At 37.0% G+C, this 288,358-nt stretch overlaps 2 protein-coding genes and 1 pseudogene across 15 annotated transcripts; all 3 read right to left on the bottom strand.

The window, feature by feature from the left end:
- Positions 1 to 15,968: 15,968 nt before the first annotated feature.
- Positions 15,969 to 19,128, bottom strand: LOC131028799 (ankyrin repeat-containing protein At5g02620). The gene is made up of 4 exons (XM_057959148.2): positions 18,542 to 19,128; positions 17,878 to 18,359; positions 16,241 to 17,109; positions 15,969 to 16,116 (listed from the first exon to the last, which is right to left on the bottom strand). The coding sequence occupies exons 1-3, from the start codon at positions 18,999 to 19,001 to the stop codon at positions 16,258 to 16,260; spliced, it is 1,794 nt and encodes a 597-aa protein (XP_057815131.2). The 5' UTR covers positions 19,002 to 19,128; the 3' UTR covers positions 15,969 to 16,116; positions 16,241 to 16,257.
- A 30,748-nt stretch (positions 19,129 to 49,876) lies between these two features.
- On the bottom strand, positions 49,877 to 54,805 carry LOC131028780 (respiratory burst oxidase homolog protein C-like; annotated as a pseudogene).
- An 81,255-nt stretch (positions 54,806 to 136,060) lies between these two features.
- LOC131028772 (transcription initiation factor TFIID subunit 1) lies at positions 136,061 to 275,600 on the bottom strand. Of its 14 annotated transcripts, none has more exons than XM_057959111.2 (25): positions 275,216 to 275,600; positions 274,780 to 274,972; positions 274,513 to 274,700; positions 274,243 to 274,368; positions 263,200 to 263,251; positions 260,757 to 260,866; positions 257,868 to 257,930; positions 257,699 to 257,750; positions 254,995 to 255,258; positions 254,465 to 254,526; positions 251,290 to 251,446; positions 247,356 to 248,472; positions 245,091 to 245,293; positions 244,310 to 244,547; positions 239,864 to 240,200; positions 238,266 to 238,475; positions 237,637 to 237,729; positions 214,960 to 215,166; positions 195,315 to 195,521; positions 193,994 to 194,480; positions 161,379 to 161,593; positions 161,080 to 161,202; positions 138,308 to 138,376; positions 137,004 to 138,209; positions 136,061 to 136,903 (listed from the first exon to the last, which is right to left on the bottom strand). In XM_057959111.2, the coding sequence occupies exons 5-25, from the start codon at positions 263,240 to 263,242 to the stop codon at positions 136,580 to 136,582; spliced, it is 5,787 nt and encodes a 1,928-aa protein (XP_057815094.2). In that variant the 5' UTR covers positions 263,243 to 263,251; positions 274,243 to 274,368; positions 274,513 to 274,700; positions 274,780 to 274,972; positions 275,216 to 275,600; the 3' UTR covers positions 136,061 to 136,579. The 14 variants fall into 14 exon arrangements, with proteins under 14 accessions (XP_057815094.2, XP_057815096.2, XP_057815095.2 ...); XM_057959113.2 differs by having other exon boundaries at positions 274,513 to 274,575; XM_057959112.2 differs by having other exon boundaries at positions 274,513 to 274,570.
- Between the last annotated feature and the right edge of the window lie 12,758 nt (positions 275,601 to 288,358).

Raw genomic sequence — 288,358 nt, 5'->3', positions numbered from 1 at the left:
ATTATAGAGTCTGCCCTTCATACATTACTCAACCAAGAGATATAAATGCACAACCCTTATGAAAAAACAAATGATGTAGTCACATGTGTAATATACATCCTTAAAGAAAAGAAATGATAATGTATACTTCCTTACTAAGTAGATTCGTACTAATGTGCATGGTAAATATTAGCTGACAATAGTTAACTAAGAAACTTTATCCTAGGTGCATAGTAATATAATAGAGTAAATAATTATCTACAAATTAAGAGACACGTCACCATTATTTATTCTCATGTGATGGGGGAAAAGTTGAACACCTTGGTGATTATCCCCAACTCATATGTTTAGCATACTTACTATTTAATACAATTATATTTGATATCATGAATTGATTATGTTGTTAATTTACATAATTTAGATGCTTACATTTATAATTAATATGTTTTTTTGCCCCTTTTTCTCTAATTCCTTTCATCTACTTATAGATGACATTTTTATAATAATTTTAGATAATATCACCTACTAGCAACAAGCTTCTCTCATTTCCTAGCCCACTTCCAAATTCCTCTTTCATTACCAATACTTGATAAATAATTATGTCATTATATTCATTTTCATTAAATAATTTAAATTCTAAATTTTATCCATGATTGAATTAATAAAATATCCAATCAAGATTTCTTATAACCATATTCATTATATTGTCTCTATTTTTACCCTATCTAGACCCATTTATTCAAAAAAAAAATTTAAAAATGATATAATTATCCCTTCCAAGTTGTAAACCTTGTAACTATTCCTAGTCAATAAAATTTCCCTCACTTGATCTCCACTATTTATTGAGATTAAATCTCCACCATTCACGTTCCTCTATCGATCACTATAGATTAGCCCCTTCATCTTTCATTCCTCTGACTTTTTTGAATGATCATTTTTCAGGTGTATGCTACTAATTTGGTCAACCTACATTCATCTAAGAGCAGATCCATTGTATCACAGCACAAGTTCAAACTTTGATTTTATTTGGTATTTCTTTTTATTTGTTCTTTCATGTTTTTTGTTGTATATGAGTGTAGTCTTTCATTCTAATTTTTTATTTTTTAATTGAGATAACTTTGTTCTTAAACTCAAATTAGAGGTTTACACTAATATAAACAATCAATTGAAAGGAGGTAATCTTGTCACTAACACCCTTATATTAAGATTATCAAAAAGTAGAAGTTCCTATAAAGAATCATTACAATAACTTGACAAGTCATTATCACATTCCATGACATGCAAAGAAAAGAAAAAATATCCTTTCCAATCTCCTCATGGTTATATATAGTACAATTTAGTTTATTTAAAAAAAATAAAATTATATATCTAACACAAGCTACTCATTGTGAATCTTTAATTATTTAAGAGGTTTCCATAGAGCACACATATTGAAGGATAGCTTTACACAATATGATATAGATGGGTCCATTCCTTTGCATAAATCTAATATCATTTTTCTATTTGAATATTTACTTTAGATGCACACTTGTTAGTTTTATCAAATTTAATATAAATTATCATTCTAGGATTCACATGATCTCAAAGTGTGAGGAAAAATGCAATGATAAAATTTGCATTCACATGATATTTCACATTTAGTGTATGTAACCATTTTGAGAATATGGATTAATGTTGTCGATCTATTGAAAAATGGTAAAATATTGTTTGAAGTTAATTTCATTCCCTCGTATCATTACTTATCCCCATTATCAAACAATAGCAAGCATTTGTCTCCACATACACATATTTTTTTATGCATTCATCATTATTATATGTTTCTTATGCTTAGTCCAATATATTTTATCCTCGTATTGTTTCTATCACCTTTTTTGTCTTTAGGCACTCCACAAGATGTTGGGTTCATTCTATACACATTGAATTGAGTTCTAAAATTTTAAAAATAAATTTTAAATTGTTCATTTGTCACTCATTTTAGTAGCTATTTTAACTTGACTAGACAAACATTTGCAATATTTATTACTAGATCCTTATAGTTAAAGACATTCAATTTCATTCTTTTTATCATTTCTCTATTGAGAAAAGTATTGAATATCATTCATATTTAAGTAAAGAGCATCTTATAATCACGTCAATCAAAGCACGTGAAAAGAATCTAATTATACATCATATCAATATAGATGATTTGTATGTCTCAATATTCTTGTCATTGATTTTTTTTATGTTTATAAATTAGACAAAGAAAATTAAATGAAAAAAAAAGGAGCAGGAAAGCAAACCCATGAGCTATAGATCATATTCATGTGTGAGAAAATGATAAAATTCCTTAAAATCAATTCATCACAAATTTTATAGATTGTTTAATTTACGAAGGAATATAAATAGAAAATAATATTTTTAGTTACAAAACATACAAATTTTAGTAAATTAATTTAATATTACCATTAATAAAACTAGTTATCTCCATCTAATTATATTTACTAGTATATTATCATTTTAATAATTCTAATCAATTTGATTTAAATACCTAGTTTTTATTAGATGAAGCTAAATTTACATTAAAATGTAGTTTTTTTTTGTTTACCAAGATTAGGTTGCTAAATTCATTTATAGTGTGAGAATGTTGATTATTAATGCCGCATGACTTGAGTAGGCACAAGGAACAAGATAAATGAAGTCACCAATGAATTACCTTTAATAGCCTCATTGAGAAGAGATGTAATGCAACAGTATTTTGTGTTGGGTGCAGCTGGTGGACTACCTTGTCTCATTTCCAGGTGTAGATGTAAATGCTCTGAATGAGGAAGGCATGACTGCACTTGACATTGCATCCGCAGCAGCTCCACACAACCTCAATTGTGCCATCATCCAACAGAAACTGGACGCTGTAGGAGCTATTGGATTGAGTGTCATGCCTAAATCTAATGCCACTTCTGATCCAACAAATGCCAATGATTCGAAGCAAGGGGGAAACAAAAATATTATGAATACACACATGGTAGTGGCATCGCTGATTGCTGGAGTCACATTTGCGGCCATGTTTCATATCCCCGGTGGAATTGAGGAGAATGACAAAAAGAGTATTCACTATGGGGCTGCCAAGATGGCATTTCGTAAGCCTTTCAAAATTTCCATATTCTCTGATACTGCGGCCTTCACCACTTCACTCATAGTGGTTGCCGCCTGGTTAGTCAGGCAACTGTATGGAGACACTGAGTCCAGAACAAGTTCAGTGACATTTCATATATCTGCAGTGACCTTGCTATTCTCGATCTTGTGGACGATAGCAGCATTCGTGAGTGCCACCATTATCCTCATTATACCGGCTAATTATGAGAATCTGAAAAGTACAGATAATAAAGCATTCGACAATTATCAAAGATTATGGATTGATGAGATGGTTCTTCCAATCCTCCCACCCCTATATGTGTGCATTACGTTTCTCTTATCGGTTTCTCGAAGGTTTGGTTGGGGGACGACATCTGAACATGCAAAATCTTCTAAAATCACTACGTATGCTTATATGTTTACAGTCACGAGCACTATGATTACCTATGTATGCTCGGGTAGTTCTTAGAAGAGGAGAAGAGGTTCAATGTGTGTATTCTCAGACATGTCAATCAGGTTAAATTTAATTTTTTTTATTGTAAAATATAATTAAAATTTGAGGAAGATGGTAAATAGAGATTTTTGATAGATAGATTTATATATTATTATTATAACATGTTTTTAATTATTGTATAAATTTTAATAATAAGATATATTATAATGTTTGAAGGGTATTTTTCATAAAAATGTTTGTTTGTTTGCTAGTTTCAATTATCAAATTTAGGTCTTGATTTCAATTGATTGAATTTTATAATTTTTGGGTGGTGATTTTTTTATAGATTTTATTAGAAGAATTTAGAAATAAATGAAACAAGTGATACATTTTCCTGGTTGGTTTAAATTTGTTAAATTAGATTACTTAAGTATATGAGTTGGTTAAAAAATAACAAGAAAGTGTCTTTCACAATTTGCATTTATTAAAAATAATAATACAATATTTTAAATAATTACCATTTTTATTCAATTTTCAATGTCTAGTTTTACATCATCAAATAGTATCTTCTTCTATTAAATTTGGCCCACAATCAAATATCTTTCCTTGTTTTCTTAATATTTATTTACATTGGTTTTTATGCATTCAATCTTATCTTATTGGCATTGACACATTATTTATAAGCCTCAAAATTTGGATGTTCACGCAGAGTTTCACTAGCTATTGTAAGCCAATGCAAAACTCATATTTGTGAATTATTATTATACCTTGATATTCAAAAATTCATTTATTGATTACAACACAATATTGTATCTTACTTTTGCATTATTTTGGATCACTAAAATAATAATTTTTCAGTATTTCTCACATTTTTCTAAATTATAACAAATTATCAACAACCTAAGAATAATGTGAGCTAATGATTTGTGAAATTGTGTGTTTGTATGCATGTATATATGTATGTGATATATACAATTTTATACTAAACATAGATTAAGACACATAAGAAAAATAGAATATAATGTTTTTAGGGGTGATAATTATTATAACATTAATATATTATTCTAATATAATGTTAAAATAATATTAATATATTATTATAAAGTATATATCATTTTAATAATTAATAATATAAAATTTATTTATATTATGAAATATTTTACATATGATTTCTTTGAATAATTTTGTCCAATGTCACTTATGGTATTTTGCCACACTTTCTTAATGATTTAAAGAGTTCTTTTCTCATTTTAGAGTGTGAATTTGAATATTTATGGTGAATTTCATCATAATGTATAGGATATAGTATTGGACATTTGGAAGTATGTAGAGGGGTGTCCTTTGATTTAGCCAAATTTTCAAGAGACTATTTTTGTTTTAAGTGTTTTAATAAAATGATGATTTATAGCATTTTTCACTTGAATGGATTTTTCTTATGTATATCTTATGTAATTTGTAAAATCTATGCTTTTATTATTCTTTATTTATTTATTTATTTATAAGAATTAATAATTTAAGATCCTAATTCTTACATGAAATCAAAGCCAACTAGGTTATGTTATTCTTTTACTATGTGGAGATTTAGTTTATTTACTTAATGTTTACACTAAGTTATGAAACTTTTTTTTTGTTATATTCATATGTAATTTAAATAATTCAAATTTTATCTATTATAACAGAATATTAATATTAAATATTTATTTTTGAGGAAACAAATTTTGAAAATTAATATTACTTGTTGAGAGTGTCTCTTATAATTTGTATGAAATATATTCAGGAAACAGCTTTTGAAAGTAAATCCAACTTTACCAAGATAACAGGGATTTTTGAAGAGGTCGGAGGATCTCGAAGTTTTATAGGAAATTCCAGAGTTTCTAATTCAATGGATTCCAAACAAGAGAGCAATGGAATTGAAAAAATGACGGATGTTGACACTTTGGTGGTATCACTCATTGCTACCATCACATTTGCAGCCATTTTTACTTTGGTGGAGAAAGATGATTTTAAAGATACGGTGAAAATCCCAGCCCGACTTAGGATGCAGCTCAAAGAAGCCCTCATCTATATAACTCCACCTTTTGCTATTGTATTGGGAATTATTGTTGCTATGGATGTACAAAATTTTGAGAGAACGGTGAACATCATATTTTCTGTAACGCTTCATTTTTTTCCTTCTATAAATTGTGATTTTATAATTGTTTCAAAGAAAATATATAATTATCATATCATCCTTCAGTTCACAATTTTTGAAATTATATTTACTAACATTAATGTAAATCAAATAATAATCTTATTAGTACTTGCCATTAGGCAATACTCTTGTAATGAAATTTTTTTTGTTATGCTTAAATAGTTATTAAAAAAAATTATATTGACCAATCATAAACAAATATTTTTCTTTCTTTTAAATTTTTAAATTTATTTTAAAGTATACATGCATATTTGTTAACTTTATAATTAAAAAAAAATATTTCTCTTGTAAACGATTGACTAAAACTTTTTTCCCGATTTTCTCGGATGCAGCATAATAGATTTCTAAATTACGTCTAATTATGTAAATAGTAATTTTGTTTTAAACAATATGGTCTAAATTTTATCTAATAGTTAGTTTGATGACCTATAAATCATGTGATTTATAATGTGAACAAATCATAATGACCTTTACAAATTTAAATCTAAATTAATTTCAAGACTTCAAAATAATTTTATTATTACTCTTGAATTTTTCAAAGAATAATTCACATTTAGAAGGATCATAAAGTGAGTTCTTAAAATTGATAAAAATAAATTATATATAATTTAATAAGAATATTTTAATTGTAAAATTTTTATTAGAAATTATGTTTAGAAAAGTGAGATATTAGAATTTATGAAAAATTATATAAAATATCTTTTTTTTTCTATAAATAATCAAATGATGTTTATAAAGATGAGACGTATAACAATTTTAAGTGTGAACTATGTCTAGGGCAGTTATGAATGTTTTTGATTAAGTAAAAGTAAGTTTTAAAGGGACCAGAAATCCTAGGGCAGTTATGTGGTTCCATTTTTTGATTTCATCTCTACTTATAATTTTATATAATATATAGCACTCAGTTTCAGATGTTAACATATTTTTTTGCGCAATTTGCACAACAAAATATAACTTGTCATGCCACCAAGTTGAATGCTACTAATAGTTTTTCAAAGGTACACATTATATCTGTATGTCAGGTATTTTAAGATAGACCTCTAATTAATAGAGGACTTCGGTTGGCATTTGTTTTCATAATAGTAATGGTGTGTAGCAGAAGCCCAACTACAGCCAGCAAACGTTTTCTGCAGAATACTCTAAACTTTATTTTGTGTCTTATGTCATACAAGAAACAATATACCACTATATTAAATCTTTACATTTGTGGCTCATAAAATTAATTCTGTGTCTTATGCCATACAAAAAACAATATACTAATATATTAAATCTTTACATTTGTGGTTCATAAAATTTAGTATTTGTATCTTTAATTTAGTAATATAGCTCCATCATGTAATGTGCCTTATCATATTTTGTAATGTTTGATCACAGTGGAGGTTGAAGGTAAGTAACTGGATGCCTTCACTCAGCAATCTACTAAAGATTGATACACCAATATCAGATTATGTTAATTACATGTTCCATACAGATTCCAAAAAATGCTCTCAACGATAATCCCAAGACTATTAAAGGTTGAGAAACTTCAAGATGATGTTTATAATGAATATAATAGATCAAATGATTCCCTGAAGTACAAAAGAAAATATAGTTGCATCAGAGAGTAAAAGACATCTATAAACTTCAATAAAAATTAGATTCCTTGTATTCTATTGTTGTTACCCAACTTTAACTTATAAATTGATAAACTATGTTTAGGAAAATAGTATGAGTTACACCCAATTTGAAAAAAGTCCAAACCTTTGAAACCTTACTTCACAATAGTTAAGTACAAGTGTTTAAATCCATTACAAATGTTCGAAATGACTCCATCTAATAAAATATTTTGATATAAATTTAATAGAAAAGCAAATTTGTTATTATGTATAACAAAAACTGAACTAACTATTATGAAAGAATAACATGGGGAAAAAACTCCACAGTGCCCACAAATTAATTTAAATGAATGGCAATAAATTAATTAATTTAAATAGAACTTAGAAAAAAATCCAAAATACTCAATAACACTGAAACCTAAATGCATAGCACAAATATTACGGCAGACTCATTAAACCTGTATGCACTAATTACGTTAGGCTGGCAACTTTTGGGACTGATTATTTTAAATTCTGAGACACAAGACTCAAAAAGCTCATCTATCAGCCAATTAAAAGAAAACGTACTACGGAAGCCGTCACTGTCGGCTATTTAAAATAAACCGTACTACGTACGCCTTCAAGGTAGAGTACGGAATGTGTGGTATTCATTTGTAACATATTTGTGTTGTGTCCGACTGAATTTTAAAGTGACTTAGAGATCATATTCTCAACATGGGTCAGTTTCTAGGAGGGTCACGGCTATTCTAGGTTCAAAACAGATCTGTTAGTCAATTGCAGCTACATGTCCTTTGAGGAGAACGGTTTAATACGAACTGTGATTATGGCATTAATGTTGTGGTTTAATGGCACTGTAGATGATATAAAAATAAATTATGGTTTAGCTTTAACGTACAATAGCATGTACAAAATTCTACTCGACACAGTATATGATAAGAACTGTAATTATAGCATTAATGATGTGATTTAATGGCACTGTAGATGATATAAATATTAATTGTAGACTTTAGTAATTAGGAAGGTTTAGATATTTGTATAATGCTTCTCGATTTGATTGTATGAGTTTTTTTACATCAAAGTTTCGGATCACATTATGTGGGTCGCGGCTATTCTGGCTTCAAAACGGACCTTTTGTACAGCTTGATAGCGATGTGTTAGTCAATCGCAATCGTTTATAGCAAAATCGACTGTGTAAACGCGCGACTAACACGCAATCCGTACTGCCGTTTTGGAGGTGGAGAAGGTTTTTGCCTATATGGGGCCTATTTCTTTTGTACAGACCCTCTGTGCTTTCCTTGCCTGTTCTTTGGTGGGGGTTTCTTCTTCTCCTTTGGCCCATTCTCATAGATCTCTTCTTGAAGTGGTTTTCTCTCCTATGGAGGTGGAGAGAGTGCATGGGTTTTGGGTTGAAAGAGGGTTGGTCAGGCAATCAGTCTGCTTTCCTTCTTAGCCTATTGAGGTGGCTCTCTCTCCTATTGTGGTGGAGAGATGATGCAAGTGAGTTTTTTGGGTGTTGTTTTTAGTGTTGTTGGTTGAGGGAGCATGTCAAAATCCTCATGGATCTATTTGCATATGGTTTTGGGTGCCTTGTCAAAATCCTATGTCCCAGTTTGTGCCTTCAGAATGAGATGATGTTGTCTAGGCTTTGATTGGTTGAGAGAGCCTTATAAAAATCACTCTCAAGGTTGAGGGAGCATGGAAAAACCTTATGTTTTTTGCTCCTCTCAGGGACAAGCTGGATGTTGGCAATTTTACAAGGGCCCAATTTGGCCAGTGATTGTTTTTTGTTAGATTCAAGCCTTGTTATTATTTGTGGCTTGGAGATTTTGTTACAGGTTATGTGAGCCTTTAAATAAAACCCTTCTTGTTGGCTCAGGGTGTCTGCTAAAACCCTTGTTCTCTTTTTTTTCAGGTCTATTGTTTGCTGACTTAGAACTTTTTTTTTGACCAACATAGTTTGTAATGTTTTACTCTTGATGTTTGGTTGGTTATGGTTGTTATGTTTTTCTGTTTATGTTATTTTGTATCCTTTGGTTTTTGGGATCTAGATGCCCATAAGTCCATAAGGTTTTAGGTCCTTTCTAAAACCTGTTCTTTGCTGGCAGGTAGTCTAGTCGATTTTTTTCATGGCAACTTTCTAATTGCATGGGTTTCAGGGCCCCACCAAAACCTATTTTATCCTAATCAAAAACTATTTTATAGTTTAGTACGCCACCATCACATCTATCCTCTCAAATTAATATGGAAAATTTAATAAAATTATTAATAACATCAAAATAAGTTAGAACTATAAGATTATCCACAATTTAAAAGGTGAAGTTGGCTATCGAGCAATTGTGGTGGAAATTTTTTTATACATTTCAGGAGACTGTTTCGACTAAGTTTGACTAAGTGTGATCTTTTTGGTGCACTGGATCTTAGTGATGTGTTTATTTCTAAAAGATTTAACTTTACTACTTAGTGATTGTTACTTCTATTAATCAGAGATGTAGACAACCAAAGAAGAAGATTGATCGAGCGAACCATTAGTTTCCGCTCCTCAAAGAGTTCTAAAGATAAATATTGATGGCTCTTCTAAGGAGAATCCTAGCCACTGGTGCTAGTGATATTGGTAGAGATAATTATGGCGATGTTTAGTTTTCTTTTTTCATTAATAAAAAATTCCATGCTAATAACTTCATGGAGGCTCTTCTCATCCTATATGTAATGGAGAAAGGTTGTGCTCTTGGTTGGAAATAAATTATCTATGAATTTGATTCACAAGTGTTGGTGAATATGTTATATGAGTAGCGATTGGATGCTAACAATTGGCACTTAGTCATGGTTATTAGGTAGATCCTTTGACGAAGTAGGTCTTTAGACTTTGTTACCTTTTCTCATATTCCATGTGAGTGGAATAGAGTAGTAGATTGTCTAGCCAAATTGGATATGAACAACTATAGGGTTGGAATACTATAGATCAAGGTCATTGGCCTTTGGATTTATCTCATATATTTGAGCAATTAGTTGTAACAGAATAGATTGTATAATCGGTTGTTCTTTGTTGGGTTGCTAGACATTTTTGTGTTGTAATTTTCTTTTCTGATTAATAAATTTTTACTCCTTTTATAAAATTAAATTATAAAAAAATAACTTTATTTCCTTTCTAATATATAAATATTTTCCCAATAAATTTAAAACATAAGTTATAAATCTTTATTTCCTTTCTAATATATAAATATTTTCCCAATAAATTTAAAATATAAGTTATAAATCTATAGAATCAAATTGTTTGTTTGGCTATATTTCATAATTTTTTTTATTTTTTTTTTTTATATTAAACATCGAGAGTAAAAGGAGAGTAACAGAGCAAAAAAACCGGGGAGGCTAAGCCTCAACCAGACCAGACGGTTACAATATGATCAGAGTATAAGAGAGGGGTAGAAGAAGTTCACGGAGCATATACAAAAAATTGATAAAAGACAAGCACAAAACTAGGGCAGTACATAGTCTTGATTTTCGATCCAGGTGGTCCATCTATTGGAGCCCTCCATCCAAACAATATTTTTCCTATTCTGAAGCTGGACTAACATATCAGAAAGAGCAAAGGAGGGTTCTCTTCTATCTTGGATGTCTTTAAGTAGCTTCTTGAGAGCTTTGTCAAAGGCAGTGAGATCATCCGCACATCTCATCAATTCATAGCCATCTCTTATCTCGTAAACAAACATGGTGGCCGCACCCTCTTTCAAGAATCTAAGCAATTTGTTCCTTTCAACGTCCAGGATGATAGAGATCTGCATAGCAATAATGTAAAAGGTAAGTCTTCGGAAAGGCTCAGTAAGGGTCCTTGACTTCTCTTGGAACCGATCCTCATTCCTAATTTTCCATATGTACCAAAGCACATTAGCAGAGAGAATAGACCAAAAGAAGTTAGCATCTTTATTAAGACCTTTAATAGAACCAGTAATAACTTCCATAATGTTAACATATTGAGGAATCCGAAAACCAAACAGAAGCCAGATCTCTTTAGCTATAACACAATCAAAGAAAATATGTCTACAAGTCTCAAGTACCCTACAAATAGAGCAAAGATCAAAAGAAAAGGGATCCTTTCTCAGGGGGAGTATGTCAAGAAGGAGCAACCAGTTAAAGCATTTTATTTTAGGAGCTATGGATCTTTTCCAGAATCTGTCAAGAATATTCTGCCATTGGGAGACACTATAATTGGTGTACCATAATTTGTTAAGGTGTTGAATGATGGAGTCATCATGCGTGAGAGCAGAATAGATATTGCAAGCTTTAATTTTATGTAGGAGAGTACCATCAGACCACCTAAAAGAGAGGAAGCTATGGGAGTCCACATTGCAGTAGTTAGGGAGACCAAGAATAGAGCAGGCAGATTGGATGAGCTTATAATTTTATTTTTCATTTTAATATGTATGTTTTTGTACCCAATCCAATATTATAATTTTTAATCACCAATTTGAAAATAACTAAGGTGAATATTCCTTTTGTTAATTTTGCGTCTTGTAGAATATCTTTTACCATTTTTGAATTTGGATGCCATAAAAACTGGAGGACTTGTTTGCAATTAGCAAAGCTATTTATGTAACGTTTAAAAATAAATACAAGTTTATCAAAATCATGGAGCATTTGGAAGTTTGAGACGAAATTCCAAACCTTCAAATTCAATGCATTTCAAACTAGAGAGAAATGGAGCTGAAAATTTCATGGATGTGGCCACCCTAGCCACATCACTCATCTATCTAATCCCACCTTTTGTTATTATATTTGGAAGTATTAATAGTTATGGATGTACTAGTATTTGAGAGAAAACTAGACTATATATTTTATGTAAAGTTTTTTCATTTATTTCCTTTCCAAAAGGTGGTTTTAGAATTGTTTGTAGGCTTCACATATCACATATCATATATCTTTCAATTGACAATTTGAAGAAATTATGTTTCTGAACATTAGAGTAGAGCTGTAGAGAAGTAATGCACTTGCAACTCCTAAAATTCTCCAACCATACTTTCCAGAAAATATGAATTTTTCTCATAAGCATTCATAATTATATATGACCCTAACCACACCGGATCAAACTTGCCACACTTACCCTTACCTTGAAAACTTGCATTCCACATAAGCCCTAGATCAGCATCCTCAATTTTTTGGTAAATGCCTTATTGTCAAATAGATATTTAACCTGTTATTGCTTCCTCATGTTAACTACCCAGCCTTACCTTCTAGACTCATTAAGTACAATCAATTGATTGATCCTAGTAATCTTGATATCTTCCACATCTACATCATATTCTTAAATAAATTTGCAAACAAGAAGAAGTTGTTTACAAGTATTACTACATCCATACCATACTCCAATTCATAGGGAGACTTTCTTGTAGATTTCTTAATTAAGTATCCCAAATCATATGCAAATGCTCAGTCTTTTCCAATTAGAAAAGGAACCATGCTTTAGTCCAATTGAATTCTCAAGAGTGGTGACGCAGCTTGCCAAGAATCTAAAAAAAACTCTCATAAGGCAGCTTTTATTGTTGTTTTGATCGACCTAACAAATTTTCAAAGTCAAAAGACATTATGGTTTGAGAGATTTTAACACTTCCAAGTTTTCATTGATGCATTCACGAAGATAATTAAATTGAAGGTTTCACTCAATTTAAAGGAGGTTTGGATTTATAGATTTTGCTTACAGTGGCATTATTCACAGTGTTGAAAATTTTCATGAAGAAATATCGATCAAAGAGAGTTATTCTCTGTTTGCTTGGTTGGTAGATTTGTCCGATAAAAATTGCAATCTTGTCTCAGGATGTTGAAAGTAATGGCGACAAAGTACTCATCAACACTTGAAGAGATTCATGAGAATGACAAACCAAGTGTGTTCATTTGCATCTTTGTTTATTCCACCAAAAACGAGATTAATGGCTTATTATTAGTTCTTAGTTCCTCCCTGCACGAAGCTATAGCGGAGGCTTTTCTGTTAACGTCTGATTAATCCGAGCGCAAACAACCAATCATGAATCACTTCGTTTTCTTATGTCTACCCGTAGAAGTTGCGTATTGTTTATGCCAATAACTAAAGTCAAATGTTCCCAACAGGAGAGAACGCACATCTCCAGAGCTAATTACAGGGGTCGTCAAAACAGAGTTTTCGACACGAAAGACATGGTCAGACCTAGGGATTGTGGTTGAATGCAGGAGGAAGGAACAATTGGTGATAAAAGAATGATTTCATCTGCATTGCTGGACACTTGAGGTAAACTGTGGAGCGTCGATTAGGGAAAACAAATGCAAAAGCCATCGTTTGGTGGAACTGTCCCTGTAACTGTTCGATGGATTTGTGCTGTAAGTTTCTCTTTTCCCCGTAACTTATTGTTGCATTCGTAATAGGTTAATGTCTTATTTTCACTGGTCTGCAGGCTATTTTTTGTGAGTGATTCGTTCCCTTCAAGCGACACCATAACTTTTTATTCTTCGCTATCTTTCTGCAAATCTTGATTTACAGAGGGGGTTAGATCATACACGGCCCATTCCCCATTCAAAACCCCCTCTTTTGGCACAAGTTGGGGCAATGCTGGCAATGGTTGTGGCGTTTGGCTGTATACCTACCAACTGGACCCTCTTTTGTCCCTACAGTGTAAAAGAAGTGCCAGTAACCAGTACTCTGTGTATGCTTTCGATTCTCCAACCATTTGGCTATTGCTAACAATTGTGTAGCCAAATCCTAAATGAGTCTCATTATGTGCTATTCTCTCTGTGTTTCTTTGTGTGGTAGCTGTTTGCCATATCTTTAACGTTTACTAGAACTAAAACTAACACCACCAATATTTCCAGGCTGAACAACCCCCTATTTTATTTTAAATGATTGTTACATAAAATCTGGATAACGTAGATTTGCAAACACTTTCTTTTTTTTTAAATCAATAAATTAAATCGTTGATCCATACATCAATCGCAGCACAGGCAGTCACAGACAGTTAAGTTATCTTCATCATAACAACTCTCATTGCTGAAATCAACGAATGAGTCCCTTTGACTGCCAACCAATGCAAACTCACTGCCATTTCTCTGTAACTTCAATCCTTTTTATGATATGAATGTACATTTTTTCTTCTAACTGTAATGTCATTCCTTGATCTAATGCTATACTCTAAGGTTTGGTCTTCTTGATTTTTAACATTCAAATCTTTAACCTTTATAAATCATAACATCCTCTTTGGAAGTAGGTATGCTTATACTCTGCTCTTTTGATGAAGACTCTTGTGTTATGTTGCTTTGACAATCTTTTAGATCTCTGAAACAAATGACTGTCAGTTGTTTAACCTTTAAAGGAATTTTTTTAGGATATCAGATTGTCAAAGATTTAATTTAAGTCATTTTCAATAAAAAATTTATGAAATATTCACTTGGCAGCAGACGAGTTTCAAATGAATTAGGAGTTGGACAGTCACATGCTGCCCGCTTAGCAAATGTATGTAGTTTTATTTATGGCAATTACAGAGGCAGCCGTGGCACATGAGTTTCATATGAATTAGGAGCTGGACAGTCACATGCTGCCTGCTTAGCACTGTATGTGGTTTTCTTTATGGCAATTACAGAGGCAGCCGTGATGGGATGTCTTTTATTCTCTATACGAAATATTTGGGGTTATGCTTACAACAATAAAAAGGAGGTTATTAATTATGTTGCAACCATGATCCCACTGCTAGCAGCTTCCTCAATTATGGATATGGAATCCAAGCCGCTCTTTAAGGTTCAAATTTACCCTCCATATTTATATTTGGAGCTACAGAAATATACATCTGGTGTAAACAGTGCAAAATCATTTCCTATTGAGGTAATGGTTTTCTTGAAAATAATATTTCAGGCATTGCTAGATGATGTGGGTGGCAAAAATTGTGTGCTTATGTTAATCTCGGGGCATACTACATGGTTGGTATTCCTATGGGTGTCCATTTGGCCTTTGTATTACATGTTGGTGGCAGTGTCAGTATCCATGTTGGTGGCAGTGTCAGTATCCATGTTGGTGGCCGTGTCGGTATGCATGTTCATAATATTTCTTTACCAGATTTCTATGGATCATACACTATTGTTATTGTGATTATCCGTATTTCATAATAGTTTGAGCTCTAATATTATTTGATGCAGTCATACATAAGAAATCTATTCAAAGATTATCCAGCTACACAACTCTAACAAATAGATAAAAACACACACAAATCAAGTACACAACAAATGCATAAAAAATAATGTCTTTATTTCTATCTATCATATATACGTCAACCTGCTAAACATTACAATCTATTTGTAAAGAACTTACAGTATCATACTTTTGTTAACTCTGAGACATATAATACATTTAAATTAGTATGGTAACTATAATATATCTATTTAGAGATTTCAATAGATAATAGATTTGAAGTGTATAACATTCCCTTTTCATATAAGATAGACAAACATCTCAAAATTGATGGTTTTAAACATCTCTTCCACAAATATATTTAAAATACTTATATTAATAAACATAATATAAATCATACAATATAGAAAATCAACTAAACTATAAAAAAACTATACAAAATTTTCTTTGAACAAAATTTTTTCAAATAAAAGTATAGATATAATGCATTAAATGAAAGTAGTAATTACCAACAACTTGCATCATAGCCAATAGAGAGAATATTATAATCCATCATAATAGAACTTGCTACAAGAACATAAACAAAACTGAAGCTACCAAAGACCCATAGCGTGCTGTTAACATCTGACATCTTCAACAGTTGGCCATTTAATGGGGAGGCCAATTTCACAGCCTGCATCAGATTAATACAGCAAGATTATTATATATTTTCAGAAAGTGTAAATTGAAAGATATGACAATTATATAATCCTTGAAATAATTCCAAAACAACAATTTTTAAAAGCGAAAAGACTTACAGTAAACATGGAGATTGCTAATAATATTGGTTATAACCATAACCAAAAGTAATTCCCAATACAACAGCAAGAGGTGGAATTATATAGATGAGGGCTTCTTTGAGTTGCATCCTAAGTCGGGCTCGGATATCCAGTGTAGCATTGAAATTATACTCTATTGCCCACAAAATTGACAGAAAAATGAGCGCAAGAGCTGGTGCAGAAAAAGCTGTCACTATCTCACCCCATAACAACGAATCATATTCACTTCGATTGTTATTTTTTTTATCATCACGGGGTACTGTGACCAGGATGGTTGCACTCAGGAACGCAAGTCCGGTAGAGATTATGGAAACCCCCAAGCTCAACACTGATAACTTGGCCAATAACGAACGATCTGCAATAAGCTTTGTTTGTAACCGTTCTCGGAATAACCAGGCAATAACAACTGTAAGAGAGGCAAACATGGCAAGGCTATCAGAGAACAAGAACACTTGAAAAAGGGTTTTCAATGCCATTCGAGCAACTCCACATCCATCTCCACCAGGTGTAGGGGCAGCTCCACTATGTTCATTGTAATTTCCACAATCTTTGTCGTCAATTCCTCCCGGTACAGTAAAAATGGCTGCAAATGTGATGGTGGCAATGAGTGATGCCACCAGGGTGTCCACGTCCATGATTTTTTCATTTGCATAGCTCTCTTGTTTGAAATCCACTGATTTCAAAGATCTTTCAGATGCTCCGTGGCCTTTTAAAATATCTGTGATCTTGGTAAACTTGGGTTCATTTTTAGATGTTGCAGCAGCAGCTGCTATATGTATATCAAATGCACTACGTCCTTCATTATTGATGGCGTCCAAATTTACAAACGGCAACAGGTATTCTACAAGCTGCAGAATTAACAAAAGGAATATCTTCCTTTATTTTCAAACTGGTAATAAAAATAATCACAATAATATACAAATTACTGTAAATAAATGTAATAGAAAACCCAATTCTATCATGTAACATTCTAATGACCAGCTATATTCTAAGAATTGGGATCAAGTGGAAGTTATAATTTATGTTTTTTTTGTCTTGATATATATAAAGGGAGAGGATTCAGTAGTTGAATATCTTAATTTTTTGTTTCTAAAAATCTTATGTAGAAATTTCAAATCATTCCTAATTTTTTAGGACAGCTTACTTGACAAATCCAGCCAGCCTTAAACCACACACACTAAGCAACATATGCCTAATCCAGCCAGCCTTAAACCACCCAGACTAAGCAACATATTAAGTCTAGAGGATGTTAGTCAACTCTGAGTGTTTAACACTTTTAAGCCTAGAAGTGTATTCTTAGTGTGACAACATACATTAAACAACATATTAAGCCTGGAAGTGTATTCTTAGAGTGACAACATACATTAAACATATTAAGCCTAAAATATATCAGTGGACTCTTACTATTTAAGACTTCCAAGCCTAGAAGTGTAAGCTTTGTATGTGTGATTTAAGTCATTCCACAAATTCCCTATTTATAATTAAGATTTCAAGACCACATCAATATGCTTTTTGTTGAGGTATCCATAAAACAAATAAAAAAACCAATTTAACTACAGAAAGAAAAATCTCCATACTCTTAACAATAAAAAAAGATAAATATAATAGTGACCAACCTCTGGATCCACTTGGTTGAGGGCTGCCAAGTGTAACAATGTGTTTCCATACATGTCTCGGTCGTATTTCACTAGATCTGCCATTTCTTCCCTCTTGTTTTGAGGTAGTAGCTTCTTCACCATATCAAATTGGTTGTATTCTACCGCAAAATGCAAAGCTGTCTTATGGTGTGCACTATGAATTTCAAGACAATCTGGCATTTTTGACCTGAATTCATCCATCATATCCCGGTTGCCCTTGATTGCTGCTAAATGTATTGCACATCTTCCCAGCTTATCCTTCTTTTCCATTAAACTCTTGACAAACCATTTTATGCAAAACCTTGAATTTAATTGTTTCTTTAAAATTTCACTCACAATCTCTACATTTCCCTTGTGAACAGCAGAATGCAATGGAGTGGCACCATGGCGATCACGAATAATCATAATGAGTTGCAGAATACCATAGAAACTATTCCTTTGAAGTATCGCATTTACTATCCCTGCAACATGTTAATATTAAAGTCAATAGATGTAAAAAGGTGAAAGGAAAAATAAATAAAAAGCGAACAGATCAGAAACTAATATTGTGGTAAAGGGGATGCAACAAAGAAAAGATTGTATCAATTGATTTTAGGAGGATATATCTATTGTATTCGAGAAAAGATATATAGTTGAGGATTACCTAAATGCCCTCCGTAGGCCGCAACGTGAAGGCAAGTTTGGTGGTCATTCCTTGGCCAGAAGATGATATATACCGGTGTGGCTTCCACCAAATCCCTCGCTGCTTTCTCGTGACCGTGCTCCGAAGCTATTATCAGAGCTGACTCTCCAAGCTGGTTGCGTTTAGCGGCTGCACACTTGTTGTGGCGGAGAAGAGTGCTAATTATCTCAGTATTTCCCCGCTTAGCAGCTTCGTGCAGGGGCGTATTCCGATCAGTATTGCGAGCTACAAGCATACGACATCCTTTCACATTTTGAAGAATCCATTCAACTAGCCCCGAATGGCCTTCCCTCGCAGCGATGTGCAGGACAGTATTGCCTTCAAAAGCAATTTCGTTAAGTTGTCGAGGGTTTTGCTCGTGCAATTTTTTAATAGCATCAAGGTCGCCATTTTTGGCAGCAGTGAAAACTTCAGGCTTCATCTTGGTCTAGCACGCGTTCAAGTCTTCGCAGTCTATGAAAATTTGTTGTAAATTTGTAAATCATTTCCCACTTTGGTCTTAAAAAGGCAATGACGGCTGGGCTTAACCAGCACACTCTAAGCTGGGACTTTCTACATGATCAGTCTTATTTCCGTTTCCCGTTTTGTCACGTCAGTCATGGTTAGGTTAAGTTTTAACTTGTCAAAGTTCAGTTTTAAGTCTTTTGAAAAGACTTTCTCCCGCCCATCTAACCGTCAGAATCATAATTTCCCGCCTAGTGTCAACTGTCCGATCATAATCTCCCGCCTAGAAATTGCAGAGATGAGTTGTTAATTACGAGTTCAGTACCAAGTTACCAACTCTTTGCGCGACTTCATTGCCCCATCTGTATGACATAACTACGTAAGCAGATAAACCGTACCTTTGCCTAAAGGAGGTGTAATATCTGACAGCACATACACAGTAAAATCTGTTTCCGGACTGATTTCAGATTTATCCAGGCTGACAATTTTTCGGACTCAAAAAGCTACCATCAGCAAATTAAAAGAAAGCTTTACTCTGAGAAATTTAATTTTTTCTGATAATCTAATCCAAAGAAAACAACATTTTGAATTATACACACCGTACTTGTAAAAAGTACGATACACTCGATAAACCTGTATGCACTAATTACGTCGGGCTGGCAACTTTCGGGACTGATAGTTTTCAGGCTTATAAATTCTGAAAAACTGACAAGAATTAAATTAAATTAAAAAAAACATACTATTGGCCATTTAAAAGAAAACGCAATACGTATGCCGTCAGGGTCGAATACGGAATGTGTGGTATTTATTTGTAACATTTGTGTGTTGTGTCCATCAGTTAATTTTATTTATATTATATTTTTCAATTTTTTTAATATATTCAACTTAATAATTTACTTAATAAATTATATCTATTTTTATTAATTCAAAAGATAATTGATATCAATTTGAATAATATTTTATTAATGTTTAGATCAAATGTATATATATATTAAATATAAATTTGATTGTACATTTAAATATAATTATATTTATATAATTTTTTTTTCATATAAATATCATAAATGCATTTAATCAACTCTAAAATATAGAAAAAAATAGTTACTTTTTATTATGTAAAAAATAAGAAACTATAATAAAAATTTGAAAAGAATATGGTGAATGTATAAAAAATTGATAAAAAATATGGTGAATGTAATTTGTAATTTATAATAATAAGACTCATTTGTGTAAACTTGCCTAGACAAAAAGATGGGGAGGAGAAAAAGTGGACAGAAAGTTATTATTTTTAATATGTAAACTTGCCTAGACAAAAAGATGGGGAGGAGAAAAAGTGGAGAGAAAGTTATTATTTTTAATATAAATTAATATTTTTCTCCTAGTTAGGTTTACTAGAGATTGAATCTAAATCCACATCTACAATGTAAGCATCATATTGGAAAAACATAATTTTGGTTAAGTCAAATATAGTGAAGAGTCAATCGGCCCTTGGTCTACTAGTGAAGTTGAATGACTCCAAATGAGCTCACCAGAGATCAAGTCTTGATGAGTGCAAGGTTCCCACATCATAAGGGATGAGGTCAGGATCCTCTTAGCTGAAGAGGTTCAGCTTATTGGCCCATGCCCTCGTATCGCTTGGGTTGTTATAAAATATTAAATATAATTAAAATATATTGAATTAAATATCAAACAAAGTTTACTAAAAATATAAATAAGATAATAAATTAATATTTATTTGAAAGTTAAAAAAATTAATATAAATAAAATATATTATAAAAAAGAATATAATTAAATTAAAATGTATATTAAATTAAAAAATATAATATAAATGAAATATATAAAAAATAAAAAATATTACAAATACAAAAATATAATGTAAATAAAGTATATGAAAAATTATACTAAAAATATAGTTAAAATATATTAAATATTAAATAAAATAAGATTAATTAAAAGAAAACGAACTACCTATACGCCTTCAAAGTAGAATGAATCCCTAATTATCACGGAATGTGTGGTAAGGCAATGTGTGTTGCGTTCAATCTATCCTATTTAATTTTAAAACGAGTTACTGATCACATAAAGCACATTCTGAACATGAGGTTTTCTCGAGAAGCACAATTTTTAGCTAGAAATTAATAAGAAATCTAAATCAAAACATCAATAGAGGTGTTTTGTAATACACTTCATGTTTATTGGAAATGGCGAAGAAAGAAAGAGATTGTAGTATGGAGAAAATTCAATTGATCAACTACTCTCTACATCATGAAAGAAAAGGTCAATGAAAGGATGAAAATTAAGATATTGTCACTAATATCTAAAAAATGTTTTCAATAATTGACAAAAGGTATTTTAATAAATAATACATTTTTTATATTAGAAATCGAGAGTTCAAAATATAGACAAAGAGTTTATACAAAACTAGGGAGCGGGGGGCAGGGCCTCAACCGCCAATCAGAGGAATATATATAGTTATCTAACTATCCAAAAAGAGGGGGAATAGCAGAATAAATCAGAATTGGAGGATCTCATCCTGATCCTCCAGCCATGTGGTCCAACCCTATTCGCCTTCCATCCAGACCACCTCCTTTCTAGCAAGGATCTAGGAGCACATCTCAATCCTGTTGAAGGGAGGAGGCCTGCTATCCTGTAGATCCTTTATCAGCTTCTGCACTGCCTTATTGAAGGAGGTCTAGTTCTCTGCGATCCTAGCCCATTCATACCCATCTTGCATCTCATAAACAAACATGGTTGCCCTGCCATCTTTTAGGAACTACAGTAGCTTATTTCTCTTGAGGTTCATCACAAAACAGACCTGCACAGCAATTTTGTAATGTGTGAGTTTTTTAAAAAACTCAATACGTTCCCTTGTAATACCTTAGAACTTCTCCTCATTTCTGAGTTTCCAAATAAACCAAAGAATATATGAAGATAAGATTTTCCAAACAAGATTAGTATCCTTTCTCAGTCCATGAATAAAACCAGTAACTATATCAAGAGGAAACACAAATTTTCCAATAGAAATTCCAAACAGAAGCCAAATATCTCTAGCAAAGGGGCAATCGAAGAAGATGTGACGCGCAGTCTCAGGTTTTCTGTAGACAGAGCACTGGTCATAGTCAGCCGATATCCTAATAGGTAATTTGTCCAACATAAGTTGCCATCTGAAGCACTAAATCTTAGGAGGGATGGGGGATTGCCAGAGTTTCACAAAAGATTGTTGCCAAGTGTGGGGGGTAAGATTAACATACCATAGTTTGTTGAGGTGCTCAATCACTGACGGATCGCTATTTAACAGGGCGTAGATAGATTTGGCTTTGATTTTAGGGAGGGTAGAGCCATCCTTCCATAGGAATGAAAGGTACCTCTAGGCGTCTACATGGGTGTTCTTAGGGAGGTTAAAGGGAACGCAAGCAATTTTAATCATATTGTATATCTTCTTATGAGATGCAGGGAGGTCATATTTAGTGCTAAGCGCTTCCCAGCTAATAAGGTGATCATGTTCAAGAATATCCATAATGTACTTGATTCCTTTATTATGCCAATGCTTAACTGAGCAGCCTTGGGTTAGGGCAAGGGGTTTGGAGTTGTGATGCAAGTTCCACCATATTGACCTTTCACCATGTAGGGACTTATCAGAGTTGATGCTCGAGTTGCTGATTAGACCATGCACATGCTCCCAGGCTTTCTAGATAGATTTGAACACCCAGGTGCCTTGGACAGACACGAGAAAGCTGCCAGCAATTAGGTCACTAAGCAAGAGAGCTTTCCAAGTTTTGGCAGTTTTGGGAACACCATTTTTTATGTTGTTCCTAATGAGGATTTTCCAGGGTTCTTGCCCTTCCAAAGAGTGGAATATCCATTTGGCTGCAAGGGAGATACCTTGCAGTCTAAGATCCTTAAGGCCTAGCCCACCAAGTTTTTTATCCAAGTGGCACCAGGTCCATTTGACCGCGTGGGCTTTCCTTATACCCTTCCCATCCGACCAAAGGAACGGTCTGATAGCCTTTTGGATTTCAAAGATTTGGTAGTTGCTAAACATCCAAACCGAGGAGTAGTAGATACTGTATGAGGATAGGATTTTTTGGCAACTTGTTGAGTTTACTGTCTATCTTTCTCTTCACCCAGCCCCACATGTCCTTAAGAGAGGGAGATATAGAAAAGGGGATGCCAAGATAACGGACTAGTTTAGTGGGTCCTCCCCACGCATAGCCAAACTATTGAAGCCACTCCGAGGGATTCTCTTTCCAACCAAGTAGAATGGATTTGGTGTTGGATACCCGGGCTCCGGAAGCCTTACCGAAAATGTCAAGTTTTTGATTGAGGGAATCAATATTGTGTGTTGAGAGCTTCAGGAAGAACGAGGTATCATCAGCAAATTGGATGTTGATCAACTTAGAGTTGTTCGGCAGGGTAATGCCTTGGACATGAGGGGACAAGGTGTCATCTCTAAGGAGATAATACAGGGCATCGGAAGCAATGACAAACAGAGCAGGGGCAAGGGGGCAGCCCTGTCTGATCGATCTAGAGAGGGGAATCGACTGGGAGAGGGTCCCATTGATCTAAAGCAGGGGCAGATGCATCTTTAAGGAGGATTCAAACATAGTCATAGAATTCGCTACGAAAGCCAAAGGCAAAGAGCATCATGAGGATGAAGTTCCATTCCACCCTGTCATATGCTTTCTCAAAGTAGACAAAGAACATGGCGGCGTCTTGGTTGGAGGTCCTAGCCCATTCAATGGATCCCCAACTCGTTACAAGATTTTCCAAGATGTACCTGCCTTTGATGAAGCTTGTTTGGGTGGAACGGATGAACTTGGGGAGGATCTTCTCAAGTCAGGAGGCTAAGGCTTTGGCCAGGATCTTGTAGGAGACGTTAAGGACAGTGATTGGCCTCCAATTTTTAATCAGGGCTTTTTCCCCTTCTTTCGGGATAAGCTTAATGATAACCCTATTTATGAATTCCCTCAGGGTGCCTGTGGCAAGGGCTTCATTATAGATATCATAAAGGTCGTCGGTAATCCAGTCAATGTTAGTTTTGTAGAATTCAGCAGGGAGTCCATCAGGGCCTGGGGCTTTGTTATCCTTAAGAGCCTTAATGCCATCCTTGATTTCATGCATGGTTAGCTTAGCTTTGAGGAGGCTGGATTCGTCCTTAGAGATTCTATTAGGGATAATGGTCCTACATCTAGTGCAGGCATCTGTCGAAGCCTCATTATCCTCAGAGGTAAACAGAGTCTTGCAAAATACTTCAAAGGCTTATTTGATGTCATAGATATAAAGGAGTTCCTTATTGTCTATAGATATTCTATCAATTATTTCCCTGGTCTGTTTTTGTTTGAGCAGATTAAAGAATATTTTGGAGCCCTTATCACCAAACTGGAGCCAATGGTTACGGGTTCTAATGAAAGCACCTCTGATCTTAACCTGCTGGTACTTTCTGAAGATATCTCTAGCCTTAGAGACCTGCCTAGCCAAGGTAGGGGAAGAGGGTTGCAGTTGAATTTCATGCTCAAGGGAGTGAAGGTGCAGAGTAAGATTTTTTTCTATGAATCTGAAGTCCTTGGCTTTCTTCTGGCGAATGGTTTGGAGAAGAATCTGCCAAGAAGAAATGTTCATCTGCCATCTACTCAAGGGGGATTGGGGAGATGTGGTTGCAAATTGAAGAGTCTAATTAATTTGATGGCAATTAGGACATCCTCATCTTGCAGCAAGGAGGTATTAAGCAAGAATTTCTTATTGCGGGAGTGGCAAGGGGTGATGGAGTTTCTAATGTTGATAATGGCTAAGAAGGGGAAGTGATCAGATAGGGTAGTTGGTAGGATTGCAACCACATTCCCAAACTGGTTGGGGGAAAAGGAGAAGAAGTCTTTATTAGCGTAGAACCTATCTAACCTAGAGTAGATTCGATTGGTGCTTTGTTGAAAGTTGCACCAGGTGTGCCATAGGTTAGGGTTGTCAGGTTTAGTGGCTTCCAAGAGGTCAAAGAGTTGCAGATGCTGTTTGAATCTATCCCAGTGAAGATTTTCTAAGTTTTTCCATTCAAACAGGAGACCCCCAGCCTTGTCATTCTAGGATTCAATCATATTAAAGTCCCCGGCCATGACCCAAGGAATTTTTGGGAGGGAAGTTAACCAATTCCAGAGGGATATTCATTCCTTATAATCGTTAGAAGCATAAATGGAGCATATGCCAAAGCAAGAACTCTTCACCTCTAAGGTAGCCCAAGCTACTCTATTATAGGGAGAGGTTCCTTTATCTTTGAGGTGCATAGCCCATTTAGGGGCGAGAAGAAGCCCAACCCCTCCTTTACCTTTCGGGTGGTTGGTACAGGTTTTGGTTGCATCTCGCCAAATGAAGTCAAGCCATGCATCGAGGGAGAACCCAACAGATTTAAGTTCTTGTAACATCAAAAAATCTAAGTTTTTGTGCAAATCCAAAAACCTTTTGATAACAAATTGTCTGTCAGGCGACTCAAGGCCGCGAATGTTCCATGATATGTATTTCATCAAGGTAGAGGGTTTATGGGGGGCTGGTTGGGAGATCGTTGTTGATCACCAGATTTCTTCTTGTTTTTGGAGCCCTTAGGCCTACCTTTTTTTTTATTAAGGGAGTGTCCTTTCATAGAGTCCTCATCATCTTCACTGGTTTTGGGAGGCTCCGCTCTAGTATCAGCATTTCCTCCTATGTCGAACCCAGACAACTGGGAGCCTGGAAAGTCAGGGAGCATAGTGCTAGATCTAATTTCTTCTAGACCTTTATTGGTGTATTTAACCTCTATTATATGATTGTCCTCTATTTCTTTGAGCGAATTTGAAGCTAAGGAATTAATGGTGCTAGTGTCAGAAGTAAGTCCTGCAAGTGAAGAGGAGACCGAATGAACGGGGGTTCCAAATCTGAGGATGATTGCAGGGTTATTGCTAATGCTAGCATCATCATCATCACTGGGGTTTTCCAGCTTATTAACCATGTTTCTAACCACAGATTTGACAGGGGACTGCTCAGGGACCAGGGATTTAGGAGAAAAGGCCAATTGGCTGGAGGAGGAATGGCTAGGGTTTAGGGCTTTGAGAGGGGTAAGTTTACGCCTCCGTTTCCTAGATGTAACAAGCTAGAAACCATCAGTGGGCAAGTCAACAGGTTTGTGAGAGGGGACGGAAATAGGGATGAGGGGCTCGGAGGCCAAGGGTGTGCGATCAAGCACGAGAGGGTTAGCGACAATAAGAGAGGGACCGGGATCTATGGACAACACGTCTTTAGGGATCTCAATAATAGGAGGGGGAGGTTGTGTATTATTAACATTTTTAGGGTTTACAGAAGTTTCACCAGAATTATGCATTTGCTTCCTACGACTGATAATTGGGCAATTTTTGCGAATGTGCCCTTCCTTTTTGCAAAGAAAACAAGCATTTAATCCTCCAAGTATTTCAATCGGGCAAACGAATGTGTCTCCATTAATATCTAGGTTTAAAGATGGTGGAATGTCGATTCCGGGCTTGATTGAGACAAGCATTCTTGCATCTAGGTTGGGCACCAATCTAGCAGTTTCATCAACCCTAATGATTTTACCAAAAGGTGCCATTATTTGGGGAAGAAAACACCACAAAAAGGGGGGGACATCCTTGAAGATGACCCATCTGGGAGAGGATAGCGCGATGACTTCCTCATTAACCGCCTCTGGAGACCAAGCTAGGGCTCGAAAAGATGTATTTCCAACCGTCCAGTACTAGCATTTAAGAGCTTCCAATTGGGCTTCATGCGTGTTGAAGAAAATGAGAAAGAGACCTCTCTGAACTTGTCTACAGAATGTAATTTTAAGCCCTAGTTTAAGATTCCATAAATTATGAAACCAGTCGTCTATGAATTTTCTAGGTGGGCATTTTTTAGCATCAACACAGGCAAAAGAGATAGCAGTGTCACTTAATCTACATTTTTCTGAAATAATTTCATCCAACATTTTAGAGTTTGGAGAAATGCAGAAATAGCCTGGGGAATTGCAAGGGAGCTTACCATCCTGATTGGGTCCTTCACCTATCGGAGTCTTAAGGAAGTGCATCATTGAGCGGACTCCATCTGTAGTCTGGGCGACAGTCTTGGCGAAGGACTTAGCTAGGGCTGGTAATGTCTGTGGTGAGGGTTTAGGATTACTAATATCTCTATCTGACTCCGGCTCCATTGGAAACCAAGGTTAGATCCGCGCGGGGGAGGGCAAGTGGGTGAAGTTAATCGCAATAAATATTTGCAAAGTAGAGTAAATGAAAACATGAAATGCAATAGAAAGTGGGTGAAGAAGGATATGCAAACCGGGTGGAGGAGATTAACTCCTTCACGTAGACGTCGTGGAAGTCGCGTCAACCCCTGCGAGCCTCGATCTAGCTTCCACCCTCAACGCGGTCGAAAGCATCAAAAAAATGCAACTAATAACCATAAATAATACATTTGAAAAAAATGGAATGTAAATTCGAGAATAAAATCGTATTGATGAAGCTTGAATAATACATTATAAATTTTTATTTTTATTTTATGAATAAGCCTCTAATCTATATAAGAGATTAAATACATATTCACAAAAAAAGGGTTGGGTGGTAAGAAAGCACACCCCGAAAGTCACATGGGTAGAGCCCAGAAAATCAGAAAGTCATGGGCCAAGCCCAGAAATCTAAGATAACAAACATTAAAAAAAGGCCATCAAGCACCCAAGGCAGTGCCAGCAGAGCCAGGAGGGTCTCTGTCATCCCTCTTTCCCCATACATCAGCGGGGTCAAGATTGATGTCAGGAGGAGCCCAACCATCATTATCTTCTTTTTCTTTGATTTCTTCCTCGCGCCGGGGCGAGATTGCAAGGGCCAGCCGCGGAAAGACTTTATCCTAATCTAGCCAACCCGAACCAGAAGCAGTACCAGGAGCAGGAGCATCATCAGAGGGCCAACCACCCCCACTCCTCGATGGCCCACCAGAAAACCACCCTTGGCTAGCCCGTGGCGGAGGAGAGCGAGCGCGCCGAGGGGGGCGAGAGTCGTGCCAAGGCAGAGGCTAAGAGAGGGGGCGCACGGAGCCACTCTGTTGCCAGCCCCGAGAGGGCGACCAGTGGTGGGAGGACGAGGGCGAGTCGGGGACCCGAGCCACAATGCACGAGGCATTGCCCCAATGGTCCAGGAGGACCTGAAGGTGAGCCACTTCAAGCGCCACTTTATTGGCTTACACCTGTATCTGAAATAATACATTGGAGCAAATAGTAGCTTTAGAATACATAGAAATCTGACAATCCATTTGAGAATGAGCAAATATGCAGGCATTTCTATCTTTCCAAATAGTAAAGAGGATTTCCACCCTAAAAGTGTGCCAAAGCTGAGTATATTTAGCTAGGAATCTGGGCGAATCCCCCAACAAAATCATGTGCCAAGAGAATGGCTCCAGCCGAAATGGCCGAAAAAAATCATGTATCTAGTTCCAATACTGTTGGGCCTTAGGGCAAAACCAAAAGAGATGCTTAAAAGTCTCAGACTGCCCACAAAACAGGCACCGGGGGTCCGGAACCCCCAAATAAACAAGCTGAGAGCCCACAGGCAAACCTTGGAAAAGAATACACCAGGCAAAATGGGCGAGCTTTGGCTCAACACTTGCAGACCAAGTGTTGGCAAATCTTTTACGCCAAACAAGCTCAGGAGATTGAAGTAACCACCTCTGATTCAAACTCTAGATCATGGGAAAGTGAGGCAACAGCCACCTGTAACCAAGCCGAGGCTTGTAGTTTCTCAAAGGAGTATTTGGGTACCACTTTCAATCTTTCCACCAAGGCTTGGGCCCACAAATACCAATTTTATGAAGCATCTCATCTGGGATAGCACTCACCAGACCTTCAAAAGTAGCCCGGTCCTGGTTTTGAAAACTATACAAAGCATGGAACTCATCCCACTTCATGATGCACATGGCAGGTCTAAGAAAAATCTAATGAAGAGTATGAATACCCTTCTTATGAAATCTGAGAGCTTTGAGCTAGGGCACTTTGGCCAAGGGTTGGCCGTTTCTAGCAAACAAGGGTGACCACCACACATTGTGCTGGTTCAATGAGAGCCCATCCCGAAAGCCGGAGCCAAACCACCAGAGCCAGGGTTTTACAGACTCCTAGGCATGCCAAATGCTTTTGGCAACAAACGTACCAACTATCTGAATCGGCTCTTTCATAACCAGAAGGGTCTGGAGGCCAATTCCTTTCCAAGCCAGTCTGTTGACAGGGAAACCAGACTGAATGCAGTGGCAAAGGAGAATTTTCCAAGCCTCGTCACCCGTAAGGGCGCGAATAACCCATTTGACACATAAAGCAATCCCCTGCCTCTAGGTGGACAACAGACCCAAGCCTCCAGAGTCCCTGGGGAGACAGCAAAAATCCCAGGCAACACGATGGAAGCCATGATGAGTATCAGAGGAGGCCCAAAGAAAATCCTAAAGTAATTTTTCAAGCTTGCTATAAGCAGCTTTAGAAGGCTCCCAGCAAGAAGAATAATAAACATGAGTAGCGGCCAGAACTTTAGAAGAAATCTGGAACTTTCTTGCCAAAGACAAAGGCTTGGTGATCCAATAAGCCAGCTTTTTCTCCACCCGAGCAAGCATAACCTGCCAAAGCTCCACTAGGGAGGCTTGAAAAGCAAAAGGAATGCCCAAAAAGTAGAAAGTTTCGCCTGGCCCAATCCACTTCCAGCCAAAGGGTTGCAGCCAAGCAGGACAAGGCAGAATAGACTGCCGGTAACAAAGCGTCTTGTGCCACTGAATGGAGGAGCTAGAAGCAAGACAGAATATATTGAGGCACTGGAGTGCCTCTTGAATAGTCTCCTCTTCCTCCAAGAGAGTGAGAAAAGAGTCATCCACAAAGTGCCCATTTAGTAACTGCAACTGAGAATTAGGCAATGAAATGACTTTAACATGCTACAAAGATGCAGCATTAGCCAACAGATAACCAAACCCTTCAGTGGCAAGCACATACAGTGAGGGAGCTAAAGGGCAACCCTGCCGAATAGAGCGGAAGAGGCCAAAGGCTGAAGACTGTTGACCATTGATGGTGATACAGGCCAAGGCATCCACAAAGAGCATTCGAATAGACTAGATAAAATTGGGCCCAAAACCCAAAGCTTGCAGCATGGCAAGAATGAAAGGCCATTCAATACGATCATAGGCTTTAGTAAAATCAATTTTGATGAAAACAGCCTTCTGGTTGGAGTGTTGGGCCCACTCCATGCCTTCCCAAATGGCGATGATGTTATCTAGAATATACCTGGATTTGATAAATCCAGTCTGTTCCAAGCGCACAATGAGAGGCAAAAGATGGCGGATTTTTAAAGCAAGAGCTTTAGCAATAATTTTGTAAGAAACATTGAGGAGTGTGATAGGCCGCCAATTGCAAATGTCCTCAGGATCACTGGCTTTAGGTATGAACTTAATATTTCCTTTATTTATTAGCTCTCCTAGAGAATTAGAATGAAAAGCCCCTAAATAAACCTGAAATAAGTCGGGACCCACACAGTCCCAGAGAGCTTTGTAAAATTCACAGGGAAAGCCATCAAGGCCCGGGGCTTTATCATCGGCCATGGAATGTAATGCCTCTTTCAGATCCTCCAGTGTAAGCAACTGGTCACAAAAATTTTTCTGGGCTATAGATAGCCTATGTGGCATGACAGTAAGGCAATCCTGCAAGGCCTGCTGGCGCTCAGGCGTGTGGTCTTGGGCAGTGAAGACTTGCTCGTAATGATGCACAAAAGCCTGCAGAATGTCCGACAGCTCCAAAAGGACTTGTACGCCATCTTTGATCTTTTTAATGCCTGGAGAGGAGTGCCTGGCACATAAAGCCAAGAAAAACTCCTTAGAGGCATGATCACCAATTTTGAGCCAATGCAAACAGGCCTTGATTTGCGTGCCTCTAGCGGTATAATTGTCTGCAACTTGCTTTTTGTGCCGTAATTCTGCAACTTTAACTTGCAAAGTTGGAGAAAAAGGGCTAGCTGCTAAGGCCTTGTTAGCAGAAAGCAGATCAGCAGTGGTTGCCTCGTAAGACCACTGACGAAAGATGGCTAGTTGGTGCCCATAAATGTGCAAGAAGTGTGCGGTACGGGTGATGGCATCGTTCCACCACCTAATCCAGCCCATACTATGAGCTGGCCTGCACTCCAAGTTCCAAACTCTGTGAATGTGGGTCAGAGTGGCTTTATGACCAAGCAGAGAAGTGTTGAGGAAGAATTGCGACTGGCACGCGCGAGGCTGACGTGTCTCCCATTCAATATTATTCTTTAATCTATTGTTGTATCTTCTATTATTCAAACTATTATATTAATCAATAGTTGTTATATGATTGCTTGTATTCAACTATAAGTATCATTTTGCACAATCATTAAAATCAAATCTTTTTATCTATGCTTTAGGGGGGTCTAAGATGGACGCAAAGAATACATGAATGTATTCAAATTCCTATTAATAATGAACATTATGCATTTACACCATCTTTCTTTTACAATATTTATGAGAACTATATAATAGATTTTGAAAGAAAGGATACAAACATATCAACAATGATCATATAGATCTACTCAATCAACCATTATATTTCTTACTCTAAATCTATTTTATCTTACTCATGAAAAATATTTATATACACATTTAATAAAATGAAAATGAAAAAAAAAAGATAAATCAAAGAAGTATCGATGCGTGTTGTCCATCAATCAGATTTTCTAGGTAACTAATATAAAACAAATTTGAGAAACTTTACAATTTACAAAATACAAAGTCCATTTTGTAAGTAATAATAATGAATTCCCCTATCTTGAAGACTAACGGTATAAATTTGAGTTAAAGCATTTAGTAGTGTTTTAATAAACTATGATATCTATGCTAGGTTCCCCACTATTCGAAGAATGGTAATGTCATAACAAAGGAAAAAATAGAATGAACGTGGTAGAAATTTTTGTCAATGTTGTTTAACCCAGTAATTATGGTCATAATAATTAATAATAAATACGTGTATAGATGATGAGTAGTTTAAGTGCATGTAAGTGCACAAAAATTGGAGAAACATAGCAGGAGACAATCAGAATTGATGAAACGTGTAGAGCACAATCAGCATGTTGGGCGAGTGAAGAACGTGAGTAGACAAATATCTAGAAAATGAAAAGGGAAAGGTGAAATTTAGTAGAGTAATCATCCTTTAATAAATTTAATTTTACTTATTAAAAATAAAAAATAATCATTTATTGATTCATATGTATTTTATTTATTAATATTTTACTTTTCATCTTAAAATAATTTATTAGTGTATATTTTATTTTTATGAAAATAGATTATGATTCCTTGTAGTGTTATATTTAAGAAAGTAATTGTAAATAAAAAATATCTAAAAGATAAAATATCTAAGTAAATTAAAAGATAAAATAGAAAAGCTAGCAACACCTTCCAGGTTTTAGAACATTAACTTGCATGTTGTTTGCAACATAGAGATAAAATTACTTCTTTCTTCATTATAATTATTGATAATTGTTTTAATCAAACATAACCTTTGTCATTATAATATTAATCATTCTAACATATTGCAACTAAATATGTTTATGTTTTTAATTAGGATAAATAGGTTTTGAAGGGGCCCTAGAACCCTTTACAATAAAGAGCTATCAATGAAGAATAGACTACACTAATTGCACAACAACAACCAAACACCAAACATAGTCAAACATTAGGAATGCAACATTACAAACTAGGCTCAAGGCATAACAAACGGTCTAAAACAACAAACAATAGACCATTAAAAACATAGATCGAGAGTATATCAGGCACCCTCAGCCAACAAGAAGGGTTTTTTTGAAGCTCCCATAGTCTAAAACAGCTTCTTTAGGCCACAACAAAAGCCTGGACCTAACCAAAAACAAGAACTGGCCAAACTGGGCCCTTGAAAACTTTCAGCATCCAGTCTATCCCAAGCATAAACAATAGACATGGGGTTTTGCCATGCTCCCCCAACCAGAAGTAGGGATTTTATCGGCTCCCTCAACCGTGAGAGTGGGTTTTACAAGGCTCCTGCAACCTGGATTGGGTTTTAAAAGGCTCCCACAACTTAAAAGATTGGGTTTTATAAGGCTCCCACAACCTAAGAGGATTTTGAAAAGGTAAGGAATTCCATGAGGGTTTTGGCAGGCTCCTTCAACCTACATCACAAACAATAGCAACCCAGCAAGCCCCTCAACCAAAAACTCGTACAACCACTCCACCTCCATAGGAGAGAAAAACACCTCAAAGAAGGAGCCATGAGGATGGGCAAAATAAGTAGCAAAGACCCACATGGGTTTTTGAAAGGCTCCCATAACCTTAAACTTGAAAAGGAGTAGAACTGAGAACAAAAGATCCTCCACTATCACCACCTCAATTGGGATAGAAGGAGAGAAAACACTGAAAAAACCTACCTCGGAGTCTAGCCAACCACAAAACATGGTACCATATGCCTCCTACCAACACCTCCCAACATTCACCGCATCATCCGACTCCACCTCAATAAAAGATAGGTTATCTCCAAAACCAGTCATCTCCACCTCAAAAGAAGAACAACCTCAATGACGCAAAGAGGAGAGAACCACCAATGGGCCAACCAAAGATAAGAACAAAAAAATGAGACCACAAAAACAACACGATGAGTATAAACTCAAGATAGGCATGAGATCACACATGCAAAGCCTAAGAGGATCCGGGATCCCAAAAAAAACTCCTTCTACACATCAACACCTTCACAGCTTTAACTTGTAGTTGATGAGAAGGGGGAAGCCATCGAAGAACAAAAGGGACACAAAATCCAAAAGCCTCAACACAAAAGATTATGTTTATGGTAACAATAATAACATTAATAATTATTTTATATGAACTTGATATAGTTAATTGGCAATGTTATAAATGATAATATTAATATTAGTATCCATCTAACATTAATATTATTATTAAAACTACTTATATTAATAATAATAAGGTTATAATTACTTTGTGTCGTATTATTGATTATTTTAGCCACAATATTGCTACAGTTGAAGTAAATAATATCACTTTAGTTGCCAGTTAACTCCTAAACCCTAAATTGAATGATATTAAACTCTAGTTTTCTTCTGATTTTTTCATAGGAATAGTAGTCATTGCATAAAATTGTGTAGATTAGTTAGTATATATGTCATTAGAAATAGTGTTATTATGCCTCTACAAAATCTTGAGATTTCAAATATCACCAACCAAAATGGAGGAAAAAGAGATTTACATTAAGTTGAAACATTAAAGTTGATTCTATGGCAAATAATACAATGTTATAGAAAATGTTCATTTACATTAAGTTAAAACATTAAATTTTATTGTATGACAAATAATAAAATGTTTTGATTGGTTCAAATTAAATTATTTGATCACTAGTTAATCACTAGTTAAAAACATAGCCTGGTCTATAGTTCCATGGCATGACAAGAACTAAAAATAAAACTATTGATAATATAATGTTTTAAATAATTACTATTTTTATTTAATTTTCAATGTCTAGTTTTACATCATCAAGTAGTGCCTTCTTCTATTAAGTTTGGCACATAATCAAATATCTTTCCTTATTTTCTTAATATTTATTTACATTTGTTTTTATGCATTCAACCTTGTCTTATTTGTATTTACACATTATTTATTAGCCTCAAAATTTGGATGTTCACACAAAAATTCATCTATGAATTACAACACAATATTGTGTCTTACTTTTGCACTTTTTGAAATCACTAAAATAATAATTTTCAGTATTTCTCCCATTTTTCTAAATTATAACCAATTATCAACAATTTATGAATAATGTGAGCTAATGATTTGTAAAATTATGCGTGTCTGTATATATATATATATATATATATATATATATATATATATATATATATATAACATAATGTTTTTAGGGGTGATAACTATTATAACATTAGTATATTATTCTAATATAATGTTAAAACCTTATCTTATAGAGTATCTATCATTTTAATAATTAATAATACAATATTTATTACATTATTAATTATTTTACATATGATTTCTTTGAATAGTTTTGTCCAATGTCACTTATGGTATTTTGCCACACTTTCTTTTAGATTTAAGGAGTTCTTTTCTCATTTTAGAGTGTGTGAATTTGAATATTTATGGTGAATTACATCAATATTTATAGGATATATTATTGGACATGTTGAAGTATGTAGAGGGGTGTCCTTTGGTTTAGTCAATTTTTTAATAGTATTTTTTTAAGTGTTTTAATAAAATGATGATTTATAGGGTTTTTTACTTGAATGAATTTTCCTTATTTATATCTAATGTAATTTATAAAATCTATGCTTGTATTATTCTTATTTTATTTATTTTACATTTATTTAGAAAAATTAATAACTTAAGATCCTAATTTCTTACATGAAATCAAAGGCAACTACGTTATGCCAATCCTTTACTATGTGTAGATTTAGTTTATTTACTTAATGTTTAGGATAGGTAAAAAAAAATTAAAAGATTTATGAATGAAGAAGATTCATTTGAAGAAATTTTTTAATATATTTTAACCTTCTTAGGTAGTTATCTAGCATTATATTAATTATAGTGAATTTTAAGTGCATGTAAATAATATCATTATGTATGAAATATTTTTTTGTATTATATTCATATGTAATTTAAATAATTCAAATTTTATCTATTATAATAGAATATTAATATTTAGTAAGAAAAATAAATATTTAAAATAATCTTCAATTTTTAAGAAAACATATTTTGAAAATTATTCAGAAGGATTTGTTTTGATTAAAGGGGAAAATAGGTTTTGAGGGGACTAGAAACCCATACAAGAAGTTTTGAAGGGACCTGTAACCCTTGGATTTTACACGAATCCAGAACCAAAAAAGGAACGCTGCAAAAGGATATAACAAAGGCAAACAACAACCCAACCACAACCCAACAAGATGAATCAAACGTTACAGCGCAAGTGGCAAAAAAGAGGGCCAAGGCCACCCCAAAAACTTACATAATCATGAACATAAGGACCAAGGCATCCTCAGTCAAAATCATGGGTTTTAAGAAGGCTCCCATAACTATATATTTGAGATTAATCCCTACAGAAATCAGAAAGCACATAATAGAAATCTCCTTATCAGCTTCATTGCTGCGAAATAACACGGCACCCAAAAACCTCCTACAAAGGATACCATGAGGATTTAGGCGGACACCCTCAACCAGATCAAACATCAATGATTCATCCACCCCCTAGCGGCACTTCCAGGCATCAACAAAAGCATCTAACTCTACCTCAATAGGAGACAAGTCACCTCCAACCACATCCATCTCCCCCTCCATAAAAGATAGAACCACCTCAATAGGAACAATTAGAGAAACCCCAGGATGCACAGAAAAAATTACACCGAATAGAGTCATGAAATCGAGACAAAAGGGGATAGAGAAACCCTCATCAAGAAGGGACCAAGGAGTCAAAAGGAAAAGACAAGAAACACTAGAGCCCATCACTAGAAAACCAAGGGTTTTGAAAAGGCTCACTTAACCTTCTTCTAGAAAAAAAAGACAAGGGTATTCACAAAGAACCCGAGATCAATACAAACCACCCCATGGGGTTTTGACAGGATCTCCAAACCAGAATCATTGGGTTTTAGCATGGCTCTCAAAACCATAAGAAGAAAGAAAAAAGCCTCCAACCATATACCAAAGAACAAAGGGAAAATGGAAATCGATGGACCCACAAAAGCTCCCGCAACAATATGGGAAGAAAGCTCCATGCCCAAAAGAAAAAATCCACCCAGAGAAGCTCTCTACAACAAGTCAAGGGGAAACAAGCAAAACACATCTCCCCCTCAATGGGAGATGGAGTCACCTCAATAGAACAAGCTAAGAATAACCCTTGAGAAAGGAGACAGAGAAGAAACCCATGGTAACAAAAAGCACAAAAGCCAAAACTAGTCGGAGAGGAAGGAAGATGAAGCCCACCAAAAACTATGACAAACTGCATACCCTAAAAAGCCAGAAACCCTAGCAAGAAGAGGCAAAGAGCAATGAGTGAGGAAGACCATAGCCAAGCAAAAGAGTGTTGACCAAACTGACCAGAAGCAAGAACCGCACAACTGCAAGCACCAAATGCCAAAGAAACAGCCCCCACAGCATACAGGGAGGGCATTCATAGACAACCAGCACCGAACACAAACCCCCATGAGCCAACCTCCTTCACCACAACAACAAAGCCCAGATCCTGGACACCCAAAACAGAAGTGCATATGAGAAATCATCAACACAAGAATACAATGATTTCTACATACAGCGCCAAGGAGAAAAGAGTCGCACCTGATCCATCACCTCTCGTCGCATCCTCATCATCATCTACTTCCCTTGCAACCTCCTCTGCAACTGAAACCCTACCCCCTGCTCCGCGACTATTGTCATTCAGGCTCATCTTTTAAAAGATACAGTTCCTATTCAGAAGGATTTGTTAAAATAGATAACTTAATTATATTACTTGGTTGAGAAATAGCAAGAAAGTGTCTCTTATAATTTTCATTTATTAAAAATAAAACTATTTTTAATATAATATTTTAGATAATCATTATTTTTATTTAATTTTCAATTCTAGTTTTACATCATCAAGTAGCATATTACTCTATTAAGTTTGGCCCATAATCAAATATCTTTCCCTATTTTCTTAAAATTTATTTACATTTATTTCCATGCATTCAACATTATTTTATTCTCATTTACACATTATTAATTAGCCTCAAAATCTTTATATTATATCTTGATATTCAAAAATTCATTTGTGGGTTAGAACACAATATTTTGTCTCACTTTTGCACTTTTTAGGATCACTAAAATAATAATTATCAATATTTCTCACTTTTTCCTAAATTATAACAAATTCACAACAATCGAGAAACTAAAGATGGAGAGCACAAGCGAAGGAGGGGGCTATGGTAGTATTTTTGTGAGTGTTGTTGAGGGCGATGATGGAGAGGATGATCCAAATGGGCTTGTGTTAGATAGGTGATTGGGGTTGGTTCTATGGTTTTCCTCGGTACTGGGGGTTGTGGAGGTTGATTCTACTAGAATCTTTTTTTATGGTTGGACTCTTCCTCTTCCTTCCTTCTTGTGGGTACTTTGGTACCCTTTCTTATTGACGATGTATATTCTGCTTCAACAAGGGTTTCTTTGTGGGTTTCCTGTTGTTTCCTCTTGTCTATGTTTCTTTGTTTGTCCTTGGGTTGGGCCTCTTTGTTTTTTGGCCTCTACCTTTTGTTCTGGGGTTGGTTTGTAGAGCATTGTGTTTGTCTTTGTTGTCCACTCTTCCTTCAATGGTTTTGCTAATTTTTTCTCTGTGACATAAGTGCCTCTTGTAGTGCCCCTCCCTGATCCATCCTTGATGATTGGATGTGTAAGATATTGCGACTTTGTTGTGCTCTTGATATTCTCTTTAACATTGGTAGATTCATTATGATTTCTTTGATGGCATTGATCTTGTGTTTTGGAATGATTTTTGAAGTAGGTTTGTGTTACTACTTGTGTGCTAACCCTTATTCTAGTAGTCGTGTTAGGTATGGAGGATGGTTGTCCTTATGAAACTTTGCTATATGTTAGAGTTGGTTTATGTCATATTAATGTTTATGTTTCTAGTGCTCTCTTTCATCCTGATGACTCATCACAGAGTGTGATCTGGAACGTTGATTCAAAAACTCACACACAATCAATTCAAGAAGTTTGTTCACAGATGAATGTTTATGTTGTAATAGAATTTAATTATGTTCCATTATGAATAAGTGATGATTAGGTGATGCATATTGTTTTATGGTAACTGACCCATATACCAATGAATCTAATAAGACTGGTAGATTATATTAATTATGATAATTGAAGTGTATGGAGATTTGATTTATGTATTATCTGTGAGTTCTTGATTGTGGTGCCAGGGGATGATGTATTATCACTCTCTTAGGAGAGACATATGATGTCACAACTTCCCTTCACTGGTGTGAGTATATTTATATGTTAAATTGGTATGTGTTCATCTGTGATGCAGGGTTGTAGGTACAGGGCATGACTCCACCTAATTCAATAGGTCTAAGCGTGCCTAAATTATTTCGATGGTGGTTGTGGGAGATAGCATATTGGCCCAATTATTCCAAACTTAAACCTTTGCTCGATATCAAGGAAAAATCCTTGTCATGTGTCTACTTGATCGGAATGTCACTTAGGCAATATCTGATAATCTTGTTTATGCTTGTGTGTGTTTGTGTAAGTAATGATTTGTCTATGTATTTTGCATTAATTATTTGTTCTAAATGTTAATTTTGTGGTTTACATTTATTAGTAAACAATACTATAATGTATGTACATAAATTTTTATATAAATAAATCTTATAACCTTATTAATAATTTGATCAACGGATTATATTTAGTTAACAAAGATTATTTACTAATACGATAATACAAATAATTAAAAAGTTTAAAAAATAATTTAATTGTAAAATTAATTTAAGCATTTGCCTACCGGGCAAGATTGGTCGATTGAACAATTGAAGAGGTTTTAATCTCCCGGAAGCATTCTGGGTGTGGGTAAGATGTTTTGAAAAATTTTGGGAAAAATTGGGAGGAGATTGGGGGGAGGAAAGATTACCAAGGACTGGGCTGGGTTGGAGATTGCAAACGTGCTCTCAGGCTTGGATATTACGTTACCAGGTTGGATTTATTATCTTTTGTGCATTGTTGTTGAATGTAGTTTTCAGTTGATTCATAATATCCGAAAATAGAGCTTTTCCTGTGTTGACTTGCTTGTTTTCTTCTATATTTCTCCTTCCTATAATGAGTTAGTCAATCATTCCTTTGCAAACTCATGTTTTGTTAAATAGATTTATAAATCCGCATCCCTGTAGTGGTTTTTTATGTTTCCTATAGCTTATGTTTGTAACTCAATGTGTTATAGTCGGATGTATCTATTTGAGGGCTCTTCAACCTTTATATTCCCTTAATGTCTTTACCCCGGCTCTGATATATAGTTACATATTTGTTTATGGTATCCTTATGAACTGTTTTGGGTTCCGTATCATTTTCTTTTATATACCCCTTTTTGCTGAGTATTGAGTCTGTGTGTTAGGGAGGGGGATATTACCCTTTTTGCATGGGTCATTCCACGCAGGGGAGGAGGCTCTCCACCCATTTTCCTGGGGATTCTTTCCCCCCATGCAGGGGGAGGCTCTCCACCTATGTGGTGGTGAGGTATGACCTCCACCCAAGGTCGTTGGCACTCAACCCTCATGCCCACCCCTGCTAGGTGGTCAACTTTGTTTCCTTCGCCCAGCTAGCGTTACAGTCGCCTAGCCAATCAAATTTGGTGCTTGGGTGAGATTTTGGTTATAATGTAATGTCTTGTTGGTAATATTTATTTAGGGTTTTGTCATTTTATATATAGTAATATATTGTTGCGATTCTTGGATCATTAATAATTCATACTTTACATAGTTGGGTTGTAGTTTCATTAGTTTCTAGGGTTTTACCCATTGCACAGTTCGGATTATAAGGTAAAGTTATCGGATTGCCTAATGTCGTATTAGTGTTTAGATTTTTAGTGGCCATTTATATTGTTATATGATTTTCTAGTTTGGATAAATGCGTAATATTAGGATTTCGGTCCTTTAGATATAGATATATTTTTATTGCATTGTTTTGGTTCATTATTTCTCTCTGCATATAGATTTGCTTTTAGATTTTCGAATGTCTTATACCCCGATAAAAGTTTCATATTATGTTTCGGTGTAAACGAAAATGGGATATAAGTTATTTGCTTTTATGAGACATCTTTGTTTTGTAAAGTTTTGTTTCGCTTGGAGTGGAAATTTTTATATAAAATAATTTATTTTATTAATGTTTTTACAGTGGAAATTTAATGAAATGAAGTTTATCTTTATAAGTAATTAATAACACTTATGTATATTTGTAATATAGTTTGTTTAAAATAATTAAGTTGATTCATGTTGAAGAATTAAATTAAATATATTTACCTAATTGTGATCTTTTATAGTTTAAAAATAACTATTATTTTAAATGTTCTTTATCACCATTGTTGATCATGTTCTTTTGAGTTGTTTTGGCCCAGGTGTCTTCCAGGGGCTCCAGAGGTTGACTTTGATTTTGACCTCTTTTTGTCCGTAAGATTGTCATCACATCGATGTATTTGTGTTATTTATTTCTGAAATCTGTATATTTATGGTATTCTTGCATATGTGTTATTTCTGGATTAAGAGACTACTTTTATTTGTTCTTTTTGTTTTTCCTCTCTTCTCATTTATTTTAATTTCTTGTTGCTTTAATTTGATTTTGTTATTTTATCTTGGTGTCAATCCTTGTTGGCTTTTTGATGTGATGTGTCACCTACCTTTACCAAACCACCCCCTACCCTTCCTTCCCCCTCTTTGTATCCTCCTTTGTCTGCAACCATCCTTTTATCTAATCCTAAGCTCTCTTTCATCTTGATGATGGATCACAAAATGTGATTGCAAACATTATTTTTTAGTGATACAAATAAAAACATAGAATCTTAATCTAGAAACAACACATATACAATATTATAAATCATAAAAAATTGATATCAATTATAAATATTCGTTGTTTATTGTGCAGTTTGTAGAATATCTTTTACCATTTGTAAATGTGAACACCATCAATAATGAAGGACTTACAGCAATTGACAAAGCTGATCGTGCAACTTTTAAAAATAAATCCAACTTTACCAAGATCGCAGGGATTTTTGAAGAGGTGGGAGGATCTCGAAGTTTTATAGGAAATTCCAGACTTTCTAATTCAATGGATTCCAAACAAGAGAGCAATGGAGTTGAAAAAACGATGGATGTTGACACTTTGGTGGCATCACTCATTGCCACCATCGCATCTGCAGCCATTTTTACTGTGCCAAGAGGAATTGACGAGAAAGATAGTGGAATTAATGTTAAGAGTGGACGAGCTGCCTATACACATAGTGATGTCTCCACACATAGTGGAATCGCTCGAATGGCATTGTGCACCCTTTTTCAACTGTTCTTGTTCTCTACAGCCTTGCCATGTTTGTCTCCCTCACAGTTGTTATTGCCTGGTTATTTTGAGAGCAGTTACAAACAAATCTTATTGCAGATGAGTTTTGAGCTTGGGGACTTCCGTAGTTTGCACCGGACTTGCATTCTTGAGTGCTACCATCCTAGGTCCAGCCTTAAGTATCACACACTAAGATTTGACCATATGTGGGGTCCGCTTAATCCATTACGTTCAACGTCGTCTGTTTCGGTTTTCTAAGCAGTTCCGTCGGAGTCTACAGTTAGCCGCACAGCGCATAAACTAAATTAAATTCATACTCAATCCTGTCAGAGCTATCAACAGTTAACCATAGTTGGCTGCACAACACATAATCAAATGAAATTCAAACTCACTATTCTCGCGCTAGGAAAGTTTAGTGGATGGTCTGGGCTAAATGCTCGTATACTTTATTTTGGCTCCAAAACGGTATTACGGATTGACTAACATGCGTGTTAGTCGCACATTTTACACCGTCGATTTTGTAATAAACGGCTGTGATTGACTAACCTGTCGCTAACACGTTGTACGAAAGGTCTATTTTGGAGCCAGAATAGCTTCAGCCCTGACATTACTAGGCAGACTATAATTCTTCAAAAGTAGCAAACAAGTCTTGGAACAGTGGAAATTGTTACTGTCTTAGATGGATATTATGCACGCTTTGAAGGCTTTCATTGGGAGACATTTTGAGGACAGTCGTTGTGGTTGTTTCAAGGTATGGAGAAGGCACCTAGGACAAAGTTAAGTCTTATGCTGCTAAGAATAAAACATTTGGCCTTTCTATTATTTTATTTATTTTGTTGTTATACCATGCATTTAAATAAATAATAATTATTTGTAGCAAATGTGACAAGTCTCTACATGGAAATAGTTTTTCATATTTTTAAAATAACTTTTAAATAAAGATGTTATTTTGTCAAGAAGAAAAATAATTAGATTGGAATTCTAACCAAAATGAAAAAATATATTTGCCTTGTTTTAACTTTATTTATAATTGCAATTGTGAATTTGTATATTTATATCATTCTTATTTAATTTTAGGGCTATTTTAAAGGAATGGTATAATGCAATTTCATAGTGACAAACTTACATTGAGTTGGACTCATTTGCCTATCTTTCATTTCTCTCTATTTACAGTCATTTTGATATATTTGAGCATTTCTTTTATCTAGATATAACACGTGTTCGTATATGCTTAAATTTAATATACCCATTATTGCTCGCATTTCTAGACACTCATTCCCCACAATGATATTTAGGTTCCCTTGTCCTAGGTGAAGCCAACTATTCTCCATACAAAACAACACCCAATCAAAAACATAAAATCTGCAAATCACAATGGATTTTGATACGATTACTACTGGCTTGATCCTCTTAATTTGTCTTTTCAATGCCATTTTACAACAAAAAATCCATTGAAAAACAATCATGTTATGTGAATTTGTGTTCTTGATTAAGTGCTATTTTGTTTGGAGAATAGTCATTGTCGTCTTAGGTCAACCCTTTGACATGTGAGATTGATCTCATGCCACATATGATTAGTTCAAAAATAAAAAATGAAATATTTATTGATCTCATTGATTCCTCTAGTATTTAAAAGTTGATTTAGTGTACATTTGTTTAAGAGTGGAGGATGGAAGCCTGATAGTCGCTAAGGTGTCTATTTTAGTGAAAGGATTAGGGAATGTGGTTGTAAATTTGATAGATGTTAGTTGGATGGTTGTATATAATCTAGTAAAGTTAAAATTTTATTGATAAATCTATATGACTATACTATCACAATATGGCAACATATTTATATGGCTTTCTCTATGATCCTCAATCAATTGTAAGAATTTTATGTATAGAAATCTCAAGCCTCAAAGCTAATCCATGTTATTTATAAGGTGACACAAAGCTATAGGCCCCATGAAGTTCATGTAGTTGACCAAGTCTAAACAACCTCCAAATTAAATTTGGTATTAATAGAAGGGAATATCCTCATGCAATGTTCACAATAGGTTTTCTTGGACTAAATTTACCACTAGAAGATCTCCTTTGTTGGTGCAAACTCCCAAAAGGTTGGCGTAGTTGAAAAACATGTCTGGTTATCATTTTTATTGAGACTTGGAGAGCACACTACACCCTTGTGATGACCTAGATCTTTTGAAATGTGAATATGAAATCACCCCATCTTTTCACACCATACTCTCCAAATTATGAGGCCCAATTAGCATTTGTGAGGAAGTATAATAAATTGTTCTAGAGCTCTTTAGTGTCTTACAAATAAACAACATGGTGAAAAATAATAATTAGATGGATGTAAGATAACCATCATACCTCTAGGATTCTCCTATGTAAGAGAACAACATCATATCTTACAATATAATTTCTAACAACTTCACAATGTAAGATCCAAACATCATCAAATGTCAAGTTTATAGATATAGAGTGATTTCGCGTCCATGAACTAGATATTCATAACCATGAAGTTGACCCAACACATAGAAAATAGAATATTCATATTCTAATCCATGTGCATGACTATCTAGATAATTTCTATATTTTGAGGTACATATATCTTATTGTTTTTAGCGAAGGATGGCCATTCTTTGCTTAAATCTCTCTCTCTCTCTCTCTCTCTCTCTCTCTCTCTCTCTCTCTCTCTCTCTCTCTCTCTCTCACACACACACACACACACACACACATTAAGTTATTCATATCATTATTAAAAAAGTTATTTATTATTAATTCTAATAATGGTTAGCTTAATTTTTACTTAGTTGTGTTTGTTTACCTAATTAGTGTAAGGACTCTTTATTGCCATTTTTATTAATTGGTGAACTTTACAATCTTACCTAGCCTTGAGACTATAACTAGGTATTTAGATCTGCATTTACCTTTGATTTATAATTTTTATATATGATTTCCATATAATGTTAACCTATCCTTCTTCTAAGGTTGTGGATCACATTGCCTAGCTATCAATTACCCACTATACCCACCCTGCCTTAGAACTTATGTTTTCAAAATCATATATATTTTAACTCTAACGTAGAAATAATGATAGTGTAATATCTTATTATTCATTCTTTTGATAGAGTTTATACACTTTCCTTTAACATTCTTTGCAAAACTTTATCTCTAAGGATAAAGCTTTATTGTTTATAGTATGAACTCTCTTGGCTCTATATACTTAGATTCTCTTGATGCTACCATTAATGAATTTGATATATTTATATATTTTGTGATATGTGATTCGAATGTTCTTGAGCTACTTATAATATTTTATCACACTATTGGGGCTAAATATGGAAGTATTACATGATTTTTTGTGTTGCTCAACTTTTATGAATTGCATTATTATTGTTCTTTGTTAGTAATTATTTAATTTAATTTTTATATAGATTAAATATCCATACTAGATGAATGGTGATATTGATAATGTTGTGCATGTTTCTAACAGATATATTATCTTTTAAGTATATTTTATAATTTGCATGGTTTACCTAGAGATGATGGGATAGGGCCTATGTATGATAATGTTTCTACTTGTAATTATTTATTTTTAACATCCTATAAAAACCTTATCGATGATCATATGGATTGTGATAATAATGAGGTTATACAAGTTGTAGGACATGTATTGATGACAAACTCTCACCTCCAACTCATGACATTGCATATTTCTCTTATACGTCGTAATGATATCCTACATTATACACCACATCAAAAGATTATAGGTTTTTTAATATTTATAGGACCTTATTTATGATCAGGGCCTTATTGTTTCACATTCTAGTGATTATCTATTACATATTTTTCCTAGATATATCATGATTATTATCTAGATGCATTATCTCACTTTATACATGATGATGATGTTGAGATTTATAATGATTATTCTACTACTCATTTATCTCATGATTTCTTATGCTCTTAAGATGATTCATTAACTTGTAATATTGATACTTAATGCATGACTGTATTCTAAATCTTTATGAAGAAATACTCCAAAATGACTACAATTGTTGTATAGATAACTTCTTCCTATTTAATTTTCATATTATCTAATTATATAAACAGATTATCACATATGACTCTTCTTGCTTTCTGTATATTTCATTTTGTAATTTAGCTTATACTTCATTAGAACAATAAAATTTAAAATTAATAATTGTAGACACCTAAAATTGTCTTGTCTAATTAAATAAATGTCTTTATTTATTTAATTATTTTAAGCCTAATTCTTCTATTAATTTAATAAATCTTTATTTATTTAATTAATTCATTTATCCTCTTCTAGCCTTATTTTCTAATTTAGCTTATACTTCATTAGAACAATAAAATTTAGAATTAATAATAATCGACAAAGCCTGCATTATGTATGCCTCCTTGACTAGTGTTTCAAATGCATATTCTACGTGGCATGTGTTATACCCTAACATTCCTTCGTTCTCCATTATTTGAGTGTCTCCATTATGAACTATCAGAGATATGAACATACATCCCCTATCAACTATCTCTCGTTCAATTTACAGTTGTGATTTTATAGTTGTGTCAAAGAATATATATAATTCTCATATCATATATCCTTCAATTTACAATTCTTAGAAATTATATTTGTATACGGTGAAAATGGATAACAACAATGTTGAAAGAGTAAATGAATTCAACCACAAAACCCTAGCCTAACAACAACAAAGATCCACCATAACATATGAAGATTACCTAAGACAATGCAAATCAAATGAAATCACAAAGATTATACCATCACATGTCCAATAGGGTTTGAATCTCCATTCTTCCTATCTCCATTGATCTTGCTTGATATATTTGCTCTCAGATTTTATATGTGCACAAGAGCTCAACAAAGAACGGAAATGTGGTTGCAAGTAGACTTGATTGCATATGCAAGTTCGAAAGCGTAGTCAGGGGTGAATGCATAATGAGGGTTTGATAATGAAGGAAGCATCTCCTTATATAGAAGACACTATAAGAAATGGAGGGATAAGATTGAGAGGTATAAAAGATAAATGGTCGGCTATGATTAAAGGGTAGGTAAAAGAAATAATAAAATAATAAGAAGGTAGGTAGTGTATGAATTAAGAGATGAATGACATGTGTCATAGGTAGAAAAGGTTAATGAATTAATTAAAGAAATAAAGATTTATTTAATTAATAGAAGAAGTGGGATCAATTAAATAAATAAGATATTTATTTAATTTAGGAAAAGGATAATTTAAATAAATAAATGTATTTATTTAAATGAGAAATAAGGCTAGAAGAGGATAAATGAATTAATTAAATAAATAAGGATTTATTTAATTAATAGAACAATTAGGCTAAAGTAATTAAATAAATAAAAATATTCATTTAATTAGATATGACAATTTTAGGTGTCTACATTTTGCCCCTCTTTGAGACAATGCAGCTTGTCGCGTTGTTTCAAAGAAGATAATATGAACTGATACAAAGTTGCCCCAAGATGGGAATGATATGAATGAAAATGTCTGAAAAGATCGCAGACAATCTCTCGATAAGAAATAAAGGCTAGAATGGACTGACCGGATAGGATAGAGTGACAGAGTCACAGGATAATGAAGACTGGCTCGAGAAACGAGGGCTAGGGATAGGGCTAGGGCAATCTATAAAATAGACCACGAGGGGAAAACATCCTCATTGTCATCCACACATCCAAGAGATCAGAGTGCAGAGAGAGAATAGAGCAGCAGTAGTCAGCAACGATGGCATTGGTGCACAGATTCGATCGCGTTCGCCGATGACTACACTGGCAGAGAGGTGGCACTCCAAGACTTGCACGTTTCATTTGCCGATGGGTGAGATGACAGTCACCTTGGAGGATGTTTACAAGATTCTAAGGATACCGATCGATGGGGAGCTAATACCCTATGATCGAGATGGAGATAGGGAGGCCCTGAGATGAGTGTTCCAGGATCTAGGACTGGAGATGAGGGCGGGACATGTGGCATGGGATACCATGACACAGACAGGACTGGCACTACCAGCAGTGCTAGAAGGAGTGATCAGTGGGTTCCTATGTCTAGACAGGGTAACACGAGGGTTGGTTGTGGGCTGGGGGAGCACCTTGGAGACATTGGTTACACAGCATACCAGATATGCCTGGGGACCGTGCGTGTTGGCACACTTATACTATGAGCTACATCAGTTTGTTTATCATGGATCTGTAGGATTGGGTTGTGGAGTTACATTGCTACAGGTGTGGGCATATGAGCATCTGTCGGTTACCCGATCGATACATTTCAGGGGCAAGGGTCATGGACGCAGCTTTGTTCATCTGTACGATATGATTACATCAAAGCCATGGACTGGCAAGTTGGAGCATTGGTGTCGAGTTCTGGATGAGATCGACACTGTGATATGGTGACCGTACCATGAGTGCGAGCAGTGGGAGGATGACGCAGTGGATCTACCTTATACCTTCCGTAGCATATATTTGATTAGGTGGACGCCCTATGTATTGGAGAGACAGCTAGTTGACAGGGTATGCAGGCAGTTTGGCAGGATTCAGCGGATGCCATGGGGTTCCGGGATGTATGCTCGGACAGTCAGGGATCAGGCACATTTTAGATCATTGTTGTCGTATGATCAGGTCGTGATGCAGCTGGTAGAGATGGTGCCTATGCCATGGTATATGTGGCCCCTATTTTCACAAAGTCTTTTGGATCTAAAATTTACCTAACTTGTGTGCATATGAAATGTATGAAATATAAGGATTGCCTACCAATAACTTATTTTTAATTGTAGTGAAGCATTTATTTGACATCTTGAAACACAAAAAGAGAATAGATTTTGGACCTTGCGTTAACAACACAAAGATTTTGTACATTTTTTTTCAATTGTGCAAAGCCTATAGAAGATATTATATGTAAACTATCTATTGAGTCAATTTCTTTCATACAATGTAAAACAAATCGTCTTAAAAAAACATTTTTCACAACTTGCTAGGGGAAAGGACCTTGTAGTTGAGTGCATTCCAATTCTTGTGATAGAAGTTGTTGATTTAATATCCCCATACTTGCTGATTTAATGTCCAACTTTTGTACAACATTGCACCAATAGTTGTATGGTAAGTACCAATAATTGAATGAAATATACCGTTTGTTGTGAGAAGTAACCAATCATGTGATGCCACTGCACAAGTATTGGGGCTCTTTTGCACACCTATTGGTCTCACTTTTTTGGGGGTTTTTTTGGACACCTTGACAAAAAGCATGCTGATGTGGCATCATATTTGATGATGTCGCCCTGAAGCCTTAGTTATAAGCAAGGGACTTGCCAAATAAGCTACTGTATAAAATTCGGAGTGATTTGAAATTTCCACATAAGATTTTGAGAAGACCGAAGTTAGGATGCACAACTACTGGATCCTCTCCCCTAGTTCAAATTTAGTCTCATTTGTTCATATACAGTTATCTTTACCTTTACTTTACAAATTGAATTTACTTATAGTGAACACAATTACCAAAATAAATTACCCAAATTATAGCTAACTATCAACATAACCGTTGCACTTGTAATATAAGAAAAAACAGCTCTGAACATTAAGAATCGGAAAAACTTCCGCCACTATATAAGAAATCAACATCAATTTTCTCTGTAAACTACTCTGGGTTGCAACCTAAACCATAACAGAAATGATCACGAGCTCGCCTGCATTGCAGCAAAAACGTATCCTTCTTTGTTGCTTAATGAACACTTTTGACTTCATCAAAAGTTTTCTTTGTGGAAGTCGAAAGTAGTGTTAGTTTTACGAGTGAAATCCAATGAAAGTTGCTTCAATTCTGCTACAAGCCCTGCAACACCACAGTAGAACACTCGTGCACAAACACCATTTTAATCAGGACAAAAGACTTAAATGGTTCTCGATTTACATGTTGTGCTGGAATATATTGAGATAAACTGTATTGTATAAGTAACTTACCAACTGTTTCATTTGGGTGCTTTAAAGCAACGCCCTTGAACACCTTTCTCCAATTTGGTTTGGCAAAATGTGTTTTTACCTGCAAAAAAAGTATATTTTGATCAGAACCATAATCCATGACAAATTAGAATACACTAAGAAGCATCGGGAAGTGGTTAGTTAGTACCTAAATTGAATGAAAAACACTTTGCAAGTAAACGATTGGGAGCTTTAGCATTCAAGGTCAGGTGCAGATTACTTACTCTTGTGCCTGATACAATATCCAACCCATTCTTTGCATGGTTAAGAGCTTGGAGCATGGGAATCAATGCAGATCTGGCATCCCCCTCCTCATAAACACTGGTACAGCAATTGTGAAGTTCTATGATCCCCTTTTGATTAGATTCTGCAACTTCATTCATAACTCCCTTGAACCATTCAAATGAGCCTTGTTCTCTAGTAACCCAATAGAAATATGCACGAGATGTGTTAAAGGATTTTTCCTTCTGTTTTCCTTCATTCTCTATATCATCTTCTTCATTCTTGTGTTTCATGTTGTAGACAATGTATTTCAGAATGCTTATGAAGGGAGTAGCACCAATGCTTAATCCCACAAGTGGGAGGACATCATAATTCTTGTAGTCTTGTGCAGGAGCACCATAAGGTCCATCTATAAACAATCTTGGGAATCTGTGTATATTCACATATTTTAAGGTCGTAATCTCTTTAGATTGATAATTCCTTCAATATTGTTTTTATTTTATTTTTTGTGGTACAAACATATGAGGAAAATTGTTTACCTTGGATTGTTTTCCCCTTGCATTAAGTCAGCTCTCAGTAAACCACTCTTGCCACCCATAGGAGTCTCACAAACCTGGTAATAACCCAAACAGAGAATATGTATTCTGATTCAGATTAAATATCTATAAAATTCAAGCGGTTGATGCAGAAAAGCAGGTTTTAACTTGTCAATTCAGAGAAGATAAGAAGAATTTGTATAATTTTTTATACCTTTGAGAAAAAATTTTGCAGCGTTCTTGTCCAATCACCCAAGGTCCGAATATGTACACTCAAAAAATTGTCTCCAGGAGCTGATGTTATTGAGAAAGGATGCCTGTCAAGAGATCTTTGTTAGCAACAAATTATACTTCATTAAAAGAACAGCTATACTGCTACTTTATGAGTGTAAATAAGGTATATAATTACCATTCAAACTGTGATACTGCAGGGCAATTAATGAACACATATTGCCCACTTTTGTACTCGAAACCTTGAGGTTTTGACATTTGCAGAGCCAGAACGTTGCCTGGATAAACGGCTACCTGTACTGAGTGAAAACTCTTAGTATTACTATCAGATATTCTCAATTTCTACAAAACTAACATACATAATAAAAAAGATTAACCATTGATGATACCTTGATCATTTTAACAGATTTGTATCCTGATCTGAAGGCTCTCACTATTCGTTCTGCACCATATATCAACACTGGAATTGCGAGGTACATCCATGTCTGCAAATGAGAATGTGCAAGGTATTTTTTTCAGTCCCACATTGTTGTGGCCCATTTGACTTGAAACATATGTGCTACTTTAAGACTGACTAAAATCAATCATGATGTAAGATTGAAAGTTTTAGATTGCCCGCCGTTTTCTTGTACCATTTGTGGCTGAGATACAGCTTTATTCCATGGACTATCAGTAGTGCATAGACAATTACAAACAAATGGTGGGAATACCATAAGGCATTGAATCCTGTAAACGTCTTCATGAATTTTGGATGACTCAGCCTATTCCTTCTAAACCAAGGAGTGGCAAGGGCAAACGCAGTTGCCATGAGCACCACCATAATTATACCTGTAACACCTTCAACCCCTTTAACAAATCACCAGTAATCTGGTGGTCTTTCGTCTCCAAAAAATGGTTTTATAGGTTTATATTCAGCACCCGTTGCATGAAGAAGACGGGGAAAATCACATGTTAAATGAGCTCCTGCGTGAAGTCCAACTCCTATTGCTATTGCTGTTGCAATAACCTGCAAATTTCCACCATAAAATTTTAACATATGTAATTGAAAGTGTTCAGACCCCAAATCATTTGGTCATTGTTGATCCTTCTCTTTTTCTTTAGTATGAGATTGAACATTTCTTTTCTAAAGAGAGATTTGGATGTTGCAGACTGACCTTGTGAAAATCAAGGTTGTCATCAAATGGAAATGCAACACCAAGCTTGGTCTTATTACGGAGCCATGTGATGGTGTTTCGACAAACATGTAGCAAAATTAATGCCATGTTAAATTTGAGTGTCTCTGCAGCTCCCTTAGCAGTGCACACACAGTATCCCATCACATGATATACTGCTTGGTGCTTGTATTGTATGAATTTCCATGTAAATAGCCCTGCTACTATGGAAAACCAGAGGAGCAGAATCCATGCACGCTTCCAGTTATCTTTTACAAAGTATTGTGTCTTCTGCCACCATCGTTGAATTGGATTTCTCATTTGTGTGTGACCCAATTTTTGGCTCAGCATTTGGCTCAACATTCGAGTACAGTTGCCTGGCTTGATAGCTTCGCCTGGACACTGTAGTAGCAACTTCTCCAGACTCTGAACCTGGGCAATTATAACAGATGTGCAGTTAGACCTTTTGAAAGGACTTCCTATCATTAGAACATCAAAAAAGTTACGAGTCTACAGTATTTTCCTGAGAATAATACCTCAATGTATACCAGATTATTTGGATCTATCTCTTCCATGATGAGTGTTGCGTACTCCTCGGCCTGCTCTTTTATCTTCGATAGTTTGTTCGCAGATGCACTCAGTATGATAACCTGTTACGAGGGATTCATATTTAGCTTTTTGCAGAGAAAATCTTTTATATCAAGATTTGCAATCGAAGAATTAAGATGGAAAACAACGAAAAATAAATGCCTACCTCCTTGACTTCTTCTTCAGTGATACGGCCATCGGCATTCTTGTCAACCCTGAACATATCGGATTTGATAAGAATGGCAGACTATATTTTAGAATACAATATTATTCATGCATACAAATCATAACATAGTTTTACATCAATAACAGATCCCTATCCAACCCTCGTATGCACATCTGATTTAATTTCTCACAAACCAAAATTGGAATTTGCTCCTAACACTGAAATTTTATATAGTCAATAGGAAATCCTGTTTCAAAATTGGAATTTGCTCCTAACACTGAAATCTGATATAGTCAATAGGAAATCCTGTTTCAAAAATGCCATTTACTAACATATAGAAAAAATTAAAAAATTAAAAAATATTTTTTCAACTATTTCAAATTTTCTTGTGATCATTATTTCTCCTTTGGAAAGCAATGGGCCCCATTGCATCAACACTCTGAATGAGATAAGGAAAACGTTCTTGAAGCTGCTCCCTGGTAAACCGCTTTCCTTGTTGAGCAATCTGCCTTGCTCAAACCACTTTGTATAAGTAAATCTGTTGTTGTTTGAGTGTTTTCACCATGGTGTCCACAATCTGATCGCATTGGAATGGAGTAGCTACATTTGGATTCAATTCTGTAGTGGAGATTGTTTCTGCCACATCTGCAACATCTAATAGTGGAGGAAAATATGGCTTCAAGAGTTCCACATTGAAGACTGGATGAAGACCCAGAAATGGAGGTAAATTAAGCTCAAAAGCATTATCACCAACTTGCTTGATGATTGTGTATGGCCCATAATGCAGAGGAGGAAGCTTCCTATTGGCACCCTGCAATCGTTCCTTCTGGATATGTAACCATACCTTATCCCCGACTTGAAAATTATGAGGACTGTGATGCTCATCATGTCTGTCCTTATATTTCTTATTAGTGTGTTCCAAGATTTCATGAACTTCTTGTTGCAGATGATGAATTATATCAATGAACCGGGTTGCCTTATCTTCCTCCTTACCAACACGTGGAACCAGATCAGGTTGAATAAGTGGTATGGCAACATCCATGGGTGCAAGTGGTTGATAACCAAGACAAACCTCAAATGGGATGTGACCAGTTGAATTGTGAATTGCCCTGTTTTCGCTATGCTAAACATATGGAAGACTTGCATCCCATGTGTGGGGATGTTTTGAGTGGTACATTCATAGGATGTGTATGATCATCCGATTCACTACCTCTGTTTAGCCATCTGTTTGAGGGTGGAAAGCAGTAGACTTTGTTAATTTTGTGTCCATCTTTTCCCATAGTGTAGACCAGAACTTACTAAGAAACGTGTTGTCCCTATTCAAGATAATGGTATTCGGCAGACCAAAATGATCCCAGATGTATTCAAAGAAGAGTTTTTCAGTGTCCTTTGCAAAAATTATTTTTTTACATGCCACTATTACTGCCATTTTTGAGAACCTATCTACAACAACATACACACAATCATGGCCTCTTTTGGTAGTGGGAAGGCCAGACATAAAGTCCATAGAAACTGAATGCCAAGGTTTTTCAGGAACAGGAAGTGGTGAATACAACCCAAGTTTACAATTGGCAGGCTTAGCAATAGCACATGCGGTACAAGATTGAATATACGAGTTGTTTGTTCAGGTACGTTAAACTTGGCACTCCTCCTGCTTCCTCTTTTGTTCAGTTGACTACTCAATGGGCCGCTCAGAGGCCCACTAAACGCAACTCTGTCAGCACCAGGAACCTCCGTTTCAATCCCATTCTCGCCATGCTCATATGTTGCTCCAGTCCCATAAAGATCTCTATCCAAACCCATCTCCATAGAAATAAATTAAGTTCCCAATCAATTTGACAATCTACTGGTCCAATTTCACAAAACGCTCTAAATTTTTAAACACCCTCTTCTTTTACTTCTTGTGGGTACACCTTCAGAAACTGATTGCAGATTCTCTTACACATGCACAGACCATCGAATTCCTTAACGAAGGATTACACTACTGATCTTTCTACTCAAATTTCTCCACAGTTTAAGAAATATTTTTCTTGACAAATTCCACTCTGTACCTATTCAATTTCATAGAGAAAAGCAAAATTCTTACAGACCCTTTGTCTTTCTTCTTTCGGGAAGCTTCAGAATCTCATTGTATGCTCTTTGACAGACGCATAAACTACTAGATTCCTATATCAAGCACAACAATATGGGATTTTAAACACGAATTCCTGAACAGCCTAAAGTAAATATTTACTTTCTTCTTTGGTTGCCCAACTCATCAGATTTCCCTACCACTTCCAACACAAATTCCTAGATGGTTTAAAATCTAAAAAAGAAAAAGAAAGGAAGATTACAGTCACAAATCAAATTGCGTGCACACAACTTCAGTTCAAGAATAGGTACAGAGTAAAATGATTTCTTCAGATTTAATAAAATTTGAGGCAAGCCAATTCAGCTCCGAAGAAGCAAAAGGTAGTCGTGGAGAGATTCAAATAGCATTTCAGTCACTTGTATAGGATGAATCTTGGTTGTGGCATTTTAGATTTGGACATTTGAATTTTGGAGTGCCAAAGCTATTACATATGAAAAACATGTTGAAAGGTTTTGCTATGAATTGAGAAATCGGAAAGAGTTTGTGAAGGGTGTATTTTAGGCAAACAAATAAAAATTCTTTTGACACCACTTGAGATTGTTCATTCAAATATTTGTAGGCAAATGCACTGCACTTGATTAAAGTTATTTTCTTACTTTTATTGATGATTTTACAAGGAAAACCTAGTTTACTTTAAAATAATTCAAGTCTGATGCATTTGTTTATTTTCAGCTATTCAAAGCACTTGTGGAGAAGCAAAGTGACTACTACACCAAGGTTTTGAGGACAAATGGAGCCAGTGAATATATTTGTAATGATTTTCTGAATCTTTGTAGATCACATGGCATACACAAGCAATTTACAACCCGCTATACACTTAATGAATATTTACAATTGAGAGGAAGGATCAAACTATTATGAAGATGGCAAATAGTATGTTGGCATTCCAACATTTATCTAATGAATATTGAGTTGAAGCAATGGCAACTACTATTTATATCATGAATAGGTACTTAACAAAGAGTGTAAACAATAAAGTCCTTAAAGAAAAATATAAACATTACAATAGTTGTTCCTCATTATGATATGACAAATGAAGTGTTTCCATCATTAAGTACAACTCAAACAACAACTCCTTCCACTCCTGGGATAGCACCACAAGTTGTAGCTCAAACTACACCTCCATTCATGGTAAGGAGATCTTCAAGGTTGGTGTCCACACCAAGAGTACAATAAAGTTCATAGGTAACTACAAAAACATCTACATTTGCTAACATCATTGGAGCAACTTTAAATAGCACTCGAAGTAGTTCTACATCTTTAGATCCAACTCGAGCAAGCATGTTGCCACCAAAAACAAAGAATTTGAGTGAGTTGTATAATAATGATGCAACAAATTCATTTTCAAATTTTTCTTTATCTCATATGGATGATCCATTAACATTTGATGAAGCTGTTGGTAGTGATGCATGGAGACAAGCCATGAATGAAAAGTTCTACATCTTTAGATCTTACTCGAGCAAGCATGTTGAATCCTTCTATCTTGTCTTTCAACAATGTGACCTACATCATCCTTGAGCAGTCATTGATAAATATCATGAAGTGCCGATATCCTTGAATACTCCTTGTCCTCATTGGTCCACATAGGTTAGTATGAACCAAATCTAGCAAATGCTCAGCTAAGAAAGATTTTCTCTTGAAGGTTGAGGATGTCATTTTCCCTAACTGACATTCCTTGCACAAAGCATTCACTGGTTTGTCCAACTGTGGCAATCCTCTTACTGATTTTGACTTGCTGATTCTTACAATATTATTAAAGTTCACATGGCAAAACCTCCAATGCCAAAGCCAACTATCTTCTACTTTTGCAATCAAATAACTATTGACTTTAGAGTGAGTGAATTAAGTTACCCCTGGTTTGTTTTCTAGTTGCAATCAGTTCACCTTTGCTTCCAAAGATCTTGCACACTCCATTCTTGAATTGTAAAGGGTAACCTTTGTCATTAAGTTGACCAGCACTCAAAAGATTGTGTTTCAGCCCTTCAACCCAGGAGACATCATCTACACTACTTTTACCATTCAAGGAAATGGATCCTTTTCCCTTCACCATGCAGGGAGAGTTATTCCCAAATCTAACAACACCTCCATCAAATTCGTCGAATGTTAGAAACTTGCTCCAGTCACCAGTCATGTGGTGTGAACAAACACTATCAATAATCCAGTCATCTGAATTATCCAAGTGAGAGACCAAAGCCTTATGTTTTGATATGTCTTCTTTGATAGCAATAAAGACAAAGTCCTCATTTTTATCTTCCTTGGATTCTTCATTTGTAATACCTTCATCCATTGCAATGAGATAATTTCTTTTTCTTTTTCCTTTAAACATCCTATATTTCTATCATTTTTCCTCGTTATCTCCATTAGGATAGTTAGCAACAATCTGTCCTATCCAATTACATGCAAAACATTTCAGTGGTAATTTACCTCTATACTCTTAGGTACCTCTGGGTAACCGCTTGGCCAACAATGCTTTGAGGTCCAACAGGCTTTCTTCATCATCTACCTCTCTACTGGATCTAGATTTATGACTGTAACTTACTTCTCTATTTTTCCGTACTGGTGGGGTTGAGACTGAGTCTTTAATTGCAGATTCTGACCTTTGAACACTTCCATCAAAACCATTTAATTCAAATGCGGTTAATTTACCAATGATAAAGTCAAGAGTTACCTGTGTCTTGTCAATACATTTGAGTTCTTGAATGGCTGCAACTCTGATAGTGTAAATCAGTAGAAGGATTCGCAATACCTTGCTAACCACACTGGCATCCTCCACTGTACGTCCAACACTTTTTATTTCTCCAACTATCTCCTTGATTCTCTGACCATATTGTTGAATGTTTTCACCTTCAGCCATTCTCATGTCATCAAATTTTCCTCTGAGACTCTCTTCCTCAGCTATCTTTACATGCTCATCACTGCCATAGATTTCTTCTAGTTTCTTCCAAACTTCATATGCAGTCTCCAATCCATGAACATCAACATATTCTAAATTAGATAAGGTACTAATGATGGCCTCCAATGCTAGGTTGCTATCATGTTGCTCCTTCTTCTGATCATCTATCAAAATTCCACTAGGCAAGTTATACTTAGAGACAAAATGATCCCAATATTGACTTCCTAAACTCTTGATGTAAATCTTCATCCTATCACTCCAGGTTATGTAGTTATCTCTATTGAACTTCGGACCTTCTCTCTTCATCATTTTCTCCCAGATCTTTTCCTCAAGCTATTAGGCTTATACTCAGGATGACCTGGAATGCTCTAATACCAATTGATAATGTAATGAAACTATAAAGATCTAGTCAACTACTGAGAGGGGGGGTGAATTAGCAGATAGAAAATTAACTAGGCTTTCACCAAACTTATTTCCGACTCAAAAACAACTCTCAAAGTTTACCGGTTTAGTCACTTTAGCAAATTTGCAGCTGCTCTGCTAAACCTTACCGATTGACCTAATACTTCAGTGATATAAAGCAACAGATCTGTAACTTAAATATCCTTTGACCAAAACCTTAAACCACTTCACTAATACCAATAATAACATATTTCAGATCATTTCTAGTCATTAAAATATTACCAATCATTCATATCAACTATACCAAAAACATATCCACAAAATCATTCACCACTTGACACAATGATTATTCACGTGGAAACCCAAATGGGAAAAACTACGATGGGGATGAATACCCACAAGTATGTTTAACTCTTATGAAGTTTGCCATGTTAGGAGCCAAGCCTTGTTAGAAGCTTATACAAGAATGTTCTATTAGGAACAGTTCCGGTTAAGGACCACCCGATTAAGGGGTTGACTACAAATACCATGTTAAAGGTAACCTCAGTGGAGGATTTCAAATCCAAGCTAATGGATCACCTAGTTAGAGGATTTCAACAACAAGCATGTTAAAGCTTACCCGGTTAAGGAATTTTCCTGTTGTAATGGTTAGAGAACAACAGGTTATTGACCGATCTGGAAATAGTACTTCCTTGTTGAATTGGATCCTTTACTGCTCCTATCTACCTTCACATCATTCTACAGACACACCTGGGTATGTGCACAAAGATGGTGCTAAAACTTATAATTTGATTGAACTCAAACAGGCCAATCAGCTTAATAGATGATGAGAGTTGCAATTGATCTTCTATTATAATTTATAAACCAAGCATCAAATTGTAGTTTCTTTTAAAGTGTCAGAAAAGTGGACACTAACTTAGTTTCTATAATTATTTACTACGTAATTTGATGTACACCCTTAGGTTTATTGTTCTCGAGCCCAGAGAAGGTAGCACGTACGCGCTGCTTTTAGGAAAATGAACACGTACGTGCTACCTCTAGGAAAATGAGCGCATACGTGCTACCTCTAGGAAAATGAGCGCGTATGTGCTACCTCTAGGAAAATGAGTGCATACGTGCTACTTATAGGAAAATGAGCTCGTACACGCTAATAATCCCAAGAGAACCGCGTATGTGGTACCTGTCAAAAAAAGTTTTAAAAAAAAACTGGGTCTTATTTTCCCGTGAATAGCGCGTTTTTACTTTGTTTTTTCTACATTTTCTCTCCTAAACCACAAATGGGGTGCTATATTTTTCCTCTAGACTATGGATCAAGGTTAGTTTTTTTTTATTTTTGTCTTTCTTTCCCGTTTGTTCAATTTTTTTTACATTTTGAATTTAATTTCATTAATTTTGATTAGGTTTTTTCTTTTTTTGTTTCAAAAACCATATTCTTCTAATCCACAACAAGAACAACCAAATGTATCTCTTGAAAACCCACAAGAACAACCAAATGCACCTCCTGAAAACCCACAAGATACACCCCCAATTCCTCCTTTTGACTGCACACCCGAAACACAGGAGCAATTAATTAATTAGTTAGGACAAAATACGTCTAAAATCAATAGATTGATTGTTAAATTGAAAACATTCGAACTTGAGCATCATCAATCCCTCACCACTAGCCTAGAAAAATTAGCTAGTGGTGCCATAGTTGTTTCCACACAAATTACCAAATGGGGAAGCCTTAGGGATAGGTGTCGTCAATTCTATGTCGATGGGCTATCATACGAGGGAGTAAAATAAAAAAATATTAGTAAACAACAAATATGTGTCATTTTCGTTGATCCCAAAATTGGTCAATCATTACCTCTTAATGCAAAGAGGTTTCCCATACATTGGTGTACCAATGTGCAGATGAAGAATCTTTTTTGGAAGAGGTGGTGGATGGTCTTTGATGATCCACCTTGTAATAATTATGAGGTGCCATTATATTTTTTGAGAAAAGTATATTGTGAGTTTGTGCTCAATGTGCGCCCAAACTATTTCGACATGAGACAGTTCCATGGTAGAGGCGGTGGCTATGCCCAAGATAGACCTGGAGCCCATGGGTGATTACCCACGGAGAGTTGCCGCCCCTAGCACCCAAACACAAGGTGCATCAAGCTGTCCCAATAGAGCTGAAAGATTCGATGGAGCTACAAACTCTTCAAGTGGCCATAGCGTTGACTGGTACCATCATCCAGCATGGGACGTCGTTAGCACACCCTATTGTATCGGATGATGAGCCATTAGGTGGCGACAGAGAGCCCATCCAACATATGTGTGTCAATTGCTCGGGGATAGATGATGCAGTCGGTGCAGATAGATCCTCATCTCATCTATGCACGATTTATGGGAGTAGATGTCAGGCCCACACGGCTGAGGATTTCACGTTGATAGATGAGTTGATGGACATGGTGTTTGCCCATGAGCGATAGACACAAGTGTGTTGATTTGAATTCATAGCATTTTATTTATCAGTCACTTTAAATTTGTAATTATATAAATAAATTTTCATTTATACATTGTTTTAAATTGAGACAAATAATATGCATTTCAGGATGCAGCAGCGGTATCCCATACTCCTCTCCGAGTTACTATAGCTGCAACTTCAATGCCTGAGGTATAAATTTTGTAACATGTTAAAATAGAATAGTACACTTTGAATTCAAAAAAATACAAGATATACTAACTATCTTTAATGCTTGGTCCAATTTTTGGTTTGTAGGTGTTGATAGGGGACCAAATGTCCCAGATTGATGACATCATGCTCTCAGCGATTGGTTTTGGCCTACAAGGCTATATTGTATCATATTTTGTACAACCCTTTTTATGTATTGTTTTGATGGAATATGCAAGTCATTTCATTTTAGATTTTTAAAATTATGATTAATTTATTATCTATACTAATATCTCATGTTGATTTTGTTTTTATAGGGTACCCCCTTCGCGTCTAGGGCTCGTCCTAAGAGAAAAAAAATTCTCAAAGACGCCAAAATGTGGGAAGAAGGTAATTGAACACATTTTTAGTTGTACAATTGTTTGAAAATGTTGAAATCAAGTATTAGTTGGGGTTTGTAGATTGATTAGTTTTTTTTGTCTATTTTACATGTACAATGGTCATTGAGCTATGTGGATTTGTTGAATGCACCTGATTCACCCGTGGATCAAGAGAGGGCGGAGGTATGTATCTCTACTTTATTTTCTTGATTTCATGATTATATGCACGCGTACATGTGAACTTGTGATATATTATAATCTTATAATTTTTCATACAGGAAATATCCATACCTATTTCATCAATGGAAAACCCTCCTCCGTGCACTGGAGAAGCATCTTAGGATCCGTTACACTTTTGTTTGATATGTAAAATTAATTGTTTTTAACCTACAATACTTATCATTATATTAATTGTATTTAATCTTTGAACATTTTTTGTATAGGTAATAGCAACAATTTCTCCATCGATGGTGAGCCATCCTCAGTCCATTGGAGAAGCATCTTAGGCACATATACGTCATTGTTCTCTATATTATAGCTTTTAAGTGTTTTTGACATATTTATGTTAGTACATTGTATTAATTGTATATTTAATCTACAATAGACCCCTTCGCGGTACGGCCATAACATGGATCCATTTAAGTATGTCTTCAAGAAAACTCCTAAGAGTGATGAGGAGAGGAGAGCAAAGACATTAGCTCCTAGATCAACTCATGAGGTAATCTACATTTAAATTGCAAAGGAATTATAGTTAAATGCATAGTTATGTTGTTAATTATGAACTATTTTCTACAAAAGAATTCTAACTTGGCTTTTGAATTATGGTTTTGCAGCCATCTACAAAGCTGCGTACTGCATCAAAGAGGCTTGATTTTGATGATCCACCACAAGTTTAGGATCATATAGTGTTAGTTTTGGTCATAGAATGACCAATACATGTAGATATATTCTATATTTTTATTGTATATTGATTTGGACATGGCATATGCCGCATTTTTGTAATACTTATATTGACTTGGCAGACATGCCTTTTTATATATATATAAATGTTGATATTCGATCTAAAAAATATATATTGAGTTCATTATTTTGTATTTGTTGTATTTTGTGGTTGTCCTTTTATAAATTTAATTGATCATTTGCCTATGTAATCAACAATATGAATATAAACAACAAAAATATACGATATAAAACATTGCAATCATGGAATATGATTTGATAAAATTTCTAAAATGTTGAATTAACCCTACAAAACTCCTTGTATTCAGTTCATTATTGTGTATTCGTTGTATTTGGTGGTTTCCCTTTTATAAATTTAAATGAATATTTGCATATGTAATCAACAATATGAATATAAACAACAAAAATCAACAATATGAATATAAACAACAATATGTGTTTGGTGTGAGAGCACCCTCACACTCGCAATGGTCAAATTGTGTTCACGTGTGCATAAAATGACATCACGAGCGTGTCCGGGTGGACATTTTTATGCTAGGTGTGCCCCTTTTGTGCATCCCAAAGCGTTGGAATGTCGAGAGTCATACCATACCGGTGCAATCTCTCAAGTGCCCTAAGTCCAAAAAATTGTCAAAATTTAACGGATTGTTTCTTCAAATCCAGGACACGTATGGTCAATCCATTTGAACCCATGGGGTCGCATGAGGCTCCTCTACAATGGCCTATCTCATTTTTGATGACTCGGGGCCATTTTCAATTGGTAGCATTTTTTCGCCTACTGCAAAAACCATCAGTTGCATGCAATGCAAAGTTGCAAGATTGGCTAGAATTGATTTGGTTCATCATGGGCACAAACCAATGTTGCGAGCACGTCCGATTGGGAATTTTTATGCTAGGCATGCCCCTGTCATGCATCCCAAAGCGCCAGAATGTCGAGAGTCATACCATACCGGTGCAATCTCTCAAGTGCCCTAAGTCCAAAAAATTGTCAAAATTTGACGGACTATTTCTTCAAATCCAGGACACATATGGTCGATCCATTTGAACTCGTGGGTTTGCGTGAGGCTCCTCTACAATTTTCTATCTTGGTTTTTTACGACTTGGAGCCATTTTCAATTGGTAGCATTTTTTCGCCTGGTGCAAAAACTGTCAGTTGCATGCAATGCAAAGTTGCAAGATTGGCTAAAATTGATTTGGTTCGTCATGTGCACAAATCGACATCACGAACATGTCCGAGTGGACATTTTTACACTAGGCATGCCCCTGTCATGTATCCCAAAGCATTGGAACGTCGAGAGTCATACCGTACCGGGGCGTTCTCTCAAGTGCCATGAGTCCAAAAAATTGTCAAAATTTGACAGACTGTTTCTTCAAATCCAAGACACATATGGTCAATCCATTTGAACCCGTGGGGTTGTGTGAGGCTCCTCTACAATGGCCTATCTCATTTTTTGATGACTCAGAGCCATTTTTAATTGATAGCATTTTTTTGCTTGCTGTAAAAACCGTCAATAGCATGCAATGCAAAGTTGCAAGATTGGCTAGAATTGATTTGGTTCATCGTGTGCACAAACCGATGTCATGAGCACATCTAGGTGGGAATTTTTATGTTAGGCATGCCCCTCTTATGCATCCCAAAGCGTCTAGATTGTCGAGTCATACCATACTGAGGTGATCTCTCAAGTGCCATGAGTCCAAAAAATTGTTAAAATTTGACGGATTGTTACTTCAAATGCAGGACACATATGGTCGATCCGTTTGAACCATGGGGTTGCGTGAGGCTCCTCTAGAATGGCCTATCTTGGTTTTTGATGACTTGGAGCCATTTTCAATTGGTAGCATTTTTTCGTCTGCTACAAAAACCGTCAGTTGCATGCAATGCAAAGTTGCAAGATTGGCTAGAATTGATTTGGTTTGTCGTGTGCACAAATTGAAGTCATGATCACATCTGGGTGGGAAGGTTTACTCTAGGCATGCCCCTCTTGTGCATCCCAAAGTGTCAGAACATGAGAGTCATACCGTACCAGGGCGATCTCTCAAGTGCCATGAGTCCAAAAAATTGTCAAAATTTGACAAATTGTTTCTTCAAATCCAAGACACATATGGTCGATCCATTTGAACCTATGGGGTCGTGTGAGGCTCCTCTACAATGATCTATCTTGTTTTTCGATGAATTAGAGCCATTTTCAATTGGTAGCATTTTATCGCCTGCTGCAAAAACCGTCAGTTGCATGCAATGCAAAGTTGCAAGATTGGCTACAATTGATTTGGTTTGTCATGTGCACAAACCAATGTCGCGAGCATGTCCGGTGGGAAATTTTACACTATGCATGCCCCTATTGTGCATCCCAAAGCGTCAGAACGTCGAGAGTCATATCATACCTGTGCGATCTCTCAAATGCCCTGAGTCCAAAAAATTATCAAAATTTGACAGATTGTTTCTTCAAATCCAGGGCACATATGGTCGATCCATTTGAACCTATGGGGTCGCGTGAGGCTCCTCTACAATTTCCTATCTTGGTTTTTGATGACTCAGAACCATTTTCAATTGGTAGCATTTTTTTGCCTGCTGCAAAAGTCATTAGTTGCATGCAATGCAAAGTTGCAAGATTGGCTAGAATTGATTTGATTCGTCGTGTACACAAACCGACGTCATGTGCATGTTTGAGTGGGCAGATTTACGCTAGGCATGCCCTTTTCATGCATCCCAAAGCGTCGGAACGTCGAGAGTCATACGCTACCGACGCAATGTAGAAGTTGCTTGACAACTTTTTTGACAACAATGACAATTTTTGCTCAAATTGTATCTAGTCTCAATCTATGACCCCTATGACCCGATAATGACTCAAATAATTCTCCATGATTATACAAGAATTAAGAATGATCATGATTGACCAGGGACACATCACATATACTCAAAACATAGTCACAAAACATTGACACACAAAATAGTCACAAAATATTATCACATATTATTCAAATATTTGCCTCTAAATATGGTCAAATTAGCTCTTGGCAATTTGATTATACAAAAAAATGTCTTACAAATCATCTCATGGGATTTTATACAAAATTTGGCATTACAATATGTGTGATTCAGCTCATCGCCATTTTAATATTCAAATCATCTCATGGGCTTTTATACAAAATTTGGCATTACAATATGTGTGATTCGGCTCATCGCCATTTTAATATACAAAATTTGGCATGTACATATGTACAAATCAGCTCATTGCCATTTATATATACAAAAAATGAATATAGAACAATTCGTCGATGATTTATACAAAATTATCAAAATCATTCTACTCTGAACCATAGAATCAATCAAGTGAGCCTTCAGGATTGGCTCTAACCCGTATTGTGTCAAGTATTGCCTCATGGTCAGATTCATGAACTTTCCATAAAATCTTGTTATCAGGTCTACCATGATACTTCATCAAATGAATATTTGTTGCGACAACAAGGTTAGAGAAATGAAGAATATGTCTATGTGTTTCAAATTCCTCGAACAACCACACATCAGAATTCTTGATAGGGTATCTCCGAAGCCATGTTCTTGTCATGACAATAGACCCTATTGGGTACTCAATACCCTCTCTATCAATGATTGTGGTTGTATCGTATGTTCCTTCCCCTTAAACTCTCATAGAAAACTTTAAAGCATCCTTGTACAAACACCGATGAGTGAGTACGATCATCACTTATGTAGAAGTGATACTCTCTTACAACCTTTCTATCCTCCTTTGTGCTATCATCTGCATGCATGAATGCTGTGTACAAAAATAGAAACTTGTGTAGAGTGATAATACATAGATTGCACTTCATTTTGAGGTTATAGTGTATAATTTTCAGCAAAATCAATGATAGAGACAATGGTTCCAAGAGGAAATGTGTCCTTACATAACTTGAATTGCTCATCTAACCATTGAGCTCTATGTTTATGCATTATGTACTCATAAACTAGTTTCTCTTGAAACATTTTCATAAATTCAGCTACACATATATCATTTTTCACTAGCTCACATCTCTTCAAATCTTTTCCATCTTTAACTCCATATGTGGGTTAGTGCAGGATCAAGGGGGGCCAAAAAGTGGCGATGAAAAAAAATAGCCTTCCTCACTCACCTAAAAATGTGAAAATCCGTGTTGACTTTTTGCTTGGCCTGGGTGTCAATACACCTTGGCCTGGTAATTACCTATGCAAATCGGATATCTGATTTTTATTTGTAATTTTAATTTAAAAAATATATTATATGTTACATATTATATAATATATAATATATTATTATATTATATAATATATATAATGTAATAATATATTATATAATATATATTATATAGTATATTATTACATTATATATATTATATAATATATATTATATAGTATATTATTACATTATATATATTATATAATACGTATTATATAATATATTATTATATTATATATAATATAATATAATATAATATAATATAATATAATATTATATTATATTATATTATATATTATAATATATATTATAATATATATTGTAGACACCTAAAATTGTCCAGTCTAATTAAATAAATATCTTTATTTATTTAATTACTTTAGCCTAATTCTTCTATTAATTAAATAAATCTTAATTTATTTAATTAATTCATTTATCCTCTTCTAGCCTTATTTCTCATTTAAATAAATACATTTATTTATTTAAATTACCCTTTTTCTAAATTAAATAAATACTCTTATTTATTTAATTGATCCCACTTCTTCTATTAATTAAAATAAATCTTTATTTATTTAATTAATTCATTAACCTTTTCTACCTATGACACATGTCATTCATCTCTTAATTCCTACACTACCTACCCTCTCATTATTTTATTATTTCCTCTACCTACCCTCTAATCATAGCCGACCATTTATCTTTTACACCTCTCAATCTTATCCCTCCATTTCATATAGTGTCTTCTATATAAGAGGATACTTCCTTCATTATCAACCCTAATAAATCTATGCATCCTGATCGATTGACTACACTCTTTCATATGCGATCAAGCCTACTTGCAACCACACTTCCGTTCTTTGTTGAGCTCTTGTGCACATATAAAATCTGAGAGCAAATATATCAAGCAAGATCAATGGAGATAGGAAGAATGGAGATCCAAACCCTATTGGACATGTGATGGTATAATCTTTGTGATTTCATTTGATTTGCATTGTCTTAGGTAATCTTCATATGTTATGGTGGATCTTTGTTGTTGTTAGGCTAGGGTTTTGTGGTTGAATTCATTTAGCCTTTCAATATTGTTGTTTCCACTTTCACCATATACATTTGGCACGCCTGGTGGGACCCTTGTCCCTTTTGCATTTAACATCTTTTGTTGCAGATTTTGTGTTTTGAAGTTGCAAATCTGACATTTTTGACATTTTGGTATTTTCCTATCTACGTGCTTTCGGATCACGTTTTTGGTTTTCTGTCGCATCTGTGACATCTGGAATCACATCTGCGCCCTCAACAATATTTTATTTTTTTTGCAGATTCTGAGAAACGCGTATGTGTTCCCTAGTCATGTTTGTGAAGTCTGCAGGCACGTCTGTGTCGAGGAGCCGCGTCTGTGTTCTGCAACTGCGTCTGTGTCAGATCTAAGCATGTCTACAAATTTATATAGCGTTTGTGTTTCTGATAACCATGTCTGTGTGAGGTTGTTACATTTTGGGTTTCTTTGATTCGGTTTTTCGTCATTCGGATTTTCAGATCTGGTTTATTTTGAGCTAACATCTTCAGATCTAGCTAACAAAATTGGTGCAGCTTGTCTTGAAAGCAAAATCATTTTGTTGAAGGCCCCTATTTCACAAAGTCTTTTGGATCTAAAAATTTACCTAACTTGTGTGCTTGCAGGAAGGGGTGATCATTTGAAACAATCCAAATTACTAACAGATCTTTGTTGCAGAACCTTGGCAAGGGTTTTTAATTTTTATTGTGTGCCTTGTTTTCATAGACTAGTAAACAATTCAATTGGTGCACTAAAATTGAACCATTGTCTTTTATGTCTTGAGCAATAGGCTCTTTTTGTTTAATCTTTAGAGGGCCTGTCTCCCCGTGTGGTCATTAAGACTACTAGTGAGGAGAGAACGACCCAAGTGGTAGCGAGGAAAACCCACCTCTTCCGAACCACTATAAACAACTGTATTCATGGTGAAAACTATGGATAACGTGTGCTGATTAGTTCATACCGACACTATGTCTCCCCATAAACCCGTTTGATCAAATTTATTTGATCAGTTGTAGGCGTAACCCCTACCGACTGGGAGCCTTCTATATTTACAGAGCTAAAAGTGTCGCATGTATGGCCACACGAGCGGATGCCCTTAATAGCACCTTTTTGTTTTAGAAGCCAAAATCCTTCTAGTTGTTGGGGCAGGAGATCGGACCTCTAGTAACGGCCCATACACATACAGTTCTTAGTAGAGATACAAAGTTTGCCACGAGGAGTTTTCATGGGGACTGATGCTTGGTTGCCCCGAGAAGTGAGTGTCGAGGGTGGAGCCAGTGGGGTCAAGCATCTAAGTATCCGCTCTGAATAGCGTAGCCTCGGGGGAAACTCCATGTGGGATCAACAACTATTGTTATGCCCAGCCATAAGAATTGTGCTTGACTTATTTTAAACATTCAAACATTCAAGACCAAATATCAAAACATAGTGTCTTTTGTGTCTTCAAGTGTATGCAAAACAATTTTACATCAAACAAACACACTTTTCTTTGGACTCATTTTGAGTCTAAACACTTGCAAACATTGAGTCTTCATCAACACTGTGTCCTCTTGTCACGAAAAATAGTCAAACATTCAGATTTGGTCACAACAAGCAACTTCACAGATTGAAAAAATTGCACAAAGTTTGTAGAAACGCGTCTGTGTCTAACAGAGCCACGTCTGTGTCGTTTAACCGCGTCTGTGAAGGGTAGAAATGTGTCTGTGTCTCTTGAGCAACATTGCACTTACAACATCTTAGAAACGCGTTTGTGTCTGACAGAACCACGTCTGTTTCATTTAAGCGCGTCTGTGTCTGACAGAACCATGTCTGTTTCATTTAAGCGCGTCTGTGTCTGATAGAATAGTGTCTGTGTCATTTAAGAACGTCTGTGAAGCATACAGGCACGTCTGTGTTCAGAATTGAAAAACTTTCATAATCCGGCAAACAAGAAACAATCAGTTTCAGACTTATTGAGCTTCCTAGGTATCTCTCTGGGTTTTCATCTAGCATTCAACCTGTCTTTAGGTTTCACAAAGTCCATCATTGCTTTACACCTTGCATTACATTCACATTTGTCTAAACTTGAGTCAAAAGGTCACTTGCTTGTCCTCATCATACTTTGTCAACACACTACATACAACAACATTTTGCTAAGTGGTCCCTCATAAAGGTCTATCACCTTTGGGTCTCATTTGGTCTTACTTAGAGTCAAGGTCAACTTACCTCATCAAGAGAAACTATCATCTCTTTGGAAGTCACACCTACTCTACTACATACATACTTGGTCTTACACTTTGGACATTGCAAGTACACCTCAGATTCATTTACATTTCATCCAACTCTTGGTCTTCCATACTCTTTCCATTTTCATCTAGTCTCATACATCTTGGTAAATACCTAGTTCATGGTTGAAACCTGTTCCCAAAAATATAGGAGAGAAACTAAAAAGGCTCAAGAGTCTACAAACATGAGTTCCTATGAGTATGACGATGATATCTTTCTAATTTCTGATCATACTACATTACCTGACATGGATGCTTATAGAAACATTCCAAATGTTGAGAACATGGACACTACAAACAACAATGATACACACAATGACAATATGGACAACTTTTCAGTATGTTCAACAGAAGTGGAAGACACCATTATGGATCCCCGTTTCAATCGATTGGTTGAGGAAATAATGAGGAGAGATAGACAATATTTTTTACAAGTGATGGCACAAAGTGGAGCCAAGATCCCTCATGATTTTGACATGTCTCAAATAATGGAAAATCGACCTTTGCAACAACCTCACCTCAACATGGATCAAGGGAGACCTAATAGTGGAGGTAATAGAGGACCACATATGGTGCCTGAATCACCATCATCTTTGTTTCAAAAACCAGAGGTCCCACATACACATGGTCAAGCATATGATACTCACCTTCGCAGACCATTATGGAGGTCTTATGCAGAAAAATATGCTCAATCACATACCAATGCTAAGGATCAACCACCAAAGCAATTGGATATTCAAAGGCATGCTCAAAATTTGGACACAAGGAAACCCCACGTCAAATTTGGGGGCAACACACTAGAACAAACTCATGACATTCCTATAGAGTGTGGTATACAAGGACAAATCAGATATTCCATTCCTCATCATGACTCTATACCAAGTGGTCCATATATGCAACATCATTATAGACCTCCTCCATATGAACATGTGTATGATCAATAGCATCCATATATGGACCATGCTCCTCCTCCACCCAGTGGTTCAGGCATGGGGTATGGTCCAAGAAGTCGGTCTCCACCCAAGAACAATTTGGAACAGCAAATTAAGGACTTACAAAAGAAAATGGAGGACATAAATACACCGAAGCCAACTTACACAATGAGAGACATATGTCCCTATCCATTTGACAAAAGCATTCCAATGCCTCCATTTCCTACACACTTTGTGACACCTAAGTTTGATAAGTATAGAGGAAAAGGGGATCCTAAGGCACATATAAGACAGTTTTTCATAGCTTGCATTGAAGTAGCAGCAGAAGAGACATATTTGATGAGATTATTCCCACAGAGCTTAGGTGATCAAGCTATGGAATGGTTCTCCCAACTTCCACCTGGAATTAAATCTTGGGGTGACTTAGCTGAGGTATTTATACAACATTTCTCATACAACATAGAGACAGACATATTAGTCACTACCTTGTGCAACACCAAGCAAACGGATGGAGAATCTTTTTCATCATTTTTACAAAGATGGAGGAATCTAGCCAGTAGATGCTTTTGTGAAATTCCACAAAAACAAATAGTAGATATGTTCACCCAAAATTTTGACAAAGACATTGGTTATGACCTAAGAAAAGCTTGTTTGTCCACCTTCAAAGACGTCATTGAAAAAGGCTTGGCAACAGAGAAAGTCCTAATTGAACAAGGAGTCATAAAGATATTCAAAGAAAACATAGAGGACTTTAAAGGAAAAGATAAACCAAGATTTTGGAATAAAAACAAGAACACAGTCAATGATGGTGTTGTTGATGCCAATATAGTACGACCCAAAATAGTTTTTTCTGGATCAAGTTCTACAAACAATCAAGTGAATGCTCAAACAACTTCAAAGTCACGAAGGAAGTACACTCCATTGGGAGAACCACTTGAGTCATTTTTCAAGAAGATAGTGGCAAACAAGATAATCACAATTCCAGATTTGCCTCCATATGAGCCAAAGGTCAAACCAAATTGGTGGAATGACGATGAGTATTGTAAATTTCATAAGAGCAAAGGACATAAAATAGGAAATTGTCACCGACTGAAGAATATCATACAAGATTTTATTGATAGAGGTGACATTGAGATTGAAGGACACTCATCCAATCAAGAACATGAAATGTTTAAGGAACCATTCCCAAAGCATGACAAGGGAAAAGCTATAGCCACAGATGACCAAACCAACTATACCAGAGCATCCTATAACTATGATTCCACTATCAATCACATTTTGATGGACAATTATGTCTCTACCATTATCATCAAGGACAAAACGCCTGAGAATTCTACCCAAAGACCCAAGATCGTCCTGAAAGGAATTGGATCTTCTTCCGAACCTACCTTTGAATGTAATGTTACAACTCGTTGAGGTAAATTCACTTTGCAAGGTGCTCCAGTTAAAAACACCACTTCCTCATCAACCAAACCTGAGTATGACCATGTAGAATAGTTGGGGAAGACACCCGCTCTTATCTCAATCCTCGAGCTCTTATGCATATCCCCTACACATAAAGCCATTCTTGACAAAATCTTGAGAGACACTTCTATCCCTACTGATCTGAATGTGGACCAGTTTCAAGCCATGGTGGGATACCTTTCTGTTCCACACTCCCTTACATTCATAGAAGCTGATGACGCCTCCATAAGTCAGCCACATAATGCACCATTACACATTGAAGCCTTCAATCAAATAAAATGAGTCCTAATAGATGGAGGAACAGGTCTAAAGATTTGCACATTGAGCACTATTAAACAATTGGGATATTTAGATAAAGCTGTGAATTCTAAAAACAAAATTACCATCAAGGCATATGATGATGAAGAGCGTTCATCCAAAGGCACAGTCACCTTGCCTCTCAGAGTTGGGCCAGTTACGACAGATGTGGTTTGTCAAGTCCTAGACCTGGATCTCACATACAATATATTACTAGGACATCCTTGGATTCATGAAATGAGGACAGTCCCATCTACATATCACCAATGCATTAAGTTTCCTCACAATAGAGTTTAAATAATAGTTAATGGTGATCCTAATCCATTCATATACTGCAATAACTTGAAACCGAAAACTGAGACGATCATTCCAAGTAATAGGGAAGTTGTCCCTTCTTCTGCATACATTGATCCTGGATCATTAAGACCTTCGACATCAAAACAAGGTGAGCTTAAAGGGAAATTTCAGGACAAGGGCATGGGTGAATACACTTTGAATCAAACCATGTGCTTACAACAAGTTATGAGTTCACCAAAAGAATATGGAAGACCACATCCTAATGAGCAGGTATCTATCATTATACTCAAATGGGAACCTACTATCTTTCAAAGATGGGGTGAAATGGAAGAAGAAGACTTATACAAAATGCTTTACAAAGACCTTGAAAATGATACACAAGATCACATCAGCATACCATGTGAAAAGTATGGCAAAGGATTCAAGATCCTACAAAAATTTGGGTATGATGGCAAAATTCCTCTTGGCTTAAGAAAGGAAGGCATCATTGAACCTTTACAACCTGAATTGACATTCAAAAAGGAACGCTCTAAAGGACTTGGTTTCATGACTTCCAAGGTAAACACTCAAAAGAATAGGAGAAGCATTACAAATCAAAGCTGCCAAAATTCAACAAGAGAATCGCTACTCCACAAACTCCAATGAATGGGAATGGGATTCAGACAAATCCTCCAGTGGCTATGAAGTCACCAAGACATTCAGAGAACCAGATGAACCCACGGAAGAAGAGGAATTTTATAAAAAATTCAAAGTTGGTCAAGAAACAACCCCTGAGGATCCCACACAGTCCTTACCCCTAGGTTCTAGGTCGAAATCACAAAGAATGAGAACACCTGTCCCGAAATGTGCGACTAGTGATGACCATTTGGATTCATTCACGATCGAGACAGATGAGGAGAGTGCCAACGATGACCTCGATAACTACCTCGACATACCTAAGTATAACTACATATTCACCCTTAGCCCTGCTAACTTTGAAGACATCAAAGGCCTTCCCCTTGTTCACCACCAACTTATTGACTCAAACCATGAAGGACCTACACAGTTTGACACATTCCAAAATGATGAAGCTTTTATTGACTATCTTGGCATACGAGATGATCTTCCCCCTGGGGACCATAAGGCAGGATACACTATAGAACTCAATAGCATGGCATATTTTGGTGAGGGTGTCGGGCCTTCTAGTTGCAAAAATATAAAAATAAAAACAAATCAAGGGTCTTATGGCGAAAACCACGTGGTGGCGCTGTCTGACCCCAAAAAAGTAAAAAGAAAGGACGTATCTGAGGGTGAAAACCTCTCTGAGGCACCTGAAGATGGAAGGCTCGATATTCTCCCAGCATCATATGAGGAAAAGTCATCCATGTTGGTAGAGGAGACTATCAAAACAAACATTGGCACATAAGAAGTTCCACACAACATATTTCTGGCTCAATCTTTGACGAAGATAGAAAGATCAAAGTTCATAAGTTTCTTCATAGAGCGACAAATCAATTTTGCATGGTCATATGCTGATATGCCTAGATTGGATCCGTATTTGGTAATGCATCATTTGACAGTTAAACTGGGGGCAAAACCAGTGAAACAGGAATTAAGAAAGATGCATCCACAAGTGGCATTATTAGTCAAAGCAGAGCTTGAGAAATTATTGGATTTCGGATTCATACACCCAATTGATTATCCCGAATGGATCTCCAACTTAGTGTCTGTCAGTAAACCAGATCATAGCATCAGAATATGTACAGACTTCAGAGACATCAACAAAGCTTGTCCTAAGGATGACTTTCCATTACCAAACATTGACCTGATTGTAGATCTCACAGCAGGTCATGCAATGTTATCTTTGATGGATGGATTCTCTAGTTACAATCAAATAAAAATTGCATCCGAGGATTAGCACAAAATGGCATTTACTTGTCCTTGGGGAACTTTTTGTTGGAATGTCATGCCCTTTGGGCTAAAAAATGCAAGCGCTACATAATCAAAGAGCCATGACTACTATCTTTCATGATCTCATGCACGTTACTATGGACGATTATGTTGATGACCTCTTGGGAAAATCAATAGAAAGAGATACACATTTGGACATACTTTTAGTCATCTTTGATCGGTTGGAAAAATACAAAGTAAGATTAAACCCCAAGAAATGTGTCTTTGGAGTAACCTCCGAGAAGCTCATGGGATTCATTGTATCAAAAAGAGGAATCGAAGCCGATCCAGCAAAAGTCAAGGCCATCCTAGAGATGCAACCACCAAGAAATATCAATCAACTTTGATCTTTGCAGGGGAGGCTCCAGTCCATATGAAGATTCATAGCGCAACTTGCAGATAAATGTAATCCTTTTCAGCACCTGCTACACAAAAACATCAAATTCAAATGGGATGATAATTGTCAACAGGCTTTCCAGATACTCAAAGATTATCTTCTGAATCCACCAATTTTGATGCCACCAGTTCCAGATCAACCTCTATTACTATATATATCAACTACTTCAACAACATTGGGGCACTCTTAGCACAACAGGATGCTGAGGGTAAAGAAAAGGCAGTATACTACATCAGTCGCACCTTGGTGGGATATGAGCTAAATTACACACCAATTGAGCGTGCATGTCTCGCTATGGTCTTTGCTTTGCAAAAATTATGACATTGCATGTTAACTCATAAAACTAAGTTGGTTGCAAGGATTGATCCATTGAAATACCTTCTCAATAAAGCAACACTTACGGGGCGACTAGCCAAATGGGTGATGCTCTTGAGTGAATTCGACATCGAGTATGTGGACAGAAAAGCAATAAAAGGACAAGCCTGTTAGGCCCAATATGGAAAGCTAATGTACTGAGAGGGGAGGGGTGAATCAGTACTCCAAAACCTTTTAACAACAATATCTTTACTATTATGCATAAACCAAAAACTGCTGCAACATAACATAAAGCGAAAACAAATAGATAACAATCATACATGATTTACTCCATAACTCATATATTTTGGTTATGCAAAAACTCTTGGTTAGAGAGAAAAACTGCGGTGGGGATGGCACCCACAACTTCACTACTGCAATAATAAAGAGTGCTTGGTTAGAGCTACATGTTCAGCTATTTCTGATAGCTTACCCTGTTAGGAGTATTGAGATCTTTAGATCTACGTTGCTAAAGGATTTTACAACACTTATTCTAAATGTTGCACTTGGTTAAAGGCTTTACAATTTATGTACTTTGTTAGAGTCTTTTACCCTGTTAAAGGTTTCTCTTACAACTTCAAAATATTACAATAAATCATTATAAATATCTACAACTTTACATCTGAAATGTTATAGCAAATTCTATGTGCCCAAAGTGAGATTACCTTGCTTATAGCATACCTCGGTAACCCATAAAGTAACTCGATAAACCCTTCTGTTTACTTTGTTCTTTGACTATTCTCTGAAATCCTTCTCGGTGACCTCTGTGTCTCTGTAATAGTCATAACACTCGGTGCTTTCTTATGTATCACACATGTCTTGCTTCATACACCTCTATATCTCTCTCTATCACTTTATTCTATATCATCTGAACTCAATCCATGCTATATAAATAGATCTCTTATGTCAGTGATCTGATTCATTGCTTCGATCTTACAAACATGATTTATCAAATGACTAACCATACAAAATATTTCATTAGTTAAATGACCTCAAAATCATACACAATCCTTAAGTGCAATTTCCAATGTGATAATGGTTCTTTGTTCCTTGATCTTGTAACACGTTTCCACATGTGTGTCTAGGTTCAATGAATCTGGTAAAACGTTTCACTTGGTGTATATCAACTCGGTGTATCATTGTTGTTGCTCGGTAGACATGGAATGTTACTCGGTAGACAACTCGGTGTATATTGGGCTCTGTGAATACTTTCTTCTTTAACCGACTATTATGTGCATACCGATTGAATGTTTCGGTAGAGGTAACCGACTAGAGTATATAGAATGACTTTGGATATGAAACTAATGGCAACTTAATAAGTAGTAACAATCTCCCCTTTTGACATTAGTTGAGATGTTTGACAAAACTACTTTCAAAGTAATAGCTCAAAAATCTATATACTTGCAAAATTTGACTAAACAGATAGTATATACATTAGTCATTGAAATAGTATATTTATATATACTCCCCTTATCACTATACTATACAAAATTCTGATTTTGCATGCTCGGTGATCAATGTTTTGTGATAACTGCTCGGTTCACTGCTTTGTTCTCTATTCCCTGTCAAAATTGACTCTGTGTTTGAATACTTTGTTCTGCTTGGTGTATACTCCCCCTGTATACTACATTCCTTTGTATACTTTGATATGATACTGTAAAGCGAAAAATCGCGGTCGAACCCTAGTTGGTCTCCCCTCTTCTAACTCCGAGGAGAGAAAAGGGAGGTTTGCTAGGATTCGATGGGTTTTCACTTAGGGGAAAGACTTTACATTCAAAAGAGGGGTTGAAACTCATAAGATCCAATCCCACACAATGTAAGGTTGGATGCTAAATGAATTTCAAGGGTTAGGAAAGCAAGGCTACCCTCTTTTGTAAAGAATGTTGATTAAGGAAATTAAGCTAAGGATGCATAGAAAGTCATAAAGATTCACTTATAAACTGAGTTTAGGTTATAGGATGAAGCTGCGGACCTGGAATTAACAGTAGAATGTCGATACGGCGCTATCCTGCAAATTTGAGAAAAAGTTGTCAGGACGATGGCGCCCGGCGCCACGGTCCTCCGAAAAATCCGCGAAACGAAGGGGGATCTGTTCGTCTCTGCACAAGGATTCCAGATCTTCAATCTCAGCCGCGTACCTGCAACCTACACACAGAAAAGCGAAGACGATTGGGGGGTTAGGGATTAGGGGTTTGTCTTTAGGTCAAACCCCGGTTTTGGAATTAACCAAGAAATGAGCAAGTGCTGTAAATGTAAATGACTGTAATGTAAAACAAGTACTAATACCTTGTTCTAAGGATGTTTGTATCCTTATGTGCAAAGGTTTAGATGTTGTATGTTGTAGTATGTAGCATGTAATAAGTGATCTCCTCTTCAATGGTTGAATCCTTGACTTGAATGCAACACTTAGCCTTGAATGGAGACTTGGAATGATCAATTGCTTGAATGCTTGAATGCTTGAGTATAGTTTCCACACTTTTTCCGTCCTTCATCTGTGTTCCCAAATGAGAGAGGAAAATGTAGTTTATATACTTGTCAATTAGGGTTGATAGACTGATTTTCCCGACCTTAGGCCGACCAGGGAAGTATATTTCCAAATTGCAATCAAAAAGACCCGATATCACTTAGGAAACCGGGCCCAAAATAGGAGCCAGGGACCAGGGCGCTGGGCGCCATGGTCCTGGAGGACCAAGGCGCTAGGCGCCCTGGTCCTGAGGGACTAAGGCGCTGGGCGCTCTGGTGCCACCTCCGGGACAGCGGGGTGCAAGGAGGTTCAGGCCAATGGTGCTTGAAAAATGCAGTTTTCAGTGTCGTGAGCAAGTTTTGGGGTCTCCATTCAAGTTGTGTGTTGCGTCGCCATCGTGAAGACCGAAATGCAGTCAAAATTGCAAGTGTCACAATTTTAGGACGCTACATTTAGCCCCCACTTTAGTGGGAGTATGTATGCTCATACTTCCGGTAAAGTACAAGGAAACAACATTGAAAGACTTTCACCACGTCAAGGAGGCAAGATACACCAAGCCCCCAGTGGACTAAGGATCTTACGACTTCAATTGAAAAAGTAAAAGGGAAGATCACGAGGGAGAACCATGACTGTCAGTAGTAAGGTTCCCTCACTATGAGTCATGCAAAAGAAATACCAAAAATCTTCAAGACAAAGCTAAGTTTGCCAAGAAATTTTCAAGTATCTTTGAAAGGATAGATAGGGTGTATGCCCCCCTACGTTAAAGCGATCGCACACGCCTCAACGGGGGTGATTGTTTTAACGTAGTGATACACATAAGAAATGAGAAAGGAAAAGGAGCACGTTATCGCAAAGATTTATCCCCCAAGTGTGAGATAAACCCAAGGATAATAGACACAAAACACAAAGCACGAGGTGACTTCACTTTCCTCGGGGTCAGTATGCTGTATGATAATTCATGTATATGTATCATATGTATGTATGCATAATTGTTCTGCATTCCCCAATCAAGGAAGGTCACCTAGAAGAAGGGAACACATGTGTCTTTTGAGTCAACATGAGAGAGACCGAGAGATCTCAATGCTTTGCATCGTCCTCAAGTAGACAACACCAAGGACAACAAATAGAAGAATGAGAATAACATATAGAAGAAGTAACAAAAGAGAGGGGGAGAGAGTCTACTATGCTAATGTAACTAGTCTAGCACGTCATCTACCCCCCGATCTTGCTGATCAATGTTTCGGGAAGGCAGGGAACACGCTAGAGGAGGAACATCCAACACAGCAGATGGAGCTATCACAAGATCCAAACAAGAGCTATGTTCATGTTCTGAGCCACATTGTTCTTGTCTAGGAGCTAGGATAAGTGCTTTAGAAAATTCATTAGATAAATGGTTATCAACATCAACAAGTTCATATTCACTATCAGAAGCAAGAGGAGTAACATTTTCATCATGCATAACATTTTCATCTATATCATCATCAAGATTTATAAAAATAGGATCTTTAACTCGCACAGGATCAAGACCATCATGCATCTTATGTTTAGGAGATTTAGGCTCAATATCCGGCTGAGGAGAAAATGGAATAATGCTTGTTGAAGGTGTTTTTGGAGATTGTAAAGTTTGAGAAGCAGCTGCTTGAGCCCTAAGACGACGCTTTCATCGGCGTTCCCGTGCAGAACGATTACGTCTAGTCTTAGTAGGAAGTGTAGAAGATATAGGAGGAGGAATGTTCTCATCCTTATCACTTGGGTGTTTAGGTTGTGGTCTCTTAGGCTGGATAATAGGAGAAGAAGAAGGTCTCTTCTCTCTATAAAAGGCAGGAGGAGGAACTGCTCCATATAAAGGAGGAATTCTTGGTTTAGGAAGAAGACCAAGTCCATCATGACGAGGAGGTATAGGTCTACTTTTAGAAGATTTATTAGGCATAGACATAGTCACATCCATGGGGATGGGTTGGGAATCTTCTTGAGGAAAGACATTAGTTTTGTCTTTCAAAGGAAGAATTTCCTTCTCAAGAATGATAGGAATGTCAAGTTTAGGTGTTCTAGGTTCACTTAAAGATAGGATCATATCTGTTTTCCACTTTTGATAAGATTTAAAAAGATGATCACTTCGCGGAGGAAGAGATTGGAATTGTTTAGGCCAAAAGTAGTCTATAGGAACACTAGAAGTTCTTTCAGCTGGTTTAAAGAGACTATGATTGACAGTAACAACTTCACCATTATGGGGAAATTTCAAACACTTATGAATAGGAGAAGCAATAGCTTTCATTGAAGATAGCCAAGGATAGCCAAGCTTCACACGAAATTGTTCGGAAGATGGAATAATAGCAAAGTTCACATCAAGAGATTTATTATGGACCTCAATAGGCAATGTAATAGAACCAATTGCAGGAGAAGAAAATGCATCAAATAGTTTCACAACCACATTTGTTTCATCATAGATCACTTGATTCAATTGCAAAGTAAAAAGAAATTCTTCAGTAATGATATTAACCATACAAGAAGGATCAATGAGCACTCCACGGCAAGGTGTATTCTTGACTTTTGCAACTATATATAAAGGACCATCAGGTGCCCTGATAGTTTCACTAGAATCAAAGGTGATGGAAGGTTCTTTAGGGATTTTCTGCTGCTCTACAAAGTTAATCACATTCGGAGTCATAGACACAAGATCATCAGGTGAGACAGAGGAATCATCAGTATCAATCGCATTAGAGGTATGAGAGGTATGAGAAGGTAATGGATCAGTAAAAATCTGAAGATTTTGGTTAGGAGGAGCTACAGATGTGTTGCCTTTATCATTCACTCCAGAAACAGAAATAGTATTATTATCAATCAAATCTTGAATTTTACCCTTTAAAGAAAAACATTTTTCAGTATCATGACCAGGCTGACGATGAAAGTGACAAAAAGCTTTATGATCAAAATAAGGTGAAGTAATCTTTGCAGGATCAATTTGTCTTATAGGAGGAAGAGTAAGCACATTTTGTTCCAATAATTTATTCATAATACCATGCAATGATTCATTCAAAGGAGTATACTTTCTTTCCTTCCTGAAAAATTTAGAAATAGGAGGCACACCTGATGCTGCATTCACATTGTTGTTGATGATGTTTTCATTGAATTTGATGGAATCTCTGTTCGGTTTAAACTTCCCAAATGGTTGTTGACTGCTATCACCCTTATCACTCGGAGCCATAGGATGTGATTGTTCCATTTGACTCACAGTCAGTTGATAATTGTGAAGAGTGGCACACAACTGTTGGAAAGAAGTAAACTCAGAAAACAGAAGTTTGTCTCAAATATCTTTTTGCAAATTAGAAATAAAGATTCTTTGAATATCATTATCAGGCACTGGAAAAGAAATTTGAGCATACAAATGCTTATATCTACCAATTAAATCAGTCACTTTTTCTTTAACCCCTTGTTTACAATGCATTAAATCAATCAAAGTAACTTTAGGACTTATATTGTTTTGAAATTGTTGAATGAAAGCATTTGCAAGTTGTTCAAAAGAAGTAATAGAATAAGAAGGCAACGAGCAATACCATTGTAGGGCTTTGTCTCTTAATGTTCTGGTGAATAGTTTTGCAAGTAACCTTTGGTCATAAGCAAAATCAGTACAAATTGTTTGAAAAGTCTTAACATGTGTTAGAGGATCTCCTTTACCATTATAAAGCTCCAAATGCGGGATTTCAACATGTTTAGGAGGGATAGCTCCAACAATATCAAGAGAAAGTGGGCTCGCAACATCAAATGTGGGCACACTAAACTTAGATTGATTCATAGAGGCAATTTGTTGCTGTAAAGAAGAGACAGTTTGTGCAAGATTATTAATGGTAGCTTCAGTCGAAGAGTTCATATTAGGTGTGTTAGATTGAGATGGAGGTGTGATATTATTGAAAGAAGGTAAAGAGTAAGGTGGTGGGACCCTATGATAGTCAACCATAGGGGATGATTGGATAGGAGGAACACTACAAGGAGGAATGGAATGGTTAAATGAATTGCCCCCTTGCGTCATGTTCATTTGTGAAGATGTAATAGGAACACTTATTGAAGGAATGAATGAAGAAGTCGGATTGAATGAAGGAATAGGGTTAATTGAAAAAGGAGGATTGCCCCCATGACTAGTGATCATAGGAGGAATGTCTTGTATAGAGGTAGCCATTATGTTTGATGTAAAGGTAGGTATACTAGCAATAGAAGTGGTCAAATGAATAGAATGATTGACTTGTGTAGGAGGCTGTGTATAACCTAAAGATTCAGCACAACTCTTCATAGGCATCACATTCGAATTCACAATGTGTGAAATACCACGCAAAATATCAATTCCATTCTTATCACTTTGAAGCATGCGTTTTAGACCCTCAATTAAAGGAAGAGCTTGACTATCGGGATACTCATGAGACATCCATTGGTGAAAATCGTCAAATTGGTTATCCAATTTGGAAAGTTGTTCAACAGAAACTTCATGGGGAGCTTCTTCATCATTCGGAGGATTAGAGGAATTACCCATGTCCTCGTTAAAAAGACTACTCAAATTAGGTTCCATCTCCTCAGTAGTTAAACCTCGGAAGGACTTAATTCTACGGCTTCGTCTAACGGGAATAGTGTAAGTAGGGCTTGTTGTTGTAAAACTCATGCACTAGAGAGAGATAGAAGATTTTGATTTTAGAGGTAGCAATTTTCAGTAAAAACAGCCAATCTTCCAGATTTAAGCTGTTAAATGCAATCACGACAGTCTCCCGAAATTTCGGAAAAAATGTTCGGGACCATGGCGCTCGGAGTGCAACACGGTCCTTGCAACTTTTTTCAAAATTTGCAGGGATGAAAGGTATGATGATTTTAGAGCTAATCTGAAAAAATTGAGGGATTTTACGATATGTAGATAGGCCAAATTAAAGTTGCAATCTCAAAATTGAACCCTATCAAGATTGTCGAAAAATGCAAAATTTGAATTTTGAAAAAGAGAGGGAAACTGAAATTTTGAATTTTATGATTTTAGAGGGAATGTCAAGAGCAATGCAAATTTTGAAATTTAAAAATTGATTCAATTTCACGCAAAATTCAATTTTGAAAGCGGAAATCAAAGTTGTTGTAATTAAGCACTTAATTTCAAAAGTCACAAATGCAAGAATTTGAATAAAGCACTGAAATTTTGAATGAATGCAAACACAATTTTCAGATTTAGGACAGTAAGAAAGCAATTTTGACACAAAATTTCAATTTCAACAATTTTTGAATGATTAGGAGCCTTAAACCAAGCAATTACAAGACCAACTTTGACTGTAATTTTGAAAGTGTTATAATTGACAAAATCAGCCAAAATTCTGGATTTTAGCAGGAAAATACAGCAAGATCTCGCTCCCGAAATTTTGGAAAAAATGTCGGGGACGATGGCGCTCGGAGTGCAACACGGTCCTTGCAACTTTTTTCCAAATTTTCAGGGATGAAAGATATTGTGATTTTATTACAGAATCCAAAGTTACAGTTGATTTGGAGATGTTTTGATCGGTCAAATTGTCAAACAAAGGTTGAATTAAGAGGGTTTCAAAAATTAGGGTTTTGACATTTAACCACTTAATTTTCAAAATTAAAGTACAGATATGAATTGATAATTTATAATAGAAAAGCAGATCTGAAGCAAGCATTAATAATTAAACATTTCGCAAGTTCAGTGTTCAAAAAAAGAAAATTTAGGGTTTTTATGCAATCACCTCTAAAATTTTGCAAAAGATCAAACATGGAAATGTAATCAAGGAATCAATTTTCAGATCTAATCATGAATAATCAGAAAGGATGTTCACGTCGGGTTCACCAAAATGTAAAGCGGAAAATCACGGTCGAACCCTAGTTGGTCTCCCCTCTTCTAACTCCGAGGAGAGAGAAGGGAGGTTCGCTAGGATTCGATGGGTTTTCACTTAGGGGAGAGACTTTACATTCAAAAGAGGGGTTGAAACTCATAAGATCCAATCCCACACAATGTAAGGTTGGATGCTAAATGAATTTCAAGGGTTAGGAAAGCAAGGCTACCCTCTTTTGTAAAGAATGTTGATTAAGGAAATTAAGCTAAGGATGCATAGAAAGTCATAAAGATTCTCTTATAAACTGAGTTTAGGTTATAGGATGAAGCTGCGGACCTGGAATTAACAGTAGAATGTCGATACGACGTTGTCCTGCAAATTTGAGAAAAAGTTGTCGGGACGATGGCGCCCGGCGCCACGGTCCTCCGAAAAATCCGCGAAACGAAGGGGGATCTGTTCGTCTCTGCACAAGGATTCCAGATCTTCAATCTCAGCCGCGTACCTGCAACCTACACACAGAAAAGCGAAGACGATTGGGGGGTTAGGGATTAGGGGTTTGCCTTTAGGTCAAACCCCGGTTTTGGAATTAACCAAGAAATGAGCAAGTGCTGTAAATGTAAATGACTGTAATGTAAAACAAGTACTAATACCTTGTTCTAAGGATGTTTGTATCCTTATGTGCAAAGGTTTAGATGTTGTATGTTGTAGTATGTAGCATGTAATAAGTGATCTCCTCTTCAATGGTTGAATCCTTGACTTGAATGCAACACTTAGCCTTGAATGGAGACTTGGAATGATCAATTGCTTGAATGCTTGAATGCTTGAGTATAGTTTCCACACTTTTTTCGTCCTTCATCTATGTTCCCAAATGAGAGAGGAAAATGTAGTTTATATACTTGTCAATTAGGGCTGATAGACTGATTTTCCCGACCTTAGGCCGACCAGGGAAGTATATTTCCAAATTGCAATCAAAAAGACCCGATATCACTTAGGAAACCAGGCCCAAAATAGGACCCAGGGACCAGGGCGCTGGGCACCCTAGTCCTGAGGGACCAGGGCGCTGGGCTCTCTGGTCCCACCCTTGGGACAGCGAGGTGCAAGGAGGTTCAGGCCAATGGTGCTTGAAAAATGCAGTTTTCAATGTCGTGAGCAAGTTTTGGGGTCTCCATTCAGGTTGCGTGTTGCGTCGCCATCGTGAAGACCGAAATGCAGTCGAAATTGCAAGTGTCGCAATTTTAGGACGCTACAGATACTCACTTCCCCTTTTTGACAAACATCTAAACTTAGTTACCATTCGGTGGTGGCAACTGGTCAAAAATGGATTTGTACTTTGTCTTTGCATCGGTAAGGGCGGTAGAGAGGGCATCCTTAACACTGTCCATAAGTGAATTCTGAGTTGTGATGTCAACTAACAGTGAGATGAGTCCATCTAAGGTGCTTCCCTCTTGCTGAGTGGATAGGGAGGTAGCTTTGTTGATCTGCTCTTGGAAGGATGAAAGATGAGGAAGGAATAATGTTTGAAGTGTTATTATGTCCATCCTTATCTTATGTTCTTCATTCCTTAGTTCCAATTATTGAGCCATGAGTTGTTGTAGCTTGGTATAAAAATTCTGAATGGAATGTGGCTCAGTGGTCAACTTATTAGAGAGATCGATGATCTCTTTCTCAATTGCTTCTGTTTTATTTTTGATGTCCTTAAGGAATAGAGAGAATGTACAGAGTTTCTGAAATAAATAAAGAATGTGCTTGAGTTGAGGGGACAACTCGGCAATAAATTTTACAAGCTTAACTTTGCCAATGGCAATAGCTTTATGTACTTCTTCAATCATTTTAGCAGTGAGCTCCTTGTCTTTTAACTTGCTCAAATATTCAGATGCATCTACTCCAGATGTCTCTAGCTTGGTTAGGAGTTCATCCAGTTGAATGTGGATGGCTACATATTTGGTTACTGTAGCTTCAGGTAGCATATTGGTTAGGAGTGCTTTCACCTTCTGAAGTGCTTTATTTTTCTTTTGAATAGCCATTTGCTTCTCCTGTTCAGCTTTGGCTTTGCATAGTTCTCTAAATTCAATGAGTGCTTGCCCTTTTAATTTGGATATATCAACATTGGGAAACACTATTGGTTTAGACAAATCTAATTTGAAACTATGCTTTTTCATCTTCTTTTCTTTACCTTTCATCGGTTGAACTAAAATAATGGCTTGTGAGGCTTGATGACCCTCGGTAGGTTGCTCAGTAGAGGCAACACTTTGGTCGGTTTCTTTAGCCTCTAATGTAGCCTTTGTTGTGTCCTTCGGTGCTTCAGTGCTTGGGTCTCAGATGTAACATTTTCAATGCTAGAAGGAGCTTGTGAAGACTATTCCCTGGTGGCCTGAGAAGTCGTTTCTCCTTTTGTAGATTTGTGACCTTTTGTGCCTTGTTCAGTATCATGAGGGGCCTTGATTGAAGTAGACTGAGTGACCGAAGGATAGGGTTGAACTTGCTCCAAAACTGACTCACTAGATACTAGTTTGGCATATGCATTTCCTTCGATCATTTTCTGTTCAGGTGCCTCGGTTTCCATGATATCCTGATCTACTTGTATAGTGTCAGCAGGGTCCTGCTCGGTGATATCAGGAACTTGCTCGGTGACATCAACTATTTCAACTTCAACTTGCTCACCAGCATTCTTGATTCGAAATATTTCCTGCCATTTTTCCTTGGTCTCATTCTCTACATCCAAGTAAAGTCCACTCATCAATTTCAAGGCTCTTTGCTTGACTAGGAATTTTGTGTGGCATTTTTTCAGATGTTCGGTGATCTCATCTACCGACATGTCTAGGAAAAGATGTACCAGACTTCTTTCTCTCATCTGTTTCTCTAAATCCATAGCATACTTCCACATGTTGTCAATATGCAAATATAATTCATTTGGAAGTGACTTAGATAATTCCAATGGAGCCAATCGGAATTTCAATAGTGTGCAGATGACAGCTGCTTCTATTTGTCTCTTTTCATCATCAGATCTGGATTCATACTTAACATATCTGAATGCTCCAAATCCACCATATTGCTTCAGATTAGCACAAAAATTTTCAACACTATTTACATTTACCTTTTTGCTCTTGACAATCTGAAATTTACTTGCATCTTCAAATTTAGTGTCACTAGACTCTTTGGTCAAAATGAGTCTCCGAGTAGATTTCTTGTAAGTTTTTGTTACCTTGGATACGAAAACACTCTTTGTTTTCTTACTCGGTGATGCTGTAGATGCTCTTGTGTTAGGTTGCTTTGCAGGAGGAGTTGGTGATACTTTTGATGTATCTTGTTTCTTTCTTTTCAACACTTTTCCCTTAGGCGATTCGGTGCTCAGTGTTATGGCTGCATCTTGGGCTTCAAATTCCTCTTTGGTGATTACTATAGTGCCTTTGATAGGTGTGGAGGAAGAACCTTCTCCAAATTTCTCTGTTAATGTCTTAATCATCTTTGTTGCCTTCCTTTTAGCCTTGGGTACTACAATGCTCATTTTTACTTTTTCCTTCACTTCTTCATATGTTCCATACCTCAGCTCGGTAGTATGCCTTGGTAATGTCAGAAAAGCATCTATCTGCTATTGTGTAATGTCAAAATCAATCTCATAACCCATAGGTGGCAAATATTGAGTTCTCAGTTCCACAGCATTAACATAGCAGTAATCAGTGTCCACTTCAAAACATATGACATCCTTGTATTTCTCTACTAGCTGGGGTGGAATTCGGTACCTGTTATGCATCTTCTCTTGAAATTTGTTGAAATAATCATCCATAATATCATTAAAATTGTCACCTAGCTTCTTGATGAAGTCATTGATTTGATGGGTGATTGGTCAGTGTAGCTCCCAAACTACTTTACCGACTGATGGAAAGAATTTCTCAAAATAGAAAAACATGCATATTAACAGTGATCCAAACTTTAGTGTATTGGCTGAATTGTTCTTCTTTGGCTTCCTTATGGTGTTTAGATTCTCAAACAGGTTTTTCAGCAATACTTCACATAAATCAATTTCCATGCCTTTCTTCACAATTTTATAAGCTAAGTCTACTGCTGCACAGGGTACACTATTTTCCCTTGCTGATTGGAAGAAACAATAACCTACTACTCTAATGGCAAACTTTAGCTCTGCATCTATGACATTGTTCAGTTTCAGTCCTCTGCAATCAGATTCTACTCCGGTTAAACTGATCAATTCCTTCTGTGATATCATTTTCTGAGCTCGAGCATGATCATAAATAGGGTAACCGGTGATCAAATGAATGATTTCCTTGGTGATCTTAAACGGTTGCTCTTCTAGCCACATGAAGTCATCATGAACTCTGCTTAGAACAAACTTAACCATTGGGGTCTAAAGACATGGGGATAGGTTAGGGCTCCGGTCAATCCCTTGATTCTGATGTGTTCATATTTACTATCCATTTTACCATCGGTACATAGTTCATCATATGTGTCTTTGATTTCAACGTGACCTAGTTCTTCAACTCGACATTTAGTGAAGAATCTTACATCCTCGACTAATATAACTCTATCCAGAATGAGTGAAAATGTGGTTTTGTCATCTGGTTCAGATGCAATTTTATTAGTTCTCAACAACAACGGGATTCTGGATCTTAGGTGCCATTGCAGATTTCAGATAAATACTAACAAAAGATCCTTAGGGTTTGAAGACTTTCAAACGGCAGATACTTCACACTTAGCAGATAATAACAACTTGATATGATCAGTAAACTATCTTGATAATGCATTGAGATTGATGTAAATATCTTTGAAATTGATCGGGAGGTGGTTTGATCACCTTTGATTCGGTTTGCTCTGCTTTCTTGAAAGCTCGGTGAATGAAAAATGACCGCGCAATAGCTTTAAGTACAAAATATACCTTATCGGGCTTCGTGCAATTAGGTCAAAAGACATTAAATGCACTCAGTACCACTTCCTTTTTATGCTTTTTACCGAGTAGCCAGTCTTCCTGTATTCACCGACTAGACAAGCTTCCAAAAGATTTGATAAAATTTCAGATTTTCTAATGCATCTTTAATTATGCAGATTTTGAATTAAGTGCATGATAAAATAGGAATTGTTAAGATTTAATCTTTGAGAGAATGCAGTCCCTTCATACCTTTACTGATTAATTTGGAATAGGTGCACCTAACTCGGTAGATAAGGTGCTTTCTTCATTTGACACAATTTCCTTCTTTTTCCAAATCATCTGTAATTTGCCTTTTATTTCTTCAATATCTCCTTTAGGTTGATCTCTACAATCTCTAGCCAAGTGTCCAACTTTGTGACAATGAAAACATGTCATACCAAGATTTCTCCATGATCTTCGGTTGTTCATTCTAAACCTTATAAAGTAGTTGGCACTTATATATCCATATCTTCTACACCATTCCATATCCTTGTATTGTAATCCCATGGTACTACAGAATATTGTCGGTAAGGATCTGTGTGAGTTCGGTAACCTCTAGCATTTGCTCGATGTGCAGACCATATATAGTTCTTTTGCTTAAGCCAACACTTCTCGATACTATGTCCATATCTATTGCAGTTTTTACAAAACCCTTTGAATTTTGCCTTCTGATAATTGTTAACAGTCTTTGTCCTACATTGATTAGATGTGTGACCATATTTATTGCAATTGTAACAATAACCATTAGACTTAGTGACATTCGGTTGCTTACCTTTTCTGATTTGGCACAAGTTAGCAGTATGACCTTGATTTCCATAGTAGTTGCAAATAGGCTTCTTTCCTTTGATATTCTTCTTATTTCCAGCTTGCTTTGATGATTCTCCTCTCTCGGTTGTAAGAATTCCCTTCTCGGTAGAGTCTTTTCCTTTGTAACTGAGTCTTGCATCTTTGTTGGGTCTTCTTGTATTCAGTTGCTCATCCAACATCTTTGATGCTTCATAACTCCTTTTTAGTGTTTCCTTGGATTTCTTTTCTGTTTCAAGTTCATCGATCAACCTTGATACGTCAAGTTTCAATGCTTGATTCTCAACATCCTTCAAATTTGCTTCATGATGTGCATAACCCAATTGATTTGACAGATTACTTTGAATTCCAGACAACCTTGTGATTTCTTCATTCTTTTCAAATACTAATGCTTCAAGCTGTTGTTTTTCTCTTTCTAGATCTCTTACTTTATCTTCAATTGTCCTCAATGCATCAAAAATTTTAGTCATCTGTGTGCTGAAATGTCCATGTCCTCTTTTCATTATTTTTAGCTGATCAGTCAGTGCTTTGTTCTTTTCTTTCAGTTGTCCAATCATCTCTTCAGTCTCTTCAAATATACTATTCTCAGATGATGTTTCAATTTGTTCCACTAACTCTTGAGAGTCCTGTAAATCATCAGATAATCTTCTTCTCACTTTCAATGATTTATGCATTTGTCTTTGCATGTCTGCAATCACTTGATTAGCATGATCCAACTCTTCTTGTAGATACACAATTCTCTGAGATTGTTTATAGCCTTCCATTGCTAAGATCTTTCTCTTTAGGCTGTTAAAACCTTTTCCAAGATTCAAGCTCTGATACCAATTGTTAGGTCCAATATGGAAAGCTAATGTACTGAGAGGGGAGGGGTGAATCAGTACTCCAAAACCTTTTAACAACAATATCTTTACTGTTATGCATAAACCAAAAACTGTTGCAACATAACATAAAGCTAAAACAAATAGATAACAATCATACATGATTCACTCCATAACTCATATATTTTGGTTACGCAGAAACTCTTGGTTAGAGAGAAAAACTACGGTGGGGATGGCACCCACAACTTCACTACTGCAATAATAAAGAGTGCTCAGTTAGAGCTACATGTTCAGCTATTTCTGATAGCTTACCCTGTTAGGATTATTAAGATCTTTAGATCTACCTTGCTAAAGGATTTTACAACACTTATTCTAAATGCTACACTTGGTTAAAGGCCTTACAATTTATAGACTTTGTTAGAGTATTTTACCCTATTAAAGGTTTCTCTTACAACTTCAAAATATTACAATAAATCATTACAAATATCTACAACTTTACATCTGAAATGTTATAGCAGATTCTATGTGCCCAAAGTGAGATTACCTTGCTTATAGCATACCTCGCTAACCCATAAAGTAACTCGGTAAACCCTTCTGTTTACTCTATTCTTTGACTATTCTTTGAAATCCTTCTCGATGACCTCTGTGTCTCTGTAATGGTCATAACACTCAGTGCTTTCTTATGTATCACACATGTCTTGCTTCATACACCTCTATATCTCTCTCTATCACTTTATTCTATATCATCTGATCTCAATCCATGATGTATAAATAGGTCTCTTATGTCGGTGATCTGATTCATTGCTTCAATCTTACAAACATGATTTATCGAATGAATAACCATACAAAATATTTCATTGGTTAAATGACCTCAAAATCATACACAATCCTTAAGTGCAATTTCCAATGTGATAACGGTTCTTTGTTCCTTGATCTTGTAACACATTTCCACATGTGTGTCTAGGTTCAATGAATCTGGTAAAACATTTCACTTGGTGTATATCAACTTGGTGTATCATTGTTACTGCTCGATAGACATGGAATGTTACTCGGTAGACAGCTCGGTGTATACTGAGCTCTGTGAATACTTTCTTCTTTAACCGACTGTTCAATGCATACCGACTGAATGTTTCGGTAGAGGTAACCAACTAGAGTATATAGAATGACTTTGGATATGAAACTAATGGCAACTTAATAAGTAGTAACAAAGCCATCACAGATCAATTAGCAGATGCTCCAATGATAGATGATGTTCCTCTAACTTCAGAATTCCCAGACGAATCCATCTTGACAGTGTCACGCGCAAAGCCTTGGCAGCTGTACTTTGATGGCTCATACACACAGCATGGGGCAGGAGCTGGTATCCTCTTCATAACTCCTCAAGGGGATTCCATACCAAAATCATATCAATTATCATTTCCCTGCACTAATAACATAGCGGAGTACAAAGCATTAACAATTGGATTACAAATTGTAGTTCAGTGGAAGATCCAAGAACTTCATGTTTTTGGGGACTCTCAACTTGTGATTCGTCAAGCAACGGATGACTACCAAACAAAGGATGAGAAATTAATGCCTTACAAAAGAATGGTGGATGACCTGATACAACATTTCATGAAGATAGACTTTGAGCAGATAACAAGAGAGCAGAATTGAGTTGCAGATGCTATGGCTACAATTGTTTCACTAATCGATCTACCACAGAATGAGACCCGCTATGAGTTCTTGGTGGATAACCTTTTGGTTCCCTCATATGAAATCACTCCTACTGAGATGGTATGCATTGTCGGTCTTGTGTCCAAGTTATATGGTGCCATTTTCACATACCTTCGGGACAATGCCCTACTTCCTGACCTATCTAATAACCAACGTCGCACTTTCATTCGCCAATCTTCTCGATACATCATTTTAGTCGATATCCTATACCGTCGAGGTCTAGATGGCACTCTTATTAGATGTTTAGAAGGGGATGAAGCTCAGATTGCGTTACGTGAATTTCATGAAAGGATATGTGGTCCACATTCTAGTGGTCCTACCTTAGCCAAGAAACTCATTCGGACTGGATATTACTGGCCCAATATGTAAAAAGACTCATATCAGTTTGTCAAGAAATGTAAGCAGTGTCAAATTCATGGAGACCTCATCCATGCGCCAGCACAAGAACTTCAACCAATTGCGACTCCTTGGCCCTTTTGTCAGTGGGGACTTGATCTCATAGGCAAAATTCACCCTCCTTCCTCCAATGGTCATAAGTTCCTCACCACTACCACAGAGTATTTCACAAAATGGATCGAAGCGGTGCCTCTTACACAAGTCATTGGAAAACAAATTGCTACATTCATTCTCAACTATATCATTTGTCGATACGGTATTCTTGTTTCCATCATCACTGATAACGGGCGTCCCTTCAAAAATCAGGATGTTCGTGAGCTTTGTGACCGCTTCCATATTACCCATCATTTTTCCACACCTTATTACCCCCAAGGTAATGGTCAAGCTAAGGCGTCTAATAAAACAATCCTTAAAATCTTAAAAAAGACAGTCAACAACGCTAGTCGTAATTGGCATATCCAACTTAATCCCGCACTTTGGGCCTACCGCACAAGCGTCCGCACACCTACAAGAGCTACACCTTATTCACTTATCTACGGTGTTGAAGCTATCTTTCTTATTGAGGTTGAGTTACCCTCTTTACGAGTCTCTTTGCAAAACATTATCAGTGATGAAGACTACAGGGTTTTTCGCTTACAAGAACTTGAACTATTGGATGAATGAAGACAAACTATTGTTAATCATCTCAAGGCTTATCAACAACGAATGAGTCACAGCTACAATCATAAATTCAAGCCTCTCACATTTGAGGTAGGCGACTTAGTTCTCAGAGAAAATCCTAAAAAACAACAAGACAGAGAGAAGAAGGGCAAGTTCGAACCGAACTGACTTGGTCCTTACATCATCACAGCAGCATATGGATCTGGTGCATGTCAGCTCTCAACCACAGAGGGTGAACCTTTGGATGATCCTATCAACAGCATGCACCTTCACAGGTTTTACACATAGGTCTTCAGAGTATCCCAATATCAAAAATACAAAAAAAAAAAAAAAAAAAAAAAAAACATAAAAAATAAAAAATCGTTACTTGGTGAAAACCTGGCAAATAGGCGCCTTGTGACACAAAAAAATTGAAAAATCAAAAATGTAAAAAAAAAAAAAGAGCATTTTGTCCAACGATGAAAACCACTTCGATGGCGCCCTGGGAAAGTACCATGGTAAAAACTGGGTCACCAACTCCATGTGTAGAGACATTGCTCCTCCCTCCTTCAGGATTCCATTTCATCCTTTCACTTTGCACACACTCACAACCTATCCATTCATAATAAACTTACACATTCCCATCATGGCTTGTTATTGATCTACCCAAGATTGGTTAGCCATTCATAATAAACCTCCATTTTCACCTCTTTCCATCCATAATAAATCAGCTCCTATCTATGGCTAAGGCAAATCCTACGTCTAGTAATGGGTGTGGAACTAAGAGCACCGCCTGTTATGAGGAGTACAGTTTCTTCCAATTTTCTTCAGTCTATCCACACATAATCCGCAATAAAGAAACACTTACATCGCCAATCCGCAATAAAGTTCCATGTTCTCCGCAATAAAGTATCAGTTGCATAGATTCAGTCAGTTTTAGATGAGACACAACAGCAACAATGGGCTTCAACAAATCAAATCTTTCAACAAACTCAGTCAACATTATGGTTCAGTGCTATCTATCCTTTTTGTGAAAGTAAACATTGTGACCACAATCAAATAAGACTTATACAAGTGACAAGAGACACTAAACTTGAGGACTACAGTGGATGTTGGTGTTGAGTCTTGATTTTCTTTTGATTTATCTTTTTGGTGACATGTCTTTTAGCTTTTCCAGGATGTCTCTGACTCGAGATTCTATCTCTAAGATGTCTTTGACTAGAAAGGCGAGGATGGGGTATCGTCACCTATTTTTCTTTTGATGTCTATGGATTGTCTCTTAGTAATGCTATGACTTGTCCAAGGATATGAGGACACTGAGAGTCTAGTGTGAATTGGGGCATTCCTTGTTTGAGACTGTCTTATCTCCATGCAAACAGGTATAATGACTTTCTGGGTCGAACATATGTCTCGATTGTCATAACCTATTTTGTCATAATAAAGCTCAATGATGATAACACACAAGAAGCTCTTTCACTTTCATATCTTCTATCTTCCATCCCCCTTTCTTGATTGACCTTCATTGTCCTTCTTGAGTCTGTGTAGCCTGCTATCACATGACTGAGTATAAGGACATGCCAAAAATATTTTCATTTCATGTAGTTGCACCTCCATTACCACATATAAGCATTTCATACATACATATAGATATCACAATTGCATCACATCCTACACATAACACATATTAGCACATTTTACATTTTCATCATATAAATAATCATTTGCATTTCATACATTCACATTTGCATTGGCATAAGATATTAAAAACATAAAAGAACAAAAATATTGCATTGCATCATATACATATTTGCATCTGATGCTCTGCTAAATGGACAAGGTTAGTCTGAGATAAATAACACACACACAAGAAACCGTTAGTGTTAATCAATCAAAAACTAATCTAAACAGGCATATCAAAAGAGATACTAAAATCATGCTAATATATCTAACAAAGGAAACAAAGATAATGAGACATCTCCAAATGCCTCTTAGCATGCTCTTGACTTCTTCTCCCTTGTTCCTCTCCTCTCCAAGTTCCAAAATAGTGTAGCTCTCAGCAGCTTTTTGCACTATGGATGCTTATGGAGGATTGAGATTGAAATATTGCTCTAAATGTAAATAAAGAAGCTAATATTAAGCTATTGATACTAAAATAATTTATTTTAACCAAAATGACAATATAGGAGTTTGCTATGCTAAATGCTCTCTAAAATGCCCATAGGTTGAATGCATACAAGTTTTCAGGATCTGGATTATGAAGAAATGGGCTCTATTTATAGGGAAAATAGAGCAAATGGATGGTTGAGATTGAGTAATCTCAACAAGGGTCAGGATTGAATGATTTCAAATCCATGTGAAGACTTTCAACCCAATCCCAGGATGACAAGTGTCAATGTGAAATAGGTTGAGAGGGGAGGGAATAAGCATTAAATGCTTGATATGACCTTGGGAGTTAAAGTCAAGTTTAGTTGAATAAATAAACTCTTTATTCAAAGAATAAAGCTTTTATCCAATGGATAAATTCTTGTGCAAAGGCAAGAAGGATAAATATGGTCAAAGCAATAAATGCTTAGGGAGACAAGTTTGAAATAACCATAAATGGTTATGTAAGAGCCATAAATGGTCATGTAAGAGCCATTAGTGGTCTTGGAAGACTTTGGGGGTTAATTTGTTGAACACACAAAGCATTAAATGCTTTTCAAAGACTTTTGAAGTCTTTGAGAAGTGACTTCATTTTGCTTAGGAATGTGACAATAATTAGGGGATGGATTAGGCTAATTAGGAAGGGGTTAGAAGAATCTAGAAGGGGATTAAATTTTGCAAGTGGATTTGGTGGGTGAGGGAAAATAGGATTTTATTAAAAAAAATGCATTTATTTCAATAAATGTGTGCAAGTTGCATTTGTAAGAAAATGCAAGTGGGGGGGGGATAATGATTTAAATAAATGTTTTATTTAATTTATTTAAAAGAGGAATAGGGGGTTTTAATTAAATAAATAGATTTTATTTATTTAATTGGTTGTGAATTTGATTTAATGAATTAATTAAAATAAATTAAATAATTTATTTAATTAATAAAAGAATGTTTGGGGATGAATTAATTAAATATTAATTTAATTAACTGATGGCTAGTGGATTTTTAATCAAATAAATAGCGAATATTTATTTAATTAAGTTGGACAGATTTGTGTGACTACAGTTGCCCCTCTTTGAGACGGTGCGATTTATCACATCGTTTCAAAGAAAGAAAGATAGGTATGAGAAATATGCCCCATAAATGTTAATTTAGTGGGTGGTATGCACCCTCGAGAGATGGGCCGAAAAACTTTGAAAAATCGGGTGATCTCTCGAAAAAGAATGAAAATTGGCAGGGTGGTAGAAGAGAAGGAGTTAGCCATACGGGTGAAAAATAGAAGAAAACGGGGGGAAAATGGAGAAATGGGGGGCTCGGGAAGTTCATGGGGACCACGGCGATGAGCGGGGGGGAAGTTACGGTGACGGCGAAGGGTATAAATGGGGTGAAAGGGGTGAAAATAGGAGCATTTGTGATCGCGACCAGTGTAAAACCAGAGCTCTGATAGTGACATTTGGAGGAGCGAGCAACAGTAAGGATGCCGATACTGATTACCGAGCACAGATTTGAGCGAGTCTGACGGTTCCAACGGCCAGACGACTACGGACCAGCGGTACGCAAATTTGAAATTTTAATTTTTATGCATTTTTTATATGTTTTTAGCTGAGTCTAAGTCGAGTCAGAGCAAGAGGGCTGGAACTATGGTTTTGGCACTTTTGCTCCATGAACTAGTGCTACTGTGCCGCAATGGCGCTATTGCCCCTTTGTTTGAGCGCTTTTGTGTTGTTTTAGTGCTATTGTATGCAAGTTTAGGTGCTATTGATAAAGAAGCGCTATTGAGGGCTTGATTGAGCGCTATTGGACTTAATTAGCGCTACTGTGTAGTTGTTTTAGCGCATTTGTAGTTTGAGCACTATTGGATAGCTGATTGAGCGTTGTTGTTAGGGTTGTAGCGCTATTGTTGAGAAACTAGCACTTTTTGTTGGTATAATAGTGCTTTTGTTTTAGGATAAAGAGATGCCCCAGTTTGGATGAAGAAAATCTCCCGATACCAATGATGGATGGAGGGCGATGTGAAGTGGGAGTTGTTTTGAACCATAGCATCCTGATGAGACTTAGGTCATTTGTTAGGATAAATGCCCGTTGAAGTCTAGGTGGCCATGATTGCTTACCTATTGAGACCCGAAGATACTTGATCAAAGTATCTATTGATAGTCTATGTTTAAACTTAAGAAAGTTTGAAAACAAAACAACTGATGATGATTGATGAATGGCCATGTGCAGGAGGAGCTGGGCATGTTGCAGTTACGTGAGCGACATCCTGCGACACAGGGGTTGTGGGATCGATTGACATAGGCAGAGATAGACTGTATTGCGGCGACGGGACTATATGAGGTGATGCACATGCCTATGATTCGGATGAATCATGGTTTGATCACAGTGTTAGCCGAGCGGTGACACAGCGAGACGTGCACCTTCCATCTGGCACAGGGGGAGATGATAGTGACCCTAGAGGATGTGTGGTGCATCCTGCGGATTCTGATTCGGGGTGAGCTGGTCACATATGACAGATCATGGGGGACCCTTATAGTTCAGAGGATTTTTTATGAGGACGTGTTTATTGATGATGGCTCGATTGCCTGGGAGGAGATTGCTACATTATACGAGCCTTTACCAGTAGTTTTGTCCGGCATTGTGGGAGGATTACTGTGTCCTGATAGGCGCTCGCATGGTCTAGCCGTCGGATGGGGATAGGTGATAGAGATGATGATGACCGAGGGGACCCGATTTGCGTGGGGGTCGTGCGTGCTAGCGCTCTTGTACCAGGAGCTCCATGAGGTGGTTTACCGGGAGAGGGGTTCTTTAGCAGTGGGCGTGACGTTGCTGCACATTTGGGCCTGGGAGCATCTACCAGTGACTCGACCAGTGAGTCTGAGCTTCTGCACAGTAGACCAACCATATATGTTCATATATAGCGACATGATGAGTCAGCCCCATCTGGGGAAGTTAGAGTGGTGGCGGCGGGCACTGGACGATCTGGATGTAGTGATATGGCGACCATACTTGGAGTGTGAGACATGCGATGATGATGCAAAGGCACTACTATATGTGTTTATGACCCGATTCCTCATTGGGAGGACCTCATACCATGTGGAGAGATAGGTGCCTGGGAGAGTGCTGAGACAGTTTGGACGGTAGCAGGGACTGCCCAGTGGATCAGGAGAGTATGCTCGGGTTATTCGGGAGAGGTACGCATGGGGGCCAAGGCTACCATATGATCAGGCACTGGCAGAGTTTCGTACACTGCAGGCGAGACCATGGGACATACGACCGAGGGTCATGGATGCAGGGGTTTTAGATGAGTACACACAGTACCGGGCAGCGCACCTGATCTTATGGATATCTGATCCAGCAGAGCCGATCCCGGATTTTGAGGATGAGAGGGGATGGAGGCAGAGGAGGGCAGGAGGTCGAGGACCGAGGGCAGGGGGAGGAGGAGAGGGAGGAGGAGGTGGAGGTGGTGGAGGAGGAGGAGGAGGTGGAGGAGGTGGTGGGTTGGGGATGCGGAGTCAGCGAAGAGGGAGAGGTGGACTGCCTCTACAAATATCATAGGGACCATTGATACAGGGAGGAGTTCGGTTGAGTGGGAGGGGGATGGAGAGGGAGATCCCGATGGACAGAAGGGAGGGGGCTACTAGAGAGGGTAGTGTAGGTGAGGCGGCTATGGATACCGGGGAGGGAGCCACTGGAGATCTGCGAGATCATATGATAGTACGTTTGCAGACCCGGATAGAGGATTTGGAGGCAGAGGTGGCAGCTAGGGATGTGCAGCTATTTGCACAGGAGTCAGAGCTGGCAATGGTGTTGCGGGAGAGGGATAGTGTAGTGGAGAGATTGGCAGAGCTACAGGAGAGAGTCTGGGTCAGAGTAGGAGCACAGGGGCCTACAGGGGAGGTGATGAGGGAGATGCGGCGAGCACAGGTGGAGATAGACTATTGGCGGGGTTTATATGAGCAGGTGGTGCCAGTTAGTCAGCGAGCTTTTAGCTATTCTCAGATGCAGCAGGCTAGATCAGAGTGATCGCAGAGGGTGCAAAGCAATGGGGGTGTGATGGGTCCTCTGCGGAGGGAGAGATCAGGGGATGCAGGAGTGAGTGGTGGTTCGATGAGGCCTCCACGGAGAGATGGATCAGGTGGTGCAGGCAGCAGTGGGCGAGCAGGTGGTGGGACAGCATCTGGCCAAAGTGGCATTTGAGAGAGCATTTTTGCATATATGTATTGTATCATTGTTTATTTTATTTTTTTGGACTGTATCTTGGATGGCTCTTGGTAGCTGATTTTGTAGACTTCATTGTACTCTGATATATGAGGAGATCCCATATTTTGATGATATGCAGTTGATATGTATGCATGTTTATGCAGGATGATGAGTTATTGCTTAGGTCGATATGTGTACATGTATGCATTTGATGAGATGTTTCTTTTATGCATGTGTTTTTATGATGATGTATGATGTTGGATACTGGCATATGAATGCAGGTTTATATATGTATGATTTGTTTGATTTTTGATGTAATGCTTTATGTATGTAATGCCATGATGATGATGTATGCTTATGATGATTTATGAACAGGATTTTGGTGTTTCCTATGCAATGATAATTGATGCGATGATGTTAATGTAATGGTTGAATGAATGATTTTATGTATGGATATGCATCTAGATGTTTTTAGATGAATGTAATATGGATAAACAAAATGTAAAGTACAAATGTTTATATGATAATGTTTAAGTGAATGCATATGTATAATGGATATAAAATGGTATGAACCTTTTTTTGGAAACAAATGGATTTATGATTCTAAATGCTTAAATATGATTTAAGTAAAAATGATAATGTGATGATACTATAACTTATGGTTTTTTAATAACTGCACCTTAATGCAATTAAAAAGAGGATAATGAATGCAATGTGAATGAATCCTAAAATGAGCATAATAAGATACTTAATAATGGATGAATGCACCTTTTAACTATAAATGAATGTATGCAATAATAAATGATAAAGGATGATGAAATGATGATGGATAATTGACACTAAATGAATGCCTAGTAAATGATTTAAAACAATCAAAAGACAATTTTATCCCGTGAATGAATCTAATTATTTATGATTGATGCAATGATGCAAATGATTAATGAAAACTAATGTCAAAAATGAACTATATGCAATGTTAAGTTAAAAATGGCATGAATGTTTCTTAATGTAAGATGCAACTAAATGCGATGATGATATGACCATGAGGAATGCAAGGTTTTTGAGACTTTGCATGATGCATTGATGATGTATCAGAGTACTCAGTCGTGATTGTATCCAAGACTAGCTTTAATGGTCACTTTTTGCATATAAAGCCTACATATGAATGAATGAATGGATGGGTGATATGCAACAAAATGCAAGATATAAACAAATGAGATGAAATGATGATCCATGGCACTCTATTTTCATCATTGAGCTTTAAAATGTTGGAAGAAAATACAAGCATCTTGACATAATGATTCAAGATGACCTAAGTATTCCTTACATGGATTTTATATAGCAAGTTAATACAAACAACTTGATATAAGGGTCAAGTCGACCAGAGTATTGCTTGTGGAACAGACAAGGATTATCTCTATTCATGCATGACTTGGATCGTCCTCCTTGATCTTAGGCTGATCATATCCTGAGACAAGTGCATATTGTACTAAGAGATAAAACCTTTATCCAAATTTGGATGAGGAGGAACCAAAGAATGAGCATTGTACCTGCAAACAAATAGTATATACATAAAGAGTAAAGAATAAGGATCCTTGGTAATGGTTCATGCCCATATGGTCGAGGTATACGCTGTAGTCAGCAAGTTGTAATGATCCATGACTGCATTTGGCATAAGATCACATAGCTTGGTGAACTTCCCACGTAGATACCATTAGTACATGCCCCAGAGCTTCATCAAAAATAATGCGCAAACAATACAAAATAATGCTGAAAGATCCCGATATAGATAAATGAATGATTGTACTCACAAATCAACCAAGTATTTGATAGCTTAACATAATTTTCTTGTCAAAGAAAATGTCACTTTTTGTCTTTGTTTTGGTAAGGAAGGATGCATCCTTGTTTGAAAGACAATTTCTGATTTGTTGATGTTGATTGTGTGGTTTGATTGGTAAATGGTCATTGTGTGAGTATTATGTCAATGTTTATTTTGTATCTGCGCGGATGAGTATGTACAATGTGTTGCCATGTTTTTGTGTGATTTTTTATGTTTTCTGATGTTTTTGGATTTTGTTGATTTGATTTCCAATGTTTTTGATATTTTGGTGAGTGTTTTGAATGTTTTTTGGATTTTGTGAGATAGTTTTAAATGTTTTTTGGATTTTGTGAGATAGTTTTAAATGAAGAACTTTAATGAATCACAAGACAATGTAGAATCCACTTCCATCAATAGGTTAAAGGCATTGCCCCTAGTTTTTAGACATGACTATAAAAAAGCGGGATGTAGGATGCATGCAGTACTTTCTTGGATTTGTAGATTTATAACAAGCCATGGTTGATGGATGGATGTATGTATGAAGTGATTGCAACGAACCTGAAAGATACTGGAGCCATTGTCTTTACGAGTGGTGCCTGTTTGCCAGGTTTTCACCATCGCACTTACCCAAGGTGCCACTGGAGTGGTTGTTCACCATTTGGATGCATGATTTTTCTTTACTTTTTTTGAATGTTTTTGTATTTCTTCAGGACATTTTTCTGAATGTTTTTGGTATTTCTGGTATGCAGGGGAGCCTGATGCTCTATTCAGCTTAGGTATAAAACCTTTTGAGGTGCATGTTGTTGATTGGATCTGTGAGCGGTTCTCGTTCTGATGTAGCCAACTGATATGCCCCGGACCCGAATACAGCAGTGACAACATATGGGCCCAGCCAGTTTGATTCAAACTTGCCTTGATGTTCTTTGTTTGGTTGGTTCGAGGATTCTCTCGAAGAACAAGATCACCTACCTCAAATGTATGAGGTCTAACTCGGTGATTGTAGCTTCTGCTCATGCGCTGCTGATAGGCTTTGAGATGATTGTATGTAGCTTGTCACTTCTCATCTAGTAACTCTAAGTCCTGAAGACGGGATACTCTATAGGCTTCATCATCTATTAGATTATGCAAGGAAACCTGTAGTGATGGTATCTCCACCTCAATAGGTAAGATAGCTTCGGCACCATAGACCAATGAATAAGGAGTTGCGCCTGTAGGGGTTCGAATGCTAGTTCGATATGCCCATAGTGCTGGATTCAGTTGAACATGCCAATCACGGTCGGCATCATTGATTGTCTTCTTTAGGATCCTCAATATGTTTTTATTGGATGCTTCAGCCTGACCATTGCCTTGTGGGTAATAGGGAGTGGAAAAGCGGTGTTGGATATGAAATTTCTCACAAAGTTCACAAACATCCTGATTTTTGAAAGGAACACTATTATCTGTGATGATGGACATGGGAACACCATACCAGCAAATGATGTAGTTGAGGATGAATGAGGCAATCTGCTTGCCGGTGACTTGGGTAAGTGGAACAGCTTTGATCCACTTTGTGAAATATTCGGTGGCGGTAATAATGAATTTATGGTCGTTAGATGAAGATGGGTGAATCTTACCCACAAGGTCAAGGCCCCATTGAAAAAAAGGCCATGGTGTTGTGATTGGTTGTAGTTACTATTCTGGTGCATGTATCAGGTCGCCATGAACTTGACATTTCTTGCATTTTCTAACAAAGTAGTAGGAATCTTTTTCCATAGAGGGCCAATAGTATCCATTGCACAAGAGTTTCTTGGCTAGTGACGGACCACTTGAGTGAGTCCCGCAAATTCCTTCATGTACTTCTTCCAAGGCCTTTGTTATCTCATCTTGTTCCAGACATCGAAGGAGAGTACCATCAAGACTGCGTCGGTATAGGGTTTCGGCAATAATGGTATATCGAGTAGTTTGGCGAATGAAGGTTTTACGTTGGTTATTCGATTGGTTGGGAGGAAGGGTGTGATCGCAAAGATAGGTGTAGAATTCACCATACCATGGGGATTCGGAACCGACAAGGTGACATATCATTTCGGATTCGGGGATATCATAAGCGGGAATCCAAAGCTGCTCTACCAACAACTCGTAGCGTGTTGAATTCTGTGGAAGATCTAGGAGAGATGTGATGGTAGCCATAGCGTCAGCAGCTCGATTTTGATCTCTCAGTATCTGCTCAAAAGTGATAGTAGTAAATGATGTCTTTAGATTGTCCACCATTTGCTTATATGGCATGAGTTTATCATCCTTGGTCTGATATTCATTTGTTGCTTGTCGAATGACCAGTTGGGAGTCGCCATATACTTGTAGTTCTTGTAATTTCCTTTGTATGGCTAGCCTGAGTCCTGTGATCAAGGCCTCATATTCTGCTATGTTGTTTGTGCATGGAAATGTGAGCCTGTAAGACTTCAGGATGCTATCACCTTGAGGTGTGATAAACAGAATGCCTACCCCCGAGCCATGCCTAGTGTACGAACCATCAAAGTATAATTTCCATGGTTGTGTTGTTGTGATCATGAATATCTCTTCATCTGGAAAATTGGAAATGAGAGGATGATCGCCTATGAGAGGTGCGTCGGCCAACTGATCTGCAATAACCTGCCCTTTGATAGCTTTACGATCTACATACTTGATGTCAAATTCACTTAGAATCATCACCCATTTGGCCAAGTGACCTGTCAATGCTGCTTTGCTGAGTAAATACTTGAGTGGATCAATCTTTGCAATGAGTTGTACTTTGTGTGTTAATAGATAGTGCCTCAGTTTAGTGGCTGCTAAGATTACTGCTAGGCAAGCTCGCTCAATAGGTGTGTAATTGAGTTCATAGCCCACCAGTGTGCGAGAGATGTAGTAAACAGCACACTCTTTTCCTTCTGCATTATGTTGTGCCAGTAGTACACCCAATGCTATACTTGTTGCTGAGATATAGAGTAATAATGGTCTACTTGGATCTGGTGGCATCAACAATGGTGGATTCATGAGATAGTCTTTAAGTGTCTGAAATGCTTGCTGGCATCGGGCATCCCACTGAAAGCGGATGTTCTTATGTAGCAGGTGTGTGAATGGGTGACATTTATCTGCCAACTGTGCAATGAATCTTTGAATGGATTGAAGTCACCCTTGTAATGTCCTTAGCTGACTGATATTCTTTGGTGGTGGCATGTCCATGATTGCTTTTACCTTTGTTGGGTTGACCTCAATACCTTTGCTTGAGACAATGTATCCTAGAAGCTTCCCAGAGGTTACTCCAAACACACATTTCTTTGGGTTGAGTCGAACATGGTATTGTTCCATTCTATCAAAGATTTTATCTAAGATGTGGAGATTCCCTTCTCTAGTGAGTAATTTTGCTAGTAAGTCATCAACATAATATTTCATCATAGTATGCATCATGTCATGGAAGATGGTGGTCATTGCTCTTTGATAGGTTGCTCCTGCATTCTTGAGACTGAAAGGCATTACATTCCAGCAATATGTGCCCCATGGACATGTGAAGGTTGTCTTATGTTGATCTTTTGGTGTGATCTTTATCTGATTGTATCCTGAAAAAGCCATCCATGAGTGAAAGCATGGCATGTCCTGCTGTCAAATCCACTATGATGTCAATATTTGGTAAGGGGAAGTCATCTTTAGGAAATTCCTTATTTAGATCTCTGAAGTCAGTACAAATGCGGATGCCCCCTTTTGGTTTGCCGATAGGCACAATATTGGAGATCCATTCTGCATAATCAATTGGTCTAATAAAACCAACATCTAGGAGTTTCTTGAGTTTTGTTTTGACTAGTACTGCAATTTGAGGATGCATCTTACGAAGCTTCTTCTTGACAGGTTTGGCTCCTTCTGCTACAGTGAGGTGATGCATGACTAAATCAGGATCAAGCCCAGGCATGTCTGCATATGACCATGCGAAGTTGATCTAACGCTTTTGGAAGAACTCTATAAATTTAGGTTGTTCCTCTGGAGTGAGAAGAGATGCCAGATGTATGAGATGAGGATTTTCAGGAGTCTCCACATTGTATTCTTTGGTTTCCTCGATGAGAATCGTTGATCGTTCCTGTTCTGTACTAGCAGGGAGAATGTCAAACCCTTCATCCTCAAGCGCCTCAGAGAGGTTTTCACCGTTGGATACGCTCTTTCTTTTTACTTTTTTCGGATCAAACAGTGCCACAGTGTGGTTGTCACTAGAAGATCCATGTTTTATTGTGATATTTTTGCAACTGAAGGGTTTGGCATCCGCCCCGAAGTATGTTGCGCTATTTAGTTCTATGACGAATCCAGCTTTGTGATCCCTGCTTGGTAGGTTATCCCTTAATTCCAAAAAGTTAATGATGGCCTCATCATTTTGGAAGAGGTCAAGACATGGAGGATTTGATTGGTTCCATTCGATGAGTTCAGGATGGATAATGGGCATTACTTCATCGATTAGGTTAAGTTCGTTAGAGGTATCAGTGAGGGTTAAGACATTATGGTGAAGGTCGTTGATGGTATTCTCTTTGTCAGAATCAGGCGTAGGATGAGACATAGGGTCTGTGGAAGATGTTTCCAGCTCAGGAACCCAAGAAGTCTTTATCTGTGCTTCTCTGTAAATAGGGATGTCTTTGCGTGGTGGAGGTAGTGATGTGTCTTCCTCATCTAAAGTGTTAAGCTGTATAGAATCAAATTTCCACTCATGTGAGTCGGTCTCTGAGTCACTTTCCAGCATCTGATTACTATACCATACTGGGATGTCTTTTGAGTTAAATACTACAGGTGTGATTGGTTGATGTACCTTTGTAGTGATTGGTGCTGTAGGAAGGTTGATGGGGATCAAGGAATCTGGTACAAGGAGTATCGGTAATATTGACTCAGTGGCTTCTGCTGGAACTGTTGGTACCATGGATGTTGTTGCGGGTTTTTATACAGTTGTGGCTACTAATGGTGCTGCTGATGGGATTACTGGTTCAATTGGTGGGATGATTGGCATTAGTGATAGTTGTGTTGGGATTCTGAGCCTTGGTGGGGCAGTTGTGATGGTGTTTGATGCTACTTTGATAATGAAAGGTGTCCTTTTGGCAGTAGGCTGATATAATGGTTTGTTAGGTTTTCCTTTGAATTTGAGTTTAGGAAAGTTCTCTTTTTCAAAGCCTAGGCCTGTATTACCTTTGGGCTTTAATTCTGGCAATAGAGGTTCATGTCGTCCTTGTTTGCAATATCCTAAAGCACTCTGACCATCATACCCCATTCTTTGCATAATGAGGAGACCTTTGCCATACTGATCTGTAGGAAGTTTAACTTTCGGTATATCAGTGTTGATGGGATCTTTATACATCCATTCCGCTAAGTCCTTATCTTGGGTTTCTTCTTCTTGGCTCTTTCCAAGGATGAAAGGCGTCAAAGCACATGCTGGCATGATTAATGGTTGCTGGAGTACCTGTTGTGGTTTACCATGTGTTCTAGGAGAAGTGGGCATTTGTCCTACACAAAAGAGTTGACTCAAGTTGTATTCCTCAGGACCTTCCTCTGCTATTTTCATTTTAAGCTTTTCTTGCTTGGGTATAGTGGTGTTTGAACTGGTAAGAGAGGCGGGACTTATATATGATGTGGAAGAAATGGCTTCTCTATTATTAGGAACGGTAATCTCTGGTTGATGGCTGATATTATGGCAATATGCAAAGGGATTTGCATCGCCCAGGATTGTGATCTCTACACCGTTATGTGGGAACTTGATACATTGATGGTGGGTAGATGGAATGGCTTGCATGGCATGTATCTAAGGTCTTCCTAACAATAGACTGTATGGCAGGGGAAGGTCCAGACCCTGACAGATGATGTGCTTTACCACAGGGCCCACTCGGATTGGGAGTACCATAGCTCCTTTGGATGAACGCTCTGCATCGTCATAGGCTTTGATTGTGATCTTCTTGCGAGGATCCACTGATTCTATGGCATATCCCAATGTTGTGACCAATTGTAGTGTACAAATATTCAGGCATGCTCCATTATCGATCAAGACTCGCTTGATCCTATGCTGGTTGATAAAGCCTTCAATGTGTAGTCAAGCGTTATGAGGTTGCTGGAAAGAAGAGTTGTTACTTTTGGAAAAAGTGAGACAAGGTGATGACTTTAGACTTCCAACCATGGCTTGAAATTGGTTTGTATTCAGGTTGGCAGGGACTGACGCATCTTGGAGTGCTTGATCCAAGATAGTTTTATGAGATGGCAATAGGCACAATAGCTCTAAAATGGATATAAGCGCAGGAGTTTTGTCTAATTGTTCCACAAGATTGTACTGCTTTGGGATGGAGGTGTTGCCTTATGGAGCTGCTTTTATGGTGACCTTGCCACGTCGTGTAACAACATTGCAATTTGAGTTGGGATTTTTGAAGGTTATAGTTGCAACTTGTTCACTGGCATCATACAGATGATTTACAGTGTAATTATACGCAGCCTGTGTATAATCTGTGGTATCAGTGCCTCACCTAGAAGTGGAAGGACCCCTTTGATCTTGTGATGGAAGTGGATTTTTGAACATCAGATGATCATTATTTGTTGTTTTTGGGTCATGTCCTTCAATTTCAATTTCTCCTCGGTCAATAAGATCCTGAATAAGATCTTTCAATCGGTGACAATTACTTGTCTTGTGTCCTCTCCCTTGGGGGAAATCACAATGTTCAGTATCTCTTCACCATGCAGGTTTGACCTGAGGTTCATAGTTTGATGTTTTAGGGAGAGTGACCAAATTTTGAGAAATGAGTTGTCGTAATACTGTTTCAATGGGTTCCCCTAAGGGAGTGTATGTGTGTTTCTATTTTTGCTGATGAGGTCCTAGTTCATCGTGAGATGTGATGTGACCTTGATTCGAAGGAACATTTGTGTTGTTCTGAGGTGGAGGATTTTGTCCTGCAAACTGAACCACAGGTTGTGCATTTTGTATAGTCCTAGCATCCACAACCCCATCGTTGACAATATTCTTATTTTTGTTCCAGAAGCTTGGTTTATCACTATTGAAGCGTGGGCGAGGACCATCCTTTGGTTCATTATAGATTTTGATGAGTCCTTTTTTGATAAGTGCCCTTTCACATTTCAAACCCTTGGTGATCATATCATTAAAAGAGTTTGTGTCTTTGACATCCAGGTGAAATTCCATTTCTTCATTTAAGTTGGAAATGAATATTTCCACTAGTTCTTTTTTAGGTAACTGAAGAGAACGTCTGCTAGACATTTGGTGCCATCATTGCAGGAATACTGAGAATCGTTCACCTGGTTTTTGTTTGGTGTTGCACAAATCAGCCATGGTGATGTCGCGTTCAATGTTATGAGAGTAATGAGCTAGGAACTTCTGGATGAGTTCCTCAAATGTTCTAATGCCACCGGATAGTCGGGAAAACCATGATGTGGTTCTTCCTCCCAAGCTTTGCGGAAAAAGGCGCATTAGGTAGGTGTCTTCATATGCTACTTCGAGACAAGCGGAATGAAATTCTCTGACATGATCGTGGGGATCTCCCTTTCCTCTATATTTTTCGAATTTGGGTGTTTCGAATCCTCGTGGAAAGGGTGGCATATAAAGATTCATATCAAAAGGATAAGGATAGATGTCATTGAGTGAGAATTGGTTGGTCTTGACACCACTATGAAGTTGTTGGGCGAGATTCTTGACTTGTTGCCACAACATCTCCATTTCAGTTGGAGGAGGAGGTGGTGGGTTACCTCGAGGAATGTTATATCTGATGGGATCTCTACCTCTTTCCTCTTCATGGCGACTTTGTCTTTCTGATGCTTGTCTTAATTGGGCAAGATCAAAGTCGAAGGGGAGTTTTGCTCCTTCTTGAGCGAGCTTTAAAAAGTGAGCATCCGCATTGCTCTTGAGTATTTCGTCAAATAGTCTGTTAAAGAGAGGGTTATGCTGAGCCCTTTCTATTGTTGCAGGAGTAGGAGTACTTGGGTTTTCATCATTCGCATTTCCTCCAAGTGCTTCTTGAAATTCATTGAGATTTTCCTCTTCTTCTTCTTCCATTTCTATTTCTCGTTGCCTTGACTATGATTGGGTTTGAGCCATTTTGCTTACAAGCTTTTGTTGAAGTTGTGTGAAAATGATGATGAGTTGTTTGATGAAATAAAAGATTGATGGTTGGTGAATTGTGTTGCACGTGGATCTCTAGCACTTTTAAGGTAGATGTAACCGAAATTCCTTCTTTGAATTGCTTGTTTGTTTGATAAGTTTTGATGTGATAAGGTGTAAAGAAATCTAAGATGTGTTACAGATTGAACTACCTAGTAATGAGAGGATTCACTCATGAACTAGTTTTAACCTGCGTAGATGTGTCTCTTAGGATGAGCTTATCCTAGATGTAGAAACAATCTAAAAAGTGATGTGATGTTTTTGATTTCAAGCAATATCTAAAAAAGAACTTGGGACAAGAACCTTTTAATGTTTTGAGAGTTGGAACGGATTGATGATGAAGTGATGATGGATGAAATGGATAAAAAATATTTTCAACTTCAATAAAAACTTTGTGTTACAAATGGGACAAACTCTACCTCTTCCCTTTCGGGTGTTGGTGGTATTTCTTGAGCTGTGTTGTATGTGATATAGACGTTTGGGAAAAGGTTGGGATTAATCTTACCCCCTTGGTTTTTGCGATAACTCAGAGCTCTATATTGCATAAAATCTCTACGGTTCAATGATTCTGAATCAAATTCATTTGTTTTGCTTTGAAGGTAGAGACGCATGTGACGCAGAAAAACTCTATGGGAGACGAAGATTTGTCTATTTAGATAAAAGAATTTCCTCCTTTTGATCAAAGCCTTTGAGCTTAATGGTCTTCTTTTCAAGTTGATATTCTGATGACGCTTCTTCTTTTGCAAGATGTGAAGAATGGTCATAAAGTTTTGATACTTTTGTTGTTTGCACTTTGTTTTTGATGTGTTTGGTTGGATGAATACTTTGTTTTTGGAAGTAATTTTCTGATTTTTTTTTTACAAGAAAACAAAGCGAGCACACAAACACAAGAATGTTGCCTCAAAGGCACAAATGAGTATGGGTCTAGATCAACCCAATCCTTGGACTTGTATATGACCCTTCCTTTAGATGTATTTTTAAGGTTTATTTCCAAAGCCTGAAGTCGGCTCAATTTGCACTTGGTCTTTAAAACGAACACACTTCAAACACTTTTTATCCCTAAGGTCAAATGGCCAGTTGTGATAAATTTAGCCCACATCTTGATACTTCTTCGACTTTGGTACTACATACCTTATGAATCCCACCGTGGCAGGTAAGGATGTGATATACTAAGTCTTGCATGAGCATAACAAATAGATGATCCCTATGATGAGGGAGTCACCACTTTTATCAAGTCACAAGTGACTTTTCAAAAAGCTATGTTTCTACTCAAGGAAATATGTATGGTGAGTATCTTGGGAGCAAAACCATCTATGCTCTTGCACTAAATTATATCACAAATATCCTCAATCAATAGAACGGGTGGGCTACTACTTAAAGGTGTTTAGTCATGTTCGATGTTTTTGGACATAAGTTCATTCTGCAGTGACTCACTTAAGAGCCTTGTAACTGGTGGTGGGGCCCATTTGTCCTTTCCTTCAATTACACTATAGGAACAGCTATACCCAAGGCTACAGCTTTCTCTCTCACCTAATTTCTATAGCGGCTCGAAGGATTTACCACGCGAGGTCGTTCCCAAGAGTGATGTGTCTCTTGGCAGGCCTCTCTTAAAAAGATAAAATTTTGAGTGTTACTAACACTTTTCTCTTGCACCTAGGACCACGAAAGCCAAGGGAGAGGATAGTGTGTGTTAGAGGTAGGACTACTCAACTGACTTTTTGCACAAGTGTGCCAAGCACAAAAAAACACTTGTTCTTTTTAACCCATCATGGCAATGTGATCTAACTATTTGGAGATGTTGCTCCAACAATCATGATGTTCTTTTTAACTTCAAAGGCAAAATATTTTGTAAACTAGGAAAATGAAATCCTGGTCAACTTAATAAAAAGCACGTCTTGCTTGAAGTAAAATTGGTTTTGAGCTTGAAGGAAAAATGGCTTGTTCTTTTTAGATTTGCCCAAAACAAAGTGTTGATTGAAAATTTCTTTAAGTTGATGCAAGAAAATAAATTTTGTTTTGTTGATTTTAAGCACCAAAACGAAGTTTGTTTCCTAACTTGCAAGAAATAAAGTTGTTTTGTATAAGTTTGTGGTTCTTTTTACCTTGGACCAATGAAATTCTTTTTAAGAGCCCAAACGAATGTGTGATTCTTTTTTTAAGCCCAAATTTGAATGTGAAGTTAATTTTAAACCAAAATAAAAAGTGAATTCATTTTTAAAACCAACTTTGAAAACAAGTTAGTAAAAAAAAAAAAAATTACCTTTTTAATCTAATTTAAATCTGCACAAAAGAGAAAAATAGTTAATAAAATCCGCCTATTTGGTGGGTTTCTACAAGCTTAATTTTTTTTGGTTTTTTTGTTACAAGGTGATTTGTACAACGTTCTGTTACAATAGCGCTAGTCTACGTTTGAACAGAGGCGTTATTTAACACAAACGCACTAAAAGAAAGGGAAAGACAGAGAGGCAAAAGCGCTGAAATAGGGTTAATAGCGCCAAAACAATGTCAAAAGCGCCAAAACAGTTTCAAAAGCGCTGAACTTGATACAATAGCGCTATTGTAATAACAATAGTGCTAGAACAACAAGTATCGATAGAGCTAGAACGAGTTCAATAGCGCTAAAGCGCGACCTGTGTGACATTTTCAACATTCAAACATGTTATTGGTTAAAAAAAAATTGATCTTTTTGGTGTTCGGATTCACGTCAGGTTCACCAAATGATGCTCTACTAAATGGACAAGGTTAGTCTGAGATAAATAACACACACACAAGAAACCGTTAGTGTTAATCAATCAAAAACTAATCTAAACAGGTATATCAAAAGAGATACTAAAATCATGTTAATATATCTAACAAAGGAAACAAAGATAATGAGGCATCTCCAAATGCCTCTTAGCATGCTCTTGGCTTCTTCTCCCTTGTTCCTCTCCTCTCCAAGTTCCAAAATAGTGTAGCTCTCAGCAGCTTTTTGCACTATGGATGCTTATGGAGGATTGAGATTGAAATATTGCTCTAAATGTAAATAAAGAAGCTAATATTAAGCTATTGATACTAAAATGATTTATTTTAACCAAAATGACAATATAGGAGTTTGCTATGCTAAATGCTCTCTAAAATGCCTATAGGTTAAATGCATACAAGTTTTTAGGATCTGGATTATGAAGAAATGGGCTCTATTTATAGGGAAAATAGAGCAAATGGATGGTTGAGATTGAGTAATCTCAACAAGGGTCAGGATTGAATGATTTCAAATCCATGTGAGGGCTTTCAACCCAATCCCAGGATGACAAGTGTCAATGTGAGATAGGTTGAGAGGGGAGGGAATAAGCATTAAATGCTTGATATGACCTTGGGAGTTAAAGTCAAGGTTAGTTGAATGAATAAACTCTTTATTCAAAGAATAAATCTTTTATCCAATGGATAATTCTTGTGCAAAGGCAAGAAGGATAAATATGGTCAAAGTAATAAATGCTTGGGGAGACAAGTTTGAAGTAACCATAAATGGTTATGTAAGAGCCATAAATGGTCATGTAAGAGCCATTAGTGGTCTTGGAAGACTTTGGGGGTTAATTTGTTGAACACACAAAGCATTAAATGTTTTTCAAAGACTTTTGAAGTCTTTGAGAAGTGACTTCATTTTGCTTAGGAATGTGACAATAATTAGGGGATGGATTAGGCTAATTAGGAAGGGGTTAGAAGAATCTAGAAGGGGATTAGATTTTACAAGTGGATTTGGTGGGTGAGGGAAAATAGGATTTTATTAAAATAAAAATTCATTTATTTCAATAAATGTGTGCAAGTTGCATTTGTAGGAAAATGCAAGTGGGGGGGGATAATGATTTAAATAAATGTTTTATTTAATTTATTTAAAAGAGGAATAGGGGGTTTTAATTAAATAAATAGATTTTATTTATTTAATTGGTTGTGAATTTGATTTAATGAATTAATTAAAATAAATTGAACAATTTATTTAATTAATAGAAGAATGTTTGGGGATGAATTAATTAAATATTAATTTAATTAACTGATAGCTAGTGGATTTTTAATCAAATAAATAGCGAATATTTATTTAATTAAGTTGGACAGATTTGTGTGACTACAGCATCCATATCATAAGCATCACATAGAAACATACATCATAAGACATATAGAAGTATCACATAGGTACACATGCATATAGCTGCCGCAAAGATGAATCATCTCATATATATAATCATAAGTGTCATGATACAATGATGTCAAAATCATATGGCTACAATCACCCGAAGGTGTCTACATCATAATACAGAATGGTACAAAACTGATACATAGGGAGCCCTCTAAGGCTATGATGAACTCCCTCCCTCGGAGCCGCCTGGCCTCAATGGAGTCTGAGCCTTGGAAGGACCTGCCTTAGGATCATCTCTTCTGTCCCCTCTATCTCGTGGTGGTGGAGGACTCATGACCCCACCACTAGACGCATGTCTCCTGTGACTCCCTCAAGTGGTCGTCGTTGTCCGCGATAGTCTACGGAAGCTCCTCGCCTGCTGCTCTGGTGGCACTGCCCCGTCGTATAGGTCTCACCAATAACCTATCTCCTCCTCTACCCGCAGAACATAGGTGTATCCAGCCCTTGTTTCCTCTATTGCCTGCCTCCCAACCCTCAGTGTAACGCTAGATAGCCTGATCTCACTCCTGCTCAATGTCCTTGAGTTGTCTCCTGAGTCGATCCCTCTCCCTCTCTAGCTCCTCGATCTCATCTGTCTGTCCTTGGCAGATCTCCCTTAGCTCTAATAGCTCATCATCCTCCTCCTCGGCCCCATGTACCTGTGGCTCTACCTGTGGCTGCCCCTATACCTGTGGCTACTCATGTAGCTTCCCCTGCCCCTGTCCCCATCCCTATACCTGTCCCTGCAGCTGTATGAGACCCTGTGCTACTGGCACCTGTAATGGCAACCCACCTCGGCCTCTCACCACCCGAGCCTATCTCTCCTCTCCACCCTCTCCACGGAGCCACCCTCCTCTCTCCTACTGCACCCCGCCTCCTCCATCAGCCTCTACCTCCACCATCTCCATCATCATCCTCATCCCCTCCTCCATCTCCATCTATCAACTCTCCTGGATCTGTCAGGTGTGGAAATGGATGCTCTGCCCAATATGTAGTATACTCTGCATCCATCCCTGCATCCTCTAGCTCTGGCCACATATCCCAAGGCATGAGCACCATCTCTACCAGCTGCATCATTGCCTGATCATATGATAACAATGGCCCGAAGTGTGCCTAATCTCTCACTGTCCGATCATACATACTGGAACCCCGTGGCATCCGCTGGATCCTGCCAAATTGCCTGCATACCTTGTCTACCAACTGCCTCTCCAGTACATATGGTGTCCGCCCAATTAGATATCTGCTCCTGAAGGTGTATGGCAGATGCACTGCATCATCCTCCCACTGCTCGCACTCTCGGTACAGCCTCCATACCATAGTGTCAATCTCATCAATGGCCCTAGGCCAGTGCTCCAGTCTCCCGATCCGCGGTTGCGAGGTAATCATGTCATATAAGTGAACAAAACTGCGCCCATGGCCCCTGCCTCTGAAATGAATCGGTTGGGTCACCGGCAGATGCTCATAAGCCCATACCTGCAATAATGTCACTCTGCAGCCCAATCCTACAGATCCATGGTAGATGAACTGATGGAGCTCATAGTACAATTGTGCCAGCACGCACGGTCCCCAGGCATATCTGGTATGCTGTGTCACTAGTGTCTCCAAGGTGCTCCCCCAGCCCACAGCCAACCCTCGTGTCGCCCTATCTGGACATAGGAACCCACTGATCACTCCTAGCACTACTGGTAGCGTCAGTCCTGTCGCTATCATGGTGTCCCAGGCCACATGTCCTACCCTCATCTCCAGTCCTGGATCCCAGAACACTCGTCTCAGGGCATCCATGTCTCCCTCTCGATCGTAGGGTATCAACTCCCCATTGATCGGTATCCTTAGTATCTTGTACACATCCTCCAAGGTGATTGTCACCTCACCCATCGGCAAATAGAACGTGCATGTCTCAAAGTGCCATCTCTCAGCTAAAGCAGTCAGCAACCCCATGTTCGCCCGAAACTCAGGCACATAGAAAATGAATTGCAAACCCATAACCTCAATCGCGGCTCTGTCCTCAAATGTCAGCTCTGGTCGTAACCACTGAGTCAATGGGAATCTCTCCCGTGACTCCAGCATAGGTAGGTACTCCTGCAGTCAAGCAAATAAACCTTGTCAGTTAAAGTGGTATTCCCTGTTCATCACAAAATGTTGTTTTTTATCCTAGTGCTTATGATATTCTATCCTAGTGACACTCACTATTCATCACAAAGTGTTGCTTTTTATCCTAGTGGTACTCCCTGTTCATCACAAAGTACTACATGTTTTGCACTCCCTGTTTATCACAAAGTGCTGCTCATATTTGCACTCCCTGTTCATCACAAAGTGTTGCTCTTTTTATAGTACTCCTTGTTCATCACAAAGTACTATGTCTTGGTACTCCCTGTTCATCACAAAGTGCCTCGATCTATCCTATCCTAGGGCCTCTGCTTGAGTGTATCCTCTTGAGTAGTTTCCTAATTGGCAACGTATGTTCTATCACAGAATTGTCAATCCTAGCCCTATCTGCTATCCTAGTCTTCCCTAGAGGACCTACTTGAGTATATCCTCTCATCAGCTTATCCAATCGACAGCGTACGTTCACTGTAGAACTGTTGATTCGACCTAGAAGACACAAATGCGCCTTCATGACATAAATGCACTTACATACTGCATAAACGTGCCTGCTCTGCACAGACGCACCTGAAATACACAGACGTGCCTATGCTCTACATAGGCGTGCCCACATTGCACAAGTGCACCTGCACAACATAGACATGCTCGCATTTGACATAGACGCTGTCGAATTCATAGATGCGCTGGCACAAACACAGACGTGCCTAGCTAACCTACACGCGCCTCAATGTTTTTTTACCTTTTTTGACATACCTAAACGTGCATTTATTTCTCTACCTAGCATGCATTAATGACAACAGTTATTGCGACAAAGTACAAGGAGGTTTTGCGATACTTACCGACTCTCTTGCATCTGCTGGCCCCTGAAATCGGCGAAAGCGATCGAATATATGCACCAATGTCATCGTTGCTGACTGCTCCTGCTCTATTCTCTCTCTGCACTCTGATCTCTTGGATGTGTGGATGACAATGAGGATGTTTTCCCCTCGTGGTCTATTTTATAGACTGCCCTAGCCCTAGCTCTAGCCCTCGTCTCTCGAGTCAGTCTTCTTTATCCTATGACTCTGTCACTCTATCCGGTAAGTCCATTCTAGCCTTTCTTTCTTATCGAGAGATTATCTGCGATCTTTTCAAACATTTTCATCCAATCTCTTGAGGGGGCATTTCATTCCCATCTTGGGGCAACTCTGTATTAGTTCATATTATCTTCTTTGAAACAACACAACAAGTTGCATTGTCTCAAAGAGGGGCAAAATGTAGATACCTAAAATTGTCCAGTCTAATTAAATAAATATCTTTATTTATTTAATTACTTTAGCCTAATTCTTCTATTAATTAAATAAATCTTTATTTATTTAATTCATTCATTTATCCTCTTCTAGCCTTATTTCTCATTTAAATAAATACATTTATTTATTTAAATTATCCTTTTTCTAAATTAAATAAATACTCTTATTTATTTAATTGATCCCACTTCTTCTATTAATTAAAATAAATCTTTATTTATTTAATTAAATCATTAACCTTTTCTACATATGACACATGTCATTCATCTCTTAATTCCTACACTACCTACCCTCTCATTATTTTATTATTTCCTCTACCTACCCTCTAATCATAGCCGACCATTTATCTTTTACACCTCTCAATTTTATCCCTCCATTTCATATAGTGTCTTCTATATAAGAGGATACTTCCTTCATTATCAACCCTAATCAATCTATGCATCCTAATCGATTGACTACACTCTTTCATATGCGATCAAGCCTACTTGGAACGACACTTTCATTCTTTGTTGAGCTCTTGTGCACATATAAAATCTGAGAGCAAATATATCAAGCAAGATCAATGGAGATAGGAAGAATGGAGATCCAAACCTTATTGGACATGTGATGGTATAATCTTTGTGATTTCATTTGATTTGCATTGTCTTAGGTAATCTTCATATGTTATGGTGGATCTTTGTTGTTGTTAGGCTAGGGTTTTGTGGTTGAATTCATTTAGCCTTTCAATATTGTTGTTTCCACTTTCACCATATACATATATAATATTATATTATATTATATTATATATTATATTATATATTATAATATATATAATATAATACAATACATATTATATAATATAATAATATATTAATAATACATATTATATAATATATTATTATATTATATAATATAATATAATATTATATATAATATAATATAATATTATATATAATATAATATTATATTATATTATATTATATATTATAATATATATAATACAATACGTATTATATAATTATATAATATATTATTATATTATATAATATATTATTATATTATATAATATATTATTATATTATATAATATATTATTATATTATATAATATATTATTATATTATATATGTTATTTAAAAAGGAGGGGAGGAGAGAGAGAGAGGGGGGAGGGAAGGTAGAGAGAGGGAGAGAGGTAGAGGGAGGGAGAGAGGGAGAGAAGAGAGGGAAGGGTGGGAGAGAAGAAGGGGTATGGTATAAGGGAGAGGGAGAGTAGGGGGACGGAGAGAGAATGAGGGAAGGAGGGAGAGGGAGAGAGAGAAGGGGGGAGGGGGAGACAGATAGACAGATAGACAGACAGACAGATAGACAGATAGAAGGGGGAGAGAGGGAGAGAGAGAGAGAGAGAGAGAGAGAGAGAGAGATGGGGGGGAGAGTAGGGGGATGGAGAGAGAAGGAAGGAATGAGGCAGAGAGAGAGGGAGAGAGCAAGAAAGGGGGGAGGGAGGGAGAGAGAGAGAGAGAGAGAGAGAGGAGGGGAGGAGGGAGAGGAAAAGAGAGATGGAAGGAGGGAGAGGGAAACAGAGGGAGAGAGAGAGAGAGAGGGGGGGGGGGAGGGAAGGTAGAGGGAGGGAGAGAGGGAGAGAGAGAGGGGGGGAGGTAGAGGGAGAGAGAGAGGGAGAGAGAGAGGGGGGAGGTAGAGGGAGGGAGAGAGGGAGAGAAGAGGGGGGGAGAGAAGAGGAGAGGGACCTATAACGACACCAAATAGCACACCATAGGACCTATAACAACACCAAATAGTGTCCTAAGGGGTCATAGAACACCATATGACCCCTTAGGACATAATATCATGTTGTTATGTGGCGTATGGTGTCTTAAGGGGTCATATGGTGTCCTAAGGGGTCACATGACACCATATGACCTCTTAGGAAACTATACGACCTCTAATGACACCTAAGGGGTCATATGGTGGGCTAATAAAATGATATATTAAATTTAAAGTTATGAATAGAACATTAGTAGTTTAGTTTTGATATAGCTAAGTTAGACCATTGTCAGCATAAGAGAGACTCCAAGCGAACAAACAACGAGGCATTGCTAAAAAGCAAGTGTAAGAGCATGACCTAACCCTAAGAGTATTGCCTAAGTTCTAAAACATATGATGTTATTAAATTTGCAAGGTTATAGGACTGCTCTCGATTGTGACTATAGGAATTACAGAAGAAGAGAAAGAGGGAGGGAGATAAAAGAAGAGAAAGAGGGATGGGGTATAGAGGAAGCGAGAAGGGGAGGGAGGGAGAGAGAGAGAGAGAGAGAGAGAGGGGAGGGAGAGGAAGAGAGATCGAATATAGGACACAATATGACCCTTAGAACACAATATGGCCCCTAACAACATCTAAGTCATAGGGTGTCCTAAGAGGTCACATGTCACTATATTATCCCTTAGCACACCATAGGACCTATAAAGACACCAAATAGTGTCCTAAGGGGTCATAGAACACCATATGACCCTTTAGCACACCATATGGTGTTGTTATGGGTCATTGGTGTCCCGAGGGGTCATATGGCATCCTATGACCCCTTAGGACACCATATGGTGTTGTTATGTGATGTATGGTGTCTTAAGGGGTCATATGGTGTCCAAACGGGTCACATGACACCATATGACCTCTTAGGAAACAATACGACCTCTAATGAAACCTAAGGGGTCATAAGGTGAGCTAATAAAATGATATATTAAATTTAAAGTTATGAATAGAACATCATACAATAGAACATTAGTAGTTTAGTTTTGATATAGCTAAGTTAGACCATTGTCAGCATAAGAGAGACTCCAAGCAAACAAACAATGAGGCTTCACTAAAAAGCAAGTGTAAGAGCTTGACCTAACCCTAAGAGTACTGCCTAAGTTCTAAAACATATGATGCTATTAAATTTGCAAGGTTATAAGACTGATCTCAATTGTGACTATAGGAATTACAGAAGAAGAGAAAGAGGGAGGGAGAGAAGAAGAGAAAGAGGGATGGGGTATGGAGGAAGGGAGAAGGGGAGAGAGTGAGAGAGATAAGGATGGGGTATGGAGGAAGGGAGAAGGGGGGAGAGAGAGAGAGGGGGGGGGGGGAGAGAGGGAGAGAAGAAGGAGTGGGGAGGGAGAGGAAGAGAGATCAAATCCAGGACACAATATGACTCTTAGAACACAATATGACCCCTAACAACATATAAGGGGTCATAGGGTTTCCTAAGGGGTCATATGACACTATATTATCCCTTAGCACACCATAGGACCTATAACAACACCAAATAGTGTCTTAAGGGGTCATAGAAGACCATATGACCCTTTAAAACACCATATGGTGTTGTTATGGGTCATTGGTGTCCCGAGGGGTCATATGGCATCCTATGACCCCTTAGGATACCATATGGTGTTGTTATGTGTCATATGGTGTCTTAAGGGGTGATAGGGTGTCCTAAGGGGTCACATGACACCATATGACCTCTTAGGAAACAATACGACCTCTAATGACACCTAAGGGATCATATGGTGGGCTAAGAAAATGATATATTAAATTTAAAGTTATGAATAGAACATCATACAATAGAACATCAGTAGTTTAGTTTTGATATAGCTAAGTTAGACCATTGTCAGCATAAGAGAGACTCCAAGCGAACAAACAATGAGGATTTGCTAAAAAGCAAGTGTAAAAGATTGACCTAACCCTAAGAGTACTCCCTAAGTTCTAAAACATATGATGCTATTAAATTTGCAAGGTTATAGAACTGATCTCGATTGTGACTATGGGAATTATAGAAGAAGAGAAAGAGGGAGGGAGAGAAGAAGAGAAAGAGGGATGGGGTATGGAGGAAGGGAGAAGGGGATAGAGCGAGAGAGAGAGGGATGGGGTATGGAGGAAGGGAGAAGGGGAGAGAGAGGGAGAAAGAGAGAGAGAGAGAGAGAGAGAGAGAGAGGGAGAGGAGGGAGAGCGAGAGGAAGAGAGATCGAATCCAGGACACAATATGACCCTTAGAACACAATATGACGCCTAACAACATCGAAGGGGTCATAGGGTGTCCTAAGGGGTCATATGACACTATATTATCCCTTAGCACACCATAGGACCTATAATGACACCAAATAGTGTCCTAAGGGGTCATAGAACACCCTATGACCCTTTAGAACACCATATGGTGTTGTTATGGGTCATTGGTGTCACGAGGGGTCATATGGCATCCTATGACCCCTTAGGACACCATATGGTGTTCTTATGGGTCGTATGGTGTCTTAAGAGGTCATATGGTGTCCTAAGGGGTCACAAGACACCCTATGACCTCTTAGGAAACAATACGACCTCTAATGACACCTAAGGGGTCATATGGTGGGCTAATAAAATGATATATTAAATTTAAAGTTATGAATAGAACATTAGTAGTTTAGTTTTGATATAGCTAAGTTAGACCATTGTCAGCATAAGAGAGACTCCAAGTGAACAAACAATGAGGCTTCACTAAAAAGCAAGTGTAAGAGCTTGACCTAACCCTAAGAGTACTCCCTAAATTCTAAAACATATGATGCTATTAAATTTGTAAGGTTATAGGACTAATCTTGATTGTAACTATAGGAATTACAAAAGAAGAGAAAGAGGGAGGGAGATGAAAGAAGAGAAAGAGGGATGGGGTATGGAGGAAGTGAGAAGGGGAGAGAGAGAGAGAGAGGGATGGAGTATGGAGGAAGGGAGAAGGAGGGAGAGAGAGAGAGATAGAGAGAGAGAGAAGAAGGAGGTGGGAGGGAGAGGAAGAGAGATCGAATACAGGACACAATATGACCCTAACAACATCTAAGGGGTCATAGGGTGTCCTAAGAGGTCATATGACACTATATTATCCATTATCACACCATAGGACCTATAACGACACCAAATAGTGTCCTAAGGGGTCATAGAACACCATATGACCCTTTAGAACACCATATGGTGTTGTTATGGGTCATTGGTGTCCTGAGGGGTCATATGACATCCTATGACCCCTTAAGACACCATATGGTGTTGTTATGTGTTGTATGGTGTCTTAAGGGGTCATATGGTGTCCAAACGGGTCACATGACACCATATGACCTCTTAGGAAACAATTCGACCTCTAATGAAACCTAAGGGGTCATATGATGGGCTAACAAAATGATATATTAAATTTAAAGTTATGAATAGAACATCATACAATAGAACATTAGTAGTTTAGTTTTGATATAGCTAAGTTAGACCATTGTCAGCATAAGAGAGACTCCAAGCGAACAAACAATGAGGCTTCACTAAAAAGCAAGTGTAAGGGACTGACCTAACCCTAAGAGTACTGCCTAAGTTCTAAAACATATGATGCTATTAAATTTGCAAGGTTATAAGACTGATCTCGATTGTGACCATAGGAATTACTAAAGAAGAGAAAGAGGGAGGGAGAGAAGAAGAGAAAGAGGGATGGGGTATGGAGGAAGGGAGAAGGGGAGAGTGAGAGAGAGAGAGGGATGGGGTATGGAGGAAGGGAAAAGGAGAGAGAGAGAGAGAGAGAGAGAGAGAGAGGAGGAGGAGGAGGGGGGAGGGAGAGGAAGAGAGATCAAATCTAGGACACAATATGACTCTTAGAACACAATATGATCCCTAACAACATCTAAGGGGTCATAGGGTTTCCTAAGGGGTCATATGACACTATATTATCCCTTAGCACACCATAGGACCTATAATGATACCAAATAGTGTCCTAAGGGGTCATAGAAGACCATATGACCCTTTAAAACACCATATGGTGTTGTTATGGGTCATTGGTGTCCTGAGGGGTCATATGGCCTCCTATGACCCCTTAGGACACCATATGGTGTTGTTATGTGTCATATGGTGTCTTAAGGGGTGATATGGTGTCCTAAGGGGTCACATGACACCATATGACCTCTTAGGAAACAATACGACCTCTAATGACACCTAAGGGGTCATATGGTGGGCTAATAAAATGATATATTAAATTTAAAGTTATGTATAAAACATCAGTAGTTTAGTTTTGATTTAGCTAAGTTAGACCATTGTCAGCATAAGAGAGACTCCAAGTGAACAAACAATGAGGATTCGCTAAAAAGCAAGTGTAAAAGCTTGACCTAACCCTAAGAGTACTACCTAAGTTCTAAAACATATGATGCTACTAAATTTGCAAGGTTATAGGACTGATCTCGATTGTGACTATTACAGAAGAAGAGAAAGAGGGAGGGAGAGAAGAAGAGAAAGAGGGATGGGGTATGGAGGAACGGAGAAAGGGATAGAGCGAGAGAGAGAGAGGGATGGGGTATGGAGGAAGGGAAAAGGGGAGAGAGAGAGAGAGAGAGAGAGAGAGAGAGAGAGAGAGAGGCAGGCAGAGGAGGGGGAGGGAGAGGAAGAGAGATCGAATCCAGGACACAATATGAACCTTAGAACACAATATGACCCCTAACAACATCAAAGGGGTCATAGGGTGTCCTAAGGGGTCATATGACACTATATTATCCCTGAGCACACCATACGACCTATAACGACACCAAATAGTGTCCTAAGGGGTCATAGAACACCATATGACCCTTTAGAACACCATATGGTGTTGTTATGGGTCATTGGTGTCCCGAGGGGTCATATGGCATCCTATGACCCCTTAGGACCCCATATGGTGTTCTTATGGGTCGTATGGTGTCTTAAGAGGTCATATGGTGTCCTAAGGGGTCACAGGACACCCTATGACCTCTTAGGAAACAATATGACCTCTAATGACACCTAAGGGGTCATATGGTGGGCTAATAAAATGATATATTAAATTTAAAGTTATGAATAGAACATCATACGATAGAACATCAGTAGTTTAGTTTTGATATAGCTAAGCTAGACCATTGTCAGCATAAGAGAGACTCCAAGCGAACAAACAACGAGGCTTCGCTAAAAAGCAAGTGTAAGAGCTTGACCTAACCCTAAGAGTACTGCCTAAGTTCTCAAACATATGATGCTATTAAATTTGCAAGGTTATAGGATTGATCTTGATTGTGACTATAGGAATTACACACTTGATTTATTTCATGGGTATGTATTGCTCCAAGCCGTTTGACAAGTGATGATTGTCATATACTACCACTGCCATGCATACAACAAACTTTAATTTCTTTAGGTGACAGGTGTTGTGTAACAACATGGGAACTCTCACATACCCACCACTAGCATTCTCCAGGACATCATCTGTGTTACTCTCCCTCTTTCTCTTCCTACCGGTTGTTTCCTTCTAAAAAACATATTGCAGGTACTTTGACTCATCATGTTGCTTTGTTGACACTATTTTCCACATCTGCTCTGCTCATTAAAAACACATTCGAGAAGAATATTGTTGCAGGTTTCCTTGTTTGTCGCGGTAATGCACCCATGGTTCAATTTCAAACCCTATTCCTCCTATTCAATATACACACACAAATACATCAGTCAATTTTCTTAAGAGAGCATACATGATAAAAATCAATGAGGAAGTTGTAGACAAGAAATAAATTCACTTACTTCTATAGAAGTGCAAACACAGTAGCAGTGGGGTATGGAGGGAGGCAGGGAGAGAAGAAGAGAAAGAGGGATGGGGTATGGAGGAAGGGAGAAGGGGAGAGAGCGAGAGAGGGAGAGGGATGGGGTATGGAGGAAGGGATAAGGGGAGAGAGGGAGGGATAAGGTATGGAGGAAGGGAGAAGGGGAGAGAACAAGGGAGAGAGAGAGGGATGGGGTATGTAGGAAGGGAGAGAGGGAGAGAGGGAGAGAGAGAGAGAGAGAGAGAGAGAGAGGCACCTTGTATGCGTTTGAGAGGTGGAGACAATACACTTATATGTGTAGATATATACTTAATATATTATATATTATTATTTACATATATATATATAAATATTATATATTATTATATACATATATATATAAAAATATTATATATTATATGTATATACACATATTATATATAAAATATCATATTATACACATATTATATATTACATATATTATATATACAATATCATATTATACAATAGCGTGTACTCGTTGTTTATAGTAAAAAGAGTGTACACGCTTCTTACACCATAAGTACCTCGTACGCGCTTTTTAAACCATAAGTACCCCCTACGCGCTTTTGACTGTTTAGGCTTGGAAATAGGCTTGGATGACAAAGCTACAGTTTGGAAGTTTGTTTTCCCTCCATTTCTCTCATTTTTGACGTGTTTTATTTTATCAACTTGGTTTATCGACTTTGTCATCATCAGGTTTACACTTCATCAAGTGGGTATTTCTAAAATTGCCACCATATTTTCACCCATCTTCTGAGCTTTCTAACCATATAATTTTTTTTCAATTTGAACAACAATAACATTATTATTGAATTTCTTTTACCAGTGTCTCCATAGTTCTCACAGACATAGGTACACCATTTTTTTAATAACTTTTGATATACTTATCCAAATTTTAAAAACTTTATATATTACAGTAGTGCACTTGATTCTTTACAATTTTAAAAAAAATTGTATTTTCGATTTGTTTAGTGCAACTTATGCTTCACGCATGAACAAGTACCTAATTTTCAGGATGTGCTCGATTGGAAAAATCATAAAAAAAAATACTCAACAAAAAATTACAAAAAAATACGCATCTTCTAGTGCTCACTCTTAACTATCTTTCTGCCAAAGGATTTGTCAAAATACTAAATCTAACAATGACTTTTTTGATGCGCACGTCAGACACTATGTTATGTTTTTCAGAAAAAGTCAGGGTTGTTTTTTGTGCACTAAGGATTTGACCCCCTTAATCTTATCCAATTTTGAAAACGTTTAGTAGTTTGGAAACTAGATTTAGAGTACTACAATATTTGTTCTTTGATTATCTTCATATCTTGAGTGGATGACTTTCAAATGTTGCCTCCAAGTTCAGGTTCACCTAATTTCAGAAAGAAAAAAAAAGTGTCCACTTATACCCCTCTTTTTTACCACCATCTTTGTGCACTTACCCACCTCCTGGTTCGGCAACAATCACTTTTACACTTAATCAAATTTGCCAACGACTCTTTCAATCAATCCATCGACCTTAAAAACAAATACATTAGGTCGGTAACACAACACAAACCCTAAAATTCACATAGATATTACAAACACATCGGTTCAATCTTGATCGTTAGATTACATGCAATCAACTTTACATTCTTCTAGGCATCTACAACAGCTCCTGGATCATCGCACTTTGAATCTTGTAACACATCACGTGTTTGTCACTTCATTCTATGCATTTGATCATTCTCAAGATAAACGATTATCTTTACATGCCAAAACCTTTTCGAAACTCATCACATGCAATATGCTTACATGGCATCTTCATCATCGATTAGCATTCGGTCATAAATCATCACAACCGATCTCCAAGCTCCATCGGTTAGGGTTATGCATCTCAATTAGTTAGGGCTACCAGTTGATCTTCACTGCTTCATTGCTAGTTGCTTTACTGCTTCATTACCTGTTGCTATTGACATCAATGACAACATTATACTTCTTCAATGCAATCTTCATGCAATGCCAACATTCTCCCCCTTTGGCATGGATGGCAATACAAATATCAATACCGATTGATTGCCATGATTGAGAGTAAAACATATACACAGGTATAGGAATCCTTGTTTACATTTTTCACCATATATTATCCTTCAACTGTATCTTCATGTCTTTGGCTGGTAAATGGTCTGCAATCTGTCTTATCTCCTTAACATATAAGGCTATCAATCATATACTATTCTTCTCCCCCTTTGACAGCAATGCCAAAGTGAAGGTAAACCATTTTGTTTCTTATCCATGTTTCACCAATCTGCAATTAGTTTCTCTCCCTGTGGAGTAGCTCCATTCTTCACCAATCCTTCTTCAATATTTTCAATAGGCTATGGGATTGATGTCTTCCACATCTACTTAGTTGACTTCATGTAGGGGTACAACCCCTAACTCACCTCTAAGATATTCAAATGTAGCCTTAGGTAGAGGCTTAGTAAAAATATCTGCTAATTGTTCTTTAGTGGAAACATGCTCCAGTGATACATCTTTGCTCTGAACTTTCTCTCTCAGGAAATGATACTTCAACTCTATATGCTTTGTCCTAGCATGCAACATTAGGTTCTTAGAAATATTTATAGCGCTAGTGTTATCACAGAAAATTATTGTCGGTTCTGATATCTTCAGCTTGAAACCTTCCAATATGTGTTTCATCCAAATAGATTGTGTACAATTCATGTAAATTGCAACATACTCAGCTTTTGTTGTTGATTGAGAGATACAACTATGTTTCTTGCTGCTCCAAGACACTAATCTGCCTCCAAGAAAAAATGCTCCTCCGGTTGTACTATTCTTGTCATCAACATTGCCTTCTTAATCTGCATTGGTATAGACTTTTAAGTGAAAGTCTCATGCATATGGATACCATAATCCATAATTTATTGTGTCTTTCAAGTATCTGAAAATTCTTTTGGTTGCAATCATGTGTGACTCCTTCAGATTTTTCTGAAATCTAGCAACCAATCCTACTGCATGAGCAATGTTCAGTTTGTTGTGGACAATATAATGTAGCTTACCTATCATGGATCTATATTATTTTTCATCAATGGGTGTAGAATCATCTTCCTTTGATAATTTACCGCCTGTAACCATTGGTGTTCCAACTGGTTTACAATCTCCCATTCCAAAAGTTTTGACCACTTCCTTCACATACTTGGATTGTGTGATAAAAATTTCTTCCTTCATCTGTTGGATTTGCAAACCTATGAAATTTTTTATCTCGCCGACTAGTGACATCTCAAATTCATTCTTCATTTCATTAGCAAAATCATGACACATATCATCATTACCTCCAAAAATGATATCATCAACAAATACATGACTTACCAGTATTTTATCTCCCTTTGTCTTGAGATATATGTTACTATCTACACTGGTTCTTTGAAAACCTATCTTTACAAAAGTGAGAGTGTAATCTTTCATACCATGCTCTTGGTGTTTGTTTCAATCTGTATAGTGCCTTATGTAGCTTGCACACCATATCCTTTTCTTCAGTTAATGCATAACCATCTGGCTGTTCTATGTAGACTTCTTCTTCCAATATTCCATTTAAGAATGTTGATTTAACATCCATCTAATATACCTTAAATGCTTTGTATGTTGCAAATGCAAGTAGAGTCCTTACTCCTTCCAATCTTTCTAGTGGTGCAAATTTCTCACCATAATCTTCACCTTCCTCTTGTGCATATCCTTTGCATACTAGTTTGGCTTTATTCCTGACCACTACTCCATCTTCATTCAATTTGTTTCTGAATAACCACTTTGTGCCTATTACATTCTTGTTTTCCGGTCTGGGTACCAATGACCATGTGTTATTCTTTTCTATCTGATCAAGTTCTTCCATTGCCTCGATCCAGTCTTCATCTGCAAAGGATTCTTTTCTTGTTCTAGGCTCAATGGTGGAGATCATACAAGAGTTTTCTCTTAGCCTTCTTCTAGTTAACACACCTGTGTTCTTGTCTCCAATAATTTGATCGGGGCTTTGATTGAGTTTGACATACTTTGGAATAACTTGATCTTGGTTTTTAGGTTCTTCTTCTTCTTCACTTTCTTCATCTTCTATTGGACCTTCATGTTCCGATTGAACTGGGGCTTTTGTGTTCAGTTCTCCAACTTCTAGCTTTACCAATTCGGATTCCAAAAATAGTGTGTTTGGTTCTTCTTCTTCCTTCTTCTTGTTGGTTTCTTCAGATTTTTCAGGAAATTCATCTACTTGGACATTGACACTTTCAATGATCTTCTTAGTCTGGTTGTTGTAGCACTTGTAAGCTTTTCTCTTGGTGGAGTAACCAAGAAATATGTCATCATCACTTTTGGCATCAAACTTTCCAATATAATCACTTCTTTTAATAAAACATCTGCTACCAAATTTTTTGAAATAATTGACATTCGATGATGTACCATACCAATGTCCATAAAGTGTTTTGTCTTTACCTCTTTTGACCAGTATCTGGTTCATTGTATAAACAGTTGTGCTAACAACTTCTCTCCAAAATGTCTTAGCTACACCTCCTTGAATTAACAGAGCCCTAGTAGCTTAAATCATTGACCGGTTGTTCCTTTCTGCAATATCGTTCTGTTGTGGTGTCCTTGGTGCAAATAGCTGCATCTAGATCCCATTGTTTTCACAATATCTAGTGAATTCCTTTGAAGTAAATTCACCACCTTGATCAGTCCTTAAACATTTCAGCTTCCTTCCACTTTCATTCTCAACCCAGGCTCTGAATGATTTAAATTTGTTGAATGATTATGTCTTGTCTTTCGAGAATGCGACCCACATCTTCTTTGGGCAATCATCGGTAAATATCATGAAGTACCGATCTCCTTAAATACTCCTTGTCCTCATTGGTTCACATAGGTCAGTATGAATCGAATCTAGCAAATGTTCAATTCAAAAAGATTTTCTCTTGAAGGTTGGGGATGTCATTTTCCCTAACTAACATTCCTTGCACAAAGCATTCACCGGTTTGTCCAACTGTGGCAATCCTCTTACTGATTTTAACTTGTTGATTCTTACAATGTTAACAAAGTTCACATGAAAAAACCTTCGATGTCAAGGCCAACTATCTTCTACTTTTGCAATCAAACAACTATTGACTTTAAAGTTTAAGTGAAATAAGTTACCTCTAGATTGTTTGCCAGTTGCAATCAATTCACCTTTGCTTCCAAAGATCTTGCAAACTCCATTCTTGAAATCTAACGGGTAACCTTTTTTATTGAGTTGAGAAACACTCAGAAGATTGTGTTTCAGCCCTTGAACTCAGTAGACGTCATATGCACTACTCTTACCATTCAGGTAAATGGATCCTTTGTCCTTCACCATGTAGGGAGAGTTATTCCCAAATTTGACAACACCTCCATCAAATTCATCCAATGTTAGAAACTTGCTCTGGTCACCAGTCATGTGGTGTGAACAACCACTGTCAATAATCCAGTCATCTAAATTATCCAAGTGAGAGACCAATGCCTTTTGTTCTGATATGTCTTCTTTGATAGCACCAAAGACAATATCCTCATTTGTATCTTCCTGGGATTATTCATCTGTAATACCTTGATCCACTGCAATGAGACAATTTATTTGTCCTTTTACTTTAAACTTCCTATATTTCTTTCAATCTTCCTCGTTATCTCCATTAAGACAATTAGCAACAATATGTCCTATCCGGTTACATGCAAAACTTTTCAGTGTTAATTTACCTCTATACTTACTGGTACCTCTGGGTAACTGCTTGGCCAACATGCTTTGAGTTCCAACAAGCTTTCTTTATCATCTACCTCTCTGTTGGATCTAGAATCATGACTGTAACTTACTTCTCTGCTTTTCCTTATTGATGGGGTTCAGACTGAGGCTTTAAATGGAGATTCTGACCTCTGAACATTTCCATCAAAACCATTTAATTCAAATGCAGTTAATTTACCAATGATAGAGTCAAGAGTTACCTTTGTCTTGTCAATAGATTTGAGTTCTTGATTGGCTGCAACTCTGATAGCATAAACCGGTAGAAGGGTTCGCAATACCTTGCTAACCACAGTGGCATCCTCCATTGTACCTCCAACATTTTTAATTTCTCCAACTATATCCTTGATTCTCTGACCAAACTGTTGAATGTTTTCACCTTCAGCCATTCTCATGTCATCAAATTTTCCTCTGAGACTCTCTTCATTGGCTATCTTTACATGCTCATCGCCACCATAGATTTCTTCCAGTTTCTTCCAAACTTCATATGTAGTTTCCAATCCATGAACATCAACATATTCTGAATTGGATAAGGTATTGATCATGGCCTCCAATGCTTGGTTGTTCCCCTATTGCTCCTTCTTTTGATCATCTGTCAGAATTCCACTTGGCAAGTTATATAGATAGACAACATGATCCCAATACTGACTTCCTAAACTCTTGATGTAAATCTTCATCCTATCACTTCAGATTCTGGAGTTATCTCTATTGAACTTCGGACCTTCTCTCTTCATCATTTTCTCCTAGATCTTTTCCTCAAGCTATTAGGCTTATACTCAGGAGGACCTGGAATGCTCTGATACCAATTGATAATATGATGAAACTATAAAGATATGGTCAACTACTGAGAGGGTGGGTGAATCAGTAGATAGAAAATTATCCGGGCTTTCACCAAACTTATTTCCAACTCAAAAACAACTCACAAAGTTTACCGGTTTAGACACTTTAACAAATCTACAGCTGCTCTGCTAAACCTTACCGGTTGACCTAATACTTCAGTGATATAAAGAAATAGATTCGTAACTTAAATATCCTTTGACCAAAACCTTAAACCACTTCACTAATACCAATAATAACATATTTCAGATCATTTCCAATCATTAAATGTATCTATGCAGATTTACCAATCATTCATATCAACCATACCAAAATCATATCCACAAAATCATTCACCACTTGGCACAATGATTTTTCACGTGGAAACCCAAATGGGAAATACCACGATGGGGATGTGTTGGTGTTGGAAATAAGCCACACCTAGACCGACGATGGACTTGTCCAAGAGGGGCTAGTAGCTCAGTGGTAGAGCACTGCCACAATGTATGGAAGTTCCTAGGTTCGAGTCCTAGCTAGTCCATGTCTCAACATGGTATCAGAGCCAGATCCAGGCTAGGAGCCCCAAGAACACGAGAGGTGTGGCTTAAGGGGGGATGTTGGTGTTGGAAATAAGCCACACCTGGAGTGACAATGGATTGGTCCAAGAGGGGCTAGTAGCTCAGCGGTAGAGCACTCAAGCAACGTATGGAAGGTCCTAGGTTCGATTCCTAGCTGGTCCATGTCTCAACAGGATGAATACCCACAAGTATTTTGAACTCATCTGAAGTTCGCCCTATTTGGAGCCAAGTCTTGTTAGAAGCTTATACAAGAATGTTGTGTTAGGAACATATCCGGTTAAGGACCACCCAGTTAAGGGATTGACTACAAATACCCTATGAAAGGTAATACCCTGTTAAAGGTAACCTAAGTGGAGGATTTCAAATCCAAGTTAATGGATCACCTAGTTAGAGGATTTCAACAAGAAGCCTGTTAAAGCTTACCCGATTAAGGGATTTTACTGTTGTAATGGTTAGAGAACAACGGGTTCTTGACCGATCTAGAAATAACACTTCCTTCCTGAATCAAATCCTTTACCGCTCCTATCTGCCTTCACATCATTCTGCAGACACACCTCCTGGGTCGGCAACAATCACTTTCACACTTAATCAAATTTGCCAACGACTCTTTCAATCAATCCATTGACCTTAAAAAAAAATACATTAGGTCGGTAACACAACACAAACCCTAAATTTCTCAGAGATTACAAACACGTTGGTTCAATCTTGATCGTTAGATTACATGCAATCAACTTTACATTCTTCTAGGCATCTACAACCACTCCTGGATCATCACACTTTGAATCTTGTAACACATCACGTGTTTGTCACTTCATACTATGCATTTGATCATTCCCAAAATAAATGGTTATCTTTACGCACCAAAACCTTTTTGAAACTCATCACGTGCAACATGCCTATGTGGCATCTTCATCACCGATCATCATTCAGTCATAAATCATCACAATCGATCTCCAAGCTCCATCGGTTAGGGTTCTACATCTCAACTGGTTAGGGTTATTAGTTGATCTTCACTACTTCATTACCGGTTGCTTTACTGCTTCATTATCGGTTGCTATTGACATCAATGACAACACTATACTTCGTCAATGCAACTTTTCATGCAATGCCAATGGTAGATGGAGGAAATGGAAAACTAAATCATGGATTTAGCTTCTTCCAACATCCAACAATGGAATTTCTGCCAAAACACACATGCAAAACAAAATGAACTACTAAAAGATTCATGCATGCAAATGGATTTCTGACTCCATTGCACTCTTATCAACCAAGATCTCGTGTTTAATCGAAAGTGCTCTCAGAAACTCACATGCACAAGACGTGTGATTGGAGTTTCATGATGCAAAGAAATGAAAGATGCAAGAAAAAGCAAGATAAGAGATAAAACTAGCAAAAATGCAAGAGAAATATTTGAAAATGCAAGTATGTAAATGATAGATTGACTTGCCAAGCTGGGAAATGAGAGGGAGCTAGGTTTAACTAGTTGTCCTCATGGGGATCTAGGTTGTAGGATGAATGTGGGATAAAGAATAGGATTTGAGAGTTTGATCCCACGTGTGTGAGGTGGATGCAAATGGATAGAGGAGAAAGCATACATGAATGATGTAAATGCTTATGCATGTGTTTGTGAAAATGAATGAATAATAATATTATTAAATATATAGATGATAGATGATAAATGATAATAATATTATTAAATTATAAATGGAATATGAGATAATAATAATATTAATAATGGATAAATGATAAATATTACTGATGATATATAATAATATGAATGAATTAATGATGGATAAATGATAAATAATAATAATATTAATGATAATATTAATAATTGATAATATTGATGATAAATGATAATAGATGGAATAATGCATGAAAATGAAATGGATCCACCCTGGATTAGGATGACAAATTTTATGTTTCTACAATAGCATTTACATTAATTGTGTGTTCATAGATGACATTTAATCAATGAACCTAGATAGCTCTTATGAAATTGTAATTTTTCGTAAAGAGGTGGATCTAATTGTTTAGCTTATGTATGTATTTGAAGATATGCTGACAGATGCAATATAATTAGTTTCCCCTTAGAATTCCCTATTTTTCAATTTGTTGAGTTTCTGGATGCAAAATTTGATTCCAAAGCAAAAAATGGCTCTTGAGTTTGTGTGTTAGGAAATAAGGTTTACATTTAATAAATCAAGTTGGGTAAGTTAATTAGCTGGTAGTTCACTACTATAAGTTAGTTTTATATGAGAACTAATGGCTTTATAAAGCCAATACATTGGATGTAATGATTGAACCAAATGATAATAATAATAATAATAATATCTTTGTAAACTTTATTTACAATGTAATTCTTTTTATTATTATTTTGTAGGGATGAATTTTTTATTTTTTTTAGTTGTGTAAATTTATTTGTATTGTAAGGAGAAATCACAGTGCATACAATTACATCACTACTGCGGGAAGCATACAAGTCCATCGTTGTTGCAAGCAATAACTGGTGTGAGGTTGCCCAGTAAGCAAAGACGAGGATTTTTTTGAGCACAGAGTACATGCTAAAACAAGAGTTACTTAAACTATTGGTGAAGGAAGGTACCAAAGTCAAGTATCAATTGGTTGATAATAGATAACTGTAACCTTTGATTGTTGGCCTCCACCATTTTATTGTGTGCTACAATTTGAAGGGCCATTGAAGGGGGTATTGCAATACAAGACTGTACAAGAAAAAAGAAATCAAACCAATGCGAGAAGGAATAAATTTATACAAAGGTTTGAAGACATTTAAATTTCTTTGTTGAACATGGTTTGAGTCTCCATTCAAGTAGCTTTAAATTCAAATTTGAGACAATGTATGAGTGTTGAATCACTATTCATTGACCATTTAATGCTACATGTGAAAGAAGAGAAAAGACAAAAGAGTAGGAATAAGATAGTTAAAAAAATATTCATATTAGAATAATTATTTGATCTGACATTAAGCTGCAATCTATGATCTTGATGGTATAATATAGCATCAAGAATGCACACAAATGATTTTGATTGTGGTTCATGCATCACAATTTATAAGGTCTTAAAGAAAAGTTTCAAAATGTATATGCACTAGAATGATAAGGTTAATATGGTTTGAATTTGAGCTATAAAGATTTATCATCTAAAAAGGTGTTTCTTTTTTATAGAATCCAAGCGTTTGAGCAATTTTATTTTTATCATGTTTTCACATGTTGCTTGTTTTTTTGGGGTCATCTATGCTACACTTGGAAGGAGTTTCAAGGTTCTTGGAGATTCATTCGCTACGTTTCGTAGATAGAATGTAACAAAGATCATGTTGGAGGTTGGAGGAAATGGAGGCTGGAGAATATTTTTCATCCCGAGCTAGCTTCTTGTTTAAGGATGATACATTGCATGAGAAGCATCTTTTTATCGGTAGTTCTTTCAAGAGCAAGAGGGGGCATGCAGTGGTATGTTAGTTCGTGGATTGTTGAAAATACAAAATTGGTGAGTTGTTGGTTTGTGGATAGTTGGGATTCACAAACTAATTAATGGACAGTTGTGTGTTGGATGATCAGCGTATTTACCCAAACATACGGAGTTTGGATTGATCCTGTTGTAAAATTGGAGATTCATTTGCCTAGACCAAGAAGTTTAGGTTGATGTTGATGAAGAGTTGGAGATTCAAGACATTTGTCTAGACCTAGGTTTAGGCTGCTGTTGATAAAGAATTGGAGATTCCAAACATTTGCCTAGACCAAGAAGTTTAGGCCAATGCTGATTTCATTTTTACTTATTTTACTTTATAATGTAAACCTTAAGGAGGGTTGTTAAGAATAAGGTTTACATCTTTTGTTTGTAGTTTTTTTCTTTTTCATAATGTAAACCTTAGAGGGGGTTGTTAGGAAATATGGTTTACATTTAATAAATCAATTTTGGTTTTTTTGGTTTGTTTTTTTTTTGTGGTGGGGTTGTGTTAGTGCAGTGGGTAGTTCACTCTTGTCAGTTAATTTTGTACGGAAAATAATAGTTTTACAAAGCTAATACATTTGATGTGATGATTGAACGGAATGATAAAAATAATCTCTTTTTAAACTAAACTTGCAATGAAATTCTTTTTATTATTATTTTGTGCTCATATGCTATACAGTGCCGATCCAGTCTTAACACCATAGTCATAAAATTGCTGGCAAATGCAGGGCCATATAACAAACTCAAAATAATTAGTTGACTCAGGGATGTATAACAAACTCAAAATAATTAGTTGACTCAGGGATGTGCACGTCATTTATTAAATAAAATTTCTTCATAAAAAATAAATTAGAAAGTTTTCTTAAAACAGCTGATAGAAGATTGCATGCACAGTTAACCCATGGTCAATGTGAGTAGAATATATGAATGCAAGTATTTTCAAAAACGTTAACCTCAAAAAAATAGTTTGTGGAAATTAAGATTTACATGTCTTCATTTTTTTTCCTTCCTTCGAAGAAAAGTAGATCTCTTGCGCACAAACTGAAATCAAAGGCAAAAAAAAAATTAAAAAGAAACGCAATGGCACATGCTAGACTCATTTAGAAAATAATTTTAAGCTGAATTCTCCTTTTAAACAGAGACCCACTGATTGCTGGAAAGCAACTGATTACTATACATCTTACGTGGATTTCTACTTATTTAATTACAAATATCAATCAGGAGTTAATTCAATAAGAAGCCGATGTGCTTGAAAACGATCCAGAGAGCATAATACATTGTTGAGCTAGAAATCCTCTTTACACAATCAGACATGCAGCTGGCAATGCACTTCTGCATCAGGATCTTGCATTGTAGCTCAAATCAACTCCAGCATCTCATTGTACGTGCCATTATAGCCTTAACACTGAATAGTCAGGAAGCTGTACACCATTTATACATCATTCTCCATCATATGTCTCTAAGAGTTCATCACAAAATGCAAGAAGCTGATCTGCAAGTGGAGGAATGCCAGGATTTCTACCATCATTATATGTGTGTGCATTATCTGCAATTAGAGCAACATCTTGTCGAAATTCATCTCGACTTTTGTAATCAAGCCTTTTAACTTTCTGCTTAATTGTAGTGAGATCCATTGGATGTTCCACATAATTAAAATAGTCTGGGGCCTCCTTCTTGGTTACAGGTTTTAGAAACAAAAATGACACGTCAGTCTGATTTCTAAGCTTGTCCACTATGGTTTCCAATGCTTTGGACAAATTAGCCTGCAAAACGAGCAAATAACTTAACATGGTAAAAGAAAGACATCCTTGCAATATCAGTTCATAAACTTAATAACTGACATTTATAAAGATACTGACATACCTCTCCTCCTCTTCGTCGCTTTGAAGATTGGCCATAATCTGAAGAATATCGTCCAATCTCCAATTGAGAACGCCTTTTGACTCCCCTGTCTCTTTCAGGCATTCTTCTATCTTGTCTCTTATGCCTATTTGTCTTTTCATATTCATCTCTTTCTCTCTGCTTTTCCATCTTTTCTCTTTCTTTCTGTTTCACTTTCTTCCGTTCTTTTTTTTCAAATTCTTCTCTTTTCTTTGCTGCTGCTGCAGCCTCTTGTTGCCTCTGCTTTGCCCAATTTAAATTTCTTTCTTCCTCTTGTCGCTTCTTCTCTACCCATAAATTTAATTCTTCCGCTTGTCGCTGCCTCTCTGCCCAAATTCTCCTCTCTTCTTCTGCTCGCCATAAATTCCTCATATTTTCTTCTTCCAGGATTCTCTGCCTTTCTTTTTCCTCTTCCTGTAATCTTCTCTTCTCTTTCTCCCTCTCATCTCTTAATCTCTTTTTTTCTTTTTCCTCCCACATTGCCTTCTCTTCTCTTGCTCTCCTCTCTCTCTGTCTTTCCAATGCCTCTTGTATTCTTCTTTCTTCAGCTTCCTCTTTCTCACGTTGCTCCTGCTCTTCTATTTCCTTTTCAATCTCAATTAGTCTTCTCTGCTCATCACTCGGAAATTCCTTTGGCTTCTTGAACTTAATTTTGGGAATTTTGTGCTCTTTCTCTACTTCAGAGGCCTTTTTATGTGCATGAATCTGTACTGCATTGACATCATTCTGTCCAGATCCCAACTTCCAAGATGCTGTTTCACTCTCTTTGAGTTTTTTGGATTTTGTTGAAATCTTTACTTTCTTAGCATGAGATAACTGTGTTCTAATTTCATCAGCAGCAACCATTTCATCCCCGCCATCTGCATTGTTACTCTCATTTATACCTATGTAATCTGTGCTCTTATCACTGGCAGTCCGACATATGAACTTCAGAGGGAAGGTTTTTCCATGCAACTTGTTACTCAGATTTACATCTTCAGCCTTCTGAACATCTGAGTGAATATTTGCTACTTGCTGAAGGATTTTGACAGGCGTTTTCCTCACTTTGGCTTTTGATGCATGATTGGCAGGCACTTCTTCACCAGAGGCACACACTCGTTTCTGAGAATCCCCCTCTAGCTTTTCTACATTTGCATCCGTATCTTCATTATATGAAGGGCATCTCTTGTTTGTTCGCATGTGCCCTGACTGATTACAGCAAATACAAATTAATAATTATTTCAAACAAAATAGTACTTCTGTACATACATAACTCCCCACATAGATGCACACAAAAGATAATTTACCTGCCCACATGCACCACAAATGAAGCCCTCTCTCACTGGTTTATCCTTTTGTTTTGTGACTTTTGAGGTCTGAAATTTAAATTGAAATTATATTAGAATCCTCAGATGATCAAAATAATAAATAAACTGGAAGCATGGTGTGAAGAAGCTTCAGAACGAAACAAAAGCATAAAAAATTAGGTTACGGAGGTAGGTAAAAGGTAGTATAATCCAGGAGAAACACTTCATCTACATTTCCACAAGATATCAAATGTTACACTTTACCCATATAATACATAACATACAGTTTGTCATCTGTTTGTCAATGAAAACAGGTAGAGTCAATTTTTATTGTATATAAAAAAAGAATTATGCCAGGATCACAAACAGCACTTAAGTCAAACAAAGGTTACTTGTAAATATTTGGCATAAACAAAATAGAGGTTAAATGCATAAAATTTCCAGAGTCCATATTATTAGTTGGTATTTTCTGGACACGTAAACTTTTTCTTCATCAAATCCAGAAATATACCAAGTAAAATAAAGATTAGTTATTGTCAGATATTTGGCATGAACAAAATAAACGTTAGCTATTGCTCAGATATTTTATGTCAATAAAATTACTGACAGTTGTTTCTTGAGTAATTTATATTTCTTTTCAATGCCACAGGAAATATTCTGAAGATACGAAGATTTTTGACAAACCAAAACTAGGACACTTCGGGAAAATACACAAAGGAAATAAAACAACAGTAGCTCTACTTTGTTATGGTGTTACTGTATAAAATGTATTCAAAGCAACCTAATTTTAAGTTGTAGGGAAACATCCTATATACATACTATAAATAATCTTTTTCTAAAAGACATTCAAAACCGTGATCCATAGAAGCATATACCCACATGAGAAGACTCCTAAATTTAACATAGTGGACAAAGACCAAAGGTACAACTGGAGATAACTAGAATGGCAGTGTCCATATAGCATTCACAATGTACTTATGTGTGCACCTTGAATAAATGTGCATGCCTTTGATAGCAGTTTAGAAATCAATGGACAAATGCAAAATTGAACGACACCCTTAACCAACTTTCAAATGCTTGGGCTTCTGTCCATAATTTTATATACATCACATAGCAAGCTTCTGAAGTGCCACCTGTCCACCCTGTGCCTCTTTATGATGTCCCCAATTTAAGGTTGGGTCGGTCAGCCTAATTGTGGGCGGTGTTATCCAACATCGCTTTATCTGCCACTATTTTCATTAAATAATTTAAAAATTATTAATAAATGAAATTATTAAATAATTTTGCCAAATGTAGGTTACCTTCAAGGATGCGGTTACCTTTTCTTCTCCCTCTGTCGATGTAGGTGCGAGGTTTGTTACAAACTCTAATGGCAGCCCCTATGGAGAAGGGAAGGACCCTCACTCTGCCCGGGAATCTATCTCCATTTCCCCTAATGACTTAATGTGTAAAGAAATTGATATGGAAAAAAATAGACTTAGAGATACTGCAATTTTCTTTGCTACTGTAGATGTGGATAAATGTCCTGCATGTAAATTCATTGATGATTGGATTAGGAATGTATGGAACATCAAATTAGGTTATCTGGTTTCATTCTGTAGACTCATTCAAAAAGGATTGTTTGTTATCTTCTTTAAAGATCATAAAATGCAAAAAGAAGTGCTTAGTAAACAATATTGGTCTGTCGGAAAATGCACATTTTGTGCCCTAGAATGGTCACCAAAAGCGTTCAATGAGGAAATACTTGCACTCTCGTGCCCTAGATGGGTTTAATTCGAGAAGTGCCTCCACTGTTGTGGAGATTCATACCCCAAATCATGGAACCAATAGGAAAGGCTATTCGAGTGGATAATTCACCCTTGCTTATTCCACATCTGGATGCTAGGGTTTTGATCTCAATTAACCCTGGTTGTGATTTCCCCAAAACGGTTAATATTAACCTTGAATCCAAAGTCGTTATATGCCATGTTGAAATCCTTGGCGGGGTGACTACGTGCTTTCTCTGCAGGAAAGAGGGGCATATTCGCAAGAATTGCCCAATTATTAATAAATTTAAGGGCTCGGATAGACCTCGCAATCAATCCAATAACCCACCACCTGTTCAGGCAAAGCGCATCCCGAGCATGGAAAACCTTAATGCCATTAGTAAAAAAATCAATAATCTCCTAAATGGAGAAAATTCTAAACTCCAGGAACCTGAAAAAATTTTCAATTCAGGTAGCTTTGGAGTTGCCCCCACCCCTCACTCTCAAATGCTCTCAAGCAGATAAATGTGAATTCGCCGGATGAGTTTCAGATTGTGGGGAAAAATCCTAAGAAAAGGAGAAAAAATGCTCAACAATTAGCCTTGGATAAAATTAGGGCAAATGGTCCTAATAATTCAACGTTTGCAACTAATAAGATAAATATGGATAGCAATTTAACATTGCCTATGGAGGATGATGTTCATGAGGTCCCCCCAGAGATGAAATTCTCTAGCCTAGCTTCTGGTGATAATAACCCTAGAGCTCGGAACCCTAAGGATAGAGATGGTGTGAGTAGTGAGCTAAGTTTGGGAGGGAGCCGGTCTGGGGTGATGAATAAAGCTTCCCACAGAAATTCGGCAGACATGGATGTTTCATTTGAGATGGATTCATCAAAAGATTCTCCATATATCACCGAGGTAGAGCTTTCCTCCCAAACTGAACCCTCTCCTAACGCGATCTTTGTCATTCCCCCTAAGAAGTTTGTAGAGTTAGAGGATACCTATGTGATTGAGGTCATTGTTGCTGACCCTAAGGCTGGTGAAGTTAAACCACTATCTAGCGATGTTGTTAATTTAGACCTTCCAGATAGGTTGAAGGCATTGGAACCTAGTTCTAAGACCCCAGAGACCCCCAGTCAGGGGAATAATAGGAAGGCTTCTGAAATCAAGGAGGAAGACCAGGGTGAAGAGTGCACAGGAGAAGAAGGAGAATGGACAACGGATAATGAAAACCCCAAGGCAATTCCTAGAAGAAGAAGGGGTAGACCTCTGGGATCCAAAAACAAGGGTGCTAATAACAGAAGGAATAATGAGGAGAAGAAACATCTCCCAAGATGCTTTAACAAGTTTAAAGCATCCAAAGAATAAAATAATACACTGTGTCAAGATGAAGTGCATCTCTTGGAACATTAGGGGTTTGGAATCTCCAGACAGGAAACAGATAGTCAGAAAGTTTGTCAATCAACATAAGAACGCAGACTTTATTATGTTTCAAGAACTGAAGGCTGTAAATTTTACCCTGGAAGTCAACCTAGAATTTATATGGAAAGACTATCAAGGTTTCCTCAAAGCATGACAGAGGTAGAGGAGGTGTTGGAATACTTATTAACCCCAAATGGAAGGAGCGCGTAGTAAACCAAGGATGCTCACCGTGTAACAGAGCAGTCTGGGTGTCCCTAGAGGATAATGGAATCAGATTTGGAATTTGTTCTGTTTATGCCTCCAATGACTACAGAGAGAGAATTGCATTGTGGGATTGGATCGCTGCACTACCGGATATTCCTTGGATTGTAGGGGGTGAGTTTAATATGGTTGAAACTCAGGAAGATAAAAGTGGAGGTATCACTATGGAATGGAAAGGGATGGAGAAAATACACTGGGAAAGAATGAAAAGCCGAAAGAAGCTGTTCGACCCCCTGTTCTGCAAAAAGAAAGATAACTCCGAAATTTGGTACACTTGGTGCAACTATCAGAGTGGGAAGCATAGGATCTATTGTAGGCTGGATAGATTCTATGTTAACAAAGACCACTTCTCCTTTGACCTAGGCAAAAATGGCAATCCCATGACGGTTTATCCGACCACACTTTCAGATCACCATCCTGCCATCTCACAGGTTAGGCTCAGAGACTACCCAAGAGCCAAGGAACTCCTAAGGATAAATTCTTTCTAAACTCCAGCCTTCTATTAGACTCGGATGTGTTGAGTGGGGTCAAGATTGTCAGGATGTTTAACAGAAGTAATAGATTGTTGAACTCTAGTGTGGACAGATGGAACCAGAATGTCGATAGTTGGCAGGTGCTGCTTCAAACCATAGGGCAAAAGAAAGCCAAGGATTATAGGTGGAAAGAGAGAACTCTATCTGACAACCTTCACTTATGTGAGGCTGAGATCCAAGACAATCCCTGCAATATTGAACTTTCTCAAAAGATAGCCCTGGCTAGGGATAGTCTCAGAAAGCATCAGCAAACTAAGACCAAAGGGGCCATGATCAAGGCTCGGGCTCATTGGATGCAATTCAGGGATAAAGGATCCAAGTTCTTCTTCAATATGCTGAAACAAAAACAATGTAGAGAACAAATTGATAGGATTTGGTTAGAAAACAGAGAAATAAAGGATCTTGAGGATATCAAGGAGGCATTCTTCCAATTCTATAAAGGTCTCTTCACATCTGAAGACTCCGCTAATTCCCGGGAGGCAAGAGAAAAATGCAGAAGGATTATTCCCTCCAAGATTTCAAAGGAAGATGCGCAGTCATTAAGGGGGCCTATCACTCTGCAAGAACTAAAAGGTGCCATTAAAAGCCTGAATAATGACAAATCTCCGAGCCCGGATGGTTTGACGGTAGAATTCTACAAAGCTAATGAGGACTGGGTGTGTCATGACCTGTATGAGCTTTATACCAAGGCCTTTAACACTGGTTCTTTAGGGGAACAAATTAACAATGGGATTATCAAACTACTTCCCAAGGATGGAGACAAGTCCCTTATAAAAAATTGGAGACCGATAACACTCCTTAATGTATCTTACAAAATATTGGCCAAGACACTTACGATCAGATTGGAGAATATACTTCCTAAGTTCATTTGTTCCACACAAACAGGGTTTATCAAAGGAAGATATATCTTGGAAAATCTAATTATCAGTTGGGAAGCCATGGAATGGGTGAGGACTTCAGGACAGAACGCAGCCATGTTTCTCCTACACTTCGAGAAAGCATACGACAGGGTAGAATGGGGGTTCATTCTGATGATGTTAGAAACATTTAGTTTTCCAGCAGAATTCTGTGAATGGGTTATGGTTTTACTCAAAGATGCTTCGGCTCAAGTGGAAGTTAACAGATCCCTGTCACAAAACATTACTCTAGGCAGATCTATTAGACAAGGCTGCCCCTTAGCCCCTGCTCTCTTCGTTATTGCAGTCGATGCCCTATTTTACATACTAAGAGACTCTACTATCTCTCCTAAAGTTCAGGGGGTCCAACTTCCGAATGGTGAGGAATTGATCAATGCACAATTTGCTGATGACACGACACTCCTTATGGAAACCAGTAAACAGAATATGGAGGCCCTAGAAGGAAAAATCAAATTCCTAGGAGAGATATCAGGGGCCAAAATTTCACAGCGCAAATCTATCATGCTTGGGTGGGAGGAGCCGCCTCCGGAATGGTTACAGCAGTTTGGGATCCAATGGGGAGGACCCAACAAAATAGTCAAGTACCTAGGAATTTCGTTTGCCATATCCCCATCCCTCAAAAAGATGTGGCATTGGGTTAGAAGCAAAATAGACAAAAAGCTTAACAAGTGGGATAATAGGTATCTATCACTCGCCAGGAGAATGCAGATGTGTCAAAAAGTTCTATCCTCATACAGCATCTACAACTCCTCAATATGGATGTTCTCCAATTACCAGATCCTAGAGATACAGAAAACCATCAGAAATTTCCTATGGTCTGATGGAAAAGGTAAAAAGAAGATGCATTCTGTGAAATGGGAATGGTGTCATAAGGACAAGATTCTGGGAGGGCTAGGACTAAAGGACTTGAGAATCCAAGGAATTGCTCTTGCAACAAAATGGATTTTCCAGGCACTAGATGGGAATGAACCTTGGAAGGTTCTGGTTAGGAATAACATTTTGAAGGCTGTACCGAAAAAGGCCAAAACTTGGAAATCCTTACCTTTCTATGACCTTGTGGCTGGGGATTTCGAGGTCTCAGTACAAGGGTCAAATGTCTTCAAGTCTATCTGGAAGGCCTGGATTAGTATTAACCTGTTCATCAGCAATAATAGAGTCAGCAACAATGAGTTTATCCATGGAGGTAGATCCATTTGGTGGAATCTCTTGCACTCCTCCATACCATTGGCTCTTACGCAGGGGTTCTCTGCCAAAGCATGGGCGACAAAAGGCATCTGCTGCTTTAAAGATATTATTAAGGATGATAGGCTGCTGGACTGGGATACCCTTAGAGCTAGATTTAACCTTCAAAGCTCCGAACCTATAATATGTTAGAAAAAGCTTGCGAAAAACTTTACTTGCCCAAAAAATGCAAGAATGATATAGACTGTTGTAAGGAACTTTTGTGGAATAATACCATCTCTGTTTTTAATATTAAAGCTAGCATTATATATAAGACTTTAACATATGATGAAGCAATAATTTCCCATGTTAATAAACTGTGGTTTGCAGATTTTTCAGTTAAACAATGGCAGAAGGTTTTTACTAGGCTTTGGAGTAGCCCTGTCGCTCCCAAAAAGAAATGTTTTAAATGGCTTATGATTATTAACAGGTTGCCACTCAGAAAAGATCATAACAGTTGTGATATTTGTAATATTTGCAAGGTTCCTGAATCAGTTAGACATATTTTTTTTGAATGTAGCATTGCTAAAGAAATCTGGTTATTGTTTGGTATTGCTATTCCTAATCAATTTACTGTACTTGATGTTATAATCGGGTATATTAAGGGTCTGAAAAAAGACACTAACCTCTTTTGGTATGTTCTTACTTCTGAGATTTTATGGTATATTTGGAAAATAAGAAATGAAGATAAGTTTCAGGGCTTAGGTAGGGCCCTTACTGAGTCTTTTCGTGGACTCACCCTTCACCGAATTCTCTTGCAGGTATCAATGAAGATGAATGTAGAAAAGAACAAATTCATCAGGTTCATAAAGATGGAAATGCAAGGATGTTCCTTCACGAGTTGGAAAACGGATACAAATGGAGGAAGGCAATCAGAGGAAAGCAAGATGTAGACCTGGCTCTGGAGACCCTGGGAGCAGAGGTTGCCAGAGTGCAAGACCCTATTAAAGACCAAATATGGATGCTCACAGAACTTCTGGACGGAAAACAAGCCATCTAGATGGAGGGCCCCAAGGGATGGACTGCGTGGATAGATGCACCGCAGGAACAAATTCTCCAAGGATAATCGCCTGGCAACTTTGATGATACTGGTTTTGTTTTGTTTTGTATAAAATATTATAGTCTATTGATCTAGAAGAAGGTATTCCTCCACGTATATATCGCAGTAGTTAACCTGCGTATTGTTTTTGTAAATGTGGACCGGGGGTCCAAATAGACACTCCGGACAATCTTTTTGTAACAGCGTTATTCTCATATATGCAATATAAAAAATAAAAATAAAAAAAGTTGTAGGGAAACATACTATAAATAATCTTTTTCTAAAAGACATTCAAAACCGTGATCCATAGAAGCATATACCCACATGAGAAGACTCCTAAATTTAACATAGTGGACAAAGACCAAACGTACAACTGGAGATAACTAGAATGGCAGTGTCCATATAGCATTCACAATGTACTTATGTGTGCACCTTGAATACATGTGCATGCCTTTGATAGCAGTTTAGAAATCAAATGGACAAATGCAAAATCGAACGACACCCTTAACCAACTTTCAAATGCTTGGGCTTCTGTCCATAATTTTATATACATCACATAGCAAGCTTCTGAAGTGCCACCTGTCTACCCTGTGCCTCTTTATGATGTCCCCAATTTAAGGTTGGGTCGGCCAGCCTAATTGTGGGCGGTGTTATCCAACATCGCTTTATCTGCCACTATTTTCATTAAATAATTTTGCCAGTGCCAGCTTGTTTAGCGTATGCTGGGCCTCTGTAATCTTGGGCTGACATTAGCAGATGAATGGTATTAGTAAGGTGCGTTTGTGTGAAGAGCATCGAAGTCTTTATTTGCAAACACATTAAAGTTTTAAACAAATGCTCAGTGTCCCTGAGACAAAGCCCTCAGGAAACACTGCAGGCAGGATGTCAACCCTGCCCTCCATTTCCTTATCCCTGTGCATAGAAGGATACCATTTTTTGAGTCGAATTTCTGTGCAGTTTAGTCATGGCTGGTGGAAGGAGGTTACACACGGGCAGACTGAAACTAAGGATTATAGAGTCTACATGCAGCAATTCTTCTTACCTCCTGCTGTGGGGTCCAAGACCCTACTTTGCTGTTTGTTTCGTGACAGCAGCAAAGCAAGTTATTTCTAGAGTGATTGGAGATGTGCTTGATCAGTTAGGGCTCACAGATCGGGCCTGTCAATGTTGAAGAATTAGCACTTTTTGGTGCGTATGAGAACAATCTTTATATGTGAATTCTAGCCAAATGTAATCAGATTACATTTAATATGATATTTTTAGAATATTTAATTTATAAGGAAGCTATGAAATCGTTTGTACTGCTAGTATTGAATTAATGCATAAGATATTAGATAGTGAATTGCTCTGAATTATGATCTCACATCTACAATTATGTTTCTGATTTTATAATTCTGTTAAATTTCTGCCTTGAGCAGTCTACAACTGAGCATATAAACTTGCAGGTTTGACTGGGATACTGCAGTGGTATCATGTAATGTCCCTCGACATTAATCATTAAATTTAATATTTAAATTTAAATATTTCTGTGTGGTCCCCTTTTTTGGCGCCACTGAATTTTAATTATTAAATGTATTTTTTTCTTTTGCTTGGCCGACTTACCCTTTGGTGGTAGGGTCAAACTCGGTATTTATAGGGATCAAATTTCATTTTTTGGAAGCATGTTGAATTGGGGAATACTAGTCTGTCTGATCTGGAGCGTAGCTGCCTGATCAGAAACTCTTAGCTGGTGCGTAGCTTCAGCTAAGCAAATCGCCTACTTGTTACTGCCTAATGTCATTTTGGTTACATGTGATGCATTGATTTGGTGCGAATTGTTACTGTGTTTCATTTCTGAGTTGGGTCGAGATTCTTTACAGTGGTATCAGAGAGCTTAAGACCTGCCAGCCTGTGGGCTACGGCTTATGCCCTTCAGCCAGAGGGACATCCATGCCTTAGAGCGGGAAAGGAGGAAGTTCGAAGCGGCTCAAGGAATAGGAGACAGAGGTAAGAAGATGGGGGATCAAGATCCGCAGGATAAATTGAACGACTTCATGAAGAAACAGGACCAGACCAACCAAGAATTGCTGAAGGCCATACAAACCCTCACAGCTACGGTTAACCACATTACAGGTGGTTCCAGCAGTGCTGAAGAAAGCCGGCCAGAACATTCGAATGGAGGAGGACATAGCAGAACTATGCATGGGCATACTCACACCCAACCTAAGTTCTTGCCCAGTTCAGATGGACGACCAGAAGGAGAACAGCGCAGCTATGCCAATATTGTGCAGGAGTATTTGGACCTGAGCGCTGAAGCCCAAGCAGCCATTACCTTCGATCAGTTCTACAATGCCAGGCGTAGTGACAAAAGACAGCATCATGGAAATAGAGACCTCCAATATAAAATCAACAAACTCTCATTGCCAACTTTCGATGGATCCGGAAAGATGACAGCTCAATCGTGGATACAAAAGTTGGACACGTACTTTTCCCTCAGCCCCATGACGGAAGAAGAAGCTGTCAAATTCGCCATCCTACATTTGGAGGAGCTGGCACACGAATGGTGGCATCATGGCATTGTGACCCAAGGTTTCGGACAAGTTAAGTCATATGCAGAATTCACTCAGAAGTTATTAGAGAGGTTCAACAGGAAGGACCCAAAGGCATACTTTCAGGAGCTGACCACGCTCAAGCAATTTGGCACCATAGATGAATATGTTTCAGAATTTCAAAGGCTCACTGTGATGGTATCTGATGTCTCAGATAGAAGACTTACCTTCTTCTTCATCAAAGGGCTGTTTGATTCTCTCCGGGGCTTGGTACGAGCTTTGGAGCCAATCACCTTAGAAGATGCCATTCGAAAGGCCTTAAGCCTTGGGGATTCCACCGAGAAAGGGAAGATCACCATGAAAAATGCACCAGCAGAGCCGGCCAAGACACCCTTCCTTAAGACAAATCCCCCACCAAAGGCACCGCCTATGGATCTACAGGGACTGTCAAGGAATGAACTTCGCAGGAAGGGGTTGTGTTATTATTGCAAGGAGAAATGGAGCAATCAACACAGGTGCCAAGGGAGGGGGCAAGTTTATTACATCGCGGTGGTTCCCGATGATGAAAGTGAAGGGGGGGCCACTGAACAAGACAACATGGAGGAACAGCAAGATGAAGGCTCGTCTGAAGGCACTTTGGCAACATTATCTGGAACACCTCGCTTTCATTCTCTCCGAATGAGAGGGGTTCTGCGAGGACAGAAGGTGACCGTGCTAATCGATGGGGGAGCCACACACAACTTCATAGACAAGAAGACGGTGGCAAGGTTGCGTTTAGAGACAGAAAACTTTGAAGGATTTGATGTCCTGGCAGTGGGAGGGAACATTCTTCCATGCACAAAACGAATACCGCAAACAGAGCTGATTATGGGAGGCCATTGGGTGAAGGAAGACTTTTATGTCGTAGACATCGGTGATACAGATATAGTCCTCGGGGTGCAGTGGCTCCACTCCTTAGGAGATCATACTACCAACTACCAAACTCTGGAGCTAAAATTCCAGCACGAGGGCAAGGAGGTTGTTCTCAAAGGGCTCTCGAGAAATGGTCCTATGATGGTGACAGCAAAAAGGATGGAATGGTCTTTCCGGCGGAATCAAGTTGCTTGGGCTGCGGAATGTTTAGTCAAAAACACTAACACTCCGAAGGAAGAGAGAACATTCCATAGTGATATGGTGTATCTAAGACTTCAGCCTTACCGACAAACTTCCCTCAAAGGAAATGGGGCGGAAAAACTGAAACCCAGGTATTATGGGTCCTATAGGATCACAAGAAAGATTGGAGCAGTCGCATATGAACTGCAGTTGCCACCGGAAAGCAGAATTCATGACGTCTTCCATGTTTCGTGTTTAAAAAAGTCATTAGTTCAGCAGATCACTCCCTTGGCGGAACTACCCCCTCTTGATGATGAAGGCAAGCTCATCCTCGAGCCTGAGACAGTGCTGGATGTTAAGGGTAAAAAGGCTACGCAACAAGGTCATACCGCAGTACCTAGTGAAGGGGAAAAACCTGCCCATTGAAGACGCCACCTGGGAGGGAATAGAAATATTCGAGCATCCAAATCTGAAGTTGCTAGAGGACCAGCAACAAGCTGAGGGAGGGGACTGTAATGTCCCTCGACATTAATCATTAAATTTAATATTTAAATTTAAATATTTCTGTGTGGTCCCCTTTTTTGGCGCCACTGAATTTGAATTATTAAATGTATTTTTTTCTTTTGCTCGGCCGACTTACCCTTTGGTGGTAGGGTCAAACTCGGTATTTATAGGGATCAAATTTCATTTTTTGGAAGCATGTTGAATTGGGGAATAATAGTCTGTCTGATCTGGAGCATAGCTGCCAAATCAGAAACTCTTAGCTGGTGCGTAGCTTCAGCTAAGCAAATCGCCTACTTGTTACTGCCTAATGTCATTTCGGTTACATGTGATGCATTGATTTGGTGCGAATTGTTATTGTGTTTCATTTCTGAGTTGGGTCGAGATTCTTTACATATCAGAGCTTGGCATCCTGCCAGCCTGGGTTTGCTTCATGAGCGATAGAGATCTGAGTTATCAACAGGAAGAAAAGGAGGCTGTCATGGGTGAGAGAGAAGAAGAAAATTCTCAAGAATTCACTAGGGAGACCAAAGAGTTCTAGATCGGCATGAGGGATACCATGATGAAAATGCTCCAACTTCTAAAAGGATTGAACCAGCAAGTACTGGAAGACATATAAAGAGTGAAGTAGAAGGGAGTAGCTCTGGTGGTGAGAAGGCATCCGCAAAAAAAAAAACTTTTAGGGCCAAATTTCTGGAAAAAGGAGCAGCAAGCAGAGAGGAAGAACAACCGAATCAAGAAGGTAAGATGATAAGGCTTCATGATGAATGCAATGGCTTAAGGGTCACCATATGCAGAGGCACGACCTTCACAGAATTTTATGAGATGAAGACAACGAATGGGCGTAGGAGTAAGTGGTATGAAGAGAGGAAAGACATTCAGCACCATTTGGGAAAAATCACCACTCCTACTTGTTGTGACCTTTTTCACAGATCGCCCCATTGCAAATAGGGACCCCCTCTTTTTGCTTTTTAGGGTTTTGCCTTGGCATCGCAACTGCTAATCACCAGTCTTTTTACAATGAGAGATATTTTTTCAGGAGTCATCCTTGGTCAAATGGAAAAATCATGCTCAGAATTGTGTCTGGACGTCATGGAAGCACTCAGAAGGCCCGAAGGAGGAAGATCGCAATTAATTAGGGTCAATTCTGACACCTTCCCATTTTTTAGGGATTCTACTTTTTTGTTTTTGTTTTTTTGTTTTTGGCACTTTGGGACCAATCCGGGAAGCAGCTTTTTTGGATTGCTTTTTGCTTTTTTGCTTTTTCCAACTTTTTTGAAAGTTGACCTAGGATTGGGTCCCTCAGGTCATGGCAGCAGCATTCCTATCTTCAGAATCAAAATTTTGTGTCTCCAAGTCTAAAAAGCAAAGTGAAATCTCCATACGAGGTTTTGTTCCAGATGTTCTAGATAAACATGAAGTTTGCGCAAAGTCCGCCTTGGGGAAATAAAGGTGAGAATGGCAAAACAAAGACAAAATCTGCCATGTCCAAGCTATCCTCAAGTCCGCCATGGAAAAGCAAACAAAACAACAATTGTAGAGCTGCTGGTTTGTTGGTTGAGGAACGCTATGTTCACATCTTTTGGACACCTTGTGCGGTCCATTCACTCAATCTTTATGCTACAAAGGATTGGGACTAAAATAAAATGGATCAGAGATGTGTATGCAGAGGCTGAGGATATCCAGATGTTCATCACAAACCACCACATGTTTCAAGGGATTTTTAGATCCTTTTTCAAATTTGGAGCTATTGAAGGTAAGTGAAATAGTAATTTAATTTTACATTTTCTGATTTTTTTTAATTTCAATCTTTATAATTCATTGTGTAAGCTATATTGTGTATTCTTCTTTAAAGTTTGGCTTTATTTTTTAATCATTTTGGCATTAATTTGTGTTATAGGTTGTTGAGACCCGTTTTGCATCAAACACAATTGGTTGAGGAACGCTATGTTCACATCTTTTGGACACCTTGTGCGGTCCATTCACTCAATCTTATGCTACAAAGGATTGGGACTAAAATAAAATGGATCAGAGATGTGTATGCAGAGGCTGAGGACATCCAGATGTTCATCACAAACCACCACATGTTTCAAGGGATTTTTAGATCCTTTTTCGAATTTGGAGCTATTGAAGGTAAGTGAAATAGTAATTTAATTTTACATTTTCTGATTTTTTTTAATTTCAATCTTCATAATTCATTGTGTAAGCTATATTGTGTATTCTTCTTTAAAGTTTGGCTTTATTTTTTAATCATTTTGGCATTAATTTGTGTTATAGGTTGTTGAGACCCGTTTTGCATCAAACACAATCGTCTTAAGACGACTTGTGGACGTTAGAGTGGCACTATGCAATATGGTGATCAGCAACAATTGGATTGTATGGACGCAGAGTAGCAGTGAGAGGGCAGAAAAAATTAGGGAGAGAATATTGAATGAGAAATGGTGGGATCTTGTTACATATCTCCTAAGTATCATTGAGCCCATTATGAGTATGATTCGCTATACCGACATGGATAGGCCTTGCATTGGTGAGATTTATGATAGAATTGACTCAATGCTTGAAAAAATAAAGTTCACTATAAATGCAAAAAAGAATGACCCTGAGGAGAAATTCTTCAAAGAAGTGAAAGCAATTATTGTACAAAGGTGGAATAAGATGATCACTCCTTTGCATCTTCTTGCCTATGCCTTGACACCAAAGTACTATAGCAATCAGTTTCTTGATAAACCAAGAAGGATTCCACCATGAAGAGATCTAGAAGTATCTGATGGGTACAAGGCAGCATTTCTTAGACCATACCCTGATGATGATTTGCGAGATATGGTTACAAATGAGTTCATAGAATTCACAAATGGGAATGGTCTAAGTGTTGAGGCACTCTCATAGCTGGAGGTACTTCCATGGTGCATGCTTCCAACACCTACAACCCCTCGCTGTAAAAGTTTTATCACAAGTAAGTTTAATTAATTAAAATTTATCACAAGTTTATTTATAGTTTACTTTGTCTTCATAGGTTGCTAGTAATTTTTAATTTTAATTTTATTAATGTATAACTTTAATTGTTTACTTACTTTGTTTTCATAGGTTGCTAGTTCATCTGCTTCGGAAAGAAATTGGAGCACATACTCTTTCATCCACTCAGTAAAGTGCAATAGGTTGCTATCAAAAAGAGCGGAGAATTTAGTATACGTGCATTCCAACCTATGTCTTCTTCACACAAACAATGTGACTACAAACAAGGGGAAACGAAGATGTGGGATATAGAGCCAGAGCATACTGATTTGGATGCTCCCGCTTCTTAGCTTCTTGCATTGACACTTGATGACTTGGAGGGCGAGCAAACTTATAGTGCAAGTGCAAGTGGCGTTGGCTCATCTAATGTCAATGTCAATGATGAGGAGGATGAGAAGGAGGAGGAGGATGAATTAGCTGATCCATTTGATGATTAAACTTTATATTGTTGAAAGTTGAAACAATGATACTTGAATATTTTGTCATTTTGATCTTAAACTTGATATATATGATGCTATTATGGTATGATCATGATGCTATGATTACAAGTTTATGTTTGTTTTGTTGTTTATATGATGCTATGTGACATGCTAATCTTAATTCATGCTTACAGGCTGCACAAATATTAAAATATATATATATATATATACAAAATTTACATGTTTTTGCACTAACAAACCCAAACGAACTCAAACCCCTTTTCAAAATTTTGTTGTACCCGCATGCCAATTCTTCGAACCCAAACCCGAACCGGCAAGCTAGATTTTAAGCCAGATTAACATGATATTTGACATCCATACTCAAGTAACCCATCTGAAGCGCCATGACCCCTAAAAAGTAGGAACTTAGCTTTTTGGGTCAAAACATGAAAATTTTTTATCACGATCGATGTAGGTCAGTGGTGCTGGTGCAAACCCTAGGTCCCCACTCTGAAAAAGCAAAAAGCAGACATCCCTAAAAAATAGGGAAAACTTTCTAAAAATAGCCATCTCGAAGTTAGAGCTAAAAATGCCAAAAATGAAACTTCCTAAAAATAGGAAAAAGCAAAAAAAAAAACTTTCCAAAAAAAGAAAGTTGTCTGAATTCGCTCAAATCAATTGCGTTCTTCGTCCTTTGGCTTTACTGGGCACTTCAACAGTGTCTTGACTCTGTTATTGTTGAAATAGTAGCTAGCTCGGATACCTATCTATTGTATTTTAATGTTGTCAATGACAATTAAAATACACGTATTATCTATTATGTAAATCGATCTTAGGGTTGGGCCCAAATACATGTAACTTGTAATTATGTCTTGCTTGGGCAAGACCTATATATAATGTAACTTGTGGATAAGACAGGCCCTACAAATGTAACTTGTAATTTGGTCTGACCCTAATTGGGTGATGTAACTTGTGGTCTTATATTGAATGTAACTTGTAGATAGGGTAGGTCCAATATGTATTTTGAGCAATTATGTAATTGGGCTGGGCCCAAACTCATGTAGCGTGTGATAAAAGCAATCAAGCAATAACGTCTTAATAGGTCAAGACCTATTTGGACGATATATATAATATTATTATTAAATTAACAAGGCAGGCCGACTTGAGACTTGACACCACAAGTCAAGTACAAAAGCAAATCATTTGCATGGCATAATGAATCAATAACATACAAGGCAGATTATTCTTAAGGCTATCAACACATGTAATCTGCTCTCCAACATTTGGCGATCTCTCTATCTCTCTCGTGTGTGAACTTGCTCCTCATCCATTGTGTGAAGGTTGGCTGTTAGGTGATGCTATCAAGATCTTGCGAAGCTAATGAAGATTTGCCTTGAGCGAATTTGATGCTGATGATAAGGGCTGCAATCTCCATTATCATATAAAGAGGAATTCAGATCTGCTATCTTGTTGGTTGAACATCAATCTGAGATAAGCACACTTGCCTTGTAATTGCCTACATTTAAGATAATACATATTGTACTTTGTGGCTGGGTTTTTTCACCTCCAAGAGGGAAGTTTTCCCAGGGTATTGGTGCGTCTTGTTTTGTGTTTTTATTGTTGTTACTGTTCTGTTATAACCTGATTATTTAAGATTCACATCTAATTGCTTAAAATTAACATGGTATCAGAGCGAGGTTCGTACTAGCCAGTGATCAGATTTAATCATGTAATTCAATCTCTTGTTCCTTCCTTCTTTGGTGACAAGTTTAAATAGAAATCAGATCTGAAGCAACACTGAAACCAAAAGAAAGAATTAGGTTATGGCATGTTGATTAATGAATTAGGTCGTCAAACTGTGAACATCTTCCTTAGGCTGGAAACAAGTTTCATTGATCAGCGAACCTAATGCAAATGAGGGCGCATTTGCAACAATTAGGATATGATTCACCTTCGACCAATGGAGAAGCCTGCATGGTAATATTTGCAATTCGTGTGGAAGTCTTCGTCAGGTTGATAGTAAATCTGGCACATTCAGGGGTATTCTCTCAATAATTTAAATAAAAGATTCGTTCATTTAACATTTAATGTTTTCATTGTCATCAAAGTCCTCTTATTGAGAGATTCTTATATTTACTACTTGTTAAAGAATCTCTATTTGGTGCTTGTTAAACCGAATATTATAAGAGGGTTCTTGGTTAATTAAGGTTGTTGTTAAGGGTTTATTATTTCATTTGGGCTGCATATTTATGTAGTGTTTAAGATCTGAATTGAGTCTGAAATTGTTGAATTAAGCGAATAAATATTCTTTGAGCTAATGTTCTGAATCTACATGCTTAATCTGAAAATTTTGAATCTACAAGTTAACTGAATACCGTTGGAAGTCTAGTTACTGTTTAGGTTGCAAGGTTATTCTCGCAGGTTTACTGCTGAATACTATTGCAACATTTCATTCTTACATGATAAATTATGTTCAAGATATAGGATTGGAAAAGGGTAATATATTATCCTTCCTGCACCATTTTGGGACAACTCAGTTACCAACCATATATTAATGTTAAGATCCTCTCCACCCTCTACGGGCAATGTAAGGTGGATCCATTCCTTGCTTGTGTGCAAGACGGAGGATTATGTTTATTAGATTCCATTCTATGCTTGTGTGCAAGATGGAGGACTATGTTTTCACTCTATGCTTGTGTGCAAGATGGAGGACTATGTTTTCACTCTATGCTTGGGTGCAAGATGGAAGATTATGACATTGTATTCTTCTCTGGGAGAAGGCTGACGTGTAAGACCTCTTCCACCCTCTGCGGGCAATGCAAGGTGGACTCACCCTCTGCAGGCAATGCAAGGTGGCAGTGTATCCTTCTCTGGGAGAAGGCTGAGATGTAAGACCTCTTCCACCCTCTACTGGCAATGCAAGGTGGATCCATCCTCTACAGGCAATGCAAGATAGACATCATGAAATGAGTTCATGATATTTATGTGTTTTATTGCAGGTATACTCTATGGAGCTTATACATTCATCCTTGCGGGCAATGCAAGATGAAGGTCATGAATGGATCATGACAAGTGACAGCTATCCTCCCTAGCTAAGAGGGAGTGTAGCTGCTACTTGTACCTATCTCGGATACCTATCTATTGTATTTTAATGTTGCCAATGACAATTAAAATACACACGTATTATCTATTATGTAAATCGAACTTAGGGCTGGACCCAAATACATGTAACTTGTAATTATGTCTTGCTTGGGCAAGACCTATATATAATGTAACTTGTGGATAGGACAGGCCCTATAAATGTAACTTGTAATTTGGTCTGACCCTAATTGGGTGATGTAACTTGTGGTCCTATATTGAATGTAACTTGTAGATAGGGTAGGTCCAATATGTATTTTGAGCAATTATGTAATTGGGCTGGGCCCAAACTCATGTAGCGTGTGATAAAGGCAATCAAGCAATAATGTCTTAATAGGTCAAGACCTATTTGGACAATATACATAATATTATTATTAAATTAACAAGGCAGGACCACTTGAGACTTGACACCACAAGTCAAGTATATAAGCAAATCATTTGCATGGCATAATGAATCAATAACATACAAGGCGAATTATTCTTAAGGTTGTCAACACATGTAATCTGCTCTCCAACATTTGGCGATCTCTCTCTCTCTCTCTCGTGTGTGTGAACTTGCTCCTCATCCATTGTGTGAAGGTTAGCTGTTAGGTGATGCTATCAAGATCTTGCAAAGCTAATGAAGATTTGCCTTGAGCAAATTTGATGCTGATGATAAGGGCTGCAATCTCCATTGTCATATAAAGAGGAATTTAGATCAGCTATCTTGTTGGTTGAACATCAATCTGAGATAAGCACACTTGCCTTGTAATTGCCTACATTTAAGATAATACATATTGTACTTTGTGGCTGGGTTTTTTCACCTCCAAGAGGGAGGTTTTCCCAAGGTATTGGTGCGTCTTGTTTTGTGTTTTTATTGTTGTTATTGTTCTGTTATAACTTGATTATTTAAGATTAACATCTGATTGCTTAAAATTAACAGTTATCACTTGGTTTGCAAAAACTGACTTTAAATCCTTAAGACTCAAACCATTCAAAACTTGACAAAACTAAGCAAAACTGAAGCAGAAGGCCACGAGACACTAACAAAAACCCTAGAAAGCAAGAAAAGAGAGGGTCCCCATTCTCAATGGGGTGATGTGTGAAAATGCTCACAACACCAACCTGACAAACTTCACAAACTCGTTGATTCTGAGTTAGAATATCAAGTAGGCCATGTACTAAATCTTCCCGAACAAGATGAGCAAGGTAGTGAATATTCAAATGACCATATCGCCGATGCCAGAGACAGGTGATAGAGGAGGATTTTGCTGCGAAGGCATGCTCAAGAGAATCACCTGTATCCACAAGTCTAAAGACCATGATCCTCAATACCAACAGCAACAGTAGTGCGTGTTGCACGAACAAGAATCGAACACTTATGTGCACTGAAGATGACATCAAGCTGAGGAGAATGCTACATAATCTGACTCATAGAGAGAAGGTTCAGTTCCATGCCAGGAACGTAGTACACATTGAGCAATATGAGATTCCTCCCACCAGACTGTATCTGAACGTTGCCCTTGCCGACAGCGATATACTCTTCACCTCCTCCAAAAATAACTCAATCAGTAGAGGGAGAGAATTTTGTTAACCAATCATGCCTGTGAATGAAATGCCGAGAAGCACCAGAATCAATATACCAAGCAGAAGATTTCACATGGTCTGCAGGTCTTTTAGTCATGAAGGCATAAAAGGCAGACTCTTTCTGCTCTGTGTGCTCAGCGGCATTGGCTTTATGCTGAGACCCCCCCTGCTTCCACTATTCGGAAGCTATGCGATTGCGACAATCCTTAATCATATGACCATATTTGTGACAATAATTGCATTGAACCTTCTTCGAACCATCCTAAGATTGACTAGAGCCCCTCTGCTGAGAGGACTGAAATGACTGAGATTTGCCTTTATCCTTGTGAAAGGATTTGGTTGCAAATGCTTGTTTTGAGGAGGACAAAGTGGCACCGCTACCAAACTGTTGTTTCCAGCGATCCTACTGCAGAAGTTTGGTCCACGACTCTGGAAATTTCAAACCAACATTCGTAGACGTAATGTTGAGTGTCTCTATGAAGTGCTCGTAGGATTTTGGTAGACTCTTCAAGGTTATGACTACCATATCCTCTTCTTCCATTTTCCAACCAATAGCTTCGAGCTGATCTCGAATGTCCTTAATCTTCATGAGATGCTCCTGTAAGGGCATGCACTCAACCATCATGATGGAGAACAACTGGTTCTTCAGGAAGAACACTCGGCTTTTGTCGGATGTCTCATGCAACTGCTTCAGATGCTTCCAAATTTCGGAGGCTGATTTGCCAGAAGGAATCTAAGGTAACTGGCCATCTATGACAAAGAGCTTGAGAAGCATAACAGCTTCCCAATTGCGGTCATCAAATTTGTCCTGATCAGCTCCGGCTGCGGAAGGACGAGATTCTTTGCCCAAAACCAGATCATCTAGGTGGTGATATTAAAAAATAGTCAGCATGCACTGCTTCCAGGTGTTATATTTTTTGTCGTTAAATCGCTAACTGCCTTCCAACATCAAGTTGGTCAATGACGCCATAGTGAACGCTTCCCAATGCACAAAAAATGAGAAATTTGAAAAGGCATAAAACTGAAGATGAATCCCTATGCAGAGATAGAGACAAAATCAGGTACAGACTTCCAAAAATTTGAAGTACGGTTGGCACGGATGTCAAGAAAAAAATTCGGCTAACCCAAAAAAATCCAACGAAGACCCAGAAGAGTTCTTGAAAAACCCACAAAGAATCTGAAATCAAAATGCAAATTCGACGGCTCAAAAATCGAGTAATGAAAAACAATGCACCCAGAAAAATTGAACAGCAGCCCAATTGAGGGTTCAAAAAACCCACCATGAATCTAAGGTCAAAATCTGAATCCGACAAAAAAATGACAGAAAAAACAGAGGGTTGAGAAACCCTAGGTCGCCGCACACAGAACCCGTGCAGAGGAGACGACAAAAAAATGGAAATTCACAGACAAAGCCTTCGCATGTAGAGACAAAACGCGATTTTAAATCGCGTCGTGCGCAGAGACAAAGCAAGTCGCCAAAAATAACACGAAAAAATTCACGTTGAAGGGCAAAATCATGTCACTGTTCGTGAGCAGAAGGAAGGAAAAAAGTTGTCGTCGCGAGCTGAGAGCAAACACGATACGAAACTCTTCACGGGCGTGGGAAAAAGAATGACGTGAACACACACACAAATAGGTCGCGACACGGAAAAAGGCACGGAATGCAGTTCGTGTGAAGACAGAAACCGACGTCCGAGAATGATCGGGATTTACAACACGAACGCGTCAAAGAAAGACGCAAAAAAACCCTCGACCAATGCACACGAACCAAGAGCAATTTCGAATAAGCAGAGAAATTTTTCAAAAAACTGTTTAAAAAAATTCGTGACGAATTTTTTAATTGAAAAATTATTTCGAAAATAACCAGTGCTTTCATACCATATTACAGAAATGTAATTGGTAAAAAATAGTTGTTGTATTTACAAATGATCATGAAGCCATTATAAAGAATTACAATAACGATGTTTCTAAAAGAAACAATCGTAAAAAAATAGAAAGAAACTAAATTTACAATATTTACATATTTGACCATTAATTAACAATAAAGAATATTATCCTAATACCTTAAACACTTTGTAGACTCTAGGAAGGCCTTCAACATGTTTTAAAAGAATTTTTTGTTCTACAATTAAGCCAATGTGGATTCATCCTATGAGACAATTAGCTTACAATATGTCCTACGGGTCACCAATATATTCCTTATTGAACATAGCACTCAGGAAATTCACAATGGAAAAATTAATCTTATCTTCATCTTTAAAATGGTGCATAGCATATTTTCAGCTATGGAACCAATCTCATTGCAATTCTGCAATAATTTTTCTATTGAAGGGTGCAATGTTTATTTATGTTTGAATAGGCTCTAGCATCCAAAAGGCTGCCTAAAAAATATGATGTAAATATACAAGTTACAAAGCTTACGTCAACTGAGCAAACATATTTTACACTTCACCATGTTCATCTGACTCATACTAAGATGCATCTTGGGGACACTCACTTTATGCATGGGTCTTTATGCTAATTGTCAAATCCTTTGGGTAAAATTCTTAATAGATTCCTCTCCATTGAATGCTTAAACTTTACCTGGAAGGCCATATGCTTAAGTAATAAGTTAGAGCTTTCTGTTCTAGTACCAAATTTTATATGTATACAATTGCACACTTAGGATGGCCTTGTCGTAACAAGGATGAAGATTAAGGAGAGTCTATAAAGTAAAAATATATATCTATTATGCAGGAACAAACAATCATCTATATTGCACTGTGGGATTAATTTCATTTGCTGCTTTCCAACCCCCCATTTTATCTGCTGCCTTCTGTCAACTTTAATGGTACAGGGTAGGAGTAAGAAATCTACTGAATTCTATGCAGAGGCCACGTGCTACTACAAAATTTTCTAAATATTGATATAAAGTTTAGCTATGGTGATTGGTAGATGCCATTAAACCTGCAAGTGACACGCAAAATCAGTTAAGTTGCTAGCAGCCTAAGGCCTGTCTAGAACGACAATGGTTAAATCCATGCTATGTTAAGTGAAAATAACATGCACTGCAACAAAGGAAAATTTATCTTCACATGAAAATCATGCAGCCAGGTGAAAAAAATGTTATGTATCTACCTGATTAATGAAATACATATTATCAAAAAGAAATGGCAATGAGTCTTCAATACATGGATGGTTTCCTGTTGATACTGATGTTGGATATGATCACAATAGGCAATCATGAATAATGCTATCATATAGTGAACCTCCATGACAAATGAGCTTATTGATTTTAGATTGGCGAAATGCAAATCAGCGTATGAAAATTCAATATAAACAGCAAGAACTTGGACAAAACCTCAAATCCATCGAAAAAAGAGAATGTAAGAAATTTGACCTTCTTAATATCTTTGTTTGGGAGACTCTTTTTCTTAAGAACCAATCCCTTCAAAGTCGCATTATTTCCACTATTTTTCTTTCCTTTCTGTGATACATTCTTATTCGCAAAATATTTTTCCACCTGGAATAAAAAATAACATATGTAAAGAAATTCACAAGTCTAGAATCATTTTCAAATCTTCAAAATGTACCTCATGTAGATTGTCAATGATCCTAGCTACAATAGGAAATCATGTTGAAAAATAAGGTGTTACTCTTGTTTAAATTTAATAAAATAGACACTTAAATAATCCATACCTCTTTTGGATCAGTGATAAGAACCTCCCTTGTTGTCCTGGTGCCATCTGGTTTCGTTGTGTGAATAATGCGCTTGAATACCTTCTTTGTCTTTCTGCAATTATCATCCTTATTCCACAGGGTCAAATCCTTCTGGGACTCCTGCATGTCTTGATCTCTTTTCCCTTTAAAACTAGTTCCTGCCTTTTTTTTCTTTTGTTCTTCTGCTTCATCATCTATGAAGTGACAAGTACACAAATAATCAATAGACTAAATAGTCAGGAGTCAATGTAGAATGACAACATTAATAAAATGGGAGTAATCCACAAAAAAATCAGATAAGCAACTGTCTATACCATTCCTTTAATTCACGTATTACTTATCTTTCAAGATGAATCCAAAGAAGATAAATAATGCCCAGGATAAAAAGTGATCATACTAGAAAAATAATGAAAGAATTGGATACTATTGATTGAGTGTTTTCAGTACATTTGCTGGCAACCAGAGCATCTAGATAGACCCACAACCCTTAGTTGATTGCTGTTAACATTTGCATGTGAAATGCTAACTACATAAATGCCTTGGGTTTGACTACAATTTAGTGTACCTGATTTCCATCATATATTATTGGCCAAGGCATTCAAAGTTTTTAGTTGTTGCATTGTTTACACCTCCCATTTTATAGTCACTTTTGGAGCTTCTTTCCCAGCAAACAGTATTATTTTTTAATTGATTTTATTAATTTATCTTGATAACATTGATTGGCAAATTGTGAACCTTTATGTGACGTTGTCCCTTGAATATCTTTATTAGATCCTAGTTATTAATCCTTCCTATGTGAATTGGAAAGCTGTAAGTCCTTCACATGTCGACAATGGGCTGGAGAGATGCTTCTGCAATCGGATTGTCAAGCCCATTTCATTGGTCATGCATGAACTGAGATGACCTTCTATTTGATTATTGCTACTTGGTAGCCTCTTTTTGGATCCTTTTTCTCCCACAAATTGTTTCAAACTTTCAACAATTTGTGATATAAACTCCCATTGACCTATATTGGTCATTTAGGACATTATGGCATGTTAACATAATTTCATTCCTTCTAATGCACTTCCACGTGTCAGTCCTTCAGTGTCATAGTTCTGAAGAGTAAATTCCCTCAATGCAAAGGCGAAATACATTTTGGAATATCATCCTGCTTGAAGATTTGATTTATTCACTGCAGATTCACCAAGAAAGCTTCAGTTTCAATGCTAGATTAAAGGGAAATAAGATTTAGAATTGCTTGCAAATAGTAGTTTTGTTAATTTATGCCATAAGATGACGGGCATTTGAGTTTATCTGCAAATATCCTGAACATACTGTAATGTCCCTTCTCAAATGACAGGCCACAGGCAGTCAAGTTCTAGCCTGCAATATTCCCAAGGCTAGAATAAATAATAAATAAAGGGAATAATTGAAATATTTCTGAATTAGGCCCAAAAACCTATAGCAAGGACCTGAAAATGTTTTAATTAATTGTTATGGCTTAAAGATAGGGCCATATTTTAAAATAACGTTATGCTGTCTAGGTGGACATCAAGGTGGGGTCATTTAAAAATTATTAAGTTTACATTTTAGATAGAGTCAACCAAGTTATAAGTTTCTAGTATAGAAGCGACTAGATACAATGTATCTGTGGCTGGCATACAATGATAAAAGAGAGGTCGATGTTATTGGGGGATTCTATTCTTCAGCGATTGATAAATGCTTGTATCTAATTGGAAGCTCTGCAAATTCTCTTCCACAGGACGAAAAACCCTGTGTTCAGGCCTGGACGTCACCCCAGACCAGCAATCTCTGCATAAGGCAGAAATCAGCTTCTCAGGGAAGCCATATCATTGGTTATTGATCATAGCGCATACATGGTGTCATACAGATGTCAAGGTAAAGATGCTTAGGGTGTATTTAATCAGTATTAGCAGCAGCTGCACAAAAACTAGAAATTCATAAGTAGTCACTCTGCTATTCAGTCCTATATCAATTCCTTGTGTTTGGCAATAATAATATGTTTATAATATTGTAATCAGTGCTGCTGTAAGAGAATTATCAGTCTATATCATTCAAGAATGGATAATTATATTGTCCATAGATCACAAATTCCCAGTTAGTTCATCATAGTGGTACCAAAGCAATTGCCTGAATTCGAATCAGTAGTAGCAATCTGTTATTCTTTAAAATTCCAAGTTAGATCATTACAGTGGTATCAGAGCTGGTGATCTTGCCAGCCTGTTGGGGTTTCACTATTGCATGTCAGTTTGGTTGATTCCCAGAAGTTTGCATGTTATCTACAATTAATTGCATGTCAGAATTTATAGTCACATGTTGCTTCTAATCAGTTGCATGTCAGAAAATATGGATGTGTATTGTTTCTAATCATTTGAATGTCAGTTTGAATTGGTTCTATGCACTCTAGAGGGTCAGGTTCACATAGAAACTTCACCTAGAGTAGGGTTGAACAACAATTAGAAGAAGAAGACGATCCCCTGTTTGATCCTGGCAACATGGCGGAACAGAGAAATGATGGTGGTAATGGACAACCGAGCCTTCAGGATATAATGGCACAGCAGCAACAACAGATGATGCAAATGTTTATGCAGTCTCAGCAGCAGCTTCTAGCTGCAATTGGAAACCCAAGGGTCCAGCAACCGCATGCACCAAAAGAGGATGGAGATAGAAGTGAAGCTGAGCATGGAAATCAAGATGGGACAGCTTCTAACGCTGTTAGAACAACGAGCACCAGATCTGATCAGTCTCTAAGACCTGTGATTTTGCCAAGGCCAGTTGAAGAAGCAGTTCCAGAAGTTGAGGAAGAAGAAACTCAAATTACGGATGATGTTATGGTGGCATATGACGAGTACAGAATGCTTCCGGCTGATGTCAGATAGTTAATGAACCTAAATCAGTTTATGAACCAGTGGAGAGATAAAGCCTGATTTCGCTTGGAAATACAGGAAAGGAGACCTAGAGGGCCAACCAGGCATGGCACTCAGCCTCAAGAATTCAAGGATTCTTTAAACAAGGTCTCTTTGCCCACATTTGATGGGAGCGGTAAGGTGAGCACCGGGTACATAAGCTCGACACATTCCTATCACTTAAGCCTATGGAGGAAGACAAGACCATTCAATTTGCTACAATGCACTTGGAGGGTGTGGCATACAATTGGTGGCACCACAGACTAGAACACAAGATAATGACTTGATCCATTCATATGAGGAGTTTGTCGATAAGTTGATTGCACAGTTTGACAGAAAAGGTGTTGAGGTTTATTATAGGGAATTCGGCTCAGCTGAAGCAAATTGGTCATGTTGAGACTTACATCAATGAATTTCAAAAAAATTCTGTCATGGTTCCGGATATGTCAGGGAGGCGAGTTACCATGCTGGTCGTTGAAGGTTTGAGACTTGAGTGATAGATTGATGGGATTCGTGAAGGCTAATAAGCCTAGCACATTTCATGTCGCCATTGGTCTAGCACTTGACTTGGAGACAGCATCTCCCTTCCAGCCGCAGAGAAAGACCTTCGGTGGATTTTAGTCAAAACAGAAGGGTTTTAATCAGCAAAAGAACGCTCCACCAAAACTGGGACAGGAATTTAGAAATGAGCTGCGCAGGAAGAACTTATGTTTTAGCTGCAAGGAACCATGGGAGCCCGGACATCGCTGGCTTGGTAAAGGCAAGGCACATTTAATTGATGTCATCTCAGATGATGAAGAACAAGATGAGCAAGAGATTAGTACTGATGAAGATAATGCACAGGCCGATCAGCCACAAATAAAGCTGGAAGATACAGCAGTCAGAGAGACTCCACGCATTGCTACTTTATCCAGAGTTCCTTGCAGCCGCCCTTTTTGGCTAAAAGGTGTCCTTAAGGGACAGAGGATGGTGTCCTTAGTTGATAGCGGAGCCACGCACAACTTTATTGATGAGGGACTAGTAATGAAGCGTGGGCTTTTGGCTGAAGAGTTTCCAGGATCCAGTGTCATAGTTGAAGATGGCTTTCCAAAGCCTTGCACCAGAGTAGTTCCTCAATTGAGTATACAGATTGGAGATTATACATTGACCGAGGATTTCTATGTGCTTGGGCTCAATAACATAGATGCAGTTTTGTGACTGGAGTGGCTGGAGTCACTTGAACGTTATGTTCAAGACTTCAAACAAATGCAGTTGGAATTTGTGGTGGATGGGAAAAAGACAATACTTAAGGCAATGGCAGATGGTGGTTCACGGGTTGTGTTAGCAAGAAGGATGGAGGCCATCTTTAGGCACGGAGATGTTGATTGGACAGCACAGTGTTTTGTTTCCACCGAACCGGCTTCCAGCAGTAAACCAGAGTTCCATGTGGACATTCAGGCCGTACTAGATAAGCACAGCATTGTATTTGGTGACATACCACCAAGATGACCACCAGATCATGAATTCGAACATGTGATTGAATTGGAGGGGGGCACAAAACCAGTCATCACTATGCCCTATAGACATCCACGACACTTCAAAGAGGGAATCGAGAAGGCAATCAAAGAGCTCCTCAGCATGGGTCACATATGTCCTAGTTCAAGCTCATTCGCATCGTCACTAGTTCTAGTCAAGGACGAAACTATGCGTATGTGCATAGATTACAGAGCGATCAACAAAAAGACCATCAAGAACCGATACCCAATACCCAAGATTAATGAGCTGATAGACGAACTACACAGGGTCGTGTACTTCTTTAAAATTGATCTACACTCTGGATACCATCAGATTCGAGTACAAGAGGAGGACAACCACAAGCCTGCCTTTCGTTCTCACTACGAGCACTTCGAGTTCCTAGTAATGCCATTTGGTCTCACAAATGCGTCGGCTACATTCCAGTCCTGTATGAACCATGTGTTCTAAGCATAGAAACGAGACTCGGACTCGGCGTGGACTCGGCAAGGCTGACCCGACTGGAGACTCCATAAAAACTCGGTAAAACTCAGCAAAAAAACCAATTTCTAGTGATTTTTGCCTAGAGCGAGTCCTGGAGAGTCACAAGCCCCTGAGACTCGGCTAGGGTCACTCGGCTCGGGACTCGGCGAGCCTTGGCGAGTCCTGGAACTATGGTTCTGAGATCATCTGATTAAGTTTGTCTTGGTTTTCTTTGATGATATTCTAGTGTACAACAAGACTTGGGCCGACCATCTTCGTCATCTGGATATAGTCTTGGGCATAATGGAAACACAATCATTGTATGCAAAGGCTTCCAACTGTGAATTTGAGATAATAAAAATTTTATACCTTGGCCATGTCATTAGTGCTAGAGGAGTCAAGGTTCACCAATAGAAAATTCAGGCAATCTTGGACTGGCTGCCACCAACAAACACAATGGATATGCGTGGCTTTATTGGCTTGTGTTTATATTACAGGCGATTTGTTCAGGGATTTTCACAATTAGCATATCCTTTGACGGACTTGACCTAGAAGGGTGCTTTCCTATGGTTAGAAGTGGCACAGAGAGCTTTTGATAAGCTTAAGGATGCTATGAGCACATGTTTAGTACAGGCACTACCAAACTTCATGCAGCCATTTGTATTGGAATGTGATGCATCAGGACGGGTATTAGGCGTTGTGCTTATGCAGAACCAACACCTAATTGCGCTTATGAGAGTAGGAAGCTTAGAGATGTTGAGATGTTGCATTCTACTTATGACAAGGAAATGCTAGCTATCATGCATGCGCTAGCGAAATTCAGATAGTACCTGGTAGGAAGGAAATTTGTGGTCCGCAACGACCATAACAGCCTCAAGTACTTCCTGGAGTAGAAAGACTTGAATGAACGGCAATAGAAATGGGTAAGGTACAAGCTTATGATTTTGATGTAGAATATGTCAAAGGTAAAAAGAATGTGGTTGTTGATGCATTGTCTAGGAAACCAACATTGTGCTCTCTCACAGAGATTTCCTCTAATTTGGAAATCATAGTTGATTTCATAATATGTGAAGAATTATTTTGCTTCAGATTTGTTGGATGGAAAGGTACAAGATGATAGATATTCAGTGATTGACAATGTCATCTATTACAAGAACAGAATTTTCCTTGTACCTAGTTCCAAATCGAAGGCCAAAATTTTAAGGGCGCTACATGATGCACCCCTGGCAGGACATCAAGGCTTCTTCAAGACATATCATTAGGTACTAGAGAGATTTACTTGGAAGGGGTTAAAAGATGATGTTTTGCAGCATGTTCGAGAGTGCTTGATTTGTCAACAGAACAAGTTAGAGCACACGATTCCACTAGGCCTTCTATAGCCACTTCCTATTCCTAAGCAGAAGTAGACATGACTCTCAATGGATTTTATTACTAGACTTCCTCGTGTTCAGGGGAAAGACTGCATATTTGTGGTAGTCGATAGGCTCACAAAATATGCTCACTTCTTTGTTGTTCCCACAGACTTCTCAGCACAACAGATTGCAGAACTATTCTTCAGAGAGGTCTTTAGATCGCACGGGCTTCCCAAAACCATTGTCAGCGACAAAGAGAGCAAATTCATGAGCATGTTGTTGGATATTTTTTTTGTCATTGATGTCCTTGTAGGAGTCTGACTAGCTTGAGCTGCCTTCTTGTTAGCTTGAGCTGCTTGACGTGCCTAACTGGGTGCTTGAGGTGTTTACTTGCCTGGTTCAGCTACTTGGTTGCTTGTTGGAGCTGCCTGTGTGCCTGCTTGTCCAACTTGTGTGTCTACTTGGCATTTGTCAGCGCCTAATCTGATTTAATGCCAAGTCATGTAAAATATTCTTCATGCCAAATCACCTTGCTTTGTGGGACCTGATTCTTATTGAATCGATTCTTTCTTTCATGTTTGAAATTTTAAGGAGACTTTTGAATTACGGTAGCATGTATGTGAATCATTTATGTTTTTTTTTTGGAGAAGTCTTTTAATTTATTTCTAAGTGGATATTTTTTTTGGTCGTGGCTATTAAAGAGGGACAGAGGTAATTTTCATTTGAATGTGGTGGCTTGAATTGAATAATGCCTCTCTTTAATATTCGATGCTTGTTGGTTATGGATGTAAGGTTTTTTAAAATTGACTCTCTTAATGAGGTCATGATGTGCAGAACAGTAAAAGATGACACGAATTCTGGATAAGTTCTTTTTCGTGGTCATTCTGGGATTTATTTCTATGGTTTTGGTAAATGCATTAGGAGTGGAGTGCGATGCATTCTGGGCATTAAAAATTTCTTGGCTGAGCGAATATTATCCGATTCTTTCTTTCATGTTTGAAATTTTCCGGAGACTTTTGAATTACCGTAGCATGTATGTGAATCATTTACGTTTTTTTTGGAAAAGTCTTTTAATTTATTTCTAAGTGGAGAATTTTTGTGGTCGTGGTTATTCAAGAGGGACAGAGGGAATGTGGTGGCTTGAAATAAATAATGCCTCTCTTTAATATTCTGAGCTGATTTTTATAAGATATTCGATGCTTGTTGGTTATGGATGTAAGTTTTTTTTTTAAATCGACTCTCTCAATGAGGTCGTGGTGTGCAGAAGAGTAAAACGATGACACGAATTCTGTAGAAATTCTTTTTCGTGGTGATTTTGGGATTTATTTTGTCATGTACCAGCAATAACCCTACGTTATTATAACTCTGTAATTATCAATTCATCATGTAATTATATACATCGACAGTTGCATGAATATATGTATCTTATTGATTTGTTCAATGGCACATGAACACATCTAATTAATGGATAAATGTATTATGTACATTTAGTTACGTAAAGTCTGTGTAGTTAACTTTAATCATAATCAGTGTCATGACTAATAAACAGTAAATTAACCGACTAATTGTTATGAATATTAACCAACACTATCGGGCGATAAGCCAATACGACTTCGGCAAGAAGTCGTGACTTTAGGAAAAGACATGATTTATCTCCCTCTTTCACCGCGATGTTTCCCCGGCTTAAATAGGGCCGCGGGGGGGGTTTGGAGACAGACAGAGAATTTGGGGAAGACATTACGCTGTTTACGGAAGAAGAAACCATCACCCGAAGACAGCGTCGGGCATCCACGCTTCCATCCTAGCACATACTAAGGAACGGGCGTATCCACGATGTCCTGCATTTAATTACTTCGAATTAAACTGAATCTAGTTGTGGCTATGCACTACGTTTACTACTTCCCAGCCAATGTATGGTCATAAGAGTCCCCAACCGAAAATAATATCTTCTAACTGGAGCACATCGATTGCTTATATGTAATGATAGATAACCTGCGGTTTATATTCAACTTAATTACGTTCTGATTAAATCATACGATCTGTTCATACAGAATTAATCCCGTTTGAATATACAACTGTTAAATATGTTGCTATGACAATGTCTGTATAATCTGATTATGTATTCAAGTCTACTTCACTGATAGAGGTTATAGGAGTAATACATTTGATTTAAAAATCTGAATTCCTTATAGAGATATTAGATATGAAGTTCATCTCTATCTTGGGGAGAGCACTGGAGAGAGTAATCAGTGGCTACAAGGGGCCGTCATGTGGTCAGAGACCAGTGAAGCCAAGAAGCCAGTTACAATCTCCCTGCCAGTCTGCCCAAGACAGAGAGGAAGTCTTACTGTCTGAAGGTATTAAGAATTAAGTGGGCAGCAAAGGGGATCTACCAATCTAGCAAGGGGGTTAAGAGTAACCAGCCCTTAGATCTGGTAGACAGCAGCTCTTGCTCTCCCATTTAGTCCAAGATACTTTCCTCTGTCTACATGTTGATGTTATTACTTAACTCATAACATTTATATGCTGTAGGTATAGTGTGTGCACACTCTTGTGATTGCAGGATTATCCAGGATCAGAATTTCAGCTACAGGGCAAGGTATGAACAAGCTTACGTTCAAATTTCCTTTAATGATAATTCTTGTATGATAAATAAATCATGCCAACCATTAATTAATGTGCAGTCAGTTTTTGATATAGTTAAAAGGGTCCCTTAAAGTAGGTATTAAGAAACTATTCTGAATAGCATTATGAATAATAATCAGGTACTAAACTAGTAGGGGACATCACATATTTCTATGGTTTTGGTAAATGCATTAGGAGTGGAGTGCGATTCATCCAGGGCATTAAAAATTTCTTGGTTGAGCAAGTATTTTGTTTTACTTTCCTTTTACGGCAAAGTTGTGGCAGGCATCAAACCAAACATATGTGTTGAAGATTGCTTCTTAAATTGGATATCGGTTTTCTTCTAGGTTACTGGTTCGGGTTTGGGTTCGAAGAACCGGTACGCCGGTACGGCAAAATTTTGAAAAGGGCTTTGGGTTCGTTAGTACAAAAGCATGTAAATTATATATATATGCAGCCTATAAGCATGAATTAAGATTAGCATGTCACATAGCATCATATAAACAACAAAACCAACATAAACTTGTAATCATAGCATCATGATCATACCATAACAGCATCATATACATCAAGTTTAATATCAAAATAATAAAATATTCAAGTATCATTGTTTCAAATTTCAACAATTTAAAGTTTGATCATCAAATGGATTCTCTGATTCATCAACCTCATTCTCTGCCTCCTCATCATTGACATTGACATTAGATGAATCAATGCAAATGCCATTTACACTTGCACTTGCACTTTAAGTTTGCTCGCTATCTGAGTCATCAAATGCAACAAGCTGAGAAGTGAAATCATCCAAATCAGTATGTTTTGGCTCCATATCCCACATCTTCATTTCCCCTTGCTTGTAGTCATGTTGCTTGTGTGAAATGAGCCAAGTTAATGTTTTAAAACTCACTTTTAGGGTCATATTTTAATTTTTTATGTGGTGGAATTTTAAAAAAACTAAATTTTGCAAAAAAAAAATCCATTTTTGGGCTGTCAAACCCCCTGGGTTCGACCTTGGTCCTCTTGGGTTTGCCCTGGTTTGAACCAGGCTTGTGAATCACAAACCCTGTCTGAACCACAGGCGAACCGAACCCGAACCCCGAACCAGGACCGGACCGGACCGGACCAGTACCAGGGGTCCAGGGGGCTGAACCCGGTAACTCAGGTTTTCTTTGATGTGGGGGTGTGCGTTGAATTTTACACGTCTTTGAAGAAGAGAAAGGCTGGACGTTTTATTCTGCACGTATAGGAAAATAAAGATTGTTGTCAGAGTGATGAAACAAAGATGAGGCATTCGGTGCTATTCTTAAAAAAACTATGCTCGTGGCACTCATATCTTGAATAAGACAACGTTTTTTGGGCAAAAATTATGATTCTCTGTTTTTGCGTGAAGTTTTATTCAGAGATGTAACAGTGAGAGTAATACGGAAGGGGCAGCAAGTTAACTCAGTCTATCTGGTATATTGCAGTGACAGAGATTAAATTTTTGGAAGTAAGCTTTTGAATGAAGGAGTGTTGTTTTCAGTGGGTGTGATTTCGTTGTTCTAAAAAGGAAGATTGATACAAGTTTTCATTTTTGATGGTATTATTAAGGTGGGAATGATAAAATTCGAACTCAGGAAATCCTTTTGATATGACTAGGCTGTGTCTTAGAATTTTGAAGGTGAATGATTAGAAGGGTGTGGGTGTGATGAAAAGTATTTAGTGTTGTTGAATGGAGTGTTGAAAATACCTTTGTTTTCTTTAAGTGGTGAGTGCTATTGTTGAATCAGAGTTATGTTCAAAAGTCGATGCTCATCTTTCTAAGTGCTGATTGGAATCTTGTTAGTTGACATAATTCTCAGTGTACAAGAGTTTATGCTCTCACAGAGGTTAGAGCCTCTGCCAAAAATTATATTAGCTGAATTGACATTGGTGTCTCATTTTCACTGGGTTGGTGCTCAGTTTGTATTCAGCGTTGTAGCCCTTTTGGGTTGGTGCCCTTTTATCTAATAGAAGAAACTTTTATGTCGTGGTTTTTCATCCAAAAGGGTTTTCCATGAGAAAAAATTTGTGTTGTTTATAAGCTTTGCATGCATTTCTACGTCTTTGTTTCAATTTGTTTCAAGAGTTATTAAAATTTGCAATACTGATTCACTCCCCCCCCCCGCCCTCCTCAGTATTGCTTGTGTGATCTTCATATGTTTTGGCAAGAGTTGTTCAGATTGGTGGGAACTGAGTTGACACCCAGCACTAGCTACCATCCTCAAACAGACGGCCAGACAGAAGTAGTGTGTAATGTCCCTACTAGTTAGGAATCACTGTCCTGCAAAACAAATCGTTAGAATACAACATATACATCAATTTGTCACTAAATCATCTTGCAATTTAATTTTAAGATTACTTAATTAACACTAATCACAATTCTTATCTATAAAAAGGATACGATGCCATACAAAGTATGTCCTTAGGCGACTGTGAGGCTCGCCTTCTTCGAACCACTCTTGGTCCCAAGCCATCCAGGAAAACGAAGGTGAATTCGATTCCCGTCTTGGATGTAATTTCTTACATCCAAGCCATCCAGGAACCAAGGTTTTAATTTGATTCCTGTCTTGGGTGTAATTTCTTACACCCAAGCCATCCAGGAAATCGAAGGTTAATTCGATCCCTGTCTTGAGTGTAATTTCTTACACCCAAGCCATCCAGGAAATCGAAGGTTAATTCGATCCCTGTCTTGAGTGTAATTTCTTACACCCAAGCCATCCAAGGCAGACCATAAGTCAATTCCTTGCCTTGGGTGATGTTCCTCATCACCCAAGTCCATTAGAGGGGACCTGCCAGATCCGTCTCTTCTTGGATGAACATGTCAACCAAGCCATTCATATATGCATATAGATCATCCGTATATATATATATATATATATATATATATATATATACTGCCAACCAGGGATTCGCGTATCCCTCCATTAGGCTTAAGGGAGTCCCCCCCCCCTATGGCCTTCATTATTTAATCATATTTATATTGTATTTGACAACTTAATTATTATTTCCATTTCTTAATTCACATTATTAACACATATTTTTAACCATTTCTTAATATGTATTTGTTAACATATATTTAAATATGCCTAACTATCTGTTGTGACCATTTCACACATCGCCCCATTAAAATGGGGACCCCCTCTTTTTGCTCGGTTTTGCCTTTTTCTCTCTCTGTTTTTAGGGTTTTGGGTTAGTGAGTCAGTCGTCTGGACTAGGGTTAAGCCTTAGGGTTTCTATTTAGATGTTTTCAAGCCAGAGTCTAGTCCAAATTTTGAAGATTGTTGGGCTTCCTCTCGTAGGATGCAATTTTGAAATAAGGTGAATCTATCAGGGGGTCAAATGAGTTTGTCTAGGTTCAGTCAGATTTTTGAATGCAAGTCCAAATTTTGCCTAAGTGTTAATGATGGAATTGTGAATTTTGTCCGGGTGATTTTTGGCTAATTTTTGAGAATTTTGATAATTGAGCCCGAGCATTGGAAATGGCCTAATTTTGCCTTGTGAAGTGACTGAAGTCTTAAAATCTTGGTATTTTGGCCTATGGAAGTGAAATCGCTCCTGTCCCTCAGTTAGGGACCAGGGCGAAAATGATATTTTATGCATCTTGGTTATTAATTTATTTCATTTGTCTTGTGCAGGGTCACCAGGAGATGCAGTTGAACACGAATTGGAGGTTTTGAAAGATTTTTGAGACTCAAAATGGCAAATTTTTTTGAAGTTTAAGGCCAAATCGCTCCTGTCCCTCAGTCAGGGACCAGGGCGAAATGACTTACTTAGACCATTTTGACCTCATTTTAATCAAATTGAAGCATCAAGGACGTAATGGAAGGTGAAATCAACATGATAGAGTGCCAGGATTGAGTCGTTTGCAATAAAAGTTGAACTTTTGCCCTCAAGGACAAAAATCGCTCCTGTCCCTCACTGAAGGACCGGAGCTTGTTTCTCAAAATTCAACTGTCCTTGCAGGACTAAGGCGGTTTTTGGATTGGAAGAGGTAAAGGAGGACATCTTTTGTCCATTGAATATAATTTGAAGAAATTTGCAAACAAGGAAACATGCTATGAAGACAAATCGCTCCTGTCCCTCACTGAAGGACCGGAGCTTGAAATCTAAAATTGCCTTGTCCTTGAAAGATTTGAACGATTTCGCGATTTGAGAAGAACAAGGGAGGTACATTTTACTCGTTGAATATAATTTGATTGTACCTCGAAGGAGAAAATTGGCCCTAGAAGCAAAATCGCTCCTGTCCCTCTCCAAGGGACCAGGGCGAATTTTAAAAGGTAGCTCCTGTCCCTCTCCAAGGGACCAGAGCGATTTCCTTATAAGACAAGTTTTTGGTGAAGTGAAATTTTTAAGTTTGAGGCAAGTAAAAGGAGGCGTAACGAATCTATTGAATATAATTTTGAAGAGTGCAAGACGCCAATGAAGCCTATTTTGTCTTAGGCGCTCCTGTCCCTCTCCAAGGGACCAGAGCGATTTCTTCTTAAGACAAATTTCCCACCAAGTTGGAGCAAGTCTCATGTTAAAGATAAGTGAAGAGGAACATAATGAGTCCGTTGAAGACAAATTTGAAAGTTGGCAAAGCACGAATGAGCCTATAAGTGAAAGTTCGCTCCTGTCCCTCAGCCAGGGACCAAGGCGAAATCAAGGCTATCTAATATTCCCCTCCAAGTTTAAACCACTCCAGGCCAAGGTATAAGGGGGCAATGATGTTTGGAATGCCTTGAAGAGAAACAAAGTTGCAAGGACCGCGAAAAGTGATGGAAATGGTCAAGTTCGCTCCTGTCCCTCTCCCAGGGACCAGAGCGAAATGTCTAAGTATGCTTAATTTTGAGGTGCCACTTCCATTTCAAATGTTCAAAAAGGAGTAAGGAACACCATTTTATACTTTGAAGGCAATTGCAAGTTGATACGAACAAGGATTAGCCCAATGAACAAAAGTTCGCTCCTGTCCTTCAGTCAAGGACCTGGGCGATATTCATAAAATCAATCCTTTTCTTCCTAGACCACGCCAAGGCGAAGTCATGCAAGGTCCGAAATGTCATTAGAAAGGTGATGAACAAGGAGTTAATATTAAAAGTTGACAATTTTGAGCTAAAATACAAAGTTCGCTCCTGTCCCTCACCAAGGGACCAAGGCGAAAATCACTCAAATATCAAATTTGCCTTGCAAGGGACGTATGCGTAGAATGAATGGATGAAGTTATTTCTTGCCTTGTGACGTAAGTTGGCAATTAAAACGATCAAGGATCAAGGAGAAAAGCAAAGTTCGCTCCTGTCCCTCACCAAGGGACCAGGGCGAAAATGGTCTAGGAGGCATTCGTTTCAAAACATTGAATCAATCAAGCTCAAGGTTCCTATTTAAAATTCCAGTTTCAACGTAGAGGAAGTGGTTTTGAACGTGAAAATCGAGACTAAAAAGCTAAGGCGCTCCTGTCCCTCTCCTAGGGACCAGAGCGATGTGGTTTGTATCCCTTATATCTCCCATGTTTTGGCGCTAACGTCATTTTCAAATTGCATTAAATGCTAAATTTCGATAAACCTTGATATTTTTAATTAAAATTGGCATTTAATGGGTGCGCACAAGGCATTTAATAATTAATTTTGCCTTTTAAAAATCGAAGCTATTAATTACAAGGCATTTAATTAATTAATTATTAAATTAAATAAATAAAATTGGAGCGCTTGGGTTTTATTTTTATATTTATACAAAAGTCGGCCTCCTTTTATTTTAATTTTTTATTTATTATTTGCCTATTTTCAAAAGTCGGCCTATGGGGGATTGAAGAGGTAAGCGCTTATATAAAGGGGAGGTATGATATCTCATTTCAAATCATCATTCAATCATTGTTGCATGCGATTTTGGAGAGCAATAGGAGAAAGTGCGAAATCTCATCAAGGAAGGGTGCGAATTTGGTTAGAGGTGGAGCGAATACTCTATCATCACGTTGGAGACCCCAAAGGTGGTGAAATTAACTAAGAGAGGCGCCTTTGCTAGAGGAGGACCACGTTGAATACTTCAAACTTCGTTTTTGCCCAGGCGAATTTCCTTATTTTGCATCTTTTTAGAGTTAGCTCTCAAGTGAGGTATGGCGAAGTCTTCTTTTGTCTAAATTTTGAATTTTGATCGTCATAGTCTTAATCTAAATTTTGAATTTTGAAATTTTGAATTTCCAGTAGCTCAATCGTATTTAGGAAATGATAACTCAAGGACTTATCATGAAGTTTCCTAAATTCAATCTTTAATCTAATTTATGTTTATACATTGCAAAATCTATTTCTTATTATGAAATGTTGTGTAGGTGTTACAATGGCGACCCCAAAGGCGGGAGCATCCACTAGTCGTCCAGCTCTCATGAAGGAAGATCAAAAGAACGAAGAATTGGAGACCAAGATCGTGTCTAAGTGGAGCAACATTGGAGATACTAACTTGGGAAACTTCAGTGTGAAGAAGTTTCGAGAGGTCCCTTACATTGGCAAGCCATCACCTATCGCAAGGAGGATAATTGAAAGTGGCATTATCAAAGCAGTCGGCTTCCCTCCAGCAATCCAGTGCCATGAATTAATGATCGAGTGTGCTCGCCATTATGATCCACAGTCCAGATCGATAGTGTCCAAGGAGGGAGACACTTTTGCTTATCTTTCAGAGGAAGCTATCAGTGAAGCTCTTCACTTGCCAGAACATAAAGATATGATTTATAAAAGCTTAGAAGGAGCCAGGTCCATGTATGAAGATGATCCAGACACTTGCTTGAGCATCATCAATAAGAATTGGTTACTCAAGAGTCGTCCTCGCCTGAGCAAGATTCCGAACACACCACATAGGATCGACTTCCAGGAGGAGTACAGAGATTTGATAACATTACTCAACCGAGTTACAGGGGCTCCTCAAGCCTTCTATTTTGAGAAGTGGATGTTCTACTTCATCCAAGTGATAGTTCAGGGAAAAGGAACAATCCATTGGGCTAGAATGATTAGCCATTGCTTGGACGTACAGTTAAAGAGATTGAAGGCTACCAAGTCTTTCCACATGAGTTCATACATCATATATGCCTTAATCAGGAGCTTTGAGTATGCAGGACTACCTCACAGAGGAGTGATTGGAAGAGGACCTGGCGAGGTCAGAGTTTGTGATTCCTATGTTCACTTGCATCATCCGCCAGGAAGTAACTACAAGTTAGTCAATGATACATTCACGATGAACATCACCAGGACATTGCAAGGCGGGATTCACAACCGGCTATCTCAAGATGCACAAGAGCTTGTAAAGAGGTACGGTGCATGGTTTATCCAATTCCAGAAGTTTACATATATTAGAGTTCATGGATGTCCTTCACCTCCCTACATGTTGCCAAGATATCCGACAGACAGAATAGTGTTACTTGAGGTAACAAGACAGTTGGCAGCTTATGTGAAAGCATTCGGACACAGACATGGAAATGGAGTTCCTGTGCCTATCATATTAGGGAATTCAATTGAGGTATGTCCTAATGCTCTAGCCATGGATGATGCAGAGAAAGAGTTAGCTTTATATTCATTTTCATTCTTTGCCTTGAGAGAGAGCTTTGATCCATATGGGTATATAGAGGAGACAGTCGGAAGAAAATATAAGCATGAGTTTCAGATAGAAGACTTTGTGATGAATCTCTTGGATGACCTTGAAGTGAAAAGAAAGATGCATTCTAGATTGCCTTTAGACTTTATCAGAAAATGCAAAATTTACAGAGTGGCCGACCAAGCTCAGGACAGTGGCAGACATCTCCAATCATCTTATGATCGAGAAAGCAAATCAGTGAGGCTAGATTGGAATGAACCCGAGGTTGTGGATCTAGATGCTTTGATGGCTCCAGTGTTGTCTTGTACTCGCAGATGGGTTGATGTACAACATCAAAAGTTGAGAGAGCAAGGCATATCTATGACTTTTACTTTGGAAGAAAGACCAGCTGAAGGAGGAGCAAGTGTAAGTGAGGGTAATCCTAATCCCAGAAACACAAGTGAAGGCAACCTTCGAAGCATAAGTGAAGGCAATCCCCATCCTAGAGGCTCGAAGAGGAAAGAGAGACCTGAGAAAAGAGAATCTTCCAAGAAGAAGCAAGAGGCCAACCGAGATCGTTCATCCGGCACATCTTCTCGACCTGAGAAGAGGACACTTGAGATAGAGGAGTCTATGGAATCAATGTTACAGAACGATAAAGAAGGACAGGCACCTCGAAGGTCACCAAGTGGGTCTCTCCAAGCTAATGAGCTACATGAAGATAAGGAAGATAATGAAGTAACATCTCCTCTCAGAGAAGAAGAAACATTGCCTAAGGAGATACAGGTTAAAGAAACAAGATCGGCCATCCCAGATTGGTTAAAGGAAAGACTTACAAGGGTGATTGTGATCGAAGACGAGGACAGTGTGATTGATTTAGAGAGCCTTGTTGGAAATTCTCAAAAGATGACAGAGAAGAGGAAGGCTACTAAGATGTCCAAGATGATCAAAGATGAGACAGGATCCAGGAAATTGCAGATAGCTACACCGGCAGTAGACAAGTATGAAGGTGAGATCCTCGCAGAGGAATATGATGTAGAGACATTTGAGCTTGGTCCACTCACAGCCGAGCAGACGTTGGATGATGCCACTGATTCATTTGAGGCACTTAAGGACAAGCTTAGGGAGGAAATGGAAAAGAATAGGAAGCTTGAGCGAGAGGTCAGTGCTTGGAGAGGCTACTTTAGCCATCTCAATCAGCCTTTGAGACGTCAGGATCCAGCAGTATCTCCTACACAAGCACTTCCCCTTGAATCAGTTGGCGAGGCAAAGAGAGTCAGGAGTTTGGTTCAGCTTATGAGCTCGTGGATTGACAAATCCCATACAGTTGCTATTGAATTTGCAACAAGGATGATGCAGACCATTCATCGAGCTATTCAAGTTCTTGAGGTCATCCACAACTTGATGATAACGGTAGCTGCCTTTGCTCATACTAAAGATGTTATCATTCCTGTCTTGCAAGTAATCAGACAAACATCAAGGAAGGTCCTAGTGCAAGAAAAGATAATGGATGGAGGACCTCATAGTTTACTTCAGTGGTCGACTTTACTCCAAATGAAGGAAGTTCTCTTCGAGGACATCAGTACTAGATGCAATCATGTTGAGGAGGTTATCCACCCAATCCAGGACAGAGTGTTTGAGGTACTACGTACTATTTTTGGCAGGAGGATCGAAGTTGAGACAGATGTGGATTTGCAAGAATTAGAGGATAGAGTCAAGGTCATCTTTTGCAAAGATGAGAATGTTATTATAGATGAGCAACGGGACCAGATGTTTGCTACCATGCTCCTGATTGAGAAGACCAAGGAACTTGAACCTGAATGGGACGCTGCTCTTCTCAAGGCTTTCGATCAGGTCATCCACTTGGAGGAATGAATGAAGAATCTTCCCGAGATTCCAATTGCTGAGATCGAAGGAATCGTGTCTAGATTCATTTCATATGCTAAGAAGGAGCATTGGAAAGGGAATAAGATTTTAGAAGAAAGGTTGTTATAGATGATGTGGCACCTTAATTGTCATTGGTCTATGTTTCCTAGATTTTTGTGCCAAATTTAATATTTGGCTATGCATTTAATGTTGTGCAATAAAAGGGAACTTTTGTAATAAAACCCTAATTAGGGTTTAGGTGTCATAATCTTGGCCATTGATCTTCTTTTGATCTGGACCGTCCATTGTAATTGAGGATGCTATATATACCCTCATTTCTTTTCATTTTGTAACTAGAAAACTAGAGATTAAGGAGAAATTAGAGAATTAGAGAGATATTAGAGATTAGCAATTTGATTTGTAGTAAGATTGAGCTTTGAGGAAAGAATTTCAAACAATTGTTGTTCATGATGGCTTTGAGATCAATAGAATATTGAAGTTATGGTGTTTTATTGCAATTCTTATGGTTATCTTCATGGTTGTTCACTTTCTTGAATCATTCTCAATCAAAGTAGTATTTTAGTTTGAAGGATAAAGTGTTGGACTTGATCGTCGGTGAGATTCACTCTCCAAACCGCTAGCTTCTTGCTGATTGTAGGAATGCCTTGCGTGGTCAACTGGATAAACTTGAATCACTTAAACCTTCAATCATTGTTGTATCTTGGATATGTGCCTTTGTGGTAGTGTCTATGATCCTTGATGAATTGAAAAATCATTTGTTACCTTAGAAGATCGCATCAATTTCAATTGAGTTGTTATTTTATGGCAATATTGAAGTTGGTAGAATCTTGCCAAGTCTCGTCCACATTGAGTCATTCTTAGGGTTAGATTAGACTAGATCTCTTGCAAGCCCTGCTCTTTTGATCTTTTTTGAGAATTCGTTTAGTTTAGGAAATTCTACTTCGGAAACGTAAGGCCCCTTGATGACACAGCAATCACAACGACCACTGGTGCTTATCCACACGTAGAGACCCTACTTAAAAGAACATTGAAGTCACCCTAACTGATCCTTCTTGCGATATCTTCAGCAGTTAGAGATTTTATTCAAGAGAGGATAAGGTACCCTTGGGTATTTTATTCTGTGTATGATTGTGTACAAAATACACGTCAACACTATCACATATTGTTATTAATTTCATTAATCAAATATGTTCATTCCCTAATGTGTTAAACTGTATATTGCATTCATTAACGAAGTAAATAATATTAACATGCTAATTACCTACATTCTTGATATTCACATATTACTTATATTCATTATTAAAATAAAACAAATTGCATAGCATGCTGACCCTTATACTCCATTTACATATATTAACATATTATTAATGTTATTTAGATATTAACATTTATTAACATTACGTGAAACACATTACACGTACCTGTTTGTGCGCAGCCAATATCTCCTTCCTTCCACGCCGGTTACTCCCCCTTGCCTTCTCCTTTCCCCGTATTTATTAACATCCCGTGAGGGGTTGTACCCCTTCACGGTGCCCTTCCGCATGGAGGGGTGCAGCGACATTTATTATATGTTTAAATATATTTTATTAGTTTAATCATTTATTTATTTGGAACTTATTTAATTAATCTATAAATATATTGACATTATGTAAATACTTTTACATTATGTGATACCTTAGGGGTTATCACAGTCCCTCCATCTCAATTTTTCTTGTCCTCAAGCATCTTTAGATCTTCCTCTTTTTCCCAAGTGGCATCCTCATGGGGAAGATTCTTCCATTTAATCAGGTGTTCGATAATGGTCCGGTTCCTTAGTGCCTTCTTCCATGTATCTAGAATGACCTCAGGGTACAAGGTGAGTTTCCCTTCATCATCTAAGGGTGGTAGTTCATTGCACGGAGTCAAGTGTTGTCCGAGAACCTTTTTGAGCCGGGAGACGTGGAATGCATTATGTATTTTACTGTCTTTTGGAAGTTCTATTTCATAAGCTACTTCCCCAATCCTTCGAGTTACTTTATAGGATCCATAAAATCGGGGTTTTAATTTTTCAGCCCCATTCTTCTTGAGGGAAGATTGCTTGTATGGTTGTAGTCTTAAAAACACCAGATCTCCGACCTCAAACGTCCTTTCTGTACGCTTTCTGTCTGCATAGATCTTTTGTTGATTTTGGGCTTGTTGTAGATTCTCTTTCAAGGTCTTCATGATATCCTTACTCTGTTGAACAAAATCTTGTGCTCTTGGTACTTTACTTTCCTGGTTTATTAGTTCTCCAAAGCTTGTGGCCTCATAGCCGTACAAGGCTTGGAAGGGGCTCATCCCGATTGACATGTGGTGTGTTGTGTTGTAACAATGTTCTCCTAGGTGTAACCATTTTACCCATACCGCTTGTTGCCCTGTAACATAATTCTAGGTAGCCTTCTATCCATTTGTTCACTATTTCGGTTTGCCTATCTGTTTGGGGATGGTAACTAGTACTAGGGGTCAAGACTGTTCCTGCCATTCTAAAGAGTTCCTGCCAGAATTGGCTAATAAACTTGCTATCTTTGTCGCTGACAATATTCAAAGGGAGTCTATGGAGTCTGAAAATTTCCCTGAAGAACAAATCGACTATTTGATAGGCTTTGTATTCAGTGGAGACTGCCAGGAAATGGGCATACTTCGTGAGTCTATCTACCACCACAAAAATGTTGTCTTTCCCTTGTGTTTTTGGTAACCCTGTTATGAAGTCCATCAAAATGCTCTCCCACTTCTGATTGGGAATAGGTAATGGTTGAAGCAATCCAGCTGGGTAAGTGAGTTCGATTTTATTTCTTTGACAAGTTAGACACTCTTGTACGTATGTCTGGACATCTCTTTTTTGGTCTTTCCATGCATACTTTTCTCTTATGTGTTTATAGGTTTTATAGTATCCTTGATGTCTTGCCAGGGGGTTATCATGGAATTCTTTTAGGAGCTTGTGCTTGAATTTGGTTTGAGGGGTCAAATATACCCTTCCTTTGTACAAGATGAAGCCTCCCCTAACTTTAAAGTCTTCATTGGGAAGGTTTCCCTCCAAGATTTCCTTGGTTTGTGGATCTTGGTTATATTCCTTTAAGATTTCCTCCTTCCAGTCCTTCGAGATGCTAGTAAGGGCATTGAGGTGTGCCCTTCGGGATAATGCATCTGCTGCCCTGTTATTCACCCCTTTTACATATTCTATATCAAAGTCATAAGCTTGTATTTTGCTCACCCATTTTTGTTGCCTATCATTCAGGTCCCTTTGGCTCAAGAAGAAGCGTAGACTGTTATGATCCGTTTTCACACCAAACTTCCCACAGACGAGGTATTGGCGAAATTTGGCCAAGGCATGCATTATGGCTAACATTTCTTTATCATAGATGGAATAGAGTCTTTCTGCTTGGGTAAGTTTACGGCTCTCAAAGGCTAGGGGGTGTTTCTTTTGCATGAGGGCTGCCCCAATTCCCTCCCCCGATGCATCACATTGTAGTTCAAAAGGTATAGAGAAGTCAGGAATGGCTAATACTGGGCACGAGCTCATGGTTATTTTCAATTGTTCAAAGGCCTGTTGGGCTTGGTCATTCCATGTGAAGGCTCCTTTCTTGGTTAGGTCGGTGAGGGGTGCTGCTATTTTGGAAAATCCTTTTACAAAACGTCTATAGTAGCTGCATAGTCCCACAAACCCTCTTAGTGGTGTTAATGTTTTAGGGGTAGGCCATTCCTTGATGGCCTTGATTTTTTCCTCATCCACACTTACTCCTGCCTCACTAATTTTGTGTCCTAGGTAGATGATTTCCCTCATCCCAAATTCGCACTTGGAGGCTTTAGCATATAAGGATTCAGATTCAAGGATATTCAATACCTCCTCAATGTGCAGGAGATGTTCTTTCCATGTCTTGCTGTAAATGAGTATATCATCGAAGAATATTAGAAGGGATTTCCGTAATTGTTGCCTGAATGTATGATTCATGCATGACTGAAAGGTGGCTGGGGCGTTAGTGAGGCCGAATGGTAGAAACAAAAACTCGAAATGTCCATAGTGATATCTAAATGCTGTTTTGGGTACATCCCCCTCTCTCATTCTAATTTGATGATATCCCGACCTTGGATCGATTTTAGAGAAGTATTTTGCTCCGTGGAGTTCATCCATTAGTTCATCGATTCTTGGGATAGGGTATCTATTCTTTATAGTCTTTTTATTCAGGGCCCGGTAATCTATGCACATTCTCATTGTCCCATCTTTCTTCTTGACCAATACTACTGATGAAGCGAACGGGCTGCTGCTTGGCTGGATGTGTCCCATTTCTAATAATTCTTTTATGGTTTTTTCAATTTCTTCTTTGAATTTGTGGGGGTGGCAGTAAGGAGTGGTAATGACTGGTTTTGCTGCTCCTTCTCGTTCAATGGAATGTTCAAATCCCCTTTTTGGGGGTAAACCAGGAGGAATGTCTTCGAAGACTTTTTTGTGTCTTTTAAGGATGGATTGTATATCATTTTGAATGATTTGGCCTTCAGTTGGAGATTTATCCAAGACCATACATTGGGCGACCCACTCTCCTTGATCATGTCTAAGGATTTTCTCCATTTTATTGCAAGATACTATCTTTGGAGAGCCGTCGGGAATTCTCTTTAATGTTATCTCTCTCCCTTCATGTTGGAAGCATATCTCCCGATTGGGACTGTCCATGGTAAATCGTCCCAATGAGTTTATCCATGGCATTCCCAAAATGATGTCATTCTCTAGGTTCACCACAAAGAAGTTCCTTGTAATGGTATGTCCTCCAAGGGTGACTTCCAATTGAGGTATAATTTTGGTGCATCTGTCTATGACTCCATTGCCCATGATTACTTCAAACCCTTCAAACTCTTGCGTTTTCAACCTTCTTTTTGCTGCTAAGTGTTTACTAATGAAGTCATGTGAGGCTCCTGTGTCAACTAATGCAATTACTTTCTGTCCTTTGATAGTTCCTTTAAGTTTGAAGCATCTATTCTCACTCCCTTGGGTGATGACAGCCAAGGTACTTGGTTCATTGTTCTCAAATCTGGCCCTTTTATAAGGTCTTTCCTCGTCCCGTTTTTCTTCTGTGTTATTTATTTGTCCCTTTTTACATTCATGGCCTCTCCCCCATGGAGTCTTACATTTGAAACATAACCCTTTCTCCTTGAGTTCCTCTTTCTCCTTACATTGGTGATTCACACTCCAAGGTTTCTTGCAGAAGCGGCAAGGCCTCTCCCGACGGTCCTTCTGGAATCCCTCATTCCTATGTGGTGTTTTGGCTGAGGTACTCTTGGGAGCACTAAGTTCGACCATCCTAGTTTTTTTAATGGCCTCCACTAAATTTTGTGGTTCCAGGGGTTTTACAAAATTTCTAATAGAGTCTTTCAAGCCTTCTAAAAACATGTAGGTAAGCCTTCTCTGAGATAGGTCGGGGACCATTACTGACAAATTTTGGAATTGGTCTATATAGTCTTCAATGCTTCCTAATTGCTTAAGGTGTGTTAATTCTTGGAAGTACCACTCGAAGTCTTTCTGGTCGAACCGGCTGATGAGCTTTTGGGTAAATTCATTGTAGGTGGAGACATTTTTGTGTCCTAGGGTAATGAGACCGTTGTGCCACCAATTATGGGCTGCTCCTGTTAAATGTAGTATGGCAAATTTTATAGCATCTCCTTCGGTCATGGGACTGTATGAGAGGTATGTGTCTAGTTTTTGTACCCAAGCTTGGGCGATGTCTTTCCCTAACCCATCAAAGCATGGTAAGGACATTTTGTTGATTTTAGCTTTGAGGTCATTACCCATAGGCTTCCTTCTTCTACCCTCGTTAGCCTTGGATTCGCAGAAGTCTCTGAAGGAAACTACTCTTTGAACTTCCGGCTCCAATCTAGCATAAATTTGGGCAATTTCCTCTACCCCAAGTGTGGCTGGTTCCTCTTCCTCTCCCTCACGTTCCTCTCTAGGTAGAAATTCGGGAATTGTTTGTCTAGAACTTTGAGGAGATCATTCGTTATCGGCGTGATTAGAGTGTCTCTCTCCTAGGGTTTGTCATATCTCTATTGTTGTTGTTTGTACTTTGGATGATTAATTGGCTCATCCTTTCGAATTTCTCATTGGTTAGCTCCATGAAGGCCTGAAGTTGTTTGGCTAATTGATCGGCCATTGCTTTTGCGCCTTTCTTCCTCTGATACGTGATCATCAACTAAGAATCCCTCCCACAGGTTGGCAGGATCATGCTCTAATACCACTGTAATGTCCCTACTAGTTAGGAATCACTGTCCTGCAAAACAAATCGTTAGAATACAACATATACACCAATTTGTCACTAAATCATCTTGCAATTTAATTTTAAGATTACTTAATTAACATTAATCACAATTCTTATCTATAAAAAGGATACGATGCCATACAAAGTATGTCCCTAGGCGGCTGTGAGGCTCGCCTTCTTGGAACCACTCTTGGTCCCAAGCCATCCAGGAAAACGGAGGTGAATTCGATTCCTGTCTTGGATGTAATTTCTTACATCCAAGCCATCCAGGAACCAAGGTTTTAATTTGATTCTTGTCTTGGGTGTAATTTCTTACACCCAAGCCATCCAGAAAATCGAAGGTTAATTCAATCCCTGTCTTGAGTGTAATTTCTTACACCCAAGCCATCCAAGGCAGACCATAAGTTAATTCCTTGCCTTGTCCATTAGAGGGGACCGGCCAGATCCGTCTCTTCTTGGATGAACATGTCAACCAAGCCATTCATATATGCATATAGATCATCAGTATATATATATATATATATATATATATATATATATATATATATATATATATATATATATATATATATATATATATATATATATATATATATATATACTGCCAACCAGGGATTCGCGTATCCCTCCATTAGGCTTAAGGGAGTCCCCCCCCTATGGCCTTCATTATTTAATCATATTTATATTGCATTTGACAACTTAATTATTATTTCCATTTCTTAATTCACATTATTAACACATATTTTTAACCATACCTTAATATGTATTTGTTAACATATATTTAAATATGCCTAACTATCACATATTGTTATTAATTTCATTAATCAAATATGTTCATTCCCTAATGTGTTAAACTGTATATTGCATTCATTAACGAAGTAAATAATATTAACATGCTAATTACCTACGTTCTTGATATTCACATATTACTTATATTCATTATTAAAATAAAACAAATTGCATAGCATGCTGACCCTTATACTCCATTTACATATATTAACATATTATTAATGTTATTTAGATATTAACATTTATTTAGGTGAGAATTGTTACAGTACCACCTATCACATATCCATAGGCATGTCTCCTTTCAGAGCACTTTACGGGTATGATGCACTTTCATTCATGGATTTGACATTTGAGGATAGCAAAGTTCCCTGAGCTAAAGAGACAATTCAGAGTTATCAGGATATTCTCCATGCATTGAAGGAAAACATTCAACACGTGCAAAATCAATAGAAGATGCACGTAGATAGACATCATGTTGAAAGGTCTTTTGAGGTTGGTGATTTGGTTTTCCTATGCCTTCAACCATATAGACAGTCATCTCTAAAGAAAAGCGGTGCAGAAAAGTTGAAACCGTGTTTCTACGACCCCTATAGGATTCTTAGGAGAATAGGCGAAGTTGCATATGAGATAGAGCTTCCTGGAGGCAGTAAGATCCACAATGTATTCTATGTCTCCTGTTTGAAAAAAGCATTGGGAAAGCATATTGTGAAATCACCAGAGCTGCCACCCTTGGAGGACGAAGGAAATTTGGTACTAGTTCCTGAAGGTATTGCTGATTGGAGAGAAAGGCAGCTAAGAAAAATAGTGGTCCAGGAATATCTGATTAAATGGAAAGACCTACCTATTAAGGATGTAACTAGGGAAGGAGAGGAGATTCTTCAGCACCCAAATTTACAATTGCTGGAGGGCCAGCAATCTCGGGAAGGGAGGACTGTAATGTCCCTTCTCAACTGACAGGCCATAGGGAGTCAAGTTCTAGCCTGCAATATTCCCAAGGCTAGAATAAGTAAATAATAAAGGGAATAATTGAAATATTTCTGAATTAGGCCTAAAAAGCTATAGCAAGGAGCTGAAAATGTTTTAATTAATTGTTATGGCTTAAAGAGGGGGCCATATTTTAAAACAACGTTATGTTGTCTAGGTGGACATCAAGGTTGGGTCATTTAAAAATTATTAAGTTGCATTTTAGATAAAGTTGACCAAGTTAGAAGTTTCTAGTATAGAAGTGACTAGATACAATGTATCTGTGGCTGGCATACATAAAAAAGAGGTCAATGTTATTGAGGGATTCTATTCTTCAGCGATTGATATATGCTTGTATCTAATTGGAAGCTCTGCAAATTTTCTTCCACAAGACGAAAGCCCTGTGTTCAGGCCTGGACGTCACCCCAGACCAGCAATCTCTGCATAAGGCAGAAATCAGCTTCTCTGAGTAGCGATATCATTGGTTATTGATCATAGTGCATACATGGCGCCATAAAGATGTGAAGGTAGCGATGCTTAGGGTGTACTTAATCAGTATTATGAGCAGCTGCACGATTCGTAGAAATTCATAGGTAGTCACCCTGCTATTCAGTCCTATATCAATTCCTTGTGTTTGGCAATAATAATCTGTTTACAATATTGTAATCAGTACTGCTGTAATAGAATTATCAGTCTATATCATTCAAGAAGGGATAATTATATTGTCCATAGATCACAAATTCCCAGTTAGTTCATTATAGTGGTACCAAAGCAATTGTCTGAATTCAAATCACTAGTATCAATCTGTTATTCTTTAAAATTCCAAGTCAGATCATTACACATACTTAGACAAGTCATCTCATCCTGTATTCCCCAATGAACTGAGTAATGAGAATATATATAATAGAATTGTCTGTAGGACTGTATAAATCAGTCGAATTATCCTGAATAGGGTGAACAGGGAAGTGGAAGTTCTTTCTAAGGTTGTGTAATAACCACCATAGATTTTTTAACCAATTTTTTTTTTGCAATTTTCTCACAGTTGTACTAAGCAAGCATTTCATCAAACAGATTCCATATCTGCTTTTCTGAGATGTTTTCAACTTGTTTTGCCAAGATATTAGATTAATTAACAGAGAATGGAATTCTCGCATCAAATATTGTCAATATTTCATTTGAAAAACACTATTGAAATATTGGAAATCAGAAAACTTGTAATACAATGTTGTTCAGAATAACATGTTAAGAAATTTTAAACAAAAAATTCCAATGTTCAGAAAACTAATAGCTGACCTTATTATGCCCTACTGGCAGATCAAACAAATATTACAGCACCTCCTTACTTCCAGCAACATGTACAGCACCATGTATGCGTAATACTGGAGGCCTGATACTCCGTCCAGCAGTCTAATGAAGGGCATGACAGGTTTAGAAGAAGAAATGATTCCTTATATGTTACTTTGCTGAGTTCGTGGCCACACCACAAGCTATACCAAACTTCAAATACTCCTATTACTGCATTGAATGGTCTTCAAGAGCTTTCATGATCTCCTCGGATGATGCACCAGACTTTGGTTTTCATTGTGTTTGAGTTTCAACTACCTTTAGACTTTCACAAATCTTCAATTCCCTTTGTTGACTATGTATGGCAGCTTCTTTACCAGCCACGTTCATCCTTACAAGTCTGCAATGATTTGGAAGCATTTCTACCAGCTGTGTTCAATTACAGGGAGACTCAAATGCCTTCCCCAAAGCATCAATTTGTCCTTAGTCTCTTGAACTAACCTTACGGATCCCACAAATACAGCTGTGTTGAAACTTCTTAAAGATTTACCGCCTTCTTAATGCTTCAAACCATCTTTTAAGGTGGTATGACCTTCCTAAATAATATAGGAATGGTACGGCTGGGAACCACTCAGCAAATTAAACATTCTAATCTAATTTCTTTTCTTCAGCAACCAGTGCAAAAAAATTCTATGTTTTTTTCTCTTTTGTTCACACAGCACAAATACTGTAACTTGTATTTGCTTGCAAATCTCACAAATTACCCCAAAACTCCTTTCCTTAAAGCAAATACCCAAACCTGTTAAAATGATTAAACCTTCAGCACAAATCCATAACCTACAGATCTCCAGTACATGCGTGAAATTTGAGTGATTCCATCTGCAAATTGGCTAGGGCAGATCTCTCATTACCAAAACCAATTTCCCTTAGAGTTTCAATCCTAGAGAATGAGAAATTGAACATTAGCTCAAACTCTCAAAAAAAATTCATCAAAACACACAGCCAACAATGAATGAATGAGCCTCTTCAACATCTATTATAATCCTCTGTAGAATATTGTAGATATTATAATTTAAAATCACTTAAATAATAATCCTTTGCTCCATAAAGTAACTTAATTCTATTTTTCATAGTTTTCTGGCACTTTAGTCACTTAAAATTTGCCTTATTAAAAAATTAAAATAAGTTGTATTTTTATTTTGCGTTTTGGACATCTTAATGTTTAATTATTTAATTATTAAAGTATTTCCTGCACGTCAAGCCAAAGTTGCACAAAATACAAAAATAACCCAAAGGTGAATTCAGAATATGCCAACATACTCTGAAGCTCACTAGAGATCAATCTTAATAAAATTTTACACTTCCCAGAAATAGATTATGAATATCCCTCCAAGAAATTTGGAATGCCCATGAAATGTTGAAACTGCACCCAGAAAGCATCAACGGACTAATATTGATCCCCTAAACATGCCATTAACTGAAATCCATTCTGAAAAGGTTGGTGCTCTCCAAGAAAGTCGTACCTTTCAAAGATGTTGGAATAACCAAATATGGGGCCATTACAGGTTACGTTTCTCTAAAGTTAAGAATATTAATTGCATGTTTTCTTTCAACTTTCAAGAGATGCTCATAAAGAAAAAATGTGAGACTTCTTTGGATTGAACTACTAAGCTGAAGATTGTTGATATGTCAAGAATTGAATTTGTTTCCTACACTACCATTACGATTGTTGTGGATAGTAACAAGGTGCCATCTCCAAACTAAAGATTAAAAATACTTTTATGCATGCAATCATAGAAAGACAATGGATATGATTGTCCATTTTGACTTTAAGCATCAAAGGGTTAAATCCAGAGATAATGTATCACTTTGCCTGAGACTTCAGGTAGCTTTGAAGAGAGAATAGAGACCCTTTGACATAGAAAATGATGTGTTAGTTGGGAAATTATCGATCCATTACACAGATGTGATAAATGTAAAAAATCCATCTACTATAATAATGACCAAATTCAGAGATAATGTATCACTTTGCCTGAGACTTCAGGTAGCTTTGAAGAGAGAATAGAGACCCTTTGACATAGAAAATGATGTGTTAGTTGGGAAATTATCGATCCATTACACATGCGATAAATGTCAAAAATGGTCCAATAGTTTTAATATAAAGACCCAATTACATTTTTAGATTGGCAAGTAGACCTGCTTTCATCTTTGCTGATATTGTGTGAATGATTTCCTAGGCATCAACAACAGTGCCCAATAGGTTCTCTCCCTTTTCTGAAGCCTGATTTGGTTTCAAAGATAATTTCAAGTTTGTGGAATCCAAATTTCCATAGGTTTTGTTGCAACTTTTTATATTCTAACATAGTGAAATTGGCCTAAAATTCCATAGTATACGAATTTTCCCATTTTTTGCTATTAGATCCAAAGTTTTCATGTTTGGGCATTTCATATATGCTTCACTCTTTCCAATTAGTCAAATGGTCTTAAGCAATTGATTTAATTATGTCCAACAATTTCCCACCCCCTGATAACTTATCTTTTGCTAAGGAAGAATAGCCTCTGAATAATTTTTGTTTACCAATCCTTCTTGTCTTGTTCAATTCCTCCAGTACATATTAAATTATTAAGTTTGAGAACTATTAGAGCACCATAATTTAAGTCGAATCTCTGCCTATTAGTGTTATATGGGAGCATATCCCCTAGATCTAAGTGGCATCCCTAACATCTTGGGGACTTGGGGACTCGGACAGAACATAACCCTTTTTTTTTTAAGTTTTGGGGACAGTCACTTGTTTCTAGCAACTCCCTTGCATTCCCTGAATGTCCCAATGTCCCCTGGCTGCCCCTGAGACTCTAGTGAACCCCCAACATCAGATGCATAAAAAACAGCATAAAAATTTTAAAAACAATCTAAAACAAATAAAATCCTAAAAGAGGAGCCCACCAATAACCCCCAACTTACAACCCACTAAAACTTTTAAAAAATTAAAAACCATGAACATTATTGTTTTACATTCACCAAATAAGTAGGGAAAAGAGAGGAAGTAGAGAAATTTCTAAGAAATCAATCTGATATGACTGAATTCTGAGTTTGTACTTCCAGAATTTGGATCTACGTCCTTCCAGAATTTACTTAACTTTTTCTCAGACTAGCAATGACCAATTTGATCTCCTGAAGTAATCCAAAATATACTCTTCTAGTGGACATTTTTCTCTTAAGAACTGTGTGTTTATTCACTGATTAAAGACCCTTAGCATTGACATGAGATCAACCTTATATTGTGAATCTAAATTTAAAACAATCCAAGGCATGCTTGATGATCAGGTTGCCCCTGTAACATCAAAAGCTCATCAACAAATTCCCAGGGACAAAATTTGGTAGGCAATTTCATCTTCTGGAAAAAATCATTAGTCATTTTGAATGAAAAATTTCATTGAACAACAGTTCCTTTGTTATGCCATTTTGAAACTTTGACAAGATCATCCCTGGGAATTTGTAAACATTCTTTCACTACTGCATATCTGTAGGAGACTTGAGCAGGGCAAGCTGTTCAGAAAGAAGAGGCTATTGTCCCCTTCACAAATGGGAAGAAACAGAGATCTTTTAAGTCTAAGGATGGAAAGGATGTACCTGGTATTTTCTCTGATAGCTGGAGAATACAACGAAATCATAGTTCCTAACAAACAAAAAAGTTAGTCTAAAAAGTGGGCTGAACCACAAGCTGATTAACAATAAGTTGTGTAATAGTTCATTCAGTCATTAGACCATGTAGAGATACCAAAACTATAGTTCAAATATTATGACTCGCCTTGGACATGGCAAATCAAAATTTGAGCTCAAACTTGGGACTTACAAAAAAGAAATAGCCAAAAAATAAGAAACATGATTAAAAAGAATTAAAGAAAAACCTAACTCCTTTAGAGAACACATAAGTTCTAAACAGATCTGTTATCATGATTCAAAGATTACATAAGGCATATGACCCTAAAATCAATGAATGACATAGTTCCATGGAGTCTCCAACTAAGGGGACTAAGGCCTTGCATCTGGGAGCAACAAGGAGGGATTCCAACCAAATTTCCACTCTTTCGATCCCTAATCTCAGCGTGCTGTGTCACATGGATGCAAAAGACATTTTATGTTGAAAAATATAAGAGCATGAAATCTCAAAAATGAACTGAAAAAATGAAAATTGCAAGGAGGTTTTGTGTTCTGATGACAGGCATGTTCACACCCGAAACTCATGAGTCGCCCTGAAAAGCTCAATCATGTCTCTATCAAAGACTCATGGAGTACTCAGCCCTGACTTACAGAATGAGTTGCATTGCATTGATGCAGCAAGCAAGAAAATCTCAACGGTCATGCCAAGTCATCCAAGTACTTGACGAGTTTTCAAAAATAGGCCAGAACAATGCCATACAACTTTGCATTATTAAATTTTATTTGCCTTGAATACTAGGGACCGATACTAATGACATCGAATAGTCGTTGTTCCCTTCTCTTCCTATAATGTTATTCACTGTCCTCAAAAGTGCATTGAAATTGAACTTGAACCACAAGGAGACCAGTGACCAGTTTTATAATGGTAAGATCAATGAGTCATCTGACCATGTAAAAATACCAAAACAAGACAATATAACTTATAATTATTAAATTTTATTTGCTTTGGATACTCGGAATTGATACTATTTGCTTGGTTTAGTCACCATTACCCTCATTCTTATAATGTTATGCACAGTCCTGAAATTAATTCAGAATTTATCAGCTCTTTTAGTTTCTTATTTGAGTTCTTTATTTTGGTATCCATCGAAATTGTGATCCGCACTTGTGTTTGAAAACCGTAAATCAATTATGATCTAACCAATCTTCATCGAACAACAATAGATATATCATTTATTTCCAGGCAAGCTTTTAAACAAAGTATGCATAGAAAAAAACAATAATAGAAGAAATGTTTCCTGCTAAACTATTACAGAGCTTCATTAATGGAGAGCAAACACACCATCCATGAGCATCCGACATAGTTCTGCTGCTTCTGCTTCTTCATCTTCAATTTCTTCTTCTGCCTGTGCCTGAGAGGTTCTCCTCCTTACACCATATCCTCTAGCAATCTCTCTTTTATCCTTTTTAGCTGAAGAGTCACCAACTTCCCCATCCTCACCTTCCTCTGCATCCAATAAATTCTCCAGATCTCCAGCAAAGGAGTCTAAATCACTGTTTGCATCAACATCACTTTCAACATCCTCATTCTCAGCAGCTGACAGACTCTGAAATTGGCGATCCCAAATTTCTTGGCACTTTTCACGTGCTTGTTGCTGAAGCTGAAGAAATGACATGCGTTGTCCCCGTGCAAACTTGTTCAATGTTGTTGCATCAACTTTCACCCCTGAAGCAGCCTGTTCACTTGAAAGTTTTCTAACCATAGCAATGCGATGCCACCTAGTCATTTTGTCAATCTGATCCTCATCAACATTAAACTTGAGCAGAACCTGCAAATTTTAAGGTATCCATTCCATAAGTACAGAGAGTCCATAATCAACAGAGTTAATCTTATAGCAAGCATATAAAATAAACACTAAAAACGAAAACATAATTTCAAGATAAGACAGCCATACAATAAAAAAAATTAAAAAAAATTACAAGATATATGAAAACAATATAATGAACAGATACTAATGTATACAGAAAAAGACTGACTGCATTAACAGATCTCAGAGAATTACAAAAATACTAAAACTTGCTTATAGAAGACACCAAATAGAATGATGCACTGATATTGAAAACAATTACCATTTCTCAAAATCATATTACCATTCTCTTACAATCAAAATAATTTGAAAGGTGAACTACTAGTTTTGCATCCTATTAGCACTTGTGGTCATTATTGAAGAGAAACCAAATAAAGTATAAGTGGTCATCAGAAGAAGCCAACACATTCTTACATTATTCTTCACCTTTGCCCCCTATAACTTAAAGGCTTCTACTTGACAACTCTGTCATATGCCAAAAGTAATTTAAGTTCACAGGGATAACCCACATAAATGTTAATAAGTAGATGCATAATCATCTGTACTCACACGAATCAAGTGTCCATCCTTGATCCACATATTTTCAAAATGTATAACATCTTAACACAATTCCACTCAATTGTAATTGGCCTACCTTATCTTGTAGAATTCACTTTCAGAGCAAATATGGAGTCATCAAAACACATAATTTGCTTACTCTATAATTTTGCACCAACCTCAAATACATCTTAAATTTTGTTTCATTATAATGATATTTCTGAACAAATTTGATAAACTAATAAACATACACATTACCTCACGAGCTGCATCCATGCTAAGTCTTCTGAGATCAGCATCAGTACCAGTAACAGCAGAACCACCACGTGCAGCAGCTGCCTTTTTCTTAACCAAAGCACTTGATACCGGTGGCTTTGGTGCAACACGGATATAGCTAAAGCCAAGGCCCCGACCTGAGGGATCTCCGCTTCCTGTAATTTCTAAACGTTCAATACATTCACGACCCTGAGACATGAAAAACAGTGATTTAATTGAGGAATAGAACCATCATTTCCATTGACTCTTATCTTGACGTTGAAACAATAACAAGTACTACACAAATGATAATTCCATTCAAAAGAAAATGAAAAAAAGAGCACCTCAAAACCATTGGATTGCTTGCAATAGTGATAATAGTATTATGGACACATCATTACTAACCCAGGTCAATCTTGACACTGATATATCAGAGAACTAATTCACTGGACATGTAAACATATATCATTGTTTGCTTCTGGTTACTAAAATGTGATATTATCAATGTTTTGAAAGAAAAATATGTAAATTTTCTGCAAGGAGCAAAACCTGACTTCAAAATATTTCCACCTCTTCTCCATACTCCATAGGAGGTGAAATACACAATTCTAGGACGGGAGTTTTAAAGAGAACTAAACTCATGAAAGAAATAGTGAAGATAATACTATGTTAAACATGATTGTTGCTGGATTTTTACCGCAATAATTTTTACCATCTGTTAAAATCCAGAAACAGTCATATTTAATACAATGTCTTTGATAATATAATGTTTCAAGAATATTGTTGCTGATTGTACATGCTCATCTCTACTCTATACTCCGTAAAGTGTGTCTCACTCAAGTCCAAACTAGGGGATTATTTTATGAGAATCAAACTGGTTGAAACAAAAACAGAAATAATAAAAAATTATGTCAATAAAGTCTCATTATTTATTGAATATAAAAATATATGAATAGTTTCGAACTTTCAGGTCACTTTTATATGTTTCCAGCGGAATGTCATAGAAGAAATTTCCTACTAATTTTAACATGCCTGCCTATCATCTTGGCTACTTCTAATAAGAACCATATATCCTTTTTATGTTTCACCATAGCACAGAAACTTCAGAAAATCCTACCTTGTTAGAGTTTAGGTGACCTAGAACTTTGCAGTGCACTCAGCCATTTTAAATATACTGTCGGTAGAAATATAAATTATGAAAATAGACAACTAAAAATAAAATTTGAAAACTACTTTTTTAGTACACCTTAAATGTTAAATATAACGTCAAATTACAGAGTTAACTAGATTGTAATCACAACATTGTCACACAAGTGGATTGTAGCCTCTTAATTCTTTTAGAAATTGGAGCTTAATTTGAGCTACCTTTAACAATTGTAACTCACTGTACTTTTGAATGCCATGAATCTAATTTTGTCAATTCAAGTACATTAATAAAATTTCTCTCTTTTTTTCATACATTAGTTGACGTATAATTCAAAGTATTCTATTATATTTGAGCATCAATTCCTACGAGAACAAACTAGAAGAGGTTTCATTACTGTTATCACCAAGTGAATTAAGCCCTGGTCTTTCAAAAGGACCAATTCCTAAGCTTGCAATGCAATATTTTACCACTTGAAGTTATGCTTGGTAAAAGGGAATACATATTAAATGAATAATGATGTAGCCAAAGGGAATACATATTAAAGGGAATACATAAAATTCTATGAATCACAGAGAAAGATAACATCACATACAGATTATCAACTTAAATCAAACTGTTGAGCAGGAATCTGGAAGGCCCAGAAAGTGTGGTAAAGGATGCAATAAATTTCCCACTAAACATACAGAGAGCAGAGGCAAAGTGAATATCATAGCCAAAGGAGTGAGAATGCATTCTTCAAATTACAAATTGATCTATCCTTAACCAACTTGCATTAGGTCGATGCTCTCACCTTATAGCCTATACTACCTGTTATGTTACAAACATACACACCCCATTGCAAATGGGTACTGTTGTCATTTTATGACAACATTGGTCCATCAGTAAGAACCGAACAGAGAAAGGTTTCATGGACCAACACTGCCCCAGTTGATCAAAGACAAGGCCAATGGACACCCAAGTTTCCCAAGTCTTCCAAACCCCAGAAACCCAAGTTTCCAACTTGCAACAGTTCCAAATGGTGTGATCAACACTCAAAGCTCTTAATGCTCCACCAACTCTTTCTACTTGTACACTTTCATTTGTGGAGCTACAAGGGTGCATTTAATGTTTTTGTAGGATTGCCATCAAGTGGAATTCAAAGCCATGCTACTTTATGGTTACTTGATGGCCTTCATGTCAGGCCGGCATGCTTTGAGTTTGGAATGTCAGACAATCCACCTTCTGGAAGTACTTTTCTTCTTGGGATTGCCTTGTCAAGGTATGGTTAGGTTGCTTGCATGTACACCATGGCAAGTTTGTGCACTTCCCTGCCTTCTCTTACTGACATTCCTCTGTGCACACTAAGGTCAAGGTTTCCTCTCCTTGATCATTGGTCTCTTCTTTGAAACCAGTTTGCTATATAAAGGTTGTTAAGCCTCACTGTAAAGGGCTTGAGCTATTCTTTGCTCTTTCACTTCTCTTGAAGACTTGTATATTTCTTGCATTTCTACAACTGTAAGTTTGGCCATTGGCCTTATAATGAATTGAAATCATCTTTCTTGCCTCACTTCAACATATGCATATTGTGTATGTGTTCTTACCTTCACTGCAAGTGTATGTTTGTGGCTTTCTCTCACATATATGTTGTGTTCCCTATTTCTTGGTGTGACTTGTGGGAAACCTTCTCCCCTCTTGACATTCAACAAGTTCTAACCTCCATATATGCATCGAGGTCTTCATGCAGCTAAAGTTCATGCATCTCTAGGGTATTTCAATTGATTCTTTGTGTCATTTCTGGGTGGGGCGAGAAACATCTCTTATTTCGGTGCATCAAATCCTTTCATTTTAACATTTCCTTCTTCCATTTTCCTCTACAAGCTGTTAGGATAGGTTTAGAAGTAGAATTTAGAGTGTTGAGTTGGTTAAACACAAGCACTTGGATTGAGAAGGAAGTCGGCCTTCTCCAGCGATTCAACCCCCTTGTGCAAGGTCCCACGCTTTGGGGTTGTTTCCATGTTTCACAAGGTTGTTAAGTTGATAGCTCAACAAGGGTGCAAACTTTTGTGGCAATACGCACCCCACTTTTTGCTTCGCTTATGTGCCTTAGTTAGGTCATCTTCAAGATTGGCAAGGAATGTAGTTGTTAGCCTTTTCTAGGGAGAGGAGGTATGTTTTGTTCATGTCAAGATTGAGGAATGTTGCTAAGTTGCTAATATGACGATGTGGTCATGTGTTGTCAAAAGATGTCAATGTGTCAAGTTGCTAAGAGTGCACAATGTCATCAAGGGTTGAGGATTCAATAAGGAGTGGTAAGTTGCTTGGAGTTTCGTCAGGAACTGCAAGCACATCACCTAAGGTCATGAGTTGCACGATCATATTGTGTAGGACCTAGGTAAGAAAAAAGTCAAAATTTGCCCAAGTAAGTGATTAACCACCTCCTGGGATGTACAATTTTGTGAAAGGTTAAGGGGGTAAGTTGTGCATTGGTGTCAAGCCCTACCTCATGTTGCCATTTATAAATTGACTAAGTGTTCAGACAAGGGGGTTATTTCATGTATAAATTAGTGCAGTTGAGGGCTAGATTTGTGCCCATGACGGGGAGACATCATGAAAAATTCTCTAAGTGAAGGACAACCCCCTTTGAACGTGTATACATTTGTGCATTCCAACCCACTAATTCTGCCATTGTATGCTAAGCCTTTCTATGTGCTCAACAAGAATCGTGTGCATACATTCACCTAAAAGCCTGTTGTGATGTATTCACACATCGCCCCATTGCAAATGGGGACCCCTGCTTTTTGCTTTCTACGGTTTGTTTTCTAGGTCTTTTAGGGTTTTGTCTATTAGCCTTTGCATGATGAGTGCTATCAGGGGGATCGTTGGATAGCAGGCTCTGCTTGAGCTAGGATGAGTCAGTGGATGATCCAAGTTAGGGTTTCTCTCAAGGTCTTCCTTAGGCTTGGTTTTGTTGGTTGTGTCTTGTTTGAGTTCGAGGAAGTCAATGAGTGGTTGAGAAATTTGGATAGAACATGGAAGGAAATCTGTCTAGGATCATGTCCAAGGCAACGTCAAATAAGTTTGAAGGAAAATCAAGCCTAGAACATGATTTTCGCTCCTGACCCTTCCAAAGGGTCCAGGGCGAAATTCATGTAAAACCCTATTTTTCACTAAATTCTTGGGCTAAATGTCGACCTAAAGGGTAGATTTGCAGGATCAAGATCCCTAGCAAAGTGCGTCCAAGGCATGAAAAGGAGGAAGCAAGTGAAAGATTAGCTCAAATTGAGAATTTCGCTCCTGACCCTTCCAAAGGGTCCAGAGCGAAATTCACCTTTTCTTCTATTTTGCTCTTTCATATGGCCAAGTTTTGGATTTTGAGGCATAGTTGAGAAGGTTTGGATGCATGTTTGCCTTGGAGAGAAGGTTTAAGACTACAAAATGATGGAAATTAGCCTAAATCAAGATTTTTGCTCCTGACCCTTCCAAAGGGTCCAGAGCGAAATTCTTGAAAACACTCATTTTTCCTTTAGCCAAAGTCAGGACCAAGGTGGAAATGAAAGGAAAGTAGTCTATGTTTGCCTCCCAAGGAAGATTAGAGTTTGAAAAATCAAGAATCAAGGTCAAAGCATGATTTTCGCTCCTGACCCTTCCAAAGGGTCCAGAGCGAAAATCTTCTTAGACCTCATTCCCTTCCTTGTTTGACCAAATTTTGATTTGCAAGGTATCTTAAAAGGAAGAATGGACATGTTTGGCCTTTGGAAATGTTTGAAAGCATTGAAAAATGAAGGATTTTAGCCAAGAAGGTGAATTTCGCTCCTGAGCCTTCCAAAAGGTCCAGAGCGAAATTCCTTACACACCTATTTTTTTGACCTTGCTTAGACCACTAACCTTGTCCCTTGGGTGAAGAATGATGTTTAGTTACCTTCTAGAAAGGATTGGAGTTGAAAAGATGGAGGATCAAGTCAAGAATGAGAAATTCGCTCCTGACCCTTCCAAAGGGCCCAGAGCGAATTTTCTCAAAACCACTTTTTTTCCCAATATTGTGCCAATGCAATTGCAGACTAAAGTGAATTGAGGTGAAAGAGATCCTTAGGAATGACTTCAAGTGCTAGGAAATCATTGAAAGTGAAGGAATTGAGCCAAACAGTGAATTTCGCTCCTAACCCTTCCGAAATTCCTAAGATCCCTTATTTTCCTAGCAAAATCAAGTCAAACTTGGGTTTCTATAACTTGGATGAGTGAGGAGAAGTGTTTTCCTGCCCCTTTGAAGTTGGTTAAGGTTGAAAGATGGAGGAATAAGCCTAAAACAAGATTTTCGCTCCTGACCCTTCCAAAGGGTCAAGAGAGAAAATCCTAAAATCCACCTATTCCTTTCAAATTTGTGCCAAGCCATGCCTAGACCAAGGTGAGGAATGCCCTTGAGATTGCCCTTGAATTGATTGTTGTCTCCAAAAATGATGATTTTGGGCTAGAGGAAGAAATTCACTCCTGACCCTTCCAAAGGGTCCAAGGCGAAATTCATTATGGGTCTTGTCCCTGGCCATGATTCTAGCGAAATTCTCTCTTCTAGTCATTTTGAGCTCAAAACAAGAAATTCGCTCCTGACCCTTACAAAGGGTCTAGAGCAAAAAACACTAAAACCATCCTTTTCTCCAAATTTTGAATAAAGTCAGGCCTAGACTAGGGTAAGAGAAGCTATTTGGAATGCCTTGGAAAGATTCTTGATCGTTAAAAATGCAAATTTTGAGCTAAAATTAGAATTTCGCTCCTGACCCTTCCAAAGGGTCCAGGGCGAAATTCTTATAGGGCCTATCCCTGGGGAGAATCTTGGGCAAACTTCATTTGATGTCTTCTTGTTGATGATTTAAGGTGGAAAATGCTATGTTGAAATGAATTTGTTATATGACCTTAATCATCTTTTGGTTTGTTTTGCAAATGAAAGAAGACCAGGGCAGGGACAACCTCCTCTAGTCCAGCATCATCAGGGACAACCTCTTCCAGTCCAGCATCATCACGGACGACCTCTTCCAGTCCATCATTTCAAGGAAAGGTACACCATCCATCCTGCACATCAAAGACAAAGGAGATTAAAGCAAGGGTCCATTGAGGAAGCAGATAGTTTCAAAAGAGTTAATTAAAATTATCTTCTCAGCATCATCAAATTGAATATCTACCAAGTTACAAGTGTCAAACAAGGTGGCGTCCCAGTCATCATTCCCCCAATTGGATTGATCCACCTCAACGTGTCCAGATTCAATGTACCTGACTCATCAAAGATGACACAAACTTCGATGTACCTACCCTGAATATCCATTGGTCAAATATTCCAGAGAAGACGTGTCCAAATAATGCAATTATTTCATTGGCTAGAATTGAGTTTGTTGTGACAAACCCTAATTAGGGTTTTCATTGTAAAATCTCGGCCATTGATCTCAAATTGATCGGAGCCATTGAATTGTAGTGAGAGTATTATAAAAGGCTCAAGCTCTTCATTTTGTAAAGGTTAATAGTTGTTGGTTAATAGAGAATAGATAGTAGTGAATAGTCAGAGAGTAGGAAATAGTTAGAGTAGAATAGAAAGAGAAGGCAAAGATTGTTGCCAAGATGTTGTTGTAAAGGACTTGTAAACTTCATTGAAGAAATGGTGAATTCTATGGGTCGATTCAACAATTTGCATGGTCTCTATACTCCTCAAATTTGATTTCATGTTATTAGATGAGTGGAAGAAATGTGTATGATCGATGATGAAATTTGTATATCCATACTACTAGCAGTTTGTTGATTGCAGACTTGCCTTGTGTAGTCAACTAGAATCATTCAGCTTAAGCTTAACTTCAATTGTCGCTTCTTCATTGATATGCATCAGCCTGATGGTGTCCATGCTTGTAGCGGTGATCTAAACATCTTAAAGTTTTCCTCAAAAGATCGCACTAACCTTGTGGAGATGGTCCTGGGATGTCAAAACAAGACAGTTAGGATTTCATCAAAGGTCATTCATTGCTCCTACATTCTTAGTGTTAGAATTAGATCTTTCCTTCACCCCTTCTCCTTTTTCCTTTTTTTCAAAATCTAGGACCAGTGAAATCTCACGTTCCAGCAATATCCAAAGCAAATCAGACGTTCAGGTCGTCGAATGTAAGTCCCCTTGTGATTCCAGCAAAATCGCATCGTATCACAAAGAGCTTATCCACATGTAGAGAACCTACATACAAGAACCTTGGAGTTACTATGACTGATCCTTCAGCGAGATCTTCAGCAGTCGAGAACTTTGTTCAAGAGGATAAGATACCTTGGTATTTTATTCTGTGTTTGCATGTGCATAAAAAACAAATCAACAAAGCCCCACACAAGACCACCATATGTGCCCCTCACCAAACTTGTGCAAGCATCATCCTAGAGTGTGCTCAACACTCTAGGCTTTGACTTTCACATTTGTGCATGCATGCACTTATTTGCGCTCATACTCTTTCTTTGTCCAAAATAACAAGTCAATGCCTTCACATTTATGCAAGCATCATAGTAAAATCTGTTCCACCTATCTTTTATGCAGGCCACCCCTCGAAACCCGCTATGCAAGCAAAGGGTCTAAATGCACTCAAGGGAAGAGGGGAAAGGTGAAATTTTCTAAGGCAAGAAGTTTGTGCAACCATTCCTACCTAGAGCACTCCAAGACAATTTATGTATCCTAACCCCAAGAACCCACTCTTTTAGTCTTGTGCAAGGTTGCCTCTTATATGCGCTCAAACCTTTGATTAATGTTCACAAGCCATCAAATCCCGCCCCTATCAAATTTATGCAAGACAGCACCCCAAATGTGCTTGGCATCACAATCTATGCACTTCCCCCCTTGTTATGCACTCATCCAATCTGATCTTATACAAGATGCATATCTTTTTGCACCTAAAGGTAAGGAGGTAAATCCATGATAATTAGTGTAGACTAACTCTTATATGCCGACTTCATCCTTCATTGTGCAAAGTTGCACCTTGAATGCGCTCAGGCCAAGAGGGCAAACAAATCTATCAAATGCACTCAGCACAATGTCTATGCAAGCAAGCCCTCAAAACCCACTCATCATGTGAGCACATTTACACCTTAAGCTCACCCTTGGTTTTGTGCAAGTGTGCTCTTGATATGCGCTGCACCTTTTTTGTGCAAACTGCAAACACTTGCTTGAAACCCGCCACATACAATTTATGCAAGCAAGAACACATATCCCACTCTGCCCTTTTGTGAAAGGGTATCTTTAAAATGCACTCACACTACATATAAATCACAGCATATAACCTCAGGGATCTTCACGTAGCATATAAGTGCGGAGATCTTTATGTACAGCCAACTAGAATTCGCTCAGATGTATTTTATGTATATAGCTATTATCTACGCACTGCTTTGTATATATATTACAGGAAATATATATATCGCACACACAGAATGTAATATTCTCACATAGCATATATATGTTGCAGCCTTTTTCCAAACACGTGGCAGATCAAATCACTTAGATCGCCACCTATCCTTTTTAATCTTTTTCCTTTACTAAGGCTCATGACTAGGAGATAAAATACCCAATAGTAGATGTGGACTGACATGTCCCAATCGGGGAGTCATTAGAAAAGAGTGTGATTAGTTATGTAAAGACACCTGATACATAATGCATTCGATGAATATTAGTTATTCAATAACAAAAGCAAATGGATAATAACAAAACATAATGATTAGAGAAGAGATGAGATCACTGACAGCAATCATAAAATAATTAAAAAATAAGGATTGTGACAGCGATCAGGAGAAAGATATCTCCTGTCGCTATAAAATCAACACTCCCTCTTATCTAGGGAGATATCTTTCCATATATACATGTCATGGAGTCTCTCAACACGACATCCACAATGGCTACTCCCATTTGTGGAGAAGAGGTCATCATGGAGTCACTCAACGTGATGTCCACCATGGTTACTCCCATGAGTGGAAAGGAATATGTGCACAAGTGCCCATCACGGAGTCACTCAACGTGATGTCGTCATGGAGTCACTCAACATGACATCCACCATGGCTACTCCCAGAGGGTGGATAAACACAAGTAAAATAATCATCACAGAGTCTCTCAATGTGATGTTGTCATGGAGTCACTCAACATGACATCCACCATGGCTACTCCCCGAGGGTGGATAGAACCACATCTTTGTCTCAGAGATGGACAAGGACTTTCACTTAAAATTTCTTTGCCACAAAGAAAGATGCATTATGGCAAATTACAAAAGATCACTGGTACTGAGACTCCCTCTTAGCAAGGGCTTCATTCTCCACAACTCCAAGCTTGTCTTGAAAATGCACAAACTTCACTCTAGAGAGAGACTTGGTGAAAATGTCAACCATTTGTTCATCAATGCAAATATATCTCAACTGAATAGCTTTCCTTAATACCATATCTCTGATGTAATGGTATTTGATCTCAACATGTTTTGTTCTATCATGGAGCACTGGATTGACAAATAGCTTTGCACAGCTTTTATTGTCACAAAGAATAACAGTTGGCTTTAATGATTGTCCAAAGAATCCTGCAAGGAGCTTTCGAAGCCACACTGCTTCTCGAGTTGCTACACATGCTGCAATATATTTTGCCTCTGTTGTACTTAATGCCACTGAGGATTACTTCCTACTGCACCAAGAAATCATTGCAGACCCCAAGTTGAAGCAACATCCAGAGGTGCTCTTTCTGTCAACTACACTCCCGGCCCAATCAAAATCAAAGTAGCCTTGTAGCTTTAGATCTATACTGGAAGAATATTTCAACCCATATCCAATTGTCCCACATAAGTATCTTAGGATATGCTTACCTGCAACTAGATGAATTTGCCTTGGTTCACACATGAACTGACTGAGGTCACTCAATGCATAGCAAATGTCTGGTCTAGTATTGACCAAATACATCAATGATCCAATCAATTGCCTGTACATGGTGGGATCTACCAGATTTGAACTAGCTACAGACTCACTCAATTTCTTCAAATTTGTTTCCATTGGTGTAGACATAGACTTGCAATCTAACATTCCAAATCTCTTCAAGATATCTATGGTGTATTTTCCTTGACTTAGAATAATCTCATTGGGTCTCTGCCACACCTCTAATCCCAGAAAGTAATGCATAAGACCTAAATCCTTCATCTCAAATTCAAAAGCTAACTCCTTGCATTTGACAATGAGGTGATCTTCACCAGTAAGAAACAAAAAATCAACATAAAGAACCAATATTAGAGTCTCACCATTAATTACCTTGAAGTAGAGATTTAAATCTACATCATTCTTGGAGAACCCCAAACTCATCAAGTATCGATCAATCCTTTCATACCAAGCATGAGGTGCCTGTTTAAGGCCATTCTGGTTGTTCAGTGTACACTTCTTCTTCAATTACACCATTAAGGAATGTTGCATTTACGTCCATTTGATGTAGCTTCCATCTATTGATGTTGTAGATAGGTTGGATTCCTTCTAGGGCCGACCGAGCACTTTTGGGTGGCTAATTGGCCTGTCGACCTTAACCACATTACTATGCAAGATTCAATGTGTAACTTGTAATTGGGTCTGGCCCTAAATGGGCAATATTATTTGAGAATTAAGCTCAGCCCTAAATAAGCGATGTAACATATGTAAGTAACTTGTGGATGTGATAGGGCTGACCCTATAATACGTAACTTGTAATTGTTATGGGTCAAACCCTATATTGGGTGCCAACTTTAGATGCCTCATGAATTAAATTGTGGCCGACCTAACGCAAATCTAAGCGGTCAAGTTGCATACATATATCAAGTCATTCATGCTCCAAATGATAATCATCATATTAGCAAATTATCCATTCACAGTCAGCAAATTTACCTCTGCTTATGGTCAGCGATTTACTCCAGCGAATCATCTCCCTTGTGCAGCGAATCATATTACTGAGGCAGCGATTCATCTCCCTGGTCTGTGATCCAAATTTAGAGGCAACGCATCACACTTCTGATAAGCGAATAATCCTCTGGATCAGTGCATGGTTTGTTGTGCATTGAGTCATAGCAAATATGTTGTTATGCCATTGATTGTGCCCTAGTTTGGAATCCTTACTCGGATTCATGTGCTGCTTCAAGAGTTGAAGCGAAGTTGAAAAACTAAATGCTGATTATTGCCTATTTAAGATTAAGATTTCTTGCTGGGTTTTAAACCTCCAAGAGGGAGGTTTTCCCAGGATAGTTTTGTGTTGTGTGCATTGTGTTATTGTTCTGTTTATTTGCTTTCAATCTGATCTAAAACTAACACCACCCTTTAGCTGATGCAATAGCAATAATAGTCCTGATGGATGTATAGCGAGCTACAGGAGCAAGGGTCTCCTCATAATCTATTCCCTCTTACTGAGAGAATCCTCTAGCCACAAATCTTGCTTTGTACTTTTCAATGCTCCCATCAGCTACATGCTTGATCTTGAAAAGCCACTTGGAAGATACAACTGATTTCCCTTTTGGTCTAGGTACAACATCCCAAACATCAATCTTGAGAATGGACTGATATTCCTCTGTCATAGCATCTTTCCACACTTGTTGAGTTGATGCCTCCTTAACACGGGAAGGTTCAGATTCGATGATGTGACTCATAGATGCCACATAGCCTGGAAACCTTTGTGGTCTTTTTCTTTCTCTAAATGTGCCTCTAGGAGCTGCACACTTTTTTGCATCTTGCATACTCTGTCTAGCCCATAGAGGTCTCTTTCGACTTATAGCAATATCTCTTGGACCATCTGTGGGTTCCAAAGGCTCAACTGGATCAATAGCCGCTTCAGATTTAGTAGACTCCCTCAAAATCTCGGGAGTATGATCAACGTCCATGTTTGGAGGAGTCTCTTGGTCTTCATTATCTACTTCCATGTATGAACCCTTAGATCTTTTGAATGCAACATCTTCTTCAAAAGAGACATCCCTATTGATCTCTTTCTGTTTCTGTCCTGGAATGTAAATCCTGTAGGCTTTTGATAATTCACTGTAACCCACAAATATTCCTTTCTAGCCAAATGGTTCTAACTTGGATCTCTTATCTTTAGGCACATGAATATAAACAACACAACCAAAGATTCTCAAATGACTAACCTCGGGTTTCACACCTGTAAATGCTTCTTCAGGAGTCAAACATTCCAATATTCGATGAGGGCTCAGATTCTGAACATATACTGCAGTTTTGGATGATTCTGGCCAAAGAAAGGTTTGTAAGTCTTGATCATGGATCATAGCTTTGGCTGCCTCAACTATGGATTTGTTCTTCCTTTCTACAACTACGTTTTGTTGGGGATTGTAAGGAACACAAAACTCCCTCTTAATCCTTGCCTCAATACAGAAATTACGGAAGCTTCCAGAGGTGTATTCTCCTTCGTTATCAGATCTTAGAACCTTGATTCTTTTTCTTGACAAGTTTTCTACTTGAGCCTTAAATTCTTTGAATTTCTCAAGTACTTCAGATTCTTTAAACTTCAAAAAATAAATCCAAGTCTTTCTAGAGTAGTCATCACTGAAAGTTACATAATACCAAAAACCACTTAAGGATGCCACAGACATTGGACCACATAAATCAAAATGAATAAGATCTAGAAAACATTTTGATCTACTTTCACTACTATGAAAAGGACCCTTAGTATTCTTGCCCATTGCACATCCTTTGCAAGTACCATTATGTTCGTGATTGAGTTTCAGAAGGCTGGTAACTATCTTCTCCATGGACAGAAGAGCTCTGAAGTGAAGGTTAGAAAGTCTCCTATGCCATAGCTCACTCGAACTGGTGAAATCATGCATCAATGCTTGAGTTGGGCTAGTAGAAAGTCTATATAGACTCTCTTGGCAAACACCAATCACTTTAGTTGTTTTAATGCTAGAGTTCTTTGGCCAAGCAAGCACTTTTCCTTCTAAGAATGCAACTTAATATCCTTTCTCCTCCAAAGCTGAAATTGATACAAGGTTCCTCTTGATACTTGGTACGAACAAGACATCACTCAGGTGAAAAGGGATGTCAAAATCTAGATGTAGAGAGGTGGTTCCAGCACCTTTCACTGAATAGCAAGCATCATCTCCAATTATTGCTTTCAAGTTTGTTTCTCTTTCCACCAAGAAAGAAAGATGCTCTCGATATCTTGTAATGTGTCGTGAAGCCCCACTATCAATCAGCCAAGTGTTACTATTGGTTGAGACATTGCTTGAAAGAGCTGAAATGAATAGAAATCCACTTGAGTCTTCTCTTCATTCCTTCTAAGGATAGACATCATCCACATTCGCAATAGAGAGGTGTGATTTTGGTCTTGTTGGAGAGTCACTAGCATAGTGACCATATTTGTCACATCTGAAACACTGAATATGGGAGAGATCCTTCTTCTTCTTTGATTTAGGAGCAGCATCTGATTTCATGTCTCTATTTCTTTTGAAATTTCCTTTTCTCCCTTCTCTTCTTTTCCTCTTTGAATTTTGGGTAGCAAGAACATTATTATCTTCATTGTAAGAGCTACGACTAATACCTCTTGCTGCCAACCTGGATTCTTCTTGAATGCAATCTGCTCTAAGGCAATCAACTTTGGCAATTTGGATCTTCCACTGATACTTTGGATGAAGGGCTCCCAAGATTGTGGAAGACCATTTAAAGCCAACATAACCAGGTCTCTGTTTTCAACTTCATCTCCTATGGCACCTAGCTGATCCTTCAACTCGGTGATCTTCATAAAGGAGAGGATAGATTATCCTTTAGCCATTTTAATGTGATGAAATTGTTGCCTCAATGCAAGACCTCTGCTGATGTTGTTTATTTCATACATGCCTTGTAGAGTCTCAAACATGGCTTTGGCCTTCTTTAACTTGGATATAATGGGTACAAGGTGATCCTTTACGGAATCAATCAATATCTTCATGGCCTTCGAGCCATTCTTCCTCCATTGTGTTTTCTCAATCTCATCATCAAGCTCAGGAACTTCTTTCTCCACAAATTCGAGAATATTATTTTCTTCTAACGCAATTAGGACTCTTAACTTCCAAGAGGTGAAGTTGGAGGCACCATCAAGTCTATCTTCAACCTTGAGTTTGTTCACCGTTTTCGAGACTCGGATAGGATGGACTTAGTTGAGAAGAGTAGATGAATTCTCTGTTTTAAACAAATCTGATCATGATCTTGTTCAAACCTGGCTCTGATACCATGTTAAATTTTTGGATCAGAATTGACATTACAGAGATACAGAGCAATATCTCTGATATTACTGTTATAATTCAAAATTAAAACAGAAATATCTAAATATATATATATATGTCTTGAAGTTATCACTTAAATTCTTATGTGCTAGATTCATATATATATATATATATATATATATATATATATATATATATATATATATATATATATATCTCTTGAAGTTATCACTTAAATTCTTATGTGCTAGATTCCTTCAGTAAATAAATTGATTATTTATATGTTTGCTCACACAGTATATATATATATATTGCACACAGTCTTTATTATTCTCACTGCATACAAATCACAGCATATAACCTCAGGGATCTTCACGTAGCATATAAGTGCGGAGATCTTTACATACAGCCAACTAGAATTCGCTCAGATGTATTTTATGTGTATAGCTATTATCTACGCACTCTACGCACCGCTCGGTATATATATTACAGGAAATATATATATATCGCACACACAGAATGTAATATTCTCACGTAGCATATATATGTTGCAGCCTTTTTCCAAACACCTGGCAGATCAAATCACTCAGATTGCCGCCTATCCCTTTTAATTTTTTACTTTACTAAGGCCCACGACTAGGAGACAAAATACCTGATAGTAGACGTGGACTGACGTCCCAATCGGGGAGACATTAGAAAGGGTGCAATTAGTTATGTAAAGACAACCAATACATAATGCATTCGATGAATATTAGTTATTCAATAAATATTAGTTATTCAATAACAAAAGCAAATGAATAATAACAAAGCATAATGATTAGAGAAGAGATGAGATCACTGACAGCGATCATAAAATAATTAAAAAATAAGGATTGCGACAGCGGTCAGGAGAAAGATATCTCCTGTCGCTATAACATCAACAGAACCCTGTTCCCATATTATGCATGCACACTTGTCAAATCCACTCAGACCTTGAAAGTTTAAACTCAGACCTGCAAACAATAGAAATCAGACTTAAAAGGATGTAAATCAGACCTGAGATGCTAAACTCAGACCTAAAAATTTGAACTCAGATCCTAAGGATTAAAATCAGACCTATAAACATGATGATCAAAACTAAGACCTAAAATCAGAATCCTAAAGCAGATATGGCAGAGCAGAAGTTAATTGAATTTAGGAATGAAGGTGAATGGTGTTGAGGTGGTGCATTTTGACTTTCATTTATATGCGTTTCCATGATAATCTTCCTCAGCCGACCTTGCAAGCTTATGTACACACCTATATAAAATGTGCTTGCCTTTGTGTGCAATGATATGCATCAAATGCACTTAACGGTAAACCAACCCTAAGTCAGCTAGGAAGGTGATAGACTCAAGAGTTTGATGAGCCAAATAAGCAATTCTAGAGGCTCACCGACTTGTGGAGGGGAGAGGAAGTATATAATGCAAAGGTTAATTTGTTGACTTTGGCATCAAACAGATTCAATTTCAAAGTGAATCAGGAGCAGACCTATGGATTGGAGATCAGAAAATCAAATCTGACCAGGCTTTGGAGAATTTTATCTGCAAGATGATAATCATCATTAGCTTCCAGCCCTAGAAACTCATTTGCAGATTTTCAAGGCTTGTGGGATGCTTAATTTTATGGATTATTGTTCTATTCTTAAGTGTTTTGATCTAAATTTGTTTGTTTCTTGCAGGTTCGACAAGAGGAGTTTAAGACCTACACACTCATGTTGAAGGAAGGTGATTGCAAGATCAAGGATTCAAGTTTCACATTCAATGCAAGAATTGAAGGCTAAAAGGAATCAACACACCCAAAAGTATGAAGGTGCGACTTGAGGAGAGGGCTTCAAGGAGGATTCAAGACACTCAAGGCTAGCATTGCAACATCAAAGAACTCAAGCATCATACTTTCAAGGATTACTACCATCACATCAAGAACTTCAAGATCGGGGTTCAATGAAGAAAAACTTAGCACAATCTTGAATTTCCTTTGGAAATCCAAGAATCAAGGTAAGAGCTACAAGGAAATCATGGTTAGAGGCATCATACACAAGGATGATCAAACATAAACAACATGAAGGAGTTCAAGTCAAAGATAGGGAAGGTTAGGATCATGCATCAAGGGCATGATCGCATTTCATGATCAAAGATTGTCAAGGAGTAAACATGAGGAGCAATTAGGCATGAGGTTCCCAAGCAAAAGGATGAACTTGTACAACGTGATCAAGCGTAGACATCAAGAAGTCATGATCAAACATCATCACAGATAGTGCAACAAGGAGGAAGATTCCCAAGTTAGGAGGTGAAATTGTGCAAGTGTAATCAAGCATATAGTTTTTGAAGAGTTAAGCAAAGTTAGATTCTTGATCATACTAAGATGATGCAATTTGGGAATATGCCCCATCTTCACCACATTAGGCAATCGGATAATGTTGAGTATCAAGAGATATTGCCCCATCAAAAACACTTCTTTGTGATGATCTACATGAGGAGCAAGCTGACATGGCATCCAATCATAACCGAACCAAAAAGGTTACTCCACATCAGCATGTCTAAGTTCATTAAACTTGATTCATCTAATGAAGGAGCAAGTGACACATGGCACTAGATTGAAGTTTATTCAGCATAGCTAACCTCATTTCCTATTGGTTCGAATTCAAAGAAGGGCATGAGTCCCAAATATTATAATTATTTCATTGGTCGAATGGAGCTACTTATAACTAACCCTTATTAGGGTTTTGTTATGTAATCTTGACCGTTGATCTTTATTCAATCTAGGTCATTAAATTGTAATGAAACCTCTATATAAGGCTCAATCCTCTCATTTGTAAAGGTTAATGGTTAGTAGCTGATCAATAGTTGATAGACAGTTAAGAGTGGTTAGATAGCAATTAGCAGTATAGTAGGAGGAAAGGAGATTGTTGCCAAGGCTTGTTGTAATAAACATACCATTCTCATTGAAGATATAGTGGATCTTGTGTGCTATTTCAACTTGTTGAATGGTCTCTACTTTTCATAGTTTTAGATGTGTTAGATGAATGGAAGATTTTATTGTTGATGAACGGTGAAGCCTAATGTTCATACCCCTTGGAATTTGTTGATTGCAAGTTGCAGTGCATGGTTCGACTGAACTTATGTAAAAGCTTAACTTCAATTGCTACATGCTCATTGTTTGTAATGTTGGTGTGCATAGGTGATATGAAAATCATTTGCTTATCCTTAGGAGATTACACCATCTTTGTGTAGTTGTTTCCTCATGGAGAAGCAAAGCTTGGTTTGGTTGCACCGAGTCAACCTTTATCTCCTTTTGTCTTTATTTTCCAAGCAAGTTAGTAGGATTCCACATTCTAGCCGTGCTCAAAAGCATAAGTCCCTTTGTGACTACAAGCAATATCACATCACATACACTGAGTCTATCCACAATATAAAATCAATTGTTCGCATTGTAAACCTTGGTGTTGTCTCATTTGATCACACTGTTTAGCATATGAGGTTTCTTTCTTCAAGAGAGGATAGAATGCTTAATATTTTATTTTGTGTTCGAGGTGTCATAAAAAACGCATCAACACTACCATAGTACTAATACATAAACTCCTTATTTTAATCTTTTTGAATGCCTACTTAAGATAATCATCTGTCATTGCCATGGCACTTGCAGAGTACTTCAATTCTAATTGAGTACACATATTTTTCACTCCAATCCTCAAGTAAAGAGTTCAATTTCTTTCCAGATTTACATGTTTCTAGGTAAATCTTCTAAACTTTCTTTATTTCTTAGAGGGGAGATGCCTTTGTCACTCAATTCCAATTAATACATCTTTATTATCGATGGACACTAACGATGATTATTTCTTTCTTCCTCTATTTTCCATAGCTAATCACGAAGAAGTTGATTTAAAAGCCAATGGTTCAATTGTAATACTAATTTGCTAGGTTGCCAATTCGGGTTCAGGCACCGGTTCAGGTTCGAAGAACCAGTACGCCAATACGGCAAAATTTTGAATAGGGGTTTGGGTTCGTTTGGGTTCGCTAGTACAAAAACAATAGAAAAATTATATATATTATTATATATGCGTCTTCAGACATGTAGTGTCGTGGTTAAAACACTTCGTTGGTGAAGCGGCCACCAAGGTTCAAATCCCTGCTGGGCCACTATACTCGCAAGGCCTTGTGCCTTCGTTGGGTCGTTGTGCTCGCGGATTTGAACAAGTGAAGTGTGGGGATGAGGTCCCCCATTTGTGGCCTCACTGGTTCATAGCTCCAGGTCAAAAGCGTTCACGTGGACCCGGAGGGCGTGTCGTGCCAGCGTCACTGGTCACGTTAAAAAGTTTACCAGGCATAGTTTTAAAAAAAAAATATATATATATATATATAATATTATATTATATTATATAATATTGATAATTATAATATATATTATTATATAATATAATATACTAAATATAATAACATATATTATTAACATGTGTATAAAATTATAAACCAATGAATTATGAATTTATAGAAAAGCTTTTTAAGTGTAAAATTAATAAACGGAAAGCAAATGAATTAGCGAAGGCTTCACTGTTCGTAGCCCGCCCTTCATCGATGGCATGTCTCCGTCCATCGAAGACAACTGTATGTCTCCGTCCATTGACATCATCTGCAAACAGGTGTCGGCAACTGTATTCCTCCATCAACGGCAACTCCAAATGGGTGATTTCATCGACGGCAACCTACAAACAAGTGTTTTCATCGACGGCAACTATAACAGGTGTTTTGACTTTACTGACTACTATTTCGAACCAAACCAACACGAACCGAACTCGAACCAGGACCCAACTCGAACCAGGACCAGTATTTGGGCTTTTGAGTGCCGAACCCAGTAACTCAACTAATTTGTAATACAGATAGTTGATGAGTTTAATTCCTTCAATATTTCAATCTGTCTACCAAATATTATGTGTCCATTTATAATGCATCCATATTTGAATAGAGTTACACCACATGCAACAAAGATTTTCTTTTTATATATAACCATTTAACAATGACACGGCTTTTTTCTATGCAACTATTTAGCTATAACACAAGTCAACAACAGATTATGTCATACAGCCTGATATAGCAGCTCATGTAATTCAGACTTCTAATCATAAATCAATTGAGAATAAAACATCTTAACAATATGTACTATCATGCAATTGGAAAAACTGGCTAATCTAATTAGACTATGCATTTGGATAATGAGTAAAGCTTGGCATCTGAAAGAATATAAATATATTAACTGGATTTCAGTCTAGAATACCATTCAGTGAGTTGAGGTTAAAATTTCAAATTACTCAACGTCATGTTACCTGCAAAGTGGAGGCAACAAAATTATAACTCAAATTCCATGATGTTATCTGAAGCTCCCTCTCAATATGTGATGCAGCAGCAAGTGCAATAGCTTCGTCTGGAAGTTGATTCATAGCCGAAGCAAGACCTGATGCCATAGTGAGTTTGTTGATTCCAAGGCGTTTAAGGTGATGCAAACCAGCTTGCATGCTCTCATATGCACACACCTATAAAAGTTAATGTTCAAGAAAAATTGTTTACAAATGAACAATTGAAAAAACAACAATGAGAAAACTAAAGACTACAGAAATATTTATAAACACTTTATTTTGTACTTCAAGAAAACTAATTGAAAGTTACTAAATCTTAACTACCACACAGAAAGTAATAAAAGAGAACCCACCTTGATAAAATTTCTTTCATATCTTTATTCAGATGCAAATTCACAGGCATAAAATCAAGTTGCACTAGGACCTACACAGTCACTGTGATATCTCAATGCAAGGCTCTTACTACATAGTATATGCCCCCAGCTCTTGCAGGACCAAGGTTACCCAAACTGGCTCCATTATGATTTTAACTTGACATACAAGGAAGAGGTAGTGACTGGTTTTCTAGTGGATGAATTGTAAAGCTATATAATTCATAAGAAGGAATTTTCCAATTTGCACAGATTTCTAGACCTTGCAAATTGGAAAACTTGGAAGAAACAATATAAGCTACGCAATTCAAAATAAGGAACATTGGAATAATATAAAAATTCCCTAAAGACCACCTAGTTTCTGTGAGTTCCAAGGAAAATATTGATTTCTTTCTAAATTTAATCATATTTGATTTTGACACTACCTTAAACCATTTGAATTTCGAATATTACACTAACAAGAAGCAATAGTTATGTGCAAAGTAGCATTTCATTTACACAGCATAGTAAAAGTATAAATTGAATTCAATTACTTAGGTTTAAAACGGAAAATCTTGGCAAAAAAATTAGAAACTAAAAAATAATGTATTAGTTATAAAAACAGAGAAAAAAAACACTATTTTGTTATTTCAACCCAAATATAAAGTGTATAGATGAAAATGGACATCATACATTATCAGAATGATAACCATAGACATAGAATGCTCATCATTTTGCAGTAAATCAGCTCTCAGTCTACTAGCCTGTTCCTTTTTTGAAAAAATGCAATTTTTTAGTCAAGAAAGCATCTTTTATGTTAGGATTGGGGTTATCCACTGTTGCAATTTTTCTGATTTCTCCTCTAACCTTAACCTAATTTTTTCTTCATATTTTGAAATATTCTTTACTTTTTGGTTTGCCAATTTATTCCTGAGGAAGATTTTGGCTGCCAAAATGCCTACTCTAAAAAATTGCATGGGACCTTTAAAAAAGAGCCTATTTTACTTTCATCTAAGAGGGTTTATGCCAAAAACACATGTAGAAATTGTTTTTGTGTTGCAATTAATTGCAATGAATCACAGATTGTTGAGCTGGAAAAAAAAATTAAAAACAATCTTTTTCTTTTAAATCACACTAAAAGATTTTTTACTTTTTTAACCAGAAAAGAAATTGCAATTTTTTGATAAATGATGGTTTTTTGCAATTTTTTCAGTAAATTACTAACTTGTAATATTCTGGCCTAAAATAACTCTGATTTTCTGATACATGTTGCTGGTCATCTTTATTGTCTATATAAAATCGATTAGTCAAATATTTTTCCTGCTTGAAGTCTTTCTTTTAATTTTCCTGAGAACAATCAGGTACAATATTTGCAGGAATTCCTCCACATTAAGCAAGAACTGAAGCATTGTAACTAATCAAATTGACTCTCGGACTGCTTCAAATCTTGCACTAAGATAAGGTTAGCCTTTCGTTAATTATTACTAGTAGCATGCCCTAAATCCTAAAACTTGATAAACTTTCAAGGTTTGGGGTTAGGCTTAAGGATTTTTGCTTGTATCAGTATAGCTTAAACCAAATACAACCTAAATTTCTTCAGAGTTTAGGGTTAGAGTTAGAAGAATTTTAATGTTTTAATAAAACTTAACCCTAACCCCTATCCATGTATTGCTTCTGTACTTTAAAGTTAGGGCTTTGTCATTTTTTCATACTCCCTAACCATAACTATAAAAGTTGATTTTTTTCAGAATAGGATTAGTGTTAGGGCTTACTAAAGCATAAAGATAAAATCTATATCCCCAAACCCTAAATTCTTTTCAAGGAAATAGGTTTAGGATTAGGTATTTTTTTAATATTTAGCGTGGCTAACTGTTTCTATTCTTGTAATACATATTGCCCTCTTGTATAATGCAAAGTCATGCCCTATATGTATATTTGAGGGCTATAGAGGTTGGAGTGATAAAGAGACTAGAGAAACTTTTATAAGCAATCATCTTGTTTATATATATTTGTCTCTCTTTCTTCTGGTAATCTAATGTTGTTTTTTTATCAGTTATGGTAATCTATTGTTATTAGCTAAGTTAGATTCCTAAAAACGGGACCAGGAAAGTGAGGGGCGATACTACTCCAATGACCAATACCCAATCCTCAAATAGACCCAAGACCTTTTTGTACCATATCTTTCTATAGCACTATCAATTTGCTCACTCATATTGCTCTACTTCCACCTACCACTATGTGTATCAAAAGACATGAAATATTGAACGGATTGTCCTTCCAAAACCATTAAACTTCCATGTACCTTTCCGAATATAGGCAGGTGTGATATATTGGGAAACTTGGCTCACCAAAGATAAAAGTATATCAAAAGCCAAGAGTGACAACGTTTGAGCAATATATGTTTTCAAGGAGTAATGCAAGAGAACCTTAAAATATTTGAAACCCTAGACCATGAACCATTTTACAAATTAGGTCATCATCTCATGTGAGATAAGACTCTATATGGATGTATTGCCAAGCCATCCCTAATACAAAATTAGATTCAATTTTTGAAGCCTTTAATGCAATTGTAGCATTTATAACATGAAATGGCATTTTGTCAAGGTGTTGTACCTTGGTGTCAATGCTCACAATCAGTGCCCTCTATATGTCAACCATAACACCCTCTAGACTTCTTTTGAGACCAAGGTCAATTATTGGGCAATGAATGGAGATCACAACAATCTAAATAAGACAAAGATTTTTTTATGCCTCCTACATCACACATACCTAACACAAGAAAAACACTAACACTTTCTTTGCACCTACTACCACACCTAGACCACAACCATTGTTAGAGAGTGTGGTGGAAGAAAATTATTCAAGAGACAATGGCCATTAATATTTTTTGGTAGTATTCTATTATGTCATTTCATATTGCCGGGTCTCTATACTTGCAAGTCATGATGGATGTCATTGTAGTTGTGGATCTCGTGTTTAAAGCCCCCCAAAAAGACTTTGAGGACAAATATGTTGATAGTTGCAATTGTAGATTTAAGAAGTGCCCATGTAGATCATCGTAACAAACGGGCTAGGACAAGTTGCAAGATCATGTTAGATGGGTGCATAGACCAAAGGAACCATACTCTCGTCAAATTTCTTGTTGCATAAAATCTTGGCACAATTTTATTATGATCAATGGATACATCAAACAAAGTCACAACAATGTTGGCAATATTCACTTCATTTGATGAAGTCACAATTGAGATGAGGCCACAAAATGTGCTTGAATTTATCACAATGAATGTTGTTGGCAGAATTCTAGTGGAAAGCCTTGGAATAATTGCAAAATTCAAGGGGTAAATCTATATCAAAGAGTGACAAAACCATCATCAAATTCATCAACAAATGATGGAAACTTCATGGCTGGAAATGAAGTTTCTTGGCCAAAGGTGACAAGATTTGCCATCCATTTCATTGCATTACATACTCTTCCCAAAAGATGAATTCAAAAAGAATGTTTGCCTCAAATGAGTGATTAGAATTTGGCTTTGTTCATAATATGGATGGGCAAACTATGGCGAATTATGTTTTTAGAGCTAACTTTTAAACAAAGACAAAGGAGATTGTTTTATTTTTAAAGCCATTGGTATGTGTTGTGACCTAATCACAAATCACCCTACATTTTTGTCCACTCGATCCTTTTGGTTGTGAGATTTGGGTAGTCTGGCAGCAGTTTCCTCAATCTCCTCAAGTTCCCAAGCGATGTGATCAATTTGGCTAAGCCTGGAAGTGTTTTGGTGAAATTTGGCATAGTCTGGAAGCATGTATTGTCTATTTTAGGATTTTTTATCCTTCTGACTTAGAAATAAAGTTAGTAATCTAGGGCATAGTGAAATCTGAGCTAAGCATTGAAAAGAGAATCCTTCAAGGAAGCTACCAATGAAATTTGAGTGTTTTTTGAGGACTTACTATTTTTAGTTTCACTGTGCCCCCGATTCGCCTAATTTTGTGTTTAAACAAACTTACTATTTTTAGTAAGTTTTGTTGTGTTTCGGTTTGCCCTAATTTTGTGTTTGGAAGAACTTACTATTTTTAGTAAAGTCTATTTTTGGAAGGTCTATCCTTGGCAATTGGCAAAGCATTGACTGGAGAATGTTCCTGAATATCCAATTCTAAATCTAGTAAAGTAGAACCAAGCAGGTGATCAAATTTTGATTGTCTCGAAATCCTCCTCGAAAAGATCAAAGAATGAAGAAATCTATCTTGGGCGCATTTCCCAAGAACAGGAGGATCCTTCCAAATTTCTGAAATTCCTTCACCGAGCCTCCAGAGTGCTCACTAAGCCTCATCGGGTGCATTTCCCGAGGACAAGAGGATTATTCCAAAATTTGGGAATTCCTTCCTCTCATGCAAAGTGCGGCCAAACTCCTTGCTTGGGTGCAAATCCCAAGGCAAGGAGGATTTTTCCTTATGGAAGAAATTCCTCCTCGAGGGCCAAAATGCACCCATGCATGCCTGAGGTCTTGAAAATCGTGAAAATGGCTAAGTATGAAAAATTCTTTCTCCACATCAAGAATGCGCCCAAGTTTGCATGAGCCATGCAATGATCAAAATGTCAAAGGCATGGAAATGTCCTTTAAATCCCCCCCCAAATGCAACCAACTCCCGGAGGGAAAGAAAAGATCATGGAATTTTTCTCAAGCAAGAAAATCCTTCAGGATATCTCATATGCGCCCAAGATAGAAAGAATCATGCGGAAGGCAAGTTTGTAGCATGCAAAATGGAAAAATCCTCATTAATGAATCATAACTCGAGACATTATGGAAGTTCCTATTTTTGAAGTCAAGTATGACAAGCGGGGTCCACCAGAATGACAAGTCATCTCCCTCTCATTATGGAAACACGAAGTGTGATTGGAATGGAATTAATGGAGCTGCTAAAATTGTCTCAATGCCAACTTAGCAACTTGGTGGACGAGTTTTCTATTTAAACAAGGCTTAAGACTTCATTCTTCACATCGCATTTTGGGAGAAATTGAAGCAAGAGCAAAGCATGAAAAGCAACTAAGGCATGGCTTTTCTTTATTGAAGAATTCATATTTCAAAGGTTTTATTTATTCCAAGTTTGGAAAATGCCACATTGAATTCTTCCATTAGTGGATTTTTTAAGATTTTTTTAGCATGAATTTAATGTTAATTATTTTATTTACCAAGGACGTTAGAGTCAAGCAAAGTGGCAAAGACTTCCAGACAGACACAAAGCAAGAATGAATAAAAAGGATTCATCCCCGAGTCAAAGATCATTTCAAAATGGAGGGACGTCAATGATGCCAACTTGGGAAGGTTCAAGTTGGAAGAATTCAGGAAGAGAATATTTGGTCAGGATAGACATTCCTCCATCAGTTGTCTCCAAGAAGATAATCAGAAGTAGAATTGTGGCAGTTGTCAGTTTTCCTCCCGCCATCTAGTGCCCGGAGCTGATCATCGAATGTGCAAAACACTATGATCCTGAGAGAAGAGCAATTGTGGCACTTGATGGTAGGCTCTTCGCAAATCTCACTACTCAAGCAATTGGTGAGGCTTTTGGGATTCCCACATTCCAATCCATGATGTTCAAGACCAAGGAAAGAGCGACTATGATTTATGACTCCGGCATAGAGAGATGTGTTGGAACCATCAACAGAAAATGGATGCAAAAGCCAGAGCCTCACCATTCCAAAATGCCCCAACAGCTCACCAGCATTGACTTCAAACAAGAATACGGTGATCTCGTGTTGATGATAAGCCAGATTCATTTTTGAGCTATAGATGTTTTACTTCATTGAGGAAGTAATGGATGCCATAAAGATGGTCGATTGGGCGAGGACAATCAGGAACAACTTGGATGAGCAGTTGAAGAATTTGAAGTAATCCAAGTCCTTCTACATGAGATCTTACATCATCTATATGTTCGCAAGAATGGGCAAGTTCGAAAGAATATTAAGCAAAGGAGTCATGGAATGTAGTTTGGGGTACTTAAAAGTCCACGAATGCTATCCACAGTTGCACCTGTATAGCACTACTTATTTCAAGAAAGAAAAAGATACCTTCACCACGCACATTGCTCGGTCCTTACAGGAAGGTGTTCACACAAGGCTGTAACAGGAAGCAAGTAAGTTGGTAAAGAAGTTTGAGGCTTGGTTCATCCAATTTTCAAAATTCACTTACATTTGGATCCAGGGATTCTCTTCCCAACCCTACAGGCTCCCCAGATACCCAACAGATAAAATGGTGTTGCTGGAAGTAACAAGATAATTAACTGCCTATGACAAGATTTAAAATAAGAAGAAAAGTGGGCTCGAATTTCCAATTGTCATGGGAGAAATTATGATGAATTATGCCCATCATTGGCGGCAACAGAGAAGTTAGAAGAGGCAAAAGCATCCCCAGGAGTTCATTGCCGAAGAAAAGGCAAGGAGGGCAAAGAGAAGAACCACAATAGAATAGACAACGGTTAGAAGCGGTACAGTCACAGGAGAAGTAACAGGAAATTGACCACGGGAAGAAGACTAGGACATTTCGCAAGCATAGGATATTCTTAATGTTAACACTTCCCCAAAACCTGTTCATCAAAGAAATGAAGAACAAGAACTTCCTTCAGATACAAAACAACATATTCAAGATTGCTTCAAAGAAACAACAATGGGAGATTTAGGACCCCTTGAGGAAGTAACACGAGAACATGAACAGCTTGATACACAGGATTAGCAGAGAGCCGCTCCAAATTAGCTGAAAGAAATAATAGGGAAAGAGACAAAGGAAGAAACAGATCGTGCACTTGAGATTGAAGAATTTTTGAGCCAACTAAACAAGCCAACAAAGAAGGTGACAAAGAAATTCTCCAAAGTCACGAGAAATGAATTAGGTTCCAAGACTTTGCATGTGGCAACGCCAAAGTCAGACAAGGATGAAAACGAGATCAATCCAAAGGAGTATGATGTTACAACATTTGATTTAACATGCTACTAGGGCACAAGTGATAGAGGATTTTTTATGATTCCTCTCTAGAACTGAAGGAGCAGATGAAGAAAGTTGAATAAAAAAATAAGAAATTAAAGAATGAGAACAAAGCTCTATCTGAATATGTGTGATGCTTAATGCAACCGTTCAGACAAAAAGATCAGACTTATGTTACCGCCTCTTCTCTTCCAAAGGAACCAATGGATGGACTTGAAGAGATAAGGAAAATCGCCCAATGTTTAAAAGAATGGGCAGAGAAAGTCTTCACTACAACTTCTAAATTCATTGAAGACTTGGCCCAGTTTTACTGGAGAATCTTGGCTATCCTTGGCAGATTGGAAAGCGTGGACAATTCATGTGATACGCACATCTATTAGGACATGCTTATTCGGCATCTTGAGACACTGATGGAAATCCCCAAGCAAACATTAATAGATGGAGAAGTCATCAAAGAAAATGAAGCATATGACTTCCCTCGATGGTACTGCGCAGTGAATACTGGGAAGGAATTCTTCGAAAGATCAAATATGGAGTCAGCTCTATTGAGGAAGACGGTCAAGAAAACTTAGGAAGAAATCCTCAATACTGTCAATGCATTGTTTGCAAAAAGACTAACTAACGAGGAGCTGACAGCGAATAATCTAAAGGACAAGCTGCATAAATTCTTCTTCGTGGAATCCTTCTTAGAGGGTCATCTGGAAAATGTTTCCTTATTCTACAGCATAATGCGCAAAACCCAAGAGACAATGCGAACATCGGAGAAGGTTTTCTCCAAGTGTGAAAAGGATATTCCTAATTTGACGTATAAGTTGGAGACTACGCCAAGTGTCTCCATAGAGAAGCTTGAGGCCGTCATGACCAGGTTCATTGCATTCGTCATCAAAGAGAGAGATAATGATCACCCTATTTTGGGCGAGAATCTATTAAATGCATGATGGATGCCTTATTTAGAAGTGATGGGTCATTTAATGCATAGTGGACGCTTTGCATGGAGTGAGTGATTGTTTAATACAAAGTGGGTGTGATTCCTCATTTATTGCCATGACCACTACTTGGCACCACATATGGTCATTTTTGTCAAACCCTAATTAGGAACTAGCATGGGGGAACCTTAACCATTAATCTTAATGTCATCTTGGTCGTCCACTTTCATTTTGGGACCTATAAAAGGGCTTTGCCCCTTCATTTCTAAGGAGGGAAAATTTGTACGAGATTGTTTCTATAAACTATCAAGATAATAAGAGTAATGCATTGGATTTTAGTGTTTACTTGTGTTATTTTGAAGTTTCCATGGTTTCTCTTTCTCAAGTACTTAGATTTGTTTCAAGCAATTAGATGAATGAGATAGATAACTTTGTTTCATGGTGAGATCATTCGCTCATACCTTTTGCAAATAGATGATTTCTATTTAATGTGCAAGGTTGGACTAAGCCTCTTGAATGGGTATGTTTAACTTCAATTATCAGATGAATATTGTTTGACTTGATGGTATTCATTGGTGATATGAAAATCTTTTGCACAACCTTTGAAGATTGCACCTCCCTTTGCATAGTTGTTTGAAGTTGGTAAAACAAAGTGTGGTCGATTTCACCTGAGCATTTGTTGTCTTTTGAGTCTTTAGATCTAGATTAAAACCTCTCTAGACCCTTTCCTGTTTACTTTACACATATTTCATTGAGAAAACATTTCCAAAAGAACTATCCATTGCCAAACTATTCGTAATAACTCCTTGGAATTTCAATTTGCTTAAGTCTTCTTAAAGGATTGTTCCATTTTACATAAGGTCCCCCTTGGATTACCAGCAAACATCAAGCCAAACGAGCTCATATCCATCACAAAGTAGCAAGTTCACAGTAGGAACCTTGGAATCGCTTGTATGATCTTCTGCAATCTTAGCATACACAGGATTTTCCTCAAGAGAGGATAGAGTGACTAATGCAAACTTTATTCAATGTGCTTTGTAGCTAGTCAATGGGAAGAATTCCCTAATGGACTACTTGTATGAGACCAACAAGGCAATGAGGGAGAGAATGCACCATGAGAGGGGCAAGTACACATCAATATGGCAGACCACTGATGAGAGGTGGGATCAAAAATGGATTGTACCCTCCATGCCTTTGAATACTTCCTAAAGCCACCATTGCATTACAATGAATCCTTCAATCTCACTAACAAGGTGACTAAAATTCTCTCCCAATGCATCAAGAAACTTTCCCTTATATCACGAGATCAACAAGCAGCCATTGCAAAGTTGCCCTCACACCAGCAAATAATGCACGTTTTGACATTATTTGTGGCATGGAAGAAAAGACCAACTATTGTCCATTTTTATCTCTTGCAAACTTTCAAGTTTGTTTTGAAGTTGAAATCTATTACATGGTAAAATATTGCTATAATTTAATTTTTGTCAACAATATGGTGGAAATCTTTTGGTAAAAATGCTAAAAACTTAAGATGGATAGGAGTGCACCTTTTGAGAATCCATATAGTTCATATGCTTATGAGAATTCTTGGAGTGTGTTTAAACACATACACTCCATGAAATGCAATTATTTGACTCAACAATAGATGAAAATTTTGGATTTTGTCCACAACCTTGGCTTTTGGCTTACACAAACTTCAAGGCAAAGAATACTTCCATTTATAATTGTAAATTTGAGTTTATATTTTATTGCAACTTGCAATTAGAATACTTATTTCATATAGGTAGCAAACAAATGAATTTGATTTGATTATGGGGTGTCAAGGATGATCAACTGATTGACCTTTAACAAGATCAACACAAATTCAAAATTGCAAATGAAGAACCACTTTTTGATGAAAATGACCTTTCTATCTTATGGGACACAAAGGTATTTGATGTGTAATTAAATCAAAATAGGAGAGACCTAAACATTGGACCTTCATCATCACAACTTCTTGACCATATGCAGTAGCAACTAGCCATCCACCTTGATACCCACTTTATATCACTTTGTTTTGTAGGTTGGCGTTTGTATTTTGTAGTTTGAAATCAATTTTGAGGTTCAAACTTCAAAGTCAAACTATAAAATATACATCGTGATTGGCAATATAAAAATTAATGAAATCTATAATTAAAGATTTGTAATTTGTAGGTCGAATTCATATGTAGTAGTTTTTGTATCTTTCAATTGATTTTTAGTTTCAAACTTAGAAGTCAAACTATGAAATGTAAACTATATCAAAAATATTAACCCTCTCTCTATGTCCAATTAATTTGGCTCTAAATATTAAAAATCACTTATTTCTTCATGTTTATGGAGATTGAGTTGACCTAACCTGCCTCTAAGGAATAGCGTGCACAATAATTGCCAATCTAAAAATTAATTAAAAAAAACTATATTTCAAAATCTGTAGTTTGTAGGTTGGCATATAGTTTGCAAACTCGCAGGCCAAGTCTGGGAGCATCATGGTCGAAGACTCCCGAGTCTGTGACAATGACTTGGGCCAGTCTAACGTTGGGACTTGCGAGCCCTAAGGAAGGACTCTCGACGCAGGTTAAGACACCCAGTCAAACATTAAAACCAATTTGTTTTAAACTTTTTCACACATTTGACATGTGTTATTGCTCAAAACAGGTCTATAGGGTTTGAAGGAGAGGAAATAAGATCAAAGCGGCAAAAGAAATCTAGGTAAGGATCTTTGTTCTCTTTTTTTTTACATTTCTATCTATTGAAAATCAAAAAAATCTTTAAAAACAAGGGGATATGCTAGCAAAAAAAATTCCATTTCCCTTCCTAACTTATTTCCTTGTATTTTTTCTTGTTTTTGAAAACTATTTTTTTTTAATGATTCATTATCATTTCTTTTGTTGATTTTCCACAAAACCCTACTGATGTTTTTATTTTTTCATGCTAAAATAGCAATGGCAAGTTCAACTCCAAGGTCAACCCAGTCAGGAAGACAAAAAGATAATGCATGGAAGTATAGGATATCAAGAAATAAAAAGGGAGAGGTCACTTGTACCAAATGTGGCAAATGGATGATAGGTGGAATCAATAGATTAAAATACCAACTTGCAAAAATACCCAAACAAAATGTGGAGGTATGTCTCAAAACAACTCCGGAGATTAATAGAGAAATGAAGGCCCTTATTGTTTAGTATGATATGCAGCTGCAATGAATCCCCCATTGTTGACTTGGAGTCCCCTAGGTTGCGGATGTCCAGATTTTCATCAACCACATTCATCTTTTGGTGACAATGAGGATGAGGCTAGCGGAACTCCTCTTAGATCAAACCCTAATTACTTTGTTCCATGCAATGTTCTAGGAGCACACGAAATACAGAGAAACATGAGAAAGGGGTTTAAGGCCCCAACAACTAGAGACTTTAGTGGGCCATTGCTAGAGCAAACCAACAAAAATACACAAGTTGTGGTTGATGATCAAAAAATATTTTAGAGGAGAAAGTATGCAGCATTTTATCTAATGGATGGACAGATGGACAGAATGGAACTCTACACAACTTCTTGGTGGCTTCTAATGGTGTAATGGCATTCCTAAAGTCTATTGATGCCTCAGATGAAATAAAAAATGCAGAAACTTTGTGTAATCTATTAGATGGGGTAATCCAAGAAGTTGGAGTTGATTATGTTGTCCAAATTATATCACGGACAACGCAGTTGCATATGTAGTTGCAGGTAGAATGCTTTTGGAGAGGCATCCTACAATTAAATGGAATCCTTGTGTTGCACATCGCTTGGACTTGTTGTTAGAGGACATTGGGAAAATTGGATGGGTGAAAAGGGTGGTTGAAGATGCAAAAAATGTCACCAAATTCATCTACAACCATACTTGGGTCCTTTCTTTGATGAGAAAACACACAAATGGCAAAAACATTGAGCGACTAGGAGTGACATGATTTGCTAGCCACTTCCTCACTTTGCAGAGCATTCTTGGTGCCATTCCTCATCTTAAGCGAGTGTTCATGTCTGATGCTTGGTTGGAGTCTGCATACTCCAAAAGATCTGAGGCGGAGAAGATTGTAAGCATTGCTTTTGACGAAGGGTTCAACAAAAGTGGAGATGAGTTGATCAGGGTAAGTAACAAACACAAACATAAACTTTATACAAGATAATCTATTTGCTGTTTTTTTTTAGGGGTTAATTTTGTACTAATTTAAAATTTGTTTTCATCTTTTTAGGTGACAGACCCTTTGGTAAGGGTTCTTCCTATGGTGGATGGAGAGGGCATGCCAATGGGGTTTCATTTATGAGGCCATTGATAGGGCCAAAGAGGCCCTTTCACATTACTATGGCGGAAATACAAGAAAATGTGAAATCCTTTGCCACATCATTGATTGTAGGTGGACAAACCAACTCCACCAACCGATACATGCCTTCACCTACTCTTCAACTCGAAATTCTACTTCTTTGATTCATTTAGGGCTGATGAGGAGGTGAGGGCAGGTGTTGTTGCATACATTAATAAGATGGCACCTGATCTCGAGTTGAGAAACATGGTTCTTGATGAGTTGGAGGTGAGATTTAACATTTGCTATATATTATTTATAAATTTGGAAATGTTCGTTGTTGAGTTTGACTATTTTATTTATGAATTTGGAAATGTCCATTGTTCAAGATCTACAAAGGTGCAGAGGGAAGACTCTTCTCTTCACAGCGAACAATTGACAGGAGAGCAAAACAACCACCAAGTAAAAAATTTAAAAAAATTAGAAACTTGATTGTTACACTTTTTACTCAATTCTAATATTTCAAAATGATTTTTTGTAGATTTATGGTGGGAGAATTATGGTGCCGTGTAATATCCCTTGGCTAATCTGACCCTATTTCGCTTATTTGAACCCCAAGGAATATTGTCAAACACTTGGCATACAATGTTTGAAGCCGCTATGGTGAATTCTTTATTTGTCTTCTTTGGGTTTGTAGGCTGCAAATGAAGTTCTAGATAGCTTCTAACAATGCAAAATTGTTATAGAAATGATATGCTGGCTGTTTTAGACCTTTACACACACATGTAATGACTGAAATTAACTAGTACAGCTAGTAGACATTAAGACAAACACTTGTCATACATCCCAAAGTACACCTACAGCCATTAGGCATTTAAGCAAACAGTTGGCATGAAAGCTAAGTGGCTGATCAATGTTGAATGTCACCATGAATGTGGAATATGCAACTTATATCTCCATTAAACATATGCAACCTCCAAGTATTTTATGATATAATCATGATAGCAAATGATCTAATGAAGTAATGATTTTCTAATACAATGACCATAGATAGAAAACCTGGAATTTCAATGGCTGCCTTGATATATTGGTTTGATTCTCCTCATATGCAAAGCCCTTGTCAAATATATATAGCTGTTCACCTTTCTAAATTCCCTTCTAAGAATTCGAATTACTGTAGCGCACTGTTCATGTGCACTATTCACGACACTGTAGCAGCAAATAAACCCTATGTATGATGTTCTCAGTCTGCCATATACATATGCCCTCAGCTATGCCAATAAATCTGAAAATAAATCTCCAATCAGCACAATGTCAACTGCTGGATGAAGCCAACCCTAGGAGCAACTTCAGATGAATATCTCACACCCTCAGATTGCTGATGCAATGAAGTCTTCACGTTCTCCACGTTCTCCAATGCCGATACTCTGGACAAGCTGCAGAAACCCCAACTTCTTCTCCAAAGCCAAGAGACAAGTCTTCTCATCAAAAATAACAATGATCAATCCCCCTGCTCTTCTTTTCAAAAGCCTTACATATATTTCCCATGAAGGTTCGATTTTCTCCAATAAGGCATTAAATCCATTAATGATATTAAATGACATTTAATGATATAATATTTTCACTTTGTCATTTAATATTTCACCTTGGTAAAAGAGCCACAATTAATTAATTAAATGGTCCCCTTTAATGATACTTGGACCCTTACTTAAGTTATAATATAATTTTATATTATAACTTAATAATATAAGCTCAAAACATTAATGTTTATTTAAACTAAATAAACTGTAAACATTAATATCTCCATTAATACTCAACATTTTTGAACGTCATATGAACTGGGAGCTGACATGATGAAGCTACATATGACCATACCCCTTTACTAAAAATAGTAGGGGTCCATCTCTAACATCTCAGCCTTACTATAAATAGTAAGTATAGCAAATGAAGTCCAAATGATACCAAAAGAAAGCCAGATCGAAACACACTAAACTCTGGAGACGATACAAGCCTCGGGAGACCCTCTATCCATACTCATTAGCCTACGAGGGTCAGAATGATAGGCTAATCACCCAAAAACCATGTCTGCTAAAATGGGGACATTACATGCCGGCACACCTAATCTTCATAGGATAGCCATTTGTATTTATCCCAGCCATGTAGTGCTTTTGGGTGTGAACAAAATTGAAGTTTATTTAAGAGCATTCACATGAAGAAGAGAAATAGGTTGACCCAGAAGTGCATCAATGATCTTGCCTTCGTTTGATACAACCTTCGCCTTCACACTAGAAAGGTGGAGGGTGTTTCACATCAAACCATTGACTTGGATGAAATTGATGCATATGGTGATTGGACCATAAATGAACCAAAACGATGGTGATGATGTCCTCCTTACCGAATAAGATCTTGCAGAATTAGAGAGAGCAACAGCAGAAGAAGCAGAAAAAGTAGGATTGGATGAAATGGAGGAGGACGAAGACAAGGACTTTGATGTTGAAGAAGAATCATCCCATCATTTTGATACCTCACCACCTACTACCACTAGCTCAAGGCCTAAAAAATTGAGTTATGTTACAAGAAGAAAGAGGAAGATGTAGTCTTCTCTTTAGTTTGTTGTTTTTCACATTTGGACATATCATTATATGTAATTTTGTAAACATTTATAAACTTATGCTGCTGTTATAAATTTTAAAGTTTGAAACTATGAGTATGAATGATGAAATTTCAAATATTGAGTGTTTGGAGATCATATGACATGTAATGTTTCAAATATGGCTCTTATGTTCTCTAAAAGCATTAATTTCTTTATGTTCTTTTTGTAAAACTACAGTTTTCTTTTTTGTCAAGTCCTTCCCCGACTTTTGCCAAGTCTGAATCCGAGTCCAATTTTTGGGCTGCCAAGTCCGTGGCGAGTCCGAGTTTTCCAACTTTGGGTTGGCATTTGTACTCGGTAGTTTTTAATTGACTTTGAAATGCAAATTTTAAGTTGAACTATGTAGTGGGCGATGCAAATTTTAAGTTGAACGAATCTATTCTGGCTCCAAAACGACGAATTGACTAACACGCGTGTTAGTGGTGTGTTTTACACCGTCGATTTTGCAAATAACGGCTGCAATTGACTAACACGTCGCTATCACGTTGTACGAAAGGTTTGTTTTGGAGCCGGAATAGCTTTGGCCCAAAAAATGACTCTCTTTCTCTCTCCCCAATTAAATTGCCTTTGAATATAAAAATTCAATTATTTCTTCATGGTACTACAAGTATTAGCATCCAATGTTAATGTACCATCCGTATCCTTCACTTTTTGTATGAAAAGTAGTTTGCATAGATTTTTCAATCTGATTATCTTGGTCTTGCTTTCTTCTCCAAACTTTTGTACATGTTTTCTTTTGTATGGCAGAGATATCCACTTTCTTGTTTTGTCTAGGAGGTTGATGAGCACAAGATTATACTAAGGGGGGGAGTGAATCAGCATAATACTAACTTTTACTTTTTCAAAACTCAATCAACCACAATAATCATAACCATAAAAGATTTAGCAATCATGAACACAAGATTTGCATGGAAACCCTTACAAGAGAAAACCAGGACAAAATATTGCTTATATAAACTTGTTTTACAAACTTTGTAGGCACCAACTCAAAGGAGACACCAATCCCCTCAATTCATAAGGCTTAAGCTACTGGAGGCACTAACCCCCACAGCTAAGCACCAACTTAGCAAGACACGCCAGATTAGGAAGCGCCATCTTCCATATTCTTCGAAGGATGATATTGTCTTCAGAAATCTGAATGTAAATAATTTTTCTCTCACCAATCTGCTCTTGAATGATGCAATCAGTATCATACACTTCCCTTCTCAAATCTACATGCACAGCCCTTTACAAATCTGCCACAAGTATGCTGTTAACTTCATAAATCTGCTCTTCCATGACTGATTTTCTTCTTCAGAAATTCTGCATTTATTCTTCCTCCATAATTGTTTTCACACATACCCTAGCTTCTCCATTATTCCATGCTAATCATTCACATATATCCCTGGTCTATATCTGCTCTTCATCTTTTCTAAATCTGCTTTTATATCAAATGATATAGCATTAGAAAACTTACTTTTTAACCTCCATTCAATCTCCCTTTTACACCATACAATATGCCTCTTCATAAGGAATCTGATCCCCAATAAAGGAGGTCAGTGCATTATCATGTATTTGTTTTCTTGTTTGTTTTTTTAAACTTCACAAAGGATGCCCTAATCATGGGTCGGCCAATCATAGGTCGGCCTGAAAACAATTCAAAATAAATGCTTTTGTTCTTTCAATTCATCTGACATTTGTAGACACTATGGTATAACCTTATCTGCATTTTTTCTTTCTTCCACCACTTACCATGGCGTAAAGCAAAGTCGTCACTTGGATATGAATGACTACAAGACACAATAATTAAATTTCACAAGAACCGTAAACTGTGTTTCTGATTCACGAAAGAAATGATAGCTTGGAATTCCAATGCATAAACATATGTTGAAACATCATGAAACTCTCTAAGAGATGAAATGCTGCCTTCATATTTCAGGATCTATGCATGAATTTTCTAACAATCTCAGCTCTTTCTCTAAATCTTAAAATCTTTCTTGGGTCATTCGTAATAAACATTTCAATATCTTTATAACATCTGATCCAATGATCCGACACGATAACAACTGCCAATCTATCCATGTTACATTGTTCTTTCCTAGACGTTGCTTTACTTCTTAATTCAACACTACCTCGTTTGTGTTGCTTTTAGAGCTAGACTATTTGATGACATTTGCTGCCAAAGCCTTTTCCTTATCAGTATCTTTAGAATTGTAAAGTTGCTCTCTTCTCGAAGCATCTTCTATTTGGTGAGCACTATAAATAATCTATCATTCATCACCATTAACTTGCCTCACATTTGGATTGTGTATTAAGCTCTCTGGATATAAATCACAGCTATCCAATTCCTTAACAGCTAATGAAATTATCCTTTGATATTAATGACAATATTTCCAACAGAGGCTCCATGAAACCACTTCTATAATATCATGCTATATGTCCAAAATTATTACAGTTATAACATGTAATAGCATTCTTATTATAATATGACAAAGTAGCACATGAATTGTAGTTTCTATTGAAAAGCCCATGAGAACTTATGTTTTCCTCCATACATTATATCCCGCACGTTCCCTACAGTCCCTTGCGTTATGACCAAAATAATTGCAGAAAAAGCAATAACCATAAAAGGAACTTTGGAACCTAGACATGTGTGCCTGCCTCAGAGGAAAGGACTTTCTAAATTTGTCCTTGTTAACTTTTGAAGGAGTGCCAAATTTTTGTGGAGCTTAACTCTATTTCTTCTTGTTGCTTCCACTTTTGATGGGACTTTTGAGGGCATCAACATAACTTGTCAGTTTTTCTTCAATTGTCTTCTTTGGTAGCTCTTTAGAATTTTCTTTGTTGGGCATTTGACTTCCTCCATATCCAAGGCCAGTCTATATAGATGGTGACCTTTGCTCATTTATAAATTCATTCAAGATCTCAAATGCTCTTTTCAAACTTGAGGTTCCTGTTTAGCTTAGCAACTCTTTCACTAATTCATTCCTTAAGGAAACAATACCGGACTCAAGCCTTCCACAATTTTCTTCTTTTCCCTTCTCTCACCTCTTCCTCTATTCTTTTTACTTCTTCAAGTTGGGTTTTCAGATTGATGATCGTCTTTTCCAACTCTTCAAGCCTTTTCGTGTTTAGTTTTTTTATAGAATGTCTCCTTTCGTGTTTCTATTCTCGATTGTTTCCGTTATGGAAAGATCATCCTGTAATTTTCTATATAAGGAGTATTCCACTCCTCAATTAAATACAACAATGAATTATCATTTCATGGTATCAGAGCTTAGGTTCTTTTATGGCAAAAAAAAAATCGTAAAAAATTTGTGGGTTTTCTGATTTTTTTTGGAAAAAAATCATGTAAGGGTTTTGCTTGATTTTTCTAAAAAAATCAGAGCGTTTTATTTCTATTTACTACTTGTGATGGCCGTGAGTAAAATTTTTGAACAGACTCGGGGGATTTGTACAATTTTCTTCTCAAAAAACGTAGATGGGTTTTCTGATTTTTCTCCACAAAAAATCATGGAGGGTTTTGCGCAATTTTCTCTTCAAAAATTGTGGTTTCTTTGTTCACTTTTTGCGAGATTTTTTCACACAAATTGTGGGTTCATTCTCTGTTGGAGGGTTTTTTGATTTTTTACACAAAATCACGACTGGTGTTGTTGTTTTCTGATTTTCTGCTTTTTTCAAAAAAATCATGATGGGTTTTTTGTGAGGTTTTGAGAAGCTAATCTTGGTGGCCCTGGATAAAAGGATGGATGGCTTTGTTACCCAACATCATGTTGGAAGGATTGTGTTAGAAGGATTATAGTAAGCTTGGTCATATCCAGAAGTTTTGCAGATCCAAAGAGGATCTCAACAATAGGCTCATGTCGCAGAGCATTCTGAGAAGGGGGCAGCCTTCTATGCATTCGTGGCCAAATGACTTGCAAATTATGTCAAGTCTTTTGTAGGGTAGTTAGTAGATTGACCATTAAGGGAGGGTATTAAAGTAATTATATTATTATATAATGTTTCTGTAATGGTCATTTAGTTAGTTAGTTTAGGATATTTCCCTTTTTGTGTTTAGTTTCTTTTTAGAATGTCTCATTTCATGTTTCCATTCTTGATTATTTCCATTATGGAAAGATCATCTTGTAATTTTTTTATATAAGGATTATTCCTCTCCTTAATTAAATACAACGACGAATTATCATTTCGGTAAGTTTTGTTTAAAATTCATTTTCTTAAGCTTCTTAATCTCGCTTAAGGCACATATTAGCTCTCCTTCAATGATACATGTTACTAATCATAGATATCGTACAAATTTCTTAATTGTCTAACTGATCTCATGACAATGTTTTAGCTTGGCTCTGTTCACATATTCAGCTACTAACTTGTAACAGTTTTAATCTCACCGCACCTGAAGCAGAAATCCTTATAATGCAATATAATCTGAACCATCTTATTTTTAGCTTCCCCTATTTTTTTGGATTTACAATCATAGAGTAGAACCAAATCATTTTTGTGAAATGTCTTCTACCATAAATTTCTATCGTCTGAAGCTTTGAAGCAATTTCGTTCTAGATTTTAGTCCAATTTCATTAAATCCTCCAATCTTTGTTTCAAATAATCCTCCTGATTCCACCACAAGGCAATTGTGCTTCTTAAGTTTAGTACAATGAAGTTCACTTGCAAGATAGCCTCAAGCCCATATGCTAAGTTGATGAGGGAAAATTTAGTTGATGTCTTGTAGATCTGTAGGGCCCATAATGCTACAAGAATTTTAACATCCCAATCTAAAGTATTTTCATTGTGCAATTTTATAAGAGTGGTGCCCATGATTTCATTGAAAGCATCACTAGCTACATTTGCCTGATCACTAGTTATGCTTAATGGACAACCAAATCTAGTTATATTATTCTCATAGATGAACATTGCTGTTGTCTTAGCAATGCAGTCTTTAATCGATCTAGGATTTGCCCATTTTGCAAGGTATTTTAACCAAGTAATAAAGAAAAATATGAAAATGGAAATTTTCGTGTCCTTATTTCTCCCCAAGGATTTTAATTCTTGGATTACAATTGAGTAAAAAATAAATGACTTTTTTTTTTGAAATACTTAACAATTCCTATAAAAATGCCCCCCTAAAGTACTCTAAAGTGGGTGAAATGATCACCTAAAATAAATACCTATCATTTTCTTGATAAAAATTTTCCCCTATTAAATAAAGTATTGTGGTTTTGAACCAAAAATCCACCAAACTGAAGTAAAAACAAACCATTTTGGATAAATATAATACTCTGATTAAAAGGAAAAGAACATTTGACTATAATGAAAAAACTATTATAGTTTTACACGAATGTCCAAATACACAATTTCACCCCCAAACTATATTGAAAACATAAAATTTTAAAAAAAAATTCTCAAAACCTAAATCTCGATGTTGTGGATTTGAAGAATATACAAGAAAGTTCCCTGTGGTACAAGGTCAAGTTGAGAAGCATTGAACAAGAGGCATCAGTGGCTAAAGCAAACTAAGATATTGTAGGTATGTTGAGCAGAAAGGTGATAGAATAGCTCAGAAGAATCCTCCTAAACTTCACAAGAACTACTCATACGACCAGAAAGTATGTCATTTCAAACAACAAAATGGCCAAAAAATTTAACCAGCTTGTTTGTCTTTCCTCAAACAAAAAATAATGTTTCACGTACCATATGCTTCTAAGGAATTGCCCAAAGTAGAGGACAAGAGGATTTGAAAGGTGGAGAGGAAGAATTGAAAGGCTACTCTAGCTTACTCAAAAACTTTGCCAGAAGGCACCAAAGAGACCTTATTTACCAGCAAAAAATCCATAGAAAAAACATAAGGGATAAGGGATGGAAATTATAATAAAAAACATTATCAGGATCTGCAAAAGGGACAGTGAAAAGAGAATGATAGATTCAAACAACACCAACAGACTGGGACCAAGTCTAGCAAGCAAAGAGGCAAGCATAAAATGGGGCAAGTAGAGACAAGCTTGGTGCACATGAAAAAATTGTCATGACTTTGATACAAATGTTAGACCATGAAACTAGACTACAAAAGTTGAAAAATAAAATTAAGTACAAACCCAAAATTGAATTATTGAAATGAGTAGTAGTATAGAAATATATCAATGAGAGTGACTATTAACTCAATATCTAGATGACTGTTTAGTCCATCTTCTGGATGATTGTTCAAATTTTACAAGAAAATAAGGTAATACTACACTCTACACAAGCAACACCTACAGCTTTGTAAACAAGTTATTGAATTTGTTCTTAATTGCCAAATCAGATTTCTCTTCTAAATTTCTAATAGCTTTAGAAGCACATAACATCAATGATCTGATAGTTTCAAGAATAGTCAGACATGACATGGACATTTCCCCATATCCCATGTTAGTCAGCAAGGACACCTCAATCCTGTAGTGGCAAGCAAGGTTATTAAGAATTTTTAGTATGGGCTTCCTATCAGGGTGTTTCTGGTATTACAGTTGTCAATCATGTTAACCAGTTGTCCCAAGATTTAGCCAATTAATATGCCTTTGCCCAAATATGCAATGATATAAATAAGTCTGAACTGCCAATAATAAGGTACTTCAGCAATATAAATCCATAATAAGGAGTAAGCAGGGGACCCTATGGTTGTTTTTCTTTTAAAGATATACCTTCTGTAAGAATCACCACTGGACTCAAGCTCCCAGGATAACCTGCAAAAGCAAAAATTACTTTCTACAAGAGAGCAACAAGGGAAAATATTGCTTGATTAAGGTGCAAAATGGATTATGATTATAACCCCATTATGAAATATGTACAATGAGAGACCTTGCTTTTATAGGCAAGGATGAAAGATAGGATTAACTAGGGCTATGACAACTGTCTTTATCCTATGTCATGTGAAAACTAGAGGATAAGATCATGTGTACTAGAGACTTCTAGAAAGATTTCTAAATCCCTAGATAAACTTAACAAGTGAGCATATGTGAATAGGTCCTTAATAATGAATAATTAGAGAATGTCTTGTTCACATTACAAAAGAGGAAACCAGATAAGAAATATCCCTATTCACACCAACAGCTCTCACTAAGATAACCTTACAAGCTGTTAATTTCATGTGCCATATTCATGTCTTCGTTTTCCATATTTATGGACTTGCACCCATTTATGCCCATGTCCTTGGCTTGAAAAAATCATCAGGCCTTACAATTTGTACTTAACATTCAATCGAGTTGACAGAATTTTATATCTATTCAAACTAAAGTTTACCCAGTCAGCTTACAATAAAAATGAAATTTTAAATAACCATAATATGTCAAGGAAACCATAATGATCGACCATGTAGTGACATTTATAATTTTACCTACAGGAAAAAAAATGAAAATAGAATTTCAAAGTTTTGAGTAGAATACAAACAAAGTCAGTAGATTAAAACTGAAGTGTACAGTAAATGTCATCACAGAACAGTTGCAATCTTACATTCTCAGGTGTCACCATCCTTCTCAATTCTTCCTCAGATGGGATACGGAAATTCCGCTTCATTAGCCATAACATTTCACCACTTGGTCCCTTCTGTAGAGATGTATATTAAACATTTTGAAATTAATTCTACAATAGAAGAAAAAAATGATCGACATATTAAACAATAATAATAAAGGTCATTGATTGTTAGAAATTACTGTTGCTTGAGAAATGATGACATATAGCTGCAACGGTAATCACTAATTGCTAACAATTGAACACCATAGCCTCAACTAAATTTGGCACACCTCTAAGTGAAGTTGCTCCAAATTATTAGGACAATTTCACAGCACATAAATACCTAAACCAACAAGACTGATATTTTATGTGAACTGCAAATTGAAAGAAAAACAGATGTAAAAAAAAGGAATGCCCATAGTACACCACATGGAAGTAGAAATTAACTTTGAATTGGAAAACAAGTTCAGACTTGCCAGTAGCGATTTTCATAGAAAAGATTAACAAATGAGAGTAAAAATTTACACCCACAGCCATCTGAAAAGACCTTACACATACAGAATAGAAAATTGGAATTACATTACAACTGCAATCTTGCGACAGTTAATTACCAAACAATCTCACCATACCTGAAGATCTGCACAGTGCTTTAGCCGCTTCCTAAGAAAAGACTCCGAATAATTTGGGAACTGTGCGGCCAATTCATTCGCTCGTAGAAAAGGAATACTCCGAGGCTTCTCTGTAGCACGAAACTCGCGATAGATGTACACCAACAGCCTATTTACCATATAATTTTGAACATTTTTAGAGCCTGGAGAAAGTACTTCAATATGAGGCTCCTGCACAGAAGCATGACAAAGGAAAACAGTAAAACTCTAAAAAAATGTGCAGAATGAATTACATAAATAGTTTTACAATTCTAGTAACTACATAAAGGGAGAAAAGAATCACAGTAAAATCCTCAAATCACTTATGTAGGTCAATAGGATTTGAGTCATTGACTTCTTCGCAAGGAATATTATGATAGCAAGTAGTGACTGGTAAAACAAAAAACAATGAAATACAAGAATAAATTAATTAATTAGAGGAGCAAATAAACCAAGTAAGAGATGAGAGAAACCCGAAAAAGTCAGTATACAAAACAATCCTGTGAACAGAAAGCCCAAAACCAAAACAAGCCACCATATGAACCAAGATAAGAGGGTAATGTTAAGTATCCTATCCACAAAGTCCAGAGAGGACAGAATCTTCAGCAGTCAACACAAGAGGGCCAAAACAGAGTCTTGTGATGTCCTCAACAGAATGGCCTGGATTTGAGTATCCCAGCTAAAGATTCCTGGGAAAATTAAGAGAAAGTAACGACAGAGAGGAAACAAGATTCTCCAAATACATAGAACCCTTAGTAGAAAAATACCTCCATATTGAAAAATAACTTCTAGTTTTGTCAATTTTTGGTTGTACACATAAAACACTTGTATTCTTAAAGCATGTCAATGCTGGCCCTCTCCCAAACATAAGCAACTTCATTCCCCTTTGTTCCAGATAATCTTGTTTTGCTCAAACCTATTCACATTTTATAAAACATATCATATAAGATTTCCATATGAACATAAAATCATACGCACAAATTAGCCCAGAGAGAAGGAAATGTATCGACATAAAATAACACTTGATGGAACATTTTTATGCTGTTCGATTTTACCAAGCCTACTGGCAAAGGATAGAATACTCTTCTTTCAAAGGAGAAAGGGAGAGATTTTAAATGTCGTCTTTCCCGTGTGAGCACTGTTCAATGAATTAGACTGTGTCACGTTAACATGATAGTTAATTCTAAAATCAAGCATCTTCATGGCTGCCATATAGAACCCCATCCTTCACCTTGTTATTGCAAGAGCTATTTTTCCCATTATATATACCACCAAAATAACAGGAACACTCTAACGAGATCCTTAAATACGTATTCACAACAAAAATAATAATGCTGCTCAGATTTCCTTACTTTTCATTTCCTTATTGTAGTCAACATACATGACTAGGCAAGGGAATCCTGAAAACTTGTGGAATGCTATATATTTCCCATTAAAAAAGATTTGCATGAATCTTACTAATTTAGATTTAAAAATCAGCAGATCATCATCAATCTTATGGTGAAAGCTGTAAAACATTAAATAATAGAGCACCTAAATAAGATAATCAAAAAAATATAGTATTAAAAATAGTTGCCAACCTGCTGCCCTACAACATGTAGATGGTCAATTCGTCTTAAAGAAATTTTCCCTTTTGCTGAACGGACTAAGAGAAAGTCTGTTGATGCAACCTTGTGAGGAAATACTGGTGCACGGTACATATTTGTTTCAAGACAGGACTGACTGCAACCAGGCTTAATATCTCCAAGAAATGGAGATTTATCTGTTGGCTCTAACTGAATAATCGTGCCTGAACAATTTGATCCATTTCGCAACAAAGCTGCATTTTGGTCAGAAGATGTTAGCTTCTGGTAGTATGTAGATAATCGAGCACCCATGCCAGCATTTCCTAATAAAAGAGGTCTTTCTTCACAGTACCTGCATTGAATATAAATTAACTAGTAAGGCATTGCAAGCAATATTAAGCCTGGTTAAAATGCCAGTTCTTTCTAATGTTGTTGGATATTCATCTAAAATAACTAACAACATTCAGAACAATCACAATCCAGCTATAAGAAAACATTGATTACTTCACAAAGAAAGATCAAACCTCAGACATCACACGTTGTCACAAACATAAATTGGATCTTCAAAGCATGAAACACTAGAATTCACAAATAAGTTGGATATAGTTGACCAAGCCACTTCTGGACACTGCTTTGCAGTTCATAACACAAAATATTCGTAAAAAATTAAAAATATATCTCTATTACGAAATCTTGTAGAAGATTGCCTCAATAAAAAGCTAAAACAACTTCTACCAGGGAATAGAATACCATATTCAAAAACACAAAAGCAGTTAGTTATAGGCCATCAGTATGAACTTGAAGTTTGTACAGAATTCTATACCATTACCAAATAATAAAAAATTAGGATGGATCAATCATAACATGGTTGGTTACACAAAAACTACAATGAAACAAGGGACAGCATCTAATGAAGCGCTCATACATAATAGTAGACCACTTCAAGAGGGTCCAGCCTTGTCCTAGACAATATCTCAAATGAGATCCAAGTCAATATTTTGTCCATTTATTCATTCTTCCAATCCTCATTTTTTTTGTAGCAGCTAACTCAATTAAATACATCATCAGGCTGATCAATAATAGTAGTCAGCTGCATTTACTAGATATGCAAACCCTGACCATTATATTAGGTACGTAACACCAGTCCATCCCTTTCAAATGTTTCAACGCAAACCATGTAAATAATACCAAATCAAACTTTTACAGTCAAGTTTGTGCTTAATTGCCACCATACTTGATTATGCATCAAATCAGTAGATAATATGTTTAGTTGATGTTTTATAATATAAGAGTACCCATTGCCTCTGTCTTAAATACCATGCAATTCCATGTTTATGCTGATTGACAGAAAATAGAGTACTTAGTTTCTGTTCACATAGCAATACACAATATATTCAATGTTTGAGCAATCATCAGATAAAATATTTGGTGGTTGATATTACTTTTGTTGTGTAAATTGTCAACTCGTGATAATGAAACTTCAACATTTGTATCTATAGTGTTAGTTTCATCATTTCATGTATACGGACAAATACATTTGATATCTCACATTCTGGTAAATGCATTTCAGACTGTACAGTAGGAGGTAGATAGAGGGTTTGTGAGTAGAGGTTGTGTGCTTCCTTAACATCATATTTGGTACATAACATTAATCCCTCCCATTCAAATGCTTCAACTTAAAACATTTAACTAAACCAGATTTAAAATTAACAGATGCGCTTAATTTCTGCCATGCTTGATTGCCCAACCATCCTTAGATAACATTTTTAGCTGATAATCATATAATTATCCATCCACTACCTCTCTCTTTAATTCCACATACTTCCACACCCATGGGAATTGCAAGAAATTACAGTCCTTGGTTTCAAGTCACATTGCTTCCCCAACCAAGGTTTTGGTTTAAAAACCCTGCAAGTACTTGCAGGACTCGCAAGTATTTGTGAGGCAAAGAGACAAGTGTGTAACTTGCAGTCATACCAGTGCGCCAATATTTGGAAAAATGCATGGCAATTTTTGAAGTGAAAAAACACAAAAGTGCACAAGCTAAATCTAAACCGTGCCCAAACACTTGTCCGCCAAATTTTAATAACGTTTACTAACGTTTGTGTCTCGTGACGCAACCGAAAAAGGCACAACTAAGCATGGGTGAGGAGTCGACTAAGCACGACGCTACATTTTTGGTGAGCTACAACTTGTCTCCTTGACTGTCCTTTTGATATTGGGAATCATTTTCAGTTTTTATATCTGTGAGAAGGGAACTCAAAGCTAAGGCTTCCCACATACAAGAATAGAAGGAAAGAAGCAACACAGCATAAGAAAAGGAGGGCAGGTAGAGGCTGACAAAGCTTGGCCATCCGAATATATGCTTTAGAGGATCTTTGACAGTAATTTGTTAGTGTATCTGTTTTGCAAGGCCTTCCATGGCAAGCAAATTTTTCTGGTCATATGCAATGCCCAAAATTTTTAAAAAAGATCTTCAATATCGTCCTTTTTAATTACCACAAAATTACTGCATTAATAATATTTTAAGGTTGTCCTGCATGGTTCACAGAAAGTTGGATAGCTTATAATTTGAATTTTTATATAAAATTTAAATGCCTCGATATACTTACTCATGTTATGATATGTATATTCCTAGGAAATAATTATAATGTAAGCAATCTCTTCAATGTTATATTTATGATTTAAACATATTGGTAAATGTATTTCTCACACCTTCAATAGTATATTCCATCATCAAAACATGAGCTAAGTATCACATTTAATTAATTTAAATTATATATTTAATTATTCTAGACTTCATAAATCTTCAATCTAGTCTAAGTTTTGTTTAATTTAATTTATCTAAATAATTAGCCTAGATATTTATGCGAGTTATTTATTCCCTGTAGAAATTGGCAAATCCAACAATCTTATATGACATAAGGTTTATACTTCCTTATTAGGGTTTTTTTATTTAATTTTCTTGTCAAAATTTATTTTGTATTAGATCTAATTAGGGTTTAGAGTTTGAATCCGCCAAATTTATGATTTATAATTTATAATTTATGATTTATAATCTTCATTGATAACAAAACTTGAAATTAATATGTATTAAGAGATTATAATTGTTTTGTGGTCTACGATATGTATTTAACTCAAATTTTGATTTATAAGATTGAAATCAGTAATATCAAATATGTTCTACAAATTCATCATATATGTGTGTTTTTGAAGAAGATTATTAAAAATTGTGTATTTTCAAACATTCAATAAATTTGCCAAATTGTTGCAAATTTTTCCCCAAGTTTTTGCCAAGTCCCGAGTTTTTAAATTTTTTAGGCCTGTTGAATAATTGCTGAGTCCAAGCTTTTCAAATATGTCCCCAATCATTGTGTAATCATTGCTTTACCATTGTTATACAAAATATTTGGCGATTTGGTTTCAATTTGTTGTCTAGTTTGTTGACTCTCGTGACAATGAGACTCCATTTTTCTTTCTCACTAATGTTAGTTCCGTTAGATTGCTGAGTAGTCAGCTTAAAGTTTCATCAATGAAGATAGAATTTTCAGATTTAAGTCACCAAGATTGTTTGCTGAGCAGTCAGCTTCAGGTTTCTTTGAAGGATTTACCATGCTCACAACAAGGAAGCTGTAGGGGAGAATTGCCTTCACTACATGAATTAGGTTTTTTAACATCTTAAACTAAAATTGTAGAACATCATCTAAATTTGAAATTTTCATTCATTTTCTCAAGACTTTCATTAAACTAGCAATTGACAAGATGTAGATTTGGACAGTGTAGAGATGGAAGGATATGGTCATTCGTGTTACACTCTTAACAATACAGTGTTCTTCATAGTTGTGCAACATGCATTTCAAATTCCATCCAAGCCAGGTGCAAGATAACTCTGCTTATGAACAGCTAATTTAGGAGGTTCATAAAGGCATATGGCAGCATGACTAAATGTTTAGAGAGGGAAAACAGCATAAAATAAAGTCCAAAAATCCCAGAATTAGAACTGCAAACGACTTAATCTCAATATTATACCTTTTATTAAAATTAGTGTTTTGCAAACAAAAAATACATAACAAAGAGCTTCAATTAACAGTTTATCTTCTTACCCTATTCAAGATTTGAAAGCTATAAAACGTATCTAGTTAGGAACTTCATAAAGGCATATAAGGCAGGATACCAAATGTTCCGAGTGAGAAAGTAACATAAAAGCAAGTCCAGAAACCCAGAAGTATAACTCTAAACTATTTTCTCTCAGCCTTATCAAGTCCAGAAACCCAGAATTAGAACTCTAGACTATTTTCTCTCAGCCTTATACCTTTTAGAATTTTATTAAAAGTTTTGAAGAAAAAGAACTATAACAAAGACCTTCAATAAACAACTTATGTTATTACCCTATCTGTGATTTGAACATTCTACAAAAAGAAACGGCTAATGACTATGGGGGAAGGAACAATGAAAACATACTCCATGAGAAAAATATGTCCATCTTTCACTGAAAGCTCTGACTTTTTCTTGAATGCACCAGGTGGACGTAGAGGCTTGTTTTCACCAGGCAACCTTTGCGCCTTTGGCCATGGATGAATTTTCGTACGCACAAGATGAAGAATTGAATTTGGCCTCACATCCTGCTGGGAAAGAGACATTCCTTCCTGTAGTTCCCTCCCAGAATACACAAATTTGATCTTCTCCGAAGGTTTAAAATCTGTCAAAAGTTACATTATTTGAAGATGAAACAATAGATGAAAGGTCAATCTCATATTTAAATTAATAAGATTTTCTCCAGAGATAAATAACATCATATTCTAGTAATAAGCAAAAGATCATTAGAAAACAGCTTTCGCATTACCGGCAGAACAGATTTCTACTACCAATATAAACAAAAATTCAATTACAAATGGCATACCATTACTTGGGATCACATAAAGCAAAGGACCGGTACCTTAAACGTGTTAGTAACTTTAGAAATCGCTAATATTAATGCAAAAGATAAATAGAAGAAAAGATCCACCCAACTTCTAAAATATTTCACAGCCACTAAAATGCATTATATATATAATGCATAAGCACCAATACCTTAAATGTGTTAGTAACTTTAAAAATCACTGATCCAGATGCAAAAGAATTAAAGCAGGATAGATGCACCTAACATTAAAAAATGAGCTCATTTCACAGCCACCTAATACATTATATAGAAAAGAATAAGCAAACTAAGGTAATGGAAGAGATGAACTGAGAAAATATGGACCTAATTTTTTAGCAGCTTTTCCTTTCACAGACTCCAGTGTCTCTGCTGCGTCCACATGAAGCTTACTTGCTTTCCCTCCCATGCTCATTACAATAATTTTCATAGGTCCTTGTGCAAAAAGGTTCCCCTGCTCTTTAGCAGCAACTTCATTATGGTGTGGATACCACAGAGCCTTTGGTCGATGAAAATTAGCCAAGTCCTTACTGCAAAAAGTGTTGAAGAAAATCTTCAGTGATCCAAAGATTTCATGATGTCAAGTGATAATGACTATTGGTCAATATAATTTCAAGGGATAACGTACATTAGACTATATTGGTACAAGCAAAATAAACCATCATTGCATTTAGAGCATAGTAAGAAGAAATTCAAGAATATCTCTGCTGACTGTTAGCATGGAAGGCTGACATGTTTTTTAAGAAAAGAAAAATCAGCATGGAAGACTGACATGTTTTTTAAGAAAAAAGATCATCATAATAAAATTTGTATGAATTTGAAACATTTCTTCTCTATACAAACAACTCTCAAAGCTTTCAAATACCATATTTGCCAGGTAATAATTTTATTGGGGAACCCCTTCAAACCCTAGGTATCATTTGCCAATCAACAATCTCCATAACGATAACGAACACAGACTGTAAAAGGGAAAAACAAAATAATCAGACTGAAGTGAAATAATACTAGCCAAAAACATGTATTTCAGGAAATACCATACTCACATATTAAATGCCAATAAAAAATAATGTACCTATAAATCATCTATCTTATGAACTTGAAATAATCACCAAACGAACACAAAACCTCCTTAGTAGGAAGTCTACCAATAACATTAAGATGCCTCCATGTGAGCTAATCCATCAATCTGCTAGCAATCCATGGGCTTATCAATTTAAGTAGTCTTACCACCTCTTAGATTGCAATAGGAACTACAGGAAGGTATGACCTCATTAAGGATAAAAGGAAAACTCAGTGGAATACCATGCAGTTTTCAAGCTTCAAGGGTATTAAGTCAGAGAAAAAGGATAAAAGTAACATTGGTCGCATAGAAAGTCACAACCTGCCCTCCGATTGCTGAGGGGAAATCACAACATCAAATATTTAATAACTAAAATAAACTATTTTGAATCTTGCTTCTACCACGTTTCATTTATGATTACACAAATAATTTCATTAAGATGCTAATTGTCTAACTAATGAGGGGTACACATAAAGCCAGGAAACTTCAAGATCATGCTATTAAGATAGTGACAATAATAGAGTTTAATATGGTTACAGCATTTTCTTCAAGTTTCTACTATGCATTTGTTGATTAATATAATCTTCAGGAACCTTTCAGAACAGACTGCAGTAACAATCTCAAGGAATTAAAACACCCCCAAAGGTTTACTTCCTCCTAACCCAGATAATGATGAAGCCAATCTTTGGATAGTCAACAAACTGAAGCCAAAAGATTGATAAACATGTTAATGAGCTTGGCCAATGATTTGAGATTAAGCATTTGATAAAGAACATTCAGTCCTGGCAGACAATGTGGTGGAGCTAACTGGATGTGCCCCATTAAAGAGTTTGATGGAGTGTGCTATATTGAAGGCTGTCAAAGAATGCATTCGCAAGCTATAGGGCAAGGCAAATATCTGCATTTTCTCAATCACGAGCTGATGCAACTAAAAGTGTCTAACAAGTTTGACAAGGTTGACAACACAGATGGAATAGATTAATTGGACGGTGAAAAAATCATTAAAAAATTAGAAAGAAATTCTACACTTTTTAACAGGCAATTATGTTTAATCATCATCACATTTTATACTGGACTATTGCTACAATAACAATATATTGTTAATGGCGGCCATGTATGCCTACCTCTTATGTTGGGTTAATTACTGCTAGAGAAGGATAGCCATTTTCAATACAGCAATTATGCCATGAATGTAAACATAAAAAAATCATTCTTCAGTTTAACATTTGGAAACTATGGTTTTATGTTGCCTCAATACAGCATTCAATGTATGCAATTATGGAATCAAAACAATCTTGAACTCTGGTTTTGTATGGTTTTAAACCCAAACCATTATTTGGTATAGCTAAGGCACCTCTCTTTAAGATCATCAAAACATTTATTTTTATTAAAATCAGGTGCCATATGGTCAGTAAAAACATGGCGACATAGCACATCAGTAGATAAGCATTAATCCTTGTAGATTAATTCCCAGAGCAATCCTAAATCACCATTTCTACAAGAACAATAAATCAACTACAAACAGCTCTTACTTGCTCAATTTTGGCTTCATTGTCTGCAATCTCATGGCCGGCAGAGAATGCACAATTTTGATTCCATGAAATGCCCGCTTCTTTGTATGAGATTTCTGTTGTTGCTGAGAGGTTTTCCGAATTGAATAATATTTGTCATTGGAGATATTAAATCTAGCAATGGAAGAAGCTTGATTGGCAAGCTCTCCTGTTTCACCTGTTTTAGATGAGGGAGAAATAAACATAGCTGCTGCATGAGTCCGTAGATGTCTACCTTCTTTAGCATCCACTATCTCAAACAACATTTGATCATCTTGAAGATTGAAAATCAATTTAGCTATTGGAGCATCTTCACCGCCTTCCCAAACAATCTTATCCACCCAAGAACCATCCAACAAATCACTATTTTGCAAAGACAGTTTTTTCAATTTCTTAATTATATCTCCAAATGTTGCTTCCCCAGCTTTTGATTCCTCTGTCCTCTGATCCCGTTCTTTATCCATCTTTGAAAGCAACTCCAATCTAAGCATTTGAGGATGCCAAACCCTTCTTGAGCTTGTTGACCTTTTGTCTTCTACAGATGATTTCTGATCAAATGACTCCACATAAATTGGGTAACCAAGCAAGTAGTTTGAATGGCTTCTCTCAATAGCAGTTTGCACCTGTCTTTCTAAACATTCAGATTCATTTTTACCTTTCTCTATACTAATGTCCATATCCTCTTCATCATGCCATTCCATAGGAGTGTCATCTGCTTCAACCAACTTAGAGCTTTTAAGAGGACTGTCCCATAAAATACCAGCTTCCCATTCTTGTTGATCAAGGGAATAGAAATTAGGCGATAAAAGCGGCTCAATGTGATCCCCAAGAAAATCTGCAGTCCCATTGTCTTTCATTGGTTGGGCCCAGACACAAGAATGCTTTGTACCCTGCCAATCAACCTCATCCCAAGGGGAAGTGCAGACACGGTGCATATTGCCATGACTAATATCTTCCAATGAATCGTCTATTTCCTCTTGATATCCTTGTTGAATCAGGTTGACAGATTTACACGCATTATATCTTGAATAATGGCCCTTCAAATACAATTCTTCGTCTTCTTCCAAAACATCAGCATTTTCCAACGCACAAACCTGATCTGAAAAATATTACGATGTAATTTAGTACAAGTAACAAAATCATAGAAAACCATATGTGGTTCTATTTTAAATCAAAAATATCAGATCTTAATTAGATCAGTAGCCACCATTCATGCAAGAATATATAAAAAAAATCAGTGTCCATAATAGAGTTAATCCATCAAATACAAAAAATTAAAATGAGGCTACGAGCATAAAAAGATTTCAATTCACAAAATGATCACAAATAAATCACAGCTTTGTGATTGATCATGTGGCATCTGGTGTTAGATGCTGTATCTGTCTGATTAGGAATACGTTTCAAAATAATGTATTTTTATCAATTTACACTAGTAATAAGTGCAAATACAAATATACCACAAGAAGTAAACATTGAAAATATTGAAAATGGTGACAACATTCTTAATTCTGATCACCAGAAGGGCTATGTGGCTTTTTTTATAGAAGTTAAATTACAGTAAGAAGAGTATGTGCTCCATGGCTAGTCTATGGTGTTTGAACTGGCATGTTTCTGTATCCACAGATTTTTCAATCATTTTCTCCTAAAATCCATTACCAAGCTAAGAGATCTAAATACAGAAGAAAACAACCACTAAACAAACTTCAACTAAAGAAACTATAGACCAACCTACCATCATGCACATACATATAGACAAGGAGCACAAAAATCAAATATTCACTTTAGTGTGGTTTATAATGTTCATCAACAAAAAAGCTTATGCTCTCAAAAATCACAATCATGGTTGGCATCATTCTCACTTCTGTTCCTGGTCTCCTTTAATAATCTCGCCTGAAAAAACTCTCTTTTAAAAAGGACTTCCATGAACTCCCTTAGGAGGCTGATGTGAAGTACCTCCCTCATTCATGCAAGAACTTGATTGGCCCAATTGGGGGCTGCATGTCAGGAATTGAGCTTGTAGGGCTTGGTTGTGTTAAGATCTCTCAACTTGTGTTGCCCGCATGTCAGGATTTCAAAATCTCTATCACAATTTTCTCAAATGGATCATACATGATTAGGTTCTCATTAGTTTAAATCTGATGCTCATAAGACTAGTTATATTGCACCAAGTGAACTGTCAATCAGTCCTGCATCTGCTTACAATTTACTAAGTGCACAAAATTATCAATAGCTTTTATCAAGGAAATATGCATCCTAGCCATTTCTTGACTGTCTTTCTGACCTGACATTCCTTGAGATTCAATGGAGCTGGTGGGTTGATTGGGCATTCAAACTTGCTTGCTCCATTGGAATTCAGGGCATTCCTGACCCAGGAATGCTAGATCATTACTGCCAAAAAGAGGAACTATCTGTGGAAGGTTGATTAGCTTCCAAGACATGAAAACCAATGGTGGTTGCTGATGTAGTGCACTGTATATGGCATTGGATGCATGAAAATTAGTCATAAAATAGACTCTCATGGGCAGTTTTGGAAACAGGTAAGGAAGGCCAACCCACATTAGGGGGTTGCAACAACAGTTGGACTCAAAAAAATGAAATGTCATTTCCTGTCATATCCATATGAAAGGTCTCAAAAAATGGCCATATCCATATCCGATACCGTATTGATTTCCGTACCCATATCCATATCCATGCAACTTTGTATATAGGTTTGCAATGAGCTAAAAATAAACGAAAATAAACATAGCAAAAACTAAAAAATGCATAAAGACCAATTTAAGACTAACCTAAAGTCAAAACGACTTTATTAAACTCTAAAGTCTAAAAAAGTATTGACCATTACAATATAATAATACTTCAATAGAACAAGATTGTTGCAAAATTGCCAATTCTAGACCTATTTATGGTTATACCCATCACAAACAGGACAGAAGTCCCTTGGCTGGACAATGCAAATAAATAGACAAGGTGCCTCCCCTAAAACCTCTCCTAGCAAGTTCAAAGGATGTTTGGTGGCAGAGGAAAATCAGATAATGTGTGAAAACCTGCAACATTTTGAGCTAGGGAAATAATAAGGCTCCCACTTCTATAATATAGGTCTGTGTTATGTAAAATGAGAATAGAAGGTCATGTTGCCCTTATGGTGAAATACAAGGTTCTTGTTTGTTTCCCTCTGTATACAAATCTGCAGCATCATTGGTCACATGGATTAAAGATCATACTGGTTCAGATGAGTATGTTCTCTACAAGTCCAGAGTCAAGACAGACCATCATATTCTACTAGTGGTTGAGGATGTTAACCCTATTCCCAAACAACTTAAAAAACAGCAAAAAGCAAAAGCCAACTATATTAACACTATTTGCAAAAACTACACATGGAAATGTATCTACATAATACAACTCAAGTGTTCAAAAATTAGTGGACATTATTTCTCAAACTATGTGTTCCTTATCTTGACATAGCTATAATGTAAAGATAAAGGAAAATTTGGAACCTACAAATTATAGAACAATTTTCATATCTACATTGCTACTTGTAATTGCCAATCCTTCATTTAAACAGTACAGTACTACATTTGTATTCATTCTATTGAATGAGATGCCTATAAGATGCCATAGATATCGTTACCCAAAATATGCACACAAAGATATGGCAATGCTTCACATATGCAAAAGATGGCAATGTAAGTGACAACTCATAGTATTCTAGCTCTGTAAATGATAGAACTTACAATGGGCAAATATAATGGTTATAGTAGAATTTTAAAAGGGCAAATAAAATCTTTCTTGCCTTATAGAAATATCTAACATAAGCAAAACAGCATAGAATCCAAAGAAAATAAAAATCCCGTTTTGGGACAGCCTCTGTAAGATCTTTGTTGGTTATGAAATGTAAAATTGACAAAAAATAACTTACCCTTCAATATTTTATATTTTTGACTTCTCTTTTTCTCCCCCACTCTGTAAGACTCCCTAGCCCCAAAAATTTCAGAGAAGCGCAAGACAACCTTTCCATCCTCCTTGCACAGTATTGGGAGCCCACATTCCCACTTATCTGCAGTTGTTGATTCAGTCTGCATAATTTTAAAAAAGTGGACTAAGCCTTTTAAGATGTTAAAATGAAAGAACATGCAAACTTCACAGTGCAACAAAGCTGAGCAAATTTTTCCTTTTAAGGGATTATTGTATTTAGAAAACTTCCTAATTATAAGCTGTATAGAATCAATTGAAAGACCAGAAATCTTGCAAGATACATCCAATGAGGATGTGCTTCATGGATTTCTTTAGATAAGGTAAGTTTATTAATGTCCACAACCAAACAAAAATAGGTCAATGAAACTCAAGAATACATCAGTTTACAGTAGAAAATTCTAGAAAGAGAACATCCTGGGAAAGCAAAATAAAGGAACAAATTTACTGAAAAGTAAAAATAAAAGGAAGTAGTGCAAAACCAACACAAGTGGCTAAGAAACCAATACAAATAGCCATGTGGGAGAAACAAAACCCACAAAGAGCAACGGCTGATGAAGATAGGAAAGATCGGAAAGAATTTTCATAAAATATCTCTGCCGGGGCCTACAAGGGAGGAACCAGTGCAATTGTCTCTCACTATGAAAAGACTAATATGCAACCTGGTAATGCACATTGACAAGTGCCGAAGGCCAGGGGCAGCAGGCATGGTGATGAAGGATGAAACAACAAAGCATCCCCCCTCAATCTCTCCTAACAACCAACCTAATTATCAATGTAAAACAAAATAACATAAGAAAAATTAATCAAATACACCAGTGCAAACAAGAGGCAAAATATGTACTTCTTCATCTTTTCACAGGTGAAAGAATATCATAAAGATAGTTTCTGCCGTTGCTTAGAATAATGAGTCAACTGGACTACGCACCAAGGTTTAACAGACTAATAAAAAAGCTTTTACTTTTCGATTTAACTAGAAACCATTATGGATATAAAATGTAACAAGTCATGCTTATATATGGTAGTGTAGCCTGGACTGTAAATAAGAATCTGTACTGTGGAGTCAGACACAACAATAGAGCACAACATTTTCTATCTTCTTCTGGTTTTCTAAGTATAAAATTACTGTTGAAAAAGAAAACAGAGAGTGGTCTGTGATAACAAACAAACATCTTGAACCTCTGTGTCATCCACGAAATTGGATGGGGACAAATTCTTCTGAAGCAATGTACAGAGCAAACTCCCTCTGCTTTGAACAGCTGGCTCTTCTTAACTTTCTACAAAATTTACATAATGAACCAAATGCAAATACATATTACAGACAAAATTACATTTGAAATCATGACTAAATAAAAAAAAAGAAACTATTTATATCAGAATATAACCAATACAATAATAAACTGAAAGCCGAAGATGGGAAGCTATCATAGATAATATGTAAGAGAAAAGGAAAGGAATATGATTTTTCAGATATACTGGTAGGAGAAGCTTAAATTTCTGGCATCCAGTCATGGGAGCAAGGTCAGATCAAGTGCTGACAGAAATGTGCTACAATAGAAGTGGTGTGGAATCAGAAAGTCATGCCTGTGCAGAAAATGAGATCTTTGGAGTTGGCCATGGATAAAAAGAAAAATGATATGTATAGATTCTTGTCGAGAGGGTTAATATGTAGATTCTTAGGATTTCAATTAAAATATGAATAAAATTTATGCTTGCGCAATATGTGCTAATGATTCCAACAGATATAGGATCTTCCAAGGAAAGCCTTATTTCTTAGGATGCAAGTCTATCTTTAAAGCATTGGCAAATTGATTTCAAACCTGTGCTAAAGATGCCATCCAAATCCTCAAATTTGAATCCAGTTGCATGCCCTTCCATGCAACCTATGGGCAGCATGCAAGTTTGAAACAGTGGCAGACTTCATTGAAAAGTATATCTGCATCTGTAACGTAACCGTGAGAAGTGGCAAACTATGCACAAATTTGCAATGGTTGTAACTTGTGAGTCAGATCAACTGCTTCCAAATATTGTTACTATGAAGGCTGCCGTGCTAGAATGGATCCAACCAATAAGGGTATCCCCTTCAGATGCACAACCTACCATGAACAAGGATCTTTCATAAGGGAATGTCCTTCACTAAAACAAAAAACCCAAACTATAGCTCAAAATGCCAAGAAAACAAATGAGGAGGGAAACCAAAAAAAAAAGATATAACCAAGGAAAACTAGAGAAGAATTGGGTGGTCAAGCCAACAAAGGGAAGTGAAAATGCAAGATACAAAGGAACTAAAGGAAAGAACAATGGCAGAAACCAAAAAAGATAAAAGAAAATACAAGACTACACAAAATACAAAAAGGATTTAATGATGAAATACACTTTCATGAAATCTAAAGAATACATCTCAAAGAAATCCCAGAAAGAAAAGGCAGATGAAGTTGAGAATCTAGTTGGAGCTTACAAGAAGACCCTTGGACTGAACAAAAGAGGCATGGAGACATGCCCAGTGAAATCCCTGGAGGGTCAGAAAGGAAGGATGTTAATGCAAATAAGTCAGAGAATGGCCAATTTTGGTTAATATCCTTATATGATACCATTTACAGGATAATATCTAAGGCTATGGTGAACAAGTTGAAGCATATCCTCCAAAGATCATAACACAAGAAAAGGGGAACTTTATCAAAAGTTGTCAAATTCTAGATGGTATTTCTATGGTCCATGCGGTTATTCACTTACTCCATGCAAATCAATTTTGAATAAATCAAACCCAATTGTATGTGTCATCACTCTCAATATTTATCCAAGTCATATTGGATATCACATTCTTTTGATCTTCAAGGTCAAAGCCTTTCCAACACAAGAGGGTATGTTATAGACCTAATTAAGCCCCATTTGTTACTAATAGTCACTATCAAGATGTGCATCCTATCGAATGTGCACCTTGATCTGCATATAAATAACCTATCACCCTTTTATCATTTTATATTTTCTATTAAAAATTTGTAAATATATTCTACTTTTACTATGTGTATTTTTAAAACGTCAGTCTTGCTATCCAACAATGCGATCAATGCACAGAAAGCAGAGTAATATAACAAAGCTAATTCAACCGCCGAAAATGCTACCTCTGTAGTATCTTCATTATTGTCATTCTCATTTACTGCTTCGATCAAAGAAATCTGTTCCTCTGCACAAAGAGCCATAGACCCAATCAAGAAGAAGTTTCAACCAAAAAAAATTATAAAATCTCATTTTCTACAAGTGACACTTGTATATGAAGCAACAAAGTTCATATAAATGCATATATAAGAAAAAGTCCAAAAAATTCTTCCATGCGAATCCTTTTCTCACTAGTTTTAGACATCCAAAAACTTTGTGAAGCAAGCAATAAATTTTCATTCTATAATTATAAGATGATGTTTCATTAGATTCCTTGCATATCACCTCAATGTACAATACATGCATTTAGGTATCTTTGAGACTTAAGTAATTGTCATTTAACAGCAATAATAGATTGCAAACAGAAAAGTCCACAAATTTTATAAAGCTGCATATCATGAATGCAATACAAACAGAAATATAATTATGGGAACAAAAATTACAACAGGCTAACATTTAATTCCAAATCACTTATAGAGGAGCATATAACAAGAACCTGTCGTAGTCTGCACTTCAAAAGGTATCTCCATTGGCTCAGCATCCTTCTCATCTGCCCCTTCTTCCTCGTCATCATAATTGTCTTCGTCTAAAACAGAAGCCACCAGATTTGAGGAAGGTCCAGCCAAGGCAGCTTCAGCATAAAAGTATTCATCTCTTGAGAATCCCCGATCTTCACCTAAGCCTGTCTGTACCTCAGGCCCCTCATACTGTTCTTGGATATCCTCATAATCCACAGCATTCTCAGATTTTTTATCATAATCTACAAACAAGCAAAACAAACAACATGCTTACGAGAAAAAAACAATACTTGTGATGCATTGTAATAATGCCTACAATAAGTAAATGTGCCCTATTCCTCAAGATAAAGAACATAGACGAATTCCAAGCAGCCACAATTTGTACCATTACAGATTCAAGGAAAAAGATAACTATGTATGCAACAGCAAATATGCTCCAACAATATGCAAATTCCCAATGTCATATACCCTTTTGGCTTGATGCCAATTCTGAAACCTCCCTTAAATCTACAACATACATACACCTCCAAGAGAATCACAATTATGGTTTTACATGAATAGAATTAGATTTGAGTTGCATTAGGCATTTAACATTCAAAGAAGATATAACATTGATTCGGGATTTCCACCATTGCCCTGACTCCTAGAAATAACGTTTAATTCCCAAATCTAAGAATGCCATTGACTTACATCTGGAATCTTACCTGGATGTAAATTGTTTTTTGTTCTTTATTAATTATGCCCATCCTTGAACTCCTTCCATATTTTTGCACATCTCTCTACTTGTAATACAGTGCCCTGGCTAAAATACTTTACCATACGTTCTTAACATATATTAATTATTCTCTTAATCTCTTTTTGACCACCCTGTAATTCATGTCAGATTTATATTATTACCGTCTTCCTGTCCAAGAGATGGACCTCTATTGGTCAAATCCCTCAGTTCTCATCGTGGAGATCCAAGTTCAAATCCTTGAAAGTGACATCTAATGTAAAATTCTAAGTGGGGACTCTTGGTCTTCCATTGTTGGCTTCTAGTGTTAATATTTAAGATGTTATCTACTGTTAATGCTCATGAGGAGTTAAATAAAATTACTGCTTATACAGAGCTAACGTATTGATCTCATTTGGAGTCAACTTCTCGTTTGACTTATATATGTAAGCTATCTTCAAATATCAAATACTTTTACAAAGCTAGAGCTAATGCATTGATCTCATTTGGAGTCAACTTCGCGTTTGACCTATATATGTAAACAATCTTCAAAAATCAAATACTTTTACAAAGCTAACATATTGATCTCATTTGGAGTAAGCTGCCTTGTAAGCTGTCATTCAACAGGAAATCTACTTCTACATCAAAAATTGCTTCGTACTATTGTATATAGGTTAAATGAAACACTTCATTTATTTTATGTCAAGGTGTCTAATGAATGTATACTTTGGAAGAATGTTTCCTTCTTGGTAAAAGAGAGTTGAATGATTATTGATGCAGAAATCATTATCAATGCAAGAAAGCCTTTTATTGTAATATATTTTCTTTAGAAGAGATCAAAAGAATCATTGGTGAAAATCCTCTAGATAATTTCTTGTTTTGTTTCCTTCTCAAAATTTTGAAAGTAAAGAAAAATTTGTATATGTTTAGATTCTTGTATTTGAAGATTGATGAAATATTCTTTCCACAATATCGTATGAAAAAGTTTGGTAAAAGCAAACATATCTCCCGTGTCTAAAGACCAGATTGAGAAAATTCTCAAAAAGTTCAAAAATGCTAAAAAAGATTTTAGATATTTTGCAAATTATTCAAAATAAACCAAAATTACAATCTTTCTTGGACATGTTTTTGCCTAGTTTTTTTTTTTAATAGTTTGAATTGTCTTAGAAATATTTTTCCTCCCCATTTGAATCAAAATTCCAAGGGCTTCTTCAGTTCACAAAAGATGCAAGTTCCCATGTTCCACTGAATTCCTTTTTGGAGAGCTAGAGGAAAAGTGGAACATAGAAAGGGGAAACCTAAAAAGATCCCCAAATTCCTAGAAATAATATTTGAATGGTTAAAGAGCAAAAAAATGATGAGAACAGGTACAGTAATGGCAAGGAGGATAGAGGATGAGAGATTCCTTCAAGTTCTTATTAATAGAGTGGACCATTCTTCATTTGGTTTATTAGACGAGCATTAGGAATTTAAGATTGTGCAACTGCAGCTATATTTCACTTTTACTAATGCAAGATCACCTTTTAGTATAACATATCTCCTTATGTCAAACATTTTTTCTAAATCACTCATTTATCGTATTCATTTTACAAAGACTCTCCATCTGCTTTCAGTAGTGGATCAGGCATCATTATTTTTTAAATGGTATCATGAGTGATTACAGGGATTATGTCAGCTGACACTATACTTCTAATTACTAAATAAATGCACCAAGAATAAACTACAATATCTTAAGCCATCAAGGTATTTAAAAACTAATCTATTGCAGAAAAATTAAAGCAATAACTCCCAAAATAAGAATATTCAAGAGTTTTATTTTATAATCTCTAGGCTTTGAAAGGGTATGAATGACCCCATATTATCTGTGCAAAACATGCTCACTCCTGAGTCTTGACTTGTGTCATAAGTTTGCAAGAATAATAGCTGAAATTATGCATCACTTTCTTGCATAACAAGTATCATAAAAAGACCTTCTTGCTCGGTTGTATCTGAAAAAATTGATGATCTTTCTTTGACAGATTCCTGTAAAAGAGAGAAATCATAAGATAAGAATGACGTTACTTCAAAACCGACCTCCTATCCACGGCTATTTTAATAAAAAGTATTGAAGTATTTCAAGGAACAAAGCAACAGTTATACTTCAAGATCAGTAAGAGATGGACCAAGCTTGTTTGCCAAAGCAGAAAGATGTCCCTTTGCATCCTGTGAGATACAAACACCGTTACAATTTTAGGACTTAATTTTCTACTCCAAATTAGGCAAACTTTAATACATTATTATAAAATAGTGAGAGGAGCTTGATATAAAAAACTACAACTTACAATCAATGCAGATATAGGATTAAAATTAATTGCAAATATAAATGCATGTATTGCTGAAAGAAGCTTTCAATTAGTCAGTTGTTCTATGAGTTAATGCACCTTTGGGAATCATTATTTGCACAAAAACTAATATCAATTGCCTGCATGAATCACCAGTGCAGGTACTTTTGCATTATCCTACCTCGGGTCCATTAATAAAAAAAATAGAAATCTAACATTATCTCTAGAAGTATAAAGCATTTATATATCAACTATGTGATCAAAAGTCTAACTTATTTTCAGAATTGGTCTAATTGCCATTTTAGAAAATTAAAATTGTAAAAATACCAGTCAATACCAGGAAATTAAAAGTAGCAACTTTACTCAAAGATGGAGAAATTTGGACTAAATAAAGCTTAAGTAAATGAGTTTTATTCCAGCCATTTTGAGATTTTCAATAATGGTATTGTCATGCCCTCACCATACACACATACAAAGAGCAACATTTCCATGCCTTACATAAATGAACCCAGGCGTCCAATTTAAAAAGAAAGAAACAATAATATTTCCTTGAAGGCTGACCCAGGTTAGAACCTTGTTAGCGGCCGACCAGGTTAAGGCAAAATAATTTGAGGTTGATAATAGCAAACCCCCCCTTATTGATATATGGCACCCATTTTTGTCAAAGTAATTTATAATAAATTAATGACCCTTTATACCTGGCTGACCTGCACTTGAAGCAAGACAACCGTTAGGTGAAAGGACACTTTGGATGATATAAAAGAGAGGTATTGAGGATCATCAAGGGCATCAGAAAATAGAAGAAAATAAATGAAGAAGAATTAGAGCAGATCAGATCCAGTGCAGAAATATATGGAAGAATCTGAAATAAGACTTTAGAAGGGAATAATCAAGACAAAACATAGAATACGAGAAAAAGAAGATAAAGGGAGGAAGGTAGATCGATCGGCATCAACCCCACTCCCTATGTATATATATGCAATCAGGCAAACAGAGATCAGATCAAAAAATCCATACTTATTGCAGATTGTAGCATTGCTATTCAATTATGGCATGAAGCCTTAAATAACAGCCAAGCTTGGGCTGACTAATATTAGAAATAGAAATAATAATAATAGTAAGGGTTATTAGAAGAGGCCGACTAAACCCAGGAGAATAAATAATTATTCGCAGATTATGAATATCATGCAATGGCTGACAAGGCTAAGGAAATAAGTAATATTCAAATGATAAATTCTTCGAGGCCGACTGAGTATTGTTTAGGGCTGCAAGAGACATCTCCTTTCAAGAACAAAGGGCCATTGGTAAAAGTTACACCCTTGCATGTCGCTTAAGGGATATAAGAGGAGAATCTCCCATTGGGTAAGGGACAATAAGGGAAAAACAACTGAAAATGGGCATCAAGAACATAAGATCTCTAATTCAGGATACATATATTACTTCAGACCACCTGCAGTCCCTAACAACAGTCTGACAACTCACCAACCATTAGTACACAGCATCTTGGTGTTTAATGAATAACTCTTCACATAATAATAAACCAATAATAGATACATGATAACATCTATAATATGTGAACATCCTTCTAGGGATGTATGCTTAAAGATTATGATTAAGTGTTGTATGCAGTCTAGATGACTAGGCTAGGCATCCCTTGTATCCAGTGTATATATGTTATATGGATAAAATAGTAGGCGTACGTCCTCACATATTGGATATAGGCAATAATAAAGAATATCTAAACGGCTGCAACCAATCATGAGAAGGTTAGAGAGAGAAGAGAAGGAGGGAAAACAGTTATGTGGTCCTCTTCGAAACACACCACCTCATGGTGGTGATGGATAGTCCCATGAGGCCAAGGTGGTGCAAGGAGTGCCCCGCCCTTAGGCTTAGAAGAGAAGGATGTTCCAGACACCTTATTGTGGTTTTCCCCAAACCTCTACCACGATTGACCATTGGATTAAGGAAACTCCAATCACAGGGAGGAGAATAGGGGTGACAAAAAGAAGGGAATGGCTATAGGATTCCTCACTAGGTACACCCCCTCATATGGATGGCAAAGGGCCACATGATGGCCCAGAGGGGTAGTATATCCACTCTTGGGCCTAGGGTAGAGGACCATTTAAGGCACCCAAATATGCCCCCTTATCCTAACTCTCCTATGGTTGAATTCCCACCATAAATTAGATATATCTTATGAATAAGTAAATGTTCCTAACCCTAGTACAAATTGTGATTTTAGGGCAAAATCTAGGGCATTACAAAAGGAGACACTACAGGTATATTACCCTTTTTATTCCTACTGGCAAGCCTTGACTAACAGAAATAGCTGATGTTGTACAACTTGAGTTGGCCTAGTGGTGGAGAACTTGTGCTCTTGAAAGAGAGGTCACAAGTTCAACTCACACAAGGGGGTAGGGTATGTACACCTTATCGGCTTCAGCCTATTACCTATCAAAAAAAAAACAGTAAAAACTAATGCATAATTCTTAATATTTTATTTCCCTTATAGTCTCTAAAAACAACTTCCAACCATCGACATATTTTACTCCTAAAATTGATGGTCATAAAAATGAATTCAAAACACAAAACTTCTCCATGGCACTAAAGAAATATACATCTAGAAAATTTCATGGTATAAATAGGCAATTTGTTGCTCAGAATAAAAGAAAACAAAAGAATGGTACAGAAAACAATGGGAAAAAACCTCATCAAGGTAATCCACGTCAAGCTCCCCAGAATTATCAACATTTCCAAACATAAATCCGAAAATTGGATTTTCTCCATGGTCATCCTCATAATCTTCCTCATCTTCTTCTGTATACAGAAAAGAAACAAAAGAAGTTACCACAAATTCTCATTCATACACTCATCAATTTTAAGATATACATTAGCTCTTGCACTAGCTAGCTCCAAAGGCAGAATAAGTAAACATTTAAATTTCCATTATTACGAAAGCAAATGTTGATAGTAGAACAAGTACATCATCCAGTCATCTACTTTAGAATGCTCTCTATAGAACAAAATGTATAAACATATCAAAATTGCATAAAATAATTCTGCAATACAATCTTTGTACAGCGGACATGTCTGAGTAGCAAAGATGGAGTTACCATAACGAAAACCTGGGTTGCGACAAATTTTCATTAGTGTGATGCCTACTCACAAAGGTCACATCTTGAGATGACTAGAAACATACAGGTTAAATCCCACAAAACTCAAAAAGATCAAATTATTAATTCTGATACGAGACTTCAATTCCAAGACTTAAATAACATGGATAAGCACAGAACAAAGGAAAGTAAATATGTCTCTCATGAATTGCAAATATTACTTATGATAAGAAACAATGAATCCCAGTAAGTGCCATGGCAAGAACCAGTGAATATTTTAAAAGCAACATAAAGTGAGTGAGTGGAACAAGGAGAAAACCATGGCTTCAACTTGACTCAACAAAGGAAAGCAAATATGTCTCTCACGAATTGCAAATATTACTTGTGATAAAAAACAATGAATCCCAGTTAAGTGTCATGGCAAGAACCAGTGAATATTTTAAAAGCAACATAAAGTGAGCATGTGAAACAAGGAGAAACCATAGCTTCGACTTGACTCCAATGGCTTTGATGGTTAATAAACTTCAGAATCACACAACAAAGAAGACATTTGATGAGGCCAAAAATCACAGCACTTACTTGATCATGATGGAAATTTCAATAGGATCACAGAAATATATAAAAGATTAAGTTAACGATTTTTTTAAGGCCAGAGCAAAATGAAATGACAAATTGGTGAAAGAATCCTCTTGTGGAAGCTTGCAGTGCAATTTCTTTCATTTACCTTATGCATGGTCCAAATCTTGTAATTTCTTTCATTTTATGCAGGGTCCAAATCTTGTAATTTCTTTCATTTCAACCTCATGACCAAATCTCAAGAGTAACAGTAACCATGCCAATTCACCTTCACCATATACATCAGGATTGAAAGAAGCACACAGGCAATGAAGCTTTCAGACAAGAACCATATTAGTGATTCTAGGGGAGTGAATAGGTTGTGAATAAAGCCCAGATACAACCACACCCACTCAGATAGGCCTTTGATAGAGCATCCATAGTTCATATACCATGAAACTTCTGGAATATCTATTAGGTAGTTATATCATATATGTACCCATGTCGTTTTCAGATACACAGGATACAAATACAACTGAGGCACCCTTTAGTATCTAGTAACATCATTCTGAAAATGCAGTCATCAGGATCGCATATTTTCATTGAAAACAAAAGACAACATATATTATATGGCAACCAAATAGTATTTCATGGTAAAAATATTCCTACATTGTTAACGAAACTTAAAATAGTATTTCTGGTTTAGAAACAGTATATCATAGATTCCTTTTTGGCACAGGCAACCATTTTGCTTAAACCATGAAAAAAAATGTAAAATATACAATTTAGACTGCATTCACAATTATAATATTATTATTAAAAAACTAGCAAATATAGAAAGCATATTCAAGTTGTCAAAAGGATACAGTATATTTGGAGTAAAAATCATACACTAATGGTTTCCCACAATTGTAAGCAGATGATGAACACACTAAAGAAAGACCATTAATTGTAAGCAGATGATGAACACACTAAAGAAAGACCATTAATTGTAAGCAGATGAAAACACTAAAGAATATTTGCTCAAAAGAAATTTGATTTGCTTCAAAATTTTGAATGTCTGCAAAATGCCAGACAAAAGGGAAGATCTGAGACAGAAAAAGAGAGAATGTTTTTTGACATTAATCCCACTGGTAGGTAGGTATTCTACCTAAATGTAATTATCTGTCTCTTGCAATGCCAAAAGATTTTGAAAAGTACTATTAGAACTCAATTTAAACAAGTAAAGATGTGAATCATGAGATGCATTAAAACATGAAAACAGTAATTAGAAAAAGTGACTTGCATGACTACAAAGTAAGCGCTGATAGAATTTCAGCTTAAAAACTCCAAGGCCAAGCAGATCTAAAAGAAATATAGTTGGCTTTCATTTGAAAAACATTACGACCATAAAATATGAATGAATCCATTCCATAAATCATTGTATGATCCAACTATAAAACACATGCTCCTACAACAACTCAAAGGAAAATATAGGATTACCTTCTTTCTCTTCAGAGGAAATCAGACTTGTCTCGTTCCTCATATCAAGGACCTGCAGGCCAGAAAAAAAAATTGTAAAGATCGATATGAGAATACCATGACCTGTTCAACACTGTTAAACACGATATCATAAGGCTTATCCATTGAAGACACATCATAGTGATTCTGTGAGATAGCCTTCATTATCACAACCATTATAAATTCAGCCTAAACTACTTTTCCTGCATCTAAGAAGGTTTTCCTGTTATTTTCAGAATATTTGAATTAATCAGAAAAGCGAACCTGTGAAATGGTATTATTACTTGGGGAACATATCTAAACCTCATTTGTTTAGTTTTGTTGACAACTTATGTTTAAATCAATATGCTCTCACTGCTCTACATTATAGTATAGATTGCAAGTTCAGTCATCATAGTACTCTGATTATTAAAACTTGATTATATTGGCAATTCCTGTCAGCTTCATACAAGTCCCACAAGAAAGTTTAGTTAAGTGGACATGTGAAGGCCCTGCTTCCTACAATGTCTGTTATACTGCTAAGCATCTGAAAAGTATTTACAATAAACCTAAGTTACCGAATCATGGGAAAATAAGGCCGATTCCGGGTGGAAACGTCCTGGAATCGGAGGCGGCTTGGAATCAGTGGAAAAATGGCCAGGATTCATTCACTCTGTTTTGCCCACTTCCCAACCTCTGAAAACCCTAAACAAAAAAAAATTTACTACCAAAAAAAATAAACACGGATTCCAAACTCGACTCTGAGGGCATTACGGCGACGATTTCCATATGCTGGCTCCAGCTCAACGCCCGCAGATAGCTGCATCCAAACTATTTACTCTGCCTGAACAAAAATGTTTTAGACGAATATAGTTTGTCCGAATGGTAATAACCATGATGGAATCCATGGATGCTGTTGCAAACCTTCATGGATTAGTAGATTACATTATCTTAATATATTGTCCCGTAAATTATATATTAAGATAATGTTTTAGACGAATATATTTTCTTAGTAGTTTACGATAATTAATATTTTAAGGTTTGCATATATATACATGTATTAATATAGTCCCGTAAACTATGTATTAATTAATATATAGTCCCGTAAACTATGTATTAATTAATATATAGTCCCGTAAACTATATATTAAGATAATGTTTTTGAAAATATATGCTGTCGTAAACCTTCATCGTTATACATTATCTTAAAATATTGTCCCGTAAACTATATATTAGTAGTTATATACTTAGATTACAAATTTAAAATAATATAAATTTTACAAGATATATTAAATATTAATTTATAATTAATATATCTAATTTTTAATAATGAAATATATAAAATAGTTTATTTTAAAATTATTATACATTATATTAGTATATTGTTAGTAAAAACTATATCTTAATAGTTATATAATAAAATTATAAGTTTAAAATAATATTAAATTTATAAAGTAAATATTTAATATTAATATATAATTAATATATATAATTTTTAATATAAAAAATATATCTTAATAGTTATATAATAAATTATAAGTTTAAAATAATATTAAACTTATAAAGTATATATTTAATATTAATATATAATTAATATATTTAATTTTTAATATATATAAATATTTTTTTAATTTATAACTAATATATTTAAATTTTAATATACATATTTATGATTTTTATATGTTTTTTATACTAATGTACCCAACTCGCTCAAAAAAAATTTGCCGTACCCACATACCCGATTCCGATCCCATAACTTAGCAATAAACCAAACTATACCAATCAGAACCAAGGTAACTCAATGATACAGGACCCTTTTTTAATAATCACTCAAATAAGTAATGCTTCAAATTGAAAAATAAATTGAATGAATGATTCAATAATCGAAAAAAACGCAAACAACAATAAGGGGCAGAAACCCTAGGTTGGATGTACAACAAAAATGGCGCCCAGAAGACACCAAAATTCCCGACATCCACAGAATTAGCAGAAATCGCTGACTGTTTTTAAATTCCAAGGCAAATTCACTGGCACAAAATTTGAGGCACGGAAAACAAGGCACCCAGAAAAATATGAGACCAACCCAAAAAGGCTCTCGAAAAACCCACCAAGAATCTGAAATCAGAATACAGATCCGACGGCTCAAAAATCGCACAAAAAACGATGCACCCATAAAAATCTGATGACAACTCAATTGAGGTCTCCAAAAACCCACCAAGAATCTGCAACCAGACTAAAATTTCGAATTGAACTGAAGGGTCAAAACCCTAGTCGAAAATTGCAGAAACCCTAGGAAAATTTTCAATCTGTAAAAAAAAACCTCCAGGTTGCAGGCCCGAAAATCTCCAGAACCCTAAAAAAAACATGAACTGCTGCCCAGCACAAAGAAATTCGCCCACGAACCAGAAACCCTTGAAACCCTCAAAAAGCCTTCAAAAAAGCAAAATCGTTTTTTATGAAAAAACAATTAAAAAAATCTGGAAAATATTCCAGGAAGAAGGCCATGAATTTTTAATTAAAAAATTCGCCAAACTTTAAAGAATCCCATCGACCCGCTCTGATACCATGAAAAATAAATTGAATGAATGATTCAATAATCGGATAATCTATTCAACAATATACAAGCATATATAAAGAGATTACAAGGACGATGTTCTAAATTAAGAACAAGTCGTTTAAAGTGAACTACTAAAAAGCTAAACGCTAAATAAAGCTTAAAAGCTAATTAACTAAAAAGAAAAAACTAAATGCTAAATAAAGCTTAAAAGCTAATTAACTAAAAAGCTAAATGACCATTAAACAAGGAACTAAATATAGGTGACTAAAATATAATTAAATATTCTAATACGAATTACTCTTCAACAAGATTTGGTTTTCCAAATCTGTCAGAATGAAAGCTTATCGAAGAACAGGTTCTAATCATAAAATGCACAAACTCATTTATTCAATTCTAATATAATAGTATGTCAAAAGAAAAGATAATTCAAAATTGAATGAGCAAAATTACAGCATTGGAGCACACACACGGCCAAAGAAATTTCCCCAGGCTAGATCAAAATTAGAAATTGATAGGCAGGGCATGCAAAGTGCCCCCAATTCTACAAAGGTAATACAAAGCAAAAAAAGCATAAATAGTGCAGATTACGCAAATGGTGATAATGACTTGCAGAGAAAAACTTATGGTGCAAAACAAAAATCATGGTGGTTCGCAAAAGCAAAAAATTTTACACCACTAAGGGATATGTAATAGCAGACCACAGTTTGCACAGGGAAAAACTCTTGTAACCCAAAGGGACATGTAATTGCATAGCAACATGTCATAGTTGACTTGAGAGTCTGGTACGTTCCAGCCACTATACTGAAAAACCTGTGCTAGGATGATGTCTTGCTTTTATGAGCTGCTCTAATATTTGTCTATTCATCGTGTACTCCCTTCTTAAACAGAATCTCAGTACAAGTTAAGGACATGCAATTGTGTAGATATCCTATTTCTATGACCTGTTATAATATAGTGTCAATTATCATTTTCTTTGACCTGATATAATAGTGTCAAGTATCATGCTCTCATTCTTTCCTCGGCTAAAAATCAGACAAGGGTGAGGTCAAGATGTGATCCATAAGGATTGGGAAATTTGAAAATCATTCATCACTCAATAAGGAAAAGTTGGCAACAGGACTCCAAATATACAATTTCTTGTATGGTGATGAAACCAACTGTTAACACAGCTATCAGAAATGAGACTGCAAATTAAAAGTGCCAGCAGTTTCAAAACCACTTATTTAAGCAATCATTAGAATGTTGATAGTGAAACCACCAGTCGACACAAACATTAGTTTTGAAACTGCCAATCTAATTGAAGTGGTGGTTTTGCCACAAGTATTTTACTGTTAGAGTAACCGCAGAACAACTGTGTCTCTTAGACAATTGGGGGTCCTTTCATGCACAAATAAGAGTAGAACAATTTGAAAATTGAGAACATGAGTGTGAAGATGTTAGTAGTGTATGGCTTAAGTGTATAATTAAATAATTGTTCGCATAAGGAATTTGCTTGAGGTACATCCCTGGACAAGACAGCAATCTTACAGTTTTACCCAAAAAATTGCTGATTTACAACAAGAAGCATTAACAAACCGTGTAAAGACTATTAAGGGTGAAAGTTGTTCCTTGGCAGTCACTGTTGATGTAGAAAGTTGTCTCACAGTAGACACACAATTGCTAAAAAAGTTGTCTTGCAGCAGACAATTGATGCAGAAAGTCATCGCACAGCAGTTACAAGTTGCTACAGAATATCATTTTGTTGTAGACACAGTTGCTACAGAAAATTCTTCTGCAGCAAATACACAATTATTGCAAAAAGTCAATTTACAGCAATCAAAAGTTGCTATAATAAATCATTCCAAATTAGTTACTTTCCTTCTTTCAGTAGTTACATGGTTTTGCAATAACTTGTTAAACAACAGTTACACAATTTTTGCAGAAAATTCTTCCACAGCAACTGCAGAAAGTCATTCAACAACCTAGATTCATTCTTTAACAGTCACAATTGCTGCAAAGAATTGTTGTGCAGCAGTTTTTATTGGCCACAATGGAAATTGGAGAAAACTTATGTTCCAATAATGTATTCTACACGGTTAGGGGTGGTAGGTAGGATTAATTTCAGTTTAAGTTTCTCACGTCTACCAAGTTAAATGTTGTACCAGCTTCAGGAAGCATTGATTAAAAATGTTGGAAATCATCTGTGGCAGGGCCTAGAAAAATGAGCAATGCCTTCTATTTTCTTTGGAACAGATTGTAATGTCCACTCTTGGGAATTACCCTAGATTCTGCTCTAGAATAACAAATTCAGTGGATAAGGAATGATTATGTCTAGGAATGCACAACTGCCCACTTAAATCCTTGATGGAGATCCTGCAGGCAAGTTAGTTATCCATGAAAGATTATTAACATGTAATTTCATCACATTAATTACATCATATGCATGGGGATTCCTTTAAGACTTTACCCAACAACCCATCATCATTATGGAGCACCCTTGGGAGATCATACAAGGCGCCTCAAGCCGTTCCATCAAGCCCAAGAGCACGGTATGACACCCGCCATTTGGCCTCCCAGCCCCACTTGGGGTGTCTCTACCTGAATGCCTTCCCTAGCTACTTGCATTCCTCATATGCACTTTCTCCCCTCCATAATGGGACGGCAGATTGGATGAAAGTTTTAAGGATATCATTTTATATCTTTTCTATTATGCATAGACAACATAGTAGCAAGAATAACAACATATATATATAACAGTAGCAATATGTTAACTATGTAATATTCCTACTTCCTATCAAATGGAAGACAAATAAGAATTCAGTCAATTCAGAATCCATGCATTATACTTCATACCGAAATACTTGACCAGTATCTAAACTGCTGTCTAATTTATTAATAGTGAGACTGCAAATCTCTTGCTTGTTTGAATGCTTAGTCTCTCTTCTACAATGATGCTTTTAAATGTTTATATAAACCAGATCTGCTGGTTACATTCAGATATATATGTGTATATCAAATATACTCTGTATATCTCCTTCCCTTTTTACACATTCATTCACACCCTTCCCCCTCTCCTTTGCTTTCAATCTCTCTCTATATATCTTCATGTTTATTGAAGAGTCGTATCCCTTATGAAAAGTGTCTTTAGAAGCAGGACAAATCGCAACCCTTCAGAATGGTCATTACTTTGTTCATTATCAGATCGCACCCTTTAAAGAATAAATATTCCTTTTTAAGGAAATCGTATCTCTTCATTAAACAAAATGCCACTTGTAACTCTTGATAATTCGCACCCTTTGGTAGTTGCTCTTCATTATATATTGTAACCAGTCGCTGTAATCTTCTTGATTGATGTATTAGTTTGCTTAATACTGATCGTTGTATATAGTTTAATAAAATAGGCGCTTCTCCTTGGAAAATCATTAGTAAAGCCGATTGGTGCATCCTCCTGGTCTGTCCATGTTATTGTTTGCCTGAGATTGATAAAGAAAATTGTGAAGCCTTTTTGAAAAGACAATTTTCTTAAATAGGGTTTTTATTGCTTAGGCAGGGGCATGACACACATTTGTGATCTGAGTTATCCTTAGGTTCAATGACTTGATAATACAACAGTTCCATCATCATTTGGAATTGGAAGCATTACAAGATTTCTAACCAAGAAGTGGATGAGGGCAAAGAATCAACACTGAAGTGAAGGCTTAACCAGAAAATGAAGAGTCAGCATTGCCCTAAGGCCAATCCTTAATATTAGTGTTCTTGAAAAAGTGCAGGTCTTTTTTTTGCCATCTAGGAAAAAAAGGAAGAAAAAGATAACCTGCAGTGCTCCTTGCTAATCTGCGTATAGAATTTTGTTTTGCAGCAAAAAAATAGTAGCCTGTAGCATTATGTCCTATACTATGTCCTACAGCAATAATCTGCATGCAGGATTTTGAATTACCACAATAAAACAACTGCAGTAGCATTTTGTTCTGCAACAATAATCTGTGTGTAGCATTTCATTTTCTGCAGTAATTAATATTGTCATTTTTTTCTCCCCTGATCTTCATAATCACATAACATGTGTGTACTGATGATTTAGAAATTGGCTGCAAGGACAAGGATGCCAATAATTTTGTACTTGGAATCCAGTTTGCGAGTGTATATCCAGACTCCATAGAATTGTAGTTAACATGATGTACCCAATTTGTGAGTATACCTAGCCTGTGTAGGATTGATTGACATGAATGTCAACATGCCTACCAAATGAGCAGTTGGAAGATATAGAATAGGACCTGCCAATGTGGGAGGAAAACTAAATGAGGTTGTGGGATTGTTAAGTGTTATACAAGACAGATTAGATGATGAAGAAGATAGGAAAAGAGGACTTGCACAGACAGATGGTGTGAGTGATGTTGAAAAGGAAGTAACAGGGGATGAAGAGAAACAAGAGCAAACTAAAGAACAACAGCTAAATGCAAGGGAAGGCACACACATTTGACTTTGAACCCTGAGGAATTGATTGATTCATTGACTGAAATGGAAGAATACTTCAAGTTTGACGAGGTGGCTGATCCAAGGAGAGTAAAAGTAGCTCAGACAATGTTAAAGGTCATGCAGCCCCGTGGTGGAAGGAGATACAAATCTGAAAAATAGAGAGGATAGAGAAAAAATGATCCATTGGGAGAAGATAATTGCATTTGAAGGAAAAATTTCTGCCTATGAATTATCGATTGGGCTTGTTGGAGATGCTCCAAAACTTGAGGCAAAGAGAGCTCAGTGTGAAAGACTACATTGAGGAGTTCTACAAGATAATCATATGGTCTGGTCTCATGAAGTAGACAGAGAGAAATTTTCAAGGTATATAAATGAGTTGAGGATAAACATACAAGCTGAGATGTGATCTTATTGCACACTATTAAAGAGGTATATCAACTTGCATTGAAAGCTAAAGAGAAGTTGTGAAGAAGACAGGAAAAGAAAACAAGTAGAAATAGATTTTCTAAAGGGCAAGGTCGATCAAATGCTCAAGGAGGCAATGTTAAATTTAACGATCAGATTAGGAGAATGCAGATAGAAGATGATTCAATCAAATTTGCACAGCATGTACCCTGGGAAAACCCTCCAACATGAGGGAGAAAAACCCAGCTATAAAATCTCTTATATATATTGGAGTAATTGATTACAATATGGTCAACACATAGCCAGTTATAAGGCCACTAACAAGGCCAATCTGTCACTATAAAAATAGTGTCGGTTTATACTATGTATCTACTGCCTTGATGAAGATATAGAAATCGCCTAAGTCTGAGTGCAAAGTGAAGGAGGGCGATCCGATTTGTGTTTGATTAATGTGCTGTGTATATTCTTCTTTGAACTGCTGTAGATGTGTATTTGATCTGCAGAAGGTGTATACAAACTGCTGTAGATATTTTTCAATGTTCATGGAGAGAGGGAACCGAACTATGTATATACACATACGTGGGTGACTCTTCTCCAAGGGTCGGTTCTATTCCAAGCAACACGTCTTCCACCAAGGGTCGGCTTTTCACCAACCAACACGCCTCTTTTAATAGACATCAATTAACCCGACTTTTCACAAAAGATGGCGGGATTATATATTAGTTATATATTATTAACAAACCGTTTCAATATAAAAGTCGGCAATATATTGTCTTTGATTAAATGTGTAAGACCGAAAAGGTCCTTCACACATTTGATGGTAAAGTCGGCTCTGAGGACCCGACCGACGCTATACATCAACAGGCAAGTCATACCCTTCAAGAGGTGAAGGAAGTGGAACATAATTCTCTGCGACATGCTTCAGGTATAGGGCTTATGATTGCCCTCAAGGACCCGACCGACGCTATACATCAAAAGGCAAGTCATACCCTTCAAGAGGTGAAGGAAGTGGAACATAATTCTCTGCGACATGCTTCAGGTATAGGGCTTATGATTGCCCTCAAGCACATATGTCAGCCATAAAAAAAAAAGCCAGTACACGCATAGTACAAGCTGAGGAGCAATCAGTTGCATTAACCAAACACATTGAAGAACTGAAAGGAGAAAAACTGAAAAAGAGAATTGGATGTTCTCCTGAAGAAAAGGTATTGCTGAAATCAGCAAACAAGAATAAAGAATCGGTGCAAAACAATGAGAAAAAGTCTTTTCTGAACCATTTGCAAATCAAGAGGTAATGATACAAGGTCATTATTGATAGTGGTACCATGAATAATTCGGTGTCAAGTGAAATGGTGGATAAGCTTAGGTTAAAAAAAGTAACTGATGCAAATAACACCTCTATGTCTGCAAACTCTCAACAGAAAAATAGAAGAGGACTGGAAATGCAGTCAATAATTCCAAACAGACATAGACTCAGAGAATAGCTAAAACAACAATAGTCTGCAATATGTCTTTTTCATCAATTTCTGAAAAAAGAAGAGACAGAGCACAGAGATTGGTTCACTTCTATTCTGAAAACAAAAAACTTCCCTTTTTCTGCTCCCACGCTCCCCTCTACCCAAAATGGAGCCTTATTTTGCCCTTAAATAAAAACAAACAAATGAAATGGTGGATAAGCATACGTTAAAAAAAGTAACTGATGCAAATAACACCTCTGTCTGCAAGTTCTCACTAACAGAAAAATAAAAGAGAACTGGAAAAGCAGTCAATAATTCCAAACAGCCATAGACTCGGAAAATAGCTAAAACAACAATAGTCTGCAACATGTCTTTTTCATTAATTTCTGAAAAAAGAAGAGACAGAGCACAGAGATTGGTTTACTTTATTCTGAAAATAAAAAAACTCTCCTTTTTCTGCTCCCATGTTCCCCTCTACCCAAAATGGAGCCTTATTTTGCCCTTAAATAAAAACAAACAAAACCAACAGCTTCTCCCCACTTACAGCAGCATGAAAGTGGCAAAAAAGAAAAGCCTAAAATAGAAAACAAAAGGAAAATGGAATAATAAATGGTCTGCAAGAAGCCACCCATTTTCTGCATCAGTTATGGGACAATTATATCTGGTCAGAGCCATCCGTTGCATTAGTAACACATCAAAAACCATAAAAGGTGTCGTTGTTGCATAAGAAGCAACGAATTTTGATAAATGAATGATGCTTGATCAATTTCCAGATTTGATAATGTATAGATGAAGTTTGGTGTAATATCATGCTCATGAATCTATGTCATGTATTGTTGGCTAAACTGTGGTAATTGACAGAAAGGCTGTCCATGATGATAGAGCAAATATCTACACTATTGATAAGAATAGAAAGAAGTAAACCTAAGAATAGAAAGAAGTAAACCTTGAGCAGCCGATCAAAGGACAAAGAGAAGTTAGTGAACAACAGTCCTCAGGTGCTAATTATTTCCAAAAAACAAATCTTCAAAGTGGTAAATGAAGAAAAAGCACGCTTTGCTTTCATTCCAAAACCTAACAACAGCTGAAACACTAGATAAGGCATGTGAAATACAAGCTGAAGTGAACAATTGCTTAAATGAGCATGCAAAATTACTTCAAAGATCTACCAAAAGGATTACCCCCAATGAGGAGCATCAGTCATCACATTCACTTCATTCTAGGTGCTAGTTTGTGAAACAAGGAGGCATGCAATTTGGCACCTAGAGAGAATGAAGAGGTGAACAAAAAAGTTCAAGAGTTGCTGGAGATAATGCTGATAAGATCAAGTTCGAGCCCATTGGCAGCACCAGCAGTGTTAGCACAAAAAAAAGGGTGGAGAATGGCAAATGCACAATGATTCTAGAATAATTAATAAAATATTAAATTATCAAGTTTGAGTTTCATTATCTCAGATGACCTAATGGATTGTTTGAGCTGAGCTAAGTACATCATAAAAATCAATGTAAAGAGTGGCTATCATATAATCAGAATTCTAAGAGGTGACAGCTGAAGACAACATTAAAAACAAACGGGTGTATCAGTGGTTGGTCAAATTTGGATGAATGGCAAATAAGCAATGATTCTAGAACAATCAATAAAATATATAATTATCATGTTTGAGTTTCCATTATCTGAGATGACCTAATAGATTGTTTGAGTTGAGCTAAGTACATCACAAAAATCAATTTAAAGAGTCAAATAGTGGTTATCATCATATCATATTGAGAGAGGTGACAACAGATTTTCATGAGATTCCTGAAAAAGTGTTGAAGCCATACTTGAGTAAGTTTTGTCATTGTCACGTGGATGATATTCTGATATTTCATAAAACAAAGGAAAAGCGTTTGATGCACTTGAGACATGTTGCAAAGCTTTACGAAGCAGATGTCACAAACCTATACTACCAAATTATGCTATAATGAGACCTAAACACTATTCAGGGCCCACATTTACAGTATCTTCAATCCATACCAATTTTAAGAATAAGAATTCAACCAAAACCCTTTTAAAAAAAATTTAAAAACTAAAAACCAAGAAATGCGTACCAGAAACTTCAGTGAAGCCCTAACAGAATCAAAGAAAACCAAACCACTTAAATTAAATATTTAAATAAGTAATGTACTTAATGTTTACCTCAATTTTGCTTTTGTATGCCCTAAAAATTACTCATCAACCGGCATTGGCATGCTATTCAACCAAGGCCACTTTTTGTGAGAATAATTCAGCGCCAGCCTTAATTAAGTTGAAGAAATAATTAACCTAACAGAATTCGACCAGAAAATATATATCAGTAAGAGAAATTCATTACAAAATAAAACCTAATGCTGTTGCAAAAATAATTGACAACATACATCAATACACCACACAAGTTAGGAATGTGAATATTGCAATTCCAATACTTACAGACAAATATTAAGCTCTCTGCTTATAAAATAGCATTTTTTCTCACTCCTTACATCATCTGCACTTAATAGATTAACGAATTTATTTTTCAGCGAATCGTCAGAAATGCTGATTTTTTCCCCAAAGTCGAGCCAAAAAATCGTTGACTATCAGTCAACGACTTTGGCCGATTAATTGCGGGTAGAACTCTGCAAATTCGTGTTAACGTGTTTAAAAATTGCGAAATATCTGCTCGGCTAAAAAAATGACATAAACCCTAAAAATCACCTGTGAAAATAGACCGTTTCTGGATATAGTTTGCATGGAATTAGTTAGGGTTCGAAATTTTTGTCCTTAATTTTTTGCCGGACGTTTTGACCTCTGCAAAATCTTAATGACTTTCTGTATCGCTGAAAATTGAAAACTTAAATATTTGTGTTTGCATTCTGAATAAGAGCCTCACCTTGCCTCGCTGTTTCACCTGGGAATTATAAATACAAAATCGGAAATAACGTTTCTGCAACTGATAAAGCTTGAGAAATACGAGAATAAGTTTTCCGTGGTTTTCTTATTTTCGGTAACTTTATATTATCGAGAACTTTAAATTAAAATCTGAACTCTAAATTAAAAACCATGACATCTAATTTGGGGGATTATAAACTTCCAAATTATAAACTTTATATATTTATTAGCCGATAGGCTATCATAAGTGGGCTTTGCCTACCGGAATTGTCTCACGCTCATCCGGTCACCGTCTAAGAGTTTTCCGTTCGAGGCGTTCACTCGCAGGAGAAGGCAACACCACCTTGCATGAAGCAATCAATCAAGTCGGGTAAACCCTTGCTGTTCAATATTGAGCTTGGGAGATTATAAACTTTATATATTTATTAGCCGATAGGCTATTATAACGTGGGCTTTGCCTACCGGAATTGTCAAACGCTCATCCAATCACCGTATAAGAGTTTTCCGTTCCAGGCGTTCACTCGCAGGAGAAGGCAACACCACCTTGCATGAAGCAATCAATCAAGTGGGGGAAACCCTTGCTGTTCATATTGAGCTTCTACAAATATTAAAATGTTTGTAGGAACCACATGCCGGGAATTCACACTGGGATTTTCTGCCGGTGCCGATTTTCCATGATTTTCTGCTGTTGACGATTTTTTCTTTTCCCTCACCGCCTTTCAGCTATGTGGTTGAATATTATTTATTTATTTTTATTTTATTATTATATATAGAAATTTTAGAAATAAAAAATTTTAGTTAATAAATTTTTTTTTTAAATGATTGGCTTTTATTTTTTAATAATTATTTCAAAATTTCAAAATATAGTATGATTATGTTTAAATATATTAAATTGTTTAAGAATTATTTTTTATAATTATATTATTTATCTTAAACTGCATTTAATTTGTTGGAAAATTGTGTTTATTTTACTTATTTAAAGATCATATTAAAAACTATTTAAGAATTATTTAATTACATTTATATTATTTACTTTTAACTTTTCACTTCAAGATTATTTTGTTTAAGAATTATTTTTTATATTTTTATTATTTAAATTGTATTTAATTTGATGAAAAATTATGTTTATTTTATTTAAAGATCATATTAAAAACTATTTAAGAATTTTTTTATTATATTTTTATTTTTGTTTTACTGCAACATTTCAAATTTTTGTTTTCTAAATGTTTATGACAAAATGCACATACTTACTCTTAATATTAATGTAAGAATTTTATTTATTTTTTCGTACATTTCAAAATTATTTTATTTGGTCTAAAATTTAAAATTGATTAATAATTCTTTTATTATATTAATATTATTTACATTTACTAAAAAAATTGATTATTGATTATTTTAACAAAATTTATTTGATTTTAAATTTTGATTTAATTATATTTTGTTAGCTTAAGGTTAGGATTAGGGTTAGAGTTGGTGTTATTTGGTATCTTTTTCTAATACAATAGTTTTATCTTTTTTTATATTAGATATCGAGAGTCCAAAAAAAGTTAGACCAAAAGTTTATACAAGACTAGGGGACGAGGGGGCAAGGCCTCAACCGCCAAAATGAGGAGCCAGAGAGAGGGTTATATACAATTATCTCTTATACCCAAAAAAGGAGACATATCAGAGTAAATCCCTATTGGAGAACCTCATCCAGGTCCTCCATCCATGTGGTCCAGCCTTGTTCTCCTTCCATCCAGACCACCTTCTTTCTTGCTAGGATCTGGGAGCACATCTCAATCCTGTTGAAGGGAGGGGGCCTGTTGTCCTGCAGATCCTTTATCAATTTCTTCACTGCCTTGTCAAAGGAGACTTGATTCTTGACAAACCTAGCCCATTCGTAGTCGTCTTGCATCTCGTAGACAAACATGGTTGCTCTGCCATCCTTCAAAAATCGCAATAGCTTGTTTCTCTCGAGGTTCATAAGAAAACAGACCTGCACAGCAATTTTGTAATGTGTGAGTTTTAAAAAAAACTCAGTACGTTCCCTTGTAATACCTTGGAACTTCTCCTCATTTCTAAGTTTCCAAATAAACCAGAGAATGTAAGAAGATAAAATTTGCCACACTAGATTAGTATCCTTCCTCAATCCATGAATAAAACCAATAACTATATCATAAGTGAAAACAGATTCTGTGATAGCAATTCCAAACAGAAGCCACACTTCTCTAGCAAAGGGACAGTCAAAGAAGATGTGACGCGCAATCTCAGGTTTTCTGCAGACAGAACACCGGTCATATGCAGCTGATTTATTCCTAATCGGTAAACTATCCAACATAAATTGCCATCTGAAACATTTGATCTTAGGGGGGATGGGGGACCACCAAAGCTTCTCAAACGTTTTCTACCAAGTATGCGGGGTATGATTTACATACCATAGAGTGTTGATATGTTCAATTACAGCGGTGTCACTATTGAGCAGGGTATAGATAGATTTGGCTTTGATCTGAGGGAGGGTGGAGCCATCCTTCCAAAGGAATGTTAGGTACCTATGGGCGTCTACTTGGGTGTTCTTAGGGAGATCAAGGGGAGCGCAAGCAGTTTTAATCATATTGTATGTCTTCTTATGCGAAGCAAGGATATCATATTTAGTACTAAGAGCCTCCTAGCTGATAAGATTATCATGTTCTAGAATATCCATAATGTACTTGATTCCTTTATTATTCCAGAGCTTAGCAGAGCAGCCTTGGGTTAAGGCAAGGGGTTTGGAGTTATGATGCAGGTTCCACCATATTGACCTTTCACCGTGGAGGGTATTGTCACAATTAAAGCTCGAGTTGTTAATGAGACCACGCACATGCTCCCAGGCTTTCCAGATGGATTTAAACACCCAGGTGCCTTGGATAGACACAGGGAAACCGCCTACAATTAAGTCACTGAAGGGGAGGGCTTTCCAAGTTTTGGCTTTTTTAGGAACATCGTTTTGTATGTTGTTTCTAATGAGGATTTTCCAAGGTCCTTGACCTTCCAATGAGTGAAAAATCCATTTGGCAGCAAGTAAGATACCTTGCAGCCTAAGATCCTTGAGGCCCAACCCAGCCAACTTTTTATCCAAGTGGCACCATGACCACTTGACCGTGTGAGCTTTCCTTTTACCCTTCCCGTCAGACCAAAGGAACCATCTGATGGCCTTTTGGATTTCAAAGACTTGGTAATTGTTGAACATCCATACCGAGGAGTAGTATATGTTGTATGAGGATAGGATCTTTTGGTAGACTTGAATCCTGCCAGTAAGGGAGAGGACCCTATTGTCCCACTTGTTGAGTTTACTGTCTATCTTACCCTTGACCCAGCCCCACGTGTCCTTAAGAGAGGGAGATATAGAGAAGGGAATGCCAAGGTAACGGACTAATTTATTAGGTCCTCCCCACGCATAGCCAAACTAGTGAAGCCAGTCCGGAGGATTATCTTTCCATCCAAGTAGAATGGATTTGGTGTTAGATATCCGGGCTCATGAAGCTCTACCAAAAATGTCAAGTTTTTTATTAAGTGAATCAATATTGTGCTTTGAGAGTTTCAGGAAGAGTGAGGTGTCATCAGCAAACTGGATGTTGATCAGTTCAAAGTTGTCAGGCATAGTAATGCCTTGGACACGGGGGGATAGGGTGTCATCTCTAAGGAGATAATACAGGGCATCAGAAGCAATGACAAACAGAGCAAGGGCAAGGGGGCAGCCCTACCTAATTGATCTGGACAGGGGAATAGGCTGGGAAAGGGTCCCATTGACTTCAGTCAAGGTGGAAGAATCCTTGAGGAGGATTCAAACATAGTTACAAAATTCTCTAGGAAAGCCAAAGGCTAAGAGCATCATGAGGATGAAGTCCCACTCCACCCTGTCATATGCTTTCTCAAAGTCGACAAGGAACATGGCAGCGTCTTGGTTCAAGGTTCTGGCCCACTCCATGGACTCCCAACTTGTTACAAGATTCTCCAAGATGTATCTGCCTCTAATGAAGCCTGTTTAGGTGGAGTAGACGAATTTGGGGAGGATCTTCTCAAGGCAAGAGGCTAAGGCTTTGGCCAGGATTTTGTAGGAGACATTGAGGAGGGTAATTGGTCTCCAATTTTTAATTAGGGCTTTGTCCTCTTCCTTTGGTACAGGCTTAATAATACCCCTATTTATGAACTCCCCCAGGGTGCCAGTGGCAAGGGCTTCATCGTAGATGTCCAATAGGTCATTCGAGATCTAGTCAATGTTAGTTTTGTAGAATTTAGCAGGAAGTCCATCAGGGCCTGGGGCCTTGCTATCCTTGAGAGACTTAATGGCATCCTTGATTTCTTGCACGGTTATCTTAGCTTTGAGGAGGCTGGCTTCGTCCTCAGAGATTCTATTAGGAATAATTGTTCTACATTTGGTACAGGCCTCTGTTGAGGACTCATTATCCTCGGAGGTAAACAAGGTTTTGTAAAATAGTTCAAAGGCTTCTTTGATGTCATTTATATCCAGGAGTTCCTTATCATCAACAGTTATTCTATCTATTTTCTCCCCGGTCTGTTTTTGTTTAAGCATTTTAAAGAATATTTTGGAGCCCTTATCACCAAACTGGAGCCAGTGGTTGCGGGCTCGGATGAAGGCACCTCTAATTTTAACCTGTTGGTGCTTCCTGAGAATATCTCTAGCCTCAGAGACCTTCTTGGCCAGGATAGGGGAAGAAGGCTGGAGTTGAATTTCATGTTCTAGGGAGTGAAGCCGATGGGTAAAAGTTTTTTCTATGAATCTAAAATCCTTTGCTTTTTTTGCCCAATGGTTTGGAGAAGACTCTGCCAGGAGGAAATGTTCCTCTGCCATCTGAGCATGTGGGATTGGGGGAAATGTGGCTGCAAGTTGAAGAGTCTAATTAGTTTGATGGCATTTAGGACATCCTCATCTTGCAGCAAGGAGGTGTTAAGCAAGAATTTCTTATAACGAGGATGGCTAGGGGTGATGGAGTTCCTAATGTTAATGATGGCTAGAATAGGGAAGTGGTCAAATAGGGTAGTTGGTAAGACTGTAACCGCGTTCCCAAACTGATTGGGGGAAAAGGAGAAAAAGTCCTTATTAGCATGGAATCTATCTTGCCTGGAGTAGATCCTATTAGTGTTTTGTTGAAAGTTGCACCAGGTGTGCCATAGGTTAGGGGTGTTAGTTTTAGTGACTTCCAAAGGGTCAAACAATTGAAAGTGTTGCTTCAATCTGTCCCAATGAGGTCTTTCTAAGTTTTTCCATTCAAATGGAAGACCCCCAGCCTTGTCATTCTGAGATTCAATCATATTAAAATCCCCCGCCATGATCCAAGGGATATTTGGGAGGGAGGTAGCCAATTCCAGAGGGAAGTTCTTTCCTTATAATCATTGGATGCATAAATGGAACATATGCCAAAGCAAGAACCCTTAATATATAGGGTAACCCAAGCTACTCTATTACAGGGGGAGGTCCCTTTATCCTTGAGGTACATTGTTCATTTAGGGGCGATAAGAAGACCAACTCCTCCTTTTCCTCGCGAGTGGTTGGTATAGACTTTGATTGCATCTCTCCAGATGAAGTCAAGTGTGGTGTCGAGGGAGAATCCAACAGATTTAAGTTCTTGTAACATCAAAAAATCTGTTCTTATGATGATCCAAAAATCTTTTAATCACAAATTTCTTATCAGGCGACTCAAGGCCTCAAATGTTCCAAGATATGTATTTCATCAAAACGGGGGATTTGGGGGGGGGGGGGGGGGGGGTTGGTAGGGAGACCATTACTAGTCCCCAGATTTCTTCTTGTTTTTGGAGCCCACGGGCCTACCTTTTTTTTTATTTAGGGAGCGCCCTTTCATAAGGTCCTCATCATCTTCACTGGTTTCAGGAAGTTCAGCTCTACCATCTGTATTTCCTACTATGGCGGACCCAGACAACTGGGAGCCTGGAAAGCCAGGGAGCATAGTGCTAGTTCTAATTTCCTCTAGACCCTTATTAGCATAGATAACTTCTATAATATGATTGTCCTCTAGTTCTTTGAGCATAGATGTAGTTGAGGGAATGATGGTATTAGTGTCAGGAATAAGCCCTACAAGTGAAGAGGAGACCGATTGGATGGGGGTATCGGAATTGAGCATCATTGCAGGGTTATTACTAATGCTCGCACCATCCTCTCCATGATTGGGGTTTTCCAGGTTTTTTACCATATTTCTAACCACAGAATTAACAGGTGATGGATCAGGGTCCTGGGGTTTAAGAGCAGAGGCTAAATGGTTATTGGAGGAGCAGCTAAGACTCAGGGCATTAGGAGGGGTAACTTTACGTCTTCTTTTCCTTGAAGAAACAAGTTGAAAACCATCTGAGGGGGTTTCTACAAGATTTTGAGAGGGATCAGAAACAAGGATGAGGAGTTCGGGTGTTGCAGGTGCAAAATCGGGCTTGAGAGGGTTAACCTTATTAGGAGTGGGATCAGGATCTGCGGACCTCTCATTAACAGAGTGGGGAGGGGGAGATTGAAGATCATTATCAGTTTTAGGGTTTTCAGTAGTTTCCCCTGAGTTATGTTTGTGCTTCCTACGATTAATAATTGAGCAATTTTTATGAATATGCCCTTCTTTCTTGCAGAGAAAACATGCATTCAACCCTCTAAGCATTTCAGTCGGGCAGACGAATGTGTCTCCATTGATATCTAAATTTAAGGATGGTGGAATGTCGATTCCGGGCTTGATTGAGACAAGCATTCTTGCATCTATATTGGGCACCAACCGAGCAGTTTCATCTATCTAAATAACTTTGCCAAATGGTTCCAATAATTGGGGAAGGAAGCGCCACAAAAAAAGGGGGACATCCTTGAGGATGACCCACCTGGGCGAGGATAATGCGAGGACTTCCTCATTAACCGCCTCTGGAGACCAGGCTAGGGCTCGAAAGGAGGTATTCCCAACCGTCCAATACTGGCGTTTAAGTGCTTCCAATTGGGCATTATGCGAATTAAAGAAAATGAGAAAGAGACCTCTCTGTATTTGTCTACAAAACGTGACTTTAAGCCCTAGTTTGAGATTCCAAAGGTTGCAAAACCAGTCATCTACGAATTTCCTCAGTGGAAATTTTTTAGCATCAACACATGCAAAAAAGATGGCAGTGTCACATAACCTACGCTTTTCTAAAGCAATTCCATTCAACATTTCAATGTTTGGCGAAATGCAGAAAGGATCTGAGGTATTGCAAGGGGACTTACCATCCTTACTAGGTCCTTCGTCTGCAGGAGTCGTAAGGAAGTGCGCCGACGACCGGACTCCATTTGCAGGCGGGGCAACGGTCTCAGCGAACGACTTTGCTAGGGCTGGTAATGTCTGCGGGATGGTTTTAGGGTTATTAACACTAAGTTTGTCTGACTTCGGCTCCATGGTGACCCAGGGTTAGTATCGTGTGAGGTGGGCGGAAGGGTGGAGTTAGATGTAATAAATTTTGCAGAGCAGAACAAATGAAAGACAGAGTAAAAACAGAGCAAGTGGGAGAAAAGAAAACCGAGTGGAGGAGATTAACTCCTCCACATAGACGTCAACGTACTCCGACGGTGCCTGCAAGCCTCGGTTCTGCTTCCTGCTTCAAGTCGCAGATGTAGGCACCGCAATAGTTTTATCTTCATTTTTATAGTATTTGAATTATCTTAATATTTTATTTTCAATAAACAATATTTTAGATTATTATCTTCTTAATATAAACTTAAGGGTTAAATTATTAGCTATGAAAAAAATGAATGTGGCCCACACTAAGCTTTAAGAAATTTATTATAAAGAAATTTTGTATAAATTAGAGTAATTGTTTTGGGAGAGATTTTTATGTATTGTATTTTTATTTGTATTTATCTTATCTATCTATCACCTATTAATATATTATTTTGGCAGAGATTTTTATGTATTATTTTTAAAATACCTAGAATATTATATTCTTTGATATTTTGTTGTATTTGTTATAGCTTTTAATTTGGTTTTTTAATGATATTTGTATGTCAAAGATATTTCTAGAGGAATAAATTTGTATTTTGTAAGCGTAGAATTTATTTAGTTATTTATTATATTTTTTTATTAATTTAGCTTTTAATATTAGAAGTTTTGATTTGTGTTATGCAAATCTTAGTATTAGAAAAAAATTTAAGAGATTAAAAATTATTTTATAAATAAATGATTCATTTTATTTTGTAGTTTCTATTTTTCCTTTCATTCTATGAGTAGAGAGAATTTTGATTTGATTTGATTTGATTTTTGGTTTGATTTGATTAGTGTAGCTTTGAATAGTAAGAAAATTAATAAGATATGGAAAATATTTTGTAAGCAGTGTACAATTTTTGTGGCAATAAATTTCATTTATAGATTTTATTACTATTTTGATTTGGTTAATGTCACTTTTAATATTAGTAGCATATAATTTAGGTTGCAAATTTGAAAAAAAAAAAAAAAAAAACTTCAACTTTTAACATTCAATTTAGGATATGGAAACATTCCAAAGATAAGTTAAGGTAACTTTTAATATTTTGCATTGAATCTATGTAAATTTTAACAAGGATTAATCACTTTTAATAAGGATTAAAGATAAAATTTAGTTTGCAAATTTGAAAAAAATAATATCTTCTACTTTTTAATTTTGATTTGATTAATGTAACTTTTTATCTACTTTTTAATTTTGATTTGATTAATGTAACTTTTTTTCTACTTTTTAATTTTGATTTGATTAATGTAGCTTTTAAGATTTAGAAACATTTCAAGGAATGGAAAAGATTTTATAGGAATAAATTAGGGTATTTTCATTGTTTTTTTTATTTGACTAATGTAGATTGTAATGTTGAATAAAATTTAATGAAATAAAAATGTATTTTTTAATACTTTCCATTGAATCTATGCAACGTTTAATGAGGAAAAATTTTATTTGTAGCTTTTAGCTAATTAAAACTCAAGGGATGAAAAAAGATTAAGAAGGATAGAATTTATGTAGCTTTAGAAATTTTTTATTTTTAGTTTTTAGGTTTTAGTTTTGGTGTAAGTTTTATGTTTAGAAAATTTTTAAGGAATTAAAAAGATATAATTTATATTAGTTTTAAAACAACATATTTAAGAGGGTGGAAAACAATGGCATGTTTTCCCCCATAGCTCAACATGCCATAGCCATGCACAACCCTTGGAGACAATGCACCACTAGAATGTTACACTTCCCTTCCCACCTTTAAATTTGTGGACACGACATCAACTCTAGCACTGGCCTCTTGATTGCTCCATAAGAGCCTTCAATAAGAAATATTGACATGTGAAAGAATAAATTTAAATTCTTGTTTTTCAAGTATGTTTACTTAGACAAGTAGCTTAAATTTAGCTTAATTTCATATCTTAGCTTGTACAAATATCTTATATTATATTTAGAACTTAAAATTTTTTAATCTATATTACTATCAGCATTACCATTGCACCTTCATTTGGTGTAAGCACTAGTTATAAAAAAAATTTATAAGCGACAATCCTTACATTCATTTATATTATTATTTACTATATGTTTAATATATAGTTAAAAATAATTTGTAAATTAAAATTAGTATATATTATATTAGTGTGTCATTTATTGAATTATATAGAATAATTATATAATTTAATAAAATTGTAAATTAGAAATATAAATAATTTAAAAATTAAAAATTATAAATTGTATCTTTATAGACCATTAATAAATGTAAATATAATAATATTTATTTTTAATTTATAATGTATATTATTTAATTTTTAATATATAATTAATATATATAAAATAATTTGTAAATTAAAATTATTATATAGGGCTTCGGCCCTAGCTCGCCCAGTCGTGGATCACAACTTAAGGCGTGGGTATGCTCCCCATGGTCTTGAGTTCGAGTCCCCGGCTATGTTAACTCTGTGTGTGTTGCTACCTTGTGAGCGGGTCGTACACACTGGGGGATTAGTCTCACTTCGGCGAGGACACCTCCAGATTCCACGAAAGTGAATATAAAAAAAATAAAAAAATTACTATATATTATATTAGTGTGTCATTTATTAAACTATATAGAATACAATCTCAGGGCAGCACAAGGTGAGGTCCACTCTTCCAAATGCATCACCGTTCAACAACTCTATGCTCTCTGCCATTTCTTCTGAGATTTCTAGACTTAGGGATTCAACAATTTTTTCCGCTGCCTTTGATGTAAATAACTTACCATCTCGTCAATATATGAATAAATGGCTGCAAGATGTGTGGGTCAATAAACTAAGGTTTCACTTTTCGTTTTGTAGAATGATTCAAAAGGGTTTGTTTCTAATTCTCTTTGATAATAAGGAAAGCCAAAGCAAAATTGTAAATAAACAGTTTTGGTCAGTAGGAAATTCATCTTTTAGGATTGTTTGTTGGGACCTCGAAGCTTGTAACGATGAAATTCTTGCCCTTTCCTGCCCAAAATGGATAACCATTAAGAATGTTATGGCTTTCCTCTGGTCCTCTGTTGACAAAATTGCAGAACCCTTGGGGAAAATTGTAAAAATTGACTCTTCTCCCTCGGTACTCCCTCATCTCGATGCTAGACTGCTCATTGCCTTGAAACCAGGTATGGTTTACCCTGCAGAAATTGTTATTCGCCTCAACAATAAAACTTACTGTTGTTCAAATGAGTATATGGGTGGAATAGATGCCTACCACTTTTGTAAGGTTAGTGGCCATTTTAGAAGTAAATGTCCCTTATTATCAAATAAATCTTCAAGGTCTAAAACTCGAGCCTCTGGTCCCCCTGTTGCTAAAGCCATGGCCTTTGAACCTGCCCCCTCGTCCCCCCCTCATGTCCCTTCCTCGCCCCCCCCCCACCTACTTCTTCTCCCTCCCCCTCGTCGCTCCCCCACAACCCTCCCCCCTCCTCTTCACCCCCCTCGATGGCTAACTCCATCCTAGACTACAACAATGCTATCAAGGCGGCCATCGCCGTTGCTCAGCCTCCCCCCTTTAATCCCTCTAAAATAGTTGATACTCTTGCTCATCTCTCAAACTCGAGGACCCTTAATGCACAACAATTAGTGATGGAAAAACTGAGAAAAGCAAGGAAGCTAGGAAAATTCTTGAACAAAACCTCTTCAAGCAGAAATTGGAAATTGAAGCCTCTTGGAGTCAGTTACCTGACCTTGAGGACATTGATAGGGGTGTTCCAGATATGGCAAACACCATTAATAGGGCCTTGGTCCAGGACCTTGAACTATCCACTTGCAAGGAACTTAATGGACTCAATACTGAGGAGTCCCCTACCCTACAAGGGGAAAGGGGAAGACCTTCTTTGGAGGAGGTACCATCAATCCCTCTAGTTGATTTTGGTACTTTAGAGGCCTCTAGGGGAGACCCTGCTAATGTTGTCCCCTACACTGATAGCACCCCTATTAGTGCCCTAAAGGTAGAGTCAACTACCACTCAAGGTGTGGAGCCCAGCATAAATCCCTTCACTCCTCTGAACACCAACTTTGAACAAGGACTGGCATTTACTCAAGATGGATTTACTATGGTTAAACACGGGAAAGTTAGGAGGAAGAGATCTCCTAATAACAACAAGGATAGTGCTAACAGGAAGGAATCTCTAGGTCCTGAACAAATCTCTGAGGCAAGGAAAAAGAGAGGTAGACCCTCCTCTTCTATTGCATTTGATGCTAACAATATAGAAAACAAAGAGGATTGGCCCAAGTGTTTTGAGGGATTTCAATCCCAAACTGACCCACCCCATCCAGGTGAATCATGCTGAAAATAATATCTTGGAACATCAGGGGCCTTGAGGCCCTTGATCGGAAGTACATCATAAAGAGGTTTCTTAATGCACATAAGAACATGGATTGCCTCCTCTTGTAGGAGCTAAAAGTAGTGGGTTTCACCCTGCAAATCGGTCTCAAATGTATCTGGAGGGAGGGTACCTCTGTTTCAACTAATCATACCAAAGGAAAAGGTGGCTCAACCATACTCCTTAGTCCTAAATGGGCCAACAAAGTAGTTAACCAGAGACAATCCCCCTATGCTAGAGCTATATGGGTCTCTATTCAAATGGGGAACCAACGGTTTGGAATCTGCTCTATTTATGCCCCAAATGACTACAGAGAAAGAGGAGAACTATGGAACTAGCTAACAACGCTAGAGGATATCCCTTGGATTATTGGGGGAGACTTCAATATGGTAGAATCTCCCAGTGATAAAAAAAAGGGGCCAACAAATTTGAATGGAAGGGAATGGAAAGGCTTCAATGGGATAGAATGATCAATAAACTGCATCTCTTTGAACCTATTGCTGGAAGGAAAGACAATTTGAACACTATATGGTACACCTGGTGCAACTATCAATAGCTGAATAAAAGGATCTGCTGTAGATTGGACAAGCTCTACCTCAATAAATCCTATTTTAAGATAGACAAAGGCCCTAATGGTGATCACTATCTTGTCTCCCCATTTACCCTGTCAGATCACCACCTGATAATAATGGGAATTGACCTCTCCCCAGCGCCCCCCCCTCCTCCTTAAGAGCTCCTTCATTCATCCTCAACACTAGACTCCTAGAGGATGAGGACCTTCGCTCTGCCCCGGCCTTTATCAAACTGTTTAACAAAAAGAATATGAACCAGCTCTCTAGTACATATGCATGGAATGCAAACATAAAAACTTGGACTATCCTTTGTCAAATAATGGGCAAAAAGAAGGCCAAGGATGCCAGGAGGGTAGAAAGACTACTCCAAGAGGATCTATGTAATGCGCAAATGAATCTTCAGAACTCTCCCAATGATGAAAACCTCACTTGCACTCTGATGACAATCAAAGATCACCTCAGGAAGTTTCAGAACCAGAAAATTAAAGGGCTAAAAACCAGGTCCAAACTAAATTGGCTGGATTCGGGGGACAAGGGCTCCAAATTCTTCTTCCATATGCTCAAAGTTAAGGAAGCTAAGGAGAACATAAATGCTATATGGGACAATAACACTCATATCATAGACTCCCAGGGAATCCTACAATGCTTCTCCCTCTATTATCAGAAGCTTTTTACCTCAGAAGAGGTAAATGAAGACCATAGTCATGCTAGAGAGCTCATTAAGCAATTGACCCCACCCAAGCTTAATGATGAGGACTTTGAGGTTGTTGGGCGGCCTATCTCAAGAGAGGAAATAGTCATGGTTGTCTCCTCTATGGGCAATGACAGATCCCCTGGACCAGATGGATTCCCAGTGGAGTTCTATAAGAAAAATATTGAATGGATTGTAGATGACCTCCATGACCTATATTTGGAGGCTATATCCAAAGGAACCCTAGGCAGAGAGATCAACCAAGGGCTTATCAAACTCATTCCCAAGGAGGGATACAAGACTTTGGTTAAGAACTGGAGGCCTATCACGCTGCTAAATGTATCTTATAAAATACTA

The sequence above is a fragment of the Cryptomeria japonica genome, chromosome 5, assembly GCF_030272615.1.
Source record: "Cryptomeria japonica chromosome 5, Sugi_1.0, whole genome shotgun sequence".
NCBI classification, from domain to species: domain Eukaryota; kingdom Viridiplantae; phylum Streptophyta; class Pinopsida; order Cupressales; family Cupressaceae; genus Cryptomeria; species Cryptomeria japonica.
This window is presented reverse-complemented; position numbering and strand designations above follow the sequence as displayed.

Excerpts from the sequence above, each read along its gene's own strand:
- LOC131028799 (XM_057959148.2), bottom strand. The coding sequence starts at position 19,001 with ATGAAGCCTGAAGTTTTCACTGCTGCCAAAAATGGCGACCTTGATGCT. Across the intron at positions 18,360-18,541 it reads GGCCTACGGAGGGCATTTAG|GGATAGTAAATGCGATACTT; the intron begins GTAATCCTCAAC and ends AACATGTTGCAG. Across the intron at positions 17,110-17,877 it reads TCAACCAAGTGGATCCAGAG|CTTGTAGAATACCTGTTGCC; the intron begins GTTGGTCACTAT and ends TTAATTCTGCAG.
- LOC131028772 (XM_059221710.1), bottom strand. The coding sequence starts at position 263,242 with ATGAGGAACGAGACAAGTCTGATTTCCTCTGAAGAGAAAGAAG. Across the intron at positions 248,473-251,289 it reads AAAATATAAAATATTGAAGG|ATCAGGTTTGTGCGTTGGAA; the intron begins GTAAGTTATTTT and ends AATATTTTTCAG. Across the intron at positions 238,476-239,863 it reads TACATGTTGTAGGGCAGCAG|GAGCCTCATATTGAAGTACT; the intron begins GTTGGCAACTAT and ends GCTTCTGTGCAG.